The 288,358-nt window shown below is 44.0% G+C and overlaps 3 protein-coding genes across 9 annotated transcripts in view; 1 reads left to right on the forward strand and 2 right to left on the reverse strand.

Annotated features, from left to right (window-relative positions):
* ELK4 (ETS transcription factor ELK4) overlaps window positions 1–18,912 on the forward strand; it is a 76,438-nt gene extending 57,526 nt beyond the window's left edge. For 4 of the 7 annotated variants that reach the window (XM_068269566.1, XM_068269568.1, XM_068269569.1 and 1 more), the window contains 3 exons: window positions 3,036–3,923; window positions 14,455–14,571; window positions 14,697–18,912. In XM_068269566.1, coding sequence (XP_068125667.1) covers window positions 3,036–3,923; window positions 14,455–14,571; window positions 14,697–14,795 — 1,104 coding nt within the window. In that variant the 3' untranslated portion in view covers window positions 14,796–18,912. The remainder of the gene's footprint in view (window positions 1–3,035; window positions 3,924–14,454; window positions 14,572–14,696) is intronic. The other 3 variants (XR_011026364.1, XR_011026362.1, XR_011026363.1) reach the window with 3 other exon arrangements.
* Window positions 18,913–57,335: 38,423 nt separating this feature from the next.
* MFSD4A (major facilitator superfamily domain containing 4A) lies at window positions 57,336–237,969 on the reverse strand. Its single transcript, XM_068269571.1, has 10 exons — window positions 237,523–237,969; window positions 128,327–128,525; window positions 121,855–122,094; window positions 116,704–116,875; window positions 115,044–115,147; window positions 111,377–111,550; window positions 101,555–101,702; window positions 80,564–80,634; window positions 70,375–70,495; window positions 57,336–57,659 (listed from the first exon to the last, which is right to left on the reverse strand). Exons 1-10 carry the CDS (start codon window positions 237,750–237,752, stop codon window positions 57,607–57,609), a joined length of 1,512 nt encoding a protein of 503 aa, XP_068125672.1. The 5' UTR covers window positions 237,753–237,969; the 3' UTR covers window positions 57,336–57,606.
* Window positions 237,970–281,660: 43,691 nt separating this feature from the next.
* CDK18 (cyclin dependent kinase 18) overlaps window positions 281,661–288,358 on the reverse strand; it is a 166,920-nt gene continuing 160,222 nt past the window's right edge. Inside the window, exon 16 of the mRNA XM_068265549.1 lies at window positions 281,661–282,996. Coding sequence (XP_068121650.1) covers window positions 282,962–282,996 — 35 coding nt within the window. The 3' untranslated portion in view covers window positions 281,661–282,961. The remainder of the gene's footprint in view (window positions 282,997–288,358) is intronic.

Consider the following 288,358-nt stretch of genomic DNA (forward strand, 5'->3'; position numbering starts at 1 on the left):
GTAGTGGAAACAGGTCCTTACAAGAAAATACACAAGCATTAAGCCATGCTTGAAATACAACCTATTATTTTTGGGACCATGTGTCATGTTTTACATGCCTAAATATACTAATTTTACTAGTGTACAGTACAATTCCACTCTTCTTTCATGGGTGGATCTAAAAATAAATAAATTACAAGCTGGAAATACGCAGCATGCAGTGCTTTTGCAATTGGCCAAAAATCTTAGTGCACCAGTGGATCTCTATGTCCTTGCGCCAAAAGGACCAATGTGAATGGATCCATTGGTTATCATTAGATCCATTCACATCCATCTTCCGCAACCCTTTACAGTCTGCTAAACATTCTGTTTTTTTTTTTTTTTAGGGCAATGTGAACCGGGCATTATACTATTTACCGCAATTTAGTGCTTATACCAGATGTCACTTCAGGTGCCTTTTAACCAATTTAGGGTCTGTTCACACGGATGCTTGGCGGGCATTTAACACCAGTGTCTGGGAGTTATCGTTAAACGCTCCCATTCAAGTGAATGGGAGCGTTTGTATCAGACGGCATGTATCATTTACTGGCATTAGCATGAACGTGACGTTCCAATCCCGATTTTCCCAGTCGTTCCAGGCGACCCTGGACGCTACATGCAGTGTCCAGGATCTATTACTGCATCTTCGTGTCTCCCAGTGGGGACGAAAAATGCTGATTGAGACGGGAAGCTGCTGAAAGCCCCCGAATGAGACGCCACTGAATGGGATGCTGCCGGAAGCCGGGCAGAAGCCTGTGTGAACTGGCCCTTACGCAGGTTGACCGTTCTCAACTGTCACACTGTCTGCTTCCTTTAGGCGGGATGCCAGCAGTCATGTTGTAAAAGCCAGCACGCTTTTCTAGGAGTGCTTTTATTGTCTGTGTCACTGAAAGACTGACAAGAGGAACACTCCTTGATTCCATGATTTGCAATTAAAGCTTATCAGAACTTTGCTCTGTCCAGTGATCACTGTGATTGTATTAATCACAACTCATTTGTTTCTAGTAGGAATGTTCAATGAGATGCAAATTTTGAGTTGCTGCAGCATTATGCAAATTTTGCATGCAAGTATATGCAGCTTGAAAATGAATCCTGCTGAGGTAAAATTTGATTGGCTCATTTTCATGGTGCATACATTTTCATATTTTTGCATCATCTTACCGTAATTATTTGCATCTCATTGACCATCCCTAGTTGCTAGCCTAGTTGCTAGTCTTTATGGATGTAAAATATTTAAATGTATGCAACTTTAATTTCTATAAAGAGATAATACTGTAAAGTGTGTTATTCTTTGTGAGATGGTTCTCTATTTTTCTGTCAATAAAATCTTGTTGGAAAAAAAAAAAGATAATACTGCAAAACTATGGAAATTGTGTCAGAATTACTTTTTTTTTTTTTTTTGTCAAAGTAGCATAGTGAAGAAATTCCCACCAGTAAAATAAAATTATATTTTATATATGGTATCAAAAGAAAGCTCTACTTCTCCCCCCAAAAAGCAGTCCAAAATTACGTTTGATTTCATAAGAAATAAAAAGTAGTTGATAGTCAAACTGCAGCAGTGCAAGCAAAGGAAATAGTCTCTGGTCCATAAGGGGTTTACAGCACTGGTATTGAAGGGGTTAAAGTGAACCGAGGTGAACATAAACTGATGAGATAAACAATTGTATTTATGCTCCTTCTCTTAAAAATTATGTTTTTAGATATCCCATGGTTTTATTTTATATTTAAACATTTACAAACTAGATTGAATGTTTAGTTGCCTCTGCTCAGTGTCAGCCTAATAAGTGTCCCAGAGTTAAATGTACCAGAGATGGGGATACAAAGAAGCCCCCTCAGGCCTGATCACTCCCTCATCGTCCTCTGTTGCTGCCTGGATCATCCACTTCTGGCCCCGGTAAGTCAAGCAGTCGGCACACTGCTTGTGCGCTCCCTCATCTCATTCCCAACGCCGGGAGCGTTCTGTGCCTGTGCAGTAGTACTATGCAGGCGCAGGATGCTCCTGGCGGCAGGAGCAAGACAAGGGAGAGCACGCGCGGCCTGGATGCACATATGCAGTTATTCACTATTGTACCGACAAGACAAAAGCTGTCACTTCCATGCCTAGAAATTAACTATCTCAGGCAGCAAAATGAATCCTGTAAAACAGCTGGGTTATTAATGTTTTGCACTGTACATACATGTTTATCTCATGTCACGTGTAACCTCTGGTACACTTTTAGGAACTAGAACAATTGCAGCCAGAACACAAAATATTGCATTCATGCTGCAGGCAGGTTCTTTAAGAAAAAAATTGTGGCTAAAGAATTATGGTGATGGCTATCGGATAACTAGCAGTTATGAAAGTGGAATAGCTTTCATGTTTCCATCATGGCAGAAAAATACATATTTTACTGTTCTTGTGCCTATTTTACTGCCCTGAGGTTTTTGTTTGCATTGTTTAATATACATAATCAGAATGTTTGTACAGTACTTTGTTTTTGCTATCTTAAAGAGAACCCGAGGTGGGTTTGAAGAATATTATCTGCATACAGAGGCTGGATCTGCCTATACAGCCCAGCCTCTGTTGCTATCCCAAACCCCCCTAAGGTCCCCCTGCACTCTGCAATCCCTCATAAATCACAGCCGTGCTTCTGACAAACAGCTTGTCAGAGCTGGCTGTGTTTATCTCTATAGTGTCAGTCTGCTGCTCTCCCCGACTCCTGCAGAACTCCAGTCCCCGCCTGCATCCCTTCCCTCCCTGCTGATTGGAGGGAAGGGACGGGGCAGGGACCAGAGCTATGCAGGAGGCAGGGAAGCAGCTGAGACTGACACTACAGATGTAAACACAGCCTCACAGCACAGCTGTGATTTATGAGGGATTGCCGAGTGCAGGGGGACCTTAGTGGGGTTTGGGATAGCAACAGAGGCTGGGCTGTATAGGCAGATCCAGCCTCACTATGCAGATAACATTCTTTAAACACACCTCGGGTTCTCTTTAAATCCAGCAATATTGCTAATCTAACATTTCTTTTCTTCAGAACATCATCAAAAAAGTAAAAGGGGAGAAGTTTGTGTATAAGTTTGTCTCATACCCAGACATCCTCACCATGGATCCATTGGCATTGGGCCGGGGAGAAGAAGAAGCTGAAGGAAATGCAGGCGATGTGGCTAGTATCTGTGCTGTGAGAGACAAGGAAAACTGTATTAAGGAAAGACTGCCATCTCCTCCTGTCAAATCCTCAGGACGTAACGATTATATTCACTCTGGTTTGTACACCTCATTTACCCTCAACTCTCTAAGTACAGCTGGTGTAAAGCTTTTCAGGCGTGAGGCTATGGAAATTCCTAAAGAGAAGACATTTTCACCAGAACCACCCCCTTCAGTGATCAAGTATATTCAAACACCTGTGAGAAATCTGGAACCTCCATCTGTTGTTACATCACACCCTCCTCATCCCCCAGAGCTGCAAAATAAGTCTCCAGAGCCTCCTCCAGACCTAAACATTGATTCTTGTCTTACACACCCAACCACTTGCATCTCGCCACATCCTGTGCCTTCTGGAACATTATCACCTCCTCTGACTGCTGATCAGGATATGACTATCGACACAGATTTGGAATCGGTGACTTCCCAGTCACTAGAGTTTCACAATGATGTGACTATGGATGTTGAGGATCCAAAAACACCAGTACACGAGGTAGATTCTGAGCCTATGACTCAGTGTGATCTGGACACGGAGCCTGAACCTGAAAATGATCCTGATTCTGATCACTATGTACTAGACATGAAAGCCTCCAGATTTAAAAAGCCTAAAGAGCTGGAACTACCTCCCACCTTGGTAATCACCACAAGTGATTCCAACCCGTTGGGTATCCTCAGCCCTTCGCTACCTACAGCATCTCTTACACCAGCATTTTTCTCTCAGGTAAATAATGTAACTAATTCATATTCTTAATCCAAATAGTCTCTGAATTAATCACCATTTTATATACAGGTAGTCCTCGGGTTACGAACGTCCGACTTACGAATGACCCGCCGATACGAACAGCCCGATCCCGTCGCGATAAAGTCATTTCCGCGTGGGGGAAGTTGGAAGAAGCGGCTTTAAACTTCCCCTAAGTGCCGGTGCGTGCAGCAGCAGCATTGGACTCGCCTTCAAACCGAGTCCAACGCTGTCTGTTGTCCTCTCTCCGCATCCAGATCCCTCTAGCCGCTTACAGCACCGCTTCCTTGATGTCACATGACATACAGGTTCCTGTATGTCACATGACATACAGGAGGCGGTGCTGTATGCGGCTAGAGGGTGCTGGATGCGGAGAGAGGAGGACAGACAGCTTTGGACTCGTAAGGAGGTGAGTCCAGTGGGGGGCACAGAGGGGGCAATTAGGCGGCACAGAGGGGGCAATGAGGCTGCACAGAGGAAGCAAAGCAGGAAGTACAAACGGAGGCACAGAGGGTGTCACACGCCCCCTGGTGGCCGGACCGCACAATGCCTTCCAATTGGTTTCTGCACACAGATCACCCAATCTCGTGGACGCAATCTATGAGCTGTAACCGCTGGAATTTTAGCAGCAGACAGGCTAGAGGGGAGCTTGTGAGTTACAGTAACACAAATTACACACTATTTCAGGGTATAAAACTGCCACCACCTCTGCAGAAGGGCAGAGGGCCTACTTTAACGGATTCGAAGACCTACAGATAAAAAGGTTAAAACACACTATATTTTATCTGGCTATCAAAAGTAGTAGCGACTCTTCAGAACGCTAGGCTTCGTTCTGTGTTGCTGAATAGTAGGTGTAGCTGAACAAATAAATGACTTTAGAGTAGTTTATTATAAATGCAATATAAATAATATATACAGAAAATCATTAAAATCAACAATTAGAGACAATAGTAGCGCAGTATAAAAATAAAAGTAAGGGAAGAAATAAACGGATACTTAGATTCAGGTGAAAATATCCTTCTGGGTATACACATTAAGTTCCTTTGTTTCCAGAGCAAAGTTCAAACAAAATGGCCACTGCTCAGTCCTCAGAGCAACAGCATGCTTTCGTAACGATGGAATTTAGAGTACTGGGGGAGGAGTCCCTGTCAAATTCTTTTGAATGACCCACATTTTTGGGTGAGGTCTCAGGATCAGCCCAGGGGCTGGACAGGGGCAGTAAGAAGTACTAGTAATGTTCTGGGTGGGACATTTGTCATCCACCAAATATGACATTTTTCATACTTCAGCTCACGCTTCTCGCACACACATAACAACCACAGATTCATATGCCTCAGAATATGACAATTCTTAGGATATCAAACTTGATTAGGGTAACATGTTCTGACATGAAGCAGCTGAATACCTTGGTGACTGGGTATGTCAGTGGCACCAATTTAATATTAAAATATTTACCAGTTCTGTACTAGCAGAATGATATAACTTTCATACCTCTCATATAAACTGTATTCCTTAACCACCCTGGCGTTCAATTTCCCCAGGATTTCCATGCAAAAAGTGTTTCAATTAATTTCCAATAATTTTCAACCATATATATTTTTTTTTTTTGCAATCAATTGTATTTTTTATATTGAATGCTATACAGGTTATTGTATTGAATTCAATACACAAAAAGTGTTTGCTGCAAGATGTTGATGACGCTGTGTGACCCTGGTGTCATCAACGCCGATCGGTGGGGGACATGTCATCGCCGAGGGAGAAGCAAAATCCGCGAAGGGACATGGAAGAAGGCACTGGGTACGCGACGAGGGATCAGCACGCCAATGGTGAGTATATGACCCAGATGTGTAGCCAGGTATATAGGTAGCCAGATGTGTAGCCAGGTTTTAGGTAGCCAGATGTGTAGCCAGGTATATAGGTAGCCAGATGTGTAGCCAGATGTAAGGGTAGCCAGATGTAAGGGTAGTCAGGTGTATAGCCAGATGTATAGGTAGCCAGGTGTATAGCCAGATGTATAGGGAGCCGGGCGGGGACTAAACGATGGACTAGGAAGTGCTGCTGCCGTCGCTGGAGAGTCCTCGGGTGAGTAGACCTCAAAGGGCTTCAGGTCGGGGGGGTTTGAAGAAGAGGGGATCGGGAGGGAGGGAGAGAGGCCACCCACAGCCTGCCCGCATAGAAGGGGACTCCCCCCATAAAGGGGGGAGTTCCCGCCCGGCCACCAGCCCGTACAGAAGGGACCCCACCGCATAGAAGGGGGAGCTCCCGCCAGCCTAGGCAGAACTCTGCCCCGCTGATTCGCTGCCCAGGGATTCGCCAGGGTGGCTGGATGCTAGTTCTGCACGCTTGGCTTAGCACAGATCGCTACCCGCAGCGTGCAGTCAGGCATCCAGCCATCCTGGGGATTCCCTCTGATGAGGGAAAAGTGAAGCCGGCGGGGCAGACAAACAGGAAATCTCCCTTGCAGTATTGAAGAGCTCAGCTCGTCAATACCGCTTTCAGCATGTTTCTGTTGGGCGACCCAGGCTCGTCAATACCGCTAGGAAGGCTACACAGGCTAAAATCATATACTCCATGTATTCCTAAAGGCTCATACACACGGGCTACGGCTGTCGCCGCAACCACGTGGCACGTGCGTGTTGCGGGGACAGGTCGCCCGTGTGTATGACGTGCTCCCCGAACCGTCGCCCGTCAGAGCCGTCACCTGCAACAGCTGTCGCCGCAACTGTCGCTAGTCCGCCGTGTGTATGCGGACTAGCGACAGCAACACACTTAGCATGGATGGAGCTTCCGGCAGAGGGAGAAACCTTCGGCGACAGCTTCCGCCGCATCTCTGTCCCTCTGTGCGCTGTGTGTACGGCTGTTGCACAGAGGGACCTGGCGACGAGCTATCGCTTTTTTTTTTAATTTTATTTTTTTATTGGTCTTGCTACATTTGTGCCTCATGTGTATGAGGCTTAAGGCTGGCTACACAGCTCCGCTGTAGCTACCGGAGACCAAATTCTCAATGGGCTCCCTGCTGTGGGCTTCCTACATTCTTAAAGTAGTTTAAAGCGGATCCAAGATTAAAAACTAACTATAACAAGTAACTTGTCTATGGCCTCAATTCACGGAGCATTATCAAACGTTTATCAAACAATTTATCAAACGTTTGATAATTTACCTCATGGGTAAAATCTCACTAAGGTGTTATATATTTGTTGAACGTTTTATCGGTAAAACATTCAATAAATGTATAACACCTTAGTGAATTTAAAATGATATTTTACTCATGAGGTAAATTATCAAACGTTTGATAAAGTGTTTGATAAACGTTTGATAATGCTCCGTGAATTGAGGCCTATATATCTTATATAAAGTTTAGATAGTTTACACAGCAAATCTATCTGCAAACAGCTTTAATAGAATATGATTATTTCTTCCTGTGATACAATGACAGCAGCCATGTTGTTTGTAAACATTACACAGAAGCAGGCTTATCTGCACCTTGAGCAAAAAACCTAATCCCCCCCCCCCTCCTCCCTGCTGCCTCTGAAATCTCTGGCTAATAATACCTCCCCCTCCTCCTGCCCAGATTGAGCTCCCATGAGCCCTTGCTACTGTCTGAAAGTGCCTTGGCTCTCTGAAAACCTGTGGGCGTGGCATGTTTAGTTTATAGGGAATTAGAGTATTAAAGAGAATCTGTATTGTAAAAATCGCTCAAAAGTAAACATACCAGTGCGTTAGGGGACATCTCCTATTACCCTCTGTCACAATTTCGCCGCTCCTCGCCGCATTAAAAGTGGTTAAAAACAGTTTTAAAAAATGTGTTTGTAAACAAACAAAATGGCCACCAAAACAGGAAGTAGGTTGATGTACAGTATGTCCACACATAGAAAAATACATCCATACACAAGCAGGCTGTATACAGCATTCCTTTTGAATCTCAAGAGATCATTTGTGGGTTTCTTTCCCCCATGCACTGAAGTTTCAGGCTGCTCTTTACTTCCTGCAAACAGCTTTGCCCTTGTTTGTAATTCCTCAGTATGTGAAAGCCCAGCCAGCTCAGAGGACGATTTATCCAACTTGTAAAAGATAAGAGAGAAGCTGCTCTAATGTAAATAACACACAGGCAGTGTGCATATAGGGGCCTGGAAGGGGGAGTTCATAGCAGAACCACAACACTGAAGAACTTGGCAGCCTTCCAGGCACAGGCCGACAAGTCTGACAGGGGAAAGATACATTGATTTATTACAGAGACTGTCATAGTATAGTGCAAAGTGCTGCAGTTAGCCAGAACACATTAGAATAGCTTTTGGAACTTGTAGGATGATAAAAAACAGGATGCAATTTTTGTCACGGAGTCTCTTTAAAACAAAAACCAAAAAGTATTTGGCTTGAGGAATGCCCTATAAACAATAGGAAAGGAACCCAATTATGCAATGAGTAAAAGTTCTCGGATCCACTTTAAGGCCAAATGGTACTGAAACACACTTAGCTGAGAGAGAAGTTTCTTTGAAACTTGTATTGAATGTAAACACTGGCTTCCCTGGAGAACAAATTAATCCCCATGAAAAGAAAACTCTGCTTCAGCTGAAATGAAAGGGCAGAGACCCCCAAGCTCGGCAACCTGCTATCCCCAAACATAAAATTTTGATCTGGGTTGGTGACGACAATCGGTGCTGGAAACGATTGCATTTTCTTCTCTCACGGCTCGTCCGTGACAGAGGGGACATAGAGAGGCACTGGGGGGGGGGGGGGGGGCTGTTGGGACACACACACTGGAGGCAAAGGGGGGCACATAGGATACATAGGGGATAGAGATGGCACAGCGTTTCGACTTAAGAACGGATTCAGGTTAAGAACGGCCTACAGTCCCTATCTCGTTCGTTAATGGGGGACTATCTGTATGCTATAAATACTTATTCTGCAACTTTGTTCAATGAGCATGTGTCAGTGTTTTTTATTTTATTGCATCTACTTAAAGAGACTCAGAGCTGAATACTTATAAAAGATTTATACATCCCTGGGGCATCCTTCAACCCCATCCACACGGGTCGCTCCCACGCCGCCTTCCTCAGCCTTCTCCTTCTTCTGTACCGGGTCCCGTAACTTCGGCCAGACGCGGCCAGTTTTACGCAGGCGCAGTGACTCCCTCTGTCTCTCTGGCGCCTGTGCAGTATGGAGGGAGCGCTTAGACTGGCCACGACTGGCGGAAGTTACGGGACCCGTTGTAGAAGAAGAAAGCTGAGGACTGTGGCGTGGGAGCGATCTGTGCGGATGGGGCTGGAGGAAGCCCCATGTATGTATAAATCTTGTATAACTATTCAGCTCTGAGTATCTCAACAAGAAAAGTAACAGTGATTTTAACTTTTGCATTGCCTGGTTAGCATCCTTATTACTTGTTACTAGATAAAAATAAAGAATCGATTTTTGATTTTATGCCCGACAGTTACACTTTTAGGGGTGGACTATGGTAAGTTTACACTAGAGCACTTCAACACAGCACTCAAGTCTCTGCTGTAGAATCCATTTCAGTGTCTGCTGTTGGTCCATAGTGGAGACAAGCCTTTCATCGACTAAATGTCTGCACAATCAGTTTGCCAGGAAAGATATAGGGAGAGAGCGTTTCTCAAATGGAGTAGATCAGTGTGAACTTATACAAAGTAAATCATTGTAGTGTTTGACCCATCCAATTTTAGTACACTGAAATCTAATGAACCAATCCTGTGGTGTAGCCTACCAAGTCATTCCCCCAGGGAGATGAATAAACAGGTTCATAAACCATGGCAGTGACTCTAATAGACAAACTTGACATTTATTTTATAAGAATATCCAAATGTGCAGGTGTTATTATATTATTTCATTAAATTAAGGGCCTGAAAGCAGTCTTCCCTTAGTAGCCTTTATCTCTACATTCTGGCTGCTTGAAAACTTAATTCAGCTAATGAAGCCTTAGGGCCCTTTTCTACTACATACTGTAGCTGGGTTTTAGCGTTTCTGTTGTGTTTTGAAAAACATCTTCATTCACTTGAATGAGAATCGCGGCAAAATCACTATAACATTTAATGCAGCCTTTTTACTCCGATTCTCATTCCAGTGAATGAGAGTGCGTCTTTCAAATGCAAACGCTGTGGAATTGCAGCTAGTGGGAAAAAAGGGCCCTACCTCGCTTGTGTTTTTTGTGAGTATTTTTATATTAATTTTAGTGCTTATACATTACTGCTGTGGTTGACTATATGCTTGGCCTGATTATGACTATGGCATCTCCAATGATCTCCAAGCTTCTCAAGATGTAGCCATACATCTAGCGAGTTTGATTTGATCGACAAAGCGTTTGACTTTATTGGTTGATCAACTTCAGTGTTGATCGACTAGTGGCCCACACTCTACAAGCGAGACCCTATGCAATTCTCCTTAACATTTTGGGTCTGTGCCTCCATGGTCTGAAACCAAAAATTGATTCTTTGTCAACTGAAGTCATGTGAACACTATCCGATTCCTGTACAATCGACCAACATCTTCCAAACTGCTCGATAAACTAAGCTGGCTGACTCGACATGATATTGGCCAGTTTTCATTAATCAAGCACACTGGGACACACTCTTTTCTCTCTCGATTAGATAAAATGATTGAATCAATTTGTCAATCGTACAGCAAAATCTCTAGATGTATGGCTACCTCTCATAAGTGATTCAGCAAACATGGATTTTTTATTTTTTTTTTCTCAATTGCTTTTTTCCAGGGTGGAATGATAAATATGGTTAGATGTTATCAGACTCAAAATGTATTTTTAGATTTTTATTTTTTTTTCCAAATGGCAGCTTGTACTGTATATGTTGAACAACAAATGGGATAGTATCAAACCCTGAGGCACACCATATTTTAGGGGTTGGATGGGAAAAGCTACCCTTTATGTTTTACCGACAAAGAAGGAATTGAAGCCCCGGAAGACTAAACCATCACTGTAGCAGTACTTTTGCAGTCTGTTTTAAGCCTATACTACCTATGTGTAGGATAGATATGTCCTTGACATCTGGTTCATGTCTGAGCATTGTTGTTGAAATGCAGTGGCGTAGCTAAGGAGCTCTGGGCCTGGTGCAAGTTTTACATGGTGCCCCCCCCCCCCAAGCCCTCTATACATAACAATTGATATGGCGCACCAAAACCTGCTAAGGACAACCACAGTGTCAGAATTGCAAGAAGGGGGATGGGTAACAGTGTTTTTTATGGATTACTACTATTCAAAGCATCTATAGAAGTGTTTATTATGAGCACAGGACCAATAGAGAGCTAATACTGTCAGAGGGTGGACCCTTCGGGGCCCCCTCTGGCCCAAGGGCCCCGATGCGGTCGCTACCTCTGCACCCCCTATTGCTACACCACTGTTGAAATGGCTAAATAAGTTTACATTCAAGAAATATCCATCACCATGCATATTAAAGGGAATCTGAAGTGAAAATAAACTTATGATATGATTTTGTATGTGTAGTACAGCTAAGGAATAGAACATTGTCAGTACAGTTATCAGTCTCACATTGTTTCCAGTATAGGAAGAGTTAAGAAACTTCAGTTGTTATCTATGCAAAAGAGCTTCTCTGAGCTATCCAACTAATTTAGTAAGAGAGCAATGCTGTTTTCTGAAGCACTTATCTCATCCTGTCTCTCATTGTTTCTTTCTTCTTCTTTTTTTAAGGTTTTACTGCAGAGCTAATGACCCTTTGAACTTTCCTGCTCTGTTTCATTGTTTAAAATAGAGTATAGTTTGTAAAATAATGGGTCTCGCTGCAAATATTAGAGAATGATGCAGTTATAGTTTTTTTAATATAGCTGAAAATAAAAATATGAGTCACTTTTCTTTGCTACTAATGTTCTGTGAATTATCCATACTACACATACAATTTATTGTGACGTCGGTGGAACTCCGCTCACGGCTCCATTCACCGACCGTGCAGGAAAGACATATATATACACATACAATTTATTATCTCATCCGTTTTCTTTGGCTTCAGTCTCACTTCAAGTGTTTACCATTCTCATGGATGTAAATGTTTGAAAATGTCTGCAATTAGTTCTCTTCTATCACTTCAACATATGATTCTCCTAACAGCGTAAGCATATATCTGTGACAACAAGGATGAGGTCTTATCTATTTTATTTAGATGTTACGTTATGGTGCATATTTCATGTGTTTAACAGGGATGCTTGGATAGTAATTTCTAAAATCCAAATTGATCCCGATACCCAGATATCCGGATCCGGTTCGGATGTCAGAATCTGACCATTTAGATATCCGCGTTGACGCGGATATCCAGACGCATTATCCGCGGATATCCGACCTATTCGGATATCTGGATAGAAAAACCGGAAGTGCCTTTAAATAGCTTTTAAAAAGGGTTTTTAGGGTAAATGAGGCATGTATCCTCATTATTTTGCAAAGGGGAACACTAATTGATGATGTGGGGACTTCAAATCCCCCCCCCCCCCCCAAAATGGCTGTCAATTAACATTAGGCCTAGGTCCAGACAGCGGTCATGCAGCCCACATTGTGTCCAAAGTCCAACCGCACAACTGGGACATGAGTTTTCAGCCAAGACACCTCCAAAAAATTATGCAGAAATTGTGTTTTGGGTTAAATATAGGTGGTATCACAGTGGCCTGTGGCACCCGGGCCTGGCGTTGGGAGCTGCACAGGCAGCAGGAGCAGGGCAATGCAGCAGCAGGTGTAACGTGTGCGGACGTGTCACATGGCACTTGTCACATGGCACGTGTCACTTGGCACGTGGCTGCCAAGTGGCACTTGGCACGTGGCTGCCAAGTGGCACGTGGCAAGTGACATGTGCCAAGTGACACTTGGCAAGTGCCACGTGACACTTGGCAAGTGCCACTTGGCAAGTGCCACGTGACACTTGGCAAGTGCCACTTGGCAAGTGCCACGTGACACTTGGCAAGTGCCACTTGGCAAGTGCCACGTGACAGTCAGACAGCAGAGGAGAAGACACTAGTGCACACTAACACATTAATGATTTAACAATAGTGTAGTGATAGTGAAGGTGTTAATCACTGAGCTTATCACTGTGTACAGCCCTTGGCCCAGCAGCTGTGCAGCACACACTCTGTCACACTGAGACATCAATCAAGCTAATTAACGATTACTATAGAGTAGTGAAGGGGATTAATCAATGAACAGCTTTAGGTTTATAACTGTGTACAGCCCTTTGTAGGCCACCAGCACTGGGGCATGTCTCCCAGGAAGCATTCAGCAAGCCAGGACGATCTGTATCATCAGGGCAGCCCTCCTTATTATACAAGGGGGGCTGGCCAGTGTTCCTTTCTGTGATTGGGTGCCAGGGCTTAGGCTGGGAGGCCTCTGATTGGCTCAATGAGGTCAGGTGGGGCTGGCCAGGGTTCCCCTCTGTGATTGGTTGCTAGGGCTTCTGCTGGGAGCCCTCTGATTGGCTACAGGACGTCATCACCTTAGTTACAGTATTTCAGATCCAGATATCCGGATAATGCGGCCAAATATCTGCAGATAGCTATATGGATTTCTGTAGAAATCCGGAATCTTGAATCTGATCCGGATAGCGTAAAAATGGTTGGATATCCGGAATCTGGATGAGCATCCCTGGTGCTTAATTTATGACTATCTGTTGCACTATACACCTATGAAATAGCTTGTGTTTTTTTAAGAGCCAATGAGCAATGATTGTATTTAAATGTTGCCCATGATACAAATCAACAAACCTAAAATTTCAAATGAAATCTTAACTTGGTTAAATCTTGTTTGGCCTGGATTACTAAAAAATGACCATTGCACAAGCAGAATGTTAGGACATTAGTCTGTTTCAGTACACTTGCCTTTGTGACCTGTAGATGGGGTCACAGCAATAAAATACATACCTGGGGCTTCCTCCAGCCCCCTCCGGCCTAATCACTCCCATGCCATGCTCCTCTGACTCCCCATTTAGCTGCAATTTGTCCTGGAAAGTCCTCCAGTCTGGAGCCAATTGTACATGTGCGTTTGCTACCACTGTATTCATGTTGCCAGAAGCGGCGCAAGCGTAAGACACTCCCGGCAATGGGAGAGAGCCTGGGCGAACTGGAGGATTTTCCAGGGCCAGTTGGGGCAGTTAGAAGAGGATGGTGTGGGAGCGATCAGGCCTGGAGCGAGCTGGAGGAAGCCCCAGGTATGTATATTTTATTGCTGTGGTACCATCTCAGGTGCGCTTTAAGACTTGCCTTACACATTAGCATTTAGTATATCTACGCCTAATAACTCTGCTTTCCAATTGTACTGGATACTTTGTAACTCCATAAGAAAATGACAATAACAAACATGCTACAGTGTGAAATATGGAACAAAATATTTAAAGTTATACTAAGAATTACTTTTATGATCTTAGTAGTACCTACTGTATATTGAATTTACTGATCTAATTTCTATCATACAGCACTATCTTTCATTTTCTTTCATTTTACACAGAATACCTTTGAAAACTAATATAAGTTGTTTTTTTTTTCTTTTTCTTTTTTTCAGACTCCTATATTACTCACCCCAAATGCCATGCTCTCCAGCATACACTTCTGGAGCACGCTAAGTCCTGTTGCTCCTCTCAGCCCAGCAAGACTGCATGGTGCTAATACCCTTTTTCAGGTAAGTGAGCCAATTATGCTCATCTACTGTGCAAAGGTATACTTTTGAAAGTCCAGTAATACAGTAATATTGAACACACATCTGCCTGCTAAAGTTTCATCATTTATTTATTTTTTAATTTTTAGTTTCCTTCAGTCTACAATGGCCATGTTCCACTCACATTACCAAGCTTTGAAAGTCCATCTACTCCAGGGCCCTTTACTCCTGATTTGCAGAAGTCCTAGCTGAGAACAAACCAGAACCAGTAGTCCAGAGGAAAAGCATTGTCATTTGTATGTATTCATTTTTCTCAGATGTCCATTTCTTTTGAGTTGTGGACTGGAGTTCTTTTTTTACCTGACAACTGTTGGCTTGTAGAAAGAGCCAATCAAATATTTTAATACATAATTATTCACAGAAACCTAGTTTCTTGAAATCAAGTCAAATTAACATCTGCATACCCACTTTGGCGATGAAAAATCTGGCAACGGTCGGTGGCACCTAATCTGCTATGATGGAGGATACGGATAGCCATGAACAAGCCCTGGACTGAATACAGTAAGAGATTTCTGTAAGCGAATACGACTGGGGATCATGATTGTTAAATAATGCCTTCAGGCACATGCCTTTATTTTTTTTTAAACTAATTTTGCAGCAGAAGAGCTGTTGCTGGTTTAATCTAAAATAATATTGTGGAAATGTTTGAAACCTGCTTCAGTGTACCCAGTGAAATCTAGCAGTGCACTGCACAGTATATATGATTAGTTTTCTTACGTAAAAGACTTATTTTTCAAACAGGATATACAATGCACTTGAAAGGAGCTCAAAGGGAAGGAGCAGACCAGTGAGAACAAATAATGGTGGACCATGACCTAGAGCACAAAAAGACCTTTTTGATCTTGTAACATTATTACAAATCACGTAATGAGTCATAATTCTACAAGCTTACAGACATCAATATGAGTGTAATGAAAAAAGGTATCCTGTGCATTTGGTTTAGAACCTGAAGTTGGAGGAATGGACTTTACGTGATGGACTAGCAGCAGAAGCGCATTCTTTTATATAAAATAATTCCTGAAATCCGATTCACAGATATTGATGGTAAACCTGCTGTTAGTAATAAAAGGGATAACTGGGTTCTCTTCACCCCTGATGAGTCCTAATATCAGCTGGAAGTCTAGCAACATCCCCTTCTCTAACCACACCTCCTCCCACCCCCTCCACACTCGTTATACACGGCCTCTACATTGATGAGCGTGGATGGCTGAGCTTGTGGCACGCAGCATTCATGCAGAGTCTATGCATAATGGGCATGGAGGAGTGAACTTGTCAGACCCAGATTTGATGGAAAGGCTGATAAGCACAACTAGAGGTCTAGAGAGTATTACAGATACTTTAAAACTGATTTATTACAGGCTTAAGTATCCCTTTAAATCAAAATCTAGTTAACTTACCTGGGGCTTCTACCACCCCCCCCCCTGCAGTTGTCCCGTGCCCTCAGACACTCACGGATCCTCCGGTCCCTCGCCGGCAGCTAGTTTTGTTTTCACTGACAGGCCCGGCTACACATAGCCTGCTTCGCGTTCCCGTCTGCAGGATGCTGTTGCGGACAGGAATGCTAACAAGGCTACACGTGAACAGGCCTGGTGGCGGGGGACCTGAGGATCCGTGAGTGACTGCGAGAGCATGGGACGACTGCAGGGGTGGTAGAAGCCCCAGGTAAGTAAAACTGATTTTTTTTAATACCGGCTTAAGTGTCCCTTTACCTTGAGAAATTCACTGGGGCTCAGTATTACTCTTTTTGACAGTGTATACAGTATGTCTAGGCACTCAGGTTCACCAGAGTGTGTAACTTTAGCCAAACCCCCCTGTTTACAATAGAATGGGGAATGCTTAGAATGACTGGTAGGTCTTTACTAGTGTCTGTGTGCTCCATTGAAAAGATTTTTCTCAGACACGTGACAGGAAATCACAAATTCTGACTGTTTTGAAAAAAGTAATTATTTTCTCCCCAATTCGTGGTCCAGCAACTCCATAATATTTTGGAATTCCTCCGACTTTCTCTCCTATAGCAGCTGTCACCTGGATGGTAAAACTGTCAAAAGTAATCACAGTTGACTAAAAAAAATAAATAAAAATAAAAACCCATGGCAGATCTAATCATTCTCCATGCTGTCCATGCTAAAATGGTCATACATAGAGTTCTTCATGAAACCTACCATAGTATATGTAATCTTTTAATGTCCCATTCACTACAAGGAAATGTGCCTGTTTGACATTTACACGTTTTAGTGTCTGCTCCAGCATTTTATTTCTCAAGATTTTTCTACTGAAATATCTATGCAAACTAATTGTCGAAATACACCTATATTTTTATACTTCTTTATTAAATCACAGATTGGAGGACAAAGTGACGAAACTAATTATGGTGGCTGGACAAACTACTACGAAAGAAGAATGTTCTGTTTTGCAAATTGAGGTTGTTTTCAGTTACTGCTAATTACCACTGAGTGCCCTTTCAGATGCCCTCAGCAAGGTGCACTCTTAGAGCTGGTTTGGAGTATGTAGGAGCATTGGTAGAATAGATACAGCTTGCAGCCATTACTGTAAAACGTTGAGCTAACATCTTGAGCAAATGACCTAACATGTTAAGTAATGTCTACAACAAGCTCATGCTTATTGCGAACTGTTGTGCACCTCTGCCGCATGGCTTCAGCACTTTCACAAAAAACAAAGACAAAAACATGCTCTATCCTAAATGTGTGAGCCTCCTCTTCATAGAAAAGGTTTGATTTTTAAACCTGATATATTTAATGAAAATGAGTTTGCTGACGGCCTATCCATAGTTCTGTCTTAGCCCCAGTTTTTAGAATTTGGTATCAATTGGTCAGTAATCATTTTTCTGTCAGACAGAATCACAGTGAAGTAGATTCGGTTTTCATTGTACAGGGCACCATTAATTGACGCTGCCTCATGCTCCAAAAATGGCTCTTTGTACTAGAATCCCAACCTAGTAGTACTTTGTGCCCCAACAGTGATCATTTGAGAAAAATGTATTAGAGAACTTAAAAAGACTCTGTAACAAAATTTTCAGCCTTATGTCTTCTATCCTATACGTTCCTATACCTGTTCAAATGTGGTCTGGCTTACTGCAGCCATTTCTAGTTGCACAGTGGCTCTGTTATCTCTGTTATATAATCTAATCTTCTCTCTTCTGTCGGCTCTGTCGGGCTCAGGCAGGAATGTGCTGTCTGCTGTTATTGGCAGCAGTTATACACACCCTCTCCACAGCCTATCACAAGCTGGTAACAGCCATGTCTTTTGTTTGTAAACACTGTCTAAAACTGGCAATTGCAAACCAGGATTGCAGCAGGGAGTGGCAGAAACAGCACAGAGGGGCCCAGGAGAACATAATTAATAGAATGGTATGCTTTTTATTGTAAGAATTTTACAGAGTACAGATTCTCTTTAAAATGAAAATCTGATATTAAATTGTGACAGATTTTAAAAAGTGTACAACTGGATAGGGAGTCCCCTAACTCCAGGAAAAATTGATGCATGCCATTATTGAAGCAATTTAGCCCCTTTTTTGTAGGTTTTTGCACACAACACATTGTCTAAAGTGCTTTAACCTCCTGGGCGATAATCCCGAGCTGAGCTTTGGGGTAGGCCGCCGCGGAGGATTTCTCAACCCCTGGTGGGCTGATTTCCACACTTTTTGTTTTGTTACACGCAGCTAGCACTTTGCTAGCTGCGTGTACAAGCCGGTCGCCGCTACCCGCCGCGTTAGAGGGCCCCCCCCCCCCAGACCCCGTGCGCAGCCTGGCCAATCACCGCCAGGCAGCGCTAAGGGGTGGATCGGGACTCCCTCTGACACCATGCATCCCGATCGTCGCCATGGCGACGGGGTAAGCCAAACAGGAAATCCCGTTCTGAACGGGATTTCCTGTTAAGGGGAGGGGGGGATGCTGCTGCACAGCGGCTATCATGTAGCTAGCGCTAGGCTAGCTACATGATTTTAAAAAAAAGAAAAAAAGTGCTGCGCCGCCTCCCTGGCGATTTTATTGTATCGCTAGGGAGGTTAAAGGAGACCTGAACTGAGAGGCATAAGGAGGATGTCATATTTATTTCTTTATAAGCCATTGCAGTTGCCCGGCTGTCCTGCTGTGATCTCTTTAGCTGCATTAGTATCTGGATCGCACACCTGAAACAAGCCTGCAGCTTTCAACTGAAGTCCGACTAGATTAAGTCTGACTTTAGTCAGAAAGATCTGATCTGCATGATTGTTCAGGGTCTAAAGCCCAATCTACACGATACGATTCTTTGTACGATTAGATTACGATTTTATTTACGATTCAATTAAATCCGACATATCCGATTGGGATTCGATTCAGTTCGATTTGCAATTGCAAAACAATGGCAAATCGAATTGAATCGAATCCCGATCGAACATGTCGGATTTAATCGAATCGTAAATAGAATCGTATTGTGTAGATTGGGCTTAAGACTTAAAGGGAACCTAAACTGAGAGGGATATGGATTTTTCCTTCTGAACAATACCAGTTGCCTGGCAGTCCTGCTGATCTCTTTGCTGCAGTAGTGGCTGAATCACACACCTGAAACAAGCATGCAGCTAATCCAGTCTGACTTCAGTCAGAGCACCTGATCTGCTTGCTTGTTGAGGGGCTGTGGCTAAAAGAATTAGAGACACAGGATCAGCAGGAGAGTCAGGAAACTGGTATTATTTTAAAAGGAAAAAGCCATATCCTTCTCATTTTAGGTTCCCTTTAAAGTATTAGAAGCAGATGATCACCAGGTCAGCCAGGGAACTGGTATTGTTTAAAAGGAAATAAATATGGCAGCCTCCATAACCCTCTCAGTTCACTTGTCCTTAAATAAAAACTTCATTAAAGGAATACTATCGATCCCCAGGTGTTCTAAAATGACAATGTACAAATAATGTCTAAGTAGCTGTGTAAACATTTTCCTACTTTCCATGTTAAATATCAGAGGCAAAAGCTGTAATTTATTGAGGGTAGGATTTAGCTATATTGGGACAAATCAATTGCAGAAGGGGTGTCTGTTTCAATGCACAGCCAGAGTTGCATATCAGACTACAGAAAGCAAATATCAAACATATCAAACTCTGAAAGCAAAAACAATATGAAAAAGCTGTGATAATTAGTTACATTTCCTCTGCTCTCTTCAGACACTTCAGTCAGAAACAGAGCTCCCAACAGCTGCAGCTCCTGTGTCCTGTCTCTCTCTGTCACACACAGAGCTACACATAGAGTTAACTGATCAAGTGTGAGGGGAATTTCCCCTCTCCTCATGGCTCAGTCAGCCTCAGTTTTTGTCAGTAAACTTTGAATGTATTTTGCTAACAGTAAACAAAGAAGTTGCTACTAAAATGTATACACCAGTACTTAGCAGCACTTCCCAAACAATTCCTGTGTCAATTGAAAAAAAGATGTGAATCGATAGTATTCCTTTAATTATTTGTCTCTGTCCTTTTTAGTGGGAGGTAAAGATTACTTTGCCATATTTTTATATGTATCCAGCTGTCTATCTTACTGTTATTTTTCTGGAGTGCAACTGATCCTTCTTAGGGTAACCAAACATGCCTGAGGGTACACATTTCCCATCCACCTATGCAGTGTTTTATCTTGGGAACAATCCAAGTTTGTGTGTACCCCTTTTATCAATGTATACATCTACACTCTTACCCCAACTTGCCTCACTAATGCTGGTGGTAACTATTTTTGAGATCCTTGTGGCCAACTATATCTTGGTCAGAGTAAAAATGATCTAATTAGAAGAAAGAAACACTGCTCGAAAAAAAAAGATGTAGAACACACTTGCCCTCCTGGTACTGCATCATTACTGCATAACCCCTGAATCTCAACTCCAGCAGGTAATTTCTGGCAGTGTAAAGACTAGTTACATCCCCCACTGTTACACAGTGACCCATGTGTATATGTGTGGAGATTCTAGAGTGTGAATCATGTCATTTGGGTGCTAGCAACAATTCAGCAGCGCAGGCGCTGCATAGACCGCAATTGTAATTTTTTGTGGCTATAGCTGCACCCAGTGGGTAGCACCTGATAAATATTGTGATTAAGTGGCATCGAGATTGCGGCAGGGGAGGGATGGTTAGTTAGGAGTCAATAGAGGGAGGGTTCAAGGGACAGTAGAGTTAACTTTAGTACTAGTAAAATATCAGTAAAAATTACCAGTATTCTTCTGTGGTATTACCCATCGTCCGATACTAGAATTCTACTAGCGGCTTTCCCCAGCGCACAAATTACCACTGTGCCATTTTTAGATATACTCCCTAGAGTGATGATGCTAAAATGCAAAGTTAGTTTGTTTTAGAATAGTAACTTTATGGTGTCAGTGGTGTACATGAGATTTATAAGGTTTTGGTTACCCTTTTAAATGTACCCTTTAAAAGATCAATTCCAGGCTTTAAAGTGGACCTGAACTTTTGCACAGGACAAAAGAAAAACATAGAGAAGCTAAACTCTAAATTCATACAGTGTGCATTTCTCTAATTCCCCCTCATCTGTGGTTAATCACAACTGTAATCTATGTCAGCACAGGAATCTCAGCTGCCTCGACAGAACAGCTAATTTGTAAACACAGGATATTAACCCTTTGCCTGCTTTCAAGAAAGCTTTATTGCAGAATTTCTATCAGCTGTAACAAAGTTTCTTATAAAGGTTATAATGGTGTTGCTTAGTTTATAGAGCAGAGAGAAAGCTCTCAGTTCAGGTCCGCTTTAACTGCAATGTCCTTTATTGTGTAAGGGACCTCGGCTATGCTTTTTTTTGGAGGCAGAAAGAGAAAGCTGCATACAGGTGTGCTACCCCTGATCAGCTATGATTCATTAACAATTGCATGGACATGATCATATCTCTGTTGTTAAGGATTGTGTTATCTTAACTCACTGTAGACAGTGGGTTTCTAGATAAAACATGTGAATATGTGCACATTTCATAGACCCTGACCAGGCTTTGAAATAACTTGTGTTACAGCATGACCAAGTGCGCACACACACACTATCAAAAATAAATGTTTTTATTGTATTGTGTATGGCCACCTGTACAAGGTGCTGTTGGATTGAGGAAATACAGAAAAAACTGTGATATTACCAAGTGCTTTATTAGACACATATAAGAACTATACCCAATATGTTTTAAACCCCTCCTCCATATAATAATGATATTTATTCAAATATCTTATTCTTGTCTCACTGGTTTTCAGCTACTCTGAGACTGGCAATAGGGATAGGACAGACAGTGTCCTTAACCACATAACGACCGCCTAACGCCAATAGGCGGTGGCAGGTCGTATGTGGTTTTGCATGGAAACGGCCAGTTGTTCGAGCGGCCTTTCCATGTCAGTTCACGGAGGGTGCCTCCGTGAACAGCCCGCGAGCCTCCGATCGCGGCTCACAGGCTAAATGTAAACACGCAGGGAAGAAATCCCCGCTGTTTACATCATACGGTAAAGGAGATCAGCAATCCACGGCCTCTAATTGGCCGGGGATCGCCGGCATCTGATAGGCTGAAGCCTATCAGAGGCGGCGCAGGACGGATCGCCGTCCTGTACCGCCCAGGGGACAGAACGGTGGGAGGCAAACAGAGGGAGGACGAAAATCAATGCGGAGGGGGGCTTTGAGGAGCCCCCCCACACACTAGGCCAAAATAGCTGGCGGCGATCAGACACCCCCCCCCCCTCCCCCCCCCCCCCCCAGCAGGACATCCCCCTAGTGGGCGGAAGTCTGATCGCCCTGGCTCATTCTTGATCTGTGCTGTGGGCTGGGGAGCCCACGCAGCACAGATCAGGGAAAACACCCCTGGTCGTTAAGTGGTTAAAGGGAACTGAGCATCATCAACTCCCAGGGCAGCTCAATAGCAAATTAAAAATGCATGATAAATATGTGGTTTATTATTTTTAAAAAATCATTTTACCTCATCTTTTTACAATTAGGGTTCATTACAGGCAGAATCCTCCTACTTCCTGTACTTCCTTCATCCAGCAAGCAACAGAAGATGGAAGGCAGATAAGAACTCGCCTAATTAGACTTAATTGCCCACAAGCTTAGATCAAACTGCAAAAGTTAAAGGGATCTCTGCAGCCCTGCACATTACATGGTGGAAAAAGGGATTGAAAAGTACAGATGGCAGTGATAGGAGCTAGGTGTGTTGTAATATTAATCCTCTATGAATGAGGGCCTTCCTGTAGGGCTGATGCAAGAGTATAGTAAACATGTATTGGAATTTATTTATCTTTATTTTTTTAATATCCCTGAAATTCAGCGTCCTTTTTTTTTTTTTTTTTAATTTCATTAATTTTTTTTACCCAATATTGTGCAAACACCATTATTGGTTAGTACTGGCTGGTTCTGATCTTTAGAGAGGTGAATCAAATGGTCCTAACAAAACAAATTGTATGCTGCCTGATTGCTGATGCGTAGCCCATGTCATGTGGTTATCGTTGCATGTCAATAGCAAGCTTTATACGTCTACCCCAGTTTAGGCTGCCTGCACACTGCAAATCCAGTTTCTGATTTTCAATTCCGATTTTCAATTCTGATTTTCCTTGAATACATTCAACAGAAAATGGATCAAAAAATGCAGCATGCAGTAAAGATTAAAAATCGGACTCGGATGTAAAAACCGATTAAAAATGGGAAACGCATGCAGTGTGCAGGGAGCCTTAAGCAGATGGGACCATCCCAGTTTTTACATTTTCTCTTGCTAAGCTAAAAAAAAAAAAAAATTTGGAAACCGGTTTTCATATAAATGTGCTTTTTTCTTATGTGGTAGCTAATATTCAGGATTTCAGATGTTTCCACTAAATGCTGTAGCACTGTCTTCTCTTTCACTTTTTAATGTATAATATGTCATTCCTGACCCTTTATAGGAATCTGTTCTTGCAGTGGTCATGAGTGAAGGTTACCACATGTATTACATGTATTATAACCATTGTTCGACATAGCAGTTTATCTGTTTCTTTCAGGAAATGCATTTAGCAAAATCCACACACTGTTTCCACTACTTCGCTCTCTGCTGCACCCAGTTAGCATTTTCTTGCACTTTAATCTACAGCTTTTCTGTAGTATGATATAGGTCCTTTGTGGAAGCTGTTTTATAGTATAAACTAAATAGTAGAGCTACCTTGTGCTCATACACCATAAAGCTCCCTATTATTATTGCCTTTTGTACAAATTGTTGTTCATACTATAACTTCAACTTGCATTTTCCAACTCTAGTATCCTGCAAGGATATGACTGAATCGATAGAATTTATGTAGGGCCTGTTCACACTAATGTGCGTGTGGCAGTTCTGTCCAAAAACCTCACATATTGACTTGCCCTTCAAGGGGAAGCCTTGTTAACACTGTGCATAATCAAAGATGTATGCCTTTATAGCACATTTATCCGTATTTATGCTAGTGAAATACTGTGTAAAGCGCTGCGGAAGATGTCAGCGCTATATAAATATAAAATAATAATAGCTCCGTGGACTCACTATTTCTTCTGGCTTGAGCTGGTCAGCCTGCTTCCTTTGCAGAAAACAGAATGATCTGTTGCTTCAGGTTTCAAGGTGCCCAAAAGGTTTCAGAAGACTAGAAGGTCGTATTTATCCAATCACAAAAATGAGTGAGGGGCTTCCACCTCCTGTACCCTACGGTGTCTGGGAGGTTACATTTTCTGTTCTAACACAGAGGAATTGGACTCTAGGCCAAAGCATGTAGAAATATGGAATCCATTCCAGTAAACTGACATTTTTGTACCTTTTTTTATTTTTTTTAATTTTATTATTTTAAGGCACACAGGCTAGTTATGGTAAATAAGGATAAGTGTAGTTAAAGGTACCCTGAGCAGGACCAAAGGGCATAATGAATTTACCTGGGGCTTCCTCCAGCCCCTCATAGTCCACAACGTCCTTTGGTGTCCTCCAGGCTGCTTCCGTACTTCCCCCTTTGGCTGAAGTTGCTGCTACTGCGCATGCGCGGCCCCTCCGCACACCTGTCACTGTAAGCATACTCCGCACCCACGGTTCATGCTTTCTTGAACCACGCCTGCACAGTACACTTATTGCAACAGGCACAGAGGGCCCACGCATGCTCAGTAACGGCAACTTCAGCCGAAGTCATCACTCTAATGGAGCCACCGGGGGAAGAACGGAGGCAGCCTGGAGGACGTTGTATAGTATGAGGGGCTGGAGGAAGCCCCAGGTAAGTTCATTATGGCTTTTTTTGGTCCTGCTCAGGGCCTCTTTAACTACATTCATCCTTATTTACCATAACTAGCTTGCGTGCCTTTAAAAAAAAAAAAAAGTACAAAAAGGTCAGTTACAGTAAGTAACATTTTAATGTGTGTCTGTTCTAGCACATCTGATGTGAATGAGACCCTAAAGAAATACTTTTAAACTTATTATACAATTTCTTTTTATAATGCGATGCTACTATCTGCAGAAATTGATATTTCCTTCTATGCAAATGTTTTATGGTAATAAATGTTTATATTTTTGTATCCATAATTTTGTAACATAATTTCTTAAATAGTTTTGTATCTGGACAGTGATAATTCTGTGCACAGAAGAGCACACTCATTTTAAAAGTATATTTTAAATTCAAGTGTAACAAAGCTAAATATTAGCTCCACTTTAGTAAAAGAGATTTGCTGAAGGCTGGGGAATCTGACTTACTAAAATAGTAGAAAATGAGGGGAAAAAAAGCCGAGATAATCACTTTAGTGCTATACCTTTTTCCACTATGGCAGCCATCCCAAAATCTAGTCAATTCGCACTTTAGAGCCTGTGGGAAATCCATAGCCAATACGAACGTTGGGCAAAACAGCTGAACAACAGTTGTGTAAACTGATACTTCAGGAGATCCACTTATTCATGTTCATTATTAATAATCTGAGTCTCCACCTTCTATATTGTTACCGTAGTACAACCTTACTCATCGGGGGGAAAAGTATTTGTTCTCGGAGACTGAAAGTGTGCACTGCACTGATTCCTAATCTATTCCCTCTGCCCTGCAATAAAAATAACAATATTAAACGTTCCTGTAGTAATCCAAGTCGTCTTGCCTGCTTGGGCCTTAGTAATGGAAAACCATTTCCAATCTCAGGTTTGGTGGCAGTTTGGAAAACTGACAGATTGGTTCTTCAATCACAAGAATGTCTGTCCATTTTACATTCTGCAATCTGGTATCCAGAAAACTAGTAGTACACCCAAGAAGACAGATCCAGATTGCTACGGGAAGGTTGAGTATTGCTGTTTGTTTTTGATTGAACCTTCAAAGTAGAGACAGACGCATTGAACATGACACGTGGAACGTGCGCTATACAGACACATTGAACGTGACACGTGGAACGTGCGCTATACAGACACATTGAACGTGACACGTGGAACGTGCACTATATAGACACATTGCTTAGATATAATTGTGTGGTGTGTGTGTACGGTTTCCATGGAGCGGGGAGGAGGGACAATGGTGTGGTGTAAGATGAAGCAGCTTCTAGCGAATGTGGTGATAGTAAGAACAATGCACTAGTTAATTTGGCTAGAGACCTGGCATGCCTCATGGAACATCTGTGCACCCGCTAGATTCTTGAACATGGCAGCTCTGAACCATGGTTGAGTTCTGTCTAGCAGGTGTACAAGTTTTTATTGGCTTGTGTGTAAAAAGCCCCTTTATAAAAACAGCTGAGCCTTTTTTCAAGTTCCCTGACTTGTCCATATACACTCTGGTGGGCTGGCACAGCAAACTAGGAGAGGGATTGGATTTGTGGGCCTGTATATAGATATAATTTACCATGTATGGAATGTACAGGGATCGATGTGCAAATTATTTTTGGAAATTGTCCATACACTTTAAGATCATATGAAGTCTTTTGATTTAGCGTTTATCATTTTAGCCTTGACATTCAGCCCTAACTTTCTGAGAAAGATCTGTCCTCAGACTGAGAGAAATGTCCAATGTAATGCTTTTATTTCTATAGCTTCAGCAGAAAGTCACTGGCTTACTAACCCTCATGGAAACCACTATTCACACAGGTATAAATATGTATCAAGCTTGCTGACGCTTATGCTGTATAAAGAGTGTCCCTTGGGCAGTCTGATTGTAGGTGTACCTTAAGGTGACCCCAATAATGCATACAAAGAGCACAGTATGTATTCCTTTTTCTGCTGCCCTCTAATGATGTCAAGTATCTGACCTGCACTGAGGCTGGGCACCCAGTTGCATGCATAGCTCTTCCAGGTGCAGAATGTATGGCGTGACATTATTAAAACACATCCTAAGTGCCAGGTTTATGCACAAGCTGTGCATGGCTCTGGTCCCTGGGGGTATGCTGCTGTGTACTCCTTCCACAGAGCTCTGAGAAGAGACACGTGTGACAGGGTGCCAGGCATCAGAATAGGCTGAGAGTCATGCAATGCTGGCAGGCAACATGTGCATTTTGTGTTTTATGGATATGTTATGTGAGGGAAGGCGTCTGGTGACCAGTGTCCCCCCCCCCCCCCCCCCCCCAAAGAAAAAAAACAAAGAAAATAAAATAAAAATTGTATATCACTTTTTAATGCCACTATTGCACCTCGGCCTCAGTAAGGAAATGGATTATTATATATTGAGGTGGAAGCCAGGAGATTTTAAGAAGTACCAGTGTGTTTCATTGTTATCCTTATTTCTTTGTCCTCAGTGGTAAAATGTCAGCGCTGATGGTAGGAAGTGATGACTTCCAATCGTTGACACTAGGATAGCCATCTTTGTGTCTGTTTTACTGCCAGATTCCCTGTAGTCCTTTTCCTGTTAATGTATTATTCTTCTGATATTTGAGTATTTCACCCCTAGAAAACCAGCAATTAGGGATCACCACAGAAACCATGTCTGTCATTGTTTTTTCATGAAATGTAACAGAAGTTACCATCTGCAAACTGTTAATGAACCTGTTATGTGGACTTAGCATTGTGAATGTTGCACACATTTTTAAAAGGACTCATAATCTGCAAGTGTTTTCTTAAAAGAAATGTATGATATTTTAGCACATTTTATTTGTTGTTTAACAAAAAAAAACAAAACATATTGTCAAGTACAGGTAGTCCCGAGTTAACAAACGAGATAGGGGCTGTAGGTTCGTTCTTAACCTGAATCTGTTCTTAAGTCGGAACATTGACATCTCTGTCCCCTGTGCCTCCAGTGTCCCCCTCTGTGTCACCCCTGCCATCTATACCTGCTTATACAAGTTTAAAAGCAATTTTTTCTTTGAATTTTTTAAAATCGATTTTTCTCAAAAACTACAAGTCCAATTTGAAAAAAAAAATGTTTTGGCTTGTTCCCATGGAAACACAGAATCCATGCCGTTCGTATAGGCGGGTCGTTCATAAGTCGGGCGTTCGTAAGTTGGGGACTACCTGTATTACAAATAATGTTTGTTTTATTTTTGCTTTTCTCCACCTGCTGCTCTAATGCTTTTTGTGAAGACAAAAGGGTTTCTTTGTATTGTCGGACATTAATTCTCTGACATTCCAAAGACAGTCTGCAGTGTTTGTTCTTAGTGGATGGCCATGCTTTTCTCTATGGATTCGTTTACTGGATGTTTCTAGAGGTTAGTAAAACAATCTTTTCTGCTCTTACAAATCAAGATGGCAGTTTTAAGAGCCCTTTCACACTGAGTCAGTTGCCGAAAAGCTGTACCGTGCGTCAGCCCTGCAGCCATACAGTGAGGTTTACAGTACAAGGAAAGTATTACTCGCTACTGTAAACACTTGCAGTTAAAGGATCTCTGTTGTGAAAATCTTACAATTTAAAATATATGTAAACATATACAGATAAGAAGTGCGTTTCTTTCAGATTAAAATAAGCCTTTAATTACTTTTCTCCTATGTTGCTGTCACTTACAGTAAATGGTAGAAATCTGACAGAACCGACAGGTTTTGGACTAGCCCATCTACTCACAGGGGATTCTCAGGGTTTTCTTTATTTTCAAAAGCACTTAGTGAATGGCAGTTGCGCCGTCCAACTGCTAAAAACATTTTCTGGTGAGCAGGGATGCTGGGCCGCATCTTTATATAAATCTTTTTCAGGGAGTGTCTTTATAAAGAAAAAAAGCCATGCTGAGAATCCCCGTATGGCGAGATGGACTAGCCCAAAACCTGTCGGTTCTGTCAGATTTCTACTACCTATTGCAAGTGACAGCAACATAGGAGATAAGTAATTTATGGCACATTTTACTGTGGGGAAAAATGTACTTCTTATTTGTACTGTATGTGTTTACATGTATTTTAAGATATAGTGGTCCTTTAACGCACAGCATGCTGTGCATTACGGAGTAAAACCCTCTGCACCCCTGCTCTATGTGGAATGCCCCATAGGAATATCATTGCATTGCAAAGCAGTGATCTTGACACTGTGTGGAAGGGCCTAAGGGTGCACTGCCTCAGTTGCATTGCAGAATAATGTATGGGCTTTAGCAGTGCAGTAGAATCCATTGGTATGATGGGAGGCATGCTGTGTTGCAGTGAAACACTCTTCAACTGTATGTTTCCCATTGCACATGGAACAAACAATGCAGTTTTTCCTCTGTGCTACGGTCCCGTTTTACAGAGTCCGCAATGCTGCAGTGTGAACCTAGCCATAGTGAGAAATCTTGTCTGAAGAAACTGATTCAGGAGCAAATGACTAATCAAGCTGTCAGTTAATGAATTAATCACTGCTGAATCTCATTTGCCTGGTGCAAAGTCCTGGTTCATCCCCCTGCTTAAGGTACTTCATTAATACACATGTTGCTTTGCACATCCTGACAAATCTGATCATAATGGTGTTGAAAAGTCTTATGCTTTACTGTAATACGCACATTGTTCAGTTATTGGTGTCATTTCAGGGGAGTCCACCACACTGCTCCACTAATGCGCAGATGTGAATCTACCATTGCAATATAATTGCAGCGTGAAAGGACTAGTTTTCTTGATCCTAGAGATGAAAAAAAGTACTGTTGGGGTTATTTCACACTACACATGTTGCGATGAGATCGCAACACATTGATGGTGAAAAAGTTGCATCACACTTCTAATGTATACAGTGAAACATACAGTACATTGAAAAGTATCCTTCACTGCCACTGTAAACATGCATGCTGTGTGTAACTCCTACACAACCCTCCACACTCGATGTGAACGTACTATACAACTACAATTGCATCATGCTTGGATGTGATTATGTGGTTTGTTGCGACGAAACGCAACACACACAGTGTGAAAGGACCCTTAAGCTGAGTAAAGCTCATGTTAACTACAAAGCCAGCCAATTAAAACAGCAGGTAGGTGGGGATATATATATACATATACATACTCTACATTGCCTTTTAAAAAGATATTGTGAAATGAATTTGTTTCATATGGAGTACTCATATCAAATGCATATTTGCTTTTAAGATGCAACTGTTGTATAGGAAACAGACTAGTCCTTTAGAGCACCATTTATGTAGGTGTTTTTAAATATTTTGTCTTTAAAGTTGTTTGTTTTTAAATGATGAGGGTGTTGTATCGATCTATTATAATCAGCTAAATGCCAAAAACATTTACATTTATCTGCTTTATTGGTAAATGTGCAGCCAGAAATGCAAATATGTTTTTTGATTTTTCTAAATAAATATTTGTAAGGAAAGCTGTCTTCTGTGTCATTACTTATAGAGTACAGTCTGTGAGAAATCATAACTTCTAAAGTTGCCGATATTGAAGGTTACTTGAACCTACATGGGAAATATTTGTATTGATTGTTTTGGCTGACATTTTGTCTGCTGCCAGTGACAGTACAGCCATGCACAACTTGGCCAAGCTGCCTGTACTGTCCTATGGACAAGGGAAGAATGAGGAGGCATTTGTCCAAAACATTCCACTGCAATTGATTGACTTCTGTGCTGGAAGGGGTCCAGAACACTGGCAATGCCTATACAGACATCACACGGATCAAAGAGTGCAAGCACCAATAACTGCAAAAAAATAAAGTAACCCTCTAAGGCCAATCAACAGACTACACTTATCCAGTAAAAACAAATTACTGGTAGTTAATCTCACAGAATGCTGATAATCAGTACTTCTCTACAAGGAAATGCTAGAGTATAATATGACAGTTATGCTGTATGTACAAATAGATATGTACATATCTATATGTACATATCTATACAAATAGATAAAAGTTAGATATGTACAACCATCCTCAATCGTGCAAAAAAAAAACTTTGAATGAATAATAATTTAAAAAAATCACACTGATGTATAACACAATCGCCTATGATCATCATTTTTTTTTTTCAGCCATCAAATGCTAATGTCTGTATCTTATGCCGGGTACACACCATGCGTTTTCCTGCTCGATCAGCGGGTCGATCGGGATCGATTCGACTATTTCTGACGTGCTCGATTCGGGCTTCGATCGTTCCTGCCGTCGATTTTGCATACTTAACATGCAAATCGACGGCAGGAACGATCGAAGCCCGAATCGAGCACGTCGGAAATCGTCGAATCGATACCCAACGACCCGCGGATCGAGCAGGAAAAATGCACGGTGTGTACCCAGCATTAGAGTAACATGTAATGTTCACTCCACCTCCTGCCTTAACCTGCCTGGCGTTCTATTAAGATCGCCAGGCAGGCTGCGGGAGGGTTTTTTTTTAATAAAAAAAAACTATTTCATGCAGCCAACTGAAAGTTGGCTGCATGAAAGCCCACTAGAGGGCGCTCCGGAGGCGTCCTTCCGATCGCCTCCGGCGCCCAGAATAAACAAGGAAGGCCGCAATGAGCGGCCTTCCTTGTTTTGCTTACATCGTCGCCATAGCGACGAGCGGAGTGACGTCATCGACGTCCTGACGTCAGCCGCCTCCGATCCAGCCCTTAGCGCTGGCCGGAACTTTTTGTTCCGGCTACGCTGGGCTCAGGCGGCTGGGGGGACCCTCTTTTGCCGCTGCTCGCGGCGGATCGCCGCAGAGCGGCGGCGATCAGGCAGCACACGCGGCTGGCAAAGTGCCAGCTGCGTGTGCTGCTTTTTATTTGAGCCAAATCGGCCCAGCAGGGCCTGAGCGGCAGGCTCCGGCGGTACTGGACGAGCTGAGCTCGTCCAGACCGCCCAGCAGGTTAAAGGGAACCTAAACTGAGAAGGATATGGATTTTTCCTGTGTCCCTAATGCTAAGAATACACGCGTCGATCCGGCGGATCGACTCCAGCCGCGTCCCCGCATCCGCACGGATTGATCCCCGCCGGCGCTTCCTTATCGGCGCTTGATTCCCTGCCATTGTCCGCCGGCAGGGGTCGAGCGGCTTGATCGGGCCAGCTGAATATTATCAGCTGGCTGGATCAGCTGGTCGATACACGGTGCAGAAACGTACCGTGTATCCCCAGCATTATACTTTTAGCCACAGCCCCTCAACAAGCATGCAGATCAGGTGCTCTGACTGAAGTCAGGCTGGATTAGCTGCATGCTTGTTTCGGGTGTGCGATCTAGATACTACTGCAGCAAAGAGATCAGCAGGACTGCCAAGCAACTGGTATTGTTTAACCCTCCTGGCGGTTTGCTTAAAAATTGCCAGGGGGCAGCAAATCTTTTTTTTTTTTTAAATTTTTTTTTTTTTTTTCATGTAGCGAGACAAAGTCTCGCTACATGATAGCCGCTGCTCAGTGGCATCCCCCCAGCCCCTCCGATCGCCGCCGGCGATCGGAGATCCGGAGATCCCGTTCAAAGAACGGGATCTCCCGGAGGGCTTCCCCCGTCGCCATGGCGACGGGGCGGGATGACGTCACCGACGTCGTGACGTCAAATGGGATTCCGATCCACCCCATAGAGCTGCCTGGCACTGATTGGCCAGGCAGCGCACGGGGTCTGGGGGGGGGGGGGGCGGCGGCGGCGCGACGGATAGCGGCGGATCGGCGGGTAGCGGCGGCGATCGGGCACTGCACGCAGCTAGCAAAGTGCTAGCTGCGTGCAGCAAAAAAAAAATTATGCAAATCGGCCCAGCGGGGCCTGAGCGGTGCCTTCCGGCGGCATAGCCCGAGCTCAGCTCGGGCTTACCGCCAGGAGGGTTAAAAGGAAATATCCACATCCCTCTCAGTTAAGGTTCCCTTTAACTCTCTGATGGCATTCCCTGTGTGAGAGCTACATATTGTCACCCCTCCATACTACCTTGACTGTAATGCTGGGAATACACGTTTCGTTTTTGCCTTCGTTTTAGCCTTCGATTCGTTCGGTAAACGAATCGAGTGTTGAAAACGTATGTGAAAATAGTCATAATCTCATTATAGTTTCGATTAATAGACCCCAAAAACGAACGACTAGTGATCGAACATGTTTGATATTATCTCTCTTTATCCATCTAATCGAGCCATTGGTAGGCTTGATGGCTGTTCAGATCGATTATATATTCGTTTATGCCGTCCGTCCCTGTACTACGTTTCGTTTCTTTGCAGCCTTCGATCATTGGAAAAACGAAACCATCAGAATTGAAAAAAAAACGAAACCGTGGGTGGTGATAATAACCGTACGGTCGATTATTTCGGGATCGAAAAGGACAAAAGGCACAATCGAAACGAAGGTTTAAACTAAGGCAAAAACGAAACGTGTATTCCCAGCATAACTCACTGCTAGGAGCCTGGCTGTAAGAGACCTGTTCATTACAAGTCAGGGTGATTGTATGGGTGAGTGTGTCATCTGTAATGTGAGGGGGGTATAAAAGTGGATTTTCTTTGCTCACAGGTTAATTTATTTTAAAATAAATGTGTTCTGTATTTGTAAAATGTCAATTGTCTAGGTTGAAAACAGACATGAATCACATTTACCCTCTTGAGCCTTAAAGGGAACCTGAAGCGAGAGGTATATGGGGGCTGCCCATTTTATTTCCTTTAAGCAAATACCAGTTGCCTGGCTATCCTACCAATCCTTTACCTCTAATACTTTTTAGTCATAGACCCTGAACAAGCATGCAGATTAGGTATTTCTGACTTTTTTTTTTTTTTAAATCTGATAAGATTAGCTGCATGCTTGTTTCTGGTGTGATTCAGACACTACTGCAGCCAAATAGTTCAGCAGGACTGCCTGGTAACTGGGATTGTTTAAAAGGAAATATGGCAGCCTCCATACCCCTATCACTTCAGGTGTCCTTTAATGCAACTCAGTCCAGAGAAATGGAAAAACCCAAATCAGTCCAGAGAAATGCAGAACCAAAAGCGCATAAACTATCTCCCTGACTCGTTAAAGGTATCACCTACTCTCAACTTGCAATCATACTTCAAAGTAATGAATGCATCCTCATTAATGTTAAATAAAAGTATAGAATTTTCCAAAGCTACTTCCTGTGGTACAATATTGCACATCATAATCACTTATACTGTGAAGAAAACTTTCCTCCATGTGTAGTTCAAGTCCTCTACAGCAGGGGTCCACGGCTTACTGCTGGTCCGTGGGACGTTTGCAGTTGGGCCGCGGGACTGTCCTCTTGTCACCCCCCCCCCCTCCCCCGCGGCTGGCGCTGTTGTTAGCTCAGCCAGCGGCCGCTTCCTTCTATTTCCCTCTCCTGCGTGTGTAACTGAATTCCAGCAGCGTGTCTTCCGGCTGCTGTCTGTGAGGAGGCAGGAAGCAGGAGAGCGGTTACCATAGCGGTTCCCAGGAAGCAGGAGAGCGGTTCCCATAGTAACGGCTATACACCTCTCTCCTGCTTCCTGCCTCCTCACTGACAGCAGCTGGTAGACACGCTGCTGGGACACATTTACACATGCAGGAGAGGGGAATATAAGGAAGCGGCCGCTGGCTAAGGTAATAAGAGCGGGGGGCGGGCGGGGGCACTACCTACCCATACTGTGGCACTATACTGGGCACTATACTAGCTATACTGGGCACTATACCAGTAATGGGGCACTATACTGGACACTATACTAGCTATACTGGGCACTATACCAGTAATGGGGCACTATACTAGCTATACTGGGCACTATATTAGCTATAGGTACACTTCAGAAACGCACAACCACTCGGCACTCAGTGTTACACCTTGTGAGGGATTTCAAAAGAACTGGCTCTGCATCCGTTCAAGTAGTTATAGCTATCACCCCAAACTTTGCTGAAAATGGCTCACTAGGCAAGCTGAGAAACCTGCAGCCGGGTATAACAGACAAAAAACTCTTTGTAAAATTGGTTCACAACAAGACAGACCGGGCACTGTGGCCTAGTGCACACCAGAGCGTTTCGGTCGCGTTTTCAGATCCGATTGCGGATGTGGAAACGCTAGGGTAATGTATTTCAATGGGGTGGTGCACACCAGAGCGGGAGGCGTTTTGCAGAAACGCATACTCCTGGGCTGCTGCAGATTTTGGATTGCGGAGGCGTTTCTGCCTCATTGTAAAGTATAGGAAAAACGCAAACCGCTCTGAAAAATGCTACATCAGAGCGGTTTGCCAGGCGTTTTTGTTACAGAAGCTCTTCAGTAACAGCTTTACTGTAACAATATCTGTAATCTGCTGTACCAAAAACTGCAGCACAAAACCGGAAAACGCTAGCAAAACGCTTCAAAATAAGAAAAAACGCAGCTAAAAACACTAGCGTTTTGTGGATCTGCTTGCGGTTTTTGGTGTGCACCAGGCCTGTGACTTTAAGCGCTTTTAATCCTCTTCATGCCATAGATATAACATAAACATCTTGTTCAGGGCAATACAGAGGGTCCTTAAGTGGGGGGTGCTCACATTTAAAAAAGGGGCCTGGCAACATCTTCCCCCGCATGCCCCCCTCCTCGTTTCTGGCTAGGGGGGTATTGGTTGTCATGTTAGTGCTGAATGCAGATGCTGGGTGCCATGTGGGTTCTGGGTGTGAGTACAGAGTGTCGTGTGGGTTCTGGCTATAGTTGGGTATCGAGTGTCATGCGGGTGTTGATTGCAAGTACTTAGTGCCATGTAAGATCTGGGTACATGTACTAGATGTCATGTGGGTGCTGGGTGCAAGTACTGGGTGTGACATGGGTGCGAATACTTGGCACCATGCCTGTACTGGGTGCTGGTACTTTATGTGCGGGTACAGGTTAAGTGGGTGCTTGGTGAAGATAGTGGGGGCCATGTGGAGGCTGTGTGCAGGTGTGAGTACTGGGTGCAATTTTAGGCATGGGTGCAGATACTTGCAGATACTTATACCTTTATAGCAGTATCAAGCAGACTTTGTGTCTCCTTCCAACCAACTCTTTTGGCGCCACCACCCTCAAATCAGCAGTGATAGGTGCCCACTGTTAGTGGGTTAGAGTGGGCACAGTGGAGCCCACAGTGGAGGCACAGACTCACCTTTCATTACTGGGACCTCTGTCCCTCTTGATCAGCACCCAAGCTTCTTTTCAGGCAAAGAAGAAGGGGTTACCAATACGCAGTGGTTTCTAAGCATTAGTAGATGCAAAACTGCAGTAAGTGCCAAGGTGCAGCGGGTGCCCAGATACAGTGGGTGGTAAGATGCAAAGGTTCACTTTGTGCTAAGTTGCAGTGGGTGATGAGATGCCAAAGTACAGTCTGTGTCAAGCTGCTGTGGGTACCAAGGTCCAGTTTGTATTGGGTGTTTTATTTGCAGTCGGTGCTATGCAGTATTGGGTGCTGAATGAGTAGCAGATGGTGATAAACAATAGTGGGTGCCATGTGAGTGTTAATTGGTACAGGGAGCCAGGTGAGTGTTGGACATGAGTGAGTAGGGAGTGTCATGTGTGGTCTGGATGTGTCCCATATGGGTTCAGACCAAGGATGGGTACTGGGTGCTATTTGGGTCCTGGCCATGGACTGGTACTGGATGCATATAATGGCTTTGGAACTTGGTGACATATGGGTGATGGATGCTGGATAGTAGGGTATTTGTTGTCATGTGGGTGCTAAAGGCAGATGCTGGGTGCCATGTGGGTTCTGGGTGCTGACACAGGGTGTCATGTGGATTCTGGCTGTATGGGTGTGTATCATCCATCATGAAGGTGTTGATTGCAGGTACTCAGTCCCTTGTGAGGTCTGGGTGCAAGTACTAGATGTGATATGTGAGTGCTTGGTGTTTGTACTGGGCACTAAGTGGAGGCTTAGTGCAACTGGAACTACTGCAGATGAAGCATGTGGGTGTTGGGTGCAGGTACTGGCTATCACATAGGTGCGAATACTTGGAGCCATGCCTGCACTGGGTGCTAGCTATGGGTGGGAATTGTGTGTTATGTGGGTTCTGTGTGCAGGTACTTTGGGTGCTAGTACTAGTTATGTGAGTGCGGTGTGCAGGTGTGAGTGGGTGCCATGTGAAGGCGGTGTGCAGGTGTGAGTAGTGAGTGCCATGTTGGGACTGGGTGCAAGTACTGTGCCATGTGGTGTGGATGTGAGTACTGAGTGTCAGCTATAGGGTGAAGGGGTGCAGGTACTGGGTGTCATGTGGCTGTTTGATGCAAGTACTAAGTGCCATATTGAGGCCGGATGTGAGTATTGGGTGCAGGGGGCAAGTACTGGGTGCTTGCTATAGTGGGGGTTACTGGTTGAGTGTAATGTGGGTGCTGAATATTGGTGGGATTGTTGTGGGTGCAGGGGGTGGGAGATCACTGTGGGTACTGCTATGAATGGTATAGTTGCTGCTAGGGGAGGTAGAGGTTAGTGTGGTTGCTGGGGAGGTAGAGCTCAGTGTGGGTGCTGGGGGAAGTGTAGGTCACTGTGGGTCCTGGGGGGGGAGTAACTGTGGGTGCTGTGGAAGGTAGAGGTCAATATGAGTGCTGGAGGAAAGGGAGGTCACTGTGTGTCTTGGGGGAGGTATAGGTCATTGTGGGTGCTGGAGGAAGGGGAGGTCACTATGGGTGCTGCTGTGAATGGCATAGTTGCTGCTAAGGGAGGTAGAGGCCAGTATGGGTGCTGGGGGAAGGGTAATTGACTGTGGGTGCTGTGGAAGGAAAAGAACAGTATGGGTGCTGGAGGAGGGGGAGGTGACTGTGGGTGCTGGGATAGTCAATGTAGTTACTGGAGGGAGTGGATGCTGGGTGTTGGGAGAGGTCGCTGTGGGCGCTGGCAATGGGAGAGATCACTGTAGGTGCTGTTTTTGGGTTGGGACTCTTGGGAGGTCCCTGTGGGTGCTGCAGGGAACAGGAAGGTAGCCACTGGGGGAGGGAAAGATCACTGTGGGTGCTGGGGGAGGGATAGGTCAGTGTGGGTGCTGGGGTAGGCAGGATCACTGCTAGAGCTGGGGAGGGAGAGGTCACTGTGGGTGCTAGGTGGAGGGAGAGGTCACTGCGGGTGCTAGGTGGATGGAAAGGTCACTGTGGGTGCTGGAGGAGGGAGAGGTCACTGTGGATGCTAGGTGGAGGGAGAGGTCACTGTGGGTGCTAGGTGATGGGAGATATCACTGTGGGTATTGGGGAGGGAGAGGTCAGTATGGGTCCTAGGGGGAGGGAGAAGTCACTGTGGGTGCTAGGTGGATGGAGAGGTCACTATGGGTGCTGGGGGAGGGAGAGGTTACTGTGGGTGCTAGGTGGAGGGAGAGGTCACTGTGGGTGCTAGATGGAGGGAAAGGTTACTGTGGGTGCTGAGTAAGGGAGAGGTCACTGTGGGTGCAAGGTGGAGGGAGAGGTCACTGTGGATGCTAGGTGATGGGAGATATCTCTGTGGGTACTGGGGAGAGAGATGTCAGTATGGGTCATAGGTGGAGGGAGAGGTCACTGTGGGTGCTAGGGGAGGGAGTGGTCACTGTGGATACTAGGTGGAGGGAGACGTCACTATGGGTACTGGGGGAGGTAGAGGTCAGTATGGGTCCTAGGTGGAGGAAGAGGTCAGTATGCCACACTAGGATTCCTGTTAAAGTGTCCCAGGCGGGGGCGGGGCTTCCTGAGGGTGGGTGGGGCTTATTGCGGCAGGGGCATGGCTTATTTTGCGCGCCGAGAGGGGCCTTTTTTGAAGATTTTAAAAGGGGGGGGGGGGTGCCTGGGCACCCCCCTCTGCACGTGCCTGATCTTGTTACACAGCGATACATCAAACCTGTTCATGCATTGATGCAGGGGTGTGCAGGGTTCGGGTGACCAGGGAGTAGAAGGACGGCACTACAGCCGTTTCACGCCAGACTGGCGCTTGCTCACGTGCGTATGTCCAGGACGGAAAAGGTTGGGGACCCCTGCTCTACAGACCTAGGGACACCTGGGCCCATATGCAATTCACTTTTCCTCCTATGTTTTCTTCTAGGAGACCATTTTTTCAACTTTTTAAAATAATTTTTCAGCACTTTTCAATTGAAGAAGTACTAAAATGTAGATAAAAAAGTGCTATCAAAAATATTTTAAGTATTTTCTGGCCTTAGAGCAGACGTCGGGTGACAGAGATGGGTGCGCACACATCTCCAGAGGAGCAAGGCAGCAGTGCCATGGTGCTAAAGGACTGCTCCGCCATACAAGCCCTCACTCTCCATTGCCCTCACAGGAGCAACACTTAGAGCCATATCCTATAATACTGTAGTAGCTATATGTTCACGCCTATGTGAAATATTTCATGAAAGTCAATGATTGCACTAATAATGAGTGCAGGAGCTGGTACCAGAAGAGCTCTAGAACCCATTGGTAGGAGGACCTTTATGCCCCTTTTACACTTAACAGAATTTGTGTGAATCATTTGGGATTTGTAGCACATGTAGGGCCATATGCAATTAACCTTTTCTCCTAAGTGATTTTTAAACTTGTCAATAAAATTCCTTTTACATCACCAGCATGCAAAAAAATGCTCAAAATAATTATAATTATAAAAGTACTTTTTCCATTGCAAAGTGCTGAAAATTCTAAATCGAAGATGAAAAAGTATCTCTTAGTAGAAAACTCAGGAGAAAAAGTTATTTGCATATGCCCCCTAGTGTATTTCAATTGCGTTTTCATGCAAATTTTCAGATATGATTTTAAAATGCCCGGCAGTTCTGCATCTTTTTGTGTACAATGTGTAAATCGCATGTGATGGAAGTCAATGGAAACCATTATTATCGAATTGAGAGAGTATGCCGAATACTGTTCCAGTATGCCCAATCGATGAAAAGTGGCTGATATTGTGTTGAATCGACCAGCTTTGTCGATCGAGCAGGATGCAAGATAGCGGAAAATTGGATACTTACTTGACGGTAATTTTCCTTTCCAGATGTGTCCATGGCAGCAACGGCTGGGTTAAGTCCCACCCACTTGACCCCTATAGGACCCATATTATAAATTCCCCCCCCCCTCCGTCTATGTGACTCGAATCACCGAATCTTTGGGAGGGAGCCTTGTGCTGCCATGGACACATCTGGAAAGGAAAATTACCGTCAGGTAAGTATCCAATTTTCCGCTTTCCATATGTCTCCATGGCAGCAACGGCTGGGAGTTAACTAGAATAAACACAGGGAGGGATGAGGTGTAATGCTAACACACAATTTATTGCTTATTATACAGCATTTAACACAGCAGAGCCAAACTGTCGGGTAGTATTGACAGCCGGATCAACTCTATAGTGCCTCATGAACGTGTTGATTGAGGACCAATTGGCCGCCTGGCAGATCTTCTCTGGAGAAACCTTGTTGAAAGCGGCCCACGATGCCGCCAAACCCCTCGTGGAGTGTGCCGTTATCTGCTCTGGAGGTGCTAGGTTATTAGCCCTATATGCCATCTGGATAGTGTTGACCAACCATTGTCCAATGGTTCTTGTCGTAGCTGCCTGACCCGCTCTGTAGCCTGAAGGAATCACAAAGAGTCTCTCTGTCTTCCTTAGATCTCTTGTTTTCTCAACATATGCCCTCAGGACGTTTCCGATATCCAGTGGATGTGGGTTTGAATTAGTCTGTTCATATAATGTTGGCAAGGTCCACTCTTGGTTAAAATGGTAAATTGAAGATACCTTCGGAATGAAATGTTGGATGGGGCGCAGGACGACCCTATCCACAAAGAAGGTCAGTGAGGGTTCCTCCCACCCTAATGCCTGTATCTCTGATATCCTTCTTGCCGAAGCCATAGCTATCAGGAACACCGCTTTGTATGTCAACTGTACCAGTGTTGTCTGTTCAAGTGGAAAGTACGGTGTTTTTGAAAGGGTTTCCAGAACCATAGGTAGATTCCATTTCGGGAATACTGCTCTGATCGGAGGCTTCTCCTTCATCACACCTCTCAAGAACTGAACCACCAGTGGCTGCAAGGCCCATCTGTGATCCGTAAGAGCTGATAAGGCCGAGACTTGGACCTTCAATGAGTGGTAGCCTAAGCCCTTCTCCAGACCAGTCTGCAAGAATTGAAGGATCTCTGTTATTCCTGGTTGTAAAGGGTTAAATCCTAGTTGGACTGCAAAGTCCTCGAACCTTGCCCATACCCTCTGATATGAAGAGTTGGTGGTTGGTCTTCTTGCTTTCAATATTGTGTTGATGACGTTGCTTGAGCAGCCCATCGCCTCCAGTTTCCTCCTTTCAATCTCCATACTGCCAGTTTTAATGTAGCTGGATTTGGATGAGCGACCGGGCCCTGTGTCAGTAGATCCGGTGATATCGGGAGCAGTAATGGCTGACGGTCCTTGAGACTCCACAGGAGCGGGAACCATGGCCTCCTTGGCCAGAACGGAATCACCGCTATTAAGGTCACGTCCTCTCGAATTAATCTCATCAGTAAGCGGTGGATTAGAGGAACGGGTGGAAACACGTAAGCCATCGAGAAGTTCCAAGGGGCTATCAACGCGTCTGTTGCCACTGCTGTTGGTGTCTGCCGTCGGGCCATGAATATCTCACACTTCTTGTTCTGCGGAGTCGCCATTAAATCTATCTGAGGATTTCCCATTTCCCTGCAGATGTTGTGGAATATTTGTGGATTGAGGGACCACTCGTTGTTGTCTAATACGGTTCTGCTCAGAAAGTCCGCTGTGATATTCTCCCGGCCTGGTAAGTATATTGCTGTTAGACTGTTGAAACAGGTCTCTGCCAGGTGGAATATTGGCGCCACCTCCTGCAGCAGTGTCCGTGACCTGGTACCACCCTGCCTCCTCACATAGGCGACCGCAGTCCGGTTGTCCATCCGCAGGATTACATCCTTGTTCATTAGCTGATTCTTGAATGTGGACAGTGCTAGGAATGCCGCTCTGATCTCCAGAATGTTTGCTGGTACATGAACGTTCTGTCGCTGCCACCGCCCCTGCGTTGTCTGTGGGCCTAGGCACGCCCCCCAACCCGCCTGGCTAGCGTCCGTGGTAAGTGTGATCGTGGAGAACTGCTGAATCTGCAATGGTGTTGCTAAATTTCGCTTGTCTGTCCACCAGTGTAAGCTGTCTCTCATTAACCTTGTTATTATTATCGACTGGTTCATGTGTCTGCTGGACCACTGAGACAGGAAGCCCAGCTGCCAAGGCCTCATATGCCATTGTGCCCATCTTGTCATGGTTATGGTGGAGGTCATAGTTCCTAATAGGCTGAGACATTGTCTCGCCGATACTCTTGAGGAACAAATCATGCTTCTTGCCAGGTTCTGTATCCTCTCCTGTTTGTTCTCGGGCAGGCTGACTGTGTTTAGTGTTGTCTGTAGACGTGCCCCTAGAAATGTAATGTCCGTGGTTGGCATCAGCTGGCTTTTTAGGAAGTTGATTTTCCAGCCGAACTTCTGTAATTCTGAAAGTAGAATCTGTCTGTGTTGAACGATGGTGTCTCTGTCCTGATGTAGTAAGAGCAAATCGTCCAGATAATGGTACAGTCTGAGATCCTTGAGTCTTAGTGTCTCTACTAATGCTAGGAGTATTTTGGAAAAAGTCCTTGGGGCCGTGCAGATCCCAAATGGGAGGCACTGGAATTGAAAGTGTAGTTCTCCCACAGTGAACCTTAGATATTTCTGAAAGGCTGGGTCTATTGGTACATGCAGATATGCATCCTCCAGGTCTACTGAAAGTGCCCAGTCTCCTACTAGTATCACCTTCAAGATTGTGTGCAATGTCTCCATCTTGAAGCGTTCGAGGTCTATAAAGGAATTGAGTCTCCTTAAATCCATGACCGGTCTGAACTCTCCAGTTTTCTTCCTGACAAAGAAGAGGCATGAGTATACTCCCAATCCTTCCTCTCTCTGTGGTACTTGTATCACGGCTCGTTTTATTAATAACTCCTGCACATATCGGTTTAGAATCTCTTTCTTTTCCTGAGAGGCTGGAATCTTTGTTCGTCTGAAAATGTTGGGGGGCAGTCTTGAAAACTTCCAATGATGGCCCCTTGTGATAGTCTGTATCACCCACTTGTCTTTGACTGCTTCCGTCCATACATCTCTGAAGAGTAGCAATCTTCCCCCCACTGGTGATGCATGGATGGTCTGAGCATCAAAACGATTTCTGAGACGTAGGGACCTGAATAGTTTTCTTCTGTTTGTTGAGTCTCATAAGGGAAGCTTGAGAACTCTGCCATGGTTTTTTAAAGTCTCTGCCGGGGCGATATGAGCCCGTGTTCCTGAACCTGTTAGAGTAAGAAGTTCTCTGGAAAGTGTTCCTTCTTGTCTTCTTTTCTTGTGGGATAAGTCCCGATATGCCACCAGTGACACGTCGTATGGCCGTGTCTAATTCACTGCCGAAAAGATTCTTTCCATCATAAGGGATTGTGCACCAATCCTTCTTTGATGTAGCGTCTGCTGACCATGACTTAAGCCATAAGGCCCTCTTGGCAATCACTGCATGCATCATTGACCGAGCAGAACTTCTGATTACATCTACGGATGCTTCTCCGATAAAATCTGCTGTAAGTCTGAAGTCGTCCAGGGCCGCGATAATGGCCTCCTTATTGGTATCTGCTCTGAGTGCTTCCTCAATATTGTCAGTCCATGATCTTAGTGCTTCAGCCACCGACGTCAGTGCGATGGCCGGTTTACAGGCGCTACCAGAAGAAAGGTATGATTTCTTGAATTCAGAGTCTATCTTATGTTCAAGTGGATCATTGAATGATGCTGAGTCGTCTCTGGGTAGGGTGACGTGTTTCGCTAGACCTACCACTGCTGCGTCCACCTTTGGAGGCTCTTCCAGGACCGTTAACTTACCCTCTTCCATGGGGTAAAGTTTACCAAATCTATTTGTCGGGATTGTTTTCTTATCTACTTTCTTGAACTCCTCCCAGATAAGTTCCTGTATGGCCTCAATTAACGGGAAAGGCTTCACCGATTTCTTTAGATGCGTATAGAACTCCCTTTGAGCCGATGTCGTTGCTTCCTGTGGCTGATCCTCTTGCCAATTAATTGCTTCTCTGACTGCCTGTATATATGGTTGGACTAAATTAAAATTAAAGCCAACCTCCGGTTCTGGCTCCGACTCCATAGGTTGAGAAGGGCCTGGTTGTTCTGGCAATGGTTCCTCCTGTCTTGGCTGGGATGAGGGCAATGCAGCTATGTAGGAACTCATTGATTCCTGTACCGCTTCTCTGATCATCTCGGCAATGTCCCTCGGTTGTTCAGGCTCTTTTGCCATAGAGGTAAAGCATGCTTGACACACCAGTTTCCCGGGCATCACCTGATCTCCACAAGCCCAGCATCTCTTCCTTGACGAGCTATGATAAGAATAGCGATCCCTACTTGGTGATCTGCTATATCGTCTTCTTTTGTAATAGGAGCGTCTCCGCGATCTCGATCGAGATCTGCTCCTAGACCGTGATTGTCTGGTCTGCCTGCGAGGTTGAGATTCTGCACTTGGCTGTGAAGGGCCGGCTTTACTCGATTTCCTCTTCTCTCTTTCTTCATTGGGGCTGAAATGAGAGAAGAACATATATCATCTTCGCCTCTTCCTGAAAAAAAAGAAAGATTACCTACCTAATGATGGCTGCCAAGTAAGCCTACCTTATAACCTGCACCTGATCATCTAATGGCACTTCCCGCTCCGCACTGTCAGCGCCTGCTGCAGAAAATAAATAAATATAGCTTTAGCATTCCATGAATACCTATCCCTGACTAACTGAGTGAGCCTCAGCAGAAGATGATCTCCTACCTTCTGAATCTTCCATTCCTGAATAATGTGCTCTCACAGCGTCCATCTGCTCTGGCCTTCTCAACAGAATGACCAGAGCTATACACCGACTGCAGCCTTAAATCTCCCTCCCCACTGAAAGCCCACAAATCAGAGCAGAGGGGAGGATTCAATGCCCATTGGCTATACGAAACCGGAAGTGACGTCAGCGCCGGCGGAGCGCACTGTGAGACGCACGCCGGCTCACTCTTAGTACCTGGAGCAGGACGCCGGGCGGCCATTAGCCACCCACATAGAGGCACGACAGTCTGGAGGATTTACCTCACTGGCCCGCTGCCTGTCCGTGACCAGAAACGGACTACTCCTCCTGCGCTGTGTCATTTAGACTCCCAGAAGGGGCCCTCACACAGGCGAGGCAAGCACTGTGCGGCAGGTAAGGACTCACGTGGCAGCATTACATCCTATCGGGTCCGATGAGGTGATGAGGACATAAAAAAGACGGAGGGGGGGAGTCTGAAGGGGGAATTTATAATATGGGTCCTATAGGGGTCAAGTGGGTGGGACTTAACCCAGCCGTTGCTGCCATGGAGACATATGGAAATTGGTCGATCGCACATAAATCGGCTACTGTTCACATGTCATTCAATCAACTGAACCAATTTTTGCATTCAGAGCATGGAGACAACATCGATCAGATCCATTTAGTGAAGGTGAATCACATAGGATATCGCTTGTAGTGCGTGGATCACTAGTTGATCGACTTTCGATCAACTATACTTAAGTCGATCGCTGTGATTTGATTCGATTGAATCAGAATCGCAAGATGTATGGCTACCTTAACTGTTTGTCTATGCAAAGTGTCTTATCTGTTAAATGTTTATTTTATGAGAAGGTGCAGAGTACCCGGCAAGGTCATGGTGAACCAGAACTCCTAGGAGTGTAGGGGCTACAGTGGACTAAAATGCCCTCTTACTAAAAATGTAATGGAAAACAAAAGTTTGCTTTCTTAAAACAGAACGTATTTGCAATAATTCAGGTTGGAGTGAGCGCAGAGATTTCTCCCAGTGCATCACTGCTGAATATATGCAAATAATCCATTGTTTTCCCTGTGAGCTAGTCACACCTCCAGATCCGCTGGAATGCAATGCTGTCAGCTTGTTAATTTTGTGGCTCTGTAATATTAACCCGACACATCATTGTTTTCTGGTGGATCTGAAGGTGTGGCTAGCTCACAGGGACAACAATGGATTATTTGCATATTCAGCAGTGACTGGGAGACATCCTTGAGCTCACTCCAATCTGAATTATCGCAAATACGTTCTGTTTTAAGAAAGCAAACTTGTTTTTTTATGAGAAGGGAAATGTGCTTCTGTCTCCAGTAGGTGTCACTGTTACTTTGTCTACACTCTACTGCAAATCAAATCAAAGATAGCTTTATTGGCATGACCAAGATTAATTACAGGCAGGGGCGTAGCAATAGGGGGTGCAGAGGTAGCGACCGCATTGGGGCCCTTGGACCAGAGGGGCCCCGAAGGGCCCTCCCTCAACTCCAGTTTTAGCTTTCTATTGGTCCTGTGCTCATAATAATCACTTCTATAGATACTGTATATTCCTGCGTATAAGACTACTTTTTAACCCTTGAAAATCTTCTGAAAAGTTGGTGGTCGTCTTATACGCCGGGTGTCATTGATGCGGGGTGATACGCCCTATCCTGTTGCCGCCTCTCAGATCTCCCTGCTGAGGGAGCGCAATCTATTCTTCCATACCGCTCTGATAAACAGGTAGACAAGGAGAGGCGACCAGTCTACTTAGGAAGAGTTGACCAATGCAACAAGTCAATTGACTATATACTGTTATATACTGGGTAACACATACAGTACAGCACCAGTACATGATTTTTTAATTTTAATTTGGTGTGCGTTGGAAGAGGGGTAGTCTTATACGGTGAGTATATCCCAAACTCTATATTTTAACTGGAAAAGTTGGGAGGTCGTCTTATACGCCCAGTCGTCTTATACGCCGGAATGTACTTTGAATAGTAGTAATCATTAACAAACTGTTCCCCATCCCCTTCTTGCACCTCTGACACTGTGGTTGCCTTTGGCAGGTTTTGGTGCGCCGTATCAATTGTTATGGATAGAGTGCTTGAGGGGGCCCCACTGTAAAACTTGCATCGGGGCCCACAGCTCCTTAGCTACACTACTGATTACAGGTATTGCCAAAGCAAGGGGAAGAGGGGGACATGGAAGGGGGGTGGGGTAGGGGGACAATGGCTAAGCACTCTGTGGAAATTTTTTAGGTTGACAGTTCCGTTATGCTCCTCTGTCTGTCGCATGCTGTGACATAGTGTGCAGCGATTGTCACGGTGGATTCCTCTTCTCCCAGTAGGATATACAGGATCTTGTCAAAAAATTAGCATATTGTGATAAAGTTCATTATTTTCTGTAATGTACTGATAAACATTAGACTTTCATATATTTTAGATTCAAATACACACTACACTGGAAATTTGGGTTTTCATGAACTGTATGCCAAAATCATCAATATTAAAACAATAAAAGGCTTGAACTACTTGTTCAAGCCTTTTATTGTTTTAATATTGATGATTTTGGCATACAGATCATGAAAACCCAAATTTCCTATCTCAAAAATGTGCATATTTCATCCGACCAATAAAAGAAAAGTGTTTTTTTAAACAAAAAAAAAAGTCAACCTTCAAATAATTATGTTCAGTTATGCACTCAATACTTGGTCGGGAATCTTTTTGCAGAAATAACTGCTTCAATGCGGCTTGGCACGGAGGCAATCAGCCTGTGGCACTGCTCAGGTGTTATGGAGGCCCAAAATGCTTCGATAGCGCCCTTAAACTCATCCAGAGTGTTGGGTCTTGCATCTCTCAACTTTCTCTTCACAATATCCCACAGATTCTCTATGGGGTTCAGGTCAGGAGAGTTGGCAGGCCAATTGAGCACAGTAATACCATGGTCAGTAAATTATTTACCAGTGGTTTTGGCACTGTGAGTAGGTGCCAGGTCGTGCTGAAAAATGAAATCTTCATCTCCATAAAGCTTTTCAGCAGACGGAAGCATGAACCCACTTTTGAACCAGAAACAGCAGCAGAAGTGCCTGACCTGGGCTACAGAGAAGCAGCACTGGACTGTTGCTCAGTGGTCCAAAGTACTTTTTTTTCGGATGAAAGAAACTTTTACATGTCATTCGGAAATCAAGGTGCCAGAGTCTGGAGGAAGACTGGGGAGAGGGAAATGCCAAAATGCCTGAAGTCCAGTGTCAAGTACCCACAGTCAGTGATGGTCTGGGGTGCCATGTCAGCTACTGGAGTTGGTCCACTGTGTTTTATCAAGGGCAGGGTCAATGCAGCTAGCTATCAGGAGATTTTGGAGCACTTCATGCTTCCATCTCCTGAAAAGCTTTGTGGAGATGAAGGTTAAATTTTTCAGCACGACCTGGCACCTACTCACAGTGCCCAAACCACTGGTAAATTGTTTACTGACCATGGTATTATTGTGCTCAATTGACCTGCCAACTCTCCTGACCTGAACCCCATAGAAAATCCGTGGGATATTGTGAAGAGTAAGTTGAAAGACGCAAGACTCAACACTCTGGATGAGCTTAAAGGGGAACTGAAGTAAGAGGTATACAGAGGCTGCCATATTTATTTTCTTTTAATCAATACCAGTTGCCTGGCAGCCCTGCTGGTCTATTTCTCTGCAGTAGTATCTGAATAACACCAGAAACAAGCATGCAGCTAATCTTGTCAGATCTGACTTTAAAGTCTGAAACACCTGATCTGCTGCATGCTTATTCAGGGGCTATGGCTAATAGTATTAGAGGCAGAGGATCAGCAGGGCTGCCAGGCAACTGGTATTGCTTAAAAGGAAATAAACATGGCAGCCTCCATATAACTCTCTCTTCAGTTCCCCTTTAAGGCCGCTATCGAAGCATCCTGGGCCTCTATAACACCTGAGCAGTGCCACAGGCTGATTGCCTCCGTGCCACGCCGCATTGAAGCAGTCATTTCTGCAAAAGGATTCCCGACCAAGTATTGAGTGCATAACTGAACATAATTATTTGAAGGTTGACTTTTTTTGTTTTAAAAACACTTTTCTTTTATTGGTCGGATGAAATATGCTAATTTTTTGAGATAGGAAATTTGGGTTTTCATGAGCTGTATGCCAAAATCATCAATATTAACCACTTGCCGACCGCACGCTTATACCGTGCGTCGGCAAAGTGGCAGCTGCAGGACCAGCGACGCAGTACTGCGTCACCAGCTGCAGGCTGATTAATCAGGAAGCGGCGGGGGGCTCCGTGAATAGCCTGCGGGCCGCCGATGGCGGCTCGCAGGCTAAATGTAAACACAAGCGGAAATAATCCGCTTTGTTTACATTGTACGGTGCTGCTGCGCAGCAGCGCCGTAAGGCAGATCGGCGATCCCCGGCCAATCAGCGGCCGGGGATCGCCGCCATGTGACAGGGGATGTCCTGTCACTGGCTGCACAGGACGGATAGCGTCCTGTGCAGCTCGGATCACCGGGGAGGGGACAGGTAGGAGAGGGAGGGGGGAATTTCGCCGCGGAGGGGGGCTTTGAGGTGCCCCCCCCCCCCCGCTAAATGCCTGCAGGCAGGAGCGATCAGACCCCCCCTGCACATCATCCCCATAGGGGGGAAAAAAGGGGGGCGATCTGATCGCTCTGTGTGCACCCTGATCTGTGCTGGGGGCTGCAGAGCCCACCCAGCACAGATCCCATCAAACAGAGCTGGTCCTTAAGGGGGGGTAAAGGGTGGGTCCTCAAGTGGTTAAAACAATAAAAGGCTTGAACTACTTCAGTTGTGTGTATTTGAATCTAAAATATATGAAAGTCTAATGTTTATCAGTACATTACAGAAAATAATGAACTTTATCACAATATGCTAATTTTTTGAGAAGATCCTGTATGTTTTTCTCTCATCTTCTAATTTAAGAAATTGTTGAAACTATTCCCAGATTTTCTCAAAGTAAGTGTCCCTGGTTGCAGTATATTTGGGGCAGTGCAGCAGGAAGTGGCTTTCATCCTCAAGGGTCTTCTGCTCACAGTGTTGGCATAGTCTCTCCTCCCTGGGGTTGTACGGCTGTCTGTGTCTCCCAGACTCTATTTCGAGGTTGTGAGCACTCGATCTGTAGACACTCAGGATTTTCCTCTCTTCAAAAACCTCTTCTAGTTTGTGTTTTTTTTGTTTTTTTTTATTCTTCATCCTGGCCTGGTCCTACATATTGTTAACATTAATGACACCCAGATGCTTATCCACTCCACACAGACTTAAGGGGCCAATACACTGGTCGATTTCAGCCATCGATCAATCGATCGATTCTATAGAATTGATCAGAAATCGATCCTTTCAAATCAGCAAATCGATCGATTTGTGATCGATTTCAATCAATTTTGATCGATTTGATCTATCTGACAGGATGGAAAATCTAGGCCCATAGAGTTGCATTGGATCTAATGGTGCAATAATGCATTTAGATCGATTTTCAATAGATTTCCAATAGATTTCATTCTGAAATCTATTGGAAATCTGTTCCTAGTGTGTGGCACACATCAGATAGATTCCTGTCAGATTCGACTTGACAGGCATCTGACAGAAATCTATCTGATGGTCGAATCTGCTGCAAATCTATAAGTGTAAGACCTACACTGGTTGATTTCAGCCATCGATCGATCGATTTTTTAGAATCGATTGATCTGAAATCGATTCTTTAAAATCTATTAATCGATTGATTTGTGGCCGATTTCGATCGATTTCAATGGATTTGATCTATCTGACAGGATGGCAGCAGATCAATGGCCCATAGAGTTGCATTGGATCTAATGGTGCAGTAATGCCTTTAGATCGATTTTCAAAAGATTTCCAATAGATTTCATTCTGAAATGTGTTGGAAATCTGTTCCTAGTGTGTGGCACACATCAGATAGATTCCTGGCAGATTGAACCTGACAGGCATCTGACAAAAATCTATCTGATAATCGAATCTGCTGCAAATCTATCAGTGTATGGCCACCTTAAAAGTGTTAGTGCAGCTGACATGCACTGTTAATTAGAAATGTAATGTGTACAGCGCTCCAAGTGCGTGGGATATAGCTGGGATTATGGCTCACTGTACCCTTCTCCTATACTTCAGCAAGATATATAGAATACAATATCATATGACAATCATGCAACTCATGTTAGATTAAGCACAGTCCAAAATTCCCTTTTCCACACAATCTACTTTAGAGTCCAGCATATAGTTCCCCCAAATCCCAGATTTGCAGTTAGCACACAGTTCCACAGTTAGTAGTTATACTCTCACCGATGTCCAGTGGCTGATAGCAAGATATCAGCATTCACGCTTAGCACAAATACAGGCATCAGGCATCAGCTCTTCTCATCAGCTTCATTCTATATGGGCTCAAACAACACAAGAAAGACACATAGCGTAATCCAGTTACGGCACTACTACTAAGTGACACCCTCCACCAGTGAGCACCTCTGTGCCAGCACACACCGCCACCACAGAACTTCAGAACGCTCACCAGATTCAAAGGCTGACTGTTTCCAGATCAGCAAACACGCTTGGGTGTCATTCAGATGCCGCCTTCCGGACTTTAACTTTCCTCCTGCTTTCTCCTTCCTTAAAAACTCAAAACAAATGCCTCCATAGCATAACTCCGATTTTATTAAAACATATAAAATGATAAAAGTTGCACTCACAAGTGTAAAAAGATCATGCGCATATCAAAGTATAAAGGTATAAAACTCGGCCACTCTCTCCCATCTGCGTCTCTGCTACCGCCGTTCCTGAGGCCACGCCCTACCGGTTTCGTCACGTATGACTCATCATCATACGTGACGAAACCGGTAGGGCGTGGCCTCAGGAACGGCGGTAGCAGAGACGCAGATGGGAGAGAGTGGCCGAGTTTTATACCTTTATACTTTGATATGCGCATGATCTTTTTACACTTGTGAGTGCAACTTTTATCATTTTATATGTTTTAATAAAATCGGAGTTATGCTATGGAGGCATTTGTTTTGAGTTTTTAAGGAAGGAGAAAGCAGGAGGAAAGTTAAAGTCCGGAAGGCGGCATCTGAATGACACCCAAGCGTGTTTGCTGATCTGGAAACAGTCAGCCTTTGAATCTGGTGAGCGTTCTGAAGTTCTGTGGTGGCGGTGTGTGCTGGCACAGAGGTGCTCACTGGTGGAGGGTGTCACTTAGTAGTAGTGCCGTAACTGGATTACGCTATGTGTCTTTCTTGTGTTGTTTGAGCCCATATAGAATGAAGCTGATGAGAAGAGCTGATGCCTGATGCCTGTATTTGTGCTAAGCGTGAATGCTGATATCTTGCTATCAGCCACTGGACATCGGTGAGAGTATAACTACTAACTGTGGAACTGTGTGCTAACTGCAAATCTGGGATTTGGGGGAACTATATGCTGGACTCTAAAGTAGATTGTGTGGAAAAGGGAATTTTGGACTGTGCTTAATCTAACATGAGTTGCATGATTGTCATATGATATTGTATTCTATATATCTTGCTGAAGTATAGGAGAAGGGTACAGTGAGCCATAATCCCAGCTATATCCCACGCACTTGGAGCGCTGTACACATTACATTTCTAATTCTTTAGGGAGGTGATACCCCCATTGTGTGCTGCGATCAATTGCGGTGGGCGTAGGTCATATAATTCATTCCTGAATTCTGCCAATTTTTTGTGAGGAGCGCCCATACCACATAAAATAAATAATGCACTGTTAATTGCTCATACAGGAAGAAAAATCTACATAAAGTAATTGCACTGAACACTAGTTCAACGTAAATAACAGATTACTGAAATGGTAATTTTTAATAACATTGAATGGCAAAGCATTAAAGGACACCTGACCAAAGGCCAAGCTAGCTAAGGTAAGAACAGACGTATAGTCATATTGGATCCACATACCTTTATGAATTGTCTTTTCCTCTTCCTCTGCTGCTCAGTTCACATTAAGTTAATTCCACATGGACAGGAGAGACGTGACCTATGTGTGCTTTATACACAAGCCTGGAGGGGGGAATCTTCTGTCTGACAGTCCTCATTAAGCACTGTCTAACAAAAGGTTCCCTCTCCAGGTTTGTGTATACACACATACTGTAGTTCACCTCTCCCCTTCACATCCAAATTACTAGAATGCTATGTCCATGTGGAATTAACTTAAAGAGACTCTGTAACAACATTTTCAGCCTTATTTCTTCTATTCTATAAGTTCCTATACCTGTTCTAATGTGGTCTGGATTACTGCAGCCCTTTCTAGTTGCACGGTCTCTGTAATATATCTAATCTTCTTTTCTTTGTCAAGCTTTGTCGATCCAGGGAGGAATGTGCTGCCTCTGTTGTAATGAATACAAGTTATGCACGCCCCCAAAGGCTCTGTGTGCTTTGTTTACTCCTCACTCTCTGCTCTCAGTTTCAGCTTGTCTGTGATGCACTTTGTGAGGCTGAGGGGGAAGGAGCTGCCTGTCACATGCTGAAAAACTTTGACTAATCCCAGACTGGAGTGCAGATAATTTACTATGTAATAAAAACTTGTAGTATACTGTAACATGATAATATTTACACATATATATATATATATATATATTTGTAAACACTGCCTAAAACTGGCGATTAAATGTCAGGATCATGGCGGAAACAGTAAAGAGGGACCCATGAGATAACAGTGACTCGATTGGTATGTTTTTTATTGTACAAATCGGACAGTACAGATTCTCTTTAAGGTTATCTGAGCAGCGAGGGAAAACATTTTTTTAAAATGAACCTTCCCATTGAGGATATGAATAAGGTGTGCTGTGAGGGTGGGGGCAGGGCTGGTGCTACAATTCCACACCTCTCACATCTTCAAATCAGCAGGTTACATAAACTTGGTCATTCTCAGAGTGTACCGCTAAACCTTTTGGAGCCAGAGCTTTCCGTGATGCTGCCCCTAACATTTGAAACTCCCTACCACACCCAGTAAAGACAGCCCATTCCCTGAAGTTATTCAAATCCAGACTGACAAGCCACCTGTTTAGCCTGGCATTTCCGGACTTATCGTTCTTTCTCTGTACCACAATTTACCAATTAACCAATTATTGGTCTGAGCCATGCTTATGCGCTTTAAGTCCTACGGGAGAAAAGCGCTTCACAAATGCTTTTTGTTGTTGTACAATACAGGCAAAGGGAGCAATTGTCCTGGGGGCCCAGGAGTCTCCCTTTGCCTCTTTAAAAAAATAATGCCCTGCTGGCTGGTGCTGCTGCCCTCCCTTTTGCCCCTTTCAGGCCTCCATAACAGCACAGCAACTGACAGACTCCAGAGCAGCGCGGCGACTGGCATACCTGCAGATGAGCACGGGACCCAAGGCAGAGAGAGAGCAGTGCACAGTACCTCAGACTTCATATGCGGAAGTGATGTCACTCATCACTTCCTGCATTTGAAGTGATGTGCGTGGTTGCTGTGGCTGCTCTGCCTCGGGTCCCGTGCCGATCTGCAGGTCTGTCAGTCGCCGCACTGATCTGGAGGACTTTCCTTAAAGTGAACCTCCGGACTAAAAATCTACTCAGCAGAACTGAAAAGGCTTGGTGTTTCTTTAAAGAGAACCTGAACTGAAAATAAAAATTTAAAATAACCATACACAGGTCATACTTACCTCCTGTGTAGTCTACTCCTCAATCTCTTTTTCCTCTCCTGCATTCTGTTTGTCAACTCTGATCAATGGAATTCTCCGTCCTCCATTTTAAAAATGGCCATTACCCCATAACAGCTTCCTGGTCAGCACAATGTTAAACTGTAATAACACCCACTTGAGCCATAGGGAAGCATGGAGATTACCTTGCAGATTCAGTTGTAACTGACAGGTGCTGATATATAACTGACAGCAACTGGTATATTTCAGTGCTGACAAAATCTTGTCAGAACTGGAAGGGATCACTGTAAGGAGAAAATGGTGAGCTTCTGAGAGGAACTGACGGTGAGGTTAGTATGTAATATTAATTTGCAGCTATGTCATGTGTTTATTTTAAAAAATTTACTCACTTCAGGTTCCCTTAGGCTGCATTTCCACTTGTGCGGTGCGAATCGCCGCGGTAAAAATTCGCATGCGGATGCGAAATTCGCATGCGGGTCCATGCGAATTTTCATGCGTATTCACATGGATGACGATGTATGCGAATTTAACCATGGCAGTGCTGGTGTGCTTTTCCATTGTTTCTGTGCGAATTCGCATGAAAATTCGCATACCCAAACCTCATGCGAATTTCCTATTAAATACATTGTATGCGATTCGCATAGCGGTATGCGGTATGCGAATTCTGATGGCTCTGCCATGCGAATTTTTTCTGCACAGAAAAACGCAAAGGAATCCTGACAAGTGGAAACAGTCCCGTTCACTTGTATTGCTATGCGAATTTGCATGCGAAAAACGCATGCGAATTCGCGATAGTGGAAATGAGCCCTAAAACAGTTTCACAGCATCAGAACTTTGTTTTTCTTACCAAACCATCATTTTTAGCTGCATTTTTATCTAATCAAAGAAAACTGACCAGGCTTTTTTTTCCCTGATGCTGTGCAAAGCATGATGGGATTTCCTATGTTGTTATTCACGTTGCCTAGCAACTGGGAGGGGTGATCAGCACACAGAAACTGTGTCTCATGCTCCCTGTCACCTCCTTTCAACCAAAAAGATGGCTGCCCTCATGAAATCAAACATTTTCCTGTTCTTTTAAAACAGGGTGGGTAAGAGATTATATTACCTATCTATTTTAATTAACATACCTAATGCAACTTAATGACAGTATGTTTGTTTAGGCTGAAGTTCCTCTTTAAGAGAGGGAAGCCTCAGGATCCTATTAAGATTTCCCTCACTACTCTGTGGTCCCCTGTTGCTGAACGCGCCCCCCGGAAGATTAGCGACAATTCATTACATCGGGCCGTGCAGCTCCTCTTCCTGGATCAAGTGCGCGCAGTAGCTGACTGAGCCCGCCCACGGATGCACTGTAGCACCATGCTACTGCGCATGCGCGGGCAGCCATTGCATGCACTTGATCCAGGACGAGTAGCTGCTTGGCCCCGATGTGAAGGGGAGGCTGCGCTCAGCAACAGGGGGTTTGTGACAACCGAGGGAAGCCTCATAAAGATCCTGAGGCTTACCTCTCTAAATAGTAAGTGTCAGATTTTGAACCCGAGCTTCAGCTTGGCTTCACTTTGAGGCAGTAGTGAGGAGAGGCAATCTTCAGCTGAGGCTGCATCAATTATCAACAATATGTAAAAATTCTACTGCCTTGTAGGCAGAATTACCAGTGCCCACATTCAGTTTCCAAAAACTAGTCTCCTCTGAGCTCCATCACTTCCTGTTTCTTCCCTCCACTCCCTGGTTGAGGAAGCAAAGGCCCACCCCCTTCTAATGTCATCCTCTGACTCTGCACCAATGTGTTAGGATTACCTCAACTCTGCCTAGAAGTCAAGCATACTTTTTTCTTTGACATTCACATAATGTGGTCAGTTCTGCTTTAAAGCGGTATAAAACCCTGACATAATATTCAATAAAAACATGTTTTCCTACTTTTTATATGCCATACGGTTATCATATTTGCATTTGTGCATAAGTATTATTATTCATTTAGAAAATATAGGTTCCCAAAAGTACCGTTTTTTGCTTTGTGAGCTGACTTTCCATTTTTTTTATAACTGGTTTTATTCATTATGTATTGAAGGCAGACATGCTTTGACTCTCTGTCAGTGTCGAGCTGCTTCTCCACAGTCAGAGAATGTATCACATTCCTCACTTGATACATTGAAAGGAGTTCTTTCGCAAATGAGGAAAAAAATAAAAAGTGGTTTATGCATAAACTATTAAACATCCTTCTAAAATAGTGTAAAAAGTAAAAAAAAAATGAATGGTTTCATCAATATAACATGTAATGTAAAGCAATGGCTGGATAGTGTAATGGTTAAGGGCTCAGCCTCTGACACAGGAGACCTGGGTTTGAACCTCGACTCTGCCTGTTCAGTAAGCCAGCACCTATTCAGTAGGAGACCTTTGGCAAGTCTCCCTAACACTGCTACTACCTATAGAGCGCGTCCTAGTGGCTGCAGCTCTGGCGCTTTGAGTCCGCCAGGATAAAAGCACGATATAAATGTTCTGTGTTTGTTTGTTGTTTGTAAACAGTGACGGATGACGGACTGTGAGGCTAATCCATTTGTTAGGGGTGTTTTTTTTTTTTTACTTTCATTTCACAATCATAACTCCTGCCTACCTAGTTTTCAGTGGTATAATCCACTGCCAGCAGGAGTCGCCATTATAGCTATAACGGCTGAGCTCTGCTGAGCTTCCCAATATGTGTTTACATTGTTGCTAAGCAACCAGAGGGCAGGAGCAGGGAGTCGTTTGTACAAAGAGTCATAAGCTGCTGGGAGAATCAGACAGAATCAGTCCCATCTACACCATATGATTCTTTGTCAGTTTCGATTCAATTCGATTTGATTCAATAGGACATGTCCGATTCATGATTTGATTCGATTCAATTCAATTCAAACTCTCTTTAACAGAAGATAACATAATCTACAACTTCGGATGCGTCCACATTTCACTGCACTGAACATTCAAGCTCTGTGTGTAACCCTTCCAATGCTGGTCTAGTAAAAAAAAAAAATTGCTGGTTGCATATAATATGCTGTAAATAATGTTTTAGAGCAAAGATGACGTGCTGGGTTATATTCCGCTTTAACAACATTACAACACATAAATATCTGATTTAGCAAACATAAATATATAATTTTTCAATAAGCATCATGTTTTTCTTTAAATAAGACTTAATTTATTATTATTACTGTTGACAGGTAACCGGCGAAATAAAGAGCGATTTACATAGAAGTCCAGAACATTCTTCAGAATCCACAATTCTTTTCTCCCTCCTCACAACTGTAGTTAATGCAGATATTTATGGATAAGTAGATTAGTGCTTCTTTTTATTTTCCAGTGAATTTAGCGGAGAAATGAAAAGACATAATAGAAATGTTTGGTCTACTAGTTCTTAGTATCTGGATACATATCCTCTTTGTCCTCCTACTGCTGATACCGTTCTGAATCTCTGTCTTCTGCTTGTTTTTGTGACGCGCCTGCCGAGAAAAGTGTGGAAATAGATATTCAGGAAATGCTAAACAATTGAGGTGAGGTGACAAAAACATTTCACTTATGGTATGTACAACATCTAACATTTCAACAATATATTCTATATATTATTAGCTTTGTTGTTCAGATTTGGGTCATTGCTATATTCAACCCGAATATGGCTGTTCACACTTGACTCAGGCCGTCCCAAAAATTACGTGATTCGACTGTACAAATTTGGCAAATTGCATTGAAGTCAATGGCACCAATATTTGAAGTTAAATAGCAAAAAAAACAACCTATATATATATATATTCAGCAAATTTGCTGAGCAGGTTAAGGAGAACAGTGGGATCAAGAGGAAAAATAATTTTCAAAAAGACCTTGTAGCTTTTGAGAACATCTATATTAAATTTTTAAAAGCGGTTAAATGACAGATAATGTATCTACCTGTAAGAAGTGTAAATTTACATATCTCAATGGCAGGAAGCACAATTCGCAGAACCGCATGCGTTTTCCACTATGTACTATGTGCTGCGTAATGCAGTATGTTGGCGCTTTATAAAGACAATAAATAAATAACAATAAATAAATGTACTATGCAGAAAACACATGCGGTTCTGCTATATGTGCTCCCTGCCAAAAGAAATAGCAGTGAATTTCCTGCTGGGGTTTCCAGGTGGTCAGTGGCAGTGCACAGTGTGTAATGGCTACCTGAAAACCCGGTGGAAGTAGCAACACTTTGGCCAGGGATCATTGTACAGCCACAATATTGCTGTATAAGGAATCCTGGTAAATATACCTATTGTTTGTACTAAGGAGCAATTGCAGCTCCAATGCATGTGAGCATGATGCCTTGTGCACGACTGTCTCAATAAAAATTGAACTCTTTTAAATGTTCCCATTGAGAGGATTAATTTCTTCAATACTATTGTTTGTACTATTAAAAGTAAAGCTCTTGTCACCCATGCAGGGTGGTATAGCCAGAATGCAGAGCCTGGACCATGATGTGGGAATAGAGGGATGTCAAAGCCTAACCCTCTCACCCAGAGCTCTTGTTTATACCATGGAGAAGGAGCTCATCCCCACCTCTGGTATTCAGGAAGTGGGTTGAGGTAACTACCCCAAAGCCTGTGGATGTAGACCCTGGGGGGGGGGGGGGGTGTTATGGTGGCATTTGTGGCCCCCATTAATAAGGGGACCCCCAGATTCCCCCCAGGGTAAATGGATATTGGGGTACTGAAGTAAGTTAGATCAAAACATGATGACATGAAAATGTTTATTGTTCTTAACTAACCATGAATTTTTACCTTTAATTAATGTTCCCACACTAATATCCTCGGATACCTTGATTGAAGGTCTTCATCTCCATGCACTGCTGCCACACTTGATACTCCATGCTGCCAGCAGCACTTGCTATCTACTAAGTATAGCAAGAGCCTGCCAAAGCATCTTTAACTACCTGGTGAGTAGCGACCGCCCCACGCCAATGGGCGCGGCCGCTGCGACAGACCCAGATCCGCCCAACACCAGACTGTTACCATGTACAGCGCTGCGATCAGCAGCAGTGCTGTACTGGGAGCAGCCGTGTGACACGGCTGTCCCCCTGGGGCATAAGAGAGCGATCGGCTCTCATAGGCTGAGGTCTATGAGAGCGGATCGCCAGGATTGGCTGGCTGAGGGGAGGGAGGGCTTTGAAAAAAAGAATAAAAAATAAATAGTAAAAAATAATAAAATAAAGATACAAAAATATTTATTTAAAAAATATATCAGACCCCACCAACAAAGAGCTCTGCTGGTAGGGAGAAAGGGGGGGGGGGGAATCATTAGTGTGCTGTGCGGCCCTGCAGCTTGGCCTTAAAGCTGCAGTGGCCAATTTAATAAAAAATAGCCTGGTCTTTAGGGGGATTTAGCACTGTGGTCCTGAAGTGGTTAAAAGTCCCACCAGTGGCTGCTCATTGGTTCTTTATCAGACCAATGGGAATCCCCCAGGTTCCCATTAATCTGTTAAAGGGAATCTAAAGTGAAAATAAACGTATGATATAATGATTTGTATGTGTAGTACAGCAAAAAAAATAAATAAAACAGCAGCAGAGATTTGAGTCTAATATTGTTTCCAGTACAGGAAGAGTTAAAGGAATACTTAAGTCATAAAAAAAAAAAAAAATGACATTTACTCACCCGGGGCATCCCTCAGCCCCCTGAAGCTGGATGGTGCCCTCGCAGCCCCGCTCCGATCGTCCTGTCCCCGCCGGCGGCTACTTCCGGGTTCGGCAACAGCCGCCGACAGGCTGGGAACGCAGCTGATTCTCCGCGTTCCCAGCCGATATATCACCTTCTATGCTGCTATAGCGTATATATATATATATATATATATATATACGCTATAGCAGCACAGAGGGTGATATAGCGGCTGGGAACGCGGAGAATCAGCCGCGTTCCCAGCCTGTCGGCAGCTGACGCCGAACCTGGAAGTAGTCGCCGGCGGGGACAGGACGATCGGAGCGGGGCTGCGAGGGCACCATCCAGCTTCAGGGGGCTGAGGGATGCCCCGGGTGAGTAAATGTCATTTTTTTTTATGACTTAAAGCGGAATATAACCCTGCATTTCAACTTTGCTCTAAAACATTATTTACAGCATATTATATGCAAAAAGCATTTTTTTTACTAGACCAGCATTGGAAGGGTTAAACACAGAGGTTTAAAGTTCCGTGGAGAGATATGCAGAAGTTCAGATTGTTACATTCTATTTAGTTAAATGTATCTATTGAAAAATGTTACACACTCTTTGGCTGTCCTCCAGCTCCTTCTCAGTCACATTCAACACTTAGATATATTTATGTAAACAAAATGTATCTATGTCAGCTTCGGATGCCTCTGCGGAAATCTCCAGGAACTTTAAAGCTCTGTGTAACCCTTCCAATGCTGGTCTAGTAAAAAAAAAAATGCTGGTTACATATAATATACTGTAAATAATGTTTTAGAGCAAAGTTGAAATGCAGGGTTATATTCCGCTTTAAGTATTCCTTTAAAGCGGACCTGAACTCAGCCCTCCTCGCTGCTCTAAAAGATACACAATAACATAATAACCTTCAAACAAAAAAACATTTCTTTGTTCCAGCTGATACAAATCTTAAAATAAATCTGCAGTGTTTCTACTTCCTGATTCATGGAAGCAGACATATTGGCTTATCTGCCATCTCTGCCATAGGCAGTCATGTGAAACAGGGGAGAGATCAGATTACATTTTGGGATTATACACAAATGAGGGGAATTACACAGGCTAAACGCTCTAAATACATACAGGGTGTATTTCTCTATGTTTTCCTTCTGTCCTGTGCAAGAGTTCAGGTCCACTTTAAGAAACTCAAGTTGTTATCTATGCTAAAGAGCTTCATTGAGCTCTGCAACTTTCACAGTTGCAGAGAGCTGTCTTCTTAAGCTTATAATCTCAACTGTCTGTCACTGTATTTTGTTTTTTTCTGCAGAGAAGGGTTCAAAAGTTCATTAGCCTGCTCTGTGAAATCATTTATAATGCTGAGTGTAATGTGTAAACTGCAAATGCTATAAAAAAAAGCTATATAACTGAAAATGAAAAAAGAGACTAATTTCTTTGCTACTAATGTTCTATTAATTATCCGTACTACACATCCAATTCATTATATCATCATCCCCCCCCCCCCCCCCGCTTCTGTGTCACTTTAAGTAACCAATGGGGAGCCCTGAAGGGACTTTTAAAGATGCTTTGTGAGGCTTGCTGCTAGCTTCATGATGTCAGGGCAGGGTGCTGTGGGTGCCCAAGGTGCCAGCATGGGTGCAATATGTGTGGGTGGGGACAGGCAGTCAGCTGGTCAGGGCTTGCTCTACTATAAATATGTAGCAAACCTCACAAAGCATCTTTAAAAGTCCTTCCAGGGTTCCCATTAGTCCCTTAACAGACTAATGGGAATCTGGAGGATAAAGGATGGAGGTTGAAGATGACCCCCAGATGCCACCATGACCCCCCCCCCCCTCCTGGGTCTACACCCACAGGCTTAGGGTTTTTTTTACCCACACCCTCCTCCTGGGCTCCAAAGGTGGGGATGAGCCCCTTGGCCATGGTCATGGTATGGATCCCCCCACATCATGAACCACTTGGGCTGGTATAGCTCAGGCTGCAGAGCCCAGGCCGCATGGCTAGACCAGCCTGTATGGGTGACAAGAGGATACAGAGGCTTTGAAGGGAGGACCCCACATCATTTCTCTTTCAGTTTTACTTCTAGTAGTACAAACAATAGGTATATTTGCCAGGGATCCTTATAGAGCAGTATTTCGGCTGTTCATCCATCTCTGGCCAAAGTGTTTCCACTTCCACCAGGTTTCCAGGTGGTCATTACACACTGTGTACTGACCACCTGGAAACCCCAGCTGGAAATTCATGGCTTTATTTTTTAAATAAATAAATGTACACTACTGATATGTAGATACATTATCTGTTATTCAACTACACTGCTCAAAACATAAATGGAACACTTAAAGAGGAACTCCAGTGAAAATAATGTAATAAAAAAAGTGCTTCATTTTTACAATAATTATGTATAAATAATTTAGTCAGTGTTTGCCCATTGTAAAATCTTTTAAATCCCCGATTTACATTCTGACATTTATTACTTGGTGACATTTTTACTGTTCGCAGGTGATGTAGCTGCTGCATGGTTTTTTGGCAGTTGGAAACAGTTGTAAACTGCTATTTCCCACAATGCAGCAAGGTTCCCAGACAGAAAACTGCCAGGAGTACGTACTCAAGGGTTTCTTGTGGGAGGGGTTTCACCACAATATCAGCCATACAGCGCCCCCTGATGGTCTGTTTGTGAAAAGGAATAGATTTATCATGTAAAAGGGGGTATCAGCTACTGATTGGGATAAAGTTCAATTCTTGGTCTGAGTTTCTCTTTAACCTGCTGGGCGGTCTGGACGAGCTCAGCTCGTCCAGTACCGCCGGAGCCTGCTGCTCAGGCCCTGCTGGGCCGATTTGGCTGAAATAAAAAGCAGCACACGCAGCCGGCACTTTGCCAGCCGCGTGTGCTGCCTGATCGCCGCCGCTCTGCAGCGATTCGCCGCGAGCAGCGGCGAAAGAGGGCCCCCCTAGCCGCCTGAGCCCTGCGCAGCCGGAACAAAAAGTTCCGGCCAGCGCTAAGGGCTGGATCGGAGGCGGCTGACGTCAGGACGTCGGCTGACGTCGATGACGTCACTCCGCTCGTCGCTATGGCGACGATATAAGCAAAACAAGGAAGGCCGCTCATTGCGGCCTTCCTTGTTTATTCTGGGCGCCGGAGGCGATCGGAAGATCGCCTCCGGAGCGCCCTCTAGTGGGCTTTCATGCAGCCAACTTTCAGTTGGCTGCATGAAATAGTTTTTTTTTTATTAAAAAAAAACCCTCCCGCAGCCTGCCTGGCGATCTTAATAGAACGCCAGGCAGGTTAAGCAACACAATGTAACTCCAAGTCAATCACACTTCTGTGAAGTCAAACTGTCCACTAGGTAGCAACACTTGTTGACAATCAATTTCACATATGTAGGAACAGAGGCGCTTTCACAAACTAGTATGGGATATCACACTGCTGCCACAGCTGGAACAATTCCTTTTCCCAAGCAATATGTATGAAATTCTGTAGTGCTGTGTTTTCCACAAACATAGTTATCTTCAATGTCCCATGGAGGTCCACACTCCCCTTCGTTAAACTTCACCTGTGTCAGCACTCATGTGCATAAAACAGAAAAGAGGGGAGGGATCTTCTCAGTGTACTATCCACAAGTCTTTAATGAAAGTAATGGGCATACATAATAAAAAGTACAGGGTCACTCGCATAGAGAGGGTCCTATTCCAACTAGGACCCCCCTCAGCTGTGTTGGCTTCCCACCCTAGTGGTACTCAGAACCCATCATGTACTGCGATCACACTGCCCTCTCTCGTCCCGACTAGTTTCAGCTGTCACCGTCCTCAGGGGATACGAGAGCGGGCGGGCAAGGGTGACTTTATATAGAAGGTTACCTTATCCTGCCTCCCAGATTCATTTTGCCGCGGTCCCTGGCCATCGCGAGTGACAAAGCGTCACTTCTGGTATAATTTAACGAAGGGGAGTGTGGACCTCTATGGGACATTGAAGATAACATTTATTTGTGGACAACACAGCGCTACAGTATTTCATACAATCAATTTCACATACTGTTGTGCAAATGGAATAGACAACAGGTGGAAATAATAGGCAATTAGCAAGACATCCCCCAAAAAAGAGTGATTCTTCAGGTTGTGACCACAGACCACTTCTCCTATGCTTTCTCACGGATGTTTTGGTCACTTTTGAATGCTGGCGGTGCGTTCATCTACGATGGCACATCAATGCGAGCTGTGGCAAGAAGGTTTGCTGTGTCTGTCAGCATAGTGTCCAGAGGATGGAGGCGCTGCCAGGAGAAAGGCCAGTACATCAGGAGACGTGGAGGACGCTGTAGGAGGGCAACAACCCAGCAGCAGCACCGCTACCTCCGCCTTTGTGCAAGGAGGAACAGGAGAAGCACTGCTAGAGCCCTGCAAAATGACCCCCCACAGGCCACAAATGTACGTGTCTGCTGAAATAATCAGAAACAGACTCCATGGGGTGGTATGAGGGCCTGACGTCCACAGGTGGGGGTTGTGGTTATAGCCCAACACCGTGCCGGACACTTGGCATTTGCTCTTCACAGAAAAAACAGGTTCACACTGAGCATGTGACAGAGTCTGGAAATGCAGTGGAGAATGTTCTGATGCTTGCAGCATCCTCCAGCATGACAGGTTTGGCCGTGGGCAAGTAATGGTGTTGGGTGGCATTTCTTTGGGGGCTCGCATAGCCCTCCATGTGCTCGCCTGAGGTAGCCTGACTGCCATTAGGTACCGAGATGAGATCCTCAGACCCCTTTTGAGACCATATGCTGGTGCGGTTGGCCCTGAGTTCCTCCTAATGCAATACAATGCTAGACCTCATGTGGCTGGAGTGTGTCAGCAGTTCCTGCAAGATGAAGGCATTGATGCTATGGACTGGCCTGCCCATTCCCCAGACCTGAATCCAATTAAGCACATGTGGTGTGACATCATGTTTCGCTCCACCCACCAGTTGCACCACAGACTGTCCAGGGGCCATATGAGCCTCATTTTGTCTTGCTTTAATTTTGAGAGTGACGCCAAATCCAGACCTCCATGGGTTGATAATTTTGATTTCCATTGATAATTTTTGTGTGATTTTGTTGTCAGCACATTCAACTATGTAAAGAACAATATTTAATAAAAAAAATATTTCATTCATTCATTCAGATCTAGGATGTCTTTTTATGTGTTCCCTTTAAGAGAACCCGAGGTGGTTCTTTGGGGGGCAGATGTTACATTGTTATTTGGGTTGAAAAAAGACAGACCTCCTCCATCGAGTTCAACCAGAAAATAAAGTACCACACCAGCCTGCTCCTTCACATATTCCTGTTGATCCAGAGGAAGGCGAAAAACCCTTACAAGGCATGGTACAATTAGCCCCAAAAGGGAAAAAATTCCTTCCCGACTCCAGGCGGCAAACAGCTAAAATCCCTGGATCAACACCACTGGGTATTACCTAGTAATTATAGCCATGGATGTCTTTCAATGCAAGGAAAGCATCTAAGCTCCCTTTAAATGCAGATATAGTATTTGCCATAACTACCTCCTGTGGAAATGCATTCCACATCTTAATCACTCTTACTGTTAATAAATGGCTAAAACGTTTTTCCTCCATGCGCAGATCATGTCCTCTAGTCCTTTGTGAAAGCCTAGGGACAAAAGCTCATCCACCAAGCTTTTATATTGCCCTCTGATGTATACATGTTAATTAGATCCCCTCCGCCCACTGACAAGGAGATGTGCGCGCAGCCTGCGCGCGATCTCCTGCAAAACAGAGCCCCAGGACTTTACGCCAATCGGCATTAAGCGGTCCTGGGGCTGCCGCCGCGGCCACGCCCATTGGCGTGGCGCGGTCGGCAAGAGGTTAAGACGTCTTTTCTCCAGACTAAATAAGCACAGTTTATCTAACCTTTCTTGGTAAGTGAGACCTTCCATCCCTTGTATCAATTTTGTTGCTCGTCTCTGCACCTGCTCTAAAACTGCAATATCTTTCCTGTAATGTGGTGCCAGAACTGAATTCCATATTCCAGATGTGGCCTAACTAGAGATTTAAACAAGGGCAAAATTATGCTAGCATCTCAAGTTTTTATTTCCCTTTTAATGTATCCCAAAATGTTATTAGCTTTAGCTGTAGTGGCTTGGCATTGAATACGATTATTTAAGTTGTTGTCGATGAGTACTCCTAAGTCCTTCTCCAAGTTTGATGTCCCCATCTGTATCCTGTTTATTTTGTATGGTGCTAGACCATTGGTACGACCAAAATGCATGACTTTACATTTTTCAATATTGAATTTCATCTGCCATTTATGTGCCCATATAGCCAATCCTATCCAGATCCTGTTGCAATATGTCACTGTCTTCTTGAGAGTAGAGATGGCCGAACCTCCGATTTTAGGTTCGCGAACTTTCGCAAAAGGTTCGGTTCGCACAAACTTTCGCGAACCGCAATAGACTTCAATGGGAATGCGAACTTTATAAATTAGAAACATTTATGCTGGCCACAAAAGTGATGGAAAAGATGTTTCAAGGGGTCTAACACCTGGAGGGGGGCATGGATGAGTGTGATAGATGCCAAAAGTCCCGGGGAAAAATCTGGATTTGACGCAAAGCAGCATTTTAAGGGCAGAAATCAAATTGAATGCTACATTGCAGGACTAAAGTGCTTTAAAACATCTTTCATGTGTATACATCAATCAGGGAGTGTAATTAGAGTTCTGCTTCACACTGACACACCAAACTCACTGTGTAACGCACCGCAAACAGCTGTTTGCGTAGTGATGGCCGTGCTGGACTGGTGCGCACCGTGGCTATAGCGGTTTTCAAGCCCATATGGTCGCCGGTCTGTGGTAGCTCAATGATAGTACAACAGTGACTGTCCAGCTGATCAAATTTGGTCTGTCCACAATGAAGCAACGACCTTATTATCTTCTTGTATGTAGGTAGGCATAGGTAGGTGCCCCAGCAGTTAGCTAGGCATAGGTAGGAGTCCCAGTATAGGTAGGTAGGCATAGGTAGGAGTCCCAGTATAGGTAGATCGGCATAGGTAGGTGCCCCAGTAGTTAGCTAGGCATAGGTAGGAGTCCCAGTATAGGTAGGTAGGAATAGGTAGGTGTCCCAGTATAGGTAGATAGGCATAGGTAGGTGCCCCAGTAGTTAGCTAGGCATAGGTAGGAGTCCCAGTATAGGTAGGTAGGCATAGGTAGGTGTCCCAGTATAGGTAGATAGGCATAGGTAGGTGCCCCAGTATTTAGCTAGGCATAGGTAGGATACCCAGTATAGGTAGATAGGCATAGGTAGGTGCCCGAGTAGTTAGCTAGGCATAGGTAGGAGTCCCAGTATAGGTAGGTAGGCATAGGTAGGAGTCCCAGTATAGGTAGGTAGGCATAGGTAGGTGTCTCAGTATAGGTAGATAGGCATAGGTAGGTGTCCCAGTATAGGTAGATAGGCATAGGTAGGTGCCCCAGTAGTTAGCTAGGCATAGGTAGGAGACCCAGTATAGGTAGGTAGGCATAGGTAGCTGCCCTAGTATAGGTAGGTAGGTAGGCATAGGTTGGTGTCCCCGTATAGGTAAGTAGGTGCCCCAGTAGTTAGGTAGGCATAGGTAGGTGTCCCAGTATAGATAGTTAGGCAGGGCCTGGCTGGCACAGTAATAACAATTACCAAGGTCCAGCTGCAACAGATAGGGCTGTATAATGTCAGTGTCAGTGGGCAACACACAAAAAAAAACGCATCAGGAGAACATTAGCTCTCAAAAGAGCTGTTGAGGGGTGCTATTTTAGCAATAACAATCAGCCAGGAGCAAGCTAACAAGCCTACAAGAGCCTAACTACTCTTTCCCTATGAGAGTCTGCAAGCAGCTGTCCCTTCACTAAGTAATGCAGGCACACGAGTGAGTGTAAAGCCCGGGGCTGCCTGCCTTTTATAAGGGGGGGGGGGGGTTGGCTCCAGGAGAGAGTGTAGCCTAATTGGCAACAATGTGCCTGCTGACTGTGATGTAGAGGGTCAAAGTTGTCCCTAATGGCGCACTATGGGGGCAAATCAAACTTCTGCAAAAGTTTGTGTACGCTGGCGAACGCGAACCACTGAAAATTCACCTGGAACCGTTCGCATGCGAACCGTTCAGGCCATCTCTACTTGAGAGTTGATGATTCTGCACAATTTTGTATCATCTGCAAAAATAGCAACATTGCTTTCTACTGCATCTACTAGGTACTGATCCCTGTGGGAACCCACTGCTAACAGTCACCCATTTTGAATAAGATCCATTGACCACAACTCTTTGTTTTCTGTCCATTAGCCAATTCCCTATCCATGCACACAGACTCTTCCCCAGTCCTTGCATCCTGAAGTTTTGCACCAGACTTTTGTGGGGAATAGTGTCGAAGGCCTTTGCAAAGTCCAAGTATATCACATCTACAGCATTCCCAATATCCATATTAGCGTTCACTACCTCATAAAAGCTGAGCATGTTAGTCAAACAGGACCTGTCTTTAGTAAACCCATGCTGATGCTGAGAAATAAGATTCTTTTCTACTATGAAGTCTTGTATAGTATCTCTTAGTAACCCCTCAAATAGTTAGCACACAACTGACGTTAAGCTTACAGGTCTGTAATTTCCGGATCTGATTTTTCTGCCCTTCTTAAATAATGGGAAAATGTGGGCTGTACGCCAATCCACTGGGACTCTGCCAGATGAGAAACAGAGGCATGTTCTCTGCCTCATGACATGCCTCTGTGTCCCCACACCTCTGCTCTCTGCCCCCCCCCCCACCACACTATAGCCCCCAAGATTAGCGACAATATTTGTCGCTGTCTTGAGGGTATACATTGTGGACAGGTATTCCCTGTTCAAAAAGCCGGGGCATTCCTACAGGGTCTCCAAAGCTGCCATTGGGCAGCTTCCTCTCCCTAGCTGGGCCTCCTGCCACCCCCCATCTCCATGCGCGCTGGTGAGAGAATAAATCTCTCTTTTCAGAGTCGTGACCCAGAGGTCACGAAAATGAAAGTGGGCCATTGCGGCCCCAAGGAGGAGCGGGGAGCAATGGATTTTGAGGCTACTTGATCTGCTCAGCCCCCCGGATCAAGCAGCCTACTTTTTTAATTTTATTTTATGAGCCCACCTCGTGCTCACTTTAAAGAGAGTCTGAAGCGAGAAAAAATCTCGCTTCAGACCTCATAGATAGCAGGGGCATGTGTGCCCCTGCTAAACCGCCGCTATCGCGCTGCTAAACGGGGGTCCCTTCACCCCCAAATCCCCTCCGTGCAGCGGGGGAGCGCTTCCTGGTTGGTGCAGGGCTAACCGCCGCAGCCCTGCCCCACGCGCGTCTGTCAGCGCGTAACTCCGCCTCTCCCCCGCCCCTCTCAGTCTTCTTTCACTAAGAGGGGCGGGGGAGAGGCGGCGATGCGCCGCTGATAGACGCGACTGGAGGCAGGGCTGCATCCGTTAGCCCTGCCTCCAGGAACGACCAAATCTGCGACCAAGTGTTGCAGGGGGGGGGGGGGTTTGGGAGTGAAGGGCACACATGCCCCTGCTAACTCTGAGCTCTGAAGCGAGATTTATTCTCACTTCAGAGTCTCTTTAATTTTTTTGAGCATTATACATTTTAAAATAAACTGTATCATACCTTTAAAATTGATTTTCTCAAGAAACTACAAGGTCTTTTTGAACTTTCTTTTTCCTCTTGTTCCCACTGTTCTTCTTAACATACCTACCAAATTTGGTGGTTCTATCATGTATGGGGGCTTTGCTGATAGCCATGTACATCAGTGCATTTGACTCCAATTTAGTCATGAGATCAGCCTGAAAATCTCAACCTGTTAGATCGAATGGCTGGCGAATCAAACAAGGAACCATTTGACCAAAACTATATATTATACATAGAGTTGCTGAGCAAATTTTCTTTCACTTATTTCTTCATTTCCTAAAAAAAAAAAAAAAAAACGCTCCAAAACATGATGATAAGTTTGTCGGGTCCCAGAAATTGGCCTTAGACTCCATTAGGGGCATTTGGCTTTAACTATGGTAGGATTAGATTGTGAGCTCCTCTGAGAACAAACAGTGACATGACTATGTGCTCTGTAGCACCACAAAAGATGACAATGCTACTGCCTATACTGTAAGTACACAATAATAATAGGACACTAGACTATAACTATGGTAGGGATTATATACTGTAAGTATATTGCTGTTTTTGATGATAAAAACACTATGCTCACTCAGTATTCATACATAGTGTTAAACCATACTATAGAAAAACAACAACACAGAAGCAATGATGCTGGTCCCAGACAAATCATTTTCATTGAAAATCTGTTTGCTAAAAAAAAGTACACTGTACAACACTCTACTGCTTCTAAAAACAATGCAATTACGTTTAAGAATGCAAAGTGCACAGCAGAATAAATAAGCAAGAACAATGCTTACCTGATCTGTTATGATAAGAACAGGAACTTGCTGTTACCCAGATACTGCCGCGTATGACTGAACACATGTTGGCAGATCTGCTTTATTTATAAAGACAAAGCTACTACTTCTGTATCATCAGTACTCATAACTGGGTGCCTTACCTTCCGACCCTTTGGGATGCATGTTATCGAGTATTACGAGTACCACATACAGACAGAAGGCCAGTGTAGAGAGACTGATCCCACAAACTAGGAAGCTGTAGCTCCCCTGAGTTTCGATCACCTGCATTATATAACAAATACAAATCATCATTAACAACATTGCACCATTTACGTCACTTGCTGGGGCTGATTTATCAAAACCAGTGCAAGGAAACTGGAGTGGAACTAGTGCAAATATAGAGCAGACGTTCATCTGAAGGATTCTTATTGGTCACTGAGAAACTTCTCCACTTTGCAATTGCTTTTTAATTAGATCTGTTCCAATTATCCTTAGGCCTGGAACCCACTAGGAACGCTTTTCTGAGCGCTTTGCGATTTGAAAAGCTCTTGCTAATGTAATGCTCTGGGTGTGATCCCACTTGGGCGATGTGATTTTCTAAAAATCTCCCATAGCATTGCATTAGCAAGAGCTTTTTCAAATCGCTAGCGCCTAGAAAATGCTGCAAGTGGGTTTGAGCCCTTACACTGGTTTTGATACACCTGCCACAGTCTATGTATTACAATCCATTGTCCCTACCACAAGCGAGGGGAATAAATAAAACTATCTTTATTTACCTGGGGCTTCTTCCAGCTCCTACAAGTCATGTGTGTCCTTCGCCGCAGCTCCCGTCTACTCCCGTATTTCTCTGGCAGCCTCTGAAGATCACTGACCCCTGATGGGTCTTTTGCGCATGCGCCCGCATTATCAGGAGCGCACTGCGCCCGCCACACCCACACAAATGCGCACAAGACACCGACCCATCGGGGATCTTCAGAGGCTGCCAGCGGGAGACAGAAGACCAGACTTATTGTTTTCTATAAGGCAATTAATTGTATCTTATTTGTATCTTATATTTACAATCCTTGCCAGTCCAGAATGTAGTGCTCTAAATAAATATCACATTTTTGTGTTATTTAATATTTTATTGAGTAAAACCCTTAAAGAGGCACCGTAATGATATAAAGTAGAATGTACGTTTGCCTGGCATAGAACGCAAAGTAAATTGTTCCCAGTGTATAATTTGGACGCTGGAGACAAGGCCCATTTCTACTGGCGTGCGAACCACGTGACCGCCCGGGGCGCTGGGTGCTGTGGCGGGGAGAGCGGGCATAACGGAGTTACAATTCATTTTCCGCGATCCCCGCACGCACGCAGCCTCTTTTTTCTTCCTCTCCCAGGCATCTGTTGCATTGGTAACAGCAGCCCCTGTGATGGCGTTACTGTATGTCAGCACAGGGGGCGCTGTTACCAATGCGAGGAGCGCCTGGAAGGAAGAAGGAAGAAGATAGAGGCTGCATGCATGCAGGGATCGCATAAGGTAAGTTGCAACTCCATTATGCCCGCTTTCCCCCGCCGCTATGTGTGCACCTACCTATCTAACCTATACTGGAGGCACCTAGCTAGCTAACCTATACTGGGGGCACCTACCTATCTAACCTATACTGAGGGCACCTACCTATCTAACCTATACCGAGGGCACCTACCTATCTAACCTATACTGGGGGCACCTACCTATCTAACCTATATTGGGGACACCTACCTATCTAACCTATACTGGGGGCACCTACCTAGCTAACCTATACTGGAGGCACCTAGCTAGCTAACCTATATTGGGGGCACCTACCTAGCTAACCTATACTGGAGGCACCTAGCTAGCTAACTTATATTGGGGGCAGCTACCTATCTAACCTATACTGGAGGCACCTAGCTAGCTAACCTATACTGGGGGCACCTACCTATCTAACCTATACTGAGGGCACCTACCTATCTAACCTATACCGAGGGCACCTACCTATCTAACCTATACTGGGGGCACCTACCTATCTAACCTATATTGGGGACACTTACCTATCTAACCTATACTGGGGGCACCTACTTAGCTAACCTATACTGGAGGCACCTAGCTAGCTAACCTATATTGGGGGCACCTACCTATCTAACCTATACTGGAGGCACCTACCTAGCTAACCTATACTGGGGGCACCTACCTATCTAACCTATACTGGAGGCACCTACCTAGCTAAACTATACTAGGGGCACCTACCTATCTAACCTATACTCTAGGCACCTATCTAGCTAACCTATACTGGGGGCACTTACCTAGCTAACTCCCTTTTTAAATCTATTCGTTCAGGATACCACATTTTATATTAATTATTCTGGATTCAGCATCCAAAATCACTTTATAAACTGCTGTATATCCATATGTAACCCCACCCTCCCAGTGATGTTTAGCCTAGGCTATGTAGTTATGCAGCCTTCTGCCCCAGAGCACTCTGTCAGACCAGACCAGTGTTGTTTCTACTAACTTTGAAACACACAACAAACATTTTGCAGTGATGCACCTTGCCAAGGGTAAAGATGTTGCCACCTGGGACAAAATTAAGGATGTAAATCAGGATGAGGAAAGATTTTACAATGGGCAAACACTGACTAATGATTTATAAATGAATATTGTAAAATACTGCATTTTTCAGACCATAAGACACACTTTTTTCTTTGCCCCCAAAAGTGGGGGGAAAAAGTCAGTGCGTCTTATGGTCCGAAGGTGTGCCTTCTGTCCTCCTTTGCCGCCCTGGGCCCTGGGACCTCTGCCTTCTTCTGTGTCCCATATCCCCTCCTGTGTCTCCTCTGCTGGTGTACCGTGTGCTATGTGTCCGCCCCCTCCTGTGTCCTCAGTGTCCTCCCTTGTCTCAACGCCTGGCCCCTGTACCCTTCCGGTAAGATATATACTTGCAGCCAACAATAAACAATGTCCCAGGAGTTGACCCCATGGCTTTAGCTGATCTGGAGTTGTGTCAGCCTCCAGGAGCTGTGCAGCCAATCAGGGAAGGGGGGGGGAGGGAAGCTCTGCATGTTAATCACGGCTACCTGGTGTTCTGGCAGGCGCAGATAGTCTGGGAGGCAGGACCATGGCTCAGTCATTGGACTAAGCACTCACAGCGTTGGCTCCTGTCATATCACTAGATGGGCATGATTGGCATGCAGCGCTCACCCCATCTGCTGCACGGGGAGGAGGACACAGGGGGACAGAGGAGGTCGTCAGGGGGACAGAGGAGGCACAGGACAGTGGAGGTCATAAAGGGGCAAAGAAGGACACACGGGGACAGAGGAGGACATGTGTATTACTATATACAGTGGCTTGCAAAAGTATTCAGCCCCCTTGAAGTTTTCCACATTTTGTCACATTACTGCCACAAACATGAATCAATTTTATTGGAATTCCATGTGAAAGACCAATACAAAGTGGTGTACACGTGAGAAGTGGAACGAAAATCATACATTATTCCAAACATTTTTTCAAATCAATAACTATAAAGTGGGGTGTGCGTAATTATTCAGCCCCCTGAGTCAATACTTTGTAGAACCACCTTTTGCTGCAATTACAGCTGCCCGTCTTTGAGGGTATGTCTCTACCAGCTTTGCACATCTAGAGACTGAAATCCTTGCCCATTCTTCTTTGCAAAACAGCTCCAGCTCAGTCAGATTAGATGGATAGCGTTTGTGAACAGCAGTTTTCAGATCTTGCCACAGATTCTCAATTAGATTTAGATCTGGACTTTGACTGGGCCATTCTAACACATGGATATGTTTTGTTTTAAACCATTCCATTGTTGCCCTGGCTTTATGTTTAGGGTCGTTGTCCTGCTGGAAAGTGAACCTCCGCCCCAGTCTCAAGTCTTTTGCAGACTCCAAGAGGTTTTCTTCCAAGATTGCCCTGTATTTGGCTCCATCCATCTTCCCACAAACTCTGACCAGCTTCCCTGTCCCTGCTGAAGAGAAGCACCCCCAGAGCATGATGCTGCCACCACCATATTTGACAGTGGGGATGGTGTGGTCAGAGTGATGTGCAGTGTTAGTTTTCTGCCACACATAGCGCTTTGCATTTTGGCCAAAAAGTTCTATTTTGGTCTCATCTGACCAAAGCACCTTCTTCTACATGTTTGCTGTGTCCTCCACATGGCTTGTGGCAAACTGCAAACGGTACTTCTTATGCTTTTCTGTTAACAATGGCTGTCTTCTTGCCACTCTTCCATAAGAGCCAACTTTGTGCAGTGCATGACTAATAGTTGTCCTATGGACAGATTCCCCCACCTGAGCTGTAGATCTCTGCAGCACGTCCAGAGTCACCATGGGCCTCCTGACTGCATTTCTGATCAGCGCTCTCCTTGTTCGGCCTGTGAGTTTAAGTACACAGCCTTGTCTTGGTAGGTTTACAGTTGTGCCATACTCTGAATGATCGCTTGAACAGTGCTCAGTGGGATGTTCAAGGCTTTGGAAATCTTTTTGTAGCCTAAGCCAGCTTTAAATTTCTCAATAACTTTATCCCTGACCTGTCTGGTGTGTTCTTTGGACTTCATGGTGTTGTTGCTCCCAAGATTCTCTTAGACAACCTCTGAGGCCGTCACAGAGCAGCTGTATTTGTACTGACATTAGATTACACACAGGTGCACTCTATTTAGTCATTAGCACTTATCAGGCAATGTCTATGGGCAACTGACTGCACTCAGACCAAAGGGGGCTGAATAATTACGCACACCCCACTTTGCAGTTATTTATTTGTAAAAAATGTTTGGAATTATGTATGATTTTCATTCCACTTCTCACGTTTACACCACTTTGTATTGGTCTTTCACGTGGAATTCCAATAAAATTGATTCAGGTTTGTGGCAGTAATGTGACAAAATGTGGAAAACTTCAAGGGGGCCGAATACTTTTGCAAGCCACTGTAGATTTGCATATCTAAAGGCATACAGAAAAGCCTCTTTGAATATGTATTTCTCCTGCATTGTAGTTCTCATGTCACTCCCAGATCAAATCAGGGTGAGCTGCAGGAGAGGAGGCTCTTCCTATTGGCTCTCTGTCAATGTTATCACATGCTGATTGCTAGTTTTCTGACAGATTATTATTATTATTTATTGTATTTATAAAGCACCAACATATTACGCAGCGCTGATCAGAGCTGGTCTAAAATACCAAACATCTCAGTTGGCTTTACCACATGCTCTAATCTTTGTCAATTGACATTTACTGATGCGTATTGAGGTATTTACTGCACAAGTCTTTAATTTACCTCACTGGTCAGAAAATTCAGCTTGCCATGTGGTAACAGCCCTAATGAATTCAGGGCCGATTATCTTGTGAAGCTAGGTGAAACATTTGCATCAGGCGCGGAGATTACAGGGGCAGCATTTTTGTACTGTGTTTACACTGCTGTCAGAGTAGGAGGAGAAGAGAGGGAAGTGCAGAAGTCATCACTGGGGAAAAGTAGCTTGTTGTGCTGTGTGAGGTGTCTGACAGTAAGTGAGGAGGAGGGAGGCAGGAGATCAGCAGTGTTTCGTTTGACTTGCACAGCAGAAGGGAGGAGGTGGAACTGCTGTTCTGACTGAGGAGGAATGTAATGGCTGAGGGTGAGCAGTTTGTCACAGACTCACAGCCAACCAGTATGCTATTGTGTTGAGCTGCAGCATGTCATGTGAGAACATTAACTACTTTCACCTTTTGGACATTGCTATTACGACCAAAAGGCTGCATCTGCACTGCTGCGCACGGCCGCACGCTCGTTAGCCCGGTGATCAATGATTGAGAACACAGTTCCCATTCATTGATCAAAGCAGGGGCGTAGCAATAGGGGGTGCAGCGGTAGCAACCGCATCGGGGCCCTTGGGCCAGAGGGGCCCCGAAGGGCCCTCCCTCAACTACAGTATTAGCTCTCTATTGGTCCTGTGCTCATAATAATCACTTCTTTAGATACTTTGAATAGTGGTAATCATTAATAAACTGTTTCCCATCCCCTTCTTGCACCTCTGACACTGTAGTTGCCATTGGCAGGTTTTGGTGCACCGTATCAATTGCTATGTATAGAGTGCTTGGGGGGGCCCCATTGTAAAACTTGCATCGGGGCCCACAGCTCCTTAGCTACGCCACTGGATCAAAGTCTCAGTTAGAAAGATCGATGGGCTTTTTTTAGAAGCCCCGATCTTTCTAAAGAAAACATTTTTTCTTGTCCTCCCTTCACGTCCTGTAAGCAGGAGAGCTTGCTTACAGGACTCTCGCTTACAGGACTCTCGCTTACAGGACTAAAAAATGTTTTGACTGTGGCCATCTCGTGGCCAAATAGTAAAACTACATCTACATACATTTTTTTTTAATAAATACAATTTATTACGTATAAAATTAACTGTTTACCCCCCACACTCCAAAAAAATACCCTAATACATTTTTTAATAATAAAAAAAAATTACAGTAAAAAAACAAAAAAACAAACAAAACATAAATAGTTACCTAAGGGTCTGAACTTTTTAAATATGTATGTGAAGAGGGAATATTACTATTATTTTATAAATTTTAAGCTTGTAAAAATGCACCTTTATTTCCAAATAAAGTATAGGCGCCATACATTGTGATAGGGAAATAATTTAAATTGTGTAATAACCGGGACAAATGGGCAAATAAAATATGTGGGTTTTAATTATGGGAGCATGTATTATTTTAAAGCTACAATGGCCGAAAACTAAGAAATAATGATTTTTTTTCTATTTTTTTCTTAATATTCCCGTTAAAATACATTTAGAAAAAAATAATTCTTAGTAAAATGTACCACCCAAAGAAAGCCTAATTAGTGGCGGAAAAAACAAGATATAGATCAATTTATTGTGATAAGTAGTGATAAAGTTATTGGTGAATGAATGGGAGGTGAAAATTGCTTGGATGCATAAGGTAAAAAATTACTGAAGGCTGAAGTGGTTAAATGAAGCAAAGTAAATTGTTGGGTGATGAGTGATCATTCCAAATCGGGGGAGGGGGTGCATCCTCACAAATTTGCCTCAGGCAGCAAAAAGTCTAGAACTGTGAATTGACATTTCACTAAAAGTGAATGAATTGACATTTCACTAAATGTTTTCTCAATTACCGCATGCGGTAATGCTTTGTGAATTGAAGTCGTTTACTTTTTAGGATTCAAAGTCATTCACAGTTCTATGGAAAAAACATTTTGTGTTTCATAGTTATTTGGGTTGGAAAAAAGACATACGTCCAACGATTTCAACCAGAAAATAAAGTATAACACAAGTCTGCTCACTCACATATTCTTGTTGATCCAGAGGATGTCAAAAAACCCTTACAAGGTATGATCCAATTAGGCCCAAAAGGGAAAAAATTCCTTCCCGACTCCAGATGGCAATCAGATAAAATCCCTGGATCAACACCACTGGGCATTACCTAGTAACTATAGCCATGGATGTATTTCAATGCAAGGAAAGCATCAAAGCCCCCTTTAAATGCAGATATAGAATTTGCCATAACTACTTCCTGTGGCAATGCATTCCACATCTTAATCACTTTTACTGTAAAGAACCCTTTCCTAAATAAATGGCTAAAACGTTTTTCCTCCATGCGCAGATCATGTCCTCTAGTCCTTTGTGAAAGCCTGGGGACAAAAAGCTAATCCGCCACCTTTTATATTGCCCTCTGATATATTTATCCATGTTAATTAGAGCCCTTCTAAGGCGTCTTTTCTCCAGACTAAATAAACCCAGTTTATCTAACCTCATTTGGTAAGTGAGACCTTCCATCCTTCGTATCAATTTTGTTGCTCGTCTCTGCACCTGCTCTAAAACTGCAATATCTTTTTTGTAATGTGGTGCCCAGAACTGAATTCCATATTCCAATGTGGCCTTAATAGAGAGCTAAACAGGGGCAATATTATGCTAGCATCTCAAGTTTTTATTTCCCTTTTAATGCATCCCAAAATTTTATTAGCTTTAGCAGCAGCGGCTTGGCATTGAATATGATTATTTAAGTTGTTGTCAATGAGTACTCCTAAGTCCTTCTCCAAGTTTGATTTCCCCATCTGTATCCCGTTTTTTTTTTGTATGGTGCTAGACCATTGGTATGACCAAAATGCATGACTTTTCAACATTGAATTTCATCTACCATTTATGTGCCCATATAACCATCCTATCTAGATCCTGTTGCAATATGTCACTGTCTTCCTGAGAGTTGATGATTCTGCACAATTTTGTATCATCTGCAAAAATAGCAACATTGCTTTCTACTGCATCTACTAGGTCATTAATAAATAAATTGAAGAGTACTGGACCCAGTACTGACCTCTGTGGGACAGTCACCCATTTTTAATAAGATCCATTGACCACAACTATTTGTTTTCTGTCCATTAGCCAGTTCCCTATCCATGCACAAATTAGCGTTTACTACCTCATAAAAGCTGAGCATGGTAGTCAAACAGAACTTGTCATTAGTAAACCCATGCTGATGCTGAGAAATAAGATTATTTTCTACTATGAAGTATAGTATCTTTTAGTAACCCCTGAAATAGTTTGCACACAACTGACGTTAAGCTTACAGGTCTATAATTTCCCGGATCTGATTTCTTGCCTTTCTTAAATAATGGGAAAACGTGGGCTGTACACCAATCTACTGGAACTCTGCCATTTGAAAGAGAGTCACAAAAGTTAAGATAAAGGGGTTTATCGATAACTGAACTTAATTCCCTTAGGACCCGAGGATGTATGTCATCCGGGCCAGGTGCCTTGTCTAGTTTTAATTTATTTAGTCTTGCCTTCACTTCTTCCTGCGTTAAGTATTTATTATTACAAATGGAAGATTGAGACTCTTCTGCATCTGTAATTTGCAACAGCGATGTTTCCCTTGTGAAAACAGAAGCAAAAAAAACATTTAATAACTGTACCTTACCTTGATCAGCCATTGAGTCCTCCCCCCTTATCCGTTAAGGGCTGGTTCAGACGGACGTTTGGAGGCGTCGCGTTCGTTGGCGTCGCGGCGGCAATGCGTTCGGGCTTTCAGCAGCGTTCGCGTTGCGTTCGGATGCGGTCGCGTTTTTTTTTCCCCCAAGGGGGACATTACCTGTCGCGGTTAACCGCTCCTAGAAGATACATGTAGCTTCCAGGGGCTCCTTGAACGCCAAGGAAAATCGGGACCCGAACGCCGCGTCTGTGTAAATGCGCATGAAAGCTTGGTACAAACGCTCCCATTCACTTGAATGGGAGCGTTTAACGCCAAGCCCCGAACGCTGGCAGTAAACGCTCCGCAAGCGTCCGTCTGAACCAGCCCTAAGAGTCCAATGCAGTCAACCTTTCTTTTTTTAGAGTTGATGTACTTGTAAAACTTCTTTGGGTTCGATTTGATATTAATAGCAACTTGATTTTTAGCTTCAATCTTTGTCAGCCTAATTTCTTTTTTTTACAACTTTTATTGTATTTCTTATAATTGCTTAACGCAGCCTCAGTCCCTTCCTGTTTTAGGACCTTATAGGTATTCTTTTTCCACTTCATTTTATCTCTAACCTTTCTATTCATCCATAGAGGCCTTTTTTTTTTTTTATTCCTAGACGTTTTGTTTCCATATGGGATATATTTACTACAATATTGATTGAGAATAAATTTAAAAGTTTGCCATTTCCCTTCAGTGTCCTTCCCTTGTAGTACATTATCCCAGTTCACCAAACTTAGTGCCTGCCTGAGTTGATTGAACTTTGCTTTTCTAAAATGCATATTTTTAGTTGTCCTGCTGCTCCGCGACTTATCAGTCACTAGATCAAACGTTATCATGTTGTGATCACTATTTTCATAATATGCATAATAATAATGTTCTAAATGCATAATAGCTACTAGTATGGAATTACATAAAAGATCTGCATAAAGAGAGCATTTTAAAAAATGAGGTTACAATCATCAGCAAAAACACTTCTTCATTGTGTGCGGCAGGCAGCAGAGATCTCCATCGCTGGTCAAACTGAGGCAAGAACTGTATGCCCAAATTCACAGTATCCTAATGTGCTTAAATCCACAGTAAAAAAAAAAAAAGCAGTACAGTAAAGGAAACCTAAAGTAAGGGGGATATGGAAGGAACGATGGCTGGCTTTCAACAGAACATTCAACTTTGTTGGCTGTTGTGCTGGTCCTTTGCCTTGAATACCTTTTGAATGAGAGACCCAAAACAAGACTGCAAAACCAGTGTCATACACCCAGTGACTGTATGCTTCTTTCATAGATCAGCATGACACAAGCTGAAGATCGGCGCCTGCGGAATGTCATGTTGCTTTTTAAAGTTTTATATGTGATTTGTAATGTATGCTGACATTTCAAATGACAATTCATTTTTTCTTACCGTTCCCACTAGTATCTGAACAACCATTTCACCTAATCCAGCTGAAGTGACAAGAACTGTGGTGGCACAGCCTGGGGAATAAACAGAAATGGTTATCTGGCTTAAGTCTGTTCCACTACACATATGCAGGAAATAACTACACAATGTTAGATTAAATATTTTTTTTAGCTGATATACATTGGACATACAGAGGAGAAAACATTCTTTTGCAGCCATAAATAAATGTAATTAGATGCAGTAATTGCAACTTCATGAGTGTTTCGCAGGAATTCTAGCTAAATAAAATCAGATTTGCAGTAGGAAAGGGTAGTGACACACAGTAACTCTCTACTGAATATTTATTCCACAGCCCTACCTAGTGTTTCCCCTCCTTATGCCTCTGTCAGGGTCCTCCCTTCCCTAGTGTAGTTACAGGATCGTGTGCACCTTTCCTATGACAGCCTGTACTTGTATTACTGGGCCTACCTACCAGCCCATAATTACATGTTTGTATCTTATACCATTTGCCTTGTATAACTTTGTTCTATGTTGTATAACCTTGTTATGTCTGTCATCCTTGTATCATTGTATGTATTTATTGTCAAGCGCTTCATAATATGTTGGCGCTTCATGAATACAATAGATAATAATAATAAAAATAGTGCAAAAAGTGTATGAGAAGAAGCTTGTTCATAGTGACGAATATGCCCTTTCACTTCATGCTCCATATGTAGATTTACCTGTGTGAAGGTTGGAGCAGTGTATGTCCCCTAACAACCAGGGGGATAAATGCTACAATTTGAATGAGAAAAGGAGCAGCATGAACAGGAAGATACCAACAAGGAGCATGTAAAGCCAGGTTAGCACACCAGCATATAAATGTTGTATTCTGTTTTATTGCATCATCAGCACAAGCTTGACAATTTTTTCGGGCCATGGAGGGTCCCCTTCTTCAGAAAGTGAAGAAGGGGACTCTCCGTGGCCCCGAAACAATTGTTAAGCTTGTGCTGATGATGCAGTAAAGCAGAATACTACATGTATGTGCTTGGTGTGCTAGCCTGGCTCTATATGCTACTGATTGAAGATTGGGTGACTTGGCATAGTACCCCAGGTTATGCACCCACCTATGGGTAAGGTGTGCCACTCCTGAAACCTCTTTGCATTACATCAAACCAACAAGAAATGCTTTGGGTTATATCTTTAATGACTGCCAGACGGAACTTTCCAGAGGCAGCCATTAGTGACCACCTTAGCCAAGAGTCAAGGATGTATGCAGATGTCCCCTGATGTTTTTTAAAGCTCCAAAAAGTTGAAAAGTGTTGATGCCTCCAGGTGACAACAGTTGTGTACAGTGGTGTAGCTAGAGATTATGGGGCACCATAGCAAAATTTCCATGGATCCTTGCGGGCGCCCTGAGCGCTGAAGAAGGGGGGCGCTGTAATGGAGGGGGGAGTCAGCCGCGGGGAGGGCAGCCCGACCTCTCCCTCCCTTCCTCTCCGGGCAGCCCTTCGTGCTCCCTCCTCCGATGCAGAGCGCAGCAGGGAAGCGCTGTAATAGTCACAACTCTGCGTTCCAATCGCCGGTCACTAGCCACTGGTCTCCTCCTCTGCACACACGCTGATACACACGCTGCTTCCGGCTAAACAGGAAGCAGCGTGTGTATGCGTTTCTATGCAGAGAGAAGACCAGCGGCTAGTGACCAGCGATTGGAACCTGGGAGGTGAGTTGTTACTCTTAGTGCTTCCCTGCGGCTGCGGCTCCCTCTATTATTGTGTCACCTACCTACCTACCCTGGGGGGGCAGCTACCTATCTAACCTATACTGGGGGGCACCTACCTAATTACCTTTACTGGGGGCACCTACCTAATTAACCTATACTGGGGGGGGGGGCAGCTACCTATCTAACCTATACTGGGGGGCATCTACCTAATTAACCTATACTGGGGGGCATCTACCTAATTAACCTATACTGGGGGCACCTACCTAATCTAACCTATACTGGGGGGTACCTACCTAATCTAACTTATACTGGGGGGCAGCTACCTAATCTAACCTATACTGGGGGGCAGCTACCTATCTAACCTATACTGGGGGGCACCTACCTAATCTAACCTCTACTGGGGGGCAGCTACCTATCTAACCTATACTGGGGGGCAGCTACCTAATCTAACCTATACTGGGGGGAAGATACCTAATCTAACCTATACTGAGGGGCAGCTACATAATCTAACCTATACTGGGGGCAGCTACCTAATCTAACCTATACTGGGGGTCAGCTACCAATCCAAACTATAATGGGGGGCAGCTACCTATCTAACCTATACTGGGGGGCAGCTACCTATCTAACCTATACTGGAGGCACATACCTATCTAATCTATACTGGGGGTACCTAGTTATCTAACCTATATTGGGGCACCTACCTAGCTAGCCTATACTGGTGGCAACTATACTGGCTACCTATATTGGAGGCACCTAACTAACCTAGGCTGGGGGCAACTATTCTGGCTCCCTATTAGAGGGACTCACCTAGCTAACCTGTACTGGGGGCACCTACCTATCCCACCTATACTGGGGGCACCTACCTATCTAATCTATACTGGGGGCACCTACCTATCTAGCCTCTACTGGGGGCACCTGCCTATCTAACCTATACTGGGGGCAACTATACCGGCTACCTATACTGGAGGCACCTACCTGGCTAACCTATACTGGGGGCAACTATACTGGGGTACATATGCCTGGCTACCTATACTGGGTGGACCTATAGCTGGCTACCTATACTGAGTGCAACTAGACCTGGCTAACCTAAACTACAGGCACCTATACCTGGCTAAACTGGGGGCACCTATACCTGGCTCCGCGAGGGGGGCGCAATTTTTACACCCTCGCCCTGGGCACATTTTAGCCTAGAAACTGCCCTGGATCCTTCAGATCTAGGCACTGTTGTCCAATGCTACCCTTTGGATATGAGCTGATTTGGCGATTTACATTCCCATGCAATGTACACTGTGTATAGTCCATGGGCACTGAGGCAAAGTCAGAGGGTGGAGAATTAAAGGAGAGTTAATAATGAGCACATCAAGTACCACCTGGGCCCCCTCTGCTCCAAGGCCCCATAGCAGTTGATATGGCTGCTATGGCTATTGCTACACCCCTTGTTGTGCATGCACTGTACACAGTATGTTTCTTATTCAGTTCTGTGTCATGCCTAAAGAAGAAACTTAAAGCTTCAAAAAGCTTGCAAGAAAACTATGTACATTTAGGCATTTTAAGATACTTTATTAGCTAAATCAATTTTTGCTGGTTTGACGTCAGAAGATCTGCTTCATGGACAATAACTGACCATACCTCACTTTACCATGGAGTGAAAAGAACACCTTCAGTGACCTTGTACTGTGCCCACTGCATCCTTCAGTGACCTTGTACTGTGCCCATTGCATCCTTCAGTGACCTAGTTGTATATCCAGTGCCCACTGCTGTGCCCACTGCATCCTTCAGTGACCTTGTACTGTGCCCACTGCATCCTTCAGTGACCTTGTACTGTGCCCACTGCATCCTTCAGTGACCTTGTACTGTGCCCACTGCATCCTTCAGTGACCTAGTTGTATATCCAGTGCCCACTGCTGTGCCCACTGCATCCTTCAGTGACCTTGTACTGTGCCCACTGCATCCTTCAGTGACCTAGTTGTATATCCAGTGCCCACTGCTGTGCCCACTGCATCCTTCAGTGACCTTGTACTGTGCCCACTGCATCCTTCAGTGACCTTGTACTGTGCCCACTGCATCCTTCAGAGACCTAGTTGTATATCCAGTGCCCACTGCTGTGCCCACTGCATCCTTCAGTGACCTTGTACTGTGCCCACTGCATCCTTCAGTGCCGTTTTACTGTGCCTGGTGCATCCTTCAGTGACCTTGTACTGTGCCCCCTGCATCCAGTGATTCATTACTAGCAACATGTCTGGCAGGGTTTCGCGGGGTGAGAGGAAAGGGAGTTCAATTGCCTCAGCCACTTCTGGGACTGCTCCACGTCCAGGGAGAGGACGCCCAGCTGTACGTGGTCGTGATGCAGCAGAAAGGGGGGCAGCAAAGCCTGGGCCAAGTCAGCGGACGCCATTGTCCAAATATTTTAAAGTTTCTGGTCCCCGTGTGGTGGTTGAGCAAATGGAACCTGACGTACTCATGGACATCATGACTTCCTCCCAGACCTCTACTGTGAGCACCACTCCAAGCAGCAGCAGCAGCAGCAGCCAACGTCCCACGCTTGTTGTGACATCCACCCCAGCACCCACTGGTCAGCAGCCCTCCCAGGATGACAGCGTTCTGTCCCTCAGTCCGGCTTCTGGGAACCTGCTGATGCAAGAAGCTCAGGACTTACTGGGGACTGATGTGGCAGAGATTGAGATCGGGCCACAATCACAAGCGTTGTTGAGTTCTGGTGATGAAGAAGAGGGGTCTGTGTCTGGGGATGTAGGGACAGAAGAGGAGGCGGGGGAGTCAGAGGAAGAGCTGGATTATGATGATGCTGCTGATGATGACGACGTTGTGGACCCTAACTATGTGCAGCCTGCTGAGTCCGTGGAAGAATGGTCAGAGGCAGAGCAGGATGACGAGTCACCTCGGCCTAGGCAAGGATATCACCATATGTCAGGCAGGGGCAGGGGCATCGGCAGCAGTGGGCGTGGAGGAAGTAGACAAGACACTGCTTCAGCCGGCACCACCACCATGCAACCCCCGGCAACTACTACCACACATTGCTCCGCTGCACCCTCTGCTAGTGGGGGCCGCAGTAAATTAAAGTCACCAGGGTGGGATTGCTTTGAGGAATGTACTGATGACAAAAGGTATGCGGTGTGCAGGTTATGCAGCAAAAGATTGAGCCGTGGGAAAAGTCTGAGCAAGATGGGTACCTCATCCCTCCAGGGCCACCTGAGAAGCCGCCACTGCCGCGAGTATGCGGACTTTAAGAGGAAGCAAGCACTGCTGGCAGGGGTTCCTGAGAGCAGAAGGCCCACCAGCGCAGCAGCATCCTCCCTCCCTCAGGGTCGTGAATCCCCCACAGCAGCAGCAGTAGTAGCACGCAAGCGCTCTTCCACCTCGGCTACTCAGGACACAGACATTGAGGCTGGCAGCCAGTGTTCGTCTCTCTCCTCTGTCTCCCCTGCATCCCAGCGTCGTCAGACCCTGCTGAGCGACACCTTTCAGGGTCTGACCAAGCCTCTGCCTCCAAGCCACAGGTGGATCCACAAACTAAATGGCTTGCTGGCCCGGGCCATGGCATCACAGCTGCTTCCCTACTCCCTGGTGCAGGAGGGGAGCGCCATGCGGACGCTGCTCCAATTTGGCATCCCCGAGTGGCAAGTCCCCAGTCGCCACTATTTCAGCAGGAGCGCGATCCCAGCACTCCACAAGTTTACGGTGGAAAACGTGGCCCGTTCCCTGGACTACTCTGTGGGCAAGCGGGTCCACGTGACCATGGACTCGTGGAGTAGCAGATTTGGGACAGGTCGCTACCTGTCCTTTTATGGCCCACTGGGTGACACTGATGGAAGGGAGGGAGGACAAGAGCGCATCAGCCCAGCTAGTGGTGCCACCACGCGGGATCAGGGGGGATGCAGAAGGGCCCTGTCACGACACTCCCTCTGCACCCGGAAAGCAAGCCCGCCTCAGCAGCAGCAGCGCCAAGCCTCGGCACTGCCAAGCCCTTTTAAAATTGGTGACCCTGGGGAAGTAGAGGCTTACGGCCAACAACGTCCTGGCCGCCCTCAGGAAGCAGGAGCGGAGGTGGCTGACCCCCAGAGGCCTGGAAGTGGGGTATGTGGCAGCTGATAACGGGGCCAACCTGGTGGCAGCAGTGCAGCAGGGAAACCTCCAGCACATCCCCTGCTTGGCCCACGTGCTCAATCTTGTGGTGCAGCGCTTCTTGCGCACCTACCAGGGGATGAGCGAGCTGCTGCAGGATGCCCAAGCGGTGGTATGCTTTTTCCGCCTGTCAGCCACTGCCTCTGCACTCTTGTCCACCTTACAGCAGCAGTATGGAAGGCCACAACACCGGATGATCATCGACATGCCAGTTCGCTGGAATTCGACTCTGGCCATGTTGGAGCGGCTGTGTCAGCACAGGCTGGCTCTTAGGGCCTACATGCTAGACCCAAGTGTCCCCAGCAACCAGCAAGTCCCCATGATTACTGCCACTCAGTGGACACTGATGCAGCAAGTATGCCTGGTGCTGAGTCCCTTCCTGGAGGCAACCAAGATGGTCAGTGAGGAGCGGGCCTCTGTGTGCCAGTGGGTGCCCTTGGTTTGTCTACTGGAGCAGGCAATGGACAATTTAATTGAGCGTGGGGATGAAGCCCTGAGGCAGTTGGAAGAACAGGAGCAGATGGCAGCACAGTCCAGCTCAGAGGAGGGGTCACAGCAGGTAGTGGAAGAGTTGGAGGTCCCTAACCTGAATGAGGAGGAGGAGCAGAGTGCAGCAGGCGTTGTACGTGGATGGCGGTTTGAGGAGGACAACGACATGGCACAGGAAGAGGACAGGCATGCGTTATGGGACAATGGCGAGGACGAGGAAGATCTTGCTGGCAGGGCCCACTTGTTTCCCATGGCTGTGCACATGTTGCGCTGCCTTCGCAGGGACCCCCGGGTGATCCAGATGCGTTCAAGGGAGGACATCTGGATTACCTTGATGCTTGATCCCCGTCTGAAGGGGAAGCTGGGAGACTTCATGACGCACAAGGGAGTTGAAGGAGGCCCTTGTGCGCAGACTACTGGAAGCATTCCCCCAGCCTTCCACCCCCACTGTAACTGCTCTGCCAAGCCAGCAAGAGGTGCCTGCCATTGCCACTAGTCGCACAACAACAACCACCAGCAGCAGCAGCAGCAACTGGCGCCCCGGAGACCTGAAGAGCCTAAGCAAGAGCCTGTATGCAGTGCAGCAGCCCAGAACAGAGGTGCCCGCCACAGCATCCACCACCAACCAGCACAAGCAACGACTCAGTCGCTACTACACTCTGCGTTCACACTGCCCGGGTCACCGGGTGCATTTAATTTTTTGGCCAGCACTATGACGCTGTGCTGCTACTACTACCACCAGTATGTTGCCATGGTCCTTCTGTGCTGCTGCTGCTGAACTGACCGCCCGCATTGTCCTCCTCCTCCTGACTCGCTACCACGGTACCACCAATGCACTCTGTCTGCGTTCACACTGCCCGGGTCACCGGGTGCATTTAATTTTTTGGCCAGCACTATGACGCTGTGCTGCTACTACTACCACCAGTATGTTGGCATGGTCCTTCTGTGCTGCTGCTGCTGAACTGACCGCCCGCATTGTCCTCCTGACTCAGTCGCTACTACACTCTGCGTTCACACTGCCCGGGTCACCGGGTGCATTTAATTTTTTGGCCAGCACTATGACGCTGTGCTACTACTACTACCACCAGTATGTTGCCATGGTCCTTCTGTGCTGCTGCTGCTGAACTGACCGCCCGCTTTGTCCTCCTGACTCAGTCGCTACTACACTCTGCGTTCACACTGCCCGGGTCACCGGGTGCATTTAATTTTTTGGCCAGCACTATGACGCTGTGCTACTACTACTACCACCACCAGTATGTTGCCATGGTCCTTCTGTGCTGCTGCTGCTGAACTGACCGCCCGCTTTGTCCTCCTGACTCAGTCGCTACTACACTCTGCGTTCACACTGCCCGGGTCACCGGGTGCATTTAATTTTTTGGCCAGCACTATGACGCTGTGCTGCTACTACTACCACCAGTATGTTGCCATGGTCCTTCTGTGCTGCTGCTGCTGAACTGACCGCCCGCTTTGTCCTCCTGACTCAGTCGCTACTACACTCTGCATTCACACTGCCCGGGTCACCGGGTGCATTTAATTTTTTGGCCAGCACTATGACGCTGTGCTGCTACTACTACCACCAGTATGTTGCCATGGTCCTTCTGTGCTGCTGCTGCTGAACTGACCGCCCGCATTGTCCTCCTCCTCCTGACTCGCTACCACGGTACCACCAATGCACTCTGTCTGCGTTATCACTGCCCAGGTCACCGGGTGCATTTAATTTTTTGGCCAGCACTATGACGCTGTGCTGCTACTACTACCACCAGTATGTTGGCATGGTCCTTCTGTGCTGCTGCTGCTGAACTGACCGCCCACATTGTCCTCCTCCTCCTGACTCAGTCGCTTCCACCAATGTACTCTGTCTGCGTTATCACTGCCCGGGTCACCGGGTGCATTTAATTTTTTGGCCAGCACTATGACGCTGTGCTGCTACTACTACCACCAGTATGTTGCCATGGTCCTTCTGTGCTGCTGAATTGACCACCCGCATTGTCCTCCTCCTCCTGACTCACTCGCTTCCACCAATGTACTCTGTCTGCGTTTACACTGCCCGGGTCACCGGGTGCATTTAATTTTTTGGCAAGCACTATGACGCTGTGCTGCTACTACTACTACCAATATGTTGCCGTGGTCCTTCTGTGCTGCTGAACTGACCGCCCGCATAGTCCTTCTCCTGACTCAGTCGCTACCACCACTGCACTCTGCGTTCACACTGCCCGTGTCCACTGACAACTCTGCTGTGATGTCATTGCTAATTGCTGCAAAAAAAACAAAAAAAATTACAAAAACCTCTCTGGGGCCTTTTTGGCGTCAGCCACTCATCCTCCTCCAGCGGTACCTTCGCCGCCAAGTGCCATTGGAACTCGCCTTCACCTCTTTGACTGCTTAACGCGTATATCCCTTTTTAAAACCACTTATTACCAATTAATAGCCCCATTTAAAGTGTTGATTTCACTTTAAAATCCATTTTCTCTAGAAAAAAATTTTTGGGGGGAATTTTTTATGTTGAAGTTATGTTGCCCCTTATCACCTCAATAATCCATGCAATTTGGGGGACTGTAGCATGTATGGGGGCTTTGTTATTAACGTTAAAAGAAAATCCGCCTCCGGGCGGGAATCCACGCGTGATTACGCCATTCACGGCAAAAAATCCGCGTGGTTGCGTGGACGAGGACGAAAATCCGCATGCGGCGGGGCCGAATGCGGATTTTTTTTTGCAACCACGCGGATTGCCGAATTCGTGGATGAGGCATCCCTGATTGTGAGCTCCTCTGAGTGCAGTCAGTGACAAGGTGTGTCAGAACAACATTACGGAAAATTGTTACTTACCTACCGGTAATTTTCCTTTCCCGATGCTTACATGTCGTCACACTGGGTAGTTGTCCTGCCCCTTCTACCCCATAGGACCCGGAAGTAATAAATGTTTGACTCAGGCCCCACCTCTCCAGTCTATGTGACCTCGATCACTGAGGCCCACAGAAGGGAGGGGTCGTGTGACGACATGTAAGCATCGGGAAAGGAAAATTACCGGTAGGTAAGTAACAATTTTCCGTATTCCCTATGCTTAATGTCGTCACACTGGGACCTAACTAGGAAGAAAATGAAGGGAGGGAGACCAGATGCTGTGCAAACAAAGTAATTTACTTCTTTAAGTCATATGTGATAACAGAACAGTTTTACCAAATAAAGTAGATGAGTGAGCAGTCATATCAACCTTATAATGTTTCATAAATGTATGAATTGTGGACCAGTTTGCAGCCTGGCAAATTTTATCCGCTGGTACACCATTAAATGCGGCCCATGAAGTGGATATACTCCTGGTTGAATGAGCACGTATTTGCTGAGGTGGAACCAGGTTCAGAGTTTTATAAGCCAACTGGATAGCCTTCACTATCCAAGAGGATATTGTTCTTATTGATGCTGGTTCTCCCTTTCTGGCACCACCTGGAATTACCCAAAGTCTATCTGTTTTCCTAAATTCGGCCGTAGCTTGTAGGTAGACCGTCACTGCATGCACCACATCTAATGGATGCGGTTGTTGTGTGTCATCTAAAGTAAATGCCGGAAGGGTCCAATCCTGACTCAGATGATAGGTTGTAACTACCTTGGGAATAAATTCCTGCAAAGGTCTGAGGACTATTCGATCCGGAAAGGTAGTAAGGTAGGGTTCCCTGCACCCTAGTGCTTGAAGTTCAGATACCCTACGGGCTGAGGCTATAGCCACAAGAAAGACAGTTTTTAAAGTCTTATTCCACAAACTACAGTCATCAATCGGGTGAAAGGGTGGAGACGAGAACACCTCGAGAACCATGGGTAAATCCCACTTAGGGAAGAGTGGTTTGCTAGGCGGTCTTATTTTGAGTACAGCCTTCAGGAATTGCTTGACCATCGGATTGGTAGCCCAAGCAGTGCCGGTGAAAACGGATAACGCTGATATGTGCACTTTCAACGTATGATATGCCAAGCCCATGTCTAAGCCCCCCTGCAGAAACTCCAATATATGACAAGGCTCTGGACTTGAAGGATCTATTCCTTTTCCCTGCGTGTAACGTAGGAATTGATTCCACACTCTCTTATAAGTGTTGTTGGTAGTAGGCTTCCTGGATTTAAGCATGGTAAGTATAACTGCGTCCGAACAGCCTCTTTCTTTTAGCCTTTGCCCCTCAGCATCCATGCCATGAGATTCAAGCTTTGCGGGTTCTGATGATATATTGTCCCCTGGTATAGGAGCTTGTGATTGCAGGGTAGTGGTAGAGGCGGTTGGATACTCATCTCCAGTAACAGTGAGAACCAAGGACGGTTGGGCCAGTGTGGTATTATAGCCACAACTGTCACTTTCTCCCTCAATAGCCTGACTAGCAACCGCTGAATGAGTGGCGTTGGTGGGTACACATATGCCAACCTGGTCGACCACGGTGCCGAGATTGCATCTACTGCTGTTGCTTTGCTGCATTGATATCGGGTGATGAATCGCTTGCATTTGGAGTTCTGGGGAGTTGCCATCAGATCCAGATCTGGCGTTCCCCATTTCTGGCAGATCCATTGATAGACTTCCTGGGATAAGCACCATTCGTTGTTGCTGATCGTGTGTCTGCTTAGGTAATCCGCTGTGGTATTGTATTTGCCCGGGATGTAAATGGCCTTCAGGTCCCACAGATTTTGTTCCGCAAATTGAAAAATGTTGGCAGATTCTTTTAATAATTGAAGACTTCTCGTACCTCCCTGTTTCCTCAGGTAGGCAACTGCAGTTGAATTGTCCATCCTTAATATTACCGCCTTCCCCTGTATCATACTCCGGAAATTCAGTAGGGCCTGATGGGCTGCACGTAACTCCAATATGTTTGCTGGTATCTGGTTGGAGTACGAGTCCCAACGCCCCTGAGCAGTCTTGTGATCGCAGTGGGCTCCCCAGCCCCTCGCGCTGGCATCGGAAGTAATCGTGATCATTACCCCAGGCTGTATAAGGTGGTGTCTGGATAGGTTCTCCCTGACCGTCCACCAGAAAAGGCTGTTCTTCATTAAAGGAGTAAGACTTATCGTCTGACTGAAATCCTCCTTGTTCCATTGCGAGAGGAAGCCCCACTGGAACGGTCTTATGTGCCAATGGGCCCAACGGATCATCGGGATAGTGGATGTTAGCGTTCCGATGTAACTCATACATTCCCTCGCAGGAAGGCTCCTCAATGATCGAATCCTTAGAGACTTCGCTATTATAGTCTGCATCTTCTCCTCCGGCAATGAAATGGAGTTTCGACAAGTATTGATTAAGGCTCCCAGAAATATCATCTCCTGAGTCGGCTCCAAGAGGCTCTTCTTGAAATTGATCTTCCAACCGAATAGGGAGAGTGTATTGAGCAGAGTCTCCCTCTGTGTCATGATGGTCTCGTGATCCTGGGAGAGTAGTAGTAGGTCGTCGAGATAGTGAAAGATTCGGAGACCTCTTGTGCGAAGGAGAGCCACAAGTGAGAGTAGTATCTTGGAGAATGTGCGGGGAGCCGTGCATATGCCAAATGGGAGACATGTAAACTGGTAGTGTTCCGCTCCCACCGCAAATCGTAGATAACATTGGAATGCTGGGGCGACCGGGATGTGAAGGTACGCATCCTCCAAGTCTGCGGAGAGCATCCAATCTGATCGTATCACACACTGAAGGATTGACTGTAGAGTTTCCATCTTGTATCTTTTTAGATGTATATGGCGATTTAGGAATCTTAAGTCCAGTATCGGGCGCCAATCTCCTGTCTTCTTGAGGACGAAGAACAAAGGAGAATACAGGCCCTGAAGTCTTTCCTCTGCGGGCACTGGAACAATTGCCTTCTTTTGTACAAGCGTGCATATATAATCTATCAGGACTGCGCGCTTGTCCTCTGCCACCGGAATCGCAGTTGCGACAAACCTGGCACGAGGTGGCTCTGAAGTAAACTTCCAACTGTGACCCTGTGAGACAGTCCTTACAACCCAAGGGTTGGTGATGTTTTTCGCCCAGATTTCGCTGAAATGGCGTAGTCTTCCTCCCACCGGGGAAATCTGGACGCTCTGATTGTCAAAAAGACTTTTGTTGAGAGGATGACTGGTTAGAGGCATTCTTTTGTCTGGTTAGACGCTGCAGGTTACCCTGGGAGCTCTGCCACGTTCTCCTGAACTCCTTCCCCGGTCTATAAGCTCTTGCGGACCTAAGCCTTTGTTGCTGATATTTTGCAGGCTGCTGCGGAAACTGTCGCTTATTCCTCCTGTCTTGTGGGATCAAACCCGGCTTCCCCCCGGTCACTCTTTTTATTGCCGTGTCCATCTCGTCACCAAATAAATGCTCGCCATCGTAAGATATCTTGCACCAATCCTGGCGGGAAGACGGATCAGCTATCCATGCTTTCAACCATAAAGATCTTTTGGCAACAACTGAGGAATACATAGCTCTTGCCGAGCACCTGACAATGTCCACAGCCGCCTCTCCAACGTAATCTGCGGAGAGTTTGAGATCCTCAAGGCCAGCAAGAATTGCTTCCTTATCAGCTTCAGCTGTTATCGCCTCCTCAATATTCGTGGTCCAGACCCTTAGGGCTCTTGACACCGCGGTTAAGGCTATGGCAGGTCTGGCCGCTCCACCAGCCGTAGTATAGATTCTCTTTAATTCTGAATCAATTCTTCTATCCATTCCATCTCTAAAAGTGACAGCATCTTCCCGAGGTAATGTTGTTGGTCTGGCCAATCTCATGACAGAAGCATCCACAGTTGGTGGATTGTCTAATTGTTTAGCTTCGCGATCCAACATCGGATATAGTTTCCCCAGTCTGTTGTGTAAGGGAGGTCTTTTTTCTGCCTTCTTCCATTCTTCCTTGATAATGTCGGCTATTTCCTGCATAAGGGGAAAAGGTGTAACCTTTTTCTTAAGGTGAGCATAATATTGCTTTTGCTTCTTTGTCTCAGTCGGTTCATCCTCCTCATCTTCCCACTCTATCGCCTGTCTGACTGCGCAGACAAAAGGTTCCACAAGAGCAAAGTCAAATCCTACGTCAAGCTCATCTGGATCATCTGCATCTGCAGGCAGTGGCTGTACTGTGGAGGAAGTCGGTATAGGAGGCATAGCCGCAATATATTCCCTCATTGAGTCCTGGACGGCCTGTTTGATCAGACCAGAGACGTCAACCGGAGTCTGTTCAGGTTCTTTAGCTATCTCCTGAAAGCAAGCCCTGCACACATTTTTCCCAGGCATCACAAAGTTGCTGCATGCCCAACATCTTCTAGAAGAACGGTCCCTTGATCTTGATCTTGACCGACGCCTGGATCTCGAACTGCGTCTCCTTCTAGATCGGCTTCTATCCTTTCTGTGACGTTGAGACGGGCTTCTTCTCCTGGACCTTGATCTGGATCTTGACGATTTCTTGGAATGCTTCTTTGGGCTGTCATAAAAGACAGTAAACAATTCAGTATGCACTCTGATTCAAACGGGCAAGAACCTACCTTAAACACCCCCCTACCTTTCTGCCCTTTGCTGGTCTTTTTTAGGTGCATCGGAATCCACAGGTGCAGATGAAGGCACTGCAAGTAATGAAGACAGAAAGCAAGCTAAGCAGCAGTGTAAAAAAAAAAAACTCTATAGGTTTAGGCAAGACATCGAGTCCTAAAGACCTACCCTCATTATCCTCCACAATCTGCCCCTGCTCCATGCTGTCTTCCGTGCGTAGTGCAGCAGAGTCTCTGGCCACTCTCACCGCAGCGTTAGCCGGCGGAAATATGCGCGGCACTAGGCTTTAAATTTATCCCCCAGCACTTCCTGCTTGCCTCCCATTGGTCGGCACTGACAGGAGGAGGTGACGTCAGTCAAGGAGGAAGCTGGCTCTGTGGAGCGCATGACGTATTGCCGCCGACCAGTCAGAGCGAAGGACTGGTGCGGCGAATGGGAGAGACAGGAAGTGGGCGGAGACAAGCGGGGACCGGTGGAACGCACGCTATGCGGAAAAGAAGGTGAGAAGGATTCCAGCACCGGAGCATCGATATTTAAAAGATGTACAATGAATCCAGTGCCCACACGCAGGAGGTAATTTATACCTATAGAACAGGCACATAATCCCCGAAAGGCCAGCAGAAAACGGGGAACCCCACAGAGCTAATTTATAGCTATAAAGGGGCATCACTAGCAGAGGCGACTAGTGGGAAGCCGGAGGATCCAGCTAGGTAGGGAGGAAAATATCAAAAATAAATACCACAAATGGCATCTGACGAAAATCCGGATCCCTGGGGTGAAGTGATCGAGGACAAAAAAAAGACTGGAGAGGTGGGGCCTGAGTCAAACATTTATTACTTCCGGGTCCTATGGGGTAGAAGGGGCAGGACAACTACCCAGTGTGACGACATTAAGCATAGGGAAACAGTATTTACATTGTAGTGTATAAAGCATTTAAATTTCTACAGCAAAGAGACAGTCTTGCCCAAACAATATTACAGTAAAATCAATGTCTGCCATCCCATCAAACAAAGCTCCCCCATGGAGTGTATCATGGATGTTTTCTTATGTTAAGTTTGCCTTGCTAGTGTAGTCTGGTATTGTACACAAACTTTTGTGAGGTGTATTTTATTTTATTTACTGAGAAACCAGCATAACTGATCTAATTTATGGATCTTATTTATGCAGTATCCACCTATCCTAAGTACAGAGATCCATAAAGGAGAACAGTTATGCAAGTTTCTCATGAAATATTATAAAATATAATATAAAAGATGTACTACACCTTGCAATAAAACAAAAGTTTCACGTACAACATCAGACTACACTTCACTAATTTGCACATTAGATGGTCTCTGGCTGCCAACAGTGTGTGTGTGTGTGTGTGTGACATGCAACCCTGCCTAGCTGCCAGGGATCTGCATTATGTCACATAGGAAGGAATTCTGTCTTATCTGATCCTGGCTGCTGTGTGTAGAGGTCATATATCCCCAGAACAGATGTCAGGCTCACTGGGATCACATTTGTCTATACCTGACTGCCACTGGCTGGGGAGAACTACGAAGAAGGCAGGTGGGACAATCTCTCCTCCTGCTTCCTGGCTTGCTTGGATAATGTTGTGGGGCGTGCTTGTTCATCTGATTTGCTCTCGTTTTCATTAGCTGTAGAGAGGCACCAGCGTGGAAGGAGGGTTATTGATTGGAGAGAGGGAGGGACAGAGCAGAGGAGGGAGACGCCTGATACTTTACAGCGTGGCTTCCCAGGGACCAGCCTGCCTGAAACTTCTTGCACAATGCACACAGGATGAAGGAAATAAGTACAAACAGAGCTGGTGATTATTTCCTCACTGAGGGGGGTTATCGGGGGATTCTGGGTAACAAAAATCCCCCCCCCCCCCTGAATACGCCAGTACGTTTGAGAAAAGGAAAAGATTTCTCATGGGAAAGGGGGTATCAGCTACTGATTGGGATGAAGTTCAATTCTTGGTCACGGTTTCTCTTTAACTTGTAAAAGAGACAAGTTAGAGGTGACCTGGTTTATTAACATGCATAAATACACCCAAGGGCAAGATAAAAGCTTAGCCAATGATCTTTTTAGCACTAGATCTGTAATAAGGGAAAGAGAACATGTATGGAGGAAAGGATAATTTACTACATGTTTAGAAAGGGGTTCATCACAGTGAGAGTAACTAATATGTGGAATATTACCACAGGAATTAATTATTCTATTCTTGCACTGAAAATGAGTTTGGATGCTTTCTTTACCTTGAAAGGAATCCAAAGCTTTGACTGCTAGGTGTGGGAAGATGGTACTTTCAGTGCAGTGTGACTAAAGGTTGTTGAACACGCATTTTCAGTCTAGATAAAGCCAACCTGAAGATTGTTTAAAAAAAAAAAAAGATTCACTTACATGGTGCTTCTTCCAGCCCTCTGCAGCCATCCTGTGCCCGTGCATACCTGGAACGATCCTCTGGTCCCCTGCTGTGGCTCACTTACACTTTCGCCAGTCGGCGTCCACAGCGCCTGTGCGGCCCTGGCCCCGTGCATCCTTGTTGGCGTTCCCATTGCTGGAAGCATCCTACGCCTGCACAGCCGGGAGTGCGAACGAGGATGCGCGCGACCAGGGCCGCGCAGGCAGACTTGCAAGTCAGCGGTGGAGAAACTGAGCCGCAAACAGGGGACCAGGGGATCTTTGAGTACCGGCGCGGGATAGGACAGCTGCAGGGGGCTGGGAGAAGCCTCAGGTAAGTGAATCTCTCTTTTTTTTTTTAAACAATCTTCAGGTCCACTTTAAGTATAGAATTACTCCATGGGTTTTTGCCTTTCTCTTCATGTCTCTTTGCTTTTTGCTGAATGGGACCCATTTTCCATTTACCAATTCATTTTAATATTGAGTTATGTTCATTTGCACGATGACATAAATGTTCAGAGCATTTGTATTTTTCCATGTTATTATCTTGTAGCTGAGGTTACATTGTTTTTTATCAGTATTTTTTTTTCTGTGTACTGTATTAGATACGTACTTCTCACCACCAGGGGTCACTAGTGGTGCATTCTGTGAAGGGAACCTGAAGTGAGAAGGTGAGAAAGGCTGACATACTGTATGTATGTAAACAATGCAAATTGCCTGACTGTCCTGCTGCTGATCTTCTATCTAGAATACTTTCAGTCAGATGCTGAACAAGCATGCAGTTCAGATCTGAAGCTAAGTTCTGACTGGATTAGCTTGTTAGAGGTGTGTGATTCAGACACTACTGATGCCTGAAAGATCAGTAGGACTGCTTCCATAAGCTTTTCATTTCAGGTTCCCTTTAAGATGTATGTTAAGATTAGTTTTACCTTTGTATTCACAGGTGCTGCCTGCCGCTGATTGGGTGGTTTCCTTTATATTTTTTTTATCTAATTGTATTACACTGGTTAAAGCCATGGTTTAGGATAAGTTTAGGTAAGATAGGTGCGAAGGGTTAATATATATATATATATATATATATATATATATATATATATATATAATTTTATTTTTTTATGGTTTAGGATAAAACGTTAGCTTTTTCTGACATGAACATTCATTACTGTTAGGGCCCTTTACCAGTAGGAAATGCAATTGCAATCATGCTGCAATGTGATAGCATTTCTTCCTAATTTCTACTACTGTTATTGCAAAGTATAGGAGCTCAACTGCACCAAAATTTCAGCAGGTTGACGAATGTGCTCGGGAGAAAATTACTGCACAACCAAATGGCACTAATGGAAATGGTAATCACTATTTCCATTGGTCTAACTGTACCCTGTCTTTTGTGACCCATTATCGATCATTATTGATCGCAAACCGCAACGTAGTGGAAAAGAGCCCTTTGCTGCTGATTTTACTTTCTAGCATGGATGCCGTTTTTCCTTTGAATTATGTGATAAGGAAACATCAGTCCTCTAAAACAACTATTTTCACAAATGCTGCCAATATCACATGCTGCATCAGTGAGACATTCAAGGCCGGATTTATACTTTTTTTGCCTGTAGGCCAAGTATGGGGGCTTCCCTTTCCATGTGCAGCAGTGTCTCTCCCATTCCACGTGGAGCCCCCTCTTCCAAGAGTAACATACATGTATGCAGTCCCTCTATTTCATGCACAGCTCACATGAGTATCAGCCTCCCTTTTCATGTGTTCCCTCTCCATTTGCAACTTTCTCTTTCATATGTAGTAAACCTTAATTCATATTCAGGTGCCCCCTTGGACTGTAGGTGCCCAAGGCCTGGGCCTTTTTGGCCTTTCCAGAAATCTGGCCTTGAAGACATTAGGAACTCAGGGAGGTAAATAAATCAGTAAGAGGTTGGTTATTTACAGACAAAATGCTAGAGTAAAAGTACCTACTACCTACTTTTCTATTTATACACCCAGGATGCTTTATTATAAGTGCTTGGTGAGTTTATGGGCCTTTCTCATGGCATACAGATATCACAAGGTTAATCAAACATCTGGAGTTTAACAGTGATTGCTGCATTCACTATTCATATTGTATCATGTAATGAAAAATGCTGGACTTATTTTTGAGCAGTCATATGACCCAATTAGCCAGAAAATATAGCGGTTGCTATTTGTTACAAATAAAGGCATATAACTAGTGCTGTTTTTAATGTTCACTTTAATTACCAGTATGTTGTATAATGCACTTCTCACTATGTCACCATACGGTGCTGATGAAATGCAAGCCATTGTTGCTGTGTGGTCTATGCAGCGATTTAACTAAAATCAATGAGTACATTTATGATACCTTTTACTCCCTGCCTTTCCACTTTCTTTAGTATGGCTCAGTATGACAGGTTGAGTTTATATACACAGGACCTCCCATTCGGCGTGTATCAAAAAAGGGCGCCTGGAAAAAAGGGCACGGGATATAGCCGAAATTGTAAGTTTTAATGCAAAACCATATTTTTCGTTTAAGAGGTTGTAAATGAAAATTTTGTGCTAAATAGGTTAAATAAACGGAAATGAAATGGCAAAATACCGTCTATAACAACAAACGAATTATGAAATGAAACGTAAAATAGCGTCTATAACAAAAACGATATTTACACTTGTATTAAGCATAGCAATGCAATGGTATATTTTACAGATATTTTATTGCAATTATACCTAACTGTAGGCTGACACAGATCTCTCCCTATCCCTAACCCCTAGACCCCCTCTTTGTTTAAATATACATAATTTAAGAAATTGTATATATTACATATATTGTGCTGTAATTATACCTAACCTTACTCTCACACAGAGCCCTCCCTGTACCTATCCCTAACCCCTAGACCCCCCTGGTGGTGCCTAACCCTAACCACCCCCTGGTGGTGCCTAATCCTAACCACCCCCCTGGTGGTGCCTAACCCTAACCACCCCCCTGGTGGTGCCTAACCCTAAGACCCCCCCTGGTGGTGCCTAAACCTAACCACCCCCTGGTGGTGCCCTACCCTAACCACCCCCCTGGTGGTGCCTAAACCTAACCACCCCCCTGGTGGTGCCTAACCACCCCCCTGGTGGTGGCTAAACCTAACCACCCCCCTAGTGGTGCCTAACCCTAACCACCCACCTGGTGGTGCCTAAACCTATCCACCCCCCTAGTGGTGCCTAACCATAACCACCCCCTAGTGGTGCCTAACCCTAACCACCCCCCTGGTGGTGCCTAAACCTAACCACTCCCCTGGTGGTGCCTAACCCTAACCACCCCCCTGGTGGTGCCTAACCCTAAGACCCCCCCCCTGGTGGTGCCTAAACCTAACCACCCCCGGTGGTGCCTAACCCTAACCACCCCCCTGGTGGTGCCTAAACCTATCCACCCCCCTAGTGGTGCCTAACCCTAACCACCCCCCTGGTGGTGGCTAAACCTTACCACCCCCCTGGTGGTGCCTAAACCTATCCACCCCCTGGTGGTGCCTAAACCTAACCCCCCCTGGTGGTGCCTAAACCTAAGCACCCCCCTAGTGGTGCCTATCCCTAAATCTCCCCTGGTGATGCCTAACCCTAACCATCCCCCTGGTGGTGTATATTGCACTGTAACTATACCTAACCCTCCCTGTACCTAACCCTAACCCCTAGACCCCCCTGGTGGTGCCTAACCCTAACCACCCCCCTGGTGGTGCCTAACCCTAACCACCCCCTGGTTGCGTATATTATACTGTAACTATACCTAACCCTCCCTGTACCTAACCCTAACCCCTAGACCCCCCTGGTGGTGCCTAACCCTAACCACCCCCCTGGTGGTGCCTAACCCTAACCACCCCCTGGTTGCGTATATTATACTGTAACTATACCTAACTCTCCCTGTACCTATCCCTAGCCCCTAGACCCCCTGGTAATGCCTAAACCTAACCATCCCCACCGCACAAACACTCTAAACACATATAAACAATAATATATTTAATCCTTAAAATACTTTACTACAAATAAGATGAATAAAATAATTTATATATTTTTAGTAGAATAAATAGTCTTAAAATAGCTTTAAAATCACGTATACATTAATATTATAAATAGAGAAAAGTATATATAAATATATACAATACAATAGATAGCCTTACAATCACGTACGGATTAGAAATCTTAAAATAACAGTAATATTAAAAGCTAATACCAAAAGTTAATACAAAAAGCGATGTATTTCTAGTACAATAAGGTTGAAAACGGTATTTAAACATTATACATATGAAAACGAATGTTTAAATTATCAAAGAAGTGTAAACAAAAATTTAGTTTTATACTTTTGTAAGCGAAATTTTAAAACGAAAATATAAGTGAAAACTGCTATAAGCGAAATTTAAAAAAGAAAAAATAAGTATAACACAAAGTCAAAACGAACTTGTAAACGATATTTGTTATAAATCTTATTCTGTAAACGAAAACTTTTGTTAACACGATCCCTGTAACCGCTATTTCTCGGGCGCCCTTTTTTCCTGTCGGGCGCCGAATAGCCGATATTTTGCATTGCAGTCTATGGCGGCGCCCTTTTTGTCCACTATCCCTGTGCGCCCTTTTTTACTAGCACCTCCCATTCGTATTGTTTGTTGTTGTTGTCATAATCACTGTCTACCAAAGGCATGGTAGGCGGTGCTTGCTACACAATTTTGTTTCCTGCAATTTCAAGTGAACAGAACTGACACATTCAAATAATCTAAAGTTTGTTTTATGTGCTTGTTTGGTGTTTGTTAGTTTGCAGCTTGTCAGTGAGGTTTATTTCTCTCACCTTTGTAGTTTAGGATATCTTCTGTGTAAGCCAACATGCTTGGGAAGACACTGCTGATGGAGAAACCAAGAAAAGCTGTGCCTAGGAAAATTCCTTCTATGCTGTTCTGGGACAAGAACAGGAACAAGAATGTCCCCAAAACACCAATCTAAAGAAAAAGAAAAACAGATGAAACTCCGGCTCATGAAAACTCCCATAATCTAATGTCTCCCATTACTTCCCAGTGTTTTACTTGAAAGCTCCTACTTTTGTTCGATAAAAGAAGATTGGGAGTGTTGGATTTTTCTGATCAGTGTGTATGAAAATTGAATGGTGTAGGGTAGATTGACAATTTCTTGATGTACAGACCCATGCAATTTTTCCTGAGTTTTCAATCATTTTTTCATAATTGGGGGAAAATTGAACATACCGTATGTGTGTGGTACATTGGTTAGATTTTTAAAATGTTACAACCAGTCAGAAAAATTGATTGCAATTCTTGAATTGAAAAAATATTTTAAAAAATGGTGTGGTTTTGTGGCCAACTTTAGCCTTTTGAGAAACCTTAGGCCTTTTTTACACTAAACACTGAAAATCAGATGCCTTTTAAATTTCCATAGCAGTGCATTGTGAAAAGGTTTTCAGTTAAAATGCATATAATGTGAACTGTAGGATTCCTGGCAGAACAGCTGCAAGAATTCAACTTCATCCCAATCAGTTGCTGATACCCCCTTTCCCATTTAGCAATCGCTAGCGGTCGCGCTAAATGCTAGTGATTGCGATTCAGCAAAGTACAACATTTCCTGGCGATTTCCCAGCAATTGCAATGCACTGCATAGCAAAATCGCAGCAAAAATCGATCCGAGCCGTGATCGCACTTCAGTCAAAAAACGAATTACCTACTGCGAAATTACCTACTGTGATTCCTATGTTAAAAAGCAAGTGGAAAAGGGCCCTAAGGCAAGATCGATGTGTGGTGGCAAGTTTTCTTTGCCTTATTATCTCCAGCATGATCTTAGTGAATTGAGGCCATTATCTTGTACATCAATTGATCAGTTTTCTGTTTAGTTATAACTGACAGCAACTAATTTAGCTGGTTCAGACGGACGCTTGCGGAGCGTTTACCGCCAGCGTTTGGGGCTTAGCGTTAAACGCTTCCATTCAAGTGAATGGGAGCGTTTGTACCAAGCTTTTACGCACGTTTACACGAACGCGGCGTTCGGGTCCCGATTTTCCCTGGCGTTCAAGGAGCCCCTGGAAGCTACATGTAGCTTCCAGGGTCGGTTAACCACGACGGGTAATGTCCCCCTAGGGGAAGAAAAAGCGCGACCGCATCCGAACGCAATGCGAATGCTGCTGAAAGCCCGAACGCATCGCCGCCGCGACGCCAACAAACGCGATGCCTCTGAACGTCCGTCTGAACCAGCCCTAAAAAGACCCTAGGCTCCTTTTACACTGCATCCGTTGCTTTCAGTTATAACTGAATGGACAACTATTGTACTGTACAGCCCAGGTGAGGGTAGTGTCGAAGCTTCCCTATTTCCTCTTTTACACTGTATGCCGAGAAAGTGAAAGCTTTTCGCAATGCACTGCTATGGAACTACATTAAAGCTCATCAATGTTTCAGTGTACAGTGTAAGGCTTGGTTCACACATAAATCTTTTCATTTCCAGTCCAGTCCAATCCTGTCAGTTTTGCATCAGTTTTCTATCAGTTTCCTGACTGGACCGGAAATGTACACTTTTTATGTGTGCACAAACCCAGAGAGAACTCATACAAAACTAAAGCACTGACAGGGCAGTACCGACTGGACTAGAAATCTACACCTTTTATGTGTGAACACAGCCATAGAAACACAAAAACTGACAGGACTGGAACAGAAATGTACAGATTTATGTTTGAACACATCAACAGTACTACATACAAAACTGATGCCAACTGTCAAAAACTGACAGGACAGGACTGGACACCAATTTATATGTGAACCAAGCCTAAGGGTACGTACAGACATACGATAACGATCGTTCGTTGTGAACGACGAACGATGTTAAAGGAGGTATTGGCCGATGATCGTTTGAAGAAAGGCTACTTTGAAGATCGTTCGTGTACGAACGATCTTGGAACGAGCGTTGCGTGCGCAACATGATGTATAAACTGATTTCAAACACAAGTGTCAAAAAGAACTGTTTGAGCATGTGCAAAGCTTTGAGAATGAACGATCAACCACCGACCGTTGTACAGACATTACTTTTTGAACAATGGTCGTTGGAAAAGATCTGGCAGAATGGATCGTTCTTTACCAACGACATATCTCGTTGGTCGGTCGTTTTAATGATCGTTCGTGCACTTTTTACAAACGATCGTCAGGCAATGGCGTCGGTAACGATCGTTTTAAACGACTATAGTCGCATGTCTGTACGCACCCTAAGAGGCCTTATGCTGGGAACACACAATGCAATTTCCATCCGATCGACGGGTGATTGGACAGAAAGTTGTATCGCGTGCGCATGTCCAAACTACTCCCAATTGATAAAGGCATTGATTTTCCGATTATAACTTCACAAAATCAATCCCCAGATTATACATGTCAGAAATAATCGCCCGATTCCCGACGATCGGGCAGGAAATTGCATCATGTGTTCCAAACAATAAGCAGAAAAGCTACCACAGCTTTAAAGAGAACCTGTACTGAGTAAAAATATTTAAAATAAACACATGAGGTAACTTCAAATGAGAATTACAGAGTTACCTTGCCATCAGTTCCTTTCAGAAGCTCACCATTTTCTTCTGACAATAATCCCTTCCAGTTCTGACAATATTTTGTCAGATCTGAAATATATCAGTTGCTGTCAGTAAAATATCAGTTGCTGTCAGTTATAGCTGAGAGGAAAACTGATGTACCAGGCAATGTCCATGTTTCCCTATGGCTCAAGTGGGCGATGTTACAGTTTAACTGTGTGCTGACCAGAAAGCTGTTATGGGTAATGGCTATTTTCAAAATGGAGGACGGAAAATTCCCTTGATCACAGTGAACAAACAGGACGCGGGACAGGAGAAAGACACCGAGGAGTAGACTACATGGAAGGTAAGTATGACTTGTGTATGCCTATTTTGACTTTTATTTTCAGTACAGGTTTTCTTTAACAACTTTGCAGAAATATACATAGATACTGTATGTAGGATATTTAGATAGTTCACAACAAGACAGTTGCAGGCTTGTTTTCAGAATTTCAACAAACTGATTATCAGCTTATTCATTTTTATCAGAGGATTGTATTGTGTTCCCTGGACCAGCAGGTGGGAAAGCATTGGCCTCAAATCACTAAACTTATCTCCTGTCTTTAACCACTTGAGGACCGCCCCCAGCCGATGGGCGGCGGCAAAGTCCGGGCCCAAACGACCGCAATACGCCCATCGGCGGGGGCGGCTGCGTGGGTGGCTATGCGGCGATCGCGTCATTCGTGACGCGATCAGCCGCCGGGGACTGGCTCCGCCCACCGCTCGTAGTAACCCGCCGGCCGTTCGGAAGCGCCGGCGGGTTACTAGCACCCGGATCGCCGCATGGAAATAGTATAATAGGCTTTGTAATGTATACAAAGCCTATTATACTGGCTGCCTCCTGCCCTGGTGGTCCCAGTGTCCGAGGGACCACCAGGGCAGGCTGCAGCCACCCTAGTCTGCACCCAAGCACACTGATTTCCCCCCCCCTTGCCCCCTGATTGCCCACAGCACCCCTCAGACCCCCCCCCTGCCCACCCCCCAGACCACTGTTTGCACCCAGTCACCCCCCTAATCACCCATCAATCACTCCCTGTCACTATCTGTCAATGCTATTTTTTTTTTTATCCCCCCCCCTGCCCACTGCCCCCTCCTGATCACCCCCCCACCCCTCAGATTCTCCCCAGACCCCCCCCCCAGACCCCTCCCCCCGTGTACTGTATGCATCTATCCCCCCTGATCACCTGTCAATCACCTGTCAATCACCCGTCAATCACCAGTCAATCACCCCCTGTCTCTGCTACCCATCAATCAGCCCCTAACCTGCCCCTTGCGGGCAATCTGATCACCCACCCACACCAATAGATCGCCCGCAGATCCGACATCAGATCACCTCCCAAATCCATTGTTTACATCTATTCTCTCCTCTAAACACCCACTAATTACCCATCAATCACCTATCAATCACCCCCTATCACCACCTGTCACTGTTACCCATCAGATTAGACCCTAATCTACCCCTTGCGGGCACCCAATCACCCGCCCACACGCTCAGATTGCCCTCAGACCCCCCTTTATCAATTCGCCAGTGCAATATTTACATCTGTTATTCCCTGTAATAACCCACTGATCACCTGTCAATCACCTATCAATCACCCCCTGTCACTGCCACCCATAAACTCACCCCCTGTCACTGCCACCCATCAATCAGCCCCTAACCTGCCCCTTGCGGGCAATCTGATCACCCACCCACACCAATAGATCGCCCGCAGATCCGACATCAGATCACCTCCCAAATCCATTGTTTACATCTATTCTCTCCTCTAAACACCCACTAATTACCCATCAATCACCTATCAATCACCACCTGTCACTGTTACCCATCAGATTAGACCCTAATCTACCCCTTGCGGGCACCCAATCACCCGCCCACACGCTCAGATTGCCCTCAGACCCCCCTTTATCAATTCGCCAGTGCAATATTTACATCTGTTATTCCCTGTAATAACCCACTGATCTCCTGTCAATCACCTATCAATCACCCCCTGTCACTGCCACCCATCAATCACCCCCTGTCACTGCCACCCATCAATCAGCCCCTAACCTGCCCCTTGCGGGCAATCTGATCACCCACCCACACCAATAGATCGCCCGCAGATCCGACATCAGATCACCTCCCAAATCCATTGTTTACATCTATTCTCTCCTCTAAACACCCACTAATTACCCATCAATCACCTATCAATCATCACCTGTCACTGTTACCCATCAGATTAGACCCTAATCTACCCCTTGCGGGCACCCAATCACCCGCCCACACGCTCAGATTGCCCTCAGACCCCCCTTTATCAATTCGCCAGTGCAATATTTACATCTGTTATTCCCTGTAATAACCCACTGATCTCCTGTCAATCACCTATCAATCACCCCCTGTCACTGCCACCCATCAATCACCCCCTGTCACTGCCACCCATCAATCAGCCCCTAACCTGCCCCTTGCGGGCAATCTGATCACCCACCCACACCAATAGATCGCCCGCAGATCCGACATCAGATCACCTCCCAAATCCATTGTTTACATCTATTCTCTCCTCTAAACACCCACTAATTACCCATCAATCACCTATCAATTACCCCCTATCACCACCTGTCACTGTTACCCATCAGATTAGACCCTAATCTACCCCTTGCGGGCACCCAATCACCCGCCCACATGCTCAGATTGCCCTCAGACCCCCCTTTATCAATTCGCCAGTGCAATATTTACATCTGTTATTCCCTGTAATAACCCACTGATCTCCTGTCAATCACCTATCAATCACCCCCTGTCACTGCCACCCATCAATCACCCCCTGTCACTGCCACCCATCAATCAGCCCCTAACCTGCCCCTTGCGAGCAATCTGATCACCCACCCACACCAATAGATCGCCCGCAGATCCGACATCAGATCACCTCCCAAGTGCAGTGTTTACATCTCTTCTCTCCTCTAAACACCCACTAATTACCCATCAATCACCCCCTATCACCACCTGTCACGGTTACCCATCAGATTAGACCCTAATCTGCCCCTTGCGGGCACCCAATCACCCGCCCACACCTCAGAACGTCCTCAGACCCCAGCCCTGATCACCTCGCTAGTGCATTGCTTGCATCTATTTCCCCCCTCTAATCACACCTTGAGACACCCATCAATCACCTCCTGTCACCCCCTAGCACACCTACCCATCAGATCAGGCCCTAATTTGCCCCGTGTGGGCTCCTGATCACTCGGCCAAACCCTCAGGTCCCCCTCAGACCCCCTTCCGATCACCTCCCCAGTGCATTGATTGCATCTATTTTCCCCTCTAACCGCCCCCTGAGACACCCATCAATCACCTCCTGTCACCCCCTAGCACTCCTATCCATCAGATCAGGCCCAAAACATCCTGTCATCTAAGAGGCCACCCTGCTTATGACCGGTTCCACAAAATTTGCCCCCTCATAGACCACCTGTCATCAAAATTTGCAGATGCTTATACCCCTGATCAGTCATTTTGAGAAATTTGGTTTCCAGACTACTCACAGTTTTGGGCCCGTAAAATGCCAGGGCAGTATAGGAACCCCACAAGTGACCCCATTTTAGAAAGAAGACACCCCAAGGTATTCTGTTAGGTGTATGATGAGTTCATAGAAGATTTTATTTTTTGTCACAAGTTAGCGGAAATTGATATGTATTGTTTTTTTTTTCACAAAGTGTCATTTTCCGCTAACTTGTGACAAAAAAAAAATCTTCTATGAACTCACCATACTCCTAACAGAATACCTTGGGGTGTCTTCTTTCTAAAATGGGGTCACTTGTGGGGTTCCTATATTGCCCTGGCATTTAAGGGGCCCTAAACCGTGAGCAGTAGTCTAGAATCCAAAGGCCTCAAAATGACCTGTGAATAGGACGTTAGGCCCCTTAGCGCACCTAGGTTGCAAAAAAGTGTCAGATGTGGTATCGCCGTACTCAGAAGAAGTAGTATATTGTGTTTTGGGGTGTATTTTTACACATACCCATGCTGGGTGGGAGAAATCTCTCTGTAAAAGGACAATTGTGTGTAAAAAAAAATCAAACAATTGTCATTTACAGAGATATTTCTCCCACCCAGCATGGGTATGTGTAAAAATACACCCCAAAACACATTATACTACTTCTCCTGAGTACGGCGGTACCACATGTGTGGCACTTTTTTGCACCCTAAGTGCGCTAAGAGGCCCAAAGTCCAATGAGTACCTTTAGGATTTCACAGGTCATTTTGCGACATTTGGTTTCAAGACTACTCCTCACGGTTTAGGGCCCCTAAAATGCCAGGGCAGTATAGGAACCCCACAAATGACCCCATTTTAGAAAGAAGACACCCCAAGGTATTCCGTTAGGAGTATGGTGAGTTCATAGAAGATTTTATTTTTTGTCATAAGTTAGCGGAAAATGACACTTTGTGAAAAAAAACAATTAAAATCAATTTCCGCTAACTTGTGACAAAAAAAAAAAAATCTTCTATGAACTCACCATCCTCCTAACGGAATACCTTGGGGTGTCTTCTTTCTAAAATGGGGTAATTTGTGGGGTTCCTATACTGTCCTGGCATTTTAGGGGCCCTAAACCGCGAGGAGTAGTCTTGAAATGAAATTTCTCAAAATGACCTGTGAAATCTTAAAGGTACTCATTGAACTTTGGGCCCCTTAGCGCAGTTAGGGTGCAAAAAAGTGCCACACATGTGGTATCGCCGTACTCAGGAGAAGTAGTATAATGTGTTTTGGGGTGTATTTTTCCACATACCCATGCTGAGTGGCAGAAATATCTCTATAAATAGACAATTGTGTGTAAAAAAAATAAAACAATTGTCATTTATGGAGATATTTCTCCCACCCAGCATGGGTATGTGTAAAAATACACCCCAAAACACATTATACTACTTCTCCTGAGTACGGCAATACCACATGTGTGGCACTTTTTTGCAGCCTAACTGCGCTAAGGGGCCAAAAGTCCAATGAGCATCTTTAGGCTTTACAGGGGTGCTTACAATTAGGCACCCCCCAAAATGCCAGGACAGTGAACACACCCCACAAATGACCCCATTTTGGAAAGTAGACACTTCAAGGTATTCAGAGAGGAGCATAGTGAGTCCGTGGCAGATTTCATTTTTTTTTGTTGCAAGTTAGAAGAAATGGAAACTTTTTTTTTTCTTTTTTTTGTCAGAAAGTGTCATTTTCCGCTAACTTGTGACAAAAAATAAAATCTTCTATGAACTCACCATGCCTCTCACTGAATACTTTGGGATGTCTTCTTTCCAAAATGGGGTCATTTGGGGGGTATTTGTACTATCCTGGAATTTTAGCCCCTCATGAAACCTGACAGGTGCGCAGAAAAGTCAGAGATGCTTGAAAATGGGAAAATTCACTTTTGGCACCATAGTTTGTAAACACTATAACTTTTACCCAAACCAATAAATATACACTGAATGGGTTTTTTTTTATCAAAAACATGTTTGTCCACATTTTTCGCGCTGCATGTATACAGAAATTTTACTTTATTTGAAAAATGTCAGCACAGAAAGTTAAAAAAATCATTTTTTTGCCAAAATTCATGTCTTTTTTGATGAATATAATAAAAAGTAAAACTCACAGGAGCAATCAAATAGCATCAAAAGAAAGCTGTATTAGTGACAAGAAAAGGAGGTAAAATTCATTTAGGTGGTAGGTTGTATGACCGAGCATTAAACCGTGAAAGCTGCAGTGGTCTGAATGGAGAAAAAGGCTCTGGTCCTTAAGGGGCGAAAAGACTGTGGTCCTGAAGTGGTTAATAACGTTTCTAGAGTGATCACCATGGTGATGAGGCATGTAGTATTCAGGAAACATTTTACCTCAGGCAAACCTAAAGTTAACTCTTCTGTCTTTACGTTAACTCTTCAATCCTTAAAATAACTCCAGAATTCTAAAGTTAAAGACAGGCTGTTAATCAACTGCGTGGGAAAATAACTACAGAGGAGGTAACGTAAGGAATGAAGAGATAAGATAACTCTCTCACTGCGTGGCAAGTTTCTCTTGCCTTATTATCTCCAGCATGATCTTAGTGAATTGAGGCCATTGAAGGATAACTCCAGGATGTGCTAAATAAATGTGTCCCACTAGTTTCAGCAGTTCTTGCAGCTTACATTTAAATACTATTTTCCCCTTTAAATATGCTGTTAAATACAGTAGTGCTAAAAACATTTCTGCTGCTGAAAAAGCTGTGCATAATGAAGCGAGTTTAAATGAATTTTATAGTGGGTTTTTTTTCGCACTTCCTGCTGTGCAAACTTTGATAAGTAATTGCCAAGCCAGGCGGATTTTGTTTTGTCTTCAAAGATAACTTTAAAGATGACTTCCTTGCATCTGCAATGTAAATATGTATTTCTCTGCTTGTTTCTTGGTTCAGCCAGAAAACTATTAAAACTTGTACAGCTGAAAGGTCAACACATTTTTAAAAAGAATGTTATTCATCCTGAATGTCGCCTTTAAAGTGGACCTGAACTTAGAACTTCATCTCTGCTCAAAAAAGATAAGCAGCAGCATAATAACCTTAAAAGAAAAACATATCTTTGTTACAGCCGATAGAAAATCCTGCAGTAAATATGCAGCTTGTCTACTTCCTGCTTTCCTGGAAGGAGACATATTGTTAACATCCTGTGTTTACAAATGAGCGCTCTGCTGTGGCAGTCAGCTGACACAGCTGGTTGATCAAATTACAATTTGTGATTAGTCACACACAGACAAGGTGGAATTAGGCCAGATTCCCATTAAGCACGCATCCGCCTCCTGCGCTGCGTTCTGCTCCGTGAAGCGGAATGGAAGGATCGTGCAGGTCGGGAAACGTCCGCTCCGACGAGCAGAACTGAACGGAACGTAGCAATGTGAACGCTCCCATCGGGAAAGCATTGCTTCTGCTGCCGCGTTCCGCTCATCGTAGCGGAACGTAAACTATTTTAGGCTCAATGTGAACCGAGCCTTAGACAGGCTAAACTCTCTAAATACATCCAGGGTACATTTCTCTCTGTTTTCCTTCTGTCCTGTGCAAGAGTTCAGGTCCACTTTAAGCAATAGTACAGTTGGCTGTAGTTACCAGGTTGATGAGCAGCATGGTGCGGGCGCGCACTTTGTAGGACACAGGTATGGAAATGAGTCTTCCCAGGGTGATGGCAGCCCAGAACAGGCTGGGTAGATAGCCTGCTGTCTTGTGAGCCAGAGACAATGGATTTTCCACAGCGTAACTATACACAAAACCAGAGTATTCTCCCTATGAAATAAGTAGTTACATATTAAATTCAAGCACAGCAAAATTCAATTAAAAAGCCTCACTTGATCAGCGGATGGCAAAAAGTTAATAAAAGGAGACAAAGGTTTATGTCTTTTCAACGCAATGTTACATAGTTACATAGTTACATAGTTACTTTGGTTGAAAAAAGACATACGTCCATCGAGTTCAACCAGTACAAAGTACAACTCCAGCCTGCTCCCTCACATATCCCTGTTGATCATAAAATCCCTGGATTAACATCATTGGCATTACCTAGTAATTGTAGCCATGGATGTCATTCAACGCAAGGAAAGCATCTAAGCCCCCTTTAAATGCAGGTATAGAGTTTGCCATAACGACTTCCTGTGGCAATGCATTCCACATCTTAATCACTCTTACTGTAAAGAACCCTTTCCTAAATAAATGGCTAAAACGTTTTTCCTCCATGCGCAGATCATGTCCTCTAGTCCTTTGAGAAGGCCTAGGGACAAAAAGCTCATCCGCCAAGCTATTATATTGCCCTCTGATGTATTTATACATGTTAATTAGATCTCCTCTAAGGCGTCTTTTCTCTAGACTAAATAAAGCCAGTTTATCTAACCTTTCTTGGTAAGTGAGACCTTCCATCCCACGTATCAATTTTGTTGCTCGTCTCTGCACCTGCTCTAAAACTGCAATATCTTTTTTGTAATGTGGTGCCCAGAACTGAATTCCATATTCCAGTGAAATGTGAAACTTAAGATGTGAGGAATATGGGTCCCATATATTCTCTTTCAAATGGAACCTCCTCTTTTGTTATATGATAAAATTGTCACATGCATGCTACACAAGTGTGTTGGCAAGTCTATGCTATCCCACTAGAAGTTAGAGTGACCCTTTTCTCGGTGCAGTTTACACAAAGCAGCTATTTATAATAAACCAGTAAAACCTCTATTCTCAAAAGAATCGCACACCACAATTGCCAACACCCCACTGCCCAATGCTTGAGCGCGTGCCACCACTACCCAAAGCCTGCATGCACGCTGACCATAACAGCCGTACTAAGCTGACACCCACATTGGCTCCGCCGTCCAGGGTCTGTGCATACTTATAATCTTCAGTTAGTATATAGTATGGGCCTGTTTCCACTACACGCAGATTTGATGCAGATTGGATGCAGAATGGATGCAGAAAAACTGACTCCAATGAATGCCTATGGGCCTGTTTCCACTAAACGCGATTTTCCCATAGGCATTCATTGGAGTCAGTTTTTATGCATCCATTCTGCATCAAATCTGCGTGTAGTGGAAACAGGCCCTTATAGACTCCAATGAATACCTATGGGAAAATCTGCATCAGAAAAATCACATTTAGTGGAAACAGGCCCATAGACATTCACTGGAGTCAGTTTTTCTGCATCCATTCTGCATCCAATCTGTGTGTAGTGGAAACAGGCCCTATCCCTGGAAGATCGTCTGTTCAATGAGTAGAACTGTGCAGTTTAACTTTCAACTGTCCTCAGTGTGTTCATGTTGTGCATTACAACCGTCTTTTAAAGCTACATACTAATTGCCTAGCACTGCTACTCTGATTGACAAGTAGTTCTGCCCTACCAAAAATTACATACTAACTGCTTAGCACTGCTACTCTGATTGACAAGTAGTTCTGCCCTACCAAAAATTACATACTAACTGCCTAGCACTGCTACTCTGATTGACAAGTAGTTCTGCCCTACCAAAAATTACATACTAACTGCTTAGCACTGCTACTCTGATTGACAAGTAGTTCTGCCCTACCAAAAATTACATACTAACTGCCTAGCACTGCTACTCTGATTGACAAGTAGTTCTGCCCTACCATTACACAGTTTTCACATTTTTACAGTTTTCACAGAAAGCCATTTAACATAGGTGCTGTGTGTATTCAGGGGAAGGAGGGGTCGCGGTGGGTTCTAGAATGAGCTTCTCCATTATGTTTTAGCATTATTTCCACTGAAATTTGTGATCGCAAACACACTGTAATTCAATCTTGAATTTACTTAATTTACACCAAGTTTTTTCCAGGGTGCTTTGGCTTGATTTTCACGCAGTGATTTGCGATTTGTCAGCGATTCTTGTGATTGGCCAAAATCGCAAGGAAATAGCATAGCACTGCCTTTGCCATATGATTTTCTTGTGCTCCCGTTGTCTTTAACCCAAATGTGAATGCAGGAAAAATCGCATATGTGAAAACTGAGCACTGTGATTTCAATGATAATTACAGTGACTAGTGATTAGAGAAACGTGGCCAAATCACATGCAAGCTGAATTTTGGGTTGAAACACCATAAGTGGAAACTGACCCTAAAACTGTGATATTTAGGGGTGTATTAGACAGCAGTCTATTTAATGCCTGACACGTGTTTCACGGCCATAAGCCGCCTCCTCAGAGGCACATCACAAAAAACATCCAAATCAAGGATATAAAAACACCAGCACGATCTGAAGTGAGTAAAGAGAGACACCCTCAGCGCCGAACCCAGTCACACTGTGTTCAGCGCTGAGGGTGTTTCTCTTTACTCACTTCAGATCGCGCTGATATTTTTATATCCTTGATTTGGATGTTTTTTGTGATGTGCCTCTGAGGAGGCGGCTTATGGCCGCGAAACACGTGTCAGGCATTTTTTATATGAAATGAAGGTCTGATGTCATATCTACGCTTATCATCTACTTTCTGAAGGAAAATATTGAAGAATAAAAGAGGACTTTGGTTAAAAAAAAACCCCGCTTGTTTGTTTACATTGAACTGTGATATCATTATAGGGGTGGAACCACACTACCTTTTTATCTTGTCATTGAGTCTATTTAATGGAATGATTAAAATCCAGTTTTAATTTTTTTCTGGGAAAAAGAGTTTTTGCAATGGTCTGAGGCTTGGTCCACACATAAATCTGTACATTTCCAGTCCAGTCCAGTCCTGTCCTGTCAGTTTTGCATCAGTTATCTATCAGTTTTACCTGATTGGACCATAAATGTACACCTTTTATGTGTGAACACAACCACAGAAACATACAAAACCGATACAAAACTGACAGAACTGGACTGGACAAGAAATGTACAGATTTATGTGTGAACACATCCATAGAAACACATACAAAACTGATGCCAACTGTCAGAAACTGACAGGACAGGACTGGACATCTTTTTTATGTATGAACCAAGCCTGAAAGAAGGACCTGCAAATTTTACTTAGAATACATTTACTTAGAATAAGCATCTCACGTTTACAACTTATTTTCTTAACTGTAATGTGGCTAACCACCCCCAACCACAAGCCTCAAGCTTGTATTATAAATGACTGTTCTTATGTGCTGGCTCTTATCTGGTGTCAGGACTATTTTTTAGCACATGATAATCTCTGCAGTTTATATTTCAGTTGGTAGTATCTTTGCTTTTTGTCACTTATCTGCTAGTTTAAAATGATTGGCATTGCCTTGTTGTGCTATAACAAAACAGTACAGAATGCACTTATCTCACCACTATCCCATCGCTCATGAACAAGACCACTGCTGCACAGATGTGAATCGAAAAAAATGTGTAAGGAGCGTTCTTAGTCTGACAACAAAGGTGCACGCCGTGTCCTAAGAGAAATAATAACATGATAATGTTTCAAAATGTCAACATATTTATACTTACAGTATTTACAGTATTTTAAAATGAGGCACTGATCAATAATACAGTGTGCTGGCATAACAGATTTTAGTCCTATTTTCTAATACTGGAATGTCACCTTTAGTATGTACGATATAGGTTTTAACACAGATCTTACAGTGGTAGAAAACTAGCTGCTGTGTGTGCTGATCTGTAGCACATCTTCCTCTCCACTTTTTTTTTTAACAAATCAATTTTTATTCCTCTTCACTTCTAAGATCTTCCTTTGTGTCTCTTTTGTTTGTAGTATTCAAAAATTAACTCATTGTTCCTCACTGTAGCCTTGCTTTTTCGTGTGCACACATGCTACTCACTGTGGTCTTATTACTATGGCCAGGGGCATGTGCATTTTATGCACATCATAGGACTTTGTGTAGACATGTGTCGAGCTTGGCAGCCATAGTGTTGGAATTTGCATACGCATGCATGGAGGTTGGCAGCCATAGGGTTGGACTTTGCATACACATATGTGAAGGTTAGCAGCCATAGTGTTGGACTTTGCATACACATACTGTATGCAGGGACGGATCTAGGGGGGGGGGGGGCAGACGGGTCTCTTGCCCTAGGCGCAGTTTGTTGAATTGTTAAATAGGCGTCAAAATTTGGATGGGGAATGGCAGTTTAGCCGCCACAACCTGATCTTTAGGCACTAAAACCTGACCTTTAGGTGCCAAAACTGGATGGGGTATGGCAGTTTAGGCGCCAAAACCTGACCTTTAGGCACCAAAACATGACCTTGCCCCAGGCGCAAATTGGTCTAGGTCCGTCCCTGACTGTATGTGGAGGTTGGCAGCCATATCGCTGGACTTTGCATAAACATGCGCAGAGATTGGCACACATTTGTGCCCAAGGGGCAGATGCTTGCCTATAAAACCCTTCTTTAAGTGGCACTCAGTGCTGATATTTATGTCAGGTCGGGTAGTTGTGCTTAACCCTGCATGATGCTACAGGCCTGCCTTATTTCTATTGATCTGTGCTCCCATTATTTCCCTAGGTTGTCTAATTATCTTATATCTGAACCTCTGCTGCAACCTAGTTGTCCAGGCAGCAAAGAATCTGTCATCTGCTAGAGATGGCAGTCCATGGACCCTTGCAGTACACTTGAGTGAAGACCAGGTGTCCACGTAGACCCAGCTTCTTGAAGAAGCCCTCTGCAAACACCGGTGACAGCTACACATGTAAAACCCACAGCTCATCATCTCTGTGCAACTATTATCAGCAGCTCAGTACATACTGAATATCTGTATAGAGGGGTCATGAGTCATTTCATAAGGTTTTTAAAATAAAGCTAAAATTACTAATGCAAGAATATTTTGTATTTATATCTGATCACACCGTGTACATACTTTAACACTTCATGTCTTTAAACAACAGATGGTCTTCGGCCCATTTGTTCCTGTTCTGAAATATTTGTTATTGCTTTCTCCAAAATACAGCCAGCAAGGAAATTAACTTTAGTAGTCATTTTCTGAAGGTATTTTATTACCTGAGATTTGCTCTTCCTGTGCACCTGACATCTTATCATCATTGAACTCATTACTTTTATGGGTCTCCATTGCCAGCTCATCCTCAGAGAGTAGAGACGTCTTCTGGTGTCCACAGCCAGGAACCATGCCTTTTTTGTACATCAGTAGGAACACTGCAACAGGAACAGGAAGCTGGAGAATATAAGACAACATCAAATTTACTAAAAAAAAGTATGTTTTATCTGGGGTCATATATGGCTATCTGGTCGTGATCAGCTACCTCATTTTTAAATCTGGGGGCACATGATTACTTGATTCTTGTATTTGTTGGCCCCTGGCTATCTAATTCTTGTATAGGGGCACCTTACTGCTTAATTCCTAATAGCATCTCAATGTTAACTTAGAAGGAAAAAAAAAACAGTCTACTACCAACCAAAGCCCATTGCCTTCCTCTTTTTAAGGTCGCAAATCCATTGTTGCATATTGGGATTGAAGGTTCTTGCTGCCATCACTGCCTATCTGAACAAAACAGGACCAATGCCCAACAGATAAGGCCCCGTTCACACTAGCGGTTCGAGTCTGCAAGTGTCCGGAGGTCCGGGTCCGGGGGCCGCAAAGAGACCGTACGGGTCTCTGCGGTGGCCACAAGTTGCCACAAGTTGTGGATCCGGAATTTATCAGTTCCGGCTACAATAAAGTAGCCGGAACTAGATACATTGCAGTGCCAGAAAGGCACCGCAAGCATGGGGTATACCGGCGTGTAGTCCGGGCCCCCCAAGTGGCATAGGACCGGTGCTGGAAGCATCTGGTCCTATTGCCAGTGTGATGAGAAACATCCGTTTCTCATTGCACAGCATGGCCGCATGTTCGGGTCAGGATTTGGCCCGAGTCCGCAGCCGCACGGGGACGTACGGCAAAAATGCAGCAAGTTGGAAAAAAGCCGGATCGGCCCGGAGCTGCGTTCCCGGATCGGATCCGGACCTGGACGGTCGCACGAGTGTGAATGGATACATTGATTAACAATGTATCCATTCACCATCCGCTGTGTACGGAGCGTTCCGGGTCCGGGGAAGGCGGACCTGAAACGCTAATGTGAACCGGGCCTAAGAGTGAGCAGACTTTGCCAGGACCTGCTCCCTGCTTGGAGTAGGAGGAGAAGACAGCATGAGTTGTGGCAGATCACTGCTGCTTACAGTTCTGAGTGGGACCACTCTACACCCTGGCCAGCATGCAGATAAGGGGCTGTACATATTGGTAAAGGACACAGGCACAAGTCGTTTCAACATGGGCCCGTGTGAACCCGCTGGAGCAGCCAGAACAGGTTGCAGCTGTGACCTCTGTCATCCTTGTTCGTATGCTGCTGACAGGAGATGATATTAAACAGGAGACTATGAGATCCACTGAAACAAATAGACAGCCAGATGTCCCCTGTATAGGTGTGGCCAGTATGAGGTAGCCAGATGTGACCTCCAGTATAGGTAGCCAGAGGTGCCCCCAGTATTACATAGCCCCCTAGGATAGGTAGCCATAGAGGGCACCACCAGTATAGGTAGCCAGATGTCCCCCAAGTATTGGTAGACAGATGGCCTCCATATGGGCAGACAGATGACCCGCATCCATTTAAAGAACTGAGCTGCCCCCCTAATATAAGCAGCCAGATGTCCCCACGTATAGGCGGCCATTTGACACATCCCCCAGTATAGGTAGTCAGATGAACCTCCCCCCCAGTATAGGTGGCCAGAGAAGTGTGCAACAGAGGGGTGAAATAACTTATCTCTCCAGGATTCGGTGACAACACGTGACCCATCTTCCTCCCAGGTGTTCAGTCTCTGTGGTGGAGCACCACCTGTCATGTGATATGTGATGACAGACGGCACTTCACCATAGAGACAGAATGTCTTTGAGGCAGATGGGTTGTGTGTGTTCTCCGTGGATCCTGGAGAGGCAAGTTATTTCACCCCTCTGCTACACACTCTGCTTGGCCTGTTTCTCCCCCTCTGTTACTATGTGGCTGTTGGACTGGGAATTGGGAACAATCCATAAAAAACAAATTAGGTATTGCACACCTATGGTCATAAAATATGCATATATATCACAATACAATCGGGGTGCTGTGTCAAAAAATGATCACCAATTGATAAACAAGGAGACACGCACACCATTTGAATTGGCTTGGTGTGCGTGTCTCCTTGTTTATCAACTGGGAATTGGGAACCCCTGTAAGATGCCTCCCTAACCTTTTTTATTGCCACTGCCAAGAGGTATCTCAGCAAATCTGTACCTGTCATTGATAGACATTGCTGAGCTGCAGCTTTTCAAGGCTGTGAAAAGGTTAACACAAGCTTAAAGTGACAATAGCCGATGTAAACTTGTTTTTAAAATAACATGCTCTGGAATGAAGGTGAATAAAGAAAGCAGAAAGCTATCTCTGACTTCTCTGCATTTGCTAGAAAAACTCTTACAAAACTACATGTCTCCTTCCCTGTTGACTCTCAATCAATTAAAGTAAAAATTTTACAATATATTTCTGATGAATCAGACTGACACTCAAACAAATCCATACAAAGAAGGTTTTGGAAACTCAGGAAAGTTTTATCAACACTTTGGCATTAGCTGTTAAACAAATAACTGTTAAGACGTTTGCAATGACGTTTTGCTATCTTGAAACACTGCTATGGAATAAAAAAAATATTGTTTGTCAAACACCTAAGGCCTGTCAGCTGCTGAATGGATAACAGTATCCTTGTGTTACTGAATGAAAGCCTATAATAAAATTCAATCCACAGTGCTATTATGAAGTAATAAAACCTCTTTATTAATTAAAGCAACAAGCAGCATGTATCTCCTGAGTCCTTAACCCTATTAAACCATCAATAATCGACAAGCATGTGTTACCCACAAACACAATTTACTGCAGTGAATGGACTTTAGATGGAAAGAGAAAAAACTGGGCCCAAAGCAAAAACATGCGCTGAATCAAATCTTTTAAGATTATCAAAAAATTATTGTATATCAACAACAAAAAATGTGCTGTGCACAACTATTAAAACAATCTCCTGTCAAAAAGCTAAAAGCAACTGTTCCAACAATTGTAGAGGCAGAGATATTAATCACAGGTTCTTGTTACTTGAAATGGCATATTCTGAAGCTACTAAAATTGTTTAACTGTGCAACAACTTTGCAAAACTCCTATAGTGTACATATTCGGTGCAATTCGGATGGCAGCCCTACATAGGTATAGGGAACCTTTCCCCACCCGAATTGTCTGCAGGGAAACACTGCCAATTCACCTGAAGAACATTGCAAAAATCAAGCACCTCATCTCCCCAGAAGATCTGCCAACCTTAGTCCATGCCTTCATCACATCCCGACTGGACTACTGTAATGCTCTCTACACTGTCCTTCCAAAAAAGGACTTGTACCGCCTACAGCTGATACAGAATACTGCTGCCAGACTGCTAACCAACCAACCAACCCGTCACTGCCACATAGCGCCAGTCCTGCACTCCCTTCACTGGCTACCTATAGAATGGAGGGTCCTATTCAAGATCGGCCTACTGACATTTAAATCCCTGAATAATCTGGGCCTTGGATACATGTAAGATATGTTGCAGCTGCGTAGCAATCACCGCATTCTCAGATCAACAGGTTCTAATAATCTAGTCATACCCAGAGTCCACTTGGAAACTTTTGGTCCCAGAGCCTTCTGTCATGCTGCCCCTACGTTTTGGAACTCCCTACCTCAACAGATCAGGACAGCTCCATCCCTGGCCGTGTTTAAATCCAGACTGAAGACCCACCTGTTCAGTTTGGCATTTGCAGAATTATAACTTTTGTTGTGTGAATACTTCATCCTACTACCAATTACTGAATCTGAGACAGCCTAAGCGCTTTGAGTCCTATGGGAGAAAAGCGCTATAGAAATGTTATTGTATTGTATTGTATTATTGTAATTCGGCCCAAATTCCTGCATAGTGGAAATGGGCCCTTACTTAAAATCTAATTTACTAGATTTAGAAATATTGACTAATCTCTCTCTCTCTCTTTCTCTAAATATATATATATATATATATATACACACACTTTCTGTAAATCCAAAAAACTTCATCTCACTTCTCAAATATCACTGTGTGTGTCTCCTATATGATATATTTAACTGACATTTTTTATCGTAACACCCAACAATTTATGCAGGAAAATCATGACGATTAACAAGGTTACCCAAACTTTCGCATCCCACCGTGTATATACACACATAAATATTTATGTTTGCCTTTTGTTTAGGTGTGATCTCTTCACCCAACTTATCAGCCCTATTAGAATAATGTTAAACATGTGGTTATATTAAGGCTTTAACATCAACCACCTATTTATGGTTTTCTGTGGTCACCTTTTTTGACCTGCTAGTCATTTAGGGGGTAATAGCCCATGGAAATCGCCATTTGATTTGCTCTTTTACTAATGCCATTCAGCCACTCGACTGTCATTTCACACTTTAATTTCACTGGTGGTGTATCAAGTTTTGTGTTTGACATAATGGCCTCAATTCACTAAGCTTTATCAAACACTTTATCAAACATTTGATAATTTACCTCATGGGTAAAATCAAATTTTGAATTCACTAAGGTGTTATAGATTGAACATTTTATCGATAAAACATTCAATAAATCTATAACACCTTAGTGTTAGATTAGATTTTACCCATGAGGTAAATTATCAAACGTTTGATAAAGCTTAGTGAATTGAGGCCAATGAGGCCTAAGGTTTATAAAGGTAGTAGCCAAGTCCAAGGCAGAGGTAATAGTACTATGGTGTGGAATGACAGCTAACACAGTGTCAGAGAGGGACAAAACAGTGAATAGAGCTTGTAGAGAGACATTACAGTGATTGCAGGTCTAAATTGGTGGCGTGTCTACATGTCTGTGTTAGAAATGTAGCAGGGAAGGAAGAATGAATGGTGGATTTCAAAAAGTTGTAGTCACAGCATTGGTAAGAATATCTTGAGCTCAATATTAATAGACTAAAGACAAGGTTAAGTGTGTAGCTATCGCTGTGAATGCTGGCAAAAGACCAGAGGAGAAAGTGAGTCAGAGAAGATTATTAGAAGTCAAGTTTATTGTTTATTGTAGCTAGACATCTATCATTATATTATTATGTGGATTAATACTCACATTGATAGCTGCCATAATCCAGAATGCATAGGCTACATCGGTCAATGCCGGCCCATCAAGTGGAAGCACATAGTGAGACACATTCCTGGGATGATGAGGCACAAGAGAGTTCCTTATGTGTTCCAGGTTTTTGCTCTCATTCAGAGTGCCATTGGATAGGATGCAGTTAGTGTCCGAAAGAAATGGATCTGCTATCAAAGGACTCAGAAATGCTCCAAAGCCAACAAAGAAGTGAAGAACCTGGGAAGAAGGTTACCATAAAGTTACAGTTAAGTGTTAAGCTGTTTGGCCATAATGCACAGCACAATGTCTGGTGAAAACCGAACACAGCATTCCAGCACAAACACCTCATACAGTCTGTCAAACACAGTGGTGGTGGTGGTGGTGGGGTTCGGGTGTGATTCGGGCTTGCTTAAAAACTATTAGTCTTGGGTACCTTGTAGTCACTGATCCAACAATAAGCTCCTTGGTACACTTAAAGAGGAACTCCAGTGAAAATAATGTAATCAAAAAAGTATATATGTATAAATGAATTAGCCAGTGTTTGCCCATGGTAAAATATTTCCCCTCCCTGATTTACATTCTGATATTTATCACATGGAGACATTTTTACTGCTGGCAGGTGATGTCAGTGGAAGGAGATGCTGCTTGCTTTTTTGGCAGTTGGAAACAGCTGTAAATAGCTGTTATTTCCCACAATTCAATGAGGTTCACAGACAGGAAACTGTCAGGACCATGGCCCTGACATCACAATGTAGGAGGGGTTTCCCCACAATATTAGCCATACAGACCCCCCTGATGATCCGTTTGAGAAAAGGAAAAGATTTCTCATGGGAAAGGGGGTATCAGCTACTGATTGAGATGAAGTTGAATTATTGGTTACAGGTTCCTCTTTAAGTGTTCTAGGGTCAAATATGAGGCCATTTGTGCACAAAGATAAAATAATCCCAGTGTACAGTGGAAGTCGGTTAACACCCCCTTTCTATCAGTTACACATTTCTGTAAGTTATGCAGCATGGGACATGGTCACTGCTTGAGACTTACATACTAAAACAATCAAATACGTGACTTTTCTGCCAGTCTGATCAAGCTGATGGAATTCCAAATATCTGATATTTTCATGCGTAATAATATTATTAACACTACTTTTGTTGTAAAAATGGGAAATTAACCATTTCAGCTCGCGGGGCTTTTTCACCTTATGCATCAGAGCAATTTTCACCTCCCATTCATTCGCTAATAACTTTATCACTTCTTAACACAATTTATTGATCTATATCTTGTTTTTTTCCGTCCCTAATTAGGCTTTCTTTGGGTGGTACATTTTGCTAAGAATTATTTTTTTATAAATGCATTTTAACAGGATTAATAAGAAAAAAAGGAAAAATCATTATTTCTCAGTTTTCGTCTATTATAGCTTTAAAATAATCCACGCTACCATAATTAAAACCTATGTATTTTATTAGCCCGTTTGTCTCGGTTATGACATTATTTAAATTTTGTCCCTATCACAATGTATGGCGCCAATATTTTATTTGGAAATAAAAGTGCATTTTTTCAGTTTTGCGTCCATCACTATTTACAAGCTTATAATTTAAAAAAATGTTCGTAGTATACCCCCTTCAAATGCATATTTAAAAAGTTCAGACCCTTAGGTAACTATTTATGTTTTGCTTTTTTTTTATTGTAATTTTTTTTTCCATTAAACATTTTATTTGGGTAATATTTTGGTGTGGGAAATAAACAGTTAATTTTTAACCCATTTGCGTTCCGTCGTTTTCACTTGAGCAATGTTCACCTCCCATTGATTAGCCTATAACTTTATCACTACTTATCACAATGAACTGATCTATATCTTGTTTTTTCCGCCACCAATTAGGCTTTCTTTGGGGGGGTACATTTTGCTAAGAGCCACTTTACTGTAAATGCATTTTAACTGGAAGAATAAGAAAAAAAACGGAAAAAATTCATTATTTCTCAGTTTTCAGCCATTATAGTTTGAAAATAATACATGCCTCCATAATTAAAACTCACGTATTGTATTTGCCCATATGTCCCGGTTATTACACCGTTAAAATTATGTCCCTATCACAATGTATGGCGACAATATTTTATTTGGAAATAAAGGTGCATTTTTTCCGTTTGGCATCACTATTTACAAGTTTAAAATAAAAAAAATATAGAAATATTTCATCTTTACATTGATATTTAAAAAGTTTAGACCCTTAGGTAAATATTTACATGGTTTTTTTTTATTGTAATGTTTTTGTTTTTTTTATATTAAACATTTTATTTGGGTATTTTTGGGAGGGTGGGATGTAAACAATAGTTTTATAATGTAAATGTGTCTTGAGTTTAATTTTTTTTACTTTTAGTTGTAGTTTTACTTTTTGGCCACAAGATGGCGGCCATGAGTTTGTTTAACTGACGTCACTCTAAGCGTAACATACGCTTAGAGAGACGCATGGGGGAGGCAACAGCCAGAAAAAGCGCAGCTTCCGAGAGAAGCTGTCGCTTTTTCAGCGGGGGAGAGGAATCAGTGATCGGGCACCATAGCCCGATTCACTGATTGCCTGGCTAACGAACCACGGGCCGGGAGTGCGCGGTAGCGCGCATGGTTCCTGGATGTAGTTTCTACGTCCAGGAACTAAAACAGGTTAATGATATTATATGTGTAAATTGTAATGTAAAAAATATGTACATGTAGTTTTTCTATTTGGCCACAAGATGGCCACCTTGATTTTTTTTTCTCCTTGTGCTTCTCGCTAACTGGAAGCACAAGGAAGATGTGGAAAATTTTATTTGCAGAAAGACTGAAGCCTCTAGTTAGAGCGCTCCGGTTTTTCTGCTGGGGACACGGATCGGTGATCGCCGAAGCGCGGCACCGCAGCAGAGCAGCCGCCTGGACGTGAGCATCATGTCCGGGCGGCAGAAATGGTTAAAGCATACTGCACTTGAATGTGTCCATTTGTAAAAAGTTGCAATTTATCCATCTTATTCTGTATTTATTGAACAAATATTAAACATCAAGTTATAATTTGTGGATTGTTTACGCCCACTTTCTGCATTCTGGGTTACATTTTTAAGTGTATATTTGATAGCATCTTAGTCTTTTGATTTTTTTTGCATGGGATCTGTTTAACTTAATACTGTGTAATTAGTCAAGTCAAAAAAAAATGTACATTTTTAACAAAAACAATCATCTGTAGATGCTTAGTCTTGCTTTTTTCCCACCCTTGGCATTAGGATGTTTATATCCCTGATGAAACATAAGTGTTAGTTGGCAAAAACGTTGTGCCAAGCTCAATAAACATTTTGCCATATTGTGGCTTTTGTGGGTTTTTTTGGAGGTAAGTCCACATTTTCCTCGATTTTTAATTGTTTTAAATGTTATATTTTTGGTGCCTCCTTACCTAGTTAACCTATTAAAATGTACTTTTATGGCGGGTGTGCTGATCCATTACATGCAATATTTCCTGATGATATAGAAAGAGAAAATCTTCACTTTGTTTATTTCGACTCTAAATATCAAATCACGTTAAAGAGAATAAAAAAAGAGAAATGTTCATTAAACTGATTTGATAAATGCTTTGAAAACTTGCAAAGTGAAAATTCTGTGTATATAAATAAAACCAACGTGATATATATTGCTTGTTCCTAAAAGAATCAATTAAATTGGCTGCACTGAGTTTATGAGGTTACTCAGACCTCATTCGATGCACTAAACAATACTTCAATACAACTCATGCGCTCCAGTGAAGCATATCACTCTGATTTATTATGTTTCATAAAATCTGCCATTTTTATGATATGCAGATTTTATGAAACATAATAAATCAGAGTGATATGCTTCACATCAGTGGTATTGAAGTAACATTCTGTGTATAGTATTAGAGCCACTAATCCAGAATCAGTATACAGATCAGGTATTCTGACTCCACTGCCTGTATGCAGGTTCCAGGGGAATCAGGTGTGGAAGGCCAAAAAAGGAGCTTGTCAACCAAGCAGATTTTATTTTCTGTACAATATACCATATTTTGCTTTTGACATTTAAGGTACATGTGTTGTAACCAGTTAAAGAGTCAATTGGGTGACACTTTATTGTGACTTTGTGGAAACAAATATGGCAGGAACTACTGTGGAAAAAATCTCAGTACTGAAGTCTGAGTGATGTAACAAGCTTAAGAACAATTCATATTTGATGGCATTTTTCCATGCACTTTCCACCTTTCTAGAAATTCTATTACTGTAAAACAGGGCAGGGAAGCAATCAACTCTGTAAACATGAACTGCTTTTCTCATTTCCTTCTATTTGTTCAGGTTATTAATGTTCATATTTTCATTGTTGCAGAGTGGCTAATGTAGACACAAGGGAATGTTAGGTGTATGTGGACAGTCCTTTGTCAACTGTAGATTAAGGTGGACAGCTGTAGGGTAACCCCACACATTCACAAGAACCACCATTTACCATAGTAAAAAGAGCATGCAAATAATACATGTGTAAAACTACCGTATATCTGAAGTCTTCAACATTAACCTCTTTAATCCCAGTTCCTTATAGCCTTTAGGCAGGGTTCACATAAAAACTTTCATGTGTTTTCCAAATGTGGGAAAATGCGTTTGCTGTACAACCAATTAAAGTCAATGGAAAATCACACTTCTTCTAAAATTTGCGTTTGCATTTTTGCATGTGTGAAACAAATATACTTTTTGCAGCATAAATTTGCACATCACATCAAATTCTTATTGACTTTTATTGACTTATTGACTGACATTAGCCGTTCAGAAAAACGTGAATTTTACTCTGCCTACCTTCACCTCCTAACACTAACTGGGGCCCCCACATATGCCCAACACTAACCTACCCCATACCTACACCTAACACCTCCCCCCATACCTACACCTAACATTAACCCACACCATATACGCCTAACACTACCCTCCCCTGTACCCACATTTAACACTAATCAGCCCTTTACCTGCACCTAACACTATCCTTCTCACTTACCTACACCTAACACAAACACAAACTTCCTCCATACCTCCACCTAACCAGAGCAGTTTCCAGGCCACACCCATTCCCTGTATGGCTGGGTCCAGGGCAGGGGTGTACCTAGGGCGTTTGACACCCGGTGCTGGGTATTAAATGACACCCCACCCCCCAAAAAAGGAGTGAGTGCGGGGTGAAAAGAGTGAGGCTGAAATGAAGTTATAATTCGATTGCGACCAAGTTGTGCGATACCCAGTGTGAACGTGGCATCTTGTGTGCTTGGAACTCTGTGTCATTCTGTCAGAAGCACAGCAATAGCAAACATTGCCTAAATGGTTAAAACCACAGCTATACTCCTGGACTGGTGGCAGGTCATACCTCTGCTGACAAAACCACTGCAGTGCCTATGACACCCCTCTCAGCTGGCTGTTACTTTTATTACTATACAAAACACTTGAAAGTCAGGTAAGACTGAGAGGATTATCATCACACTTAAAGATCAGAATCTACATTTGAAAAAGAGAGCTATTGGTGCATCCTCCATATTAATCTCCAGGCTTTCTACAATTTTTTTACCCAACCCCAATAAAAAGCCAAAACATCTTAAAACATTGGATACATACCAGGTCATTTGACAACTAGCAGTTTCTTTCATAATCATATCCTATTATTTTGTACAGGCAGGTGGGAGATTTATTTCAATAGCATACATTAAAAGCATTTTAATTCTTCTTGGAATGGTAAAAATAAAATAAACAACATTAAAAACGATTTATTTTGAGAATCAAATAGAAATAAGGTATACAATGGAGAAGTATTATGTATTTTTTTCTAAAATAATCAATAATATTTATCTTAATTGCAAAGGCAGATGGTCTAATTTTGTATTTGTATTTATTTTCAGTTATCATAGGAGATCCTCCACAAGTAATATTGTATCTTAAGTTACCCAGAAAAACCAGGAAAGAATTACGGGTAATTACAATTTGTCTGCTGTTTACTGATTTTCCATGGACTGGTTCACATTGACCCAATCTGTTTGAGTCCGTTGGGGAAACAGGCAGCAGATCGTGTTGTCATTCATGTGAAGAATGGCACCCCTCCAGTCTAATTTGGCAGCGTACCTTGCAGTGATGACAGCACATCTACCAAAGTGGATGTGGTCCAGTTAAGTATAGTGTAAACCCATCATCCTTTTAAACACCATTCTCATAATGTTGGACATCTAGAGAGTGCCACCACCAAAATGATAAAAATGTGGTAAGAAGCCACCTAATTGGCTTCTATTTCTGAAGCAGCTGTTTTCAGGTGCAGCATGCCCAATGCCAGCTGACATATTAAAATTTACCAGCAGCTTCACAATTGGCACTGAGGAGGTCACTGTATATAATGTGCTTGTTGAGGAATTATACTGTAAGGTTGTTTGAGAGTACTCTCTGCGTCCATCAGTTTCAGTCTACAAAAGTAAAGTTCATCACTCACCTGTAAAAAAACTGCTGAGTCCTGCTGGTAGATCCTCACCAGCTGCATATTGGAGATTGTATCTATGCATCCCATGGCAAGCCCAGCTATTGCCATCACCATTGCCAGGACGGCAACACGGTGGCAAAATGGAATGATAACAAACACAAAGGAGATGGTCAAAGAAGATATAAATAGGACAGTCAAACACAGCTTCAACCTGTGGATTGAACAAGAAATAATATTGTTAAAACGTGGACTGCAGAAGAGATAGTTATAAATGCCATTTAAGTGTAACTCATGATTGACTACTTTGTGCTTAATTCCAGATAGAAAGTCAGTATGAGAGAGTTAATAGACACTTTCAGGCTTTTATTGATGTATCCTTTTCAGTATTGTGCCTGTTAAGGTAACCCCAATCATCTGTATAGTAAGCTTGGTAAACTTTCACCAACAAAGACACAGATAAGAACCAGAAAGAGAGGCTAAGCTTTTCCCATGCTTCTATAAAATGTAGTTTTCTATGTGCATGCCAGAAAGATTGCACTAAAATAAACCACATATATTTCTTACCAGCCCCTACTGTATCAAAGATTAAAAAATAAGTATTGTCTTCAGTACCACTCTAAAAATGTGATTCTCCATAGGTTAACCACTTGAGGACCTAGGGCTTTCTACCCCTTAAGGACCGGCCACTTTTTTTCCATTCAGACCACTGCAGCTTTCACGGTTTATTGCTCGCTCATACAACCTACCACCTAAATGAATTTTGGCTCCTTTTCTTGTCACTAATAAAGCTTTCTTTTGATGCTATTTGATTGCTCCTGCGATTTTTACTTTTTATTATATTCAGCAAAAAAGACATGAATTTTGGCAAAAAAATGATTTTTTTAACTTTCTGTGCTGACATTTTTCAAATAAAGTAAAATTTCTGTATACATGCAGCGCGAAAAATGTGGACAAACATGTTTTTGATAAAAAAAAAACCATTCAGTGTATATTTATTGGTTTGGGTAAAAGTTATAGCGTTTACAAACTATGGTGCCAAAAGTGAATTTTCCCATTTTCAAGCATCTCTGACTTTTCTGACCCCCTGTCATGTTTCATGAGGGGCTAGAATTCCAGGATAGTATAAATACCCCCCAAATGACCCCATTTTGGAAAGAAGACATCCCAAAGTATTCACTGAGAGGCATAGTGAGTTCATAGAAGATATTATTTTTTGTCACAAGTAAGCGGAAAATGACACTTTGTGAGAAAAAAAAAAAAAAAAAAGTTTCCATTTATTCTAACTTGCGACAAAAAAAAATGAAATCTGCCACGGACTCACCATGCCCCTCTCTGAATACCTTGAAGGGTCTACTTTCCAAAATGGATCATTTGTGGGGTGTGTTTACTGTCCTGACATTTTGGGGGGTGCTAAATTGTAAGCACCCCTGTAAAGCCTAAAGGTGCTCATTGGACTTTGGACCCCTTAGCGCAGTTAGGCTGCAAAAAAGTGCCACACATGTGGTATTGCCGTACTCAGGAGAAGTAGTATAATGTGTTTTGGGGTGTATTTTTACACATACCCATGCTGGGTGGGAGAAATATCTCTGTAAATGACAATTTGTTAATTTTTTTTACACACAATTGTCCATTTACAGAGATATTTCTCCCACTCAGCATGGGTATGTGTAAAAATACACCACAAAACACATTATACTACTTCTCCTGAGTACGGCGATACCACATGTGTGGCACTTTTTTGCACCCTAACTGCGCTAAAGGGCCCAAAGTCCAATGAGTACCTTTAGGATTTCACAGGTCATTTTGAGAAATTTCGTTTCAAGACTACTCCTCACGGTTTAGGGCCCCTAAAATGCCAGGGCAGTATAGGAACCCCACAAATGACCCCATTTTAGAAAGAAGACACCCCAAGGTATTCCGTTAGGAGTATGGCGAGTTCATAGAAGATTTTATTTTTTGTCACAAGTTAGCGGAAAATGACACTTTGTGAAAAAACACAATTAAAATCAATTTCCGCTAACTTTTGACAAAAAATAAAATCTTCTATGAACTCACCATACTCCTAACGGAATACCTTGGGGTGTCTTCTTTCTAAAATGGGGTCATTTGTGGGGTTCCTATACTGCCCTGGCATTTTAGGGGCCCTAAACCGTGAGGAGTAGTCTTGAAACGAAATTTCTCAAAATGACCTGTGAAATCCTAAAGGTACTCATTGGACTTTGGGCCCTTTAGCGCAGTTAGGGTGCAAAAAAGTGCCACACATGTGGTATCGCCATACTCGGGAGAAGTAGTACAATGTGTTTTGGGGTGTATTTTTACACATACCCATGCTGGGTGGGAGAAATACCTCTGTAAATGGACAATTGTGTGTAAAAAAATCAAAAGATTGTCATTTACAGAGGTATTTCTCCCACCCAGCATGGGTATGTGTAAAAATACACCCCAAAACACATTGTACTACTTCTCCCGAGTACGGCGATACCACATGTGTGGCACTTTTTTGCACCCTAACTGCACTAAGGGGCCCAAAGTCCAATGAGTACCTTTAGGATTTCACAGGTCATTTTTGTTTCAAGACTACTCCTCACGGTTTAGGGCCCCTAAAATGCCAGGGCAGTATAGGAACCCCACTAATGACCCCATTTTAGAAAGAAGACACCCCAAGGTATTCCGTTAGGAGTATGGTGAGTTCATAGAAGTTTTTATTTTTTTGTCACAAGTTAGCGGAAATTGATTTTAATAGTTTTTTTTCACAAAGTGTCATTTTCCGCTAACTTGTGACAAAAAATAAAATCTTCTATGAACTCACCATACTCCGTACGGAATACCTTTGGGTGTCTTCTTTCTAGAATGGGGTCATTTGTGGGGTTCCTATACTGCCCTGGCATTTTAGGGGCCCTAAACCGTGAGGAGTAGTCTTGAAACCAAATGTCGCAAAATGACCTGTGAAATCCTAAATTGGACTTTGGGCCCCTTAGCGTACTTAGGGTGTAAAAAAGTGCCACACATGTGGTACCGCTGTACTCAGGAGAAGTAGTATAATGCGTTTTGGGGTGTATTTTTACACATACCCATGCTAAGTGGGAGAAATATCTCTGTAAATGACAATTGTTTGATTTTTTTACACACAATTGTCCATTTACATAGAAATTTCTCCCACCCAGCATGGGTATGTGTAAAAATACACCCCAAAACACATTATACTACTTTTCCTGAGTACGGCGGTACCACATGTGTGACACTTTTTTGCAGCCTAGGTGCGCTAAGGGGCCCAACGTCCTATTCACAGGTCATTTTGAAGCATTTGTTTTCTAGACTACTCCTCGCGGTTTAGGGCCCCTAAAATGCCAGGGCAGTATAGGAACCCCACAAGTGACCCCATTTTAGAAAGAAGACACCCCAAGGTATTCCGTTAGGTGTATGGCGAGTTCATAGAAGATTTTATTTTTTGTCACAAGTTAGTGAAAAATGACACTTTGTGAAAAAAAACCAATAAAAATTAATTTCCGCTAACTTTTGACAAAAAATTAAATCTTCTATGAACTCGTCATACACCTAACATAATACCTTGGGGTGTCTTTTTTTTCTAAAATGGGGTCACTTGTGGGGTTCCTATACCGCCCTGGCATTTTACAGGCCCAAAACCGTGAGTAGTCTGGAAACCAAATGTCTCAAAATGACTGTTCAGGGGTATAAGCATCTGCAAATTTTGATGACAGGTGGTCTATGAGGGGGCGAATTTTGTGGAACCGGTCATAAGCAGGGTGGCCTTTTAGATGACAGGTTGTATTGGGCCTGATCTGATGGATAGGAGTGCTAGGGGGGTGACAGGAGGTGATTGATGGGTGTCTCAGGGGGTGGTTAGAGGGGAAAATAGATGCAATCCATGCACTGGGGAGGTGATCGGAAGGGGGTCTGAGGGTTTGGCCGAGTGATCAGGAGCCCACACGGGGCAAATTGGGGCCTGATCTGATGGGTAGGTGTGCTAGGGGGTGACAGGAGGTGATTGATGGGTGTCTCAAGGTGTGATTAGAGGGGGGAATGGATGCAAGCAATGCACTGGCGAGGTGATCAGGGCTGGGGTCTGAGGGCATTCTGAGGGTGTGGGCGGGTGATTGAGTGCCCTAGGGGCAGATAGGGGTCTAATCTGATAGGTAGCAGTGACAGGGGGTGATTGATGGGTAATTAGTGGGTGTTTAGGGTAGAGAATAGATGGAAACACTGCGCTTGGGTGGTGATCTGATGTCGGATCTGCGGGCGATCTATTGGTGTGGGTGGGTGATCAGTTTGCCCGCAAGGGGCAGGTTAGGGGCTGATTGATGGGTGGCAGTGACAGCGGGTGATTGATGGGTGGCAGTGACAGGGGGTGATTGATGGGTGGCAGTGACAGGGGGTGATTGATGGGTGATTGATAGGTGATTGACAGGTAATCAGTGGGTTATTACAGGGGAGAACAGATGTAAATATTGCACTGGCGAATTGATAAGGGGGGTCTGAGGGCAATCTGAGCGTGTAGGCGGTCGATTGGGTGCCCGCAAGGGGCAGATTAGGGTCTGATCTGATAGGTAACAGTGACAGGTGGTGATAGGGAGTGATTGATGGGTGATTGATGGGTAATTAGTGGGTGTTTAGAGGAGAGAATAGATGGAAACACTGCGCTTGGGTGGTGATCTGATGTCGGATCTGCGGGCGATCTATTGGTGTGGGTGGGTGATCAGATTGCCCGCAAGGGGCAGGTTAGGGGCTGATTGTTGGGTGGCAGTGACAGGGGGTGATTGATGGGTGATAGGTGATTGGCAGGTGATTGACAGGTGATCAGTGGGTTATTACAGGAAAGGACAGATGTAATTAATGCACTGGCGAATTGATAAGGGGGGGGGGGGGGGTCTGAGGGCAATCTGAGCGTGTGGGCGGGTGATTGGGTGCCCGCAAGGGGCAGATTAGGGTCTGATCTGATAGGTAACAGTGACAGGTGGTGATAGGGGGTGATTGATGGGTAATTAGTGGGTGTTTAGAGAAGATAACAGATGTAAACGATACATTTTTAAGGTAATCTGACGGCGGGTTTGCGGGCGATCTAATGGTGTGGGTGGGTGATCAGATTGCCCGCAAGGGGCAGGTTAGGGGCTGATTGATGGGTGGCAGTGACAGGGGGTGACAGGGGGTGATTGATGGGTGATAGGTGATTGGCAGGTGATTGACAGGTGATCAGTGGGTTATTACAGGGAAGAACAGATGTAATTAATGCACTGGTGAATTGATAAGGGGGGGTCAGAGGGCAATCTGAGCGTGTGGGCGGGTGATTGGGTGCCCGCAAGGGGCAGATTAGGGTCTGATCTGATAGGTAAAAGTGACAAGTGGTGATAGGGGGTGATTGATGGGTGATTGATGGGTAATTAGTGGGTGTTTAGAGGAGAGAATAGATGTAAACAATGGATTTGGGAGGTGATCTGATGTCGGATCTGTGGGCGATCTATTGGTGTGGGTGGGTGATCAGATTGCCCGCAAGGGGCAGGTTAGGGGCTGATTGATGGGTGGCAGTGACAGGGGGTGATTGACGGGTGATTGATGGGTGATTGACGGGTGATTGACAGGTGATTGACAGGTGATTGACAGGTGATCAGGGGGATAGATGCATACAGTAAACAGGGGGGGGTGGTCTGGGGGGGGGGGTCTGGGGAGAATCTGAGGGGTGGGGGGTGATCAGGAGGGGGCAGGGAGCAGGGGGGGGGATAAAAAAAAAATAGCGTTGACAGATAGTGACAGGGAGTGATTGATGGGTGATTAGGGGGGTGATTGGGTGCAAACAGGGGTCTGGGGGGTGGGCAGGGGGGGGGTCTGATGGGTGCTGTGGGCGATCTGGGGCAGGGGGGGGGAGAAATCAGTGTGCTTGGGTGCAGACTAGGGTGGCTGCAGCCTGCCCTGGTGGTCCCTCGGACACTGGGACCACCAGGGCAGGAGGCAGCCTGTATAATACACTTTGTAAACATTACAAAGTGTATTATACACTTTGTATGCGGCGATCGCGGGGTTAACATCCCGCCGGCGCTTCCGTATAGCCGGCGGGATGTTGCGGCGAGCGAGCGGTGACAGGCGCCGGCGGAGGATCGCGTCACGGATGACGCGATCGCTCCGCCCATGCCCTTAAATGGACCGCCGCCTCTGTGGGTGAGGCCGTCCTGCAGGGCTCCACTTCCCCGCCGCCCCTGTGTAGTGGGCGGTCGGGAAGTGGTTAATACTGTGGATTTCTCTGTGGCTGAAGTGGTTAAATTGTACAATATCACAAAATATTGTACAATTTAACCACTTCAGCCCGCGGATTCTTTTCACCTCAAGGAAGGAAGCAATTTTCACATTTAAGCACTCTTCACATTCATTCGCCAATAACATTATCACTACTTATCACACCTGAATGCTCTACTCTACTGTACTGTATATCTTTTTTCACCACAAACTAGGCTTTTTGGGGGTGATACTTGTGGTCAGTAATTACTTTATTTTCTATGCATTTTAAAGGGAAAAAATGTAAAATTGTACCCAATTTCATCCCCTATAGTTTTAAATGCTAATGTAAAAAACCCACACATTTTCCAATTTGTCCTGGTTATTACAGCGTTTAATTATGTCCCTGGTACAATGTATGGCGACAATATATCATTTGGAAATACAGGTGTAGTTTTGTCTTTTTTTTGTACCCGATCAATTAATACAAGCTCTTGCAAAAATATCAGTAATATACTCTCATGACATGCATAGTAAATAAACTCTCTAAGGTAAGAATTTGTCTTTTTTTTTCTTTTAAATGCTGTCACTTTTTTTGTGTTTTATTTTGGTATCTACAGGGGAGAAAAGATTTACAAGGGGTTAATACCTATTCTAAATTTATTTTTTTTTATTTATTTTTCTTTTAATTTTACTTTTTGGCCACAAGATTGTGCTATACACTATCCTGGTTACCAGGAAGTGATTACCTTTTTAGGAGAAACCTTTACTACAGTTTTATGATTGAACATGGATCCTGACTGGAGTCATGTTCATTAATTCCCAGGTACTTTAATTGGTTCCAGGGACACATGTTCCCATTTGCCAATTACCAATGTTCACATACCACCATAAATGAGCGTCAAGATGTGTACATATGTCCTAATTGTTTTAAAATTACTCAAACTGGATGCATATAAATGTTCAGTTTGAGTTAAGGCTGGGTCCACACTAGGCACGGTTGCAGGACGGACCCTGCGGTCCGTGATCCTGGCGGTCCGTGATCCAGGCAAAGCTGTACGCAAATGGATCCATGCTGCCCTTCTGCAGCATACGTTTTTATGGGGGCTAAAAAACAGATGGAGGGGTAGCAGGCAGGACGGGGGTGGCAGCGGGGGAGGTGGGTCGTCAAATGTAGCAAGTTACTTCCTTGCGTCCCACCGATGCCGTGTCACTTACTGTAATGCCGCCCTCTGTTGTTCATTGGATGGCATTACACGAAGTGACAGCGGTGGGACGCAAGGAAGTAAGTTCCCCGCTTGCCGCTTGCTACATTTGATTAGATTCATTTTAAATTATTGAAATTATTGAAACAAGCTGGAGGGGGAGCGGGGAAGGGGGACCCAGGTAAGGGAGGGGCGGGGAAGTCCTCCTCCCCGCCGACCACTGTCACCCCCGTCCTGGCTGCTATCACCCTCCAGCATGGCCGCCCCCTCTCTCCCCACAGGCTGGGACACAGAAAACGGATCCGTTTCTATGTCCAAAATTGCCTGTGTATCCATTTTCGTAGTGCCTGCCACTACCCCCGCGTGTATCAGGATCCATATGTGTTGCGGGAAAATGCAGCAAATCTGGACCTTCCGTCCAGGTTTTGAAAATGCATATGGATCTGTTTTTTGTTTGGGTGAACACGGCTGCTATTTTTAAAATTGCTATCCGTGTCTCCGGTTTTCATCAGGTTTTAAAAATGGAGCCACAGATACGTTACCGGACCTAGTGTGAACTAGCCCTAAGAGATTAAAATGCATGTGTATGCACTTTAAACTACTTTTTTCCTATGTTGCTTTCACTTACAGTAGGCAATAAAAATCTGACAGGTTTTGGACTAGTCTTTCTCTTCTAAGGGTTTTCATTATTTATCTGAATGGCAGTCGTTCTGCCAAATTAGTGTGCAAGCAAGTAGGGAGGATGGATGGCATCCTTATATATATCCTTTCCATACTGTGCTTTTGTAAAAAAAAATAAAGGAAATACTGAGAATCCCCTGTCAGGAGATGGACTAGTCCAAAACTAGTCCAAATCAGGTCTGTAAGATTTTTACTGCCTACTGTAAGCAACAGCAATGCAGTAGAACATTTCTTTACAGTGCATTTTACTCTGAAAGAAATGTACTGTATTTTTTGGACTATAAGTCTCACTTTTTCTCCCCCAGAAGTGGGGGGAAAATTTACTGCGTCTTATAGTCCAAATGCAGGGAGTTCCTGACTTGTGATTGCCTGCCAATACGAACCTCCAACCTGCCGCAATGTCGGGGACTCCCTTTACTGGGCCCATGCAGGGGGACAAACGGAGGACACAGGGAGAAACAAAGGGGCATAGAGGAGGACACAAAGGGGCATAGAAGGGGTCACAGGAGGACACAGGGAGACACAAGAGGTACAAGGGGGCATGAGGTACAAAGGGGGCATAATCCACAAAATGACCCATCACCATGGATGCACCAGGTTTAGTATACATTTTTCCCCTGGTTTATGTCCTCTACCTAGGTGCGTCTTATGGTCAGAAGTGTCTTATAGTCTGAAAAATACGGTACTTGTAAATATGTATTTTAAACTGTAGAATTTTCAGGATATTGGTAGATTAAAGGACCACTATCGCGAAAAAAGAAGCAGTTAAAATCTGACAGAACTGACAGGTTTTGGGCCAGTCCAGCTCCTCATGGGGGGGGTTCTCTGCATTTTCTTTGTTTTCAACAGCATTTCCTGAACAGCAGTTGCTAATTGACAAAATAGTGTGCAAGTCCGTAGGGGGCCTGGCTGGTATCTTACTATTTTGGCAGTTACACTGCTATTCAGGAAATGCTGTTAAAAACAAAGAAAATCCTGAGAATCCCCCATGAGGAGATGGACTGGCCTAAAACCTGTCGGTTCTGTCAGATTTTAACTGCCTACTTTTTCTGGCAATAGTGGTCCTTTAAGTACCTTCTTATATCAATTTGTAAGAAAAGCCTTTGCCAGCTTTGCAGAATCGTTTATGTTGCCCACCTTTAGAGAACTTGTATAGGGCCCTGTGTTCTGACATGACCCATATAAGTCAATTTGTTAATAAAAACTGGTCCAAGCTTGCTGGATCACTTATGTTAATGCTCTCCAGCTCCAGTGAACCTTAGCAAATCAACCTGTTTAATTGAGAAGATTGTTTTGAAATGATGTTGCACTCATGAAGCAATTCACCTGCTTTAGTTTGAAGAGATTCTTGTGTGCTCATAATGTAAATAATAGCTTATTAAGTAGTGAACCTTATGGAGGATCAGCAGGTGTACATCTGTGTGTGTCATTACTAGGAGGTGCTGCTGTGAGATTGAGAGATTGAGAGGGAGATCTAACTGGGAAGAGGATAAATAGATATCATTGGAACGTCAAATTACAGTTCAAAATGCTGCGCCACCACAATGCAAACCAAAATAATTTTTTGACTATTCCAATCCTCTATGTTGGTGTGGGTTCACAGTCACAGAGTTACCATTCCAAACAATTTAAAAAGTTCAGTCCTGCACTTATCAGCACCTGCATAAAAATTAATACTGAACATTATGGCTACAACTAAAGTCAAGTGCTCCACCAAGTGTTCTGTGATAGGTGCTCAGCAATACATGCTCCCCCCTACACTCTACTCTCATTATAACATGTGCTCACCAGATTGCAGCCACCTCATAGATCAGGTGTATCTAACATTTGTTATGTTTCCACAGTAAGCACGCCTCCTGGCGCCTTCAGAAGCCACCACAGTAACAGCAGATCCTTTACAAACAAACATTATTCTCATCGATAGCCAGAGTTCCATAAAACACATAAAATTGTATGTAGTATAAAACCGCTTTACAGTACAATACTAGCCATGCTCTATATCGCACTCATGTATTCACTTATTTTTACTTAGCATATCACATAGGTCTAGCAGTACTTGCCCAGGGTCTATGGGGAGTCTGGCACCCTGTCTCCGCTGTCCTTACTTGCCATCACTCCAAGAAACAATGATTTAAAAATAATTAAATAATCAAATACATGACTACATTTATTTTATTAACAATAGCATATATAAATAGATACACTTATAAATAAATAATTTAGAATGCTCACTGGCCTTATATCTGCATCACATTCCTTAAGTCTGAAACTAAGCCTCTGAACCTGTCAGTAGACTTTTACGTTCTCCATGCTTCCTCTGTGTATAGTCATAATATTGCTAGAGCCCTTTGCCTGATAGTGCTTTAAACATCAAATTAAACAAATGAGGTCAAATTCAATGTTCATACTTAATTTTACTGATATTCTGCATAGTAGAATAATGGTGAAACCACAGATATTCTACTTTTTCTAACTAGCATCCAAAACAGGTGAAGTATCAGGTGATCACCTGATCTGTGGAAACACAAATCAAGAAGAATAAACGCCCCTGCCCACTGTGAGGAAATGCGGAAAAGCCGCCGCTAATACTCAGAGTAAGGCGGCTGACTCCGCGTTCAACATGGCAGCTGGCGCGCAGTCGGAGCGCAGAGAAACCGCCGCATGCTCTAGCAACAGGGCGTCGGATTCCGCGTCCAATGCGGGAAGTTGCACGCAAGTTGCTCCTCTCAGAAATGCGGAATGCAGAGAAAACGCCGCACGCATGGACAGCGGTGCGGCGGATTCCGCATCCAACACAGCAGAAACATTACAACACATGACTGGTGTGGCTGGGACCGATAGTCCACACTGGTTTAGGAGGACGCGCGCGCGAGCAGAGAGGCAGGGCCTTTATGGCAGTCAGAAGGGGGTCAGCTGACCAAGCCAGTCAGCTGACAATTTCAGCTACTTTCATTGGTCCAGCACTTAGGGGAGGCGCTGAGAGCGCTGGTGTATATATACTGGGTGCTGGTCATTCATCTGGTGTCTGGCGTTGCGATCACTACGTGGTAGCACTCAGACCTTGTCAGTATCTGTGTTTATTAGACAGTTTCGTAGGTGTTGATGATCACGGAGCTCACACCTTAGCCTAGGAATTCTTTTATTATCTGTATTATTATCTAGACCAGTTTCCAAGGTGTTGATGGCCAAGGAACTCACACCTTAGTCTAGGAATTCAGTACCATCTGTATTATTGTCATTATCTAGTCTAGTTCCTGGAGTGTGAGAATCTTGGAGCACGGAGCTACGGGTGCGTTCCTCAAAGTATTACTGTTGCACCAAACACTCTCATCTCTCAGATGTCCAGAGCTTAGAAGATATATCTGATTATCGGTGATACTGCAGATCATCAATAATCGGGTATATTCTGTATTCTCGGTGATACTGCAGATCACCGGTAATCAGACCCTCTCTGTGTTACACCCACCCCTACATCTCAGTTCATCAGTGTTTCCAAATAGGAAACACACTAGGAAGGAGGCAGAGAATGTTGGTGTTGTTCCGGAGCGGCAGCTGAAGGCATCTCCCCATGGAGTTTTGGCCGCTTATGCGTGGTTTCAGATGCTATTCTCTGCGAATGTACGCTTCTCCTGGCTGCCTGCTCGGAGGAGCACTTTTGGCCTTTGCATTCCATGCGGCGCTTCCTGGTATGATGTCCTTCCGCCTGACACAGGAGGAGAACCAGGAACTTTGAAACCAGGAACTTTGTGGAGAACCAGGAACTTTAGAGGAGAACCAGGAACTTTGAAAACGTATTCAACCTCCTTACCTGTTGTCCTTAGAGCTGTGGCCTTTTTCCTTTTTAGCTGATGCGGTGTCTGAACTTATCAGGATCACGGCTCGCACTACAGCTCTTATTAAATTCGGCAAGACGGGCTGTGTGGCTAAATACCTGGGAGGGAGACCTGACCTCAAAAAATAAGCTCTGCTCTATTCCCTTTTAGGGAAATTTGTTGTTTGGTGTAGCGTTGGAAAATGTTTTGTTTCTTCAGGAAATCTCGATTGTACCTTACCTGGACGATCTGTTGATTTCTGCAGATTCAGAGGATCTAGTCAAATCTCACAGAGATCTGGTCATCCAAACATTGTCGCAGATGGGTTGGATAGTAAACTACTCGAAATCAGCCCTTTTTCCTGTTCAAGAGATAACCTTTTTAGATTACAGGATACATTCTGTTGAGGGAAAGATTTTCCTTCCAGAAGAAAAGAAATTAAAGCTGTAGTTAAGGTCTATTTGGGATTGTGAGAATCTGCTCAGCTGCCTGTGCAGACAGGCAGCTTTTTTTGACCACTGTTCAGGTCTGCATTCTGCAGGTCTCTTTAAGAGAGACCTTTTGTCAGTTCTGCACCTTGCTGCTGAGGAATTTGCATACATTCGTTATGCAAATCCCCTACCTGCCTCCTGTGATGACTGGCAGTATAAAGGTTGGGATTACCCACAGTCCTTGGCTGGCCATTCCATTAGGGTTTGTAGTAAACACTCCTAGAGAGTGTCAGCCATGCTACTTCTTGTTGAAGTTATCTTAGAGTCATTCCTGGAAAACTGCACTAGGCAGGTTTCCTTAGTGCAGTTAGGATTGCTTATCTGTTTGTTTGTTCTGTTGCGATTGTCCTGTCCCAGCGGTGGTCGACAGGAAATGGTTCTGATCTCTGTTCTTGGAGTATAGCTGGTGCAGCGGTTGCTACCAGCTACCTCTTCTGATCTGTCTTCTTGGATCGCACTAGCATCTTGCGCTAGCGCTGTGGATCCTTCTGTTCTGTCTCCTTGGATCGCGCTAGCCACTTTCCGCTAGTGCTGTGGATCCTTCTGTTCTGCTACTCTGTACCTGGATCGCACTAGCCACTTTCGTTAGTGCTGTGCATCCTTCTGTTCTGCTACTCTGTCTGCCTGGATCGCACTCGCCTAGCACTAGTGCTGTGGATCTTTCTGTTCTGTCTTCCTGGATCGCGCTGGCCACTTTCGCTAGTGCTGTGGATCCTATCTCTCGCTTGTCCCTGTTTTCGTGTGTCTGTCTTGTCTGCTACGATCACTTGCTGGAGACTCGGTGAGGTAACCGTTAAGCAAGCGCTCGCGTTCTCTGTTTCGTGTTTGTCTGTCATTGGTTAGTTAGGCGTGCTTGTCTCTGTTGTGCGTAACACGTGGAGACCGCGCACGAACGCGTGCACTGTTGCGAATGAGTGCGGTGTTCGCGTTCAGCTAGCATTTGTTATTTTCCTTATCTTTCTCTTTGTATGATTTGCTGTGCCTTTGCTACCCTTGTGCTCTGTCCTTCTCAGTCTTGTGTCGCTATTGGCAATCGCCATTCTTGCGATTGCGTTTCCTACTTCGTTTCCGCCGTTGTGTGTTCGACATCGCTGGGTGGCGACTAGTTTGGTGGGCACACATTGGTTCTGTCCCTTTGCTCTGTTCCCTGTGAGCTATCCAGCCCTGCCTGATCGTACCTTGTCCTGGATCTGTACAATTCCCATTTGGCATCTGTGGCTGTGCAGCGGCTGTGTTCGCCTGCACTCCACAGCGCCATCTGCCAGTGGGAATTGCCCTCTGCGGGTGCATAGCACCTAGCCTGGGTGTCCTCAATTACACGCTTGTGGAGGAGATCCGCCGTGTCAGCGCACGTCTGGTGCGCTGACCACGGAGACGATTCCACATTCGTTACATGGATCTTCTGGAGTGTTCTCTCCGTCAAATTAGAGTTCTAGCACTCTTCACTTCGTCAGTACCAGCAGTTCCCTGGGCTCAGGCTTACAGCACGAATCTTCAATCTTTACTGTTAGCACACTGGGACAGATCTCAGGGAAACCTGGATGTACTTATTCCACTTCCAGAAGTGGTGAAATCCAGTCTACTGTGGTGGTTGAAAGATCACAATCTCGACAGGGGTCGTTGTTGGAGACAACACGATCCCATAAGAGTGTATATGGATGTTATTTCCTGGGGTTGGGGGGCAACCGCCTTAGACTATCATGCACAGGGTCATTGGCTCCGGAACATAAAGGACCGATCATCCAATTTCAGGGAACTCTTGGCAGGCCGGTGGCGTATCTGCAAAAGCAGGGAGGGACAAGATCTCCAGAGGAGCAGATTTTCTGAGCCATCAGGAGGTGATCCAGTCAGAATGGGAACTCCATCCAGAGGTCTTCCATCTGATAACCAAGAAATTTGGAACACCAGAAATCGATCTTTTTGCATCCCTGACGAAGGCGAAGGTGGATCAATTTTTCCCCCTCCACAGATCCTCAAAGTCTCTAGGGCTGGACACCATCAGTCTCTCTTGGAACTTCAAACTATGTTATGCGTTCCCTCCAATAGCTCTATTATCTCAAGTTACATAGTTACATAGTTACATAGTTATTTTGGTTGAAAAAAGACATACGTCCATCGAGTTCAACCAGTATAAAGTACCGTACTTCAACCAGTATAAAGTACTGGTGAAAATTCAAAGAGAGCATGTAAATCTAATTCTCATCACATCTCTATGGCCAAAGAGACCATGGTATGCAAGCCTATTGAGAATGTCCACGGAACCTCCTTTCACCTCCCGCTTGGGCAGGACCTTCTAATTCAGGGCCCACTTTGTCATCCCAAACCTCAATTATTCATACTGGCAGCATGGATCCTGAGAGGGTAATTTTAAGGCAAAAGGGTTTGTCTGAGAAAGTTATTGAAACACTTATGAAGTGCAGGAAACCAGTAACTCAGATTTTTCATAAGGTATGAAAAGTTTATTTTTCATGGTGTACTTCCCATTCTAGAGATCAGTTTTTGACTTTGTCCATCTTAGAATTTCTGCAGGATGGTTTTGAGATAAAATTAGTTCCTAGCACACTCAAAGTACATTGTTCAGCACTATCTATTTTGTTGGATAGACACTTAGCACAGGAGGAATTTGTAAATAAAATTTTCAAGGAAATTAAAAAATCGACCCCGGTAAAGCACAAGATTTTTCTCCAATGGGATCTGTCCTTAGTTTTGAATGCTCTCATGAAGGTGCCCTTTGAGCCAATTGAGGATATCGACATTAAATTTTTGTCTTTCAATATTGCATTTTTGATAGCTATTACTTTGGCTAGATGACTAAGCGATTTAGAAGCCTGGTCTATTGAGGATCCATACCTCATCATCTGTCCAGACAGTGTGAAACTCAGGATGGATCCAAATGATCTTGCCAAGGTTTCAACAGAATTTCATAGATCTCAGGAAATCATCCTGCCTTCATTTTGTTCCATTCCCTTTTGTGCCAGAGAAATGGAATTTCATTGTCTAAACGTTAGACTTCATTACTAACTAATGTATCAAGGACTAGAAAATTTAGAAAGTCTAGTCATCTGCTAGTTCTATTCTCAGGTAAGAATAGAGGTCAGCAAGCACCCAAACAAACAATTGCTAGGTGGATTAGACAGACTATTATTCTTGTGTATTAAAAATTGTAAAGGCATGAGAATGCAACTCTTTATACTACTACAACTACTATCACTACTACTTATTATTATTGTTATGATGAAGCAATTACATTTTGATTTCTTCTTTTGTGTAGGTGGTATTATTATTCCAACTAGTTACACTGTTTGCCCACTGAATATGAATTATAGACTTAAACGTTTGTTCAAAATTGTTGGCTAAATCAGGTTTTTTTGTGAGTAAATTCTTTCCTAAAATGTGCAAAATATATGTAAACCATAAAAATATTACGTTTGTCTGTCTTTGTACCGGTCCTAGTTATCTGGCAACGGAAGAGAAACTCCCAAAACCTTATCGTCTAGCAATTATTTTTTGCAAAAGCAAAGAGCACCACATGCAGTACTGCTCATATGAAAGAGTGTGACTTATATGAATGGCAGGACTTGATTGTCTAATCACCCACCTCTTTGAAGGATGTATTGCCTAAAATCTTTCATACACATCTACAGAAGTGCTATCACAAACACAGATTAAAAAAAATGACAGACTTTATCACAAATACTTTCATACAAAATATTAATACTATTTTAGTTTAACAAAAATGAACATATTCAAATGCCCCAAATAGTCAATATTCGGTTGAGGTTGATTTGGTGGTGAGTGTGGCAATACGATGGGGTCCCATGAAAATTTACCTACGGTATGGGGAGTCCTGAGTTGTAGGGGTGTCTGTCCTTGCGATGTATATGGTTGTATTTAAAAGTATTTTTCATAACCACAAAAGTTCAGGTGTGCTTTTAACAAAATTTGACTTTTATTGTTAGACTCAATAACCCCTAGTATTTCTGTGCCAAACATGCTAGCACTACAATGTCAGCGCTGATGACCACTGTATCGTGCAGGGGCATTATGAACCCACAGTCAATGATATATAGTTCATTCAACATAGTAAGATAATGCAATATATATATTATTTGTTTATTGGTGTTGGCAGATATTTTGCATTAGATGCTCAGTCTCTAATTTCCTTTTTCATATATAAGAAGCACCATTCCCCTTCCTAATTACAATAATTTGGTCCTCTGAACCACACTCTCATGTGAATGTTTCAGTGGTGTAAGTTACTTATATTAATTATAATACAGACTTAAGCGAACTATGTGCAAGCTGCTTTTTGATGAAAACTGCAGTCCACTATGAGCACAAACCAGTATCAGCAGTGATTACACAAGATGTTGAAAAGCAATTTTGGTAAAGGAAAAATGGTTTTAGTACTGTGGAAGCAGGTTATAGAGTGCTGTGAGATTTTATTGCTCTCTGTGTTCCCATCTTGCAGAACTCCCATAATTTAGGGGGGGGGGGGAAGAGTCAGTATGACCATTATGTTTTTCCTGCTGTGACTTATTCCTGTTCCCAAGACAATTGACGTTAATTGTGACAATTGACGTTGGATTTGTAATATAATGTGTAGTGCCTGCCTAGCACATGTTTTAAAAACTGCTTTGATTTAGAAAATGGTAACAAAAAGGTTTGATTGCTGCATATTTGCCACTGTGAGCACATCCCATAATATAGCAGAACAATGCAGGCCCATACTCAAGCTGGCCTTGTAGAAGTGCTGAGCTGCACTTTGGGATGTCTTTACTTGAATACACCTACTGTAGCAATGTGGTACTACTGACCAACTCCAACCACAGACACCTCAGCCAAGGGAGTGTCTTTCGCCAGAGCTAGGGCGTGGTTGAGTAATAGAGCACCAGTGTTCTCCAGTCCATAAAACAGGGCAGCAGCTACTTTTTACAGGTGACCTGACACACATGCAGTTATATATATCTGGCAGAAGCACATGTTTAACTAGAAATTACTGCATTTTTTAAATTATAATGTGTTTTATTTTAAGTAATACATGCAATCATTCTTTAACTATATGCACGATATGTGTTGGCATCCAGTGTATACAAGGTTCATTTTACATTACACGTCCCTAGCATTATGAAGTAATTGCATGGTACTACTTCACATGTTTGATTAACCACTTGCCGACCGCGCACTCATAACGCGCGTCGGCAAAGTGGCAGCTGCAGGACCAGCGACGCACATCTGCGTCGCCGGCTGCAGGCTAATTAATCAGGAAACAGCCGCTCGCGCGAGCGGCTGCTTCCTGTCAATTCACGGCGGGGGGCTCCGTGAATAGCCTGCGGGCCGCCGATCGCGGCTCGCAGGCTAAATGTAAACACAAGCGGAAGTAATCCGCTTTGTTTACATTTGTACAACGCTGCTAACAGTAGCAGCGTTGTACTAGATCAGCGATCCCCGGCCAATCAGCGGCCAGGGATCGCTGTCACATGACAGGCAGGAGCCTGTTAGAGGCTGCACAGGACAGATCCGTTCCTGTGCAGCCTCCGATCTCCGGGGAAGGGAGGGAGGAGAGGGAGAGGGGGAATCCTGCGGTGGAGGGGGCTTTGAGGTGCCCCCTCCCCCGCCAACCACACGCAGGCAGGAGCGATCAGACCCCCCCAGCACATTATCCCCCTAGTGGGGAAAAAAGGGGGGGCGATCTGGTCGCTCTGCCTGGTGTTTGATTTGTGCTGGGGGCTGTAGAGCCCACTCCGCACAGATCAGCGAAATCAGCGCTGGTCCTTAAGGGGGGGTAAAGGCTGGGTCATCAAGTGGTTAAGAAGTCACTTTGCACACAGTGTCAACACCAATGCCAATAATAAGTTAAAGCAAGTTTAATTAACTAAGTACAATAACAGCAAACAGTTACCAAGCTTGTACATCCTTGCCATGCAGGTTTACACTTCCAGTATTACAGGAAAAAGCTTTGCCTTGAAGGAATGTCATTGTCCCATGCAAATCTTTCAAGATTTTACATAGGGTAGCATATATACAGTGCTGCCCATAATTATTTATACCCCTGGCAAATTTTGACTTAAAGTTACTTTTATTCAAGTAATTTTTTGAGCAAAAAGTGTCCAGTCCAAAATTATTCCTACCATTCACAAACTGTCAAAGTCTGTGGGAAAATCCAAAGTTCTATACCATTCCAAATAGTCCAAGCTGTTCTAAAGCATCCTAATTACCCTGATTAATTGGGAACAGCAATCAATTCAATAGGTAAAAAACAACATGTCTCTGCTGTTGGTTTGGGGACAGTCATGGCTAAGACAAAGGAGCTCAGTGAGGACCCGTGGCTGCGCATTGTGGCTGCTCACAAGTCAGGAAAGGGCCACAAGGCCATTTCTAAAGCTTTGCAAGTTCCAGTGGCTACAGTGCAAAGTATTATTAAAAAATACAAGATGTTCCGCACTGTGGGAAATCTCAGAGGACATGGTCGGAAGTCAAAAGTGACACCTGTGCTGGTCAGGAGGATAGTGAGAGAGGTGATAACGAATCCAAGGATCACCACCAAGGCCATCATGGTGAAGCTAGGCTCTGCTGGTGGCAATTACTGAAGGCAGACAATCCAATGGACACTGCACACTGCTGGGTTCCACGGATGCAGAACAAGGAGGACACCACTTCTCCAGATAAGGCACACAAAAGCTCGGTTGGCCTTTGCAAATGCTTATCCGGACAAAGAAGAAGACTTCTGGTCTTCTGTGGAACAAAAATTGAATTGTTTGGTCACAATGATGTTTCCTTCATTTAGCGTAAAAAAAGGAGAAGCCATCAATCCAAAGAACACCATTCCCATTGTCAAACATGATGGTAGGAACCTAATGCTTTGGGGTTGTTTTTTCAGCCAATGGACCAGGGAACCTAATCAAAGTAAACGGTACCATGAAAAAAGAATAATACATGAGGATTCTCAACAACAACATCAGGTAGTCTGCAGAGAAACTTGGCCTTGGTAGTGTTGAGTCGAAATTTCGCGTTACTATAATTACGCATGCGAAATTTGCTATTAAGATGCGAAATTATGGTAGCGTAATTGCCATTAAAATCGTAATTGAAAATACCGTAAGCGTAATTTTCAACGCGTAATTTTGCGTTTCGTTCATAACGTAATTTCGCGTTAAACCATAACGTAATTTCGCGTTAAACCATAACGTAATTTCGCATTTCTTTGTAATTTCGCGAATTTCGTAATTACTTGTTAGCAGGGTTGCTCGCGAATTTGCGCCAAAGGCATTTTCATCTGCATGGCGAATTTTGATGCGAAATATCACTACATGGCGAATTTTATATGCGAAATAGCATTCCGTAACGCGAAAACGACGCAAAAATTAACGCTTACAGTAATATGAACTATTGCGAAATTACGTTATGTAACTACGCTTACAAACGGTTGCATGCAAGGCAAACGTAATTTCGCGATACCCACTGTAATGCGAAAATTACGCGAAAATTATGCTTACGCGGAATTTCGCGAAATCCTTCTTCATTACGATTATGTACTTACGGCCATAATCGTAATTACCCTAATTACGTGAAATTTCGCGAAATCGTAATTAAGTCATTACGCTCATCTAGACCTTGGCCACCAATGGACATTTCAGCATGACTATGACCCAAGAATCTATGGAGGGAGCTAAAGATCAGAGTGATGGCAAGAAGACCCTGTCACAGGAGCCCCACTGGCCGTGAACACGCAAAACCTTCCGATCCGATTCTAGCACACAGATTGAGAGCTATGGACGCAATCTGCGTAGAATTGGCGGAGTTTGAGCGTCACGACGCAGTAGGGAGCCTGTGAGGTTACGAAAATACACTTTTACTCCAACCCAGGGGTAGATCTGCCACCATCTCTGTTTTCTATCAGCCCAGAGAAAACTGCTAACTGGCTATAGACCTGTGAAACAAAAAAAACGGTTAAAACTGTGCAATTCCTATCTATCTATCAAAACAGTAGCGTCCCTTCGGAAGTTTAGGTCTCGTCTGTGTATACTGAATAGCAGGTTTACTGAGAGGTAAAGACCTTTTAAGAAGCCTTTATTTGTTACAATATAAATAATTAATATATACAGACAATCGTGAACAATTAAACGATGAGAGACAGTGATAACACAGTACATAAAAGAAAAAGGGATAAAAAGAACGAATACTTATGATTCTGTGGAAAGTCCGTTCGGGAAAAGACAAAGTTCCTTTGTTGCAGTCCGTTCGCAATATGGCCGAACCACACGGCCGTTGCTCCGCCTACAAGATGGCCACTGCTATTTCCCCAAGCAGTGGCAGTCTTTTCGGTATGATGGAAAGTGGGGGAATTGGCTGGGGGTCCTCATGCAATCAGTTTTGAGCACTGACATTTCTGGGCGGAGTCTCAAGCTCAGCCCAGGGGCGTGTCAGGCAGTGAGTTCTCAGGGGAGGAACTTCCAGCCATCCACAAAATATGTCCAATTTCATACCCCGCCGGGGTTTTGTCGCACATGCAAACCGATTTCATATTCAGATTGGGCTGAGAATACACGTTCATAGGACATCAAACTTGCAATATTTGGGGCGCACGGGGACCCCATTATTCATATCTCAGCCCCTGCTCGGGTTACCTGGCTATGTCTAGTATCACCATATTCTACAGAATTAGGGAAACAAAATTATGTAATTTTCATATTCCTCCCATGGATGGTATTTGCAAAATGTGACAAAGTTATCAACACCATGCATTCCATACTCAGTCTAGTCGGTGCCGTCAAGACTGGGAGGAATGTAGGTGTCAATAGACCTCATGCTGTGCTAGCTTCCCCTGTTGAATAGACTCTGTTGGTATTTCAGCTCTGCCCAATTAGCACATTAGTGTCACCAGAGCTTTTCCGGGAGCCTTAAAAGGATTTCTTGCTAAACCAGGTTGCTTTAGCAATATGCTAACGCAGGCCCATTCAGCCCTCATGGCAAAAGGGGGGGAAGGCAGGAAGGAAAAACTTCTATTTAAAAATAAAGAATGTCAGTTTTCCGATCACGGTTGCGATCGGACAATCGGCCGCGAATCCTCGGACGACTGGGCGTCGCCCGGCGTCACACCTCCCCCTTCCCGAGCTCTGCTCAGGGAGGTGTCAACAGGACGCCTTCCGTAGCAGCTATTGGCGCTGTTGGGTCGGGTTCCCCCTGACACCGCGACAGCCCATCAGCGTTTTGGTGTCGGCTGCCTGCTTTGTGTTGGATCGTAAAGTCGTACTGCTGCAATGACAGGCTCCACCGTAGGAGCTTGCCGTTGGTTTCAGCAGTACGGTTTAGCCAACTCAGGGGATTGTGATCAGTGACGATCGTGAAGGAGCGGCCGTACAGATACGACTGCAGTTTCTGTAGGGCCCACACGATCGCCAGGCACTCCTTTTCAGTTGTGGAGTAGGCTACCTCTCGGGGCAGGAGCTTCCGGCTCAGGTAGAGGATAGGGTGTTCATCCCCCTTTCCATCCACCTGGCTGAGGACTGCGCCGAGACCGTAGTCAGAGGCATCGGTTTGCACCACAAACCGACGACTGAAGTCTGGGGCCTGAAGCACAGGGGCGCTTGCGAGGGCCTGCTTCAAGGCCTGGAAGGCATTCTCGCAAGCGGGGGTCCAGCTAACAACCTTGGGGTGCTTCTTGCTAGTGGCATCGGTCAGGGGCTTCGCCAGTGTACTATAGGCGGGAACAAATTTCCTATAGTAGCCGGCGGTCCCCAGGAACGCCTGGACCTGCTTTTTCGTGATAGGTCGAGGCCATGCCAGGATGGCGTCCACCTTTCCCGTGTCAGGTTTCAGGGTGTTACCCCCCACCCGGTGACCTAAGTACTGCACCTCGGTCATGCCAATCTGACACTTACTCGGTTTAACCGTCAGATTGGCCATGGCCAGCCTCTCTAGTACCTGGGACAGGTGTTTGAGGTGTTCTTCCCAGGTGGGGCTGAACACCGCAATGTCATCCAGATACGCTACAGCGAACCCTTGCATTCCCTCTAGCAGGTCGTTCACGGCCCGCTGAAACGTGGCGGGGGCGTTCTTCATCCCAAAGGGCATCATCGTGAACTCGAAGAGGCCGAAAGGGGTGATGAAGGCCGACTTTTGCCTCGCGTCAGGTGCAAGTGGTATCTGCCAATACCCCCGGCTCAGATCCATGATTGATAGGTACCTGGCTGATGCCAGTGTATCTAGCAGCTCATCAATGCGAGGCATGGGGTAGGCGTCTGTAGTGGTGATGGCGTTCAGTTTCCTGTAGTCTACGCAGAACCGAGTTGTCTGGTCCTTCTTGGGGACCAGGACAACAGGGGCTGCCCAGGCACTACTGGACTTTTGAACCACCCCTAACTCCAGCATCTCCCTCACCTCCTTCTGCATGTCCGCCTGTACCTCGGGAGAGACACGGTAAGCGGATTGCCTGATGGGGGGATGGGGACCTGTATCTACCCCATGCACCGCCATACTGGTCCGCCCCGGGATACCGGAGAAGGTGTGCTGGTACTGGCCCAGCACCTTCTGTAACTGCTCTTGCTGGGCTGAGGCGAGCTGTGGATTGACGTTTAGGTCGCCGTCCACATCTCGTACGTCAGCCAGCAGGTCTAACATGGGGTCTGCCTCTCCCTGCTCTAACCGGCTGCACACTGGCAGCGCATACTGGGTCCTGTCATGGTGGGCCTTCAGCATGTTTACATGAAAGCTCTTCTGCTTCCTGCCCCCCATGTTCACTAGATACGTCAGAGGGTTTAACCGCTGCACTACAGTAAAAGGCCCCTCCCAGGCTGCTTGCAGCTTGTTCTGCCTCACGGGAAGAAGGGCATATACCTTGTCACCCACATCAAATGACCGCTCTCCAGCCAGCTGGCCCGTGGCATATGCAGTTAGTGGCTGAAGGCTACCATCCCTGTGGTCAGAGGAGGGGGAGGAGGCCGGAACCTCTTCCACCTGCTCTGAGCCCAGGTTCTGAGCAGCGCGGCTGCGTGTTACTGCCAGTACAGGTACACCTTCAGACTGGCACATACTGGCATTACTCACATCCTGGCTGCATGCATGAATTACAGTGACAGGTACAACAACATTTTCATCACAAACAATCGGTATATCAAACACAGGTACCTGTGACACAGGTACTATTGGACTCGGTACCCCTGGACTGGGCACATTCAACCCACCTCCCCCCTGTTCTTGCCCCTTGGTGCAAAGTACCTTAGTGTGGGCGGAGAGTCCGTCTCCCTCCTGGCAGTCTGAGGGGCTTGGGGCAGGTTCATAATAGGACACAAGCTTGCCCAGGTCGGTCCCCAACAAAACTGGGACCGGCAGTTGGTCCAGGACCCCAACAACCTTCTCTTGAACCCCCACCCCCCAATCGATGGACACCCGAGCCTGGGGAATGCGAGAAAGAGTGCCCCCCACTCCAGTGAGGGTAAGGTATTTGTCAGGGAGGATATTTTCCGTCGGGACCAGGTGCGCACGCACCAGGGTGACATCCGCTCCAGTGTCGCGGAAACCGGTAACAAGCTGGTCGTTCACTGTAACCAGCTGGTGGTTGCTCGTAGCGGAGTGGATCCCTCTCCCACCTGCGAACATGACGTTGTTGGGTGCTCCCGGCTGGGGTGCGCTGGCTGGCGGCAGTTGCCGTGGGCGAGGTGTAGGTGGTGCAGGAGCTGGCGCTGTCTGCCTCCGCTCCGGGCAGTTAAACTTCATGTGTCCGGGCTTGCGGCAAAAGTGACAGGTGATGCCCTCTGTTACTGCAGGCCTGGACGCAGCAGCTGCGCTGGATGGCCTCTGGGGCGCACGGCTCACAGAGGTAGGAGAGTCTGCAAAATTGTGGGACTGACCTCCTCTCCAGCTAGATGGGGCAGTCCTGCGGGTCTCCGGCACCCTGGTCGTTGCAAAGGTCTCAGCGAGGTCTGCAGCGACCGTCGCTGACGCCGGTCGGCGCTCCAGCACAAACTGGCGTACGTCAGCCGGGCAAATGTTCAGAAACTGCTCCAGGACGATTAAGTCCTCCAGGACACCGTAAGACCCTTTAGTGAGGCCTAGCGTCCACTGGCGGAGTGTGGTGAGCAGACTGCTGACCACATCTTGATAAGAATCAGTAGATTTTTTCTGCCAGGACCTGAACCTTTTCCGGTAGGCTTCTGGCGTCAGCTGGTACTTAGTGATTATAGCCTCCTTTATAGCGGTATAATCATTGTCCTTTTCCACAGGCAACTCTGAGAAAGCATCAAGCGCTTTGTAGCGCAGCAAGGGTGTCAGATGTCTGGCCCACTGGTCTTGGGACAGACGATACTGACGGCAGGCCTTTTCAAAAGACCTCAAAAACAAGTCAATGTCAGTGTCTTTTTCGATAATAGCAAATTTAAATTTTGCACTTACTGGAGCGGCAGTCCCTTCAGCAGGGAGGCTGGGCGTTGAACTCCGGCTGGCTTGCTGCACTTTCGCCATGTTCAGCTCATGCTGTCGTCTCTCCCGCGCCTCTGCAGATTGGCGTTCCTCTCGCTTTTGCTCCGCCATGTACTGCAGGTACTTGTCCACATCAGTTTCCATCAGCTTTTGCAATGCCTGCTGCATTACTGGATCAACATAACTGGACAGTCCAGTACTGGCCGGTTCCAGGCGAGTACTTTCAGGGGTTCTGGGGTCGGGGATCACACTGACAGCCTCCTGCGTATCTGTTGCCGCATTGCCCGCGGGTTGCTCAACCTCGGTACGCACAGGATCTTCAGTCTCTGGTTCCCCTCGACTTGCGTTAGATGAGCCGGTGTCCTCCACAGTGGACACCTCCAACGTCCGCAGATTCTGGCTATCCCATCGGTACAAGTCCGTTATCAGGTCCTGCTGTTTCTTGCCGCGGATGTCCATGCCTCTCGCCTCGCACAGACTCTGCAGGTCGGATAGGACCATGACCTTGTAATTCCCGGACATTTCCATGCCAAATAAAAGAAAACTTAGGGGAGGGGTACTGGTTACACAGTCTCTCTGTATATATGAAAAATATATTGCACTCAGTCACTACCAACGAATTAGTTCGTCTCTCGATAGGGCTAATTCGATAGCCCTACCTGAGATACTATCAGCACACACAGATCCCAAACGCTGCCGACCACTGTCACAGGAGCCCCACTGGCCGTGAACACGCAAAACCTTCCGATCCGATTCTAGCACACAGATTGAGAGCTATGGACGCAATCTGCGTAGAATTGGCGGAGTTTGAGCGTCACGACGCAGTAGGGAGCCTGTGAGGTTACGAAAATACACTTTTACTCCAACCCAGGGGTAGATCTGCCACCATCTCTGTTTTCTATCAGCCCAGAGAAAACTGCTAACTGGCTATAGACCTGTGAAACAAAAAAAACGGTTAAAACTGTGCAATTCCTATCTATCTATCAAAACAGTAGCGTCCCTTCGGAAGTTTAGGTCTCGTCTGTGTATACTGAATAGCAGGTTTACTGAGAGGTAAAGACCTTTTAAGAAGCCTTTATTTGTTACAATATAAATAATTAATATATACAGACAATCGTGAACAATTAAACGATGAGAGACAGTGATAACACAGTACATAAAAGAAAAAGGGATAAAAAGAACGAATACTTATGATTCTGTGGAAAGTCCGTTCGGGAAAAGACAAAGTTCCTTTGTTGCAGTCCGTTCGCAATATGGCCGAACCACACGGCCGTTGCTCCGCCTACAAGATGGCCACTGCTATTTCCCCAAGCAGTGGCAGTCTTTTCGGTATGATGGAAAGTGGGGGAATTGGCTGGGGGTCCTCATGCAATCAGTTTTGAGCACTGACATTTCTGGGCGGAGTCTCAAGCTCAGCCCAGGGGCGTGTCAGGCAGTGAGTTCTCAGGGGAGGAACTTCCAGCCATCCACAAAATATGTCCAATTTCATACCCCGCCGGGGTTTTGTCGCACATGCAAACCGATTTCATATTCAGATTGGGCTGAGAATACACGTTCATAGGACATCAAACTTGCAATATTTGGGGCGCACGGGGACCCCATTATTCATATCTCAGCCCCTGCTCGGGTTACCTGGCTATGTCTAGTATCACCATATTCTACAGAATTAGGGAAACAAAATTATGTAATTTTCATATTCCTCCCATGGATGGTATTTGCAAAATGTGACAAAGTTATCAACACCATGCATTCCATACTCAGTCTAGTCGGTGCCGTCAAGACTGGGAGGAATGTAGGTGTCAATAGACCTCATGCTGTGCTAGCTTCCCCTGTTGAATAGACTCTGTTGGTATTTCAGCTCTGCCCAATTAGCACATTAGTGTCACCAGAGCTTTTCCGGGAGCCTTAAAAGGATTTCTTGCTAAACCAGGTTGCTTTAGCAATATGCTAACGCAGGCCCATTCAGCCCTCATGGCAAAAGGGGGGGAAGGCAGGAAGGAAAAACTTCTATTTAAAAATAAAGAATGTCAGTTTTCCGATCACGGTTGCGATCGGACAATCGGCCGCGAATCCTCGGACGACTGGGCGTCGCCCGGCGTCACAGACCCTCCAACCTAAAACATTTGGAGCTCATTGCTAAAGATAAATGGGCAAAAATACCTGTGGAGAAATGCAAAAAGCTGGTCTGCAATTATAGGAAGCATTTGATTGCTGTAATAGCTAATAAAGGCTTTTCTATTGATTATTGAGAAGGATATGAATACTTTTGGACTGGACACTTTTTGCTCAAAACGTAAATAAAAGCTGAGAAATGTTTTTTCCACAATAATGTCTCATGTACATCGTCTTTTTATCTTTTAAGAGTCACCTATGTCATTTCCCATCAAAAAATGACTTGCTGGTTGAATATAAGTAACTTTAAGTCAACATTTGCCAGGGGTATAAATAATTAAGGGCAGCATTGTACATAGAGAGGGTGTTAGATGGGGAGGTGGAGGATGAAGTAAGGCTACCTAAACCAAGTATATTTAAAGAGGAACTGTAACCAAGGATAATCCCAAACAGTAGCTGATACCCCCTTTCCCACGAGAAATATTTACCTTTTGTCGAACAGATCATCAGGGAGGTCTGTATGGCTGATATTGTGGTGAAACTCCTCCCACAGTGTGATGTAAGGACCTAGGTCCTGACAGTTTCCTGTCTGTGAACCTCATTGCACTGTGGGAAATAATGGCTGTTTCCAACTGCCAAGAAACCAGTATCTCCCTCTGTGCATACAGTATGTATATCTATAAGAAAAACAACCTTTTAGCCTATCACAATGTTAGTGGGTGTGATTATAAATAATGGCAGTTACTGCTGTCTATCTTTTTTTCTTGTCTGCCAGTAGTAAAGATAATTACGTGCAAGTTGATTGTGGATCAAACAATATGAACAAGTTACCTAGCGAATATCAATCATTCTTGATCACTCTTCTATTTTTTCTTCTCACTTTGCAATGTATTGATTTATATTTTAGATATATCTTGAAGAATCTTAATGTGGATTATACTGTTTCTTGGGGTTTACCGCTATAATTCATTGATATTTGGCTATATGAATTACCATGAATATGTTGTTTTAAATTGCAATAATCTTGTGCAAAGTTTGTAGCCGTGTGTTTATAATTTGTAAATTGTATAAGGACACCATACTTTTTGTCAGATAAGGTGTGTAATGATAACATTACTATTGCCAAATGCCAATACCTCCAAAGGCTCAATAAAAAGCCATGGTGCTAGTGTATGCAACTGCAACAGTAAGTTCATTAATGAAATGTACTAAACTCAATATAAATTTTTTACACAGCAGGATGTAGGAGTTTTTTCTAAACTAAAGCCTTGTAAAAAATGCTGGAGGAAACGCGGCCGAGGCAGTGGAATATCTAGCATGTGTATAGCTGCCTCCAAATGTAATTTAAAGCTCCAGCACACCCGGAACTGTCCCCCTAGTGAGTAGTTATTGTGCATGTATATCAGTCGTTTTTCACCTTATGCATCTGAGCAATTTTCACCTCTCATTCATTCGCCAGTAACTTTATCACTAATTATCACAATTAATTGATCTATATCTTGTTTTTTCCGCTACCAGTTAGGCTTTCTTTGGGTGGTACATTTTGCTAAGAATTATTTTTTCTAAATGCATTTTAACAGGAATATTAAGAAAAAAATGAAAAAATGCATTATTTCTCAGTTTTCGGCCATTATAGTTTTACAATAATACACGCTACCATAATTAAAACCTATGTATTTTATTTCCCCATTTGTCCCGGTTATTACACCGTTTAAATTATGTCCCTATCACAATGTATGGTGCCAATATTTTATTTGGAAATAAAGGTGCATTTTTTTAGTTTTGCTTTAGTTTTTATGGTTTGTTTTTTTTAAATTGTAATTTATTTATTTATTTTTTTGTTAAAAATTGTATTTGTTTTTTTTGGGTGTGGGAGGTGAACAGTTCATTTTAAATGTAATTTATTGTGTCTTTTTGTAATAAAAATGTATGTGCATGTAGTTTTACTATTTGGCCACAAGATGGCCATAGTGATTTTTTTGTTTTTCTATCCTGTGAGCGAGCACGCTCGCTTACAGGAACTACAAGGAGAACGTGATGGGTTTTTTTTCAGAAAGGCCGCGGCCTCTGAAAAGAAGCCGTCGGTTTTTCTACCGGGGACCCAAATCAATGAATGGGAACAATGTTCCCATTCATTGATCTCCGGGCTAATGGGGGGTGGCATGGGGGCACGCGTGCGCCCATACGATTGCGCAGCACCGCAGCAGAAGCATTTTGGACGTGAAAGTCCCGTCCAAAAGGCTAAAATGGTTTTAAAATGGCTTTCCACTCAGTTTTTTCCTAAAGGGAGTCGTTTCTACTCTGAGTGTTTTTGTTCAGAAATACACTCTCCCTCTTACTCTCTCTCCCATTCTTACATGGAACGTAACACAGTAACATGGTATATCTTATTTTAAAGAACACATTATAATGTTTAATTTCATACCTTATTTGGACAGTTTGTTGTCTTCTATTGGCTGGTAGCAGAGAAGTTGGCCAAAGTATGGTACATTTTAAAGCAATATCCTGGGTGTAATCCTGGCCTGCGTGAGCAAGTTTCGCAATAATAGGTGGTTTTTCGCCTCCCACCTGGTGTCTTCCTGTCACTGCACACTGTGCAATCTTTGGTGTTGTTGATTGGGCATGTTAGCAAAAAATGCTGGATACCATTTAGATGCTCCTCCACGTCCAATGAAGAAGGGCGGCCATATCTCCGCTGAGGCCTAGAGGCTCGTTGTTCGCGAACCAACTCAAGAATTAGGTTCTTGCGGTAGCTGATATGATCTTTTGGTTCATGTGGATGCAACTGGTTCTAAATTATGACACTATTCACTACTGCCAGCTGCAACAGCCAAAAAAAGTTCTTCCTCCACCACTTCAGTGACTTCCTGTTGAAAGTGTAACTACTGGTATAATGATCAAATTGGTCAACCACTCCCATGTGTTTAGTGTATTCTACGACTGCTGTTGGCTTCTCAACATTTTCAGTCACTCTACCTTTCATTCTTCTCTGCTGTGTCGTTGTAGTAGCAGGGTAGAAAGTGCTAAGCATGTGTATAATACGCTTATCCTCCTATGCCAATACCATCTCTTCACTGTCAAGTTTCCAAGCACGAACTTCACAACTCTTCAGTTTAAATTTTTTTATTTCACTTGGTAGACCTTTACGATTGGGCATGACCGTTCCAGTTATGTGAATTTTTTCTTTTAGTAACTCTTGTGCCAATATGTGACTGGTATAAAATCGATCTGTAAATAAATGGTATCCATGTCCAGGAGTGGCTTATTTCAGATTTGTACAAAGATGAAGGACAATGCGAGCTGAAAATGGCAAGTCTGGCCTTGGCAAACTTTCTGTAGTTGCAGACCCATAATACGATTCAAACGGAAAGAGGTATCCAGTCTCACAATCAGCCATAGAAAACACTCGTAGCCCCCGCTTGCTTGGTTTCTGAGGATTGTACATCTTGTACTTTGATCTTCCTTTGAAACTAATTGTGCTTTCATCAATTACTACATTCCTATGGGGTACAAACAGACTTCTGCATCTTTCTTTCATATGCTCAGTCAAGTTCCTGACCTTCCAACCCCTAGTTTGAGGGCCTTTAGGACCACGGATGGGTGGAGAAACATGTAGCATCCAATGAATCTGACTAAATCGCTCACAAGAAAAAATATCTCAAATAAAGGGGGTGTAATTGATCCACCGAGTTGAGAAAAAATCCTGGATAGATCCCCTTTCTTGCAGTGCCATCCTAAGAATTACTCCAAAGTATGCCTTTATTTCCTGCATAGCAACATCAGTCCAGCTCCTCCAGATGGTTCTGGGTGAAGGAGGGTTATTTTCTAACTTCCTTTTTGGCATAATCATTTGTTTCATTAATAATTTCTTCTAAAAGGGCAAGTATAAAAAAAGCTCAAAAAGCCCACTGACAGTTTCTGGAACATTAGCTGCAGGCAGTTGTACCCCTGCATTACACACAGTAAAGGGAAAATTATGCAGCAAGCAGTCACGGGTAGGAGAGAAGCTTGCCCATTTTCTGTGATCACCATCACCCTCCCCACTTTCAGCAGCTTCCCCACCTTCATCAGCCTCGTCAATATCAGTGTCATCACTGTAGCAATAATCATCATCATCAGTGACAGTATAGTCACTGTCATCACCAGAATCCTGCACATCTGATTGTGTGCTGCTGTCCTCCATGATCCGCTGTCCCACCTCAGCCGCTGTCATTTTTCTTTTACCTGCTGCAGAGGATGCCATTGATCCGCTCTGTAAGGAATCTGCAAGGAATCTTCAATAAATAACCTGGAACCTGAAAGGGATCTGCCAGGAATCTGCAAGAAAGAACCTGCAAGGGATCTGCAAGGAATCTGCAAGAAATCTGCAAGAAAGGACCTGCAAGGGTTTAGCAAGGACTGAGGAAGAAGTAATCTGCCAGGAAACTGCAAAAAACACCCTGTAGAGAAGCAGCTACAATCTGCAACAAAAATGCAGAATTGATTCTGCCACTTCCTGCCAGCACTGATCGTGCACTTCCGGTTTAGGGGAGGGGGGTACCACCTGTGTGGGCATGCAGTCTTACATGCCCACTAAATATGGGGAGAGAGATCTGGCTTTGCTGGGGGCCAGATGCACTACAAACCGCCGCTGAAAAAAATGTCCCACATAGCGGGACATACGACAAGAATGGGAAATGCGCGATGTCCCGTTATGCGGGACATACGAGTGGAAAGGGTTGAAGGGGTACTATGGTGAAAAATTGTAAAATTTAAAATATGTGCAAACAGACAAATAAGAAGTACAGTTTTTCCAGAGTAAAATGAGCCATAAATTACTTTTCTTCCATCTTGCTGTCACTTACAGTAAGTAGTAGAAATCTGACAGAAGTGACAGTTTTTGGACTAGTCCATCTCTTCATAGGGGATTCTCAGCATGGCTTTCATTCTTTATAAAGATATTCCCTAAAAAGGATTTATACAATGATGCTGCCCAGCTTCCCTACTCGCTATACAGATTTTTGGCAGTTGGACAGCAACTGCCATTCACTAAGTGCTTTTGAAAATAAGTAAATCGCTGATTTTTACTACCTACTGTAAGTGACAGCAACATAGGAGAAAAGTAATTTATGGCTCACTTTACTCTGAAAAAAAACCATACTTCTTATTTGTATATGTTTGCACATATTTAAAATGTTAAATTTTTTCGCCATAGTGCCCCTTTAAAGAGACACTGAAGCGAAAAAAAATATATGATATAATGAATTGGTTGTGTACTATGAATAATTACTAGAAGATTAGCTGCAAAGAAAATATTCTCATATATTTATTTTCAGGTATATAGTGTTTTTCTAACATTGCATCATTCTATAATAGGTGCAGATTACACAATACTCAGCATTCAAAATGATTCTTTCAGAGCAGTCTGTGAACTAATGACCTCTCCTCTGGCAGAGAAAAAGACATGTGTTTACTTACAGTTGAGATAATAAAAGTCAGATAACAGCCCTCTCCACGACTTTGAAAGTCGTAGAGCATAATGTCTTTTTTGCATAGAGATAACAACTGGAGTTTCTTAACTCTTCCTGTACTGGAAACAATTAGACTGATGTATCTGATCTTAATGTTTTATTTCTTAGCTGTACTACACGTACAAATCATAATATCATAATTTTTTTCGCTTCAGTGTCTCTTTAAGTCTTGACAAATCCAGACATAGATCCCATTCACTGCCAGTAGTGTTTATTCGTAAGATAAGATCATGTGACTTGAACTTCTAGATGAGATTTAAGATTTTGGAAGTGAGTTTAGCAGATATCCGAGAAGCAAGGTAAAATAAACTGAAGGAGTGTTTCTTTGCTGGCCTTGAGTTAAAGTGATCCTTAAGTCTGTCAAAAAAAATGAGATTTACTCACCTGGGGCTTCCCTCAGCCCCCCGCAGCCGATCGGTGCCCTCGCAGCCCCGCTCGGGTGCTCCTGCACCCGACGGCGAACACTTCAGGTTTGGACGTCACTTACAGTAAGTAGTAGAACTCTGACAGAAGTGACAGGTTTTGGACTAGTCCATCTCTTCATAGGGGATTCTCTCAGCATGGCTTTTATTCTTTATAAAGGAGGACGCAATAGCAGCATAGGGGGCGATATTATGGCTGGGAACGCGGAGAATCACTCGCGTTCCCATGCCTGTCGGCCGGTGACGGCCAAGCCGGAAGTGTTCGCCGGCGGGTGCAGGAGCATCTGAGCGGCGCTGCGAGGGCACTGATCAGCTGCAGGGGGCTGAGGGAAGCCCCAGGTGAGTAAATCTCTTTTTTTTTTTTGACAGACTTAAGGATCACTTTAACCTATTTTGGTTTCTGGACGTAGAAACTACGTCCAGAAACCATGTGTGCTACCGCGCGTCCCCGCGGCCGATCGCGCGCGTGCACGCGCACTCCCGGCCGCGGATTCGGTAGTCAGGGAATCAATATATCGGGCTATGAAGCCCGATTACTGATTCCTCTCCCCCGCTGAAAAAGCGACAGCTTCTCTCGGAAGCTGCGCCTTTTCTGGCCATTCCCTTCCTGATGCGCCACTCTAAGCGTGTGTTACGCTTAGAGTGACATCATGTAAACAAACTCATGGCCGCCATCTTGTGGCCAAAAAGTAAAACTACACCTGAAAATGAAAATAAATTAAAATCAACACACATTTACATTATAAATCTATTGTTTACCCCCCACCCTCCCAAAACTACCCAAATAAAATGTTTACTATAAATAAAAAAAACCATTACAATAAAAAAAAAAAAACATGTAAATATTTACCTAAGGGTCTAAACTTTTTAAATATCAATGTAAAGATGAAATATTTCTATATTTTTTTTATTTTAAACTTGTTAATAGTGATAGATGCAAAATGGAAAAAATGCACCTTTATTTCCAAATAAAATATTGTCGCCATACATTGTGATAGGGACATAATTTTAACGGTGTAATAACCGGGACATATGGGCATATACAATACGTAAGTTTTAATTATGGAGGCATGTATTATTTTAAAACTATAATGGCTAAAAACTGAGAAATAATGAATTTTTCCATTTTTTTCTTATTCTTCCTGTTAAAATGCGTTTACAGTAAAGTGGCTCTTAGCAAAATGTACCCCCCCAAAGAAAGCCTAATTGGTGGCGGAAAAAACAAGATATAGATCAGTTCATTGTGATAAGTAGTGATAAAGTTATAGGCTAATGAATGGGAGGTGAACATTTCTCTCGTGAAAACCACGGAACCTGAATGGGTTAAGCATAAAATGTAGAATATTAAACTTAGAGATTTGCAGTAAGTAAAATGCAGTCTGCAAAAGTAAGAAAAAGGCCCTCAGGTTAATGTGCTTAGCCTAGTAACACGACTGAATACAGTGAAAGGAGAAGCTGCAGTAGCTACCTCTTCCACTTTAATAAGTACACAGGCATTGTCTTTATTGACTCAGTACAATCCTGTTATTTAAAGGGAACCTAAACTGAGAGGCATATGGATGTTTCCTTTTAAACAATACCAGTTGCTTTTCAGTCCTGCTGATCTCATTTGCTGCAGTAGTGGCTGAATCACACACCTGAAACAAGCATGCAGCTAATCTAGTCTGACTTCAGTCAGAGCACCTGATCTGCATGCTTGTTGAGGGGCTGTGGCTGAAAGCATTAGAGACACAGGATCAGCAGGAGAGTCAGGGAACTGGCATTATTTTAAAAGGAAAAACCAAAATCCTTCTCAGTTTAGGTTCCCTTTAAGTCAATAGGGTATGCCATGCTGAGTAAGCAGAGACAGAACTGTGGTGGTGTCATCATAATGTGCGTCAGCTGTGTGAATGCATGGATTACAGGTGGATATTGCTGTCTTTCCTATCACTGTGTTCAGCTCTGTTATTAGCTTACTTACTATATAACAATCTTGGAGGAAAATTAGTACTTCCCAAGGAGTGGTGACCTCACCGCTTTGTAATCAAAGGTGAATACTGGGGGTACTTGAAAAGATAAAAAAAAAGACAAAAACAAAATTTGATTTTGAAGCCAGCAATATAACTTGTGTTACAATGTGCTTATTGTATATGATACATCCATTACATTTAGACAAGAGTGTGATGGCACCAGTCCGTTGAAGTCTCCAGGGACCCTTCCTCAAGCATATTAAAATCTACTGTATATGTGGGACATTAAAAAATATCACAGGTCCCAGATGGATAAAGCCATCAAGACTGCAGAGAGAATATGATAGCCGAGACAATCCCAGATGAACACAAGACTACTCATGTGCAGTGTCATGTTGCTCCTGGATAGTCTCAGCTATTCCATTACAGTATATTAGTTATATTATCAAAATAAAGTTTTTATATTTTTTTCAAAGACAGACTCTTTTTATCTTTTCGAGTACACTCCTTCCTATATTTACCGTTGATAAGGTTAACCATTTAATGACAAGCTGACTTATAAGAATGTCCTGCTAGAGCCTCTTAATGGCTCCAGGATGTTTTTATAAGTCAGACAGTGCTGCTGCCACTGTATGCGTGCATGTGCTCACGTGCGCGCCCCCGCGCGTGTGCACTCCCACGTGTGCACCTGCATTCTCATTAAAACATTAAACAAAAAAACCACCAAAGAAAAAATACACCTTTATTTCCAAATACTATATTGTCACCATACTTTGTACTAGGGACATAATTAAAATCTTGTGATAACCAGGACAAATAGGCAGATAAAATGTGTGGGTTTTATGCACAGTAGCAGTGTTTATGTTAAAACTATAGGGGATGAAATTGGAGAAATAGTGATTTTTTTTCCTTGTTTTTCCCTTTAAAATGCATAGAAAATATAGTAATTACTGAAAACAAATATCAACCCCAAAAAGCCCAATTGGTGGTGAAAAAAAACAAAATAAAGATCATTTAATTGTGATTAGTAGTGATTAAGCTATTGGCAAATGAAAGGGATGAGCACTGAAAGGTGAAAATCGCTCTTGTCCGTTAGGGTAAAACGCCTTTGGGGTAAAGTGGTTAATTACTGCCATGCCTGCCTTAGGTAATGGAATTATGTTATTGTGTCCACACATGACCCCACTCTGATAATGTACTGTGATCATCATTCAAAGGATGAGGCTATGTTGAGCTGCCCTAAGGAGGCCATAAACAGCAATTCTGTTTATATAATCTATATACAGTATATAATAGGCTAAGTGCCTCAACCTTCAAGCAAGAAGAAAAAGTAGTGCCCTGCCCGCAGGGCCGGGCCAAGCAAGAAGAAGTAGAGCCCTGCCCCCAGAGGCGGTCCTACAATTGCCGCCGAGCTGGAGGGGGTAGCGGGCAGGAAGGGGGTATTGAGCATAGCGGCGGGGAGGGGGTCAGACCCCCCTCCCTCACCTGGGTCCCCCATCTGCGCTCCCCCTCTAGCTTAAGTATAGCAGCAGACGCCGCTATTAGTAAAAGGCAGCGGGCGGGGATGACTCACCTCTTCCGCGTTCCAGTGTGCGTTCCACTGTCGTCACTTCCTGCAATGCCGTCCACTTACAATACAGTGGGCGGCATTGCAGGAAGTGACGACAGTGGAACGCACGCTGGAACGCGGAAGAGGTGAGTCATCCCCGCCCGCTGCCTGTTACTAATAGCGGCAGCTGCTGCTCAACTTAAGCTACAGTGGGGGGCCCAAGTGAGGGAGGGGGGGTCCAACCCCCCTCCCTGCCGCTGTGCCCAATACCCCCTTCCTGCCCGCTACCCACTTATGCGGCGTATGCTACGCCGCGGGTCGGCTAGTTCTTATTTTATAAATAAATGTTTCAGTTTACTATAACTTCTCTGTTCATTTTCCCTTTCTCTGTACAATACATTTAGCAGACATTTCCCCAGAGGTATAAGATACAACATGGTGGGTCTGAGTATGGGTGAGTATAGGTGAGACACCTGCACATGTTTTTGTTCCTTAATAAGTATATGGTATTCTATCACATGCCATTCTTCATATCACTAACCCTGGTGTGTCCTTGCAATCATGAGCACTATCTTGCTTTACACCTTAATCTGTGTGATAAACAGCTTGGCTCAAACACTTTAACAAAGCAATGAGTGTTCAAAATGACCTTCTTGCCTTGCTACATCATTCAGTTTTCTTCTAGTTTGCATACCTCACAACCTCCTGGGATGAGGATAAGGGAAGCATTTTGGGACAAAAATATTGTTCAGTATAAATGTCCCTGCCATACCTCATCACACAGATCGTGTATGAAATCATTTTCTCAAGAACTAAAAGGTCTTTTTGAAAGGTTTTGTTCCATTGTTCCCACTGTTCTCCTTAAAGGAGTCCTGAGCAGAGGCATACATTGAAAATCTGGACTTACTAGGGGCTTTTTCCAGCCCCCCATAACTCGCGAAGGTCCCCCGCCATCCTCTTGGTCCCTGCCTTGGTCCCGCTGGCAGCTCCGGTAATCCTGGAATTTTGGCTGAAGTCCTGTAGCCCGTGCATACACCCGGCACATCATCACGTCGGTTACCCGCGTAGGGCGCTTATAGCGACTGGTATGATGACACGCCGTGTGCGTGCACAGGCTGTGCATGCGTGACTTCAGCCAAAGCGCTGAATTTTCGAAGACACCAATGGGACCACGGAAGGGACCAAGAGGATGCTGGGGAACCTTGCGGGCTACGGAGGGCTGGAGGAGGCCCAAGGTAAGTCCAGATTTTCAATTTATGCCTCTGGTCAGATTCCCTTTAACATACCTAGCAAATTTGGTGATTCTGGCATGTATAGGGGCTGCCATTAACCACTAAAGTTGGCAGAATTCTTCAATACAATTTTCCCCACAATTTCCCATTTACAATACTGTTCTCCCCTGCCTCCTTAGCCATTGCAGACACTACAAATGTTAAAAATAAAAGATCAGGCATTACCTTTATAAAACAGCTTTATGCTGTGGTGATGTGGCCACTGATAAGCCCTTTGTCTCCACCACCTCTCATACTAGAGGTGGGCACATGCTGGGCTGTCAGGGCCTGAAGAGAGAGACACATGTGACCATGAGTTACAGATATTTAGGACTTTATTTTAGCTTGTGGTATTCCTTTCGTCTTTTGGAGAGTGACATAATTATTGCCTTACACCATAGCTCCCAACTGTCCCTCTTTTGGAGGGACAGTCCATCCCTGGGAGCCCTGTCCCTCTGTCCCTCTGTCCCTCTTTTCTCCTTATTTGTCCCTCTTTCAGGACTTTGTTCATCTTGCTATGTAAATATATATATTTAACTATTAAAAAATGTGTTTGATTTACTCTAAACTTTATTCCCATCCTTTAAATTGATATATTACTAATTTAAAAATGTTACTATGAAGGAAAATGAATCAAGATAGAAAGGACCAGTTTGGTTTGAATTATAAAACAACATATTTTTCTTATAAAATCTTTATGGTTTGGTGCATGACAGGGGCATGAGCAGGGGTGTGGCAGGGGCATGGCTTAAGTGTGCCTCTTTCTCATCTCAAAAAGTTGGGAGGTATGCTTACACTATAGCCTAAAGACAAATGCTGAAAATAAATGCTGCCTTATATTGTTCTCAAAGGACAAGTTGAATGTTCGCTGTAACACCTCTGTGATTTTAATTAGAGATTCAGATTAATGACAGCTCATGAGGCACAATATTACAGTATGACAATTTATTACTGGCATATCTAGATGCCAAGATCGAGCTATCCTTATGACATATTTGCTCACAGGGAGGCTCCAGGATGTCCTAATATAAGACAACTAGAATCACATGAATGGTGATTATTATAAATCTGCACCCTCCCTTAGCACCCTGTACATATAACTACTTCCTTGTTCATTCTCAAGGCTCAGTATTTTACCAAGGGCTAAACGTGTTTGAGCTTCAGTGTAACCTGGATTAACTGCATTTTACCTTGCAAATGTTTACAGATAAAACTGACAAGTATTACCTTTGTGCTGTACTAACGTTAGAAACAAATGTTTAACTTTTAAAGTGGAGCTCTAGCCATTCTTTTCTAGTGTTAGACAGAGCTAGGGAAGGCAGGGCCGGATTTACCATAAGGCACTGTAGACACGTGCCTACAGGCGCCTGATGATGAAAAGGCGGCTCCCTCCCCAAGCGCCTCCCTCCCTCCTTCCCTTTGCAGAGTCCCACGTGAAGCATAAATGAGAGGTTACTCACCTAGGTCTATGCATTCCACTGACAAGATCTCTCTTCAGTCAGGGGCACCTCTAGCTATGGAATACTTGGGGGCACTTCTGGCTACTTAATATTGAGGGTACATCTGGCTACCTAATGCTAAGGGACACCTGTAGCTACCTATGATGGGCAAGGGAAGTAAGAGAGAAGTGACAGCACACTTGCGGAGTAGTTCGGCGGGGATTTGCTGGTTCATGGAGGGTGAAGTCTAGGGTGCAAAGACATCTATAGGCGCCTGTGAGGTAAATTCAGGCCTGAGGGAAGGGTAAGATCATTTGTTGCTTTTTCATTGCTATCTTTTTTGGTTCCTGGACAGATTCACCCTCACTTCCTGTTCTTTGACACTGGCATGGGACGGGAAGTACATTTAATTTTCTTAAAAGACACCTGAAGTGAGAGGGATATGGAGGCTGCCATATTTACTTCCTTTTAAACAATAAAACACATAGTAAGTAAAAGCACTTCCAAGCAGCACCTGCCTTATAACCCTCAGTTACACTATTTGCATAATTTGCATTCAGTTGCACTAATGGAGAATTTTTGCTTCCAAAATGGTTAGCATGCAAAGGCATTCTGTACTAGACCCTTCCACCATGATGAGGTCCAATCCAGTCGAAGGGGACCTACCACTAATATGTGACTTGGAAGCCAACTTACCTGTGGAATTTCAAAACTACACATAGAGGTGAGCAATACAAGTGGGGCCCCATCTGTATTGTGCAGCTCTTTGTGTATTCATTTTAAACAAAACCAGTTACCTGGCTGACCTGCTGTTCTTTTTGGCTGCAGTAATGTCTGAATCACACACTTAAAACACGCAAGCAGCACATCCAGTTAGACTTTAGTCAAAAACACCTCATCTGTATGCTTGTTCAGGGTTTATGGCTATAAATATTAGAAGCAGAGAATTGGCAGGACAGCCAGGAAATCTGCATTGTTTAAAAGGAAATAAATATTGCAGCCTCTATTTCCCTCTCACTTCAGGTGTCCTTTAAGGACTGCACACTATTTTGCTGCATTTTCCAATCACATGCAAATTGCAAAACTAAAGGACATCAACAAAATGCAGCAATGAACATTACAGGAACCCTTTATACTACTGCAATGCGACTGTGATGCCACTTTGCCTGATTGCAGAAGTCCTGCATGCTGCATTTTTTCCTGCGTTTTGTCCTTGTGTTCATAATATCCAGCGAAAATCACTTTGAAATTGCATTGCGTTTGAGGGTAAAGATATGTACAGTAAGGGCTTCACTGATAATGCATATTTCCAGTTTCCTTAGCTTAAAGGACCACTATCACGAAAAACTGTTAAATTTTAAATACTTATAAACACATACACATGAGAAGGTGTTTCTTTTAGCATACAATGCATTATAAATTAATTTTCTCTTATTTTTCTGTCAATTACAGTAGTTAGTAGAAATCTGATGGAACTGACCAGTTATGGACCAGTCCATCTAGTCATGAGGGATTTTATTAATTCTTTACAAACGCACTCCACAGAAAGGATCTATGCAAAGATGGTGAATGACTCCCCTACCTGTTTCCACACTATTCTGGCAGTTGGACTGAGCCACCAGGGGCGTAGCAATAGGGGGTGCAGAGGTAGCGACTGCATCGGGGCCCTTGGGCCAGAGGGGCCCCAAAGGGCCCTCCTTCAACTACAGTATTAGCTCTCTATTGGTTCTGTGCTTGTAATAATCACTTCTATAGATACTTTGAACAGTGGTAATCATTAACAAGCTATTTCCAATCCCCTTCTTGCACCTCTGACACTGTAGTTGCCATTGGCAGGTTTTGGTGCGCCGTATCAATTGTTATGTATAGAGTGCTTGGGGGGCCCCATAGTAAAACTTGCATCGGGGCCCACAGCTCCTTAGCTACGCCACTGTGAGCCACTGCTGTTCACTAAATGCTTTTGAAAGTAAAGAAAACCCTTAGAACCCCCCATGAGGAGATGTGCTAGTCCAAAATCTGTCAGTTCTGTAAGATTTCTTCCACCTACTGTAACCAGCCATGGGCTTTCAAGTCCAGACAAACTCGAATTTGGAATTCTAATGAAGTCTAATGACTTCAGGTGTGACCGCGGGATGGGGGGGGGGTGTTCACTTACACAGAAGTCTTCATTACGTGTCATAGGCGTAATGAAAGCCGCGTTGCATTACTCACTGATGCGCTTCCTTTTTCAAGCTGGAAGGAGGAAGCGCGGCAGTGAGTGGTGGAACACAGCTTTCATTACGCCTATGAGGAGTAATGGAAAGCAGACATCCCGAAGATGTCTGGGTAAGTTAACCGCCCTATCCCACGGTCACACCTGAAGTCATTAGACTTCATTAGAATTCCCAATTCAAGTCCGTCTGGACTCGAAAGCCCATCCCTAACTGTAACGGCCAATACCTATAGCACAATATTTGCGGCAATGTTACCCGACACTGGGCAACATCGTTTAGCAAAAACATGTTAAACGATGTTGCCCCCTGCGGTGATTGCAGGTAATTATGTGACGGACATGGCAGATCGGATCTTTAAAATCCCTGAGGACTCCGCGCAAAGTACCGCAATTTCTTACTTCCCTTTCGTGCCCGTTGTGTAATGCCGTGTGACGTCGTGAGCAGGAAGAGGCGTCACTTGACAACTGTCATTAAGGGGACGTCTCTGGACCCATCGGGTGGTATGAAGCTTAAGTGACAACAACATAGAAGAAAATTAATTTATAGCTCATTTCACTCAGGGGAAAATGTACTTTTTATTTATGTTTTCATGTATTTTATATTTTAAATTTTTTTTGTGATAGTGGACTTTTCAAGAGTAACTCTGGGCAAAATGTAAAAAAAAAAGACATGTTTTTTCCACATATGTTTACAGTAAAATGAAGAATGTTTTGGGATAACAAGAGATGTTGCTGTAAAATTAGTCCTTCCATTGTCTCAGGACGACCAGAAGGGCTCCAAGCTGAAAGCAGCCATTCAATTCAGTGTTGTTGTTAGCTGGTTGCTACCAGCCATAGTCAGTTCTCAGGATCAGAAGACATACAGTTCTGCATTCAATTGACAACTGATACCAGTACCTGCTGCATTGCCTCCCACTGTTGTTAGGATTATGGAAGGGTGGCTAGAGTTATACATTTCTAAAGTATTTTGAGGACGGTAAACATTTACAACAAAGGTCACTTCAGGGGCAAACCCAGGATTTTCAAGGGGAGGGGGGGATTCCTGAAAGGTCTCTATCAGCCAGGGACAATACAGTATAATAATATGGTAGGACATCATGCTGGGTACACACAATGCAATTTCCCGTCTGACTGACAGGATCTGATAATTATTTCCTAAGTGTCCAATCTGCTCCCGATCGACAACGGGATCGATCAGGAGCAGTTTGGATACAGATAATAATGAGGGCAGCCGACATTGGTAATGAAGGGGAAAGTGAAGTCTTCACACAGCAGGGCACAGGGCTGTGCTCATATCTGACTCCTTTCCCAGAGCTGCTCCATGCTCTGTACACACGCTGCTGCTCCATGCTCTGTACACATGCTGCTGCTCACTACTTTGTACATGCAATGCTGCTCCATGCTCTGTACACACGGTGCAACTCCATCCAAAGTTAACTGTAACAGGGAAAGAAAGGGGCAGTTCTGTGAGCTGCAGGATACCTGCAGATATTCTGAAGTTTCAACTTATGCCTGTCCCCAGACACTGCACTGGCCCTGATCAGAGGGGGAATTCTGGGAACCTGTAACCCCCCCCCCCCCCCCTCTCTCCGCGTTTGCCTATGCACTTGAAACAATACTTTGAGATTGTTTTAGGAGCATTTTGTGAGTGTGTTCAAGTGTTTTCCAATGTCCTCCAACACTTTGTTAGCAATCAGATATGCTGGAAAGGAAAACCATTCTCAACTGTGACTGTTATTCACAGCCACAGACCTGAGCAGCTCACTCCCAGTCTTCCTCCTGACTCCATACTACTCAACACACTGACTGTCAGGCAGCCGTGGCTTTATGGAATGATCAATAACGATGATTGTTTAGTACAACCATTATTACTGTACAGATTATACATCTGACATATTCTGAACATTGATTTTCTGTTTTCTTGATGGTAAGAAGAAGTAGGAAAGCAGTGCAACTTTAAGCTCACAAAGTGATAACTGCAGCCTTAACCACATAAGGACTGGGCTTGTTTTGCTTGATCTGTGCTGCGTGGGCTCTCCAGCCCCCAGTACAGATCGTGTTGCAGCCAGGGTGACCAGACTTCCCTCCTTTTTTTCCTCACTAGGGGGATGTCCTGCTGGGGGGGTCTGATCTCCGCCGGCTAACTGCGTGTAGGGGGGGGGGGGGGGGGGCTCCTCAAAGCCCCCCTCCGCAGCGATATTTCCCCTCCCTCTCTTTCCCTCCCTCCCCTCCTTCCCATGGGCTGCACAGGATGGTGATCCATCCTGCACCGCCTCTGATAGGCTTCAGCCTATCAGATGCCAGCGATCCCCGGCCAGATATATATCAGAGGCCGGGGATCGCCGATCTGCTTTACGGTGCTGCTGCGCAGCAGTGCCGTGCGACGTAAACACCAGGGATTTCTTCCCCACGTGTTTACATTTAGCCTGCGAGCCGTGATCGGAGGCTCACAGGCTGTTCACGGAGATACCCTCCGTGAACTGACAGTTTCCATGTAAAACCACTTACGACCTGCCGCCGCCTATCGTTAAGTGGTTAAGCATGTCACTGGTAGAAATGATATTGTTCAGCTAAGCTGCACATCATATACTTTACTTAAAGAGACTCTGTAAGACCCCCCCCCGTGGGATACTTACATCGGGAGGGTGAAGCCTCAGAGTCCCAATGAGCCTTCCCCGTCCTCTGAAGCTTGGGGGAATCCCCCGAAAGTCCCTTGACAAGGCTTGACAAGGGTGCACAGGCGCGGCAATATTTACCTACTGTGATCCTGTGCAGGCGCACTAGCGGCTCTTTGTTCGGACTAAGGCGGAAATAGCTGAGCCCGATTGATCTGCTCTACTGCGCAGGTGCGAGTCCTTTGCGTGGAGCAGATACAATCAGGCTCGGCTATTTTCGCTTTAGCCCGAACAAAGAGCCACTAGTGTGCCTGCGGAGGAGGTAGGAATTTACCTCGCCACTGTTTGGGGGGGTCACAGTGCTGGATTGCCGGGACACCTGAGGATGGTGGAAGCCTTGTTAGGATCCAAAGGCTTCCCCCTCCTGAGGTAAGTATCCCCTAAAGCAGTGGTTCTCAACCTTTTCCAGGTCGTGACACATCACGCCAAACATTCAGATATCTGTGACACGTCACATCACGCCAAACATTCAGATATCCCTGACACGTCACGTATAATAGAAACATAATCATAATAATCATTAAATCACTGGAAAATGAGGCTTAGAGCATTGCAGGGCTGCAGCGACAATGTGACTGCTGCTGGCACATTGAGCGGGGGGGGGGGGGGGGGGGGTGCTTACAGGGACAATATGCTGATGCTACTGGCACATTGGGGGGCTCAGATAATAATAATATATGCTGCTGCCAGCGCAATGGGGGAGGGGGGTGGAGGGACACAATGCTGCTGCTGCACAATGAGTGGGGGGGCTACAGGGATAATATGCTGCTGCTGCTGTTGGTACAGTTAGGTTACTGCAGCGGTATTATGTAAAAAGTAGTGATGGGACGTCGAATCCGGAGAATCCACGAATCCACGGGGGGTGCACAGGGCTACCTTATATCCTGCTACCTCTACTGAAGGCACATAGATCTAGCTACCTATATTGAGGCTCATACATATATTTTGCTACATATACTGAAAGCACATATATCTAGCTACCTATTCAGAGTCTCATATAATTTGATACCTATACTGAAGGCACATATTCAGTGGCTTGCAAAAGTATTTGGCCCCCTTGAAGTTTTCCACATTTTGTCATATTACTGCCACAAACATGAATCAATTTTATTGGAATTCCACGTGAAAGACCAATACAAAGTGGTGTACATGTGAGAAGTGGAACGAAAATCATACATGATTCCAAACATTTTTTACAAATAAATAACTGCAAAGTGGGGTGTGCGTAATTATTCGGCCCCCTGAGTCAATACTTTGTAGAACCACTTTTTGCTGCAATTACATCTGCCAGTCTTTTATGGTATGTCTCTACCAGCTTTGCACATCTAGAGACTGAAATCCTTGCCCACTCTTCTTTGCAAAACAGCTCCAGCTCAGTCAGCGTTTGTGAACAGCAGTTTTCAGATCTTGCCACAGATTCTCGATTGGATTTAGATCTGGACTTTGACTGGGAAATTCTAACACATGGATATGTTTTGTTTTAAACCATTCCATTGTTGCCCTGGCTTTATGTTTAGGGTCGTTGTCCTGCTGGAAGGTGAACCTCCGCCCCAGTCTCAAGTCTTTTGCAGACTCCAAGAGGTTTGCAGACTCCAAGAGGTTTTCTTCCAAGATTTCCCTGTATTTGGCTCCATCCATCTTCCCATCAACTCTGACCAGCTTCCCTGTCCCTGCAGAAGAGAAGCACCCCCCCAGAGCATGATGCTGCCACCACCATATTTGACAGTGGGGATGGTGTGTTCAGAGTGATGTGCAGTGTTAGTTTTCCACCACACATAGCGTTTTGCATTTTGGCCAAAAAGTTCCATTTTGGTCTCATCTGACCAGAGCACTTTCATCCACATGTTTGCTGTGCCCCCCACATGGCTTGTGGCAAACTGCAAACGGGACTTCTTATGCTTTTCTGTTAACAATGGCTTTCTTCTTGCCACTCTTCCATAAAGGCCAACTTTGTGCAGTGCACGACTAATAGTTGTCCTATGGACAGAGTCTCCCACCTGAGCTGTAGATCTCTGCAGCTCGTCCAGAGTCAGGGGCAAACGCAGAATTTTTAAGGGGGGGATTCCTGAAAGGTCCAGAAGCACTTATGTCCCCGAGTGCTTCCGAATACAGGTGGCTCCATACTGCCCATGCACAAAAGTGCGCTGGCGTATTACGGAGCTGCCTATCTTTGGAAGTACTCAAGGATACAAGTGTTTCTGAGGGCTTCTGGAAGCAGCAAATTTGAACAGGGGACAGCGCTGGAACAACTCCCCGAGAGAGGAACGGGAGAAAGACTTAGTTTGGACAATTCAGTGGAATATGTCACATGTCACATAGCGCAAGCGATACCCATATGATGCAGGGATATATGCATCTGCAGAAGATGGCGGCGCTATATAAATACTACATAATAATAATTTGCCTCACCAAGATTGCACTTTTATTTAGCTTTCCTGTATGACAAGACACAGCCAGCCAGCACTAGGGGAAGAGGGAAACAAAGGTGAATGAGGGAGGGCTGGTGCACACCAAGAGGGCTTCTGAGCGTTTTTCAAATCAACATTGATTTGAAAAGCGCTTGGCTAATGTTCCCACAGCAGCGTTATGATTTTTTTCAAAATCGCAGGTATACAGCATGTAGCATTTTTTTGAGTGATTCATTCAGAAATCGCTCTGAAAATCGCACTCACTAATTGCTAGCGATTGCTATTGTGATAATGGCGTGCACTAGCCCAGAGAGAGAGGAGTGGAGAGAAATTGAGAATAGCCTGAGATGGAGCATTATCTGTATTGCAGTCCCACATCACACAGAGGCTACTTGCCTGTAATAGGACTCCTGTCCAGTCTCTCACACAAGTCAGAAAGCAGCCCTCCTGGAGTCTAGGGACTGTCAAAAAATGTTCACCTTGTTTAACACCTTATCCACACATGCAGTCATTATAACATAGGGGAGAGACAGATTTTTGCCCACGGACCCTCCAGGCAAGCTCTGCATCATGCTGTGTATATTTACCAGCTTGCCTGCCCTTTAATTGCAGTTTTATCAGCTAGCCTAGTATTTTGCATTACCTTACAACAAACCTGAATACACCAGACACCAGCCCTAAATTACTGAATGAAAGGGGACCTGGGGGGAGATTGCCCCCCAGGTGGAGTGGAGTGACTGAGATAGAGCAGATAGCGTATCTGTATTGCAGTCCCACATCACACAGAGGCTACTTGCATGTACTGTGTCTCCTGTCCCTGCCAGCCAAATCCAAAAAAGCTTTATTAGCAGGACCAAATACATTTAGCATTGCCAAAGCAAAAACAAAACATTAACAGTGCCACGGAATATGTTGGCGCTTTATAAATCAATAATAATATAATAACATTAACAACATGGTGGTGGGGGGTTGTGGGAATAGGGGAAGGATATAGGAATACTGTCCATAGGGGTGTGGAGAATGTAAGGGATGGTCAGCCTCTCACACAAGCTGCAGGCAGCCCTCCTGGAGTTTAGGGACTGTCAAAAACTTTTCAACCTGTGACATACCTTATGTAGCTGTCTACATGCAGTCTTTACAATAGGGAAAGAGCTGAGTTTTTCCCACAGACCCTGCAGGCAAGCCTCTGTGTCTGCTTCAGTGATTTCAGGGAATTTTTTTTAAAGGTACAGGAGTCTCAGGGGGGTGTTCCATACATCCAGAACCCCCGTCTGGATACGCCAGTGAGAGTCACCACATGCCTCTTGACTGCATTTCTGATCAGCGCTCTCATTGTTCGACCTGTGAGTTTAGGTGGACGGCCTTGTCTTAGTAGGTTTACAGTTGTGCCATACTCCTTCCATTTTTGAATGATCGCTTGAACAGTGCTCCATGGGATGTTCAAGGCTTTGGAAATATTTTTGTAGCCTCAGGCTTCTTGCACACCAAGACGTTGCATTAGGTGGCACATTAAGGTCGCATAACGTGCACCTAACACAACGTATGGTGCTGCAAGAGCCGACGGTAGAGTGAGCCGCGTTAGGCGGCTCGAGTCCTATAATGTCTCCCAGAGTGGCGCTGATTGGCCAGCGGGACCACGTGATGCGGAGCGAGACACTCCGCATCACGTGGTCCTGCCGGCCAATCAGCGCCCGCCAGTGCAGTGAATATTAAGTAGCCATGTGCGCGGCTACTGTAGCTGGCTCTCCCCGCCTCCTCTCCGCCCCCCACTGCGCATGTGCAAACAGTCTAACGCGGCTATAGCCGCTCCAACGCCGTAGCATGCTGCACTTTGCACAGGACGTGCAGCGTTACATGTAACGCAACGTGGGCTGTGTGAACAGCCCACTTGTGTTACATTGCTGTGCGTTGGGGGAGCGTTACAGGCGCACTAACGTGCGCCTGTAACGTCTTGGTGTGTAAGCAGCCTAAGCCTGCTTTAAATTTCTGAAAAACTTTATCCCTGACCTGTCTGGTGTGTTCTTTGGACTTCATGGTGTTGTTGCTCCCAATATTCTCTTAGACAACCTCTGAGGCCCTCACAGAGCAGCTGTATTTGTACTGACATTAGATGACACACACGTGCACTCTATTTAGTCATTAGCACTCATCAGGCAATGTCTATGGGCAACTGACTGCACTCAGACAAAAGGGGGCTGAATAATTACGCACACCCCACTTTGCAGTTAAACAAAAGAAAAAACAGGGCACCGAGAGCCCAATAGTGCAATATAGTTTTAACAGAGAAAATCTGTCTAGATAGTTCGTGCAGAATTATACTCACAAAAAAGGGTCACCAGCAGGCAACCACTTGAAAGGCAGGTGGGGAGAATTGGTACCCGACCCCACTCGGGTATAAAAGTCGCTCTCTGTAGACAGGAGAAAAAAGGGGGCGTACCCCTCCACCAAGGGTGGATAAGTAATATGTATCAAACGCAGATAGAACAGAGGTGCCAAAAAGAGTAAAAACACTATTATTTAAAAACAGTAAAAAGAGGGAAGGTAAGGTGGACTTACCTCCCTCTAGCAGTGGACAACAAAACTCTGAGGTAGAGTAGAATGCATTTATTAAACAGTGTAACTCCTAGGAGTTAGGGCCCGTTTCCACTGTAGCGTTACGAAATCGCCGGCGAATCACCGCAGGCAAATCGCATGCGGGTGCGATTCCGCATGCGTTTTTTGCCGCGATTTCGCATGCGATTTCGCATAGGTAAGGCTGTATGCGATTTTAACCATGTCACTGCCTGTGTGAATTAACATGGGTACCTATGCGAAATCGCATGCGAAATCGCGGCAAAAAACGCATGGGGAAAACGCATGCGATTTCCCTATTAAATACATTGTGTGCGATTCGCCTGCATTCCACACGCAGGCGAATTCTGAGGCCCCTACCCTGCAGATTTTTTCTGCACAGAAAAACGTGCGGGGAAACGCACAAGTGGAAACAGTCCCATCCACTTGTACTGACTGTGCGGATCCGCATGCGTTGCCCGCATGCGGATTCGCGATAGTGGAAACGGGCCCTTACACTGTTTAATAAATGCATTCTACTCTACCTCAGAGTTTTGTTGTCCACTGCTAGAGGGAGGTAAGTCCACCTTACCTTCCCTCTTTTTACTGTTTTTAAATAATAGTGTTTTTACTCTTTTTGGCGCCTATGTTCTATCTGCGTTTGATACATCCCACTTTGCAGTTATTTATTTTTAAAAAATGTTTGGAATCATGTATCATTTTCGTTCCACTTCTCACGTGTACACCACTTTGTATTGGTCTTTCACGTGGAATTCCAATAAAATTGATTCATATTTGTGGCAGTAATGCGACAAAATGTGGAAAACTTCAAGGGGGCTGAATACTTTTGCAAGCCTCTGTACCTTGCTACCTATACTGAAGGCCCCTATGCTCTGCTACCTATACTGAAGGCACATATACTTTGCTACCTATACTGAAGGTACATATACCCTGCTACTTATACTGAAGGCCCCTATACTCTGCTACCTATACTGAAGGCCTCTATACCCTGCTACCTATACTGAAGGCACATATACCTAGCTATCTATACTGAAGGCCCCTATACCCTGCTACCTATACTGAAGGCACATATACCTAGCTAGCTATACTGAAGGCACCTATGCCCTGCTACTTATACTGAAGGCACATATACCTTGCTACCTATACTGAAGGCACATATACCTTGCTACCTATACTGAAGGCACATATACCTAGCTAGCTATACTGAAGGCACCTATGCCCTGCTACTTATATTGAAGGCACATATACCTTGCTACCTATACTGAAGGCACATATACCTTGCTACCTATACTGAGGCTTATATACCTTGCTACCTACAGTGGTGTGAAAAACTATTTGCCCCCTTCCTGATTTCTTATTCTTTTGCATGTTTGTCACACTTAAATGTTTCTGCTCATCAAAAACCATTAACTATTAGTCAAAGATAACATAATTGAACACAAAATGCAGTTTTAAATGATGTTTTTTATTATTTAGTGAGAAAAAAATCTCAAAACCTGCATGGCCCTGTGTGAAAAAGAAATTGCCCCCTGAACCTAATAACTGTTTGGGCCACCCTTAGCAGCAATAACTGCAATCAAGCATTTGCGATAACTTGCAACGAGTCTTTTACAGCGCTCTGGAGGAACTTTGGCCCACTCATCTTTGCAGAATTGTTGTAATTCAGCTTTATTTGAGGGTTTTCTAGCATGAACCGCCTTTTTAAGGTCATGCCACAACATCTCAATAGGATTCAGGTCAGGACTTTGACTAGGCCTCTCCAAAGTCTTCATTTTGTTTTTCTTCAGCCATTCAGAGGTGAATTTGCTGGTGTGTTTTGGGTCATTGTCCTGCTGCAGCACCCAAGATCGCTTCAGCTTGAGTTGACGAATACCGGTAGATGGCCGGACATTCTCCTTCAGGATTTTTTGGCAGACAGTAGAATTCATGGTTCCATCTATCACAGCATGCCTTCCAGTTCCTGAAGCAGCAAAACAACCCCAGACCATCACACTACCACCACCATATTTTACTGTTGGTATGATGTTCTTCTGCTGAAATGCTGTGTTACTTCTACGCCAGATGTAACGGGACACGCACCTTCCAAAAAGTTCAACTTTTGTCTTGTCGGTCCACAAGGTATTTTCCCAAAAGTCTTGGCAATCATTGAGATTTTTTTTAGCAAAATTGAGACGAGCCTTAATGTTCTTTTTGCTTAAAAGTGTTTGCGCCTTGGATATCTTCCATGCAGGCCGTTTTTGCCCAGTCTCTTTCTTATGGTGGAGTCGTGAACACTGACCTTAATTGAGGCAAGTGAGGCCTGCAGTTCTTTAGATGTTGTCCTGGGGTCTTTTGTGGCCTTTCGGATGAGTTTTCTCTGTGCTCTTGGGGTAATTTTTGTCGGCCGGCCACTCCTGGGAAGGTTCATCACTGTTCCATGTGTTTGCCATTTGTGGATAATGGCTCTCACTGTGGTTTGCTGGAGTCCCAAAGCTTTAGAAATGGCTTTATAACCTTTACCAGACTGATAGATTTCAATTACAGTACTTTTGTTCTCATTTGTTCCTCAATTTCTTTGGATCTTGGCATAATGTCTAGCTTTTGAGGTGCTTTTGGTCTACTTCTCTGTGTCAGATAGCTCCTATTTAAGTGATTTCTTGATTGAAACAGGTGTGGCCGTAATCAGGCCTGGGGGTGACTACAGAAATTGAACTCAGGTGTAATAAACCACCTTTAAGTTATTTTTTAACAAGGGGGGGCAATCACTTTTCACACAGGGCCATGTAGATTTGGAGTTTTTTTTCTCGCTAAATAATAAAAACCATCATTTAAAACTGCATTTTGTGTTCAATTAGGTTATCTTTGACTAATAGTTAAAGGGGAACTGAAGAGAGAGGTATATCGAGGCTGTCATGTTTATTTCCTTTTAGACAATACCAGTTGCCTGGCAGCCCTGCTGATCCTCTGCCTCTATTACTATTAGCCATAGCCCCTGAACAAGCATGCAGCAGATCAGGTGTTTCAGTGGATCAGACTTATAAGTCTGATCTGAAAAGACTAGCTGCATGCTTGTTTCTGGTTTTAATCAGATACTACTGCAGAGAAATAGACCAGCAGGGCTGCCAGGCAACTGGTATTGATTAAAAGGAAACAAACATGACAGCCTCCATATACCTCTCTCTTCAGTTCCCCTTTAAAGGTTTTTGATGAGCAGAAACATTTAAGTGTGACAAACATGCAAAAGAATAAGAAATCAGGAAGGGGGCAAATAGTTTTTCACACCACTGTATACTAAAGCCCCCTATGCTCTGCTACCTATACTGAAGGCACATATACCTCGCTACCTATACTGAAGGTACATATACCCTGCTAGTTATACTGAAAGCCTCTATACCCTGCTACCTATACTGAAGGCCCCTATACCCTGCTACCTATACTGAAGGCACATATACCTAGATAGCTGTACTAAAGGCACCCATACCTAGCTAGCTATACTGAAGGCACCTTTACCTAGTTACCTATACTGTTGTGTATATTTTAGAGCAGAGAGGATGTTCTGATTTCAGGTCTGCTTACTAAAAAGTTATTATGCTGTTTTGTATCTTTTAGAGCAGAGAGGACGTTCTGAGCTCAGGTCCAATCACCCCTCCACAGCCGGGAAGGAAATGTCCATGTTTAGCTACCCTTCTTATTCTACATAAACCAAAGACTCTTTTCCACATAGTAAGCATTACTCATGCATGACACCTTTAGCTTCATAAGCTCTTTGTTGCAGTGGTTTGCTCTATCTACAGCATACATGTCAAACTCCGGCCCGTGGGCCAAATCTGGCCCTCGGAGCTATCAGATTTAGCCCTCAGGAGGTTTCTCCAGAGAAGCGATATTGGAGGGTAAGCCATAGATTACCAGGTAGACCATATGGGGAGGGGAAAAGCACTACTGTATAGAAGAGGGAGGGGACCACCAGACACCGGGCAAATGTATAGGGAAAGGAGTACCACTAAACATTAGGGAACTGTATAAGGAAGGGAGAACCAAAAAACACCAGGTAACTGTATAGATGTGGGAGGAGGGCCACTAGACAGCAGGGAAGTGTATAGGGGAAGGAGGGTGGTACTAGACACTAGGGAACTGTATAGGGGATGGAGGGGGGCTATTAGACTCCAGGGAACTTTATAAGTGAGAGAGGTAGCCACTAGACATTGAGGTTGGCCCGTGACTTGGTCCCAGAGCTCAATTTCGGCCCACTTTGTATTTGAGTTTGACATCCCTGATCTACAGGATTCCTGGTCACTTGATCTATATAATACATTTTTTGGCAAAAGTAAGCCTTTTCTGTGTACACACCAATGCAAACAAATACCTGATATTAATAGTTAGGTTGACTATGTGGCACGTTAGCAATGGGGAAAGGGGAGAGTGGAATGGCGTTTTGTACTTTTGAGTACCACCACACTTCTTTCAAAGATCACTAGTAAGGTGTAACAGACTCTATTTTATTAGTATCAAAACATATAAATGATAACATGCAAATGTCAAAGTACAAAATAGACCATCAGACAATCACATTAAAAAACATACCCTGTTTCCCCAGAAATTAAGACATCCCCAAAAAGTAAGCCCTAGCAGGAATTTTGAGCATGCTCGAAATATAAGCCCTACCCTGAAAGAAAGCCCTAGGGACAGTAAGGGACAAAAGTAGAGAAACTTGTGTTATTACTGAGCCGATGGTTACATGGGCGGGATCATGGCTCCCTCACAGGCCAATCACTGCACTCACTGCTACTCAGTGAGTGCAGTGATTGGCCCAATAACAGAGTGATGCGAGACCATTGGCTCCAGTAGAAACACAAGTTTCGTACTTCTTCCCCATAGGCTGTGGCTCAGGGACACAGTGGCATGGAGCTGGGGGTAAGAGGAAGACGCATGGGGACAGAGGAGGGTGGGGATATATGAGGACACTAAAGGCACAAGGGGAACACAGAGGCACACAAGAGGTGGATCCAGCAGAGGAAGAGGTGTCACAGTGGGGATGGCCGGAGGACACACAAGAACTTGTGTGTTCATAGAAATATAAGACATCCCTTGAAAATAAGCCCCGGCACAACTTTTGGAGCAGGAATTAACCTCTTGCCGACCGCTTCACGCCAATGGCCGTGGCCACGGCTGCAGCCCCAGGACCGCCTAACGCCAATTGGCATAAAGTCCTGAGGCTCTGTTTTGCAGGAGATCGCGCATCTCCTGCTTGGGGGGCGGAGCTCCGCCCCGCCTTTAGTCTTTGAGCGGCAATCCGCTCGGGAGACTGTTAGACGGCATGATCACCATCTATTTACTCTGTGCAGCGCTGCGATCAGCAGCAGCGCTGCACTAGGGACAAGAGAGCGATCGTCTCTCATAGGGTGAAGCCTATGAGAGCTGATCGCCATGATTGGCTGGCTGGGGGGAGGGAGGGAGGGAGGGAAGGGGTTTAAAGGAACAGTGTTTTTGTTTTTTTAAACACAAACATAAATGTTGACATTTACAGAGAGCTCTGTTGGTGGGGAGAAAAGGGGGGGGGGATCACTTGTGTGCTATGTTGTGCAGCTTGGCCTTAAAGCTGCAGTGGCCTTTTTGACTAAAAATGGCCTGGTCACTAGGGGGGTTTAGCCCTGCAGTCCTCAAGAAGTTAATATACCACACATACGGGGCCCATAAACTGGGAACCCTGGAAGATTAGCGCGCATGTAATGGTCAATCGTAGATCAATAGACAATAGACCTGAAAGTAACAGGTGGCACCATTGTCTATTGCTCTACGATTGACCATTACATGCACGCTAATCTTCCGGGGTTCAGTTTATGGGCCCCGTATGTAAGTTATTGTTTTTATATCTACTGCCTTTTAAAGACATTTTATCTAAATAAACGGGTTACGCTTAGATATTGCCGTTTTTGTTTTCCTATGTAAATTCCTGAAACTTTACCTCCATACGGATGTCCATTGGATCTTCACGACGTCTGATGTTCCCTGGACATTATCTGTGACCTAAGCCATTTTACAACCTTATAAAGTGGGTTGTTGGGAGCTGGTAAGCCTTTTCTTGTTTTGATATTTGGCGGATACCTACCTCTGAGCATCTGATGTATTGTGGTGAAGAATTTATCATTCCCTACATACAATGACTTTTTAAACCTGCGCTGACTTTTGATGTATGCCTGACTTTTGAACTTTTGGACATTGTTCTTCTCGGCGGCGGTTCTATTGTTTCTTGGCGCCGATATATTTGCCATTAGGAATAAGACAGTCTTATTTTTGGGTATATTTTGGTATAAACCACCCAACACATGTTGGTGAATCCCCCTAGTTGGCGCTGGGATCAACAAATGCAATAAATATGCAACAGAGGTATTTAAAGCCAATGGGTACCGGTAAAAAAAAGAAAAAGTCAGATACTCACCTAAGGAGAGGGAAGGCTCGGTCCTAATGAGCCTTCCCTCTCCTCTCCCGGTGCCCTCGGTGCTGCGCTGGCTCCCCCGTTCGCGTCCGCCGCCGCAGGGACTTCGAAGGTCTTCGGGAGCACTCGGGCTTCCGAAGACGGGCCCCTCCATACTACGTACGCGCGAGCGCGTCATGGAGGGCGCTCGCGCATGCGTAGTATGGAGCGGCCGCGTCATCGGGAGCCCGAGTGCTTCCGAAAGCTCCCGAAGGCATGCGAAAGTGGCAGTATTTGACCGAACTGGTCGAATACTGCCACGGGGGATCCTGCGTGGGACCGGGCACCGGGAGAGGAGAGGGAAGGCTCATTAGGACCGAGCCTTCCCTCTCCTTAGGTGAGTATCTGACTTTTTCTTTTTTTTACCGGTAAACATTCACTTTAAAGTGCAGTATTTCAAGCTGTAGTTACTGTGGATTAGCGACCTAAAGGCATCATGCAGCATAAATATATATCATATTTCCATCTGCTTTAGACATTTCCTAAATGAGTTGTCTCAATGAGTTGTCTCAAAAGTTCTATAAGATAGCATAAGCTGATAAGGTTCCATTCAGTTATAGTGCTCATCACTTCTCATTAATGGAAAAGTTCCAATCGCAGACCTCCATAATTCAGGTTTGTGCAAATCCAATGTCAACTGGTGAGTGGAGTAATTCATGCAAGATTATGCAAAGCAGGAATGCAGAGATATGCGTAGCAGATAGCGTGAATAGGAAGGATAAGCCAATACAATGTTGGGTCAACACACTGTGTCATGTGCCTGAATGGATAGCAGCTGATGCTGATAAAAGTTTCGATCATATTCTGCTGCAGAGCTACAGTTGCGATTCACCTCTGTATCCTGCTGAAGATAATCAAAAGAGGAAAGGTGCTTCAAAACTTTCTAATAGCTGCTTGCAAATGAGGTTGCCCACAAACGATGGAAGGGAGCCACAGACACCAGGACGCTGGATTACTCCTGGTACCTCAGGTTCCCACTTAGGTTCCCACTTAGGCTCGGGATGAGTTGGGGGTTCAAGGCTCCACTTACAAACTGCTAGGTGGCTGAACTATTTGAAAGCATACTGTACACTATACTATGACAATCCTAGTTTTAGCGTACTAATGTGTAGGAGATATGTACTTGGAATATATAGCTCAGAGTAGTGCGTACGTTTATATACGCTGTACATATACGTGTGTATATATACACACTCCGGTGAGCTGGGCACAGGGTGAGCAGAATGATGGCTTACTCTGCTGTGGCTCAAATCCCTGGCGGCTTTAAATACTATTCCCCTTTCGAGTCATAGCAACTCAGAGGGAGAAGTAATTTGGTGTCCAGTAATGCTATGGTGGCGCCCAGTTTCTAGGCTCTGAGCGCCGAATGCACCGAAACCACCTGTTTCAAAAGTGGCCCTTATATTAAGCCCAATCTACACAATACGATTCTTTGTACGATTTGATTATGATTCTATTTATGATCCGATTAAATCCGACATGTCCGATCGGGATTCAATTCGATTCAATTTCGATTTGCCTTTGCAAAACAATGGCAAATCGAATTGAATCGAATCGAATCCAGATCGGACATGTTGGATTTAATCGGACCGTAAATAGAATCACAATCGATTCGCACAAAGAATCGTATCGTGTAAATGGGGCTTAAAGCCTCATCTACATGGTGCAATTTTCTGTCAGATCGGATCTATTAGATGGATCTATATTTCCAACCAGTCCAATCGGATTGCGATAGATTTTGCAATCGATTTTGAGTACTTATCAAAGCAAAATCTATTGCAAAATTGATCTGAAACAATTTGGAGGTCTACACACAATGCAATATCTTATTAGATCTATCTAATACTGTAGATCCATCTATCTGATGGAAAATTGTACCAGATGAGGTAAAATTGGATAAACATTGCACAGATTGTATAGTGTATGTCTGGCTTTAAGCTCCCCTTTTATAAGGTATATTATCCTGTCATCCTATAAAATGCTGATAACCTGTCTGTGAAGCAGACCACTTGACTTTTGCACATTCTGAGTCATACATCTGGAATACGCATGCAGCTAATGAAGTTAGGCTTGAGTCAGATCACCTGTTCTGCATACCCATTCTGTATCAGCAGAAATAATAGTGGTAAAGAATTACTGCAGCTGCCAGCAAGTAGCACGTTAGCAAATGGAATAAACATGGATTCCTCCATATTCGTTTTGCTACATGAATAACTTGGACAGGGGTTTTTTATCATACTTTTTTCTGTCCTGGTCACCATGAAAGGAAGTGGGAAGCAGGGGCATAGCAATAGGGGTTGCAGAGGTAGTGACCGCATCGGGGCCCTTGAGCCAGAGGGGCCCTGAAAGGCCCTCCCTCAACTACAGATTTAGCTCCCTATTGGTCCTGTGCTCATAATAATCACTTATATAGATACTTTGAAAAGTGGTAATCATTAACAAACTGTTCCCCATCCCTTGCACCTCTGACATTGTATTTGCCATTGGCAGGTTTTGGTGCACCGTATGAATTGTTATGTATAGAGTGCTTGGGGGCTCCATTGTAAAACTTGCATCGGGGCCCATAGCTCCTTAGCTACACCACGGGTGGGAAGCATCAGAATGCTTGACGTGACCAACCACGATAAGGAAGTCATTTCTCTCAATATGGACACAGGCAGCAGTCTTTCACTCCAGAAAGACTGGTCCCTCCTAAACTGTATCCAAAACAAAATGGCATATATATATCCAGAACTCCCAAAATGAGCTACTTTAGTATGAACATGATACTCTACTACCGAAATTCCCATATCATTACTGGTTAAAATCACATGAGCGTACTCAAACTTCTGTGAAGGGTATAATTAAAAGTCAAGAGGTGTTGGAAGTTAATGACTAGTAGAGTATTGTGAGCCTGCAGGAGGGGGTCAAGTATAAGGGTGTGTGCACTAATGGGCTTACATTAGCCAGTTTTTACAAATGTAAAAGACAAGACACATAACATTTATATTGTGTTTTTTTTCCTGGCAGAATTAAAGCGCATCAGAGATGCAGCCACTTATGACATGCTCCAAAGGTCACCAGGATCATTAGGGAGCCTTGCCCATAGACTCCTTACTGTTTTACTTACCGGCTTGAGACTGTTTTCAAACCTTGGTCAAAGACAAGTCTCAGATCCTACTGAGACACATACAGTATAACCAGTATGCTATCCAGCTGACCAAAGAGTGTATTCATGATGATATGTCACTAGAAGTATACAATTGCAGTGTGTCTGGACACTTGATTGTAATGCTTGAAATCTACTGAGGTAATGTCTTGCAAAGGTTAACAGCAGACGGTTCAGGGTGTGTTCAAAGGCAGTAATAAAGGTTATTTGTCATTTGGAAGTCAAGCCAGCAAAATAAAGATTGCTTAGAATGCTGTGCTACAAAGATTAAGGAAGTCACAAAGAAGTGAAACTCCAGTCACAGAAGTGGATCTGTACAGCTTTAAAGTGTAACTGTCGGGCATAAAATCAAAAACCAATTCTTTATTTTTATCTGGTAAACAAGTAATACGAATGCTAACCAGGCAATCCAAAAGTTAAAATCTCTTTTACATTTCTTGTTTTAAAATGATAATTTCCTTTACATTTCTTGTTTTAAAATGATAATTTCCCAGTTTACCTGACTCTTATTTGGTACCTTGCTGCACAAAGAAGTTGCAGGGCATGCTGTGTTGTCTTTTTTTACTTCTTTATTTCCCCTCAGACTTAACTAATGCACAGAAGCAAAAAAAAGGACAACCCAGCATGCCCTGCAACTTCCTTTGTGTGGCAACGTACCAAATAAGAATCAGGTAAACTGAGAAATGATCATTTATAAACAAGGGAAGTGAAAGAGATTTTAACTTTTGGATTGCCTGATTAGCATCCTCATTACTTGTTTACCAGATAAAAATATAGAATTGATTTTTGATTTTATGCCCGACAGTTACTCTTTAAGCTTAGGTTGAAAGTCAGCCATTTATTATTTCCTGTAATAGTTTTCACTGAATCCTGCACCTGTTATTATAGAGTTATTTTACAGACACTATCCTGTTCAGTGCACGCTTCTGGAGCCTGGAAACATTGTTCCCAGACTTCTGTATATAAGTTCAGTGTTATGTAACATTAGGTCAGATAAGGCCAATTTAATGAATGAAGAATTGCTACAGTGAAAAGCAAAGCACAACATTTTAGTCTATTCAACCTGTATCAAGTGCTTTCATTCTCCCTGACTTTCCCAAAGAAGTTCATTTGAGCGACAGAACAGTTGAGGAGGAAATCCTTACATCGCTAAGGAGGAGAAGCCAGTGGGGAGCACGTGAAGGAGCGGATGCTCTCTGTAGTCCCCTTTGCTACAAATGAGGACACTTCCCCAGCAGCAACTTTAGACGTTGGCTACAGGTCACCTGAAAACTCTAAAAATAATATAAAAAAAAATAGTTGTTTGTGCTTGGACAAATATAAACTATTATTCTGTTATAGGAAGGTTGAGAGCTAATGTTTCTTTCTGAAAACTGTCCAGATACATAACCTGGCCTTGAGGGAACATGAATTCATGTGTCTAAGCCTTCTCAATTTGCTGCCCTCATACCTTTAAGGTCCCTACTCTGTGTGCTCCTCCATTCTCTGTGTTTCACACGTGCTTGATGATGCTGAGAAACAGCTTGGAGTGCCAGGTACACAAATGAGAGCACAGGCAGCTGAGGCACACCAGGCACCATCAAACATTGGTAGAAAGCAATGATGGACTGAACTGTGGCAAAAAAAACAACAACAACAACAACAGTTCTGTTGCAGCAGCAATAAGAAAATGGGGAGAACCTTAGAATAAAATAGGATTTGGCCAAGTAAGTATACATTTCTTAGTATAAACATTAACCCCACTCTGTCAGACACATATGAGTGCTGAGTATACAAATGTCCATTCTAAGTATAATTCTTTTGACCTAATAAGGGTCTTTGAAAACCGTCCAGACACTTCAGTATAATTCTTCTGACAACATATAGGTACTTGAAAACAGTTTCTCTGCACATAAAGCAGCCAGCCTGTGTCAAAAGAAATGAATGTTTGGAGTTTCTTTGTTCGTTTTATTTGATTTTCATTATACGTCAGCTGGAGCAAACGCAAACAACACAGAATTGGATTGGCTGCATAGCATACAATGCAACCTCTATTACAGTGTTTGTTTAAACATCTGAATATTTTTAGCCAACCAGGAAATAACACAATAGGTGTAATCACTCCTGGGTGACAGTATGCACCACATATACATTTCATCCACATATGTACAACCCTACCTGCGTATAATGATTTATATCATGTCTTCTGGCACAAATATCAAAAGGATGGGGTTATTCATTTCTAAAAACCCACATCTGGACTCAACGTTTATCTTAGATTTAAACACAGTATAATTTTTGCCAGACTTTTATTGCTGTTTGTGTCTTCATTAGGGATATTTTCAAAACAGAAAATTTTGTAAAACTCTTTATAAGGCACACGTGGATCCCGGAGAGGTGAGTTCCGCTCTCTGGGCACCTTGCATGTTTCCGCACTCCCCCTTGCCGCTGAGACCCAGGTGGTGTCCAAATCTTCCAAAAGAATCCAGCACAGCTCTTTTACAAAATTGCCTTAATGGATCTTCATAAGTACATCCATAAAAGCTGCATAGTGGCTTCTGTCCACCGATTCAAACCTCCACGGTAATTGTTCACGCCACACAGCCAACAAGACAAATGCAAGCATACAGCTTATATAGTCACCACATCTCAATTGCAACCAATCAGAATGAACATGCAAATGATCGGATCTAATGGGGAACTGCAGGAGCTGGCTGCATAGAGCCACTCCCCCACATCTCATTGGTCACTCAAAAATGATGTCATAAAGTTTCAGTAAACATTGAAAAATCCCAAATAACTCTAATCTGATTGGAGCAATATTTACGTAAGAGATTCTGGGATAAAGTCACTGACACCCTGAATCTACTGGTAAACTGGAACTGCCCCGCATTTATAATATGATGACGTGTAAAAATATACGCATTGCACTGGTGGTGTCCTGCCACTAAAAACGGGTCTGTTTATCCCCTCCATGTAGTATGAAAGCCTAAGCCTGGTACATGCTTTCAGTTATGATTCGCCAATTACTGACCAATTTTACCACCTCCATCTAGTACAGGGATGTCAAACTCAAATACAAAGTGGGCCGACATTGAACACTGGGACCAAGTCGTGGGCCAATCTCAATGTCTACTGACCACCTTACAATGCTCCCTGGTGTCCAATGACTCCCCTCCAACTCCTATACAGTTCCCTGGTGTCTAGTGGTCCTCCTCCCTCCCCATACAGTTATCTGGTGTCTGGTGGTCCTCCTCCCTCCCCATACAGTTATCTGGTGTCTAGTGGTCCTCCCTCCCATACACAGAACCTTGGTGTCTAGTGGCCCCCACCCTCCCCTATACACAGTTTCTTAGTGTTTAGTACTTTCCCCCAACCTCCCCCATATAGCTTCCCTGGTGTTCTATGGCGTCACCTCCAATATAGCTTCCCTGGTGGTCTAGAGTGGGCCAAACATAATGCAAAGTGGGGAGACCCCTTGAGGGCCAAATTAAATGGCTCTGAGGGCCAGATTTGGCCCGCGGGTCGGAGTTTGACATGTATGATCTAGTATGAGGGTTTGCCTACATAATCTGTTCATAGTATTCAAAATCTGTTGGACCTCATACTACATAAAGGTAGTAAGATTACCCTATCATTGACCAATAAAACTTAAAAGTGTGTACCAGGATTAAGCCACAGCCATAGAAACCACAAATCCTGAACATTAAATTACACACATGAATTAGCGATACTTGGGTAGTAGCTAAGTATTAAAACGTCACTTTCATTAATAAAGAATAAAATATTGAGAATTTTTACTAGAGAGCGATTATATCCTCTCAAGGGCAGGGTCAAAAACTGCAAAGATAGGTCACTTTTTGTATGCACACTTCAAAAAGTGAACCAAACCCTGTTCCCTCGATTAAGCAGATATGCTACTATTTACATAAGAACCCCCACCAACCTAACATGCCCCCCCTCCCCCCCGTCCTTTATATGAAAGCTTCATCAGAGGAAAATAGTGCACAGTGCAAAAGGTACATGTGCATTGCAAACACAGCATACGAATCACATTTCTATATACAATCTGTCAGAGCGACATACTCTCTTGCTTTAGTAGCAGCCAAAAAGCCTGGTACACATATTCAATTTTGACTAGCCAATGCTTGGCCAAGTTTACCACTTCCATGTAGTATGAGCGTTTTTCTTTTTAACCAAAAACGGGTTTTATTAAGCATATAAAAGAAAAGCTCACAGCAATTGGTAGATACATAAAGACACTGAGATTTAGCATATAATCAGCCACAGTACACACAAAAAAGTAATCATATTCATGTCCAACGGGGCAGGGGCCCAGCCCTGGATCACATGCAGCGAGATGATCACACTGTACAATGGGAGCACTCAATGCAGCTAATAAGTAGTAGTATTTGTTTTATGCAATGAAGGATATGTGACATCTGCTCAGAGCGCACTGAGGGCAGCATAAGGAGCTCTACCACTAGTATGAGAGTTCACCTGCACAATCTGTTCTTAGTGGTCAAAGTCTGTTGGCCCTCCATGTGAAAGTGGCAAAATCAGTCGATCATTCGCCAATCATAATTAGATGTGTGTATGCACCCTTATGCAGCTTGGAAACAGACCAATCAAAGGTAGTGATTTAGCATAGCATTTGCATCAATTTAGAAATATCAGCATCTCAGTGACTAACCCTATACTTTACGTTCACTTTAGATATTGTAGGGCAGGGTTTTACATTTATGGTTAATGAATTTGCAAACATTTTCAAAGCCATGATTATTTAGAGAAAATGTGCAGTAAAGCTCACTTTAGAGAGATGCCTGAGCTGAAACACATGTGCCAGTAAATGCTATTGCGCATCTATGCAGTGCTACTAAGAAAATGCATTACAAATGTTTTGCTAGATAGTTCCTGTTCACATAAGATAATTTGTCTGCAGTATCAGTGGGTTCATATTAAGGGGAAAGTTTTTCCACTGATATGAGGAGCTCATTTACAGATACCCATACATAATCAGATAAAGGTCACATGTTTTGATAGGGGTCATTCATGAAATGATGAGTTTTGTTGGCTATGTATTTTATTTAAATTTTTCTCCAAGGAGAAAATTTTTCAACTTTTTTAAAAAAAATACTTTTTCAGCACTTCTAAGCACTGAACATACAGGGGACCCCAGCAAAAGCATATTTGCCTGTCTCCCTTTTGGTTCATTGCACTGGCCAATAAGAATCCTTAGTAATAAAGTGCGCCTAATAAAGATGGCTTCCAAATTCCACCATAAGTCACCCTCGGGACCAACCCTCTGTGTGTGTGTTAGGCGCTAGGGTTAGGATGTGTCTCCTGCCCTTGACATGGACAAAAAGTGTTTTGCCAAGAGATGGGGGGGGGGGGGGGGGGGTTAAGCTCACCTTTTGCAGAGTATCATCAAGATAAGAGCAATGTGGGCTGCTATTGTTCAGGTGGCGGAGTGCTTGGTAGCAGGGGCAAGGTGTTTTTTTTTTAACAAATCAATTTTTATTTTAACATGAAAGAGGAACAGATACAGTAAAGGAAATACTGAGCTCCCACAACCGGGAGTTATAACAAAGACATATTATCATCACATTTGACATTCCAAACACATGTAGGAAAAGGAGATATAACATACATAGGTCATGGCAACAAGTGTTCCTACATTTCTTTGCATAGTGTTGATTACTGGAGGTAGTATACATTATAATCCGCCATTAAGTGTCAAAGTATATGCATCTCAAAGTGTGATGATAAACCACAGGTTACGTGTAGAATACCAGTATCCCCACAAGAAGAAGGGAAGAAGACAGAGAAAGGATGAAAAAGGAGAGATAGAGTAAGAAGGAAAAGGAAAGGGAAGAAGAGAAGGAAAAGAAAAGAAAAAGAAAAAGACTGGCTCCAAACTCACCCTCCGGCCACTGCACAGACAGTACCAGCGTTTATGATCCCGGTTAATGTCTTAGGAAAAGGAGTATGAGACTATTCGGGTTCTATATTCGATCCAGTTGTATTACTGTTATCACACCATGGTGCCCATATTTTATAAAATCTTAATGGACAGTTACGATTCTTGTATGTCATTTGATACAATGGAAGGGCTCTGTTAATGGTACGCTTCCACATATTTATGGACGGTACAGCATCTCCTTTCCATACTCGCAGTATCTCCTTCCGTGCATAGAAACACAGTATACGGATTAGGTATTGTGTAAATTTATTGTAGGACGTTTCTTCAAATAGCCCCAATAGTGCGAGTTTTGGTGTACACTCAACATATGAATCTAGAATTTCATTTATAGTATCAAATATATTCGCCCAGAATGTCTTAATTTTAACACAGCTCCAAAACATGTGGTAGAACGTGCCGTCTCCAGCAGAGCACCTCTGGCAAAGCGCACTATTTGTATTGCAGATGTTGTGCATTCTTATTGGAGTAAGATATGTTCTGTGCAAGAATTTGACTTGAATTAACCTATCTCGGGCTGAGATGGGAATTTTTACAAAATCTTCTAGAATATCTTCCCAATCAGTGTTATCTAAGCCCGGAATGTCTATATTCCATTTTTCCTGACAGCGAAGGATTCTTTCATTGTTTTTAGACATAAGAACAGAATAGATCACTGATAAAGATTTTTCTAAGTGTTTGGTCAGGAGAGTATTTTCAAGATCGTGCATAACCAGTTCAGGAGCGCCGCCAGGGAACTGTGCCGTGAAGGCATGCCGGAGCTGTAAATAACGGAAGAACATCCTGTTCGAAAGTGAGTATGTTTGTTTCAGTATGGTAAATGAGGATAATGCATCATCCCTAATAATATGTTGTAAGCTTTTGATTCCGGCCTTAGCCCATATTTTAGGGTCTGGAATCTGGATAAAGTGTGGTAAGTTAGGGTTATCCCATATAGGGGTATGTGGAGAGAGTTGATTATCTATACCCAAGTGTTTAACGGCTGCAGACCAAACTTTACAGACTGTTTGCATTGGGATAGTACACCGAGGGGCAAGGTGTTTGAATGGGTTTAGGGGAGGGAAAAGGGAGCAGGTCTATTAAGAACAATACAATTAAAAAATACGCGCATACGAAAAAGCACCTCGGCAATGTTATGGAGAGGGGACAGCGGCAGCCTAGAGGACAGCGGAACTTCAGCACTGGAGCAGATAGATTTAAGTAAAGCTTCACTTTTTATTTTACCTTAAAGTGTACCTACAGTGACATGTGACATGATGAGGTAAACATGTGTACATATGGTGCATACATGAAAAAAAGGTGCCTGGAGAAAAGGGTGCAGGGGATTGCCACTAGTAGCATATCGCTAAAATTAGAGATATTTTACTACTGGATTCCAATAGTAAAATATCAGTAATCTTAACCAATATTTTACTATGGCTAAACTTAACCCCCTACGACCGCGTCATGCCGATGGGCATGATCGCGGCGGCAGCCCGAGGACCGCCTAACGCCAATTGGCATCAAGTCCTGGGCCTGGCTTTGCAGGAGATCATGTGCCGATGCGTGCGCACATCCGCTTGAATGATTGCCGCAAGGAGACTGTTAGAAGGCGAAACCACCATCTAATAACACTGTACAGTGCTGCGATCTACAGCAGCATTGTACTGGGGACAGCCATGTGAAACGGCTGTCCCCCTGGGCGGCAGGGAAGCGATCCGCTGTCATAGGCTGAAGCCTATGACAGCCAATCGCGCTGATTGACTGGCAAGGAGAGGGGGGGGTTCTTAAAATAATAAAAAAAATTGGTTTATTTATTGGTTTATTTATTGGAAAAGAAATATTTCTAAAGAAAATAAACCTCCTGGGAGCTATCATAGCCCACCCGCAGAAAGCTCTGTTGGTGGGCAGAAAAGGTGGGAGGAAACCACTTATGTGCTAAGTTGTACGGCCCTGCAGTGAGACCTTAAAGCTGCAGTGGCCCAATTAGGAAAAAATAGCCTGGTCACTAGGGGGTTTAAAACCCACGGTCCTCAAGTGGTTAATCCTCTCTCTCACACAGAACCCTCCACTACCGATGCCTAACCCTAACCCCCCCTGGTGTCTCCTTACTCTCCCATCAGTGGCACCTTACCCCCCCTCCCCCCGACTCCTTACCCTAACCCTCCCCCGTTGGCGCTTGAACTCCTCTGGTGGTGTGTAACCCTAAACCCCTCCAATGCCTAAATCTTAACCCCCACCACCACAATTTTAGGCAGAAAGTAAGAAAGTACATTTTGGCACCTGGAGGTGCACGATAGAATCGCGGGCATGGAGGCATACGGATATGCAAATTGTGGCATTACATAGCGGACACTCCAGGCACCGAAATGTACCTTCATTACTGCAAATCGCGGCCATTATAAGACTACCAAGTTGTGGCACAGAAGGTAAATTTCGGGGGCCCGATAGCAGATGCCGACGTGTGCCAAAATTTCATTTCTTTGATGCAAGTGGCAGATTTTTCAATAGGAGTCTATAATGGCACCCTTTTTTGGGTAAGGGCTCCTGCGCCCTTTTTTCCTGATTTGACATATAGTACAAAATCTACTTAGAATTTGCCTGCATTTACTTTTTATTGCACTTTTTTATTATTGCATTGCAAAGGTTAATACATCAAAGCATTATGTATGCAAATAAGTAAGCAAAACGGCAGGTAAATATACATACATTAAGAGATAAACCATCCGGCACTACGTGTTACAGGTCCATCAATCTGTCATTTATTTTTTCAAATCGTGCACAAATCCATAATCAGCGATTCATATAAACAATTCTTTCATACCCTGTCCAGTAGCTGCTGTGGGGCAATGTGGGAGCAGCGGTCCCGGACCGCTGCTCCCACATTGCCCCACAGCAGTAGAGTATGAAAGAATTGTTTATATGAATCGCTGATTATGGATTTGTGCACGATTTGAAAAAATAAATGACAGATTGATGGACCTGTAACACGTAGTGCCGGATGGTTTATCTCTTAATGTATGTATATTGGATGACCCCTTCAGCATCCTGAGCACACGGAAGGTTGATACCCTGTCCCCTCTGTACCAGAAGATCCCTCCATCTTCATCTCATGACCGCAGTGCCAGTCTCCTTTATTTTTTCTTTTGTGTTTTTCTTTCTTTGATGTGCGGCAGGTAAATATAGTGGCAGATTTATTGAAGAGTAAATAGAAACAAATCACTTTAATCAGGCTGTGCAAACTTGACCCTGACAACAAGAGAGTTAAAAAACTATGTATTTATTATTGTTAGGAGCTGAATTAACAAGATTTTAAGTCACAATGACATTGCTGTGCACAAGTTAAAATTTAACTTCTTATGCTAGGTACACGCTATGAGATTTTCTGGCAGATTTACTGTCAGATCGATTATGTCAGATCTGATTTTCGACTGTTTTCCATTCACTCCTATCAGAAAACGTTGGTAATCGATTGGAAATCAGATCAGACATTTTGGAAATAACCGATCTGACAATAAATCTACCAGAAAGTCTCATAGTGTGTACCTAGCATTAGATAGAAAATAACAAGGTGAGACTCCAAGAAGGTTCCATATACTACTACACATACAATTAATTGTCTCTAGAGTTTCTTTTCAGCTCAAGTCTTCTTTAAAATAGACTAATATGTCGGCATTGCACAGCTAAAGACATTTGTATACACAAGAACATTGCATAATTGTTCAAGACTTTTTGCAGAGTGGTCCTATTGGGCAACCACCAACTTGCCATACTAGAAATATAGTTAATGTTTTCATGGTCTTTTTTAAGAGGAATCATAGGCTTACAGTGGGTTGTGTTTGAGAATAGTCATAACATATCAGGTTGTTTCCTATAAGGATAAACTATGTACTGAATGTAAAAAGTAGATATATAAACTCATAAAATATTCCTGTAAGACTTGGCCAGCTAATAAGTGGTAGGACATATTATAGGTACCTGTCCTACATTCAGTCTATATGCTATAGAAATGAGATCTTATTTATTTATTTAATTACTTTTGCAGCCAGTACCAATTAATTTATAGCAAACCATTAGGGGATATATTTATAAATTAATAATCTATGTTGCCCCTTTTATTGACTGTTTTTTAATTAATTAATTCTTATTTTATTTTATGGCAACATGTGAGAAAAAGTATTAGCAGCCTAATCAAGTTTAATATGAAATGAATACCTAAAAAACATCAATACTTGTAGTATTTAATATACATATATTTATGTTTAGTCTGAAGACTACTATATATATACATGTGTATATAGGTGTGTGCAGTGGCGGACACAGCCAGCAGTGGGCCCCTGTGCAAAATAGTAATTGTGGGCCCCCCTGACCTGCGGCGCGTGAAGCGCGGCGCGTCAAAAAAATGGGCGTGGCTATAACCGACAAAAATGGGCGTGGATAGAACCGCAGCAAAAAAATGGGCGTGGCAATGACCGAATAAGGGCGGAGCTAACTGTAATTTAAAGCGATCCCGGGGTGAGAGTGATATGGAGGCTGCCATATTTATTTCCTTTTAAACAATACTAGTTGCCTGGCGGCCCTGCTGATCTATTTGGCTGCAGTAATAAACTGAATTACACCAGCAACAAGCATGCAGCTTAATCTTCTCAGTTCTGACAATATTGTCAGAAACCCCTGACCTGCTGCATGCTTGTTCAGGGTCTATGGTTGAAAGAATAAGAGGCAGAGGACCAGCACGGCAGCCAGGCAACTGGTATTGCTTAAAAGGAGAGAAATATGGCAGCCTCAATATTATTCTCACCTCAGGTTCCCTTGAAAAGTGCAACGCAAAGACAGTGGGCCCAAGTTTTGGTGACCCTTTCCCCAGAAAATTCACATAATTGTGCAGGTTTTCTCAAGAAAATACATTCAATCATGTCGGTAGATTTGCCCAGAAAATACGTGCAATAATGTCGGCAGATATGCCCCGAAAATACGTGCAATCATGTCGGCAGATATGCCCCGAAAATACGTGCAATCATGTCGGCAGATATGCCCCGAAAATATGTGCAATCATGTCGGCAGATATGCCCAGAAAATACGTGCAATCATGTCGGCAGATATGCCCAGAAAATACGTGCAATCATGTCGGCAGATATGCCCAGAAAATACGTGCAATCATGTCGGCAGATATGCCCAGAAAATACGTGCAATCATGTTGGCAGATATGCCCAGAAAATACGTGCAATAATGTCGGCAGATTTGCCCAGAAAACACATGCAATCATGTAGCAAATTTGCCCAGAACATACATGCAATCATGGCAGACCTGCCCAGAACATACACGCAATCATGTGGCAGACCTGCCCAGAACATACACCTGCTAATATAAATAATAAAAAAAAACATTTACCAGCAGACCTCCTGTCCCAGCCTCAATCCGGCGTGCAGCTCCCATGGGTGGTTGGGTGGATAGGTAGCCTGGTGGGTGAGTGGGTAAGTAGGTAGCCTGGTGGGTAGGTAGGTAGCCTGGTGGGTAGGTAGGCAGTTTGGTGGGTGGGTAGGTAGGTAGCCCTTAGCCAGGTGGGTAGGTAGCCTGGTGGGTGGCTGGGTAGCCGGGTGGGTAGGTAGCCGGGTGGTTAGGTAGCCTGGTGGGTGGGTTGGTAACTAGCCCGGTAGGTAGGTAGGTAGCCGGGTGGTTAGGTAGGTAGCCTGGTGGGTGGGTAGGTAGGTAACCTGGTGGGTCGGTAGGTAGCCAGGTGGGTTGGTAGGTAGCCAGGTGGGTAGGTAGGTAGGTAGTCTGGTGGGTGGGTAGGTAGCCGGGTGGGAGGTTAGGTAGCCGGGTAGGTAGCCAGATGGGTGTGTAGGTAGCCGGGTGGGTAGGTAGCCGGGTGGGTGGTTAGGTAGCCGGGTAGGTAGCCGGGTGGGTGGTTAGGTAGCCGGGTGGGTGGTTAGGTAGCCGGGTAGGTAGCCGGGTGGGTGGTTAGGTAGCCGGGTGGGTAGGTAGCCGGGTGGGTGGTTAGGTAGCCGGGTAGGTAGCCGGGTGGGTGGTTAGGTAGCCGGGTGGGTAGCCGGGTGGGTGGTTAGGTAGCTGGGTGGGTAGGTAGCTAGGTGGGTGGTTAGGTAGCCAGGTAGGTAGCCGGGTGGGTAGCCGGGTGGGTGGTTAGGTAGCCGGGTAGGTAGCCGGGTGGGTAGGTAGCCGGGTGGGTGGTTAGGTAGCCGGGTGGGTAGGTAGCCGTGTGGGTAGGTAGGTAGCCTGGTGGGTCTTTAGGTAGGTAGCCTGGTGTGTTGGTAGGTAGCCAGGTGGGTAGGTAGCCGGGTGGGTAGGTAGGTAGGTGGGCCTGCTGCTCTCCGGCTGGGGCTGGGCCTTAGAAAGCCTCTCCTCTGGCTGGCTGCTGCTCCTCCCGCCCGGTGACCAATCTCATCAGAGACCAGACTCACCTGGCCTGGTTGGCTCTGACGATGTCCTCTCCCGGGTCGGGTCGTCGCCCTCTCTCTCCCTCTCCTGCTGCTCAAAGTGGGTCTGCTGCTGGGCGCTGGCCGAATCGGTCCTGCTGCGGCTGCCACAGTCTACCCCACTTGCCTCTCTCCTCCACGGCTCCACCGAGTTCCCCTGGCTTGGTCTGGCGGCTGGCGCGTGACGGTGACCTGCAGTTTGGCGTGGCGTCTCCTCCTGTCCTCTGGGCTGGCTGTCTCCATCCGAGACGAGTGTCTCCTCCTCCCCTCTTTAGCACTCAAACAAGGGGGCGTGGCAGGCACAGTCAGGATCTCCGCTCCGCTCTCCTCTGGGCAATACCACATGCAGCATTGAGCGGGGGAGGGCGATTTTGGTGTGCACAAATCAGCGGGGGGGGGGGTATGGGTGACGGGGGTGTTCTGGTTTGGCTAGTTTGGGGTACAGGGGGCCCCCCCCAAAAAAAAAAGTTTACAAAAAAAAGTAAAAAAAAAAATTGTGATAGATACACTATGTGTGGCCCCCTAAAGAAAAGCAACTTTAAGGGGCCCTTGTGCTGTCGCACGCCTGCACGGCCGTATGTCCGCCACTGGGTGTGTGTATATGCGTATATGTATATGTATGTATGTATGTATTACACCGTATGTCTACAAATAAGTTTATCAAGTAGAGGAAAATTAATGTATCCTCTCTGCATTAAGATGTTGGTGTATTAAGGAGTCTCTCTCTGCTATGTAGGCACTGTTATTTGGCCTGAGGAAGCAGGCTCAGACCCGTGAAACGCGTTGCCTGTGCTATTAATAAAATCCTTGTTTCATCAAAGATTTTCGTTATTTGAGGTAAGCCACCTCAAAATATTTTGTCAATTTTAAACTGCTTTTAAGTGCTTTTATAAACCACCAGGGCGCCTCTTTCAATCAATTCGTCTCTATAAAAAGAGATTTGCAACTTATTATCCAAAGTCACATAGGCGTCAATTCATGAAGGCTGTTAAATAAACAAAAAAACAAGTTGGGAAACTTTTTTATTTTAGAGTTTGTGTGCTAATTCAGCAATATTTTCACAGGTGCGGTAGAAGTTCGGTAATTTCCTAAAGCCCAGTTGTCGGTAACAGCAGAAGAGTGTGAGTTGTCTGTGTTGTCCAGGGCCGGTTCTAGGTGAAATGGGGCCCCGGGGCAAGAAAAACCCAGGGGGCCCCCTAGATGACATTACCAAGCCATTATATGGCAGCCAGGGCAGGCTTCAAGAACCCTCCAACCTACCCCCCCCCCCCCACCCCCCCCCACTAAAGAGTGACCGATTGAGCCTGACTCACCAGAACAGTCAGGCAGGCACAAAGTGGGGTTAGGTGTTATTTGCTCCAGGTGCTTGCTCTCACATCTGGGTGGTGGCACTAATTTTTATGAAGAGCTGCATATTATGGTTCAAAAGGTCAAAACAACCCACATGTCCATCCAGATAAAAGTAATGAGAACAGCTTAGCGTATGGCGTAAGCACAGGTCTCTTCACAATATTTTTACAGGGTTTAAAATCCCCACCAAAGGGATAGTCCAGCTAAAACTCATGAATTACTTAGAAAGCAGCAAACACATTTAGTTCCTCCACAGTATGTATTTTCAGTGTAGATGGTTGTGAACAGACGCCAAACCCTTCCTGTTGTTCGAAGTGTGACCTCTGAACGCCTGCCTGCTGCTCGTCCTCTGCTATACTGTGACCTCACACAGCTGCCGCTCGGCCTCCCCACTGCTGTCTTCCCTCAGGCAGGCAAATCCTGATCCCATCCGGTCCAGCCAGCAACAACAGCGATACATCACATGATGGGGGAGTGCCGCTTTTCGGCTGCCTGGCCGTGTGTATGTATCGCAGCCAGGTAACCATGGAGACCACCAGGATGCCGCCAGCTGCCAGGAGGAAGTATGTATGGTCTCAGCTCCCCGATGATTTTATCACCATCGGCGCACAGGCAGAGACCACACACACACTGAGCAGGCAGCGGCAGCCTTCCATAGCATCCGGTGGCTGCCATGGCCGAGACACACGTCAGACGAAGTGGCGAGCTTCTTTAGCTGGCAAAGGGGGCAAAATGCCTTACATGGTGTTGTCACATCTGTTCTATGTGCAGAGACAGCATTACAATAGTAAGAGGCACCCTGACATCCCTTTAGATGTACATTTTGTTATACTGCCTCTGCTCGCTCTGAACCTCTCTATTAGTCTCCCTAAAGGCTGGTGCACACCAAGAGGGGTTCTGAGTGTTTTTTAAAATGCTTGCGGGGGGGAAAAAACACTTGGCTAATGAAAGTGAATGGGATGGTGCACACCAGAGTGTTTCTTTTTTTCCCCAAATGCAAACTCTGGTCCTGCAGCATTTTTGCTGATTTCTGAGTTGATTCTGCCTCAATCTTAAGTATAGGAAAAAGGAAAACAGCTCTGAGAAATGCTAGATCAGAGCGATTTTCCAAGTGTTTTTGTTACAGTAGCTGTTCAGTTACAGCTGTACTGTAACAGAATATATAAAAAAACACTACACAAAAACGCTCCAAAAAACGCTCTGAAAAACCTCTTCAAAAACCGCTATCGTTTGCGGACTCGCTAGCGGTTTTTGGTGTGCACTGGCCCTTAGTCTTTCTTAACATTTTATTTCTTAGCTACAGCTTAGATAAACTTCAAATAAACTTTAAACATGCCCTGCTTAGGTGATTTCCTCCACTAGCTCCTTTGCATCTTCAAACAGGAACTGAAGAGATTAAACTGCAGAAGGAAGGCAGGAGAAACATGTTTTTTTCCATCTCTCTCTGCTCACTGCCTGGGGGTAGGAAAGCAGGACTCGCTGGAGAATGCTTTGGGTCCAATCAAAACCACTTACAAGAGACAGGGGTGTTCCTATTGTCTTCCGCTCCTGTCAGTCATGGGTAATCATCTCTGCTTCTGTTAGTTTGTGAGTCCCGCACTGATTCCGACAGAGAGAAGAACAGCCGGTAATCATCCAGGGCTTTACCACATGCTGTAGCCTTGATGAATTGACATTTACTGACATTTATTGAAGTGTTAACCGCGCAAGTCAATAATTTACATCACTGGTTGGTAATTTCAGATTTTCATGCGGTAACAGCCTTGATGAATTGACACTTTCCTAAGTGATCGGTAAAATCAGCTGTTTTCAGCATTAACAAATGCGGTACTGCTTGGTGAATTGATGCCATTAATAGAAAGGCATTTCTTATAGGTTTGGAGTTTCCTAAAGGATCCTGCCCTTGAGAAGAGGTTAGAACTAATGAAAGTAGGTGTCTGTATCTTCTGATGAAAAACTTAGTTCTGCAGAAGACTTTTGAGAATGCTAAGTTGGACTTTTATATATGTAGTCTCAGGCTCGGACTGAGCACTGAACCAACGATTTTTCCATCGGGAGGCCCTGGCCGCTCCGCCTCATTAGGGCCACAGCGCAGGAAGGGGGGAAAGTGGACACAGAGCGGCGGGGAGGGGGGGAAGCCTCCACCCCTCCCTCACCTAGGGCCCCCCCTTCCGTGCTCCCCCCCTCCAGAATTGCAGCCAGCCAGCGGAACGGCTTACCGAGAGCGATAGCTCTGCGTGCCACTGGTCTGGTCTTCTGCACTGACACTGTCCAATCACGCTCTCGCAGTACTTCCTGTGAGAGCGTGATTGGACAGTGCAGTGCAGGAGACCAGACCAGACAAGCAGCGGCACGCAGAGCTCTTCTCTCAGTGATTCCCGCTCGCTGCCGGTGCTGGCTGCAATTTTGAAGGTGAGGGGTGCGGAAGGGGGCCCTAGGTGAGGGAGGGGGGGAGGATTCCCCCTCTCCTCGCCGCTCTGTGCCCACTGCTCCCCATTCCAGCATGGGGGCATCTATAGACCTGCCTACCTAACTGGGGGGGGGGAGCATGCAAGGGGGGCCCTAGGTGATTGAATTTTGTGGGGAAATCTGCCGCCAATCTGAATGCATTTTGTGGGGAAATCTGATTGCATTTTGTGGAGAAATCTGCCGCCAATCTGAATGCATTTTGTGGGGGAATCTGCCGCCAATCTGATTGCATTTTGTGGGGAAATCTGATTGCATTTTGTGGAGAAATCTCCCGCCAATCTGAATGCATTTTGTGGGGAAATCTATCGCCAATCTAATTGCATTTTGTGGGGAAATCTGCCGCCAATCTGATTTCATTTTGTGGGGAAATCTGATTGCATTTTGTGGAGAAATCTGCCGCCAATCTGAATGCATTTTGTGGGGAAATCTGTCGCCAATATGATTACATTTTGTGGGGAAATCTGCCGCCAATCTGATTGAATTTTGTGGGGATATCTGCTGCCAATCTGATTGCATTTTGTCGGGAAATCTGCTGCCATTTGACTTGATGAATTATCATGAGGCATGTAACTACTTGATTATTTTATCTAAAATGTATCTGGTCGGACCTAATCTCTGTGAATAACACCACTACTTATTTGAGTGTGTTTTTTTTTCTAAGTCTGCCCATGACCCATCATGACCACGCCCATTTTCCATTTGTGTGTTGACACCCATTTATTTTTGCTGCATGTGTACTCACATACATGTGTATGTGAGCCCACAATGGGGGGGGGGGGTATGGGGAGGAGAAGAGGGGATCGGAGGGGGGGGGGCCAGGATGAAACTTTCTTGGTGGGCCCTTAGTGTCCCAGTCCGACCCTGTGTAGTCTGTTTTTTATATGTGAAAAGTATTGTTCTGGAGAAAGGCGTACTTTCTAAGTCAGTCTCAGTATTATATAAACCAGTACTGTAATGTATGAAAACAATTTTCATGCAAAATAATGATGCCAGCATAAATATTTCCGAACCACATACCTAAATCAGCCTTTCTCAACCTTTTTAGAGTCAAGGGGCCCCTGCAAAACTTTTTGGATCTTAGGGAACCCCTGCACAAAAATGATGAGTACAAATTGAGCTGCTTCAATTGACAGGTTGAAAAGCTTTAACAATGATTGCATTCTATATCTACAAATAGAATTGTTGCTTTATGTTAATATGTTTATTTTTAAAACATATTAGCTTACTGTACTCCTTTTGTGAGTTTTTCTTTCTACTCATTTTATACACTTCTTAGTTAAGAATGGTACCATTGTCCTATTAAAATTCAGCAATCATTACTCCACATTTCAAATGCACCAATCACTCACACATATATGACATGCAGCAAACACCCCCACGTCTGAAATGCAGCAATACCACCCACATATGAAATGCAGCAATTACCCCCACATAGATAATATGCAGCAATCACCCCCATATATGACATGCAGCAATCACTGCAATAATTAAAATGCAGTAATTACCCGACACATGAAATGCTGCGATTAACCTCAAAAATGAAATCTAGAAATCAAGCCCACATATGAAATGCAGTATTCAATCCCACAGATGAAATGCACCAATCACCCCCATATATGAAATGCACCAATCGCCCCACATATATAATACAGAAATTGCCCCACATATGAAATGCAGCAAGAAATCCCAGATATGAAATTCAGCAATCAACCCCACATATGAAATGCAGTAATTAACCCACATGTGAAATTCCCCAATAACCCCCATATATAAAATGCAGCATGAAACCCCACATATGAAATGCAGCAATCAACAACACACATGAAATGCTCTTCCTCTTCCCTTGTCAGGGACCACTATCAGCATTGTGCACATGGACATACTTTGTTAGCTCCCTTATGGGATTAATTTGATATACTATCAGTCCCAAGAAAGAGGGGCAGGACATGTGCTCCTAATGTTAATATAGGTTTGATGCAATGAATGTTTGCATGTTGGCACTATGCATTTTACAGTGCCAAAGTTAGGACACATATATTATAATACTTCTGCACGGTGTATGTGACTACACCAGAAAATGTATTCTTTTGTAACAAAGACCCCGGGTTTTAGCTATCCCATAATTGTTGGTTTCAGTGGGTTTTTGTCTTCCTCCCTTCTGTCCCTCCTGATCATTGGTGCTCAGTAGAGATAAAAAATACTTACCACTTCATTTGGATTTTTCTTCTGCCCCATCCTTCTTTTTCACCCCTCATTTTGCTCCTTGGTGCTGCCTCTCTCTCTGTCCTCTCTGTTTTTGCCCTCTTGCCATTGCTCGCTGCCACCACTCACCGGCGCTTCACTGCCATCACTTGCTGTCTTTAAGTTTGAAGCGTGTGGACAGCAGTCTGGGTATTGCACCATGGATTGTATTAATCTGTCAGTTGCATCAATGGGAGAGTGGGAATATTTTGACCCATGAAAATACGGAAGTGGAGCTATTTTGTCCCTCAAAAGTGGCAAATAACAAGAGACCCCTGAAGTGTTCTCATGAATCCCGAGAGTTCCGCAGTACAGCGGTTAAGAATAGGTGCTGTAAATGTTTATAAAATCCAAAAGGAAAGAGTTTAGAATATATGGCTCCTGTCTTCAGTACAATCAATAACTTACTATTTTGTAAAAAGAACCAAAAATGCCAATCAAATAAAAATAGTGATAACAAACTTAGGGTCACCTTAGTGTAGGCTAAACAAAAAACGTAGTGTTCAGGCCTGATCATTTACCCACACTTGCATTCACCAGCCCCACCTCAGAATTGAGACAGAATTTTTTTCCCCATCACTGCACACACAGTACAATCACTGTGGCGTTATAAAGATCTGTTTTGATCTTTTTTAGCGATCGCAGTTTTTGTTTACTTCGCAAACAGTTCTTTTTGCTAGACAGGTGCTCTTTTTTCCGTATAGTCTCAGAGGAATACCTCCTAATTTTAGTGAGACCAAAATGGCAAAAAAGGGGTATTCTGCTGAAGAGGCCTACAGAATTCTGGCCCTGACGGATGAGAGCGATGGGGATGCCTCATCCGCAGAATGCAGCGGGTCAGAATTGAACCCTGTAGACAGCAGTGTCACTCTGACCAATAGCTCTGACAACAAGGTTGGTGTCCCTGCTAGCGTCAGGCGTACCCGACACCGTGTTATTGGACCACAGGATGCACAGGATCAGCCGCAAATGCAGCAGAGTAGAGCTAACGCTGATCTTGGTTTTTATGGTGAGGCATACACCAGCAGCACAGCACATCCTGGACCTTGTACCAGCACTGCCGTCTCCCCTGGTGAAGTGGTGAGCACTAGCAGGGCAGTTCAAGTTGGTACGGTGGCACATGCAGTAAACCCCCTCCCCTACGCAACCACCACAAACACAAGCCCGTACTGCCCCTACCCTCCCAGAGGTGCTGGCAAATCCTAATTGGCAATATCCTGGTTCCGCCGCACCTGTAATACCCTCTTTCACCACCCAGTCTGGAGTTTGCATGGAGACAGCTTATTTAGGATCGGCCCTTGATTCTTTTGTGCTGTTGATCACCGCTGATCTCTATGACTTAGTTGTGGCAGAAACTGACCGCTATGCCACACAGTATATAACAGCCGGAAAGCTTCTATGCCTATCCTTTCTGGTGGAAACCAGTCACTGTTTCCAAAATTAAAAATTTGAGGGGCCTTCTCCTCAACATGGGTTTGACTAAAAAAAATGTATTGCTGTCCTACTAGTCTATTCTATGGTCTATGGACCCAATACATCACATGCCCACGTTCTCTGCTGCTATGTCCAGGACACGTTTTGAGGTCATCATGGGCTTCCTGCACTTTAAGACAATCTGTCATCCAAAGAGGCCACCCTGATTATGACCGGCTCCATAAAATTCGGCCCCTCATAGACCACTTGCCATCCAGATTTACAGATGTCCATACGCCCCAACAGAACATCTACATAGACAAGTCTATTGTACATTTTACCGGGCGCTTCGGCATAAAACAGTACATACCCAGCAAGCGCGCCCGGTATGGGGTCAAGCTGTATAAGCTCTGTGAAAGGGCCACAGGCTATACATATTGTTTTAGGGTCTATGAGGGAAAAGACTCAAAAGCTGGTCAGATGTCCTGACTATCTGGGGAGCAGTCGGAAGATTGTCTGGTACTAGGTTCCACGCTAATTCCACAAGGGGTACCACTTATATGTGGACAATTTCTAAATGTGTAAAAATGTCCTGTTAAATTCTAAATGTACTCATTGGACTTTGGACCCTTGCGCATCTAGGGCTTGATTTACTAACCGGAGTGAAAAGCCACTTAATGCCCCTTCAGTAGCTTTGCGTGCACTAACAGTCGCGCAAAGCTACATCGCGCATAGTGCGCGCAGTGCGGTGCACCAATAATAGTGAGCAGTGCGACGATTGCATCGCACCCGCTATGCTGTGAAAGCTGCGCCCACAACGGCGCATCGTGTGCGCCCGTAACGGCGCATCATTTTCGGCGCACCATTTACAGCATAGCGGGTGCAACGTTAATTGTTGCACCACGCACTATTATCGGTATGCTATGCGCAGTGCTGTGCGCGATGTGTGGGCGCAAACCACCTAGCGCCCTGGTTTGTGCCCACAAACTCTTAAGGCTCACTAACTGTCTTAGCGCCGGTTAGTGAACCAGGCTCCTAGGCTGCAAAAAAAGTGTCACACATATGTGGTATTGCTGTACTCAGGTGAAGTAGCAAAATGTGCTTTTGGGTTGTTTCTTTTACACATACCCATGCTGGGTGTGAAAAATATCTCTGTAATGACAACTTTTTAAATTTTTTTTATACACATTTTTCAATTTACAGAGATATTTCTTCCACACAACATAGGTAAGTGTGAAAAGACACCCCAAAATACATTGTGCTACTACTCTGGAGTGCGGCGATTACGTACCGTATTTTTCGGAATATAAGACGCACTTTTTCTTCCCCAAAACTGGGGGGAAAAAGTGGGTGCGTCTTATATTCCAAAGGTACGGTATTTTCGCCCCATAACATACTTACCGGATCCTGCCGCCGCGATCCTAGCCTCCTTCGTCTGTCCGCCGTCATCCAATGTCGCAGCAGCCGTCATCAGATGGTCCAGCAATCCCATCCAGTATCCCCGACTGATCCCCGCTCTTTAAGTGTCCAAGTCGCCGGCTCCTCTTCACTGCAGTCATGCTTGTATGCAGGCTCGCGGTGATTACGCGCTGCCGGGGCCGCCTTCCTCCATAGTTACGGCGTCCTCTTCTTAGATACAGTGCCCCCTTCTGTGTGACGAGCGGCGCATGTGCGCCGGGGTCACGCATGACGTCAGGCGCACGTGCGCCGCTCGTCACGCAGAACATGGCACTGTATCTAAGAAGAGGACGCTGTAACTATGGAGGAAGGCGGCCCCGGCAGCGCGTAATCACCCCGGGGCTGCATACAAGCATGACTGCAGCGAAGAGGATCCGGCAACCTGGACACTTAACCACTTGAGGACCTAGGGCTTTCTACCCCTTAAGGACCGGCCACTTTTTTTCCATTCAGACCACTGCAGCTTTCACGGTTTATTGCTCGCTCATACAACCTACCACCTAAATGAATTTTGGCTCCTTTTCTTGTCACTAATAAAGCTTTCTTTTGATGCTATTTGATTGCTCCTGCGATTTTTACTTTTTATTATATTCATCAAAAAAGACATGAATTTTGGCAAAAAAATGATTTTTTTAACTTTCTGTGCTGACATTTTTCAAATAAAGTAAAATTTCTGTATACATGCAGCGCGAAAAATGTGGACAAACATGTTTTTGATAAAAAAAAAACCCATTCAGTGTATATTTATTGGTTTGGGTAAAAGTTATAGCGTTTACAAACTATGGTGCCAAAAGTGAATTTTCCCATTTTCAAGCATCTCTGATTTTTCTGACCCCCTGTCATGTTTCATGAGGGGCTAGAATTCCAGGATAGTATAAATACCCCCCAAATGACCCCATTTTGGAAAGAAGACATCCCAAAGTATTCACTGAGAGGCATAGTGAGTTCATAGAAGATATTATTTTTTGTCACAAGTAAGCGGAAAATGACACTTTGTGAGAAAAAAAAAAAAAAAAAAAACTTTCCATTTCTTCTAACTTGCGACAAAAAAAAAATGAAATCTGCCACGGACTCACCATGCCCCTCTCTGAATACCTTGAAGGGTCTACTTTCCAAAATGGGATCATTTGTGGGGTGTGTTTACTGTCCTGACATTTTGGGGGGTGCTAAATTGTAAGCACCCCTGTAAAGCCTAAAGGTGCTCATTGGACTTTGGACCCCTTAGCGCAGTTAGGCTGCAAAAAAGTGCCACACATGTGGTATTGCCGTACTCAGGAGAAGTAGTATAATGTGTTTTGGGGTGTATTTTTACACATACCCATGCTGGGTGGGAGAAATATCTCTGTAAATGACAATTTGTTAATTTTTTTTACACACAATTGTCCATTTACAGAGATATTTCTCCCACTCAGCATGGGTATGTGTAAAAATACACCACAAAACACATTATACTACTTCTCCTGAGTACGGCGATACCACATGTGTGGCACTTTTTTGCACCCTAACTGCGCTAAAGGGCCCAAAGTCCAATGAGTACCTTTAGGATTTCACAGGTCATTTTGAGAAATTTCGTTTCAAGACTACTCCTCACGGTTTAGGGCCCCTAAAATGCCAGGGCAGTATAGGAACCCCACAAATGACCCCATTTTAGAAAGAAGACACCCCAAGGTATTCCGTTAGTAGTATGGCGAGTTCATAGAAGATTTTATTTTCTGTCACAAGTTAGCGGAAAATGACACTTTGTGAAAAAACACAATTAAAATCAATTTCCGCTAACTTTTGACAAAAAATAAAATCTTCTATGAACTCACCATACTCCTAACGGAATACCTTGGGGTGTCTTCTTTCTAAAATGGGGTCATTTGTGGGGTTCCTATACTGCCCTGGCATTTTAGGGGCCCTAAACCGTGAGGAGTAGTCTTGAAACGAAATTTCTCAAAATGACCTGTGAAATCCTAAAGGTACTCATTGGACTTTGGGCCCTTTAGCGCAGTTAGGGTGCAAAAAAGTGCCACACATGTGGTATCGCCATACTCGGGAGAAGTAGTACAATGTGTTTTGGGGTGTATTTTTACACATACCCATGCTGGGTGGGAGAAATACCTCTGTAAATGGACAATTGTGTGTAAAAAAATCAAAAGATTGTCATTTACAGAGGTATTTCTCCCACCCAGCATGGGTATGTGTAAAAATACACCCCAAAACACATTGTACTACTTCTCCCGAGTACGGCGATACCACATGTGTGGCACTTTTTTGCACCCTAACTGCACTAAGGGGCCCAAAGTCCAATGAGTACCTTTAGGATTTCACAGGTCATTTTTGTTTCAAGACTACTCCTCACGGTTTAGGGCCCCTAAAATGCCAGGGCAGTATAGGAACCCCACTAATGACCCCATTTTAGAAAGAAGACACCCCAAGGTATTCCGTTAGGAGTATGGTGAGTTCATAGAAGTTTTTATTTTTTTGTCACAAGTTAGCGGAAATTGATTTTAATAGTTTTTTTTCACAAAGTGTCATTTTCCGCTAACTTGTGACAAAAAATAAAATCTTCTATGAACTCACCATACTCCGTACGGAATACCTTTGGGTGTCTTCTTTCTAGAATGGGGTCATTTGTGGGGTTCCTATACTGCCCTGGCATTTTAGGGGCCCTAAACCGTGAGGAGTAGTCTTGAAACCAAATGTCGCAAAATGACCTGTGAAATCCTAAAGGTACTCATTGGACTTTGGGCCCCTTAGCGTACTTAGGGTGTAAAAAAGTGCCACACATGTGGTACCGCTGTACTCAGGAGAAGTAGTATAATGCGTTTTGGGGTGTATTTTTACACATACCCATGCTAAGTGGGAGAAATATCTCTGTAAATGACAATTGTTTGATTTTTTTACACACAATTGTCCATTTACATAGAAATTTCTCCCACCCAGCATGGGTATGTGTAAAAATACACCCCAAAACACATTATACTACTTTTCCTGAGTACGGCGGTACCACATGTGTGACACTTTTTTGCAGCCTAGGTGCGCTAAGGGGCCCAACGTCCTATTCACAGGTCATTTTGAAGCATTTGTTTTCTAGACTACTCCTCGCGGTTTAGGGCCCCTAAAATGCCAGGGCAGTATAGGAACCCCACAAGTGACCCCATTTTAGAAAGAAGACACCCCAAGGTATTCCGTTAGGTGTATGGCGAGTTCATAGAAGATTTTATTTTTTGTCACAAGTTAGTGAAAAATGACACTTTGTGAAAAAAAAACAATTAAAATTAATTTCCGCTAACTTTTGACAAAAAATTAAATCTTCTATGAACTCGTCATACACCTAACATAATACCTTGGGGTGTCTTTTTTTTCTAAAATGGGGTCACTTGTGGGGTTCCTATACCGCCCTGGCATTTTACAGGCCCAAAACCGTGAGTAGTCTGGAAACCAAATGTCTCAAAATGACTGTTCAGGGGTATAAGCATCTGCAAATTTTGATGACAGGTGGTCTATGAGGGGGCGAATTTTGTGGAACCGGTCATAAGCAGGGTGGCCTTTTAGATGACAGGTTGTATTGGGCCTGATCTGATGGATAGGAGTGCTAGGGGGGTGACAGGAGGTGATTGATGGGTGTCTCAGGGGGTGGTTAGAGGGGAAAATAGATGCAATCCATGCACTGGGGAGGTGATCGGAAGGGGGTCTGAGGGTTTGGCCGAGTGATCAGGAGCCCACACGGGGCAAATTGGGGCCTGATCTGATGGGTAGGTGTGCTAGGGGGTGACAGGAGGTGATTGATGGGTGTCTCAAGGTGTGATTAGAGGGGGGAATGGATGCAAGCAATGCACTGGCGAGGTGATCAGGGCTGGGGTCTGAGGGCATTCTGAGGGTGTGGGCGGGTGATTGAGTGCCCTAGGGGCAGATAGGGGTCTAATCTGATAGGTAGCAGTGACAGGGGGTGATTGATGGGTAATTAGTGGGTGTTTAGGGTAGAGAATAGATGGAAACACTGCGCTTGGGTGGTGATCTGATGTCGGATCTGCGGGCGATCTATTGGTGTGGGTGGGTGATCAGTTTGCCCGCAAGGGGCAGGTTAGGGGCTGATTGATGGGTGGCAGTGACAGCGGGTGATTGATGGGTGGCAGTGACAGGGGGTGATTGATGGGTGGCAGTGACAGGGGGTGATTGATGGGTGATTGATAGGTGATTGACAGGTAATCAGTGGGTTATTACAGGGGAGAACAGATGTAAATATTGCACTGGCGAATTGATAAGGGGGGGTCTGAGGGCAATCTGAGCGTGTAGGCGGTCGATTGGGTGCCCGCAAGGGGCAGATTAGGGTCTGATCTGATAGGTAACAGTGACAGGTGGTGATAGGGAGTGATTGATGGGTGATTGATGGGTAATTAGTGGGTGTTTAGAGGAGAGAATAGATGGAAACACTGCGCTTGGGTGGTGATCTGATGTCGGATCTGCGGGCGATCTATTGGTGTGGGTGGGTGATCAGATTGCCCGCAAGGGGCAGGTTAGGGGCTGATTGTTGGGTGGCAGTGACAGGGGGTGATTGATGGGTGATAGGTGATTGACAGGTGATCAGTGGGTTATTACAGGGAAGGACAGATGTAATTAATGCACTGGCGAATTGATAAGGGGGGGGGGGGTCTGAGGGCAATCTGAGCGTGTGGGCGGGTGATTGGGTGCCCGCAAGGGGCAGATTAGGGTCTGATCTGATAGGTAACAGTGACAGGGGGTGATTGATGGGTAATTAGTGGGTGTTTAGAGAAGATAACAGATGTAAACGATACATTTGGGAGGTAATCTGACGGCGGGTTTGCGGGCGATCTAATGGTGTGGGTGGGTGATCAGATTGCCCGCAAGGGGCAGGTTAGGGGCTGATTGATCGGTGGCAGTGACAGGGGGTGACAGGGGGTGATTGATGGGTGATAGGTGATTGGCAGGTGATTGACAGGTGATCAGTGGGTTATTACAGGGAAGAACAGATGTAATTAATGCACTGGTGAATTGATAAGGGGGGGTCAGAGGGCAATCTGAGCGTGTGGGCGGGTGATTGGGTGCCCGCAAGGGGCAGATTAGGGTCTGATCTGATAGGTAAAAGTGACAAGTGGTGATAGGGGGTGATTGATGGGTGATTGATGGGTAATTAGTGGGTGTTTAGAGGAGAGAATAGATGTAAACAATGGATTTGGGAGGTGATCTGATGTCGGATCTGTGGGCGATCTATTGGTGTGGGTGGGTGATCAGATTGCCCGCAAGGGGCAGGTTAGGGGCTGATTGATGGGTGGCAGTGACAGGGGGTGATTGACGGGTGATTGATGGGTGATTGACGGGTGATTGACAGGTGATTGACAGGTGATTGACAGGTGATCAGGGGGATAGATGCATACAGTAAACAGGGGGGGGTGGTCTGGGGGGGGGGTCTGGGGAGAATCTGAGGGGTGGGGGGTGATCAGGAGGGGGCAGGGAGCAGGGGGGGGGATAAAAAAAAAAAATAGCGTTGACAGATAGTGACAGGGAGTGATTGATGGGTGATTAGGGGGGTGATTGGGTGCAAACAGGGGTCTGGGGGGTGGGCAGGGGGGGGTCTGATGGGTGCTGTGGGCGATCTGGGGCAGGGGGGGGGAGAAATCAGTGTGTTTGGGTGCAGACTAGGGTGGCTGCAGCCTGCCCTGGTGGTCCCTCGGACACTGGGACCACCAGGGCAGGAGGCAGCCTGTATAATACACTTTGTAAACATTACAAAGTGTATTATACACTTTGTATGCGGCGATCGCGGGGTTAACATCCCGCCGGCGCTTCCGTATAGCCGGCGGGATGTTGCGGCGAGCGAGCGGTGACAGGCGCCGGCGGAGGATCGCGTCACGGATGACGCGATCGCTCCGCCCATGCCCTTAAATGGACCGCCGCCTCTGTGGGTGAGGCCGTCCTGCAGGGCTCCACTTCCCCGCCGCCCCTGTGTAGTGGGCGGTCGGGAAGTGGTTAAAGAGCGGGGATACTGGATGGGATTGCTGGACCCTCTGATGACACCTAATGGGACCCTCAGATGATGGCTGCTGCGACTCTCGGGTGATGACAGGCAGATGGAGGAGGGGAGGATCGCGGCAACAGGATCAGGTGAGAAGCAGCAGGGGTGTAGTGTAGTGTTGTTTGGGTTGGCTGAAGGGGTTACTTAGTGAAGTGTAGTGTAGTTTGGGTTGGCTGCAGATGTTAGTGAGGGAAGTGTAGTATACTGTAGTGTAGTGTAGTGTAGTTGTAGTAGGGGTTAGTGAAGTAATGTGTAGTTGATGGGGGCAGCAGGGGTAAAGTGAAGTGTAGTGTAGCAGGTGTTAGTATAGATGGGCAGTGTAGCTTAGATAAAGACAGTTTTGGGGGAGTTAGAGGTCCATAAGAAGCCCCTGCACCATAGACGCACCTAGGTTTAGTTTATTTATTTTTTTCCTGATTTTTGCCCTCTAAATCTAGGTGCGTCTTATATGCCGGAGCGTCTTATATTCCGAAAAATACGGTATACGTGACACTTTTGTGCAGCCTAGATGCACAAAGGGGCCCACATTTTTGAGTACTTTTAGGATTTAACAGGGCATTTTTATGCATTTGGTGGTTTCAAGACTACTTATCAGGGTTTAGGGCCCCTAAAATGCCAGGGCAGTATAAATACCCTACAAGTGATCCCATTTTTGAAAGAAGACATCCCAAAGTATATTACGTGAGGGGCATGGTGAGTTCATATTATATTTTATTTTTGTCACCAGTTAGCAAAAATGACCCCCCCCCCCCCCCCACAATGTGTCATTTTCTGCTAATTTGTGAAAAAAATTGAATCTTATATGAACTCACCATGCCCCTCAGCGAATTCCTTGGGGTGTCTTCTCTCCAAAATGGGGTCATTTAGTGGGTATTTATACTATCCTGGCATTCTAGCACCTCAAGAAACATAAAAGGTGCTCAGAAAGTCAGAGCTGCTTTAAACTGTGTAAGGGCCTGTACACACTGCTGCGCTTGCATTTTTAAAAACGCATGCGTTTTTAAAAACGCAAGGTTTTTGAAAAAGAATGAAAATCGTGATGACTTGTACACACTGGTGCGATGCGTTTTTAGAAAAACGCAATCGCAGTGCCTGCTGCGCTTTTTTAAGCGCAGCGCATAAAAAACGCATTAAAAACACATGCGCTTGCGTTTTTGCCTGCGTTTTTCAGAAGTCAGTATCCCAGAAGACTCTGCAATCTCCTGATTCCTGTTGAAATGTAAACTAGAAAAAAAACAAAGGATTCTTTAGCCAATCAGCAATTACAAGAAAAACGCAAACGCACAAAAAACGCAGGCAAAAGCGCATGCGTTTTTAAAACTACAGGCACTTTAAAAACGCATGCGCTTGCGTTTTGCTTGCGTTTTTCAGTGTGTACAGGCCCTAAAGTCACTTTTTTTGTAACACAGTTTGTAAGCACTATAACTCTAATCCAAACCAATAAATGTACATTTATTTTTATTTATTTTTTTTATATCAAACACATGTAGCACAATACATTTGACAAAAATGTATATAGAAATTTTATTTTATTTGAAAAATTTTACTACAGAAAGTTAAAAATATCATTCGTCTTTTTTGATGAATATAATACAAATGAAAAATTGCAGCAGCAATCAAATAGCACCAAAAGAAAAGCTCTATTAGTGAGAAGAAAAGGAGTTAAAATTCATTTGGGTGCTAAGTTGTATGACCGAGCAATAAGCCATTAAATTTGTGAAGTGGCAAATTTGTGAAGTGGTAAAAAAAATGGCCTGGTCACTAGGGAGGTATAAACCTCTGGAGCTCAAGAGGTTAAATTGGCTAGAGATATATGTTTCCTCTTTTACTGCTTTAATTTGTTGTAGACCAAAATCATGCAACTTGGGAAGCATAATGCATATTTTAACAGCTCCATTTACAGAAAAAGCTCCAGTTACACAGTCTGCACCTGGGTATGTTTTCTAAAAGGTATGCCATTATGTATTAATAAATACATACCTCACAATATATCATTTTCTAAATCGTCTTGTCTTGTTATTTGCTGGTATTTAGCTTTGAAACGTGCTTTGAAAATCAGCAGCTCTACTTTTGTAACTGAGTAGAAATTTGTTAGTTAAAATATGGTAGAAGGAACAGCAGATCTGGTGTGGAGAGATTGTTTAGCCTAGATTTTTGGTTGCACAGCAGTGTACACAGCAACTTTGTGTTCATTCCTCATGGGAAAGTGCTCACTCACTATTCCAGAAAAAAGTCAGGTTGTCTGATGTTTCACCAGAGTGCTATTTATTTTATATGTTAATTATTTTAGCCCGCCCAGGCACCTCCTCTGCAGTTCTCCTTCATTACCACTAGAAACAGGTTGGTGAAACATCAGGCAACCTGACTTTTTTTCCCTTTCCGCCGATGCTTCCCACACTAATGTTAAGTGTTCCCCCAGTGCATGTTATACATACGTTATGCACCTGCGAAGAAAACTCCAGACCATGTCAACGCAATCACAAATGATGACTTTTTGCAGCATTTTGCTTCCTGGAAGAGGGGGAGCGCCTCTTCTCCAGTCAATCTCCTCTGATCTCCGCCTCTCTTGGCCCCTCTCAGTCTTCTTTCACTGAGATTAGCTGAGATTGACTGGAAAAGAGGCAGAGCTACTGCGCACAGCTCTACCTCTTCATAGCAGCAAAATCTGCGACCTGGAAAGTTGTGGACCTTAGCTGGGATATTTCAGAGGCATAAATAACTTATTCTGCCATGGGAATGCGGCAATCAACTTGGAATTTAATGCTGAAGATGGCTGCACGATAAAAAGAGGAAAAATATTCCGCTTCAGATTCTCTTTAAGTGCCTTTATATAAACTCCATTATTCATACATAAATAGTGGATCACCATCCTTAACCCATTCAGGTTCCGTGGTTTTCACGAGAGAAATGTTCACCTCCCATTCATTAGCCTATAACTTTATCACTACTTATCACAATGAACTGATCTATATCTTGTTTTTTCCGCCACCAATTAGGCTTTCTTTGGGGGGTACATTTTGCTAAGAGCCACTTTACTGTAAACGCATTTTAACAGGAAGAATAAGAAAAAAATGGAAAAATTCATTATTTCTCAGTTTTCAGCCATTATAGTTTTAAAATAATACATGCCTCCATAATTAAAACTCACGTATTGTATATGCCCATATGTCCCGGTTATTACACCGTTAAAATTATGTCCCTATCACAATGTATGGCGACAATATTTTATTTGGAAATAAAGGTGCATTTTTTCCATTTTGCATCCATCACTATTAACAAGTTTAAAATAAAAAAAATATAGAAATATTTCATCTTTACATTGATATTTAAAAAGTTTAGACCCTTAGGTAAATATTTACATGTTTTTTTTTTTTATTGTAATGGTTTTTTTTATTTATAGTAAACATTTTATTTGGGTAGTTTTGGGAGGGTGGGGGGTAAACAATAGATTTATAATGTAAATGTGTGTTGATTTTAATTCATTTTTATTTTCAGGTGTAGTATTACTTTTTGGCCACAAGATGGCGGCCATGAGTTTGTTTACATGACGTCACTCTAAGCGTAACACACGCTTAGAGTGGCGCATCAGGAAGTGAATGGCCAGAAAAGGCGCAGCTTCCGAGAGAAGCTGTCGCTTTTTCAGCGGGGGAGAGGAATCAGTGATCGGACTTCATAGTCCGATACATTGATTCCCTGACTACCGAATCCGCGGCCGCGGAGGCGCGCGGTAGCGCACATGGTTTCTGGACGTAGTTTCTACGTCCAGAAACCAAAATAGGTTAAAGAGACTCTGTAACAAAATGTTGAGCCTTATTTCTTCTATCCTATAAGTTCCTATACTTGTTCTAATGTGCTCTGGCATACTGCAGCCTTTTCTAGTTGCACTGTCTCTGTAATAAATCTTATCTTCTTTCCTCTGTCGGCTCTGTCGGGCTCAGGCTGGAATGTGTGGAATGTGCAGCACTGCTTGTCATAGGCAGAAGCTTTAAACACCCTCTCCAAGCTCTCCTCTCAGCCTATCACACTCTGGTTAGCAGCCATGTCTTTTGTTTGAAAACACTGCCTAAAACTGGCAATTACAAGCCAGGATTGCAGCAGGGAGTGGCAGAAACAGCACAGAGGGGTCCAGGAGAACATAATGAATAGAATGGTATGCTTTTTATTGTAAGAATTTTAGAGAACAGATTCTCTATAACCACTTGAAGACCACCCCCAGCCGATGGGCGGCGGCAAGGGCTGGGCCCAAACGACCGCAATACGGCCATTGGCGGTGGCGGCGGCGGGCGTGGTTATGCAGCGATCGCGTCATTCGTGGCGCGATCAGCCGCTGGTGACAGGCTCCGCCCCCCTCACGCTGGCCATTCGGAAGCACCGGTGGGTTACTAGCTGCCTGATCGCCACTACACTTTGTAATGTATACAAAGTGTATTATACAGGCTGCCTCCTGCCCTGGTTGTCCCAGTGTCCGAGGGACCACCAGGGCAGGCTGCAGCCACCCTAGTCTGCACCCAAGCACACTGATCTCCCCCCCCCTGCCCCCTGATCGCCCACAGCACCCCTGAAACCACCCCCTGCCCACCCCCCAGACCACTGTTTGCACCCAATCACCCCCCTAATCACCCATCAATCACTCCCTGTCACTATCTGTCAACACTATTTTTCTTAAAGCCCTAAACTGCCGCCTGGGTGCTCCTGATCACCCCCCCCCCACCCCTCAGATTCTCCCCAGACCCCCCCCCCCCGTGCACTGTATACATCTATCTCCTCTGTAATAACCCACTGATCACCTGTCAATCACCCATCAATCTCCCCCTGTCACTGCCACCCATCAATCAGCCACTTACTTGCCCCTTGCGGGCAATCTGATCACCCACCCACACCATCAGATCGCCTGCAGACCCGCCGTCAGATCACCTCCCAAGTGCATTGTTTACTTCTGTTCTCTCCTCTAAACACCCCACTAATTACCCATCAATCACCCATCAATCACCCCCTATCACCACCTGTCACTGTTACCCATCAGATAAGACCCTAATCTGCCCCTTGCAGGCACCCAATCACCCGCCCACATGCACAGATTGCCCTCAGACCCCCCCTTATCAGTTCGCCAGTGCATTATTTACATCTGTTCTTCCCTGTAATAACCCACTGATCACCTGTCAATCCCCTATCAATCACCCCTGTCACTGCCACCCATCAATCACCCCCTGTCACTGCCACCCATCAATCAGCCCCTAACCTGCCTCTTGCAGGCAATCTGATCACCCACTTACACCATCAGATCACCTGCAGACCCGCCGTCAGATCATCTCCCAAGTGCATTGTTTACATCTGTTCTCTCCTCTAAACACCCACTAATTACCCATCAATCACCCATCAATCACCCCCTATCACCACCTGTCACTGCTACCCATCAGATTAGACCCCTATTTGCCCCTAGGGCACCCAATCACCCGCCCACACCCTCAGAATGCTCTCAGACCCCAGCCCTGATCACCTCGCCAGTGCATTGCTTGCATCTATTCCCCCCTCTAATCACACCTTGAGACACCCATCAATCACCTCCTGTCACCCCCTAGCACTCCTATCCATCAGAGCAGGCCCAATACAACCTGTCATCTAAAAGGCCACCCTCCACAAAATTCGCCCCCTCATAGACCACCTGTCATCAAAATTTGCAGATGCTTATACCCCTGAACAGTCATTTTGAGACATTTGGTTTCCATACTACTCGCGGTTTTGGGCCTGTAAAATGCCAGGGCAGTATAGGAACCCCACTTTAGAAAAAAGACAACCCAAGGTATTCTGTTAGCAGTGGCGTACCTAGGGTATTTGGCACCCGGTGCTGATTATCCACAGTCACCCCCCCCCCCCCCCGTAATTGGGGCTAAGTTGCGTGAAAAATGGGTGTGGCCATAGACCAAAATGTGGGTGTGGTCACGGGTGGAGACAAGTTTACATGACCTTAGCAATGGTGGGACATTACATTAGGACAGTGGTGGCGAAAAGTCACTTATCTATCGCAAAGTTCTAACAGCAATTTAAACTAAATACAAACATTTTAACTCATACATGAACATTATGGAAAATCCAAGTTGAAAATAAACTGTGAACATAAACCATTTCATCCATCCTACTCCTGAAAATGTATTTTTTTTTGGAACCCCCCCAGTTTTATTTTCTGTTTTAAAAAGCTAAAAAAAAGTAGGTTTAATGCTATTGTCTCATATGATGATGATTCAGCTTTTCCCATAGTCTCACAGTTAGCAATCATGAGGCCCCCAACAAGACAAATCCAGCAATCTTGAGGCCCTCAACAAATCGAGGCCCCCAACAAGTCAAATTCAGCAATCATGAGGCCACCAACAAGACAAATTCAGCAATCTTGAGGCCCCCAACAAATCATGAGTCCCCCAACAAGACAAATTCAGCAATCATAAGGCCCCCAGCAAGACAAATTCAGCAATCTTGAGGCCCCCAACAAGACAAATTCAGCAGTCATGAGGCCCCCAACAAATCATGAGGCCCCCAGCAAGACAAATTCAGCAATCTTGAGGCCCCCAGCAAGACAAATTCAGCAATCTTGAGGCCCCCAACAAGACAAATCCAGTAACCATGAGTCCCCCAACAACACAAATTCAGCAGTCATGAGGCACATAAATAGACAGCATTTCACATAAATATGGTAGACACCTCTCACCTGGCTTCTGAATTATCCTCTACTGGCTGCTGTGCCTGGCTGGCAATACTATTTTTGTCTGGATTGGGAATGATGTGTGGGCTAAAACGCCTGGCAGTGATGCTGTGGCTGGGCTGGCTGGCGGTGATGCTGTGGCTGGGCTGGCTGGCGGTGATGCTGTGGCTGGGCTGGCTGGCGGTGATGCTGTGGCTGGGCTTGGCTGGTTGAAGTAAATGCTGGCCTGACTGGTGGTGATGCTGTGGCCTTTTTGCCAGTGATTCTGGGCTGGTTGGCTGGTGGTGATGTTGGGCTGGATGGCCTAGATAGTTTAGGTAGTGAGAGGTGCCCCCTAGTTTAGGTAGTGCCAAGAGCCCCCCAGTTTAGGTAGTTACAGGAGCCCCCCAGCTCAATTAGTGACTGGAGCCCCCCAGCTCAATTAGTGACTGGAGCCCCCAAGTTCAGTTAGTGACAGGTACCCCCCAGTTTAGGTAGTGACAGGAGCCCCCAGTGTATGTAGTGACAGGTGCCCCCCAGTTTAGGTAGTGACAGGAGCCCCCAGTTTAGGTAGTGACTGGCGACCCCCAGTGTGTGTAGTGACATGCCCCCCAGTTCAGGTAGTGACAGGAATCCCCAGTTCAGATAGTGACAGGGACCCCCAGGTTAGATAGTGACAGCACCCCCAGGTTAGATAGTGACAGGTGCCCCCCAGTTCAGGTAGTGACAGGAATCCCCAGTTCAGATAGTGACAGGGACCCCCAGGTTAGATAGTGACAGCACCCCCAGGTTAGATAGTGACAGCGACCCCCAGGTTAGATAGTGACAGCGACCCCCAGGTTAGATAGAGACAGCGACCCCCAGGTTAGATAGTGACAGCGACCCCCAGGTTAGATAGCGACAGTGACCCCCAGGTTAGATAGCGACAGGGACCCCCCAGGTTAGATAGCGACAGGGACCCCCCAGGTTAGATAGCGACAGGGACCCCCCAGGTTAGATAGCGACAGGCGACCCCCAGGTCAGATAGCGACAGCGACCCCCAGGTTAGATAGCGACAGCGACCCCCAGGTTCGATGGCGACAGGGACCCCCAGGTTAGATGGCGACAGGGACCCCCAGGTTAGATAACGACAGGGACCCCCCAGGTTAGATAGCGACAGGGACTCCCCCAGGTTAGATAGTGATAGGGACCCCCCCCAGGTTAGATAGTGACAGAGACCCCCCCAGGTTAGATAGTGACAGGGACCCCCCAGGTTAAATAGCGACAGGGACCCCCCAGGTTAGATAGTGACAGGGACCCCCCAGGTTAGATAGTGACAGAGACCCCCCAGGTTAGATAGTGACAAGGACCCCCCAGGTTAGATAACGACAGGAACCCCCCAGGTTAGATAGTGACAGGGACTCCCCCAGGTTAGATAGTGACAGGGACCCCCCAGGTTAGATAGTGACAGAGACCCCCCCAGGTTAGATAGTGACAGGGACCCCCCTGTTTAGATAGCGACAGGGACCCCCCAGGTTAGATAGTGACAGGGAGCCCCCAGGTTAGATAACGACAGGGACCCCCCAGGTTAGATAGTGACAGGGACAGCCCAGCTTCAGACCTCAGTATCAGCCGGCGACCAGTTAGAGCGGGCGCACCGATCTCGGTGAACACCACGCTGTATATGCGGAAGTGATGTCACTTCCGCATATCAGTGCGGTGTCCGCTAGGTCCTAGCGCCCGCATAGTGGTCGCCGGCTGGTCGGAGGTCTGAAGCTCGGCTGCTCCTGCCTGGCTGCCTGGCAGCGGCTGGGACGAGCGGGGACGGCCGGGGGGGGGGTCAGCGGGGATGGCCGTGCAGGGGGGGGGGGGGGGGCAGCAGGCGACGGGTGTAAAACCCCAAGCGGCAACACAGGGCAGTGGCAGGGGCGGCCACACAGGACTCCGGGTGTCACCCCCTACCATGAAGACACCCGGTGCGGGCCGCCCCTGCCGCTTGACGGTAGGTACGCCACTGTCTGTTAGGTGTATGACGAGTTCGTAGAAGAATTTATTTTTTGTCACAAGTTAGCGGAAATTGATTTTAATTGTTTTTTTTCACAAAGTGTCATTTTTCGCTAACTTGTGACAAAAAATAAAATCTTCTATGAACTCACCATACTCCTAACGGAATACCTTGGGGTGTCTTCTTTCTAAAATGGGGTCACTTGTGGGGTTCCTATACTGCCCTGGCATTTTAGGGGCCCTAAACCGTGAGGAGTAGTCTTGAAACCAAATGTCACAAAATGACCTGTGAATAGGACAATGGGCCCTTTAGCGCACCTAGGCTGCAAAAAGGTGTCACACATGTTGTATCGCCGTACTCAGGACAAGTAGTATAATGTGTTTTTGGGTGTATTTTTACACATACCCATGCTGAGTGGGAGAAAGATCTCTGTAAATGGACAATTGTGTGTAAAAAAATAAAAAAAATTGTCATTTACAGAGATATTTCTCCCACCCAGCATGGGTATGTGTAAAACTACACCCCAAAACACATTATACTACTTCTTCTGAGTACGGCAGTACCACATGTGTGGCACTTTTCTGCAGCCTAACTGTGCTAAGGGGCCCAAGGTCCAATGAGCACCTTTAGGCTTTACAGGGGTGCTTACAATTAGGCACCCCCAAAATGCCAGGACAGTAAACAGACCCCACAAATGACCCCATTTTGGAAAGTAGACACTTCAAGATATTCAGAGAGGTGCATAGTGAGTCCGTGGCAGATTTCATTTTTTTTTTGTCGCAAGTTAGAAGAAATGGAAACTTTTTTTTTTGTCACAAAGTGTCATTTTCCGCTAACTTGTGACAAAAAATAAAATCTTCTATGAACTCACCATGCCTCTCAATGAATACTTTGGGATGTCTTCTTTCCAAAATGGGGTCATTTGGGGGGTATTTATACTATTCTGGAATTTTAGCACCTCATGAAACATGACAGGTGGTCAAAAAAGTCAGAGATGCTTCAAAATGGGAAAAATTCACTTTTGGCACCATAGTTTGTAAACGCTATAACTTTTACCCAAACCAATAAATATACACTGAATGGATTTTTTTTTATCAAAGACATGTAGCAGAATAAATTTGGACAAAAATGTATACAGAAATTTTACTTAATTTGAAAAATGTCAGCACAGAAAGTAAAAAAAAATCATTTTTTTGACAAAATTCATGTCTTTTTTTATGAAAATAATAAAAACTAAAACTCGCAGCAGCAATCAAATAGCACCAAAAGAAAGCTGTATTAGTGACAAGAAAAGGATGTAAAATTCATTTAGGTGGTAGGTTGTATGACCGAGCAATAAACCGTGAAAGCTGCAGTGGTCTGAATGGAGAAAAAGGCCCTGGTCCTTAAGGGGCGAAAAGACTGTGGTCCTCAAGTGGTTAAAGAGACTCAGAGATGAGTCTTCCTGCTGTTTTTTTACTTACCCGGGGCTTCCTCCAGCCCCATAAGCATGGATGTGTCCCTCGCCATCCTCCTCAGTGCCGCCGTTCAGCCGCAGTCAACTCCCAGTATGCGGCTCAGTTGGACTTTGCATGTGCAGAAGGTTCACTGCTGACGTCACTGAGCCACTTACCGGGGAAAATTGCGTCTGAACGGAGGACAACGGGAGGACGGTGAGGGACACATCCATGCTTATGGGGCTGGAGGAAGCCCCAGGTAAGTAAAAAAACAGCAGGAAGACTCAGCTCTGAGTCTCTTTAAGGGGATAAAATACTCGAGAAGTGCTCATGTTGCTACAGTAATGCACATTACTAATGAACATTACCATTGGTAATGTACATTATCATAGCAATGGTCGCACTCCTCGAGTACTGTGGGTTGCACTAATAGGTGAACTCACGGTACACGCTGTCTGTAGGAATGGTAATATTGCCTTGCACTGTCTGTGCACAGCAATATTACTACACTTTTGTGCATCAACGCGAGTGAAGCTTTTCATTGAATGTATGCTTCACTGTATCCTGGCTGTATGCAATGCCACGTGTGGATAAGGTTTGGCATCGCTTTCCAGATCAATTGTGCAACACAATGGCCACTGTAAATATAACCTAACAGGAAGAAAAAAGAAACATACCTAGTTCTAAGTAAGATTGGGACTGTACAGGTTATTACCTGTCACTTCAGCTAACCTTTAAAATAAGCCAGCTGCAAAAAATACATTTTGTTCTAGTCGGCCTTGTATTTTAATCTAGAGTATTTATTGTTCATTTAGAAGACTATAGGACTTTTTAACTATTGTGTTTTTATTTAACTACTAGTAAAAAAGCCCAACTTACAAACCCTAACTGAAAGATAGAGGTACCAGGGAAATGAGATCAAGCACTGAAATCTACAGGGAGTGCAGAATTATTAGGCAAGTGGTATTTTTGAGGAATAATTTTATTATTGAACAACAACCATGCTCTCAGTGAACCAAAAACACTCATTGATATCAAAGCTGAATATTTTTGAAAGTAGCTTTTAGTTTGTTTTTAGTTTTAGCTATTTTAGGGGGATATCTGTGTGTGCAGGTGACTGTTACTGTGCATAATTATTAGGCAACTTAACAAAAAACAAATATATACCCATTTCAATTATTTATTTTTACCAGTGAAACCAATATAACATCTAAACATTCACAAATATACATTTCTGACATTCAAAAACAAAACAAAAACAAATCATTGACCAATATAGCCACCTTTCTTTGCAAGGACACTCAAAAGCCTGCCATCCATGGATTCTGTCAGTGTTTTGATCTGTTCACCATCAACATCGCGTGCAGCAGCAACCACAGCCTCCCAGACACTGTTCAGAGAGGTGTACTGTTTTCCCTCCTTGTAAATCTCACATTTTATGATGGACCACAGGTTCTCAATGGGGGTTCAGATCTGGTGAACAAGGAGGCCATGTCATTAGTTTTTCTTCTTTCATACCCTTTTTTGCCAGCCACGCTGTGGAGTACTTGGACGCGTGTGATGGAGCATTGTCCTGCATGAAAATCATGTTTTTCTTGAAGGAGGCAGACTTCTTCCTGTACCACTGCTTGAAGAAGGTGTCTTCCAGAAACTGGCAGTAGGACTGGGAGTTGAGCTTGACTCCAGCCTCAACCCGAAAAGGCCCCACAAGCTCATCTTTGATGATACCAGCCCAAACCAGTACTCCACCAGTACTCCACCTCCACCTTGCTGACGTCTGAGTCGGACTGGAGCTCTCTGCCCTTAAACAATCCAGCCACGGGCCCATCCATCTGGCCCATCAAGGCTCACTCTCATTTCATCAGTCCATAAAACCTTAGAAAAATCAGTCTTGAGATATTTCTTGGCCCAGTCTTGATTCTTGATGTTTCAGCTTGTGTGTCTTGTTCAGTGGTGGTCGTCTTTCAGCCTTTCTTACCTTGGCCATGTCTCTGAGCACCTTGTGCTTTTGGGCACTCCAGTGATGTTGCAGCTCTGAAATATGGCCAAACTGGTGGCAAGTGGCATCTTGGCAGCTGCACGCTTGACTTTTCTCAGTTCATGGGCAGTTATTTTGCGCCTTGGTATTTCCACACGCTTCTTGCGACCCTGTTGACTATTTCGAATGAAACGCTTGATTGTTCGATGATCACGCTTCAGAAGCTTTGCAATTTTAAGAGTGCTACATCCCTCTGCAAGATATCTCACTATTTTTTGACTTTTCTGAGCCTGTCAAGTCCTTCTTTTGACCCATTTTGCCAAAGGAAAGGAAGTTGCCTAATAATTATGCACACCTGATATAGGGTGTTGATGTCATTAGACCACACCCCTTCTCATTACAGAGATGCACATCACCTAATATGCTTAATTGGTAGTAGGCTTTCGAGCCTATACAGCTTGGAGTAAGACAACATGCATAAAGAGGATGATGTGGTCAAAATACTAATTTGCCTAATAATTCTGCACTTCCTGTAAAAGGATAAGCCCTATAGGTACAAATAAAAGTGTTATATACTTTATTTATTGGATCCAATTGGATAAAAGAGATGCCACTGTCGTAGTAAAAAAGCCCACCCATTAAAAAATGGGCACTAGGCTACAGGCACTCCCCCCAGCAACGCGAGTACAGATGCGTCCACCGCTGTCTGCAGTATATGCACACAGGGAGATGTTTCTTGCTTGGCAGTTGGAAAAAGCTGTTATTTCCCACAATGAGGTTCTCAGACAGCAAACTGTCAGGTCTGGAAGCACGGACACACACACACAGGGACAGGACGCAGAGACACAGGGGTTTTATTATACTGGATGAGGCCTCTTTCACACTGGGATGTTTTCATTGCATTGCATTACCATCTTTTGCAGCAGGATAACGCTAAAGCAATGAATATCTTTGGTGCATTTCATACCTGCCGAGATGAAATGCGCCGGAAGCATCCAATCTGATGTGAAAGCATCAGCACGTTACAGTTTGACATCCACGGCGATGTGTGGCAACCGGATATCATCTAAGTCAGGTTTGCGCTGCGGTGCGCATGCGTGGAAGCTTATTGTTTCAATGTATTTCTGTGCAATTCTTATTTCGGCCACAGGAAGTGAGCGCTAAAGAGACTCACTTATAATTTGGCTTGCCAGAAATGAGATTACCACACATTGCCGTGGTAATCTCCAAAGGCTATTTTTAATGTTGCAGTGCGATCATCCGATCACACTGCCCTTGTAACGCTGGTTGCTGGTGTGAAACTGGCCTAATTCTTTGTGGAATTTTATCTGGGGTGGCAGACAGGGTGGTGGCTCCCTTGCTAAAGGAGACCCCCAAATGCCACCATGAACAAAAGCCCCACCCCCCGGGCTTCACCCACAATTGTTTAAGTAGTTACCCCCACCTTTTCCTGGGCACCAGAGGTGGAGATGAGTCTCTTGCCTTTAGTATGGAATAGGGCTTTAGGGGAGAGGGAAAGGCTTTGTCACTCCTATCTTCCAGAGTCCCCAATAGTCTGGGCCATGTGGGGTGTTATAGCTCAGGGATATGAGTACAACTGCACTACCAATAGGTAAGATACACTGACTGTCATTTTACATTTAAAAATCATTTTTCTTATTGTAACTTTAATATTGACTTTCTACAAAAAAAAGGCTTTTTGACATTTCTTTATTTTTTTACTTCACACTAACATACCCAGCATATTTGGTGATTATAGCACTTATAGGGATCTTGCTATTAACCATTTCAGCCCTCAGTCGTTTTTCACCTTATGCATCCGAGCAATTTTCACCTCCCATTCTTTCGCCAATAACATTATCACAATAAATTGATCTATATCTTATCAATTAGGCTTTCTGTGGGTGGTACATTTTGCTAAGAATTATTTTATTATAAATGCGATTTAACAGGAAAATTAAGAAAAAAATGAAAAAATTCATTATTTCTCAGTTTTGGCCATTACAGCGTTAAAATAATACATGCTACCATAATTAAAATCCACACATTTTATTTGCCCATTTGTCCCTAGTTATTACACCATTTAATGATGTCCCTATCACAATGTATGGTGCCAAAATTTTATTTGCAAATAAAGGTGCATTTCTTCAGTTTTGCGTCCATCACTATTTACAAGCTTATAATTAAAAAAATAATAATTATTATTTAATCTCTTGACATACATATTAAAATTTTTTTAGACCTTTTAGTAACTATTTATGTGTTTTGTTTTGTTTTTTCAAATTGTAATTTTTTATTTTTATTTTTTTAGTAAACATTTTATTTGGGTATTTTTTGGTTGTGGGGGTAAACAGTTAATTTTAAATGTAATTTATTGTGTTTTATGTGAAAAAAAAATGATGTACATGTAGTTTTACTATTTGACCACAAGGGGCTTGATTCACAAAGCGGTGCTAACTGCTAGCACGCCTGTGAAAACCCCCTTAGGGCCCATTCACACTTACAATCGCAGAACGCCGGCGATTACCGCCGGCGTTCTGCGGGAGTGATTTTCCCGCGATTAGCGCGGAAAAATCACTGGACACTGCGGCGGTTTTGGAGCGATCGCGATTAGCGTGCTATGCACGCTACTCACGATCGCAAATCGCGGAACGCTCGTCGCCGGCAAACCGCTGCATGCAACGCGGTTGCGGTTATCGCTAACCGCAACCGCGGCAGTGAGAACACGGCCACTGGCTACAATGTGTAGCGGTTCTTGCAGAACCGCTAGCGGTTTGCCGCGAGCGGGAATCGTGCGATTCCCGCTCAGGTGTGAATGGGCCCTTAACACGTCTAAATGAGCTTTTTGCGCGCAAAACTTTATGCGCGTAAAACTTTACGCGCACACTGCACAGAGCGCACGGCGCTCCGCGCGAAGTGCCCATTAAAGCCTATGGGACTTAGCGCGCGCATAGGACTTTGCGTGCGCAAAACTTTATAATATTTTGCGCGCGATCTGATTGAGAAATCCGGTGCTAACCTACTTAGCACCCTGGTTAGCACGTCTAAAGACTTTAGACATGCTAAGTAGGTTAGCACCGCTTTGTGAATCAAGCCCAATATGGCAACAGTCTATTTATTTTGATTGGTCATCACTGTTCATTTGAAAAATGTTAAAATGATTGAATTACAAATTAATATCATCTGTACAGTATATTGGCAAGCCTGCATGAGGAGGTTTCATGCCTGTGATTCACTGAAACTTTCTACCAGTGCTGTAGACTGGGAATTCTTCTATAAAGTGTATTTGAGCTCACACCTACTTTTACAACAAAAAACTAGTCGTGAGCTCCTCTCACAAATATAATTCCACACGTATCTCTCAATCTATGTATGTTTCAGTGTAGACAACAAAACTACCTGGGTGCTCTCCTTGAGTGTAAAATGACTTCTAGCTGTAGAGTGACAGAGGTAGCAATAACCATTTAGTGTCTGCAGCAATTGGCAGACCTCGTTTAGAATCATCAGCTTTGCATGTAAGAGAATTACAAAAAAGCAAAATAGCAGCACCCATGACACAGAGACAGCAAAGTCTTCAGCTCTGGCTGGGAAAGTGGGATGACACTGTCACTATGAACACTAATATACAGTAACTCAGTTATATAGGCCCTGGCAGAGATGGACTCCGGTGGTGGAAAGTTTAGTCCAGGTTTGATTCTCATTACATTGTATTGTCTGAACCTGGATGTCAGCAGGAAATGTTCTGAGGATGCCAGAGCTGTCCTGTTTTTCTGGAGGTTGTCTTGTGTTAAACGTGACTGGATTAAAGGAATAAAAGGCACTCACAAGACCACAGCATTGGACTGTGAAATTCCACACACTCACCACACAAAAATGCCCTTTTCTTCATAAACACACTAGTTAATTCCTCAATGGGTCTACAGTATCCCCGTAAACTGTTTTTCATTAGCGATCAGATGGAATATGCCATGCATGTGCAGAATAAAGAACACAGCAATGAATATCCATACATTTAATGAGCCAAAGATAGTGGAGCATCTCATAAAATTCACAAGCTGACACTATTCCGTAAACTTTGAAAAACCTCCATGGAATTTAACACTTTACTCACAAATGAGTAACCCCAGTCCAATCCCGGAATCAGTGGGTAGCTATAGGTGAACAGTTAAAACTGATCTGACCTGATTAAAAAAAAAAAAAAAAAACAGGGAAAAAGCTTCTCCACGCTCATCCATTTTCAGCTAAGGCATATCTCCCAAAGCTTTTGGTGATGCCGGGATTACCCTTTCCTTCCACCAGACCATTCATTGCCCAAATACAGCACTTGTGGGGAGTGTGCACACTTCCCTTTGCAGAGACTTTTTGGCAATACAGAATAACATATTTGAACAATTACATCACCAATATGGCCATTAAGAGGACCTCCTCTGGCAATAGGAGTTAGGGTTGGCTAAATGAGGGGAGTATTAACATGAATCCGGGGTCAACCATAGCATAGCTTTTTAAGCTAACCCTAAACCTTTTTAGGTAACTCTCATCCTTTTTCTCAGAAGACGAAGTCGTGGGAGCTATGCAGATGATGTAATTAGAAAATATTGCATTTTGTATTGCCAATAAGTCCCTGTAAAAGGACCCATCGGCAGTATGCAGTGGGCATCCCAGTGGTGCAAATACCACTATGCTTTTCTTAATTTTAAAGAATTTTTTTTTTGCCATGGATGCGATTTTATTTTGTTTTACTTTTAACTATGTGTGGGAACAAGTAAAGGCTACTAATTTACCTGTACTGTAAACTCTTCCCTATATGGGAAGGATTTCTAGGGACCTCTTATTAAAGCAGGAAGTTTTAAATCAGGATGATACCATTTATCTGCTTATTAAAGCAGGAAACAGAAAACATTGTAATGGACATATGTCCATATGTAAAATAGTGTTCAGGAAAAAGTACTTTAACACTACCATGTTGTATAGTAGCGAGAAAAAGGACCGCTTCAACCACCGCCATTCAGACCAGGGGAGCAGGAATCATGGGTCTCAAGAAACACAGGCAGAAGAAGGAAAAATTCCGCTGCACCAAGGCTGGGTAAAAGCTTTTTCCTTATTCACCTATAGGCTATGATTAAGGAGCCTTCCAGAGCTCCGATACGCGTCAGCCTTATATGTGCTTACTGATGTGTCAATAAAGTTGAAGAAAAAGCTTTTACCCAGCCTTGGTGCAGCAGAATTTTTCCTTCTTCTGCCACTACCATGTTGTATTGCATTGTAACTGACACTGGTTAATGCATTTTGGTGCGATTCAAAGTGTATGATCAGTGCACACCTCATCAGTCATGAAGCGATGCAACAGATTCTATTGTTACAGGCAGAACATGCAGTACATTAGTGGAATTGCACACGGTTGTGCTAAATGTTTGTCAATGGAGATGCACATTGGTCAGCTGCTCCTTTGCCTGCATTGCATCGCAAAGCAATGCAATGCTACAGTTTGAATCTCTGGGATTCCAAAGTCATATGCATGTTTAGTGTGAAGAAAAGAACTTGTCCCTAAACACACAGATAGTTGCTGAACACAAAAAGGAAAAGGAAAACCTGAAGAAGCTCTAATACAGCTTGTTACATATTGATACATAGTTTTGTTACCATCTGCAGTATGTCTCAGCTGAAATGATTTCTTTCACCGGGACAAGTGCAAGGATGATTATATGGTACTAGTTCCGCGAGCATCACCTCACTTTATCAAGGATCTCCTTGATAAAGTGAGGTGACGCTCACGGAACTAGTGGGACTTGTCCTCTGAGGGGATTCCTTGTTCCCGGCTGTGCTGCTGAGATTGACCTCATCATTTCTGGGCTAAGTATCTCCTATTTTTTGCACTACTCCACTTTATGCTCTTTTTCCTATGGGATGCTCCTTTGCCTCAAGTTTCTACCAGGCATCTTATCACTATTAATACTGTATATCTGGATAGCTATTGTGCACTTTATTTTTGTATATATGTGATATTTATTCATGTATTTATTTTTTAGTTCTCATTGCACAGGTGTTGTTTATTGGTCCTGTATCACACTAGGTTGTATACTGAACCTGGGTTCTCCCCCTGTTGGGCTCAGTATTGAGCCTACTGTGGGGTATTATATCTAACAGCAGCATTATGTCATTATACAATATATTGCATTTAGAGTGATTGTTTCATATGCAGCAGGGATCATGTTGGAATATTTGCTTGTTTTTAAATGGTTTTATTCTTTATTGAATCATCAATATTGTGATTATTATTATACCTAATGTTGAATAAAGATTTTTGTTATACTTTTTCAAATGTTGCTGTGGGAGGTGCTATTTTTTAAGGGCTTTCTTCTTCCAGGGGCAAATCCAGGATTTTCAAGGGGGGGGGGGGGGGGGTTCCTGATAGGTCTCTTTTGGCAAGCCGCACACTACCGCGTATGCGTTTGCTCACAAAATCCACATGATGCACAGCATTTCTCCACAAAATACACACAATGCGCAGTGTTTCCCTACAAAATACACATGATGCAGTAGCGTTTCGCCAAAATATATATAATGTGGCAGTGATTAAGTAGCCAGATAACCCCCCTTTATTATGGATAACGAAATTACCCCACCCCTCTTTAGTATAGGTGACCAGATGACCCCCATTTATCACACAGGTAGCCAGATGAGGCCCCCCCCCCCCAGTTAGGATAAGTAACCATATGATCCCCATTTATAGTATATAGCCAGATAACTCCCCGTTCAGTACATTCCCCCTTGTATTTCGCCAGATCCCCCTTGTATATATGGCCAGTGTATATAGTCAGATCCCCTGTATATATAGCCAGAGATCCCCCCCCTGTATATACCCATATACCCACTGTATGCAGCCAGATGCCTCCCCCTGCATATAGCCAGTGTATATAGCCAGATCCCCCTGCATATAGCCAGTGTATATAGCCAGTTCCCCCTGCATACAGCCAGTGTATATATATAATCGTAATGTGGGCAGCAGCCATCAGAAAATAATCGTAATGTGGGCAGCAGCCAGCAGTCATCAGAAAATAATCGTAAAGTGGGCAGCAGTCACCAGAAAATCACAATGTGGGCAGCAGGCACCAGAAAATCGCAATGTGTGGGCAGCAGTGACCAGAAAATCGTAATGTGGGCAGCAGACACCTGAAAATCGCAATGTGGGCAGCAGTCATCAGAAAATCGCAATGTGGGCAGCAGTGACCAGAAAATCGTAATGTGGGCAGCAGACACCTGAAAATCGCAATGTGGGCAGCAGACACCTGAAAATCGCAATGTGGGCAGCAGTCACCTGAAAATCGTAATGTGGGCAGCAGACACCTGAAAATCGCAATGTGGGCAGCAGTGACCAGAAAATCGTAATGTGGGCAGCAGTCACATGAAAATCGTAATGTGGGCAGCAGACACCTGAAAATCGTAATGTGGGCAGCAGACACCTGAAAATCGCAATGTGGGCAGCAGACACCTGAAAATCATAATGTGGGCAGCAGACAACTAAAAATCGCAATGTGGGCAGCAGTGACCAGAAAATCGTAATGTGGGCAGCAGACACCTGAAAATCGTAATGTGGGCAGCAGACACCTGAAAATCGCAATGTGGGCAGCAGAGACCAGAAAATCGTAATGTGGGCAGCAGACACCTGAAAATCGCAATGTGGGCAGCAGTGACCAGAAAATCGTAATATGGGCAGCAGACACCTGAAAGTCGTAATATGGGCAGCAGACACCTGAAAATCGCAATGTGGGCAGCAGTGACCAGAAAATCGTAATGTGGGCAGCAGACACCTGAAAATCGTAATGTGGGCAGCAGACACCTGAAAATCGTAATGTGGGCAGCAGACACCTGAAAATCGTAATGTGGGCAGCAGAAACTAGAAAAAAAATGCACCTGTGAAAAAAAAACAAATCACTTACCTGACAGAAGTCTTCTCCTCTCCTGGCATCTGGCACCAGCTCCCCGATGATCCTCCTGCACCACATCTCCCGCGCTGACAGGCAGAGTGCAGGGCTACGGCAAGATGGCTCCCGAAGCCCTGTACTGGAGACACCTCCGGGCGGCTGCGGGGAAGAAGCAGCATATCTGGCTGGGGGGTCCCTCAATAGGGAGGGTGACAGCGCTCCCCCCCCCACACGGCTAGCGGGCCCCGGGCCCCCCTACTGCGCACACACATGAGCAAGCGGCAGCTGCACTATTACATTCAGTGGCTGCCGCTGCTCAGATTCCGGAGGCACTTCCGGTCTAGGTGCAAGGGGGTGGTTCCAGACACCCGGAACAACCCCTTCCGTGCGCCAGTGCCTTCTACCATATACTTGCTCTTGTTTTGAGCCTTAGCACACACAGTTATTTGGTTGAGGTGTTGCAGACACTTTCCAGAAAGTTTAAGGATGATATGTCACCAGCTGTGACAGACAACAATATAACAGATGTAGAACTACGGAATAACAGAGTATCAGGCCCCTCACTCTATGAAAACAACATTTCACAGTATTTTCATTTCTTTCTTTCTGTTGTTTAGAACAGTGTGCATCTATATTTTTATGGCAAGTATCCCAGTATTAAAGAGGACTTATTTAAAGTAAACAAGAACCTAGTAAAATTATTTAAAATAAACACATGATGTACATGAAAATGAATGTTACATACTTACCTTGCCATCAGTTCCTCTCAGAAACTCACAATTTTCTTCTTACAACGATTCCTTCCAGTCAGAACTGAAATATATCAGTTGCTTTCAGTTATATATCAGTTGCTGTCAGTTATAACTGAAAGGACAACTGATGAGCAATGATTCCCTATGATGTCCATGATTTCCTATGGCTCAAGTGGACAACATTACAGTTTAACAGTGTGCTGACCAGGAAGCTGTTATGGCGTAACTAGTGACCTTAGCCCATTTAAAAATGGGCTCTAAGTCTGTCATCAACACCATACCCGCCCACCCGACCTCCTGGCCCGTCCTGCTCCTGTCCCAGGCGGTCCTTGCGGCACATGCGCAGTAGCGCAAACCACACACACACACAGGGACGGGACACAGAGACACAGGGGTTTTATTATATAGGATGGGCAGTGGACAAATAGGAAGCAGGAGAGAAGAAAGAGGTTATTGCTTTAAGTCCTCCCTGACCTCTCAAGGACAAAGCAAAGAATAGAAGCACAAGGGAATTTGTGCTCAGCTATATTTTCAGTGTTAATTTAGCAGTTACGGATCAGTGTCAGTGCAGCCTGTTAGGGTGCAATGATATAATTTAAATTAAAATGTAACAGTTAAAGGTTATCATAGACCAGCCTGTAAAATTAGGGTGCAATGATAATTTCTGCTACAGCGGCACCCAGGGGGTAATCTAGTCATTTTACATTTACAGATATTCTACTAGCAGCTTTAACCAGCTCCCAAATTGCTGCTATATGGGGGAGGTTAGTGTTAGAGAGGGAAAACACTTGCAGGTTCGTTTCTCCCATTGATTCCCAGCTCTCCGTCGGCTTCTGTGATCTCGTTTTCTACAAACTGTTTGCCATGATTGTTCTGCGACTTTTCGTTTGCAGTGGCATATACTGTAATTGCGACGCATGTTGTGTGGGGAAAAGTGGAAAGCTGCGGAATTTAAGAATGCACTGAAAATCGCTAACGCAAAACGTGAACAAATGGTTATGACAAAAGTTTCCCGAGCCAGGCTATTGACTTTTGAATTGTGCGTGATTTGCTGTCCACGGCAAAACGCATACAATATCAACTAGTGTGTTACCTCCCTTAGGCACAGGAGAAGTGAGGTTAGTGTTAGGCAGAAATTGGGAGAGGTTAGTGTTAAAGTGTATCAGAGACGACTAAGTATAAAAGTTTTATACATACCTGGAGCTTACAACAGCCCCCTCTCACCAATTGCTCCCACGCCGCCTTCCTCTGCCTCCTCCTTCTCTCGTCAGAAGCCCTGTAAGTTTGGCCAGTCGGCGAATGCACAGTGCGGCTGCGTGCGCACCCCGTCTCACTCCCGCGGCTGGGAGCATTCTGTGCCTGCGCAGTAGTACTGCACAGAGCAGGTGCAGAGTACTCACGGGGCTTCTACCATGAGGAGGACCGCTCCTGAGCAGGTGCAGAGCGCTCCCGGGGCTTCTACCATGAGAAGGAGGAGCGCTCCTGCGCAAGTGCAGAGCGCTCCCGGGGCTTCTACCATGAGAAGGAGGACCGCTCCTGCGCAAGTGCAGAGCGCTCCCGGGGCTTCGATCGTGGGAAGGAGGAGTGCTCCTGCGCAGGTGAAGAGTGCTCCTGGTGTACCTTGTGCCAAGAAGCCGGAGTTTATTATTATTTATTGCCAGGCAGGTTTATTGAATTACTAGTGACCTTAGCCCATGTAATAACGGGCTCTAGGTCTGTCACCTCGCGCAAGCTCCCGCCGCACCTGCGCGCGCCCCCTCCCGGCCCCCTGGCTGTCCTGCTCCGGTCCCAATAACGGCTGTCCCTGTGGCACATGCACAGTAGTGCAAACACAGGGACACACACACCCAGGGACAGGTCGCAGAGATGCAGGGGTTTTATTATATAGGATACAGTCAGAGGCGGGACAAGGTCCTTCAGCACCCAAGGCTGAGACACCAAAGTGCGCCCCTCCATCCCTCCCACCCCAGCCGTCACACACTGATTGCTATTAGACTAATAGGTGTCCCAGGACCCCCAACCTCCCCAAACACCTTAATCTCTAGTTATCTGGCTTGCAGTCACTGTCATGTATCCCCTTTTCTTATTTCTTTCTGCCTCAAACACAATTGGGAATGACAGCTGAATGAATTGTGCGCCCCCTCCTACTCTGCGCCCTGAGGCTGGAGCTTCTCCAGCCTCTGCCTCGGCCCGGCCCTGGATACAGTTCCAGTCTGAAATCTGCGATAATTCCACATGTTCATAGGGCACTACACTACAGTGCACCATAATCATAAAAGCATGTGTTTCTGCATGGTTGCATACATGACTTCTGACATTCACATGCACCAGGAATGACTATGTTAGAGTAGTTACAAGATGTTCATTTTCACCCATATGTCACCTAAATTAATGTTCAGCGCTGCGTAATATGTTGGCGCTTTATAAATACAATAAATAAATAAATATGTCAGCAGAAGACTGACAGGGGTGTATTTTAATACTCTTCCAACACGGAAACTCTAGAAACTGTCCTGCTTTTTTGACATACAGGACGTGTATAGGCTGATCTATGAAAGCACACAGGCTACTCCAGTAACAACAATACGGTACTCACGACTTTTTGAAGGCTCCCCCTAAGGTGCTGCCCATCAGGATGCAGAACTGCTGCGAGAAGAATACCCAGGTGATGTCCTGCAGGCTGCTGTGTGTCTGGCACCGCAGGTCCAGCAACGTTGGTCCCAGAAAGGCAATACATAATCCAAAGCTGAAGAAAACGCTCCAGTAGGTGATGGTGGGCTGCAGGTTCCTCCTAAAGAGGACTAGCAGATTTTCATCCCACCACATGTTCCCCTGTCCCCACCAGCGCAGGGGAGCTGGGAGTGAGGGAATGCAGAGAGCAGGTGCAGAGGGATCAGTAGAAGCAGTTCAGTAGACTAGGTGAGTGGAGAGAGGGAGGGGAACGGGCAGGGTGGTTCTCTTTTGTTACTTTCTCCCTCTAAGTAAACTTTCTCATACATAACAGCCGCATGCTGTCAGCCTTAGTACTAGCTACTGGGATGCCTCCTCCTTGGCCGTCTGGAAAGTTATTATAGGTTGCTTTTTATATTTGTATGTCTCCTCCTTTATTGGCAGCGAGGTTTAATTCTGTGGCTGGTTGTTCATACTTCCACACACGAGTTTAGATGAGATGCAGATAGTGTCAGCCAGGACTGGAGGAGTGACAGAGGAAGGCTCTGAAGCACTTTACCCTCCCTTTGTATCTGCACATGAAGGTAGCAACGGAGTACTATTACTGTATTAGCTGTTGGATGTAGAGTATAATAGGTGCTGTGTTCAGATCCAGATTTATAGCATGCCTGAAGGAGAAACAGAATATGGTTCTGTCCTTTGCATTTTTATTTTATCTACAACAAGAATGTGACAGGACTGGAGAGTTTTGCTGTTTTTCCCCAGGTAGTGAGATTAGCATGCACTTAGCAAGTAACAGAATCAATTCAACTCCAAACAAGTTTTAGGGTCCTATTACAATATGCATGTTGCATTGTTCTGCATGTGAACATGAACATAAATATGTTCACACCCCTGCATTGCAACAGATCAAATTATCCTAATGCTCTGTGTATGGTGCGTTTCTGGATAATGTGTATGAAAATGTGTACATTCCATAGCAAGTAACCAACCATTCCATGCAATAGCACACACAACACATTTTACGTGTAAGTAATGTGCATTGTGTTATATTATAGCACTGCCATCATGCAACGCACCTAGTGGTGTATGCAATTAACAGTATTAGGCAGAATTAAATGTGTCAATATTTACCGGACAATGAGAACAGCAAACAACAATACATTAAATGCAATGCATTATGCTCTACTCGTGCGTAAGACTACATTGTTTTGTTAATCCTACAGTCTGCCCCAAGGTGGGGCTGATCAGCATAATGGTTGAAATTTTTTATCATCACTGTTCAGCTCCAATCTGTCTATCTATCTATCTATCTATCTATCTATCTATCTATCTATCTATCTATCTATCTATCTATCTATCTATCTATCTATCTATCTATCTATCTATCTATCTATCCAGGCTGAATTCACATCATAAGAGCCTATAGGCACAGATGCCCTGACACCCCTAAACTTCACCCTCCATGAGCCTAAAAAAACCTGCTGAACCGCACTGCAAGTGTGTTGGCTGGCCCAGCTGTCACTTCTCTCTTACTTCCCTTGCCCGTCATAGGTAGCTACAGGTGTCGCTTAGTATTGGGTTGCCAGAGGTATCCTCAGTATTAAGTAACTAGACGTGCCCCCAAGTTTAAGGTAGCTGGAGGTGCCCGCGACTGACTGGAGATCTGGTCAGTGGAATGCTGTGACCTCTCATTTACTCTTCGCTCAGGACTCTGCACAGGTAAGGCAGGAGGGAGGCACTAGGGGAGGGGAGTGAGCCGTCTTTCCATCATTAGGCGCCTGTAGGCACGTGCCTACAGTGCCTTATGGTAAATCCGGCCCTGTATCTATCTATACACACACACACACACACACACACACACACTCACACTCACACTCACACTCACACTCACACTCACACTCACACTCACACTCACACTCTCTCTCTCTCTCTCTCTCTCTCTCTTTCTCTCTCTCTCTCTCTCTCTCCTATTCAAATCTGCATGGAGTTTGTATGTTAATCCTATGTTTGTGGCTTTCTTCTGGGTACTCCTCTTTCCTCCCACATCCCAAAAGTATATAGTATATACAGTGGGATGCGAAAGTTTGGGCAACCTTGTTAATCGTCATGATTTTCCTGTATAAATTGTTGGTTGTTACGATAAAAAACGTCAGTTAAATATATCATATAGGAGACACACACAGTGATATTTGAAAAGTGAAATGAAGTTTATTGGACTTACAGAAAGTGTGCAATAATTGTTTAAACAAAATGAGGCAGGTTCATAAATTTGGGCACCACAAAAAAGACATGAATTCAATATTTAGTAGATCCTTCTTTTGCAGAAATTACAGCCTCTACTCCTGAAGGTTCCAATGAGAGTCTGGATTCCGGTTGAAGGTATTTTGGATCATTCCTCTTTACAAAACATCTCCAGTTCATTCAGGTTTGATGGCTTCCGAGCATGGACAGCTCTCTAACTCACACCACAAATTTTCAATTATATTCAGGTCTTGGGACTGAGATGGTCATTCCAGAACATGGTACTTGTTCCACTGCATGATTGCCTTTGTGGTTTTTGAGCAGTGTTTAGGGTCGTTGTCTTGTTGAAAGATGCAGCCCCGACGCAGCTTCAGCTTTGTCACTCATTCCTGGACATTGGTCTGCAGAATCTACTGATACTGAGTGGAATCCATGCGTCCCTCAACTTTGACAAGATTCCCAGTCCCTGCATTGGCTACACAGCCCCACAGCATGATGGAAACACCACCATATTTTACTGTAGGTAGCAGGTGTTTTTCTTGAAATGCTGTGTTCTTTTTCCTCCATGCATAACGCCCCCTTGTTATGCCCAAATAACTTAATTTGTCCCTAGCATCTTATTCCAAAATTAAGCTGGCTTGTCCAAATGCGCTTTAGCATACCTCAAGCAGGTCTGTTTGTGCTGTGGGCAGAGAAACGGCTTCCTCTGCATCACTCTCGCTTATAGCAACTCCTTGTGTAAAGTGCGCCGAATGGTTGAACGATGCACAGTGACTCCATCTGCAGCAAGATGATGTTGTAGGTCTTTGGTGCTGGTCTGTGGGTTGATTATGACTGTTCTCACCATTCGTCGCTTCTATCTATCCGAGATTTTTCTTGGTCTGCCACTTCGAGCCTTAAGTTGAACTGAGCCTGACGTCTTCCATTTCCTTAATATGTTCCTAACTGTGGAAACAGACAGCTGAAATCTCTGAGATAGCATTCTGTATCCTTTCCCTAAACCATGATAGTGAACAATCTTTGTCTTCAGGGCATTTGAGACTGAGTTGTTTTGAGACCCCCATGTTGCTATTCTTCAGAGAAAGTTGAGAGGAGGGAAACTTACAATTGACCCCCTTAAAGGGGCACTATGGTGAAAAATGTTAACATTTTAAATATGTGCAAACATAAACAAATAAGAAGTTTGTTTCTACCAGAGTAAAATTAACCATAAATTAATTTCCTCCTATGTTGCTATCAGTTACAGTAAGATGTAGAGATCTGACAGAAGTGACAGGTTTTGGACTAGTCCATCTCTTCATAGGGGATTCTCAGGGATTTATTTATTTTCAAAAGCACTTAATGAATAGTAGTTGCTATATCCAACTGCCAAAATACTGTGTAGAGAGAAGGGAAGCTGTCCAGCATCACAGTTTTAAATCATTTTTAGGGAATATCTTCATAAAGAATAAAAGCCTTGCTGAGAATCCCCTATGAAGAGATGGACTAGTCCAAAACCTGTCACTTCTGTCAGATTTCTACTACCTACTGTAAGTGACAGCAACATAAGAGAAAAGTAATGTATGGCTCATTTTACTCTGTAAAATAACCTACTTCTTATTTGTCTATGTTTGCACATATTTTATATTTTACAATTTTTCGCCATAGTGCCCCTTTAAATACTCTTTCTCATAATTGGATTCACCTGTGTATGTAGGTCAGGGTTCACTGAGCTTACCAAGCCAATTTGAGTTCCAATAATTAGACCTAAAGGTTTTGGAATCAATAAAATTATTTAAACAATAATTGCGCACTTTCTGTAAATCCTATTATCTCCTAAATACTACAAAGTGGATACACAGTGAAAAGTGCATAAGTAAGCAGCAGAGGCCACAGTAAGACACAAACCCAACATGTTTCACTCTATTAAAATGTGGGCTTTGTGTTTGTGATGCTATGAGCTTCGGAACACTTGTATGTATGTACTTTGTAACCTTTATCAGATAGTGGTGAGCTTAGGCAGGTAGCCCACTAGTGCCAGTCAGCCGATAACTGATTGAGGGATTCCTTGTTACTTCCTTACTTTCCAACACCAGAATATTGCAAGGTAACCTAAAAAGCAACTACAAATCCAGTCTATGTTTACTCAGCAGTATACAGTGACTTAAAGGGAATCTGAAGTGAAAATAAACTTATGATATAATAAATTGTATGTGTAGTACAGCTACAAAATAGAACATTAGTAGCACAGATATGAGTCTCATATTGTGTCCGGTACAGGAAGTGTTAGGAACTTTCACTTGTTATCTATGCAAAAAAGCTTCTCTGAGCTCTCCGACTAATTTAGTCAGAGAACAGTAATATTTTCTCAAGCACTTAAACATGAAAGACAACTTCAGATAAGATTTTACTGCAGGGAAGTTCAAAGGGTCATTAATTCTGCTCTGTTTCATAGTTTAAAGAGAATCTGTATTGTTAAAATCGCACAAAAGTAAACATACCAGTGCGTTAGGGGACATCTCCTATTCCCCTCTGTCACAATTTCGCCGCTCCCCGCCGCATTAAAAGTGGTTAAAAACAGTTTTAAAAAGTTTGTTTATAAACAAACAAAATGGCCACCAAAACAGGAAGTAGGTTGATGTACAGTATGTCCACACATAGAAAATACATCCATACACAAGCAGGCTGTATACAGCCTTCCTTTTGAATCTCAAGAGATCATTTGTGTGTTTCTTTCCCCCTGCATCTCTCATGCACTGAAGTTTCAGGCTGCTCTTTTCTTCCTGCAAACAGCTTTGCCCTTGTCTGTAATTCCTCAGTATGTGAAAGCCCAGCCAGCTCAGAGGAGGCTTTATCCAGCTTGTAAAAGATAATAGAGCAGAGAGAAGCTGCACTAATCTAAATACTACACAGGCAGTGTGCAGAGAGGGGCCTGGAGGGGGGAGATGCATCACAGAACCACAACACAGAAGAACTTGGCAGCCTTCCAGACACAGGCTGACAAGTCTGACAAGAGAGAGATAAGTTGATTTATTACAGAGACTGTGATAGTACAAAGTGCTGCAGTAAGCCAGAACACATTAGAATAGCTTTTGGAACTTGTAGGATGATAAAAAACAGGATGCAATTTTTGTTACGGAGTCTCTTTAAAATTCAGAGTGTAGTTTGTAAACTGCTAATATTAGAGAATTCCAACAGTCACAAAGCAAAAAGATAGGCAGGCACACAGAGATATGGGCTGCAGAGAGTATAACACCGGATGTCACTTGCCAATATCAGTGTGCTCAAAGCATTAAAGTCTCAAGTTGTTGCATATGCTCCCTTGCTGACTGAGAACATTAAATGAAGCAGGACAAATTGATGGGTGCCGTGTGAGCATTCCAAGCTGTGACGGTGCCAGGTGTGACCGGATAAGAGCTCACTGTACAGGGGCGTAAACTCGCCCCTGAAGGCAAAGGGCCAAGTCACGGTCTTGAACGCTGCGACCGTGGGCGGTTAGCTACTGCTTGTCTCTGACCTGTTTGGCATAATCCTTGGTCTTTGTGATGCTTGGCTACAAGGTCAGATCTTGTGAATTTGATCAACTGATTATGTGATGTCTGACTGTCATATCTCCTTTTGTAGCAAGTCCTGTTGGTTGTAGCTGAACTGCAACCAGGCAGTTCTGTTTTCTCTGCATGCATTTATTTGCATAGATTTGTTAGCATTCGCAATAAGTGTTATTGCCATCTGCAATCATTCTGCAGTTCAGAGTAGCTCAGGATGCTGTCATGAATCCATCTATGACTTGTTACAGCTGAGCTGCAGTCAGACAGTGCTGAATTCCCTGCATGCATGTTGCTGCAAAATGTTGTAATGAGTGTCCTACTCATCTGCAATCAGCCTGCAGTCTTCAATCAGAGTAAGGCCTGGGACCCACTACAAGGCTCAAAGCACTATTGCAATCGCTAGTGATTTGTGGCAGCGCTTTGCAAGCAATCTTGGGAGCAATTTCCCTACTTCTATACAATACATTAGAATGCATTAAAAGGCTGCATGTCCTGTGATTGTGATTTGCTTAATCGCAATCACTGTAGTGGAATCTGCCCCATCCATTAAAAAAAAACAAAAAAACGCTTTCATGGGTCTCAGCCCTAACACAGGATTGAGTGATTATCATTCAGCTTTGTTGGAATCTGCATGCCTGCTCTCATTGGGTGATGTTCATATAAAAGCCTCTTCCTCCTTTGACACTTTGCTTGTCATAGCTCTTAGCTTTGCCATAGCTGTTGGTTGGGTCCCATGTCTCAATTGTGATATACCTTGTCATGCTTCCTTGTGGACGGTTGCTGTTCCTGCATCGGCTAACAGCAAAATACTTCCAGTCCTGCTATTCTGGACACAGCCATCACTGCAGTAGTGATTGGCTAGTGCTCCTGCTAGTTCTGATCGTGTAGATGACAAAGTCCATCCAGTCCTGCTAGCTTGGATACAGCCATCACTGCGGTAGGGATTGGCTAGCACCTTTGCTAGTTCTGGTCCTGTGGATGTGACTATAGCAGCGGTTTCTATTAGTTACACTTCTTGTTCTGTCTTGTTTGTGCCTGTATGGATGTTTGCTTTCGCTGAGGTAGAGATTGGATTGGCAAACGTTCCTTCCTGTCTGTTTGTCTGTCCTTGTCTTATTCAGTGTGGCAGACAACAGAAGCTCAGAGCTGCAGACGCTCTGAGCCATAGCCGGCCTTTGACCTGAGCGACTGAGCGGTCGCTCAGGGCGCCGGCTTCCAAGGGGGCGCCTATAGCTGTTTACCTATACTGAGGGCACCTATACCTGATTTCCTATACTGGGGGCACCTTTAGCTGGCTACCTATACTGGAGGCACCTACGCTTGGCTACCTATGGGGGGGATGGAGACCTTCAACTGACTTCCTATACTGGGGACACCTATGCTTGGCAACCTATATTGAGGGCACCTACACATGAGATCCTATACTGGGGGCAGATATAACTGGCTACCTACCTATACTGAGTCTGATGACGTTTTTTTGGGGGGGTACACTGCGGCTATAATGCGTGGTGCAAATTGTCGGTGCTGTGCTATTTTTCTAAATGGGGGGCAGCTAACTGTCCCATTGATTGTATTTATTAACATTCCTGAAAGGTTCTAGCCTTCATTTTTAAGTTTATTTAGGATAATGCACTCTTTCCATCCATTTGTGGTTATTGATAGTATTTTTTCCATTTTACATATATGACGTGTCACGGAGATCTGAGCATTTGGCATGATGTGTCATGACGTAAAAAGGTTGGGAACCACTGTCCTAGGAGATATCTCAGGAGAAAAGGTGAATTGCCTATGGGTGTGTGTGTGTGCGCGCATGCGAGGAGGATGAAGGTGGGGGCACAAAAATCAGGTTTCGCTCAGGGCGCTGTGAAACCTAAGGCCGGCCCTGCTCTGAGCAACCTTTCTCCCTGTCTCTAGTCTACTACTTCTGCTGTGATCTGAGTTGTCTCCTCCACATGTGCGTCCTACACTATTTCCTGATGTGCTCCTGTAACGTTTATCTTGTTTAGTGGGCTCTGGTATCACACCCATAGCATTACATTAGCAAGAGCTTTTCAAATTACAAAGCGCTCAGAAAAGCGCTCCTAGTGGGTTCCAGACCAACTGTGATTATAACAAGCAACATTCCTTTTTGCATTTTTATGTGACTAAAAATCCTTATGTATTACGCTCTAGCTTATAATTGCTATGGTACCTCTACTTTCTTATGTGGAGTTGCTGTTCATAATATGACTAATGTATGTGCTCAACGCATCCATTACTGAAATTAACACGAATGCTGCAACGTTATAGTCACAAAGCCTGCATGTAAAATAGCACTTTGCAGTGAAATGGTAACGTGATGGCAATGTTATGACAGATGGAATCTTTTTATTCCGCCTGTGGCAAAAAATGTTTCTCCCTAGGTAAATATGAAGGCAGTAGTAGAAAATGCAGACATATCTTCCACACTATATTACAAACATGTCATGTTGACATTTTATTTTAAAAACTGTTTTAGATAACTTTACTTAGAAATGGAGCCTCTGGAATGCATCCCCACTTGTCAGCCAATAGATGATGTCACAGGAAATAACCTCTCTCTGACTAATCACTGTAAAACACTTTCAGTTAGCTACATAGACTGTGGCAGTGACTTGTTTGCCATCTGCCCTATTGTATATAATAAAGCAGGTCTTACCTGTTGTAGACTTCGGTGTCTTTTATAAATCACATAGCTGAGTGCGCAGCAATGAGGAAGCGGCTTGATTTCAGAAGGACAGGACCTCCACAGAGAGCGACATGCAGCCTGATGCTAGAGGGAGTCACATTGCTCATGAATTGGGTGTTCTGTTCTCCACTTCACTTTTTAGACACTCTTTATATTTACACATAAGTTTCACTTGTCTAATTTTGGGCTTTATAGCCTCACTAAAGGCTATTTCAACCCAAGTTCACTATTGCCATGCATTGATTTTTCACCTCTCACTCGGGCTACATGCCATCACTATATCACTTTGGGCTAGGACTGCATTGCCAACAATAGTTTATGGTCGAAGTGAGTTAGTAAACATCAGAAATAGGTAGTGGGGATTTGTGATACAGTCCAAGCTCAGAGATGGTGAGGACACCTGGCAAAAGAGAAGGCAGTACACACCACTGGATACAGAAAACAGAAGCAGAGACTGGTTCGCAGTACAGGAGAATTGTAAACTAGTCAGCATTGGCAATGGTGTGTGTTCTGTGAATTAGCATTTAGTGGAGCTTTAACGTAACGTGTCCAAAATTACTCTGATTACCCAAGTATCACCCACAGATAAAAATTATTACACTTGACCGCCTAAATAAAGTAGAGATGGATTCATTGCATAGGGTTAATATTCCCATAGGGTTAATAGTACCACTATTGTACCTGAGACAAATCTAAGTGACGCTCTGGAGACAAGTATCACTAAGACAGAATTTATTAAAACAATTTTGAGTTTAACAGGTAAGAGCCCTGGCCCAGAGGAATTTACAGCGGAATTTTATAGGGTCTTCAAGGACTGTTTGGCTATCTTATTCTGTGAACCTGTTAGCAAACAAGAAGATGCCAGAATCTTCTCCAATCAGAGTAATATGGCCTCCATTACTTTAATCCCAAACAAAGGCAAATCACACCTACTGCAGTTTGCAGTAACTACCACCACATATCATTTATTAATATTGACATAACAATATTCACAAAAACAACCAGCCTAGAATCAGTCTCTGAAAATTTGATGGGGCACATCATTCTGGTTTTTGAAAAGACAAGCAAACCAAAGATAATATCTTCACAATCTGCCATATTATATACCAATGTTATAAATACAAACAATAAGCCATAGTGATTGGAATCAATGCAGAAAAGGCATTCGATTCACTGTCCAGATCTTTTATATTTAGAGTAGTAGACAAATTCTGCTATGGCAACAGTTTTTTAATAGAATAAAGTCCCTTTACCACAACCAATGGGCCTACATAACAGTTAATGGATATAATTCTGAAAAAAATCGTATATCATGTGGGGTCCCCTGCCCCCCTCACTTTTTAACCTGGCTATAGAGATATTGTTGCTAGCCATTAATCAGGAGGCTGCAAAAAAAGGGTAAAGGTCTAAGAAATGAAAATGAAAGCACTAGCTTATGCAGATGACCTGCTCCTGACTTTAACAAACCCCAGTAAATCCATTCCCAAAGCTTTCAGTCTGATACAGGAATTTGGGACTGAGGCATGGTTTAAAATTAACAAAAATAAAATGGCAATATTAGACCTAGTATGAAGTCCCAAAACCATAATGGACGTTAAAAGTATATATTTGTTTAATTGGAACACTGTGCAGATTAAATATTTGGGTGTTCATATTAGTAAAAACTTGAGTAACTTATTTACTTTGAATTATGAAAAAACCTTGACAGACTGCCATTAGCTATTGCTGAATTCGCATGTTTTAACTCTCTAGGGAGATTAGCTGTAATAAAAATGATGATTGCCCCAAAACTCTATTACTATTTTTACTACAAAATCTGCCTATCTCAATTCTCTCGACTATTCCTATTCCAGAAATTCCAAAGGAGTGATCTTTACCTGGAACCATGCTCAGGGACCTATGTTCTAAGACGGACCATCTTTTTACTAAGCCTTCTCTCCAGGTCTTGTTGAAAGTTATTAAGCCGGGGAAGAACAAACAGGGACCCTCACCCCTAACGGCTGTAAACACGTATACTAAATCCCCTCAAGGCCATGACCCTGCTTGGTTTAGGAAAATTGCTTTGCAAGAGAATGCCAGTCTTATGCAAGTAGTACAGTAGATTAAAGTGGAATATAACCCAGAATTTCTTCTTTGCTCTAAAAGATTATTTACAGCATATAATATACTAACACAATGTTGTTGTTTTTTTAGTAATACGGCATTCAAAGGGTTACATCACAGGGCTGACTCTTTCTTCTGCAGGTAGAACCCGCATCCGAACTGCTTATAATCTTATCTTGTGTACACATTCTTTACTTGATACATTTATGTAAACATTCTCTGGCTGTGCAGGACTTTAGCTGATAAGTGCTGAAGTGAAAAACAGATCAGAAATAACTGCTGGCAGCATTTAAAACAGAATGACAACAGTTATAAATAAAATGCACCAGCAGCTTTCAAAGTAAATGTAATAAATAGCGGAGATACAGCCGCGCGGGCAAGGGGCAGGGCGGCTTTCTCCGCGTCCCAGCCGGCGGCCTCTGCCACGCAGCAGCATGTCACTGGTTCGCCTGGTCCTTCTAGTGCACACAGATGGAGAGCTACGCGCGCGCACCCCAGGCGACAGGACCTTTATGCTAGCAGAAGGGGAATCAGCTGATCATGCCGATCAGCTGATCCCAGCTAGGCTCCGGATTGGCTGAGTGGCTGGGGCGGCGCTGCGGAGCGCTGTAGGTATATATAGGACTTGCCTGTCAGTTGCAAGTTGTCTGCCATTGCGAATGCTTACGTGTGAGCACCCAGACCTCAGTCAGATCTTACAGTGTGTTAGAACCAGCCGGAGCTGGGAATTCACACTTAGCCAGATTCTGTTATTAGCCTCTATTGTATTGTTTATGTACTAGACTAGTTCCCAGGTGTTGAGACCAAGGACCTCACACCTAAGACTAGGATATTGCTGTATTGCTACTGTCATCTACTAGACTAGTTCCCAGGTGTTGAGACCAAGGACCTCACACCTAAGACTAAGAGATTGCTGTATTGCTACTGTCATCTACTAGACTAGTTCCCAGGTGTTGAGACCAAGGACCTCACACCTAAGACTAGGATTGTGTATACTGTTACCCGTTATGATCTCTGTCTTTCCTGACCATTCTCCTGCTTACTGATTCGGTACCTTTGCCTATCTGTCTACCTGTTGCTGACTTAGCCTGTACCCGGATACCGAATCAGTTTTCTGTCTCTGTACCTTGCCTGTCCGTGTGTTGCCGACCTGGCCTGTCTGACCCTTCTGGTTGTCACTCACTCCTTGGGTGATCAGCCTTACTGTACTACTGGTGACACCTAACTCCCTAGGTGTCCATTAGCTGCAAGGGCCAACTGCTCCTCAGGTGGACCATCTTGCAGTTCAGTCAGTGGTCTCTACCCCATAGGAGTTCACTGGCTGCAGAACAGTCTGATTCCCAGTCCATCAGGGAATCCTTGGCTGCAGTACAGTCTGATGCCCAAACCATCAGGGAATCCTTGGCTGCAGTACAGTCTGTATCTCCTCTTCTTAAGGAGGTCAGCTTCAAACACAGTGTAACGATTGTGGGATATCTCCGTGTTCAGCGCACAAAGATGTGCGCTGACACTGCGGAGGTCCTCCACAAGCGTGTCAAGATACTAGAACCCAGCTTTTGGTGCAAGCACCAGTAGAGGGAAAATTCCTGTCGGCAGATGGCGCTGGGGAGTGCAGAGGAACCAATCCTCTGTACCTCCACAAATGCCAGACAGGAATTTGTACGAAGCGCAGAACGCAATCGCAAGAGAGGCGATTGCGAATGAGAACGAGCAAAGGGACAGATTGTATGTGTGTGCGCCAATCTAGTCGCCACCCCGCGACCGCGCATACACAACAGCAGATATGAAATAGGAACGCGATCGCGAGAGGTGCGATCGCCAGACGTGACACAAGGCAGATCAGAACAGAATACGAGGTTAGCAAAGGCACAGCAAATAATACAATGAGAATATACGGAAAATAATAAACGCTAGCTAACCGCGAACACCGCACTCATTCGCAACAGTGCACGCGGTTATGCGCGGTCTCCACGTGATAAGCACAATAGAGACAAGCACGCCTAACTAACCATCAACAGACAAACACGAAACAAAGAACGTGAACGCTTGCTTAACGGTTACCTCATCGAGCCTACAGCAAGCGCCCGTATCAGACAAGACAGACAGACGAGAAACAGGAACTAGGCAGAAAGGATCCACCGCTCTTCCGCCAGAGCAAGTGTGATCCAAGCAGGAACACAGATCAGAAAGATCCACAGCCGCTAACGCTAGCGGCTAGTGCGATCTAAACAAGACAGATCAGATGAGGTAGCCAGTAGCAACCGCTGCTCCAGCTTACACTCCAGGAACTCAGATCAGAAGGATCCACAGCCGCTACCGCTAGAGGCTAGTGAGATCCAAACAAGACAGAGCGATTCGCTATCAACCGCCGCTGGTGACAGCGCAATCGCGGCAGACAAGACAAGACAGAATAGGCAGTACAAATTATACACAAACTGACTGCACTAACTAGGAATGCAAGGAGCACTCCCCAAGAATTAACTATACTAAGATAGCAGTGGCTGACACTCCAGGTGAGTCCAGCAGGAACAAACCTCTATGAGCAGCGAAGCATTGTGGGACACACATAGTACTTATAGTACACGCCTCCAATGAATGTGGCCAGGCAATTTGCATGACAACGTATGCAAATTCCTCAGCAAGCACAAGCTGCAAAACTGACAGAAGGCCTTCTTTCCAGAGTCCTGCAGCATGCAGACCTGAATAATGATCAAAAGGCTGCCTGCCTGCGCAGGCAGCCGAGCGGATCGTTACACACAGTCAGTGGCCACCTGCCCCTCAGGGGCCCACTGGATGCAGTGCTGTCCAATTCCCTGCTCTTCAGGGAATCCTTGGCTGCAGTAGTGTCTGTATCTCCCGCTGCTCGGGAGATAACATTTCTTTACTGTTGCACCAAACACTCTACCACACTAGGTGTCCCTTGTCAAGCTATACTAGTATTATTGGTGATTCTGCAGATCACTACATAATCAGGTATAGCATCTGTATTATTGGTGATACTGCAGATCACCTAATAATCAGAACTCTGTTACTTGCTGACACATATCGTTACAGTAAATTAACTGAACTTTGGGAAGTTATAAAATCTAAATGAATATTAATAATTGTGTACAAAAGCAAATATGATAATTGTATGGGTTATAAAAAGTAGGAAAACACATTTTTGTTGAAAATATTGTCAGAGTTTTAAACCGCTTTAAGGAAAGGAAAGTTTCCCAGGGCTCTCCAAAAGGTTGCAAGATGAAAACTCCATTTAGATTAGATTCCTTCTATCTCTTTCAAGCTCAATGCTTCATTGATCATTTGGAAAGAGTGGAAGGAACTATTAGACCCGAGTTTAATAATTTTGAAAAGCATATTTTATCTAAAACTAAACCTTGCAAAATGTAGTCATGGTGGTACAAATACATTAGAAATGTAGACTCCACCTCCACATTAAAGGCATGTAGCAACTGGGAAAGAGAATTGGGGTGTCCTGGTGGAAGTGTGGCTGGGGGGAAAAATGTAAGATCATCTGGCTCCCCGGATCTCCATCTTACTGACTCTCACAATACAAAATTGTAATGAGATGGTATTTAACCCCAGGGGAGAGTTGGAGACAGAACAATGGGGCTTAAAAAAGTTGTTGGTGTTGCGGCGCTATTTCCAGAGAATTACCATTATCAGTAAAGTTTATGTGTAAATACAAAGAGTGTCTAAAAGGGAAGTGGAAGACAGAACCCCCGATCCATGAGCAATGTGACTCCCTCTAGCATCAGGCTGCATGTGGCTCTCTGTGGAGGTCCTGTCCTTCTGAAATCAAGCTCCCCAGATCTCCATCTTACCGACACTTACAATACAAAATTGTAATGAGATGGTGTTTAACCCCAGGGGAGAGTTGGAGACTGAGCAATGGGTCTAAAAATAGTTGTTGGTGTTGCTGCGCTATTTCCAGAGAATTCTCACATGCTAGGTAGTCATGCTGGGTGATACAGAGGCTCTGGCATGGTATTCAGGACTCTAAAATTATTATGAATTCAATTTCAAGTTTGATAAGTGGAATGCTTTGTTTGGGTCAGGAAAGCCTATACAAATTAAGTTGTATGACAAACTGATCTCCGTATCCACACTATTCCGATTGATGATAACTTTTGAAACATCGTGTGTTCATTTTTTCCCCCATTACGGAAAAAAAATCAAAGCCATCAAACAAATATAGTGAAAAAAAATTCAAGAAACTTACACTGTATCCTGCATTATTCTATTTTCTGAAAAATCTATGAATTTTCCGATCAAAACTGATCAAGAAAAAAAAAAAAAGAGAGAGAGAGAAATTCGATTACATTTTCAGTTCAGAGAAAAACTGTACATTACATTTTTCAATACAGTCAATTTTTTATGGAAATAATGAGAAATTGATTGTAGCCACCTTTGGAATGGTGAGCTGTAGGCATTTAGGCAGGGCTGTGAGGAGCAAATGATAAGTGTACACAAGCTTTTGACTTCAGTTCAACCTCAGTTTAACACCAGTTCAACACAGGTTCACCAGTTTGTCTTCTGTTCAACCCCAGTTTCCCATTTACCTGTGTACTCATCAAATCTAAATTCCCTGTAAATAAACAAAACACTGTTTATGCATAAAACCTAAACAGCAATGGCTTTGAGATATTTTTAAAGGACCCATGAAGTGAGATGGAAAACAAAGTTGCCATAATTATTTTCTTTTAAACAATACCAGTTGCCTGCCAGTCCTGCTGATCTTGTATGCATCAGTAGTGTCTGAATCACATGCCTGAAACAAGCATGTGGAAAATCCAGTGAAACTTAACCTCTTGAGGACTGCAGTGCTAAACCCCCCTAGTGACCAAGCCATTTTTAGTGAAATGTGCCACTGCAGCTTTAAGACTAAGCTGCAGATCCGCACAACACAGCAAACCAGTGATTCCCCCCCCTTTTTCTCCCCACCAACAGAGCTCTCTGTTGGTGGGGTCTGATGGCTCCCCCATGTTTATTTTTTTTTTTAATAAATGTTATTGTTGTTGTTGTTTTTTTAATAACCCCGTTTCTTTAAATTCCCTCCCTCCCTCCAGCCAGCCAATTATGGTGATCGGCTGTCATAGGCTTCTGCCTATGAGAGCGGTCACACGGCTGTCCCCAGTGCAGCACTGTGCTAATCGCAGCGCTGCACCATGTAAATAGACGGCGATCACGTCGTCTAACAGTCTACCGAGTGGCAATAACCGCTCGGAGACTGAAGGAGGGGCGGAGCTCCGCCCCCCAAGCAGGAGATGCGCGCGCAGCCTGCGCGCGATCTCCTGCAAAACAGAGCCCCAGGACTTTATGCCAATTGCCGTTAGGCGGTCCTGGGGCTGCCGCCGCGGCCACGCCCATCGGCGTGACGCGGTCGGCAAGAGGTTAAGTCAGAAACATTTGATATGCATGCTTGCTCAGGGTCTATGTCTACAAGTATCACTTCAGGCACCCTTTAAGTGCTGGAGAGTTAAGAATGTAATTAAATGTTTAGTGCTACCGTGTGATACAACTTTGTCTGTAAATAACCAGCACCGGGTGTCAAATTCCCTAGGTACACCACTGCATACAGTACAGTACATGGCGTAATTTGAACAAATCTGTGCATGAAATATCGATGTCCCCTCATAATGACACTTAGCGGCAGTAATTAAACCTTTTCCTGTGGTAATAATCTCCTCCTGTGTTGTTCACCGGGAGGAGAAACGATACACCAGTAAGTAGAATGGTTAGTTGGAAAAAAGGGAGTCAAAGAAGGTCCAGTGACAGGTTATTGCTGAGTGCAAACCAGGGTATAGACCAGTTATAGGGATAAGTTAAAGAGAACCCGAGGTGGGGTTCTGACAATGTATTCCACATACAGAGGCTGGATCTGCCTATACAGCCCAGCCTCTGTTGCTATCCCAACCCCCCCTAAGTTCCCCCTGCGCTCTGCTATCCCCCATAAATCACAGCCATGCTGTGCGGGCTGTTTACATCTGTACTGTCACTCTGCGTGCTCCCCCCGCCTCCTGCATAGCTCTGGTCCCACCCACATCCCTTCCCTCCAATCAGTGGGGCAGGAAGGGACGCGGGCGGGGATCGGAGCTCTGCAGGAGGCGGGGGGAGCAGCAGACTGACAGTACAGAGATAAACACAGCCCGCTGCGACACGCTGTGTGTCGACAACGCGGCTGTGATTTATGGGGGATAGCAGAGCGCAGGGGGGGCTTAGGGGGGATTGAAATAGCAACAGAGGCTGAGCAGTATAAGCAGACCCAGCCTCTCTATGTAGATTGCATTGTCAGAACCCACCTCGGGTTCTCTTTAAGGCCAAAAAAAGTGGGGGTTGTACAAAGGTCATAGCCAGGAAATGTAGAAGCATAGCTCTCCAACTCCTATAACAGAGAATATGCTTTGACATTGGGTTCATAATCTATAAAATATGGGGGGGGGGGGAGGGGGTAATATAGTATCAGGTCCCTTACATGTACATTAAAGAAGTTCCATCCCGTATCTCCTTATTTTCTCTTTGGTGCTTTTTACCTATATACAGACCTTTGCGGTGGGAGGAGAGGGGGGATTAGGAAGGGGGGAGGAGGATAAATACCAAGATGCACAGTTAAATAGGAACCAGGAGGTAGAATGAGACTGGTGGGAAACTGCAGCTATTGAGTCAAGTTGAACCTAAGCATAGCTGTTACAACACTGCCACTTAGCGGCAACTGTAGGTAACTGAACCCAATGTATCATGGAATAGATACCAATATTCCTGATGTTGTCCAAGCTATGGAAGCATGTCAAGTGTCATATCATCATGGGAGGAGGATCCATGTTGTTATTAATATGTTTGTGTTTTAGACAAATCTTAGAGAAGGTTTCAGGTGGGAGTAGTTCCTTTCAGGTGGGAGTAGTTCCTTGAGCAATGACTCCACGAAGACCAGTACGTCTGCATCTTCAGCACCTTTTGGCGATCTCAGCCTCAACTGCTCTATCTATTAGGGTTTTATCTGTTTTTGCATAACAGGAATCATGGCACCCTTCTACCTTGTCTGTTCTTCTACCACAAATGTACAGTCTTCTAACTCTCCTATACTTTTCCTGGTCTTAGATAGATCATCTGTGAGCAGACTCAAACGGGCATCCATGTCGTCAGTCTTGGCAGTAAGGGGGAATTGACAGTCTTTTATGGCTTCCATAATATCTGCATTGCTCGGTTGAGCAGATTCCTCCTCCTCCTGCATGTCTCCTTTATCTTTGGGCCTGTCTCCTTTCGTCCAAAAAAAATATTCCTTTGGGGTGGTGGAGTTGCTGAGGGCTTATCTGGGGATTTAGATCTGTCCCTCTTTTTCCTCCCTTTCTTACACCTTTGAGCCATGTCTAGTGAACCATACGGGGAGAAGCGCTCCGGGCCCTCTTGTGCATCGAGGTATCCACGGCCTTTAACCAGCTTGAGGACAGGCAGTGTTCACCCTTAGGATCCTCTGCCAGTGGAGATAACTAGTCTTCCAGGGAAGTATGCAGCTCGTCTGCCATATGTAAAATATACTTGGGCTGGGATTAATAACCAGAGAGGGATGTAATTATCAATTAAATAAAAGCTGGGCAGCAGAGCCCGCTGACATGTGTCTGCCTAGGTCTCCATGCAGACCACGCCCCTCCTTTAATGTGAATCTGAAGTCAGGATCGGTTACAAATGAACGTTATGGCTAAAGGTGGCCATACACTGGTCGATTTGCCATCAGATCGACCAACAGATCCCTCTGTGATCGAATCTGATCAGAGAGGGATCGTATGGCTGACTTTACTGCAAACAGATTGTGAATCGATTTCAGCATGAAACCGATCACAATCTGTGGAGCTGCTGCCGCCCCCCCCCTCCCCCTCATACATTACCTGATCTGGCCGGCGCAAGTCCCCCGGTCTCTGCGGTCTCTTCTCCACTCTGGGCTCCGGGTTTCGGACCGGCTGGCTTCAATTCCTGTCCGGGGAAGTTTATATAGTAGAGGGCGCTCTACTGTTTAAACTTCCTGCCGGGACAGGAAGTAGCCAGCCGGCCAGATCAGGTAATGTATTGCCGCTAGTGTCGGTCGTCGAACATTCGAACGCCGTCTATCGACACACTCCCGACCCGCCGGAAATCGAGGGAAATCTTCTGCACGGACGGAATAACGGGAATCGTCGGGAACGATCGATTTGGGTTGGAAATCGATCGTTTGGTCAGCGTTTGCGTGACGATTTCACAGCTGATTCGATCACAGTGATCCCATTGTTCTGCCCATTAATGTTGCTATCATCTGCATAAGCTATTATCTGTACAGATTTATTTATTAGAATATTTGTTGGATTTATTGTCATTTTTCTAATGAGGTATTCTAGGGCTATATTAAACAGTGCTGGGGCCAGCCCAGCTCTTTGTTTTAGACCTTGCATAATTTTGAAAGGGTCCGTCAGTCGATTTTCTATCCGTATGTATGCTTGTGTGTTCGTCATTGTGATTTTTTTAATTAATTTTATCAGTTTATTGGGAATGCCAAACTCCCTTAATATTTCATATAATTTTTGTCTTTTAAAAGAGTCATATGCCTGCCGAAAATCTACAAAAATGTGATAAATATCAATATCATATTCCCATGCTTTCATAAGAAGCTCTTTAACACTAAAAAGTTGGTCTATTGTGGACCTACTTGGTCTAAATCCAGCCTGGTATTCTCCAATGATGCTTTCTGTTTTCTCCAGTAGTCTTTGGTTTAAGATATACCATATATACTCGCAAGCAAGCCGAATTTTTGACCCCCCAAAATTGGGCCAAAAGTTGGGGGTTGTATTGCTATGTTTTTGGCGTTGCTAAGGCCTCACACTTGACTCACACTAGCACACAGACTAGGTAAATACACAGCATACAACTTCACACTGTATTAGGTTATTTATTCAATTATTACAAATGATAACAGTGAATTATATGAATTATGGGTAAGTTATAGAGTAAAGAATCAATACATCACCGGATATTGCATCATCACTCCGTATCGGGGGACCAGCGATCGTCAGGAGGCAGCGCATACACAACATCACACAACTCGTCAGTAGTGGAGAGTCCCATCAGAGCAAGGGGAATCTCTCTGTCTTATACTCATAGCTCCACCCATTTTCCCTATTGCATCCTGGGGATGCTCAGGCATGAGCCTCACTATGATTGGATGACTTATAGTCAATATCCTCATGAACAGGACTAGTTTTAGTTAAGTCCTGTCTGAACGTGCAATTCCTGAAACAGTTAATTCAGGGTTACGCGCTTATTGCAACACAATGTTATATAACTATATCACGTGCCCCGCATGCTCAGTACTTGTTTTCATAGGGTGTAGTCGGCCATCAGCCTATCCACAACTTGGAAGCGTGATTCAACCCACGTGATCATTGCATGATCACGGCAGAAACAGCATGTTTTCTTAACTTGCAATAACCTTTTGTTCTGTCAATGGTTTTCTATGGAGAATGGTTCATCACTACTAAGGGATACAAGATATATCCTATCTACCTATAGACTAGCTTGCTAATGTGTTTCTCCCCTAGCAACCAGTCATTCACACAAGCTCTTCAGACTTGTGTCACAGGGGGTCGGCTTGCTTGCGAGTCATGTCCGCGTAGGCTCCCCCCGGCCGCCGCTGCTGCTATTACCTTACCGGCGGCTTCCAATATTCCCCTCTCCATCTTCGTGCAGGGCGTGTAAATAGATCACAGCAGCTCGCCCCACGGCGGCAGCTGTGTGATGACGGAGGAAGCGTAGAGAGAGCGGTTCTCATAGTAACGGCGATACACATCGCCGCGACAGGAAGCCGCTCTCTACGCTTCCTCCGTCATCACACAGCAGCCGCCGTGGGGCGAGCTGCTGTGAACTATTTACACGCCCTGTACGGAGACGGAGAGGGGAATATTGGAAGCCGCCGGTAAGTAATAGCAGCAGCGGCGGCCGTGAGGGGGGGGGTGGGGGGAACTACCTACCTACCTACCTACCTACCTATACTGAGCACTATACTAGCTATACTGGGCACTTTACTAGCTATACTGGGCACTTTACTAGCTATACTGGGCACGATACTAGCTATACTGAGCACTATACTAGCTATTTTGAGCACTATACTAGCTATACTGGGCACTATACTAGCTATACTGGGGCATTTTACTAGCTATACTGGGCACTTTACTAGCTATACTGAGCACTACCTACCTATACTGAGCACTATACTAGGGCACTATACTGGGCACTATACTAGCTATACTGAGCACTTTACTAGCTGTACTGGGCAATATACTAGCTGTACTGGGCACTATACTAGCTATACTGAGGCACTACCTACCCATACTGGGCACTATACTAGCTATACTGGGACACACTGGGGGGGATCATGCGGCCAACATTTCCTACCCCCGGCTTATATGAGGGTCAATCATTTTCTCCTGGTTTTTCGGGTAAAAGTTGGGGGGTCGGCTTATATGCGGGTCGGCTTGCTTGCGAGTATATACGGTATGTAAATATTTTATAAGCTGTACATCAGATATCCCCAATAGTTTTTACACTGTAGTGTGTCTCCCTTTTTGTAAACCGGACATATGATACATTTCTTCTGTCATAATTTCATCTGTTCACACCTTAACTATTAACTCAAAGAGATATGTTTTCATTCTGGCACCACCTTGTTTATAAAGCTCAGGTCAGATGGAATATCATCAAAACCAGGTGGTTTGTTATTTTTCAGTGCCTTAATAGCTTGGTCAATTTCTTCCAATGATGGTAGTTCTATTGCGGGATTATCATGTAAATCTTCTTGGTTCTCCTCCTGGAATGATTGTTGATTTAAGGAATTAAAATCTGTGATTTTCGATGTTTCTATAAGTTCTTGGAAATAGTTCTTCCATATCTGTTTTATATTTTCAAAAAATTGTGAGATAGCTAAAAGTAGGGGTATGACCTGATTGAGTACAAATACAATTGAATATGAAAAAATACAAAACTTTATCAATTGACTAATGGAAATACATAAAATCACATGTCAGCAGACTGTCCCACCATTCCTCCCCCCCCTTCCCCCCATTTTAGTCCATACAATCCCCTCAATGAAATCCATTCAGCCCAGAGTGACTCATAATAGCACATGTGCACAAATATAGAGACATAGGCTGCGCAGCCCCAAAAAAGGAAGGAATCAAAATTGAGGAAAAACAGAAGTTCAGCATTCTATGGTGAATAAATTATTTTAAAAAAATATTGTGAAAACTCCATATAGTTGAAGATTAAGCTTAATTCCTCCACAGTTGTTGCACTACGTTTGTATGTGTTCATGGGCAGAAATTGTATAAGGGACAAATTCATTGATGAGCATCTACTATCCCAGCCAAACAGATAAGTTCAAGCAGCGTTTAAAAGGAAAACAGTCAAGTATAAACTATGCAGCCACTCACACCAAACGTCTTCAGCAAGTTACAGTAATATGAAAGCAACTGCCGTTAATAAGGAGCAACAAGCCAGGTTAATCAAAAAGCAATTCAGCATGAAAGCAGTTTTATATTTTCTACTTCACTGATGATTTGGCCGTCTATTCCTCTGCAAAGGTTTGTGTGTGGTTTATATCCCTCCCTTAGTCCTTTCAAAAATGTACAATCTTCTCTAACCTCATGTTTTTGAAAATGTTCTTCCATTTGCTTAAGCTGTTCATTCTCGTACCTCAGTTTCTTTTTTCTGCATATCTTATTGGCCCTTTTTCTGGCTTCTTCAAGCTCTTCTTTTCTTTCTCTAGTCCTTCTATGGACAAGTTTGATGTGTAGGTTGTTTCTAAGGTCTATTGCTCTCCTGCATACCTTGTCAAACCATCTCTGCTTCCATTCTCATTTCTTTATTTCTAATATCTTCTTTGCCGATTCTACTGTTGATGTGTTTAGTTTGTTCCAAGGTTCTTCGACCATGGTCTCATTCATAGGGTTTAGGATCTCCATTTTACGACATACTTCATCCTGAAATTCTTTTTGTGTATCGGGTGCTTTGAATTTTTCGAGATTGAGGTTTTCGTTACGTTGCGGTTTGCTTGGAGATTGCTTACTTCTTCTACATCTAAATTTTATTTGTACAAGAAAGTGGTCTGACCCACATGATGCCCCTCTTCTTGAGCTAACATCCAGGATGCTTGTGGCTCCCTTTTTCTCCACCAGCAGGTGGTCAATTTTGTTGACTGTTGACCCGTCAGGTGACACCCAGGTGCCTTTATGTATATCATATATGGGAAGTGGGTGGAACTTATTATCATGTTCTTACTTATTGCAAAGTCTATCGCCCTTTCTCCATTTTCATTTGTTTCATAATGGAGACTTTGGTTACCTATTGTTTCTCTGTATTTTTTCTCTTTCCCGATCTTAGCGTTCATATCTCCAACTACCATTTTTAAGTCATTTTTAGGACTACTATCGTAGACCTGTTCAAGTTTTTCATAAAAGGAGTCTTTTAGGTCTTGGTCCTTATCTTCTGTAGGGCAGTGTATATTTATGATAGTTATGTTGCAAAATTTGGACTTTATCCTGATCTTACATATTTTTTCATTTAAAGCTTGAAAGTCAGTTTTATTTGATTTTAATTCATTATCCACTTCAAAGGCTACTCCGAACTCTTTACTTCCACTTTCCTTTCCGTTATGTAATATTGTGTGTGTTTTTGTATCACTGATGCCCTTTCCGATCAATCGAGTTTCTTGCATGGCAGCGATCTGTATCTTGTATTTTTTAAGTTCTTTCAGTAAATTTATCTGTCCTCTGGGGGTGAATAAAGTTCTTGCATTCCATGATTCGATTGCAAATTCCATATTCCGTTTCCTAAGTTGACTGCCTTTATTCCGTACTGATTTCCGAGGCTTCTCTTAAGGTTTCTTAATTAGGTTGAGCACCTTTCCTGGTTTTAACAAAGCTGTCTTGTTAAGTTTAGATATATTTTTCTTATGTGTTAAATAACGTTTTTTGATATTTTTATAAATCCTTGTTGGTTGTCTGACTCAGAACCCCTCATTATTTATCCTTATACTTTTCTTAATTAGGTTAGCCCATTGCCCAACCCCTAGACTTGGAGGACTAGAAAAATTAACGTAAAAGTAGGTATAATTTACTGCATTCTACTATATGTCACTGTGGTGCCTCTTTAATGCCATTTTCTCATGGGATAGCAGATTTTTGTGATATGATTTAACAAGGCTCAGCGATCCAATCCTCTAGAGAAACTGTTACTGAATTCTTACAAAATCAGTGTTTGCCTCTCCCTTAAAGTGAACCTCCAGACTAAAAATCTACTCAGCAGCACTGAAAAGGCTTGGTGTTTCTTTAACAGTTTCACAGCATCAGTTGTTTTTCTTATCCAAGCCTCATTTTTGGCTGCACAAAAGCTAAGCTCCTCCCCATCAAAGAAAACTGCCTGGGCATTTTTCCCCTGATGGTGTGCAAAGCATGGTGGGATTTCTGATGTTGTTGTTCTCGTTGCCTAGCAACTGGGTGGGGTGATCAGGACATAGGACAGTTGGAACTGTGTCTCATGCTCCCTGTCACCTCCTTTCAACCAAAAAGATGGCTGCCCTCATGAAATAACAATGAAAGCATGTATCCAGGAGCACCCACTTAATGCTCAAAGGTAAAAGGAAGTGTGCCAAGATCCTCACCCCTGTACCAAAGGGTCAATACAGTCTATAATCCACAAAGGATCGGCACCACACGATATGTGTATTAAATAGCTCTTAAACTTTTATTGCATAGTAAAAAGTTTGACAGGCAGTGACAGCCCGCTGTTTCGGCCTGAAAGGCCTTTATCAAGTTGCCAAAAATGTCAAATGCATGTATATATCACACAACATCACTTATATATCACTAACTCCGCCCCAAGGGCGGACCACCCTAGTGCGTACAGATGGGGAGACAAACCTATATGCGGACCTGATGGAAGACTGAATAGTCACAAATACAGCCACCTAAAAAGAGTGCACAAAGTTTAAATATTTAAACTCACCAATCAGGGATCAGTTCCGCTGCAGAAACCGCCAGCATTATCCACCCAAATCGGCTCATATGAGCGCATCACGGACAGCGCGATGCCGCCATGCAATCAGCGGCAGCGCCCGCTGTAAGCATTGCCGGTCATGTGACTGAACACATGATCGGCTGCCACCAATCACCTGCGCCCAAGTCTTAGCCAATGGGGAATAGCCGGCCTCGGACCAATGAAGGCGGGGGGCATGTCAATACAACGGAGACACGGCTAGTACAACACAGTAGCAGCTGTGCTGTCTCCTAGCAACATGTAAATATAAACATATCACTCACCCAGCCAGCCACACCGAATAAAAGGTATTCTGCAGAGGAATATGATCTTTTAATGTATGAATCCCCAAATGTACCTAAAGATAAACATAAAAACACATATCAATAAAAGATAGAAGCTCAAATACACATATGAATCCATATTAGCAAACGGTTGCCTAACAGTATATACCATAATAGCTACAATAAATATTAGATACAAAAGCTTAAATCACACTCCCTATTAAGTCCAGCTGGACCCATGGCTCCCAATCTTCTAATCCAGCCCGCCTCTCTCCTCAATAATTCCTTTTGTCGGTTACCCCCCCCGCCAATCCTGGGGGACCCCGTCAATGGGCATGACCCTTAACTGTGAGACATTATGTCTACATTTTGTGAAATGTTCAGCAACCGACTGCTCAATGCTTTTACCCCTGATGGCCGTTTTATGTGATGAAATGCGGTCTTTGAGGCGCTGAGTTGTCATCCCTACATAAATAAAGCCACAGGGACACTTTAAAAGGTACACAACATATCGGGAATCGCATGTATAGCGTCTCCTGATCTCATATTTGTTTCCTGTGGTGGGATGACAAAAATCTTTGCCCCTAATGACACTACTACACATGTGGCATGTGAGACATGGATACATGCCCCTATTAACTGGAAGGTCACCAGACACATCCTTCTTTTTAACACGCAACTTGTCACGCAGGGTAGGTGCCCTGCGGAACGACATAAGGGGTGGGTATCTGAACTCTGGTACCTTCTAGCCATGCCCTTATTGACACTTACACATCGAAGATTTCAGAGGACATTAAGAAAATGGAGGATGATTTTAGGAAGGGACATTTTAGAATAGCACATAATCTCACTCGTGCAGAGAACACAGCTCTGAAGTCCTTGCAGGACAATGCCGACATAGTAATATGTCCGGCAGATAAGGGAGGAGCTGTGGTGATAGTTGATAGATGCGATTATGATCAGGAGGTTAATCGCCAATTATCTGATACCAATGTGTATGTCCCTCTAGATAGTGACCCTCTACCTGAGATACAACGATTAATTTTAAATGTATTGCAGAATGCGTTGGTTAAGGGCTTAATTGATGAAGATCTGTTTAAGTTTTTGCAACAGGACAACCCCACGACTCCACATTTGTATATATTGCCAAAGATACACAAAACTCTTGTACGCCCCCCTGGGCGTCCAATTGTGGCAGGAGTGGGGTCTGTCTTCGTTCCAATTGCAATCTTTATTGATAAAATTTTACAACCTATAGTACAATCTTTGGATTCGTATATTAAAGATACTAATGCCTTTTTGTGTAAACTTAGGTCCATGCCACCTGTGGATGATGATGTCCTCCTAGTCACTTTGGATGTGGAGAGCCTCTACACCTCCATCCCTCATGATGGAGGTGTAGAGGCAGTTGATTGGTACTTGATGATGCAAACCGACTGCTCGATTGAACAACGAAAGTTTCTGGTGAAACTTTTGGAAATTGTTTTGAAATTTAATTACTTCTCTTTTAAGAACAGATTTTATGGACAGCGACAGGGCACAGCTATGGGCTCGAACGTGGCCCCCTCCTACGCAAATTTATTTATGGGTCTATTTGAGGAAACTTTTGTATATCTAAATCCCATATTTCGCCAGCATTCTTTGTGCTGGTGGCGTTTTATAGACGATGTATTTTGCGTTTGGAGGGGGCCACGTGAGAGCCTAGATGTTTTTATAACTAATGTCCATGAGCAATGCCCTTATATACGTCTTACTTCTCATATAGATCCATGTAGCGTTCCGTTTTTAGATGTCAGGGTGATCCGGGAGGGGGCGGGATTTGTTACCGACCTATACACCAAACCAACGGATCGTAATTCAGTATTACACTTCCAAAGCTTTCACCCTTTGAATACTAAAAGGAGTATACCACAGAGTCAATTCTCGAGGGTGGATAGAATTGTGAGTGATCCAGACACATCTACCTTACGCAAACGTGAGTTGAGTGATAAATTTAGGGCAAGGGGTTATTCTGATTTCCAGGAATGCAGACAGCGTCGTACCCATAGGAGAAATACTGTACCCAGATTGCCGTTTATATCCACTTATAATACTTGTAGTGATAATGTGAGTCGTATTATACGTCGGCACTGGTATATCCTGAGGGATGGTTTCCCCAGAGTACCAGAGTTCAGATACCCACCCCTTATGTCGTTCCGCAGGGCACCTACCCTGCGTGACAAGTTGCGTGTTAAAAAGAAGGATGTGTCTGGTGACCTTCCAGTTAATAGGGGCATGTATCCATGTCTCACATGCCACATGTGTAGTAGTGTCATTAGGGGCAAAGATTTTTGTCATCCCACCACAGGAAACAAATATGAGATCAGGAGACGCTATACATGCGATTCCCGATATGTTGTGTACCTTTTAAAGTGTCCCTGTGGCTTTATTTATGTAGGGATGACAACTCAGCGCCTCAAAGACCGCATTTCATCACATAAAACGGCCATCAGGGGTAAAAGCATTGAGCAGTCGGTTGCTGAACATTTCACAAAATGTAGACATAATGTCTCACAGTTAAGGGTCATGCCCATTGACGGGGTCCCCCAGGATTGGCGGGGGGGGTAACCGACAAAAGGAATTATTGAGGAGAGAGGCGGGCTGGATTAGAAGATTGGGAGCCATGGGTCCAGCTGGACTTAATAGGGAGTGTGATTTAAGCTTTTGTATCTAATATTTATTGTAGCTATTATGGTATATACTGTTAGGCAACCGTTTGCTAATATGGATTCATATGTGTATTTGAGCTTCTATCTTTTATTGATATGTGTTTTTATGTTTATCTTTAGGTACATTTGGGGATTCATACATTAAAAGATCATATTCCTCTGCAGAATACCTTTTATTCGGTGTGGCTGGCTGGGTGAGTGATATGTTTATATTTACATGTTGCTAGGAGACAGCACGGCTGCTACTGTGTTGTGCTAGCCGTGTCTCCGTTGTATTGACACGCCCCCCGCCTTCATTGGTCCGAGGCCGGCTATTCCCCATTGGCTAAGACTTGGGCGCAGGTGATTGGTGGCAGCCGATCACGTGTTCAGTCACATGACCGGCAATGCTTACAGCGGGCGCTGCCGCTGATTGCATGGCGGCGGCGCGCTGTCCGTGATGCGCTCATATGAGCCGATTTGGGTGGATAATGCTGGCGGTTTCTGCAGCGGAACTGATCCCTGATTGGTGAGTTTAAATATTTAAACTTTGTGCACTCTTTTTAGGTGGCTGTATTTGTGACTATTCAGTCTTCCATCAGGTCCGCATATAGGTTTGTCTCCCCATCTATACGCACTGGGGTGGTCCGCCCTTGGGGCGGAGTTAGTGATATATAAGTGATGTTGTGTGATATATACATGCATTTGACATTTTTGGCAACTTGATAAAGGCCTTTCAGGCCGAAACAGCGGGCTGTCGCTGCCTGTCAAACTTTTTACTATGCAATAAAAGTTTAAGAGCTATTTAATACACATATCGTGTGGTGCCGATCCCTCATGAAATAACAAACATTCGCCTGTTCTTTTAAAACAAGGTGGATAAGAGATTATATTACCTATCTATTTTAATTAACATAACTAATGTTATATTACCTATCTATTTTAATTAACATAACTAATGTAACTTAATTACAATATGTTTGTTTAGGCTGAAGTTCCTCTTTAATCTTGTTGTTTCTCTGTCCTCTCCAGTATGCCCTGTTGTCTCCTCACCACTTTTTTACATATTCCTGCACTAGCTAAAGCTAAACATAGATCTGGATACAGTAATTAGGAAATATAAAAAAATGTAGCACAATACAAATCAACTACTGTGAATTCCATATCAGTCATACACAGTATAATCTCCTTATAATAAACTCTGATATAGTAAACATTTGGGTATAGTAAACTACCTCTCTAGGTCCCGGCCAATCTCAATGAGAAGTCTCTGATAAAAGTGCTAACGCTGTCCTCTCACGGATTATACACACTCCCGGGTATCTCTTCCCTTGTTGGTGATGATGCTCCTGATTGTGTATGGAGTGCAGTACATGCTACTTTCACTTGTAGCGCAGGTCAGAGCAGGCCTACTCTCTGCAAAATGAAAGATGGCCATAAACTTACAGATTTGCAGCAGATTCGACCACCAGATAGATTTTTGTCAGATGCCTATCAGGTCGAATCTGACAGGAATGTATCTGATGTGTGCCACACAGTAGGAATCAAATTTCAATAGATTTCAGAATGAAATCTATTGAAATTCGATCTAAATGCAGTGTTGCACCATTCAATTCAATGCAACCTTATGGGCCATCGATCAGCTGCCAGCAGCCGATCGACTCAGATTTTCTGTCCGGACCGATCGGCCAAATCGATCGAAATCGGTCGGAATTCAATCGGTCTGCTGATTGATCATGCTTTCTGCTGCATCGAATTCTAGCCGATTCGATCAAAACGGTCGATCGATGGCTAAAATCGACCAGTGTATGGGCCCCTTAAGAAGAGTGGAGAGGACAGTGCCAAGTCCCACCCTTGTAAGTATTGGAGCCACTCGCATTACAGATGTGAGTGACTTATCATGATTGGCTGCATTTTGAAGAGAGGCTTCATGATTAGTTCAAGAAAGTTTTGCATGGCACTGCTGCAAGTCCCACCCCCAGTGGTATCGGAGCCATTCACAGGAAGCGAGTGGCTGCCTCTATCCGATGACAGCTGCAATTTTTAAGGAGCCCTGGATACTGTACTAGTGATTTATCCAGCCTGGCTATGCAGCCCTAAGGTATACTTCACCTTGTAGCCCATTAAAAGTGCAAGTGCTTAAATTGTACCTCCAATGGGAGGACAGAGTTGATCCTTTGCAGCATAGCATGTACCAGGGCATGCTCCGCCATTTCTAGGACAATTTCTGATATACAACAAGAGAACAATCCCAGCACCCTGCATAAGGTGTCAATCAAAGAGTAAAGCACCAGCTATATGGCCCACTAGAAGCACCACACACTATATTAGGCAAAATACAACAACTTTGCGCCCGTTATAAGTCGATTTTATGAACCTTTTTTGCCATCTATCTACAATATTGGACTTTGATGTACTGCCTCTTTAAGTGCTTTTATATGTAGGGGTCACTATGCTGTATAATAGTATTTGCATTATATGACAGAGCGCTGTGAATTATTCTTGCTAAAATTTATAAATATATTTTGATACAATCCATATAAAATATCTTTTATTGTGCCCTTATGCCCTTTAAAAAACCTATTTCTGTGTTCCATGCGCGGTTTGATATGCCCATATTCATTTATACTTCCTTCCTTGCGCTCCAGTGTGGTTCCACACTCACAGGAGGTCTTCGTTGTTGGCTGGTGACAATATCCTGTTACGTGCGGTCACATGCTGCGCCGTTCATTTGCGGCGTCTTGGCGTGACCTGCCGCCTCTTCACTATTTAGTCTGACTTTATATGCCAAACAATACAGGAGCTTCCCCCCTCTCTTAAAAAAGCTGTGTGATTTGCTGCAATACTGGTGGAGCCGTCCGATGGGGGCTCCCTCCTCCTCCTCTCCACTACTGGGCCATTCAGTACTTTATGGACCTGGTACAATATTGGTCTCCTTGTGCACACACTCCTGTACTTTGCTATTATAGCCACCTCTAGTTCACTGCACTGTGTCACTTTGATCTATATTAGCTCATTATGTATATATATATATATATATATATATATATATATATATATATATATATATATATATAATATATACACCAGTATATATCTACTGTATATATTCAAATGTTTATGTGTGCACTTTATGGTTTGCACCCATTGTTCCTTCAGGATCATCTTCATCACTACTGAGGTCAGTTCTGCAGAACCCGGGTTCTACACCTCTAGGGAGCTGTTTCATGAGCACCTTGGGTGATTATTTATTCCTATGGGTATTACCCTATTCAATATTTCTTGGTTTTATTGTTGAAATAACTTTATAGTGTAATATTGTATCAATAAAATTGTTGTACTTTGCCTAATATAGTGTGTGGTGTTTAAAGTGGGCCATATACTTGGTGCTTTACTCTTTGAACAATTTCTGATATAGTAAACTTCAGATATAGTAAACCACTTTTCCTGGTCCCTTTGAGTTTACTATAACGAAATTATACTGTACTCAGTAAGCATCTTAAGAATACATCACTTAGAGCCTAAATTACTAAGCCGAGGGATTGTACATCACAATCCTTTGGCTTAGTGCTGGAGCGATCAGCTAAGAAACAGGCAAGCAGCAGAGGGATACAGAAACAGCGAGCTATCATGCTATACAAAATACCAGGAGCCATTCTCCACTGAAATCAGAAATGAAACCGCGCAAATGTGCATATTCATTTCTCATTCATTACTAGCCACTCACACTATAACAGCGTTTCTAGTGCGCCACAGCTCTCTCTGTGTGTGCATGTTTTTTTTTTTTTTTGACAGCGTATGATTGCTGTGCTTGTCTCAGGTGAGTCTCTCGCACAGCAGAGCCGTCAGAGCAACATCATCCCAGCACAAAATGTTTTTTTAGCTCTGATCAGTCCTCTGCTCACTGTGCCGCAATGAGCTGCATGGATCATAACTTTGATTGATTAGTGGAAAAATCTATTAAAAATAATTGGATGGTAAATTTTGATCAGATAATGGGGGGGGGGGGGGGGGGGGCAGTCAGTAGATGGATGGCCCATAGGGGTGCCTCTAAAAAATTTCGCCAAGGGTGCCTTCACCTGGAAAAGTTTGAGAACCACTATAAACATTGTATTGCGCATCCTGTAAAATAGGGTTGCAAGGCAATGGTGTTGAAAAGTGATGTCGTGCATTACGAGTATGTAACACATACAGCAAAGCATGCGGTACATAGAAGTATGCTTCACTGAAACTGTAAGAACACACATTGTTCGGTTAATGCACAACATTCTGTGCGTTGTTCCCACAGAATCCGACACACGACAAGTCTGATTAAGCCATTGTCTTCCATGTGGTCTTGTTTTCCCTTGGGTATTTACAAGCCTAGGGTTTTGCCTCCCAATCAAAATGATCCATAACATGGTGAGGTACTCTGCAGAATGGGGGCAGCAAAGCCTCCCCTCCTTTAGCGAACACACAGTGTTATGGATGAATGGATCTCCCTCACCCTCAGTGCCCAGGAGGAGTGATAGGATGGGAGGGGACTTATGGTGAAATCTGACAGAGTTCTCTAATAAGGGGGACCCCAAATACACTGTATTGCCAAAAATACTGGAATGTTTTTTATTTGTGCACACATAAATAAAAATGCTTGATACTAAACTGTAGGCAAAATAAAAATTATCCTGGAAAAAAACTACTTGACCACTCATTTGCTCTGTGAAGAAGGGTGAACCAAAGAATGTGCAAAGGACATTCCCTTTTTCAGTCATAAATTTTCAGGCATGGGTCTGCTGGAGATTTAACAGGGATTCAACCACTAGTCCTGAATAGGTTTATCATAGAAGACATTCCACATAATTAGAAAACAATTATCACATTAAATATTTCAGCTGTTCAAGCAGCCAAAGGCTAGTAGGAAATGATGATGAATATGCTAGTGTTATTTTGCTCAAAATGATTAAAATGTTAATATGCCCACACCATGTTTCTCACACTTGCCTAGTCTACTTAAAGTACTTTTTTTTTCTTTTAGAGTGAAACAAGTTTATTATCCAATCTTTATCTTGATTACCAGGCAGGGGCACATTGGGTCAACTTTACTCCAGAGATCTCCTTCAATGTGAATGTCAAAAATAGCAGATAATTAAAAAATGATCTGCTATTTTGGGAGAAAAAATGAAACTGTAATCATATTAAGTTATTTTCTAATTGTTTGGCAGCCCCTGCAGTGTACATGACCCTAATGAGAGCTGTAAACATTTTCCACATCAAAACAATTGAAATGCCACTGAGCACCATAATGGAGGTTCGTAATGGAGAGTGCAGAGGGCTGGGGTGAATTAGATACCTACACGGTGCTGCTCCTCTGCCCTTGGTCCATATGGGATCCACCATGTTCTTCAGGGAGAGACCACAGCTGCTCAATTTTCAACTTCCCGTCAGTGTCTGGCGCATGCACGCTGCAATGCTGGTAGATGGCGTCTGTGGATGCGAGAACATCTCTGTACTTGCATCCCATGGACTACACGTGAGTCACTGCCGGGTGAAGTTCAACGTTTGGAAGCTGCATTCTCTCCCGGAAGAACATGGTGGATCCCATACAGACAGGTGGTCAGAGGAGCAGCCCCCCGGTAGGTAAGTGATGCTGCTCACCCCTCCCGTCTCCTCCAATGGCAGACTATATTGCAAAGCTCCCATGTGCAGAGGTTAATTTAAAAAATGTTTGCTTCCAGGTGTAGAGTTCCCTTCAAGGTAACTATGACACATGGGAGAAACCCATGGGAAAAAGTCTGTGCTTGTTTTTAAACCAAAGGACATGTGAGTGTGTATTTTAAATACAAGTTTTATATGTGTAAACGGTATCATGCTATGTGAGCTGTTTTTTGAGGCATTCATCTGAGTGAAGATTTAAAAGCAGCAGAACCTTGAGGTGCAAGAGGTTCCTTGCATGACAGTGCTATCTGACCAGTCTAATGGTGGTCACACCTATAGGGTGAGTGTTTCCACAAAGGGTGCCCTGGTGGTGGATTGTGTTCTCCCAAGGTTTTATGATGCACTGCGGATATGTTAATTGAAGTGGACTTCATATGAATATTGCTATTTATAATATTTATGCAATCTACATGTGCGCTGGGACTGTATACATAGAGAACTGTGACACAGTGGGGTAATGCCTAGCACCTCTACTACCTGGGGCTGGTACACAAATATGAGTTACCCAGCACCACACACATTTGGGTATTCACTGTCACAGATATGTTTTTGTCATTATAAAGATCAAAATAACAATATCTCTGATCTGTAAAAAAAACAAACTTATACTTATGTACAATAAACATTATATTAATTTTATTATGTAACATTCAGAGTTAACAAATAATTTGTAGCAACATCATACATGCCATCACAATAGTTCACATAAAAAACTTAACCATCTGTAGAAAACATTCAAAGTAGCTTATCCAGAATACAATCTCTGTTGTTCCTTATTAGTAGAAACTCTTCACTTATTCTGTAATTATTATCAGTTACAAAATACTCTTCAAACATCTATTTATCTTTGGAAGTCATTTTTAGAAGTAACTTTAGGATAGCCAATAATTTATGAAAGCTAGGGAAATACTTAGAGCAGTAGCAATAAAGTAAATGAAAATAAATCACATACAAAAATTATTGGAAGAATTAAATATTAGAGTTGCAATAATAAGCTTTTCAAGTGAGGTCAGAGTGTACCCACATGCCCCTCTAGAGGGCTACAGTATATAAGGCAAATATTTCATGTTGTACTACTTAAAGTGAACCCAAATTAAAAATACAAGATTTCAGAAATAAAATCTATTTTCTAAATTATAATAATAAATAGCAGCCTTTTTTCAGATGCATGATGACAAATATAAAATATTTTACATTTATTGGAGGAACACCTCCCTTCCTTCCCTTTCGGACAGAATCCGGCAAACTGGTGGCGGAGATAAAAAACAAAAACAAAACACAGGCTGCTACTGATGATGTCACAGGGGAGGTGATCTCAGCTTGTGTGAAATTTCACATAGACGACGCCCCTGTGAGGGAGGGTAGCTGATGACAAACACACTCATGATCTAAAACCTCCTACTAAGCTCAGAAATAATGGCTGCCACCTGTATAACCCTAGTTATGAAAAGTGAAGGGTGAAAAGCATGCACTGAAATGCTCCAAAGGTGGCCACACACGGTACAATAAAATGATCCGATTTCACGGCAATTCGATAAAAACGATCGGATCTCCCGAAAACTTTATTTTATTCGACTGAAAAATCCAATCAGATTTCCCGTTTTTTTCAATTTTAATCGAACTGGAATGCCAGATATTTTCCTTCAATCTTTCTAAAGATTGTATGGTGTGTGTTAGATTGTCAATTTATTAATATACACACCCTAGCAATTTTCTCTGGTTTTCCAATAATTTTTATCATAATTGGGGACAAAATTGAACATAGGTGTGTGGTACATTGGTCATATTTTTTAAATGTTACAATCAGTCAGAAAAATTGATTGCAGTTCTTAAATTGAACAGATATTGAAAAAATTGTATGGTGTGTGGCCACCCTTAGGCTTGAAGGAGAGTTTATTTATCTTTGTATGTGTCAGAGTGGTGCAACTAAATATTTTGAAGTAAAACATTTTTTGGTTTGGGTCCGCTTTAATAAATCTTTTGGGAAGTATGCAAACACCTTACAAGTAGGAATGATCAATGAGATGTTAACCATTCTGTGTTTATGCAAATGTATGCTAATTTTATGCACATATATGCAGCTTGGAAACAGCCCAATCTAATGTCGCACAGCTGCATCAACTCAAATTATTAGCAAGTTATTCACTGTCCTTACTTAGAAGTTAAAAACGGTTTAATAAAAAGTTTATATGACAAAGTGGTGAAAAAAAAAATAACATTACAAAGACCTTGTACACCTGCCACCTCCCCCTCCCCCCCACCCCCCTCAAAAAAAAAGGAGAAGGTGGTCATTGGGTGCTGCAGTTGTCACCCTAATGTGGCAAGTGGGGCTGTGACTTATAGTGAACGCCACTGTTGTCTCAGTTCACACCTGATGTATTGATTATGAACACCAAGCTTTTTGGAATGAACATGTACTCATGGCTACTGGCTGGCTTCACATTGTGGGTGAGGCTTGCTGCACTGTATTAGGATGTATAGGTAGGTCACAGTGGTTAGGCACATTGAGTTATGCAAGGAACAGTGACATGTTATGGTGCTGGCTACCTCACCTCACCCAATGATCACCTTTGTGTTTCAAATCCTTTTTATGTTCGCAGTAATAACATGGACTTCCGGAATATTTAATACTCATTCGCCTGAGGTGCTAAGCAGTTGAGTTAAAAAAAACCTGAAATAAAATTTCCTTGACTTGATCTAACCTTTGCCATTTTCTACTTGCCTAAATAACATTGTTTTACTAATGTATGCTGTCACCTCACCTAGCTGGAAAGCAAAGTAGAATGTATTGTCTCAGTGTCATGGATGCTGTCATCTTTTTTTCTTTAAAAACGGAAAATCATATCAACTTCATCAGACATGCTTTTTGTAAAATTATAATTTCCGCCCTTAGGTTCTCTAATGTAAAATGTTTACATTAGAAGGTAAGAGGAAAGATGAATGCAGATGCAGAGGATATCAGTACAAACATCTGAATGGCCACCTCGGCAGTGTTCAACCCTGTGTGTTTACAAAGCTTTATCTGCTTCATGCTAAAGCAGAAACAGCTCATTCCTCTCCAGCTTGCCATGTACTGGTTGATTACAGCACATTATAGCAAATAACTGATCCTTACCCAATCAGAAATTGATCAAGTAATGATTGATTCTTTTCAACAGTATATAGATGGCCACACACCATACCATTTTTTAAATATCTCTTCAATTCAAGAACTGCAATCAATTTTTCTGACTGATTGTAACATTTGAAAAATATGAGCAATGTACCACACACATATGTTCAATTTTTTCCCCAATTATGATAAAAATTATTGGAAACTCTGAGAAAATTGCTAGGGTGTGTATATTAATAAATTGGCAATCTAAAACACACCATACAATCTTTAGAAAAATAGAAGAAAAATATCTGGCATTCCGGATCAATAAAAATCGGGGGAAAAAACGGGAAATCCGATCGAATGGAAAAAAAAGCATTAGATTTTTTCGGGAGATACAATTGTTTTTATCGAATTGCCGTAAAATCGGATCATTTTATTGTATCGTGTATGGCCACCTTATGATTAATCTCTAATAGATTTTAAAGGAAATGTAATTAAGAATTAGCCAATCCACTAGCAGTACAAAGCCGTGTGGATGTCAATTCTCTGTTGCCCCATTACTTCACCTGCTGAATACTGAATAGAGATTTTCTAGCATGCCTGATCACTTTTTTTTATTCAAAAACTTCCCATAATGGATTAAAAGCTGATCAGCTGGGCATGTTGGAAGTAACAACATTGTGGCAAATTCAATCAAAGTGATCAAATCATAAAAATCAAGCCTAACTCAATGAATCTACAGCAAATTATGTTAATTTTCACTTTTGTTTTATCAAGTCTACCAGCAACTCATTAATGATACAGGAGCAGAAAAGGACTTTATAAGCATCACATCTTGTGTTTTTTTTTTTTTGATTGGTCTTTGTAAATATATACACTGGGGTAGACGGGCAAAATTACGGCCCCAGTGACAAATGGATGCCCAGCATGGCACAACTGATCACCAGGTTTCTCCAGGCTAAACTGTCTGGGCACTGGGAGAAAACAAATCTACAGCTTCTTATTAATGACAGTGAGATTCAGCATGGCAGCATCCTTGCTTGTGAGAACAGGCATATGGCAGAAAAGAATGACAACCCTGGAAGTGCAGACAAGACAATTGCAATACTGGTATTTGTTTCTGTAGTATAGTGCTGCCCTTATTACTAATAATGAAAATGTTTTCACTGGTGTCAGCTGCATCACACTGGCCTTCTAACCCACACAGTGTCTCTGCTCTGTATATTTATGTGCGTCATTTATTTATTTCATTCATTTATCTCTTGCTGACATATAACCTTGCACTTTACAGAGACTAGTACTGAGATTGATTCACATCACCTCATCACCCTGTCGCCAAGGAAGTAACAGTTCAACATTCTTACAGTTATCACAGAAGCTCACAGACAAACTGTCGGTGGAAGGTTTATAACAAAAGAATGTTCTAACATTATCTGTCCACATAGCCTTGAATGAAACCTAGACCACAAAGCTGTAAGGAAGAGTTATAAAAAATATGAGTTTTTATTTCTGTTTGGTATTTTGGATGTTTGGCAGCTTTTGTGGGCTTTGGAAAGCATGATCATGCATTGGTGAGACTTGATTCACACTAAGGGCCATATCCTATTCAAGGTGATAAGTAGCTTGCAGATGCGAGCTACTTATCACCTTGCCATCGCGCGAGGATTACCGGCAAATCCTATTGCCCATATTCTTCGCGCGATGGCCGATCGTTAGGGAGCATTACTCAGGCGAAAGCCTGAGCGATGCTCCCTTTTACCGAGCGATGGGGAGTGAGGTTTATGCTGTGGTGCTGTCCATCAGCACCACGGCCTCACTCCCCACACATGCGCACTCGCCCGCTGAACATCGCCGCCATCTTCCGCCACAGCATCTGGGGGTCTACTTTAATAAGGAGATCCCCAGAGCTCCCCGTCGGGTCGCCGCACACTTTAGAAGCCCCCACTACGTACCGCCGCCGATCACCCGACGCCTCTCGCCGCAAAATCTGTCACGTAATTGCAGTGTATCTAACACTGTAATTACTGTCCGCATACAAGCCCGGGCAAAGCATCTTTGAATCTGCAGCCAGGCTCCCCATTGGTCCGCTGTCTGAACCAATAAAAGCGGACCAATGGGGAGCCCGGCTGCAGATTCAAAGATGCTTTGCCCGGGCTCTTATGCGGACAGTAATTACAGTGTTAGATACACAGTAATTACGTGACGGATTTTGTGGCGAGAGGCGTCGGGTGATCGGCGGCGGTACGTATAATGACACGGGAGCCTTTGCAGAGCTGCGCGGGGGCTTCTAAAGTGTGCGGCGACCCAACGGGGAGCTCTGGGGGGTCTCCTTATTAAAGGAGACCACCAGATGCTGCAGCGACAACGTGCGTTAGCTGGTTTAGACCTGCTTTTTGCAGGTCTAAGCTAACGCTCACGTCTACTGGGAAGCATCGCTTCCCGGAGGCATGAATAGGGTAATTGGATACCTTGTTAAGAACTTGCTGGGCGATTATATCGCCCAAGCAAATTCTTTTATGCCTGGGGGGGTCTAAAGTTTAGTAAGATTAGGCGATGCCCCCAATGCCTAAGTTAAGAACTCGCCAGGGCTTAGCACTTTCGAGTTCAGCAATAGAATATGGCCCTAAGTCTGCTGCCAGATTGTTTCCTGGCACAGACCAATGGACCCATACTTTCTTATCGGCCCATTCACAAAGTAAAATTTCTTGTTGCCTTACTGTAATGGACAATCCAGCCTGCACGATTTTTATAGATAGAGAATGCATTGCCAATCACCCAGCAGAATGTTATGCATCCGCTACTGAATACAGAAGACACTGCAATGGACTTCTAGAGCAATACACCGTATCGATACTAGAGAGATACATTACCGCTCTGGCTGGGTCCAGTATAGTGTGAGCCAAACCTAAAGGGAAACTCTTCATTGTATTTGGCTTAATTTACTTAACTTGTTTCTATTTTAATTTTACTACAATCATTACACAAACAAATGGTGAATTAAAATAAACCCATGAGCTTTTAAAAAAAAAAATCAAAAACGGATACTTGCCTCGGGTCAGGGAAGCCTTGGATCCTCCAGGCTGTTCCTGCACTGAGACCCCCCAAAGCTTGCGGAGTACCGTTTGGAGTACTTTTTACATACAGGTACACTTTAAAACGAAACATATTCTCCACATTTGGATATTAATATTATTTACATTTTAGACTATTTGAGAGTTTAAAAAAAAAGAAATTCACTCATGCAAATAAGCACACCAATTTTCATGTAATCCCCTAAAGTTTCCCTTAGCATGTTATAGATTACATCAGACAGGGTAGGGTGTCTGTTATGCTGGCACAGATATCAGGTTTGATTACTGACATTTGTAAGGACTACCTACATGTTGCACTGGTTAAAAACTACATATTAGTCAACAGTGCCACAGTAATTGCTTTTAAATGAGTGACAAAACTGCACAGAGATGGTATATGGTAGCCATAATGTGGCCACATGCATAACTTTCTGATAAATATTGTGAAAGACACTTTTTACAAATGGAAAAAAAAATCTATAAAACATTGATCATGAAAATCATATTTCTGTGCCATCTGATCAGATGTGATGACGGCTCTGACCCTAAAACATCTATGAGGAGGCTAAGACATTCTACAAAATCTGGTGGTCCTGATCAAATACATGGTATTCTTGCATCATGTGTATCCCTGCAGAATCCTTACTGTGTATATCAATTACAAAAGCATTGCATCACCTACTGTATACTCCTATATAGGACACGGCTTCCTTTTATAGAAATACAGAATAAACAGAGTAGGAATGTAACTGCAGTGACATTACCAGAGGCATAACTTGTGAATCATATAATTGTGCCACAAGGAAATTTGGGCACACTATACTGTCAATGTAGATTTACCATTTATAAAATATTGTAGGCGCAGCTTGTAAAATTAGGGTGCAACTATATAATTCAATGGTAATATACCATAAACGTTAAATGTACTGTTACAACAATATTTGCTGCCACAACAGTTTAAAGGGGCACAATGGTGAAAATTAGGCTATTAGGGAAGCCTGGTAAAATGTAGCTAATACTAGGAGCTTCAGTTGCTTAGCCTGTTCTTTTTTTTTTTTTTTTCTTAATGTGGGCTTGAAAGGTTTTTTGACAGCATATGCAGAGATACAGCCCATCGTTTTCTCTAGCTATATGACGTACTCGCCTCTCACAGTGCTGTTACAACTGATTCATGCTCTGATTTCTCCATGCTCAAGCTGTAAGGGATATGTAGGCTGATCAGGAAGTTCTGGGGAACATCATAGCACTGGACACAGAAGGAACCAAGTCATTTATCTTGCTTATTTTTTGTCTACAATCTTCCACAGCACTTGCTGACACTCCTGCATTCCAATGTCTTCAGCTGAGAGACATGAGAGGAGAAATCAGCTATTACAATGCAGCCCGAGTCAGCAGAGGGGGCGACAGGCAGGATGTTGTCTAAAACCTCTCAAGCACACATTTAAAAATACTAAGTATTTGATGCTCCTAATATTAGGTACATACTAACAGGGTTATCTCACTAGACTAATTTTCGCCATAGTGCCCCTTTAAAGGTTTCAGGCAGGTTAGTGATAGGTATAGATGGGGGGAGGTTTGTGTTATAGTTTAACAGTTATATACCATAATGGTTATATATATCATTAACAGTACAATGTTTCCTTCAGATTAGATTTTTCCACACAATTTTTATGATCGAATTGTATAGAAAACTGTGCCATGTGGTGCAAATCGATGTGAAACGATTCTTTGGTCAATTGGAAAAAAACATTTCTGATTTGAAAGTTGGATTTTATGTTTGAGTCGAAATGTAAAACCTTCTTAAATCATTCTGTTTATGGGAACAATCGATAATTGCCTTCCAATTATTTTTAATCGTTCAAATTGCACCGAAAAATCGATTCTGAGGGATAAATTGTACCATTAATGGGCACTTTTAGGCATACATACATGTAAGGAAGGTTCGTATAAGAATAGGATAAGATAAGTTGATAATAGAATATCAGTAAAATTACCGATATTGTACTGCCTGGAATAGCTGCTAGTAGAATATTGGTAAAATGATTGATATTGTACTATCAGGAACAGCAGATCAACTGGGATTTCACATGGAAAAAAATCAACATTGCCATTGTATAATCCATTTTGATATCGACCATACTTTCAATAGATTTTTATTAGATCTGATATTTATATTAAATGTTATGTCTAATCAATTGAAAAAAACTAATAGGGTATGGGTGCCTTTAGGGGAACAGCGCAATAATTCTTCAAGGACTTGCCATAAAGCATACTTTGCAATGCTGATACTGTATAATGCTGCAAGGCTAAGCAAAAATATAAATACATTGTATACAACTCTCGAAATCGGTGTCAAATACCTATGGCACTGAATTATATCCAATCGACTGGAATTAAATATAAAATCTGGAGCTGGAACACTGTGTGGGAATCTGCAACTGCATTTTGGTAAGTATGTAGCAAAACAAAACATACACCTGTCCATTCCATTGATCTAGATTTACATGTTATAATGTTACTCAATATAAGAAAAGATATTTTTAATTCTTTCATAAGTGGTGAAAATAAGCATCTGTGTGCAACATTGCTGCAATACGGTCAGTTATAACGGAGTAATTCAGATTAAGGCTTACACAATCATGATTCTCATACATGACAATCAAATTTGTCTTATTACAAAAATATATAGGTTACACCAATGTACATTTACACCTCACCTCACCAGTAGTGATAGTGATGTCTAGGAGAACTCATGGAGAAGCATGTGATTTGTTTGAACAGCTGATGCATCTGCAAAGCTCTGATATGTTGTGATCACATCCTGTTTTAGCACATGATCATAACTAGCAAATCAGAGACATGACCTGACCAAACCGATCACATGCTTCTCCATGAGCTCTCCTGGACATGAACCATCACTACTCACCAGGACACAGCAAATTGCAGCCATGTATTTGTAAAAGGTTTATTCTTAAAAATCTAGTGAACTAGATACCAATCTTTAGATATGGAATAAAATAGGTTTCCTCACTTTAATACACAAATATGCATAACACATACAACCCCATTTTTAAAAATGTTGTGATGCTGTTTAAATTGTAAATAAAAGCAGAATGTGATGACCTGGAAAACGTGAATGCCCTATATTTCATTGAAAGTATTATAAAAACAACATAACAAATGCCAAAACTGAGAAATATTGTTGTGTGTTAAAATATAGAAACTCTTTTTAAAATTTCTGCCAGCAACGCATTTCTTTTAAGAAAATGTTGTACTAGTGGCCCACTGTGTTGCATCATATCGTATTTTAACAACACTCTTCATGTGTGAGAATTGAGTAGACTAATTACTGTAGTCTTGCCTTATATGGTGTGTCATCTGCTCAGCAGTTCGAGTTTCATTTGTCATATATTTAATGTCATATTATGCTGAATGTTTTCCATGTGTGATAGGTCTGAACAGCAAGCAGGTAACTTCAACACCTCAGCCAATAAGCAATTATCTTTTTCTGCTGAGTTTTCTCATAGGAATTTTTCATCTTCTATTTTTAATAACTTTTTTTTAGCACTCTGGTACTTTTTCAATGACAAAGTGATGAAAAGTTATTGTAAATAGAAGATAAAAAAAATCTCCTAAGAGAAAACTCAGGAGAAAAGTGAATTGCACATAGCCCCTGGGCCCATATGTAATTCATTTTTTCTTCTGAGTTTTGCATTACTTTGCCATTAAAAAAGTACCAACTTCTTTTTAAAATAGCTTTTCAGCACTTATTAGTTGAAAAAGTAGCAGAGAGTAGATGAAAAAGTACTGTCAAAATGATTATATTCAAAAGTATTTTAGCGCTTGCTGGTGGTTTAAAAACCTTTTGCAAAGGTGTGAAAATAGAACCTAGGAGAAAACTCAGGAGATAAAGTTAGTTGCATATGGGCCCTGGACTTTTGTGCTACAGTGGCATAATGGTTAGCACCTTCGCCTTGCAGCACTGGGTCCCAGTGTCTCTGCTTAATGGTAGCCTAGTAAGTGTCCCAGAGTCAAAATACAAGAACTATTGAGCTTTTTCTATTACCCCCTGCCCTCAGAAGTTGTATTCTGCTGGGAAAACTTCTCTGGCTGTAATTTGCCCATCAGTGAGGTTTATAAGGTACAAGCTGTCACTAGCATGCCTAAAAATTAACTATTTCAGGCAGCAAAATAAAAAAAGAAAAACAGCCCAGTTATTAATATGTTTTGCAGTGTACATACACATGTTTATCTCATCATTTCACATTTCCTCTGGTGCACTTAAAGAGGTTTTGTAGCCCTATATGAAAACAAAAAGTGTCTCTAACAGCCCCCTGCAGATATCCTGTCCCGTGCTGTCACTGAAGAATCCTCCATTCCCTGCAGCAGGTCACCGTCCAATTATTCGTCTAACTAGACTAATGTCACTGCGGCTGCGCAACCATGGCTGCACGCGTCCCTCGCTCCTGCTCCGGGAGCTTACAGCCGCAGTAACATTCGTCTAGTTAGACAAATAATTGAACAGTGACCCGCAGCCTGGAACGGAGGATCTGGAGTGACGGCACGGGACAGGATATCTGCAGGGGGCTGTTAGAAGCCCCAGGTAAGTGATACTTTTTGTTTTTATATAGGGCTACAAAACCCCTTTAAGAAAGAAGAAAGTCTTTGTGAGGTCTGAGCTTATAAAGGCAATTATACTATTAAGAGCTTGAGTAAAGTTTGGGAAGGACTTAGATTAGGGTTGTAATGTAAAATGTTCTCCTAGTGCAAACAGTGGGACACTTGGTACCAGCTAAGCAGATTGATGGTTTATTCCATCAATCTAATGTAATGAGGCAAACTGTACATTTATTACATTATTAAAATAATAATAACTTCATTTTAACCTGTTAAAAAATAACTACATGAAAGTACACTTTTCTACACACCCAAATATGCTTAATGGGTAAGCTGGTATTGGTAGTTGGCTGTAAAGTAGCGCTGATCTTTGTGGTTGCCATGAAGGTCAAGCTGGCCACCTCAATGTTTCCAATATACTGTCAAATGTTTTTCTTCATAATAGTTTCCACTTTGGAGCTGAGTGAAGTTATCACTGGTTTAAAATACTTCTCACGGTTTCACCTGTCAGCCTCTGAGCCCATCATTAAACAGTAACTAAGACATGAATACTGACAGCTACACAATGCAAATTATTGTCAGTGGAGAACCTGCATCTTATTCTCACATCAATAGAAATTTTCAGCCAGGTACAGAAAATATTTGCCATAGCACAACTGAGGATATAGGTGCCAGGCAGCAAATAAATATTCTCTTTAACAACTACTTACATGAAAATAAGATTTTTTTTTTATAGATAGTGACTATTTCCATACTCTGTACTACCCTGCAGTTAACAGGAAAAAAGGTCAATGCTGAGTATCCATGATGATTCATCTGTAAATCTAAGAACCTGAACTTTGGAATGTACTAGAACTAGCTCTTCTTGTGCATAGGCATGTATTAAAATATACACCTCCTTATTCGTGCATCAAGGAATGTTACCAGACAACTCACAGTAACGTACATCAAGGCTCTGAAGCCTATTCATACTTGTGCATTTTGCAAAGAATATATTCATTTGTAACTTAACAACTAAAAATTAAATATATCTGAGAAAAAATATCTGCTAAACTTTTCCTGTTCCAAAAGGGGCAAATAAGGCTCTGGTGGACTTGGGAATAGCAAACCCTCCTTTAACTTTGCCTTGTTCCCTGCACTTAGTGTTGAAATCCACATTACAGTACATTTGGCACATGACTCACTGCAAACTAGTAAATGAATGTTAACACACAAAGCTTGTCATAACTGCAGGAGTCTCTGGTAGTAGAGGTTTGACGTCGTTTGGTGCCCTGTGGTTGCTTTAAAATATACTCTGCCGCCTGGTTTTTCCACGCCCTGTAAAAACAAAACAAGTTTCAATTCATTAAAGGATGCATACTATGTGCAATATACTCTAAAAGGCTACAAGCAATCAATTATTAAAACCGCTTAGCCACTGCTGCTGCGCATATCTACGCCCCTTCACTTGTGCAACAGGGGCATAGATATGCATATTTGCTGATATACTCGTCCGCTCAAGATTGTGTAAGTGCCCATTCGCCTCCATCGCCATCCCGCCGGTTCACAGTACACAGGAATAAATAGGTGTGGTGACATCTTGTGGTCAAAAAGTGGCATGTGCCCAGATCTATTCTGGGATGCCCCGGTGTGCCCCAGGCAGAGTCAGCTGTGGTGCCTCAATGGCGTGCATGCTGGGAGTGGGGTGCATCAATAGGAGGTATACTGGGGCAGCGGTGCCTCTATGTGGGCATACTGGGTGCTGTATTGCCATGCTGGGCGCTGTGATGCCTTTATGGGGGCATGCAGGGAGCTCTGTTTCTTCTATGGGGCAGCATGCTGGGAGTTGTGGTGCCTCAATGGGAGGGGGTCCACTAGAAGGTCAGTGAATGCTATGGGGGAACTGCCAGATAACCTCTTTTTATTTTTATTAATGGAGGGGGGGGGCTGCATCCATCATTTTGCTGGGCAGGTCTACTTAGACTGCTGTTAAGTTCATGTAAATTTGGCTCCACCCATGACCACATTCACATGGTCTCTGGTTGAACTCGATGGACGTATGTCTTTTTTCAACCCAAATAACTATGTAACATGCTGGTGCATTGCAACACCCATATTCCGGCTGGAGTGCCTCTCTGAGGATCCTAGCCATGCCCCTGTACATATTATATATACATATATATATATATATATATATATATATATATATATATATATACACACACACCCACACACACACACACATTTTTATTATAGTAATTATTAACCATCTGAGAAACTTCTATATGTTTATGGAGAATCACAACCACTAAGTTTTTTTTTATTCCTAAAACAACCAAATGCTGCCATATTAAAAATGTTATGATTAAATTTAATATGGCTATATGAAAAAAGAAGGTATTTGCAAATATTCAGCTTCATGTGAGCAAAAAGAAAAAGGTAAACATATTTTATTACTTCTGCTTGAGTGAATATGCAAACCATCCCTTTCTGTCCCTAAAAAACAGACATGCATCCAGAAGTGCTAATGCACAGCAAGCCCATTGTGCAGACAGCTCTGCTAGAATATATTGGCCTTTATCAGTGTAAGTGATGGACTGATATGCTCTATGGGTAGGACTAAAGGTGCGTACACACGCACTACTAAAGAGAGCAACAGGTCCGTCAGACCCTCCCGCTGGGCGGTCGTTCTCCCGACAGTAGTGCGTGTGTACAGTCTGTCTGCAGACTGATAAGGCTGTTTCTGAACGATCCGCTCAGCGCCCAATTAAGTTATGGAGAACCTAAACCACTAGGATTATGTAAAGGGCTCAAAAGGAACCCAAATGTACTGACTGCCTACTGTGAGCGAAAGTGACTTAGAAGTAGTGTTGGGCCGAATGGTTCGCCTGCGAACGGTTCCATGCGAACTTCCGTGGTTCGCGTTCGCGTCCCGCAGGCGAACGTTTGCGGAAGTTCGGTTCGCCCCATAATGCACCATGGAGGGTCAACTTTGACCCTCTACATCACAGTCAGCAGGCCCAGTGTAGCCAATTAGGCTACACTAGCCCCTGGAGCCACTCCCCCCCTACTAAAAGGCAGGCAGCGGCGACCATTACGGTCACTCGTGTGCCTGCATTAGTTAGAGTAGGGCGAGCTGCTGCACACTCTCTCATAGGGAAAGATTAGTTAGGCTTAGCTTGTCCCTGGCTGCATACCTGTTCTGTGAACCCACCACTGCATACCTGTTCTGTGAACCCACCACTGCATACCTGTTCTGTGAACCCACCACTGCATACCTGTTCTGTGAACCCACCACTGCATACCTGTTCTGTGAACCCACCACTGCATACCTGTTCAGTGAACCCACCACTGCATACCTGTTCTGTGAACCCACCACTGCATACCTGTTCTGTGAACCCACCACTGCATACCTGTTCTGTGAACCCACCACTGCATACCTGTTCAGTGAACCCACCACTGCATACCTGTACGGTTCAGTGAACCCGCCACTGCATACCTGTTCTGTTCAGTGAACCCACCACTGCATACCTGTTCTGTGAACCCACCACTGCATACCTGTTCTGTGAACCCACCACTGCATACCTGTTCTGTGAACCCACCACTGCATACCTGTACTGTGAACCCACCACTGCATACCTGTTCTGTGAACCCACCACTGCATACCTGTACGGTTCAGTGAACCCGCCACTGCATACCTGTTCTGTTCAGTGAACCCGCCACTGTATACCTGTTCTGTTCAGTGAACCCGCCACTGCATACCTGTTCTGTTCAGTGAACCCGCCACTGTATACCTGTTCTGTTCAGTGAACCCGCCACTGTATACCTGTTCTGTTCAGTGAACCCGCCACTGCATACCTGTTCTGTTCAGTGAACCCGCCACTGTATACCTGTTCTGTTCAGTGAACAGTTTGGTGTGTCAGTGTGAAGCAGTACCTTAATTACACTACCTGATTGATGTATACACATGCAAGATGTTTTAAAGCACTTTAGGCCTGTCATTTAGCATTCAATATGATTTATGCCCTTAAAACGCTGCTTTGCGTCAAATCCAGATTTTTCCCGGGGACTTTTGGTGTGTATCCCACTCCGCCATGCCCCCCTCCAGGTGTTAGACCCCTTGAAACATCTTTTCCATCACTTTTGTGGCCAGCATATTTTTTTTTTTTTTTTCAAAGTTCGCATCCCCATTGAAGTCTATTGCGGTTCGCGAACTTTAACGCGAACCGAACCTTCCGCGAAAGTTCGCGAACCTACTTATCTACTTAGAAGGAGAGTAAATTATAGTACATTTCAATCTTAGACAAATGTACAAGTATGTGTACACATATATTTTAAATTTTATAAGTTTTGATGATAGTGGCAAAATTGTATTTGACATAGCTTTTTTTTTTTTCCTACTATGGGAGAGGTAGGTGTGTGTCTGTGTGGTTTGACTGTGTGTTGATTGCCTTACATCCTTTACAAAATCCCACTGGTTCTTCATAAATTGACAGGGTACTGTGTACCACCTCTACCTTCAATTCCAATACAGCCGTTTCGATCTACGCTTTGCAATTCTGAAAGCCAACATAGCCTGAAATAGCTGAAATGCATTATATGATGCCATAAAGTTAATAAACCATAAGATGCTTTCCCCAGCAGTTCTGGATGTATGCCTAGCTGAAGGAATGGTTCACATATTCACTCGCTAAGTTGTGTGATTACCTTCTTGCTTGCAAGATTGCTAATAAAAATAACTTAAAACTGAAAAAAAATAATATTTAGGACAAAGTATGCCATATGGCATAGTAGTGTTCTATATCTGAATGGCATGCAACCTTTTCTAGTAAAACCTATGCTGTCCTGATTTTTCAATCTGTGTTTATATGTACCGTATTTTCGGACCATAAGACACTTTTTTCTTCCAATAAAGAGGGGAAAAATGTTGGTGCGTCTTATGGTCCGAACGTTGTGTCACAGAACAGGTTTCCTCTAAATCCCCGGCACTCTTATGATCAGAGATACTCATTGCACCTGCAGAACTCAGCTGCCAGGACTCCTGCAGTGCGGTGTATTTCCTTCCCTGTAAGCCGCTTGTCACCCGATGACCACCCCTTTGATGTAATTAATGCCTGCAGTGCGGTGTATTTCCTTCCCTGTAAGCCGCTTGTCACCCGATGATCACCCCGACACTCTGTAAGCCGATTGCCCTGTTGCACCCGCCAGGACCCCAATAATTACCCCTTTGATGTCCTTGCAGCGCTCTCTTTCCCTGTAAACCACTCATCACGATGATCACCCCCAGCACTCAGTCGGCTTCCGGAAGGGTCTTAAAATTCCAACGTGCCCCTCTCTATCCTCCATCAGCACGAGCCGCTCTTCCAGAGTAGCGGTACGAACCTCCGCAAAGCCCATACTGATCCCAGTTGTTGCATGACCTCGGCAATGCAGCGTAAAACTGCGTGAGACGCTCGTCACCCGCCAGCTTCCGGTATAATCCAGTCTGGGCTTTGCGGAGGTTTGTACCGCTACTCTGGATGGAAGATCGGCTCGTGCTGGTGGAGGGTAGAGAGGAGCGAGTCGGAACTAAAAGACGCTGCCGGAAGCTGACAGGGTGCCGGGGGTGATAGGCGTAATGAGCGGCTTACAGGTAAAGAAAGCACTGCAAGGATTACCATACATCAAAGAAGTGATGATTGGGGGTCCTGGCGGGTGCAGAGGACGAGCGGCCTACAAGGAAGGACACATGCCGCACTGCAGGGATTACCGTACCATACATCAAAGAGGTGATCATGGGAGTCTTGGCTGCACCAGAGGATGAGTGGCTTACAGGGAAGGAGACATGCTTCACTGCAGATTACATCTGCAAGTAAGGTACAATAAGTATCTGAGTTCTGCTACTAGTACTCACGTACCCTATGTATTTTCCCTGAGCTAGATATATATATATATATATATATATATATATATATATATATATATATATATATATACACACATATATATATATATATATATATATATGTATATCTAGAAAGAAAGAAATTCTCCTGGCCTCTAAGCTGATCACCTCCTCTCATGCTCGCATCCAGGACTTTACACGAGCATCATCCCTTATCTGGAACTCTCTTCCACAGCCTGTACGTCATGCTCCAATCCTGGACATCTTCAAACGCACTTTTAAAACACACCTTTTCAGACAAGCTTATAACATTCTATAGCCCTTATTTACTTCTCTGTCACAATGTAATCAGAGGCAAAGAATCACTGCCTCATCCATCCTCCACCCCCTTACCTAGTGTGTCCCCCACTACCTATTAGATTGTAAGCCCGCAAGGGCAGGGTCATCCTAATGTTTACTGTTTTTGTAACAATATTTGTGCTGCTTGGAACTTTGCTGTACATTTGTTAGTTGTATCTATGTTCCCCTTGTCGTGCTTTGTAAAGCGCTGCGGAATATGTTGGCGCTGTATAAATAAAAAATAATAATAATAATAATAAAAAAAAATTATATATATATATATATATATATATATATATATATATATATATATATGTATGAAGTACTTTAGCCACTGCTGTTTGGCAGAGTTCAGGTATTTGTCCACTCCATTCAGTCCTTTAAATGGATTTGAAAGGCATCATACACAGAGCATGGGTCAAAACTACTGGGGACCATCTTTTAAGCCACTTTTCACCAACTACTTAGGTACTATGC

The sequence above is a fragment of the Hyperolius riggenbachi genome, chromosome 2 (genome assembly GCF_040937935.1).
Source record: "Hyperolius riggenbachi isolate aHypRig1 chromosome 2, aHypRig1.pri, whole genome shotgun sequence".
In the NCBI taxonomy this organism is placed as follows: domain Eukaryota; kingdom Metazoa; phylum Chordata; class Amphibia; order Anura; family Hyperoliidae; genus Hyperolius; species Hyperolius riggenbachi.

Excerpts from the sequence above, each read along its gene's own strand:
- MFSD4A (XM_068269571.1), bottom strand. The coding sequence starts at position 237,752 with ATGTGGTGGGATGAAAATCTGCTAGTCCTCTTTAGGAGGAACCTGCAG. Across the intron at positions 116,876-121,854 it reads GGATTATGGCAGCTATCAAT|CTTCCTGTTCCTGTTGCAGT; the intron begins GTGAGTATTAAT and ends TATATTCTCCAG. Across the intron at positions 115,148-116,703 it reads ACAGGAAGAGCAAATCTCAG|GACACGGCGTGCACCTTTGT; the intron begins GTAATAAAATAC and ends TATTTCTCTTAG.